This window comes from Archocentrus centrarchus, chromosome 22 (genome assembly GCF_007364275.1).
Source record: "Archocentrus centrarchus isolate MPI-CPG fArcCen1 chromosome 22, fArcCen1, whole genome shotgun sequence".
In the NCBI taxonomy this organism is placed as follows: Eukaryota; Metazoa; Chordata; class Actinopteri; order Cichliformes; family Cichlidae; genus Archocentrus; species Archocentrus centrarchus.
The window spans coordinates 12,589,951-12,878,308 of record NC_044367.1 but is presented as its reverse complement, the minus strand read 5'-3'; the positions used below and the strand labels follow the sequence as shown (position 1 = coordinate 12,878,308).

The 288,358-nt window shown below is 41.7% G+C and overlaps 12 protein-coding genes across 22 annotated transcripts; 5 read left to right on the top strand and 7 right to left on the bottom strand.

Moving 5' to 3' along the window:
* The first annotated feature begins 55,047 nt into the window (after nucleotides 1-55,047).
* On the top strand, nucleotides 55,048-57,330 carry id2a (inhibitor of DNA binding 2a). The gene is made up of 3 exons (XM_030718631.1): nucleotides 55,048-55,488; nucleotides 55,781-55,841; nucleotides 56,661-57,330. The coding sequence occupies exons 1-2, from the start codon at nucleotides 55,135-55,137 to the stop codon at nucleotides 55,835-55,837; spliced, it is 411 nt and encodes a 136-aa protein (XP_030574491.1). The 5' UTR covers nucleotides 55,048-55,134; the 3' UTR covers nucleotides 55,838-55,841; nucleotides 56,661-57,330.
* A 1,370-nt stretch (nucleotides 57,331-58,700) lies between these two features.
* kidins220a (kinase D-interacting substrate 220a) lies at nucleotides 58,701-104,970 on the bottom strand. Of its 4 annotated transcripts, XM_030718573.1 has the most exons (33): nucleotides 104,828-104,970; nucleotides 103,338-103,532; nucleotides 101,230-101,387; nucleotides 100,405-100,503; nucleotides 99,596-99,694; nucleotides 98,258-98,356; nucleotides 97,833-97,931; nucleotides 97,510-97,608; nucleotides 96,586-96,783; nucleotides 96,381-96,479; nucleotides 95,939-96,037; nucleotides 94,504-94,602; nucleotides 94,238-94,415; nucleotides 93,947-94,111; nucleotides 93,634-93,813; nucleotides 92,356-92,521; nucleotides 91,961-92,112; nucleotides 91,231-91,331; nucleotides 90,850-91,035; nucleotides 90,579-90,719; nucleotides 88,753-88,990; nucleotides 87,578-87,669; nucleotides 85,356-85,500; nucleotides 84,818-84,980; nucleotides 70,002-70,180; nucleotides 67,756-67,967; nucleotides 66,615-66,728; nucleotides 64,191-64,223; nucleotides 62,912-63,028; nucleotides 62,614-62,712; nucleotides 61,429-61,647; nucleotides 60,492-60,713; nucleotides 58,701-60,153 (listed from the first exon to the last, which is right to left on the bottom strand). In XM_030718573.1, exons 3-33 carry the CDS (start codon nucleotides 101,359-101,361, stop codon nucleotides 59,251-59,253), a joined length of 5,127 nt encoding a protein of 1,708 aa, XP_030574433.1. In that variant the 5' UTR covers nucleotides 101,362-101,387; nucleotides 103,338-103,532; nucleotides 104,828-104,970; the 3' UTR covers nucleotides 58,701-59,250. The 4 variants fall into 4 exon arrangements, with proteins under 4 accessions (XP_030574433.1, XP_030574431.1, XP_030574432.1 ...); XM_030718571.1 differs by lacking the exon at nucleotides 64,191-64,223; XM_030718572.1 differs by lacking the exon at nucleotides 66,615-66,728.
* Nucleotides 104,971-106,189: 1,219 nt separating this feature from the next.
* Nucleotides 106,190-147,457, bottom strand: mboat2a (membrane bound O-acyltransferase domain containing 2a). The gene is made up of 13 exons (XM_030718597.1): nucleotides 147,266-147,457; nucleotides 129,825-129,970; nucleotides 126,045-126,122; nucleotides 119,342-119,437; nucleotides 115,963-116,018; nucleotides 113,510-113,564; nucleotides 112,353-112,539; nucleotides 111,502-111,694; nucleotides 111,070-111,173; nucleotides 110,910-110,974; nucleotides 110,533-110,665; nucleotides 109,638-109,789; nucleotides 106,190-108,511 (listed from the first exon to the last, which is right to left on the bottom strand). Exons 1-13 carry the CDS (start codon nucleotides 147,347-147,349, stop codon nucleotides 108,343-108,345), a joined length of 1,518 nt encoding a protein of 505 aa, XP_030574457.1. The 5' UTR covers nucleotides 147,350-147,457; the 3' UTR covers nucleotides 106,190-108,342.
* Nucleotides 147,458-159,941: 12,484 nt separating this feature from the next.
* On the top strand, nucleotides 159,942-220,959 carry asap2a (ArfGAP with SH3 domain, ankyrin repeat and PH domain 2a). Of its 4 annotated transcripts, none has more exons than XM_030718585.1 (29): nucleotides 159,942-160,596; nucleotides 177,774-177,846; nucleotides 186,322-186,467; nucleotides 188,462-188,536; nucleotides 195,731-195,780; nucleotides 200,422-200,551; nucleotides 201,013-201,098; nucleotides 201,382-201,457; nucleotides 201,554-201,640; nucleotides 202,135-202,143; nucleotides 202,806-202,909; nucleotides 203,523-203,592; nucleotides 204,963-205,050; nucleotides 206,521-206,569; nucleotides 206,893-207,059; nucleotides 208,765-208,898; nucleotides 209,446-209,540; nucleotides 210,484-210,673; nucleotides 210,840-210,925; nucleotides 211,156-211,271; nucleotides 213,118-213,185; nucleotides 213,291-213,398; nucleotides 214,510-214,747; nucleotides 215,215-215,367; nucleotides 215,539-215,635; nucleotides 216,069-216,127; nucleotides 216,251-216,330; nucleotides 216,922-217,038; nucleotides 219,717-220,959. In XM_030718585.1, exons 1-29 carry the CDS (start codon nucleotides 160,471-160,473, stop codon nucleotides 219,789-219,791), a joined length of 2,952 nt encoding a protein of 983 aa, XP_030574445.1. In that variant the 5' UTR covers nucleotides 159,942-160,470; the 3' UTR covers nucleotides 219,792-220,959. The 4 variants fall into 4 exon arrangements, with proteins under 4 accessions (XP_030574445.1, XP_030574444.1, XP_030574446.1 ...); XM_030718584.1 differs by having other exon boundaries at nucleotides 216,919-217,038; XM_030718586.1 differs by lacking the exon at nucleotides 202,135-202,143 and having other exon boundaries at nucleotides 216,919-217,038.
* Nucleotides 220,960-222,400: 1,441 nt separating this feature from the next.
* Nucleotides 222,401-225,399, bottom strand: itgb1bp1 (integrin beta 1 binding protein 1). Of its 4 annotated transcripts, none has more exons than XM_030718625.1 (7): nucleotides 225,117-225,399; nucleotides 223,887-224,001; nucleotides 223,722-223,800; nucleotides 223,506-223,636; nucleotides 223,281-223,373; nucleotides 222,889-223,038; nucleotides 222,401-222,800 (listed from the first exon to the last, which is right to left on the bottom strand). In XM_030718625.1, exons 2-7 carry the CDS (start codon nucleotides 223,956-223,958, stop codon nucleotides 222,729-222,731), a joined length of 597 nt encoding a protein of 198 aa, XP_030574485.1. In that variant the 5' UTR covers nucleotides 223,959-224,001; nucleotides 225,117-225,399; the 3' UTR covers nucleotides 222,401-222,728. The 4 variants fall into 4 exon arrangements, with proteins under 4 accessions (XP_030574485.1, XP_030574484.1, XP_030574486.1 ...); XM_030718624.1 differs by having other exon boundaries at nucleotides 225,157-225,399; XM_030718626.1 differs by having other exon boundaries at nucleotides 225,106-225,165.
* Nucleotides 225,400-225,468: 69 nt separating this feature from the next.
* On the top strand, nucleotides 225,469-233,778 carry LOC115772380 (cleavage and polyadenylation specificity factor subunit 3). Of its 2 annotated transcripts, XM_030718592.1 has the most exons (19): nucleotides 225,469-225,620; nucleotides 225,704-225,767; nucleotides 226,036-226,133; nucleotides 226,240-226,368; nucleotides 226,455-226,632; nucleotides 226,742-226,831; nucleotides 226,947-227,097; nucleotides 227,285-227,460; nucleotides 227,537-227,695; nucleotides 228,086-228,232; nucleotides 228,313-228,465; nucleotides 228,613-228,721; nucleotides 228,976-229,074; nucleotides 230,009-230,103; nucleotides 230,601-230,688; nucleotides 231,416-231,482; nucleotides 231,605-231,701; nucleotides 231,781-231,888; nucleotides 232,900-233,778. In XM_030718592.1, exons 1-18 carry the CDS (start codon nucleotides 225,550-225,552, stop codon nucleotides 231,880-231,882), a joined length of 2,073 nt encoding a protein of 690 aa, XP_030574452.1. In that variant the 5' UTR covers nucleotides 225,469-225,549; the 3' UTR covers nucleotides 231,883-231,888; nucleotides 232,900-233,778. The 2 variants fall into 2 exon arrangements, with proteins under 2 accessions (XP_030574452.1, XP_030574451.1); XM_030718591.1 differs by having other exon boundaries at nucleotides 231,781-233,778.
* Nucleotides 233,779-233,869: 91 nt separating this feature from the next.
* On the bottom strand, nucleotides 233,870-235,571 carry LOC115772394 (dnaJ-like chaperone JEM1). The gene has a single exon (XM_030718616.1). The coding sequence runs from the start codon at nucleotides 235,564-235,566 to the stop codon at nucleotides 234,553-234,555; it is 1,014 nt and encodes a 337-aa protein (XP_030574476.1). The 5' UTR covers nucleotides 235,567-235,571; the 3' UTR covers nucleotides 233,870-234,552.
* Nucleotides 235,572-236,879: 1,308 nt separating this feature from the next.
* Nucleotides 236,880-243,527, top strand: LOC115772658 (transmembrane protein 151B). Its single transcript, XM_030719039.1, has 2 exons — nucleotides 236,880-237,441; nucleotides 239,998-243,527. Exons 1-2 carry the CDS (start codon nucleotides 237,328-237,330, stop codon nucleotides 241,612-241,614), a joined length of 1,731 nt encoding a protein of 576 aa, XP_030574899.1. The 5' UTR covers nucleotides 236,880-237,327; the 3' UTR covers nucleotides 241,615-243,527.
* A 1,486-nt stretch (nucleotides 243,528-245,013) lies between these two features.
* Nucleotides 245,014-249,600, top strand: lrr1 (leucine rich repeat protein 1). Its single transcript, XM_030719448.1, has 5 exons — nucleotides 245,014-245,561; nucleotides 246,475-246,573; nucleotides 247,463-247,715; nucleotides 248,188-248,662; nucleotides 248,765-249,600. The coding sequence occupies exons 1-5, from the start codon at nucleotides 245,379-245,381 to the stop codon at nucleotides 249,018-249,020; spliced, it is 1,266 nt and encodes a 421-aa protein (XP_030575308.1). The 5' UTR covers nucleotides 245,014-245,378; the 3' UTR covers nucleotides 249,021-249,600.
* Nucleotides 249,515-252,179, bottom strand: dnaaf2 (dynein axonemal assembly factor 2). Its single transcript, XM_030719447.1, has 2 exons — nucleotides 250,173-252,179; nucleotides 249,515-250,089 (listed from the first exon to the last, which is right to left on the bottom strand). Exons 1-2 carry the CDS (start codon nucleotides 251,958-251,960, stop codon nucleotides 249,721-249,723), a joined length of 2,157 nt encoding a protein of 718 aa, XP_030575307.1. The 5' UTR covers nucleotides 251,961-252,179; the 3' UTR covers nucleotides 249,515-249,720.
* Nucleotides 252,180-254,804: 2,625 nt separating this feature from the next.
* klf11b (Kruppel like factor 11b) lies at nucleotides 254,805-258,521 on the bottom strand. Its single transcript, XM_030719110.1, has 4 exons — nucleotides 258,344-258,521; nucleotides 257,203-257,493; nucleotides 255,829-256,762; nucleotides 254,805-255,581 (listed from the first exon to the last, which is right to left on the bottom strand). The coding sequence occupies exons 1-4, from the start codon at nucleotides 258,380-258,382 to the stop codon at nucleotides 255,280-255,282; spliced, it is 1,566 nt and encodes a 521-aa protein (XP_030574970.1). The 5' UTR covers nucleotides 258,383-258,521; the 3' UTR covers nucleotides 254,805-255,279.
* A 9,456-nt stretch (nucleotides 258,522-267,977) lies between these two features.
* On the bottom strand, nucleotides 267,978-282,302 carry grhl1 (grainyhead-like transcription factor 1). Its single transcript, XM_030718745.1, has 16 exons — nucleotides 282,283-282,302; nucleotides 280,014-280,203; nucleotides 279,675-279,748; nucleotides 279,071-279,204; nucleotides 278,770-278,990; nucleotides 278,055-278,137; nucleotides 277,599-277,752; nucleotides 277,391-277,502; nucleotides 276,917-277,011; nucleotides 274,150-274,393; nucleotides 273,534-273,661; nucleotides 271,777-271,805; nucleotides 271,474-271,559; nucleotides 270,178-270,263; nucleotides 269,734-269,798; nucleotides 267,978-268,623 (listed from the first exon to the last, which is right to left on the bottom strand). The coding sequence occupies exons 1-16, from the start codon at nucleotides 282,300-282,302 to the stop codon at nucleotides 268,509-268,511; spliced, it is 1,836 nt and encodes a 611-aa protein (XP_030574605.1). The 3' UTR covers nucleotides 267,978-268,508.
* Nucleotides 282,303-288,358: the final 6,056 nt, after the last annotated feature.

The following is a 288,358-nucleotide window of genomic DNA, read 5'->3' as shown; positions in this document are numbered from 1 at the left end:
CTGACCTCATGAAATTCTTCTTAAAGACCTGGAAGTTGGTCTTTAAGATGCCTTGCCAAATTTGTTGCTGCTGTTCATGTGTTCAGCTGCTAGTGAGGGGAGGGGCTGTTTGAGGTAGTCTGCAGCCAGAGGAGACGGCACTGTTAGTATCAATACTGTAACAAAGATCTAATCTAATACTAATTTTTAATATCAATTAGTATCCAAGTGTCAGTTTTTTTGACAACAGTACTCAGTGCATACAGTGTGGTACCTACAGTACCTACGGTAGTGAAAAAATATCAAGTAATGTCATATTGTCAGAATTTTGGTATCAAAAGGTACCATAAGTATGAGTTCTGGTGACATCCCTAGAGACAGCGGTATTTAATTAACATAATGGGATGAGAATACACTAAGCATTGTGTTTATAAGCTCCATGTCACCCCAGACAAGTTTTCACACCAAGCTTAGCTAAATTTGTAGAACTGTACAGCAAAGTTGCACATACAGCAGCTGCAATGACAGCATTTCCATCGCAATTGGTGGCTTGTCAGACCATAAAAAAAAAAAACAGCAGATCTGGCTGTGTGATTTAGAACTTCCTTCTGTGTTGTGCCACAAGTTATCACTGAGAACTAGCCAATAGGATTTACCATCAGAAGGAGAAGTACAGTATATCAATGTTCACATCAGCACAGAGGAAGGCTGCATAGCAGCTTGCTATAGTGCAGTGCTGCACATCAGAACTGTTCTCTTTTATCAACGGTAATGCTAAATCTGCTCTGTTTATGATAGATATAACCACAACCATAACTCACAGCTTTCTGGTTTCTATCTTAGGTGTTACAGATAGTCAAACGTCAACGTGTCAGTAATATTTCCTCGTGTCAAGTAATGTACAACTGCTTTCCTAACTAATAATTCACTCGGCTTCACTGTGTGAAAAACAGCAACAGTGCAAGTGTTGGAGCCTGATAGGAACTGTTCTCTAATGTCAGAGCAGGAGGGTTTGTGCTCAGGCATTCGTCACACTTAATGTAAACAGATAAGGTTGGTCAAGTGTGCTCTACTGGAACACATTATGCATGTCAAAATAGGGTGCACTAAAAGATTTTCTACTTTTTGTTTTTATTTTTATTTTTTTTTAATTTTCTGTTATGTGTTCTTGTTTTTTAGTTTAGAAATACATGCCGGAGTCAGAAAGCAAACGAGGCATGAACAGCATCAAGGGAACATGCTCACTGATCGATGGATAAAGGTGTGAGGTCACTGAAAGTTCAAGCTTGCCCACAAGTATCTGGGGCCTCTCTCATGGAAAATGAGAATTACATTAGCTCCTGTGGATGAAGGTTGGTGGTGTGTCTTATAGATGTATACTTGAGTCTTTTGTCTGTCATAGGGATGTGTCCAATGCCAGTAAATTAGTGATGGAGATGATGCACACAGAACCACATGGCCGGCTGTAACCAGTGAGTGGGTGGGGAAGAAGGAGAAAACAGGAAGTCATTATTACACTTCCTGCAGCTGCTTTACACCTACTGACCACATGGTCTGATTGGAATAAATTCAGTAATAAACTTAATATTAACAGGTGTTCCTCTCCACAAGCACAAACACATGCACATGCTTTTTTGCCACATGCCTCACTGATTTTTTTTTTTTTCCAGAGAACTATTTCTGAGTTTTAAAAATGAGGAAATATCCAAAATTACATCCGTTCACACAGATGAGCCATTCACTAAGAATGGGAAAGTCCATTAGACTCCAGAACAGAAGGAAACAAGTCCAAAACGAGCCTGCATATGTGGGTGGAATATGTGTGTGTGTGTGAGTGTGTGCATGCGTGGCGTTCTGCCTGTGTGCGTATATGCTTGTGATTGAGTCAGGGTGCATTTCTCTGTTTGAGGGAAACTTTGACAGCCTGGTGTCTTTGTTCTAAAGTTCAGACAAGGAAGCAGATGGCTCCTCTCAGTATGACTTAGCAAGCTAGCTAGCTGTAGAGAGGAACTTCACCGCCTCTCTTGGTGCCACTGATTCTGCTGTATAAAAGGCTGACCCTAGCTATAGCTTAAGCCATAGAAAGCTGCCCATTTACTGTGACTTAACAGGTTAACACTAGGTATAAAATCATTGCTTTTTGTTTGACTTTAGCTATGTAGCTGTGTATACAGAGATTGAGATCTGCTGTAGGTTACCATCTGGGGCATTCTTTGTGCTTAATTCTATCAGTGTAGATTATTAAAATGATGACTATGTATTAGAAAAGAATATGCAAAATATGTGTTAAAGTCATTCCTGCAAAGAAAACAGGAATATTGTCTTGTAAGTCCAAAAAATGATGATGTGAAACAGTGGTGTTAATCCATAGGAGAAGTACACTGGCATGTTAGAGCCTTAAAAATCATGTTTTTAAATCAGAAACATTTACTGGCTCCTAACAATCAAAAAACAAATTTAACTAACTGCCTAAAAAGGCATTCCTCTTGGTCCTAAAAGCTCTCTGTATAAAACTAAGTAGCTTGAGGTTGTTCTTTTTTAATGATTATGTTACTCTTGTAAGACTTTGATCAGCTATTTCACTCACCTCCCACCCCCCCGTCAAAATCCTGCCCCCACACCCCCCCACAAACCTAAAAAAAAAAAGACTCCCACACTAGAAGTCAAGACCTCACATTCCTCTTCTTATTTGAAAAACCCGTAACTTCATGTGCAGTAGTTACATTCTCCCTCTTTTTACTCTCTCACTCTTTCCCCCTTCACAAGACGTTTGGTCTTTAATGTATTTCAGAGAACATCTGCTAACTATCACTGAACCTCGTGGGATTTCCATTTAGCCCAGTTAATTACTCTATCAAGCCGGGTTCATTATCATATTCCTCCTCTTAAAAAAATTCAACCGACACTGCAACTGTGCGCGTGAGCGTGTGTGCGCATAGGTGTAAAGGTAAGTGTGTGCTCACAAGTGTGCGCACGGTGGTGTAAGGCTACGCGCGCTTGTATGTGCATGGCACTGTCTTAAACATATTCCTAATTGCAAGTGGTTCAGCCATAATACTTGTGTTAATGAACCAGAGCTGTCTATAGGAGCCAGCTCTGGAAGTCAAGTAGGGAATCTGTTAGTTTCCCTCTCTGGGGAGGACACCGAGCTGGTATTAATCTTTATGAACAACAGCGCGGTGACTTCTGCTCGTCTGCTTCAGTCCCTGCAGAGGTTAGTCCAGGTGACTGATTGCACGGCATCTGTGTCTCACAGGATTTGTATGTGAAGGTTCTCATTTAAAAATGACACACCTGCTGTGCGACAATGTGACATTTACGGTTAAAAATTGTTCCAGGCATCAATTAAACATATCGGTTAAATTCAATCACATTCTTTAAGAAAATAATTCACTTAAGTGCGTCGGGACAGCCTACGTTTGCCACTGTGCAGACAGGCACAGTGTCGCAACACAAATGCCCAAGCCTAATTAAACACAGTGTTGATTTTCAACACAAAAATTTTCCAAAAAGGAGAAAGTTCAGGAGTAGTTTAAATGTGTAGTTTAATTAATAGATAGAAATATTTCACCCAGAAAGTTAAATTTCTCCTTCAAGGATTGATAGACAATCACAAACAACAACAAAAAATAATACATCAAAGGAAGGCTGTCTTTCCTAATATAGATACCAAGTACTTTAAAATGACACCCTTTATAACGACTTTACTGTCATATCATTTTTAAAGCGCTTCCAAGTGAGTGACTATTGTTTTTCTTTCTGGAGGTCACAGGATTTAAAGTATCGCCAGCTGTTCTGCTAAACAGCCATCCAAAGAAAAACAATCACAGATGCATCTACTAAAATGTATATGAGCTGGAAGGTTGGCAAGATCAGTGAAGTCATCTAAAATTAAAAGGTTGCTGGTGCAAAAACAAGCCAGAGCTGACCTAAAATGCCATGATTTTAAAAGAAAATATAGAAAAAAATAAGAAGACAAACTAAGATGCAAGCTGGTGAGAGACTGTCAGGACCGCAGTTATTATAATTTAGTCAATAATAGCGCCTAATATGTAAAAGGAGGTTCATTTTACTATATAAAATTTTTAATATCCTTCTTGTGCAATACAGAAAAAAAATTCAAGAATAGACTTTTTTCCATTAATTTTGTAAAAGTATATAGTGTATAGTGTGAATTACTTTTTTATTTTTATTCTTCTTATTTATATGTGTGTGTATATATGGTTGCAGGTACAAAATACATTTCACTGTGCATTGTACTGTGTATAACTGTGCATGTGACGAACAAACACTATCTTAATCTTAATCTTAATCTTAAAAGTCTAGTCTTTGTATTAAATACAGTTTTGGTGTGATATTAACCAACTGTCTCTTTAATAATTGCCTTACCACTTTCACTGCACCAGCACCTAGACTCAGAGGTTTCAAGTACATACAGATTAGCTTCCTTTACTATATGCAGGTCTATATGGCAGTGGGTGTTCACTTGGTACAGAGCAGTAAAATCTACCATTTGATGAGATTAGCTGAGTGGTGTACTTGAAATAACCTTTCATGCGCTGCCATTATTGTATTAATCTATTCTAAAACAATTTGGTTGAATTAATTAGGCCCTACATATTTCAGCAACACTCACAGGCTGCCTGGAAACAGATGGCTCTGAGGGCGAGCCACTCTCCAATGGATGTGTATGGCTAAGAGAAGAAGAGAAATAGTAATGATGAGAAAAGGCGAAGAAGAGGATGAGGAAAATGGCGGTTTGAGGGAAGAAAGGAAGGAAGTTCTGACGTCGAAACCTCTGCATTGTCCGGCTGACAGACTGACGAATGAGAGTCAAAGATTGAGCGAGGAGAGACGGAGAAACAGAGAAAGTTGCTCAGGGTCTCAGGTCCTAATGCTTATCAGTTCCCCTGCAGCTGACAGGAGATTGGTAGCTTAACAACAGTTGGGCAAAGAAGGCTATTATCTCAATCCTACAGTGTTCTGGATGGGTTCAACCTTGAACAGCTTGTAGATGATGAGCCTATCCATATGGTGTTTAAATCGCTCAGCGTTTCCTCAGCCATTAACCTTCAGGACACCTTGCACTTGTCCTCCTCTATGACTGACAGCTCTGCACAGATTTCATAAAACATTCCCACTATTAAGTACAATTTCATATCACAACCACATGCAACCATGGATTTCCAACCACGGTTTAACTGTGACCCTCGTTGCTATCTGTCGGCTTGGAGCATTTGAAACTAACTTTTTTATTTCTTCAAAAACTTTAAAAATCCAGCAAACTAAAGTGGTTTTAGTAGTGAGTAAAATACAAAAATATTGTTGTTGCAGCATGTTTTTTTTTTTTATTTTCACACTGCTTTAATCACTTGGTGACTCTACAAATTTATCCGAGCACCAGCCTGAAAAGCATCTATAATATAAACAGTTTCTTCCTAGTAGCTGTGATGTTATTGCCAACAGTATATCATGTTTTGTGCAGTTGAGATGTGGGAATACCCGTGCTGCTTATACATGCAACCAAGACGTGCCAATGCCCATGCTGACTCATTGGCTGAATTTCACTTTCAAAGGGATGTGCAAGAGTGCAAAGCTGTGAGGACAGTCAAGATGTTTTACAGACTGTGGCATGTAGATTTAAGAGCGGAGGAGCTTGAGTGCTGAGAGGGTGAAGCGTTTACGAGCCGCCGCCACCACATCATGAAGGACAAGTTAATGGGCAGCTAAGAGGAGGTGGGTCATAATGCACTCGGTGGCTCGGGTCCAGCCACGTCTTGACTTTTTAACAGGAATCTCAACCTTGCTGATGACAATGCCCTCAGAGAGAAAAGACAACAAGAGAGAGAAAGCTAGAGCAAAAGGGGGAGGAAAGAAGCAGATGAAGAGGCAGAGAGGCACTAAGAAAGATGCTGCAGAGGTTCTGGGGTTAGGTAATGCTGCCACAGAGCACTTAGCTCACTCCAAGTCCACGTCAGCTCTTGTTTCAGGGCTTGGGTAATGGACATCAAACCTCTGGCACCGTCTGCGGAGCTAGGGAAATTAAAGTTTTCCAACTCCAGACTTGGCAGGAGCTGAGGCAAATGATACCTTTCACCTGAGAGGGAGGAGGGAAGGGAGGGGAGGAGAGGAGAGGAGAGGGGGGGGGGGCTTAAGCTGTGAGAGTGATGTCACTGGCAGAGCCCTCTCAAGCCATCTAATAGACAGCTTGAGCTGGAAACAAAACACAAACCAAACCAAATAAGAAGGGTGTAACACACTAGCATCAATCCACTGCATGTTATAGTTCTATGACAGAATCTGCTAAACGAGAAATGCCTATCTCACATTACTGCCGTTTCTTTCTGCAGCAGCGTGGCCGGTTATGGCCCATGCCAGTGTCTCCTCTTTGCCTGCATCATTACCATTTAAACTAACATGAACATCCTGCTGCCCAACATGAATCAGGCAGAGTGATCCCCCCGTGCCTGCTTTTATTACCTTGTTGACACCAGCTGCTGATTTTAAGCACTTTAAATGCTGAGTCTGAGTGGTGGCTCAAATCGTAGAATTAATGCCGTTATTCCTGCCCTGCTTTCTTTTTGGCAGTGCTTTTAAGCCACCGACTTAACAACAAGCCTGGGTTTTATGCATTGAGACAGCTGGTGGGAATAAGGCAGTTGCCAGTGGTATAAAACACTGAGCGTGTGTGTGTGTGTGTGTGTGTGTGTGTGTGTGTGTGTGTGTGTGTGTGTGTGTGTGTGTGTGTGTGTGTGTGTGTTTGTAAATGTAGTGAGTGCCTTCGCGTGTGGGAGGGCATCAGAATATTAAAAACTGTCTTTTAAAAGTTGCTTGTCCGCAGTCCAATTATTAAAACTGCACATTTGTCGCACTGGTCAGTCTTTGTAAACATGGATTTATCGCTCAGGCTCAGGATTTTGGCATTAATAAAGGTGATTAAAATGCGGTGGAAATGTGACATACTGGAAACCAAATGTTACAGATTCCTCCTTCCTCTTCACCAGTTTGACACTCAACTTCCACTCTCTCCACACTGGCACGCTTCATTACTACTACGCCTGTGTGAAGTCACCCGCCTCTACTTGCACACAAACACACACCAACACCACCACGCAGCCACACTCATGAAAAGTGTGTATTCCCGTGTCTCCCCCCCACCCAGCACACACACTTTCCCTCACTTCATACACACAAACTAAGAAATGCTATCTAGCAGCTGTACCTCTCCTTATGCGCAGAGAGTGTTGATCCCAGTTCTTCTCTCACACACAGAGAACATATGTCAGTCAGAAACAAGGCAGACTCTGTATTCCATCTCTTGAATAAAAAGTTTGCTTCTCTTTCATACAGCACTTCTTAAGTCTCCCCAGACTCTCGTACAAAGACCCTAAGTAATATGTGGAGGTGACCTTGTCGTGTCTTGGTGTGTACGTGTTCAAATGTGTGAACGTCCATGTGTGTGTTATTACAAAGGAAGGATCTGAGATGCCTTAGGTAAAACAAATACAGACTCTGATAGATGCCAGCAGCACCTGTCTGATTTACATTTCCTAATTGCAAATGAATTACCAAAGAATCATTTCACGAGCACCAACAGGCAGCACAACACTGACACGAGTTCTAGCTGAAGGAGAAAGTGTTTTCACAGAAATATTTATAGGAACAAGACTTAGAAAACTTAGAAAAAACTTAGAAAACAAGCTAAAAGTCACTCGAAGCCTGTTTAAATGAACTATATGGAGCAATGCAAATTATGTTCTATATGTGCAGCTTTAGACTTTCAAAGTTTAGAATATGTGCTAAATAGTGGGAGATAATCGCAGCTCATACTGATGGATGTTTGTAGTTATGTCACCTGGAACCAACATACTGGGAACATGAAAAGTATGATTGTATGTTATAACTTCACTCTTCTCTGTTGCTGGCTGATAGCTATCAGCTATCAAAAGTTATTGCTTAAAATACAACCTAAATACCAAGTTGTCACCAAAATGAAACAGGTTATGTTCCCAAAATGAAATGTGTTCTAGGATTTGGTTAAAAAAAAAAAAAAATCAAATAACACAAATAAACACAAATTTAAAAAAAAACATAGGTTTTGCACCAACTGTAATGTGTTGTTCTAAATGCTTCATCTAAGATGTTTCAAACTCAAAAGCACAGTCTTCCTACTTTGACCCGACACCTGAGGTGAGAAGAGATCCTGCGGGCTCGCAACGGGTCCAACGGGTTCAACCTGACAGTCAAACAGCCTTCAGGCCCCCCTCGCATTCACACCAGAAAAACAACAGCAAACAACACCTGTCCTGATGATGTCATGCTCTCACCAGTATCCCATACTCACCTGAAGACATGTTCTACTTTTAACCTTTTTTTTCCCTTCACCCCTCCCTCCCCACCCTCAAACTACACACGTCTTGATCTCATTGTTTAATAATACAAACAGCTATATGTATGGAATGAAAGAATAATATTAACCTGTTAACTCCTTCTAACTAAATGTGTTTCTGTGAACAGAAGGTGTATTGTGGTAGCAAGCCAGTCTTTGATTTGAGTTCATGGCACTGTCACTGGTGAGCACAATGACACCACACACACACACACACACACACACACACACACACACAAGCACACAAACACAGAGAAACACACAACCCAAGCAGCAGGAAACAAGAGAGGAGCAGCTGTGAGTTGCACTCATCAGTTCAGATTGAGGGAGACACAGGCAGGCTGGTAAACAGACACAGATGTACGGAGCTGAGCAGAACAGAGTGGGAGAAAGAGGAAGGTCACCCTTTCACAATAGGAAGGTAGTGACAAAGTCAACAACACTGGCTGTGTGACTAAACTAGTGTAAAAAAATAAAATAAAAAAACAGTTGAAGTCAAAAACTGTCTATGAGTTCACTGTCAAGTAGAAGATTTTAATCATAAGTGAATGAGAACATTTAAAGTCCTTTCTTTAATTATGGCTTATTTTCAATACTTGTACTTTGTCCTAACTTTTCACAATTTTTCCGCAACAATGACCTCAGTTTGAATCACTCGGATGGATGTCAAATTGTCACAATGACGTCTCGCAACCCCCCCCCGCCCCCCCCAGAATCTGCAGCCTTCTAATGAGCAATACCTGAGGAAATTCACCTGTCAAGACCTTCTCATGTGATACGCACACAGCTTTGTCAGCAATTGCTGCCTCCCCTGAGGGTGACACCCCACCTGGGAGCTCAATCCTGTCATTGCTCACTATCTCAGTTTCCCTTTCAGTATCATGCGCTTTCTCTAGTTACACCTGTTCCCAGAGTTTTCTCCCTCCACCCAGGGTGATTGTCAACGCCTAAATACTTAAGAAGAGCGTGGCAAAATCTAATAATCATTCCTTAAGATGAAGAGCCGGCGAGAAATGAAAGGAAAAAACATGTCTTTCTAGGTAATAAGAGACCAGGGGGAACAAAAAGACTTTTACCTCTTGTCGCCCACGTTCTGGCTGAGACAGGATGACTTATTCTCCTCATAATGCTATTTACAAAAATGTATTAGTAATATTGTGAATTTTATTTGTCCCCGAAGTGCATTTACAGTATTTTCAAACCACGTTTTTAATTTGTGCCTTTGTTGCAGGACTCTTCATGTGAGATAAAACACATCCTGTGTGTTTATTAGAAGGACAATACTGTCCATCTTTTTTATGTTTTCTCTAAATCTTTCTTTTTAATGGTGCACTGTACCAAAAAGTCTGTCCAGATAGTTCCCAGAAATGTATGCGCTTTTATTTCCCATAACACAGTGTGACAACATTTCCACCTAACTGCTGCCATTTTTGTTCGCACTTTTTCCTTTGTTTAAACAAGCAAATGAGTAACTTGACTTAACAACTTGTTCCAAACACTTCCAGAAAAGACTTAATAATCCAGGCCTCTAGGCTCACATAACACATAACCAGTCTTAGATAAACATTTACATGCAAAAGCAACCAGACATTAATAGCTGATCGGCACCTGGAGCTGAACCACTCTCCAGTCCCTGACTTAAAATGCTAATAAGTTAGGTGTGTGTGTGTGTGTGTGAGTGTGTACACACAAGCCTAGATGTTCGTAGCCCGCGGGAGGTAGAAGTGAAAGACCACCAACTGAACAACAAACCAGGTGGTGAAATCAAAGAGAAGACAAGATGGTCCAGCAACTGTTATCCTCAGACAGCCAAACTAAAACTTCAGGGGGTTGAATCTTTGCAGCTGCAGCTAAAAACATGAGAGACAAACATGTTACAACTAAACAGTGTTTACGGGGTCTTCCATAAATTTGATTTGGACACCTGTTTTGTTTTGCCAAAAATGAAATACAATGACATTTTTTATATGCAGTATCTCCACGGCTTTTTTTTAATGGATTTATTTCAGCAATGTCCACAGATCCCCATTAAGGTATTATTAAGGGAGCACGTAAAGTTCAGTTTACTCATCAGTGGTTAGTATTACTCAGAATGTAAAAACTATTTTCTAATGACTTCTGTAGCTCTTGGGGGCGGGGCAGGGCGGGGTGGGGGGTATTGACCTAAGGGTATTTGCATCAGTTTTGACCATTTTTGTTTTAGTCCCACTGTTATGGAAACTAAGTCTTTATTGTGTAATTAAGATCAGAACGGTACCATAGACAGCATACAGTGCTCAACAAATTAATTAGACCACCTGCCATTAAAAAAAAAGTCTGTTTTAGAACTCTTGTCAAAAACTTCACTGAACTGATTTCACACTTTTATACCCAAATTTGGATTTCTCTGAAAAGTCAGAAATTAATCAAGCGTAACTATGAAACAAACTTTTCTGCTCAGGAATGGAAGTGAGTAACTGTAATATGGCATCTTAATCAAAAAATAATATTGTGCTTTACTTTTTTTGTTTATTTTGTGAAAGATTAAATTTAAAAAAAATAATGGATAACAAAAATAAATGTAGTTTAGCATTAAAAATATAAGTTCAATTAAAGAGCCTGAACATATTAGTGGATTAGCCATTACAGAAACATAAAAAAATATTTAGGTAAATACCAATACTGATAATTTCAGGCAGCTGTGACATAAACCTTAAATTGGGTGGTGGTCTAATAAATATGTTGAGCACTTTATGTGTGGAGTAGGGTTGTCCAAAAAAAAAAAAAGACTCAATACTCGAATACTAATTAAGACTAAAAATTACAATTGGATTTGATACTCATTTGCAACAGGATTGATGACATTAGTGGTATCTTCACCTCCTCCAGCTGACACAACTTTACACAGCCCCTCCCCTCACTAGCAGCTGAACACACCTTAGCCACTAGCCTCATTAAGGTAGAGGCTAGTGGCTATGGCTAACAATAAAATGATAAGATTAATGCTGAAGGTAGGCATCCAGAGTTATCAGTCCTGCGAGTCTGGATGTTAATAGATGGTGTGTTAATACCATGACATAATAATTTATGTCATGGTATTAACACACCGTCTATTAATACCATGACATAATAATTTATGACTAAAAAAAATATTGCATATTTCTTCATGTCCCTGACAGAAGCTGAGAAAAGTCTGCAAGCAACTAGGCAAACAATGGCAACAACTCCATCCATCCATCCATTCGCTTCCACACATCCTGTTAAGAGTCGCGGGGGGGCTGGAGCCTATCCCAGCTGTCATAGTGCGAGAGGCAGGGTACACCCTGAACAGGTTGCCAGCCTGTTGCAGGGCCAACACGGAGTGACAGACAACCTTTCACACTCACATTCACGCACTCAGTCACACCTATGGGCAATTTAGATTAGCCAATTAACCTAACCCCAGTAAGTGCATGTCTTTGGAATGTGGGAGGAAACCGGAGTACCCGGAGGAAACCCACGCAAGCACGGGGAGAACATGCAAACGCCACACAGAGAGAGGGAGAGACCTGGGCCAAGGTGGAATCGAACCCAGGCCTTCCAGATGGTATTCTAACTGTGAGGCAGCAGTGCTAACCACTGCACCACCATGCAACAACTCCTTAACTTAAAAACTCCATTTGATCAGCTATAAAAAATATTTTAAAAATATGGTGCCAAGTCACCAGAAGCACAGGAAATGAACAGGGCTCTAGCTGAATACATTTGCACCAACCAGTATTGTCCTAATCTTTATTTGAAAAAAAATTACAACTCTTAATTTTGTCTTTTTCCCCCCTGGGTATTAAAAATTGAATCAAGTATCTAGTGTTTCCTGGGTATTGTATTGACTATGAAATTCTAGAGTTGTGACCTCTAAAGAGGTTACCTATCTTCCACCACCAGTTGTAACCTATAGTCCAGCCAAGGAAGACAAGCAAACTTAATTCACCCTTTTTCTCACATCGCATGTAAGACTGGAACGGAAGCACTAATTCCATCGCCTTTGTGGTGAGGTAAAGATTAATGTTGCATCTCCTAAACAACACATAATTACCAAACTCCACTACATACTTGATAAATGAGCTTCAGAAGCTAAGTGAGCACTGCAGAACTCTCTAGTTCTATTCAGCTTTTCTCAACTCCTTAACAGTCTATCATAACTAACACAATAACACATTCTCACATTCACAGCTACAATTAATATCGAACCACAAATTACCCTGACTCACATGTCTGCACTGTACTGCACTGATAAAACTGAAGTCCTCTGAGAATAGTCTGCACACAGTCTAACTACAATACCAAGTCCTCAAGACTGTTGATTACACCACGAGGTGGATGAGAACTCCATGTTTCTACTTGAAAAATTTACTGTTTGTGAAAAAAAACAGTGTTGCACCTCAGGTCAAGCAAAGTCCTGAGGTGTTTATGAGCACCGAAGAATTCTCCACTCTCTAGAAACACTGCTTTCTGTTGTCAAGACTGGACAAGTTGGGCAAGTCAGCTAAGACAGGCAACTTCTCCTTCAGTCCTACCATCACCTTGAAAGCAAAACAAGCTTTGAGACTCTGGTGGACCCACAACATATTCTCATTTAGCAGCTCCACTGTTGTGGGATGTCATGGCTATTAATTCTATGTGAGCTTCATTAATCCACATTTTCCCATCCAGCCCCCTGTCCTTAATCATCATTTCAGCTTTTGCCAGCGTGGCCTCTGGTGGCCAAATGCAACGAGGGTCACAATGTGTTCCCTCAGCACTCAGGGGGTATATTCATGCATACACATACATAGAAAACACAGATAGTAAAACAGGTCATCCATCTCAATCACACAGTATTGGACCCATGTCATTACATCCGTCTCATTGGGGTGAGTCACAGAACCGTACACTTGCAGACAACAGCTACAGTGCAGAAACACTGATTAAAGTCATAACATTTGCCAGGTTTTGACATTCAGTAAACAGAATTCTTCTTGTATGCTGCTTCTGAGTGCTATCTGATTTGTAAGGAAGCTGAAGGTCAATAAGTAGTGAGGGGAGGCAAAAATGGAATCATGAGAGACACTTTAGAAAAGCTAGTTGTTGGAAGAAGAAAGGCCCTATCCTGTCAATTCAGTGAATGTAAAAGAACTGACGAGCAGCAAAGCTCAGTCCAGGTGGGCGATTGGTTGGAAACTGCTTATTGTTCCAGCAGATCTGAGCTGTTTGCCGTTATCTGAATACCAAATGGTTCCAATTTAGTGTGTATGTGTGAGTGTGGGTGAATGTGAGTGTGAGTGTGTGTGCGTGTGCGTGGGGGGGGGGGGGGGGGGGGGGGGGGGGGGGGGGGGGCTGGGAAGGGGCATGAATACCAAGGAGGGAGCCAACACACACAATGGAAACTGGAGAGGGCAATCTCATGGAAATCTCTGAGTGTTCCTCTCCCTACTCGCTAAAGGTTAGCTTGCTTAACTGCCTGTCTGCTGGGTGGCTGCTTGTTATTTATTCAGAGTGAGAGTCAGACACACACACACACACACACACACACACACACACACACACACACACACGAGAATGAGTTTGTACAGTGGGAAGTGTTTTCATCACTTTCAGATGGGGAAAAAAAAGAATATTACTTTCTTTCTTTGCTGTGTCGTACCTCTGTTGATTCGTTTTGATTTTTGACTCAATCTCTGACCTCCAGATACAACAAAACCTCAAAACAACCCCGCCGTTCAGATCTTCTGCTTTCCTCTCACTCACACCAGCATGAGCAAATCACTCCAGCATAAGGCTCCCACTCATATAAAAGCCATTTCATCTCTCCAATGCAGATAGCACATAAAGAGAGAAGGCGGTGGCGGAGTGGAGTGGGGTGGGATGGGATGGGCTGGGGGGGGTCTGTCTGCATCGCAGGACTGTAAGCACATAGAATAACTGTCGCACAGCCCAGCCAAAAGCCTTTAGCATTCTGACAGAGCAGATGTTAAGAGTAATGACAGTGGAGATTACCCAATAATTGTAGCAGCATAAATCATTTGAGAGAGGGTGAAAAAGAAGAAGAGAAGGGGAAAAAGGGGAGGGATGGAACAAAGGAGGATAAACCGTGACTAAAGCGAGGAACACCTTATTGTCCTCACGAAAATGTAAAAAGAAGACAATTTATGTGCGGCGCTCCTTCATTTTTCTAAATGTTTTTAAGCAGATAGCTAATCTGTAGTTGCATGAAAGAGGGTGGGCGCTTCCAGAAATGACTGCCTGCCATGTTTTGCAGTGATGGTTGGTGGTGTTGTTGGGGTGGGGTGGGGGGGGTTCTAATGGCAATTATGACAATGTGGCTGCTGGTGTTACTGTCTATGTTTGGGAGCTAATCGCTGTGACGCAAGCTGCTGCCTGAGGCCAAGAGAGAGGATAGAGGGGCCCCTCCATCTAAGAGTATGATGACATATTTCTCTCTAACATCTCGTGACAATATTGTCTCCCTCACAGTTCACCGAAGCTTGTACCGGGAGCCCTAACACCCACTACAACAAGCTCCCGTGTGTGCACATTTAAGTGTGTCCCTCTCACTCTGTTGATGCCTTGATTGTGTAATAAACTTTATTCAGTTAAGCGTGAATTATTGTTAATTGAACTAAAAAGTAATTTTCTTAATTGAAACAGAGGGGGGAGGGGCTGGCCAGACTAACGATGTAAAGGAGCGTTTTTGCTCGCTCGCTCTAACTCTCCTGCCGTCTTCAGACTTTCATCTCACGTAATTCTTTTTCCCATTACAGTTTTCACCTTGTTTCTTCTCAACCTGCAACTGCAGTAAAAAGCCTGTAATCTACTTAGCTTCATGCCCATCATCAAATCAAGGGATGCCTATGCTGAAATACTCAGGAATATACCACCGTTTGTCTTCTGCCTGTGTTATATAAAAAAAACTCATTTGCCAAAAGCCAAAAATTAAAACTGTTAGTAACTAACATGTGACTGCCAACTGTTGGTCTGATTTCCCATAATTGGAACTCATACATTGCCTGATACACATATTTTTCATATAATACTGTCTGACAATTAAGTCCATTCTAGGTAAGCTAAATGTAACAGGTTGTGCACCCTGATCATTTAACAGCGTTTATTTTATTCCTACATTTAGGTCCCAGGCTTTGTGAGTTATTATCTAATTTAAAAGTAAAATAACCCAAAATTAATAAGCAAATGCATTAAGCAAATAGGCAGGTGAACACGTAAGAGTGCAGGTGAGAGTGGCTGTGTCATAAATACATCAACAATCCTGGAATGTAATGACAACAGCCAGTAGGAAACTTTCAACACAGTGAATAATTTTATCTGTGATAGGCTGATATTTTCCAATAATTTGGACTCACTGGTAATCATTTGTTTCCTTTCATTTTTATTATTTATTTATTTATTTATTTATTTTTTATAAAATTCAGTCACTTGTTTCCTTTCAAAATGCTAGGAAAAGCAGTAACAGATCGGCATGATCACGATCACCCACTGATGCAGTGCCCACTGTAGACAACTTGAATCCTCCTGTAGGTGCAATTTCTGAAGAAAAAATAAACAATTAATCCACATTGTTTCTTCACCAAAGCTAATTGTTACTAGTGATTAATTAACTAAGTTATTTTCAGTCACACTTTCAGTCATTTTTGTCTGTATGATCAGAAATATCGTTATCGCAAATTTTCTTGAAGTATCATGATACAGTTTTGAGGCTATATCACCCAGCCCTCTGTGGGACCTCCTTTATCAGTATTATTTAAGTTTTCCTGATTTAAAATTTTCTAACAAGTAAAGAAAATTAAATCATCCCCTCTAATTGCCCATTCATAATACTCAATAATATCTACCTGGGAGAGGGAAATAGACCATAAAGAAGGCAGTGACGTTTTGGAATTCATCCAACATACCAAAGCTACTGCAGAGCTTCAGGAAACAGTCACAATCCAGTAAACACATGTGGATTTACCAGAGCAAGAGCTCCTGGTCACACGCCTAGCCAAATATTATCTCATACAGAACAATATCACCATCCTACACAGCAGTTATTGGCTGAGGGGGAGGAAGTGATGTATATTGACTTTTCATTTGTGTCTTGCTGTCTCTGCTGACAAAAGGACCAAACTACTTCCAGCTGCTAAAACTAGAGCAAACAGTCACTTTTGGCTGAACATGATTCAGCTGCATTTTGTTTCACAAATTAGTTTTTTTTCCATCAAGCACTTCTGTTTCCCAACAGCCACAATTGTGAGTCATCCACCGGTTAAAGCAGCTAAATGACACTTGCACTATTATCACAGTAATATTCCTCTAAAATGATTAGTGCATTACATGTAATATAACCAAATGAGGCCTACAAATGGCATAGCTGCTCGTGTTAATGAGATCCGTGTACACAATAAAATAAACATTATCCATCTATTCCTGCTGATCTCTCTGCATTAACACATGACCTTTGTAACATGAACATTCTTGTCTAACAATACCAGCAGTCCTCCGCTATTTGTCTGTCTATAGAGGATGGCTGAGCCATCTAGCACCTTGTCAGTCATAAAAGCAGTGGGAGGGTGGAGGAGGGGAAACTGGGGGAGGGGCTAAGAAAAGTGCCATTACCAATGTTCTGGACCCATGTGTTCCCAGGGTGAATAATTACATGTGACATGTCGTGAATAGGAAAGGACATTATCGCAGTGATCCTCCATACCCCCTCGGTGTGTTCCCTTGCGCACACATGCACACATACACACACACATTAGGGCCCCTCTGAATGATTTAGGGGGTCTGTTAATAATGCAGGGGCTCCTAGAGCTAATTAGGTAAGTAGCAGAGGGCGCCGGCTGTGACGCCTCAGCTCACTGATACAAGCTGTAAAGGAATGAAGCGCCAAAGACAGACATACTCGCACAGTTTCCACTATGCACACATCACCATCCTCTGACCCCTTTTACTGTGTGTGTATTTTTAAATGGGATAGGTACAATTTGATGATTAAGCTTCATTATTGATCTTGGCACAAAATGACAGGCTGATCCTGCAGGAACTCCACTATTCTGTGTATTTCACAGGCATAAATTATGCATTGTTTAGTTGAGCAGGGAAGGTAATACATAGCAGGTTGGTATGATGTGGCTCTGAGATATTTTGACAAGCAGTATAAGAGAGGTTGAAAGGTAACAGGGATCTGCGTGCTCCAGGAAAATCAATAGAAAGTGATTATCTTGAGAGGGAACAAATGGAGAGCCAAGGTGGGCCTTGTCACGTGTACAATCTCTCCCTCCCTCTCTCTGGCGCCATAGCTGTCAGCCCTGTAAGTGCAGTGTCAGGGTGATTAGAGAGCACTGCAGCCCAGACGGAGCACAGCCAGCCTTCAGACAAGCCCTCCAGAGACGCAGCGCCACAACAAGCCTCAGTCCAGGGTCAAGCCTACTTTGTCAAGCCTCCCTGCTTGCAAGACTTGCCCTTTCAGTGCATAACCAGGAATCATCTTGTTTGGCTGCAGTCAATGATATACAGCTGGTTTATGTTGCCTTTAAGCTAGAAGCAATTATATTTAAAGGGCTGGTTTACCCAAATTACAAAAACACAGATTTTTACAGTGGTATGTAGACATATAGATTATATATTTGCTAAAGTTTGAGATTTCTCCCTCCAGCCAGATACTTTAAAGGTTAAGTGTTTTCTACTGAGGAAATTATCAATGTGAAAACAGGTGAGTTCTGTCAGTTATACTGTCAGTTATTCTGTGAGTCAGAGCTGTATTTTCCAAGTGCAGTTTTTCAAAGCAGTATGCAAAGCAACTAAGCAGGTTTCAGCTCTGCTGTACTAGAGTTTTGAATCTCAAAACTGGGGAGATTAAAGTACAGACAATATGATTTTTGTAATTTGGATGAACTATATTGGACAAAAATTACTTAAGAGTTAGAAAACTGTCAATTCAGTTCAGTTTTATTGTTACACTCATGGACCACTTAATTAGGTACACCTTGCTAGTAGCAGGTTGGACTCCTTTTTGCCTTTAGAACTGCCACAATCCTTAATGGAATAGATTCACTAAGGTGCTGGAAAAATTTGTCACACAGTTTGAATTTCAGCAGGTTGACTTGACCATGTCTACATGCCTAAATGCACTGAGTTTCTGCTATGTGATTGGCTGATTATATATTTGCTCAAACATACCTAAAAAAGTGGCCAATGAGTATATAGTTCCAGCAAACACCAACAGTCATCTCTTTATTGCAAGGTAAATACCCTAAAATATTACCGTATCAGAGTTGATATACTAGTGAGTAGGCCTGCGCCCTTTGATTTAAATAAAGTTAGGTAAGTAAGAGTTCATTCTGCTTTGGAACTAATATTGGCACGCTCTTTTGCAAGTTAGAACACAACATAAACTCTCACCACAAAATTATGACTAAGTACAAGACCAACCTATACAATTGGCTGGCGGCCTTTTAATATTACATTAGCTAAACACACCTTACCTTCCAAGGCCCATAATTTTCATTGACAAAAACATGTAACAGGAAGTCAGTTTTTAGTTTCCAGGTGGAGCTTGAGAGGTGAAAAACGTTTGAACACATAAAATATAAACAAAAGCCCCGAGCATGATGGTTTAGTCTGACTGCTTCAGCCAGCTATTGGCTTGTTTAATATTATACAGTGGGAACTAAATAATGTCTTTGGGGAAAATGGTATGGCTAACCTTTTTTTTCCCCTCAGTAAGTAATAAGTTAGGTTGATACTGGGTACTTCTGTTGCATTTTTCATATCTTGTAAGACAAGTAATTTAACCTTGGATAATTGCAGGTTTTGATGCATTAAATAAACTTTAATTTCACGTATAGAATGATGCATGCACAAGTTGCTCCAAAATTAGGAATGTCCTTAATCCTTAAAGATTAAGGACATTTAAAACATGTTTTTTTTTTTGTTTAATTTGTTTTGTTTTGTTTTGTTTTGTTTTGTTTTGTTTTGTTTTGTTTTGTTTTGTTTTGTGGAAACTATACATTTTTGCTGTTGCAAAATTCGAGATTTCAGGAAATCACTGAGTGTCACCGTCTTAAGTACGGAAGCTTGTTTCCGCCACTATATATATAAAAAAAAAAAATTCAATCCATGAGTCAAAATTTCAGGTTATAATCTCAAAGTTTCAAATTAGATCACTCAAAATTTTGACTTACTAATGCAAATTTCTGAAAAAATAACCCAAGTTATTCAGTTGAAATGTTGAGATCATAACTCAAAGCTTTAACTTATGGGCAGCATTATTTTAGGATGGCCAAAAAAAAAAAAAAAAATGGCAGAATCAAGCTTCCATACCTCAAGCTGCACTACAAATTTTGAACATTTAAGCAGAAAGCGGTCACTGTCTCAGGTGTTGTTGTGTAACACACGTGGTGAGTTTTGTACTATCAATTAAAAACAGTGTAAAGGCCCCTATATAAGCACAAACTGTAAATTTGTTTCCAACTATTTGGATTAAATAAACAGAATCAGTGCAGAACAAAAATGAATTGTGTAACTGACAGCCACCAGTAATTTTCACACTGAAACAAAAAGCTTGTTGGCAGTAAAGAAGCATAACACTCAAAAAAAAAAAAAAAACTATTTTACAAGGGGATTATTTTGGAATCTTTGTGTCTTGAGGGGATGGTGTTTGAAGTGAGGGGAAGTCATGCAAAGATTTCCGTCATATACAATCTACATTTTTTTCAATTGTGTCTTTTTTTTTTTTCCTGAGTTCCCTGTAGCGCACACTTGTTGACAGACTGCTCATTAGTGTGACACAAACTTTCAGCACCGTCTGTGGTTTCTGGAGTTCAGCAGCTCTCTCCCGTCACACAGCAGAAGGGGAAAGCTATAGCCCGACTGTGCTCTACCTGTATGCGATAGTTGTGGCCTGAGGGTTAACGGTATCTAATCACAGTCTCAACAGGTGAGGAGTAGAGATGGTGCAGACAGCATGGCACCACATGGAATTCCTCCACTATCATCATGTAGATCAAACCACACACACAGTATCCAGGATTTAGAGTGACTGTATGCAGCTCTCTGCTTTGATACAAAATGCACTGAATAATGCACATATATTCCTGCATGTATGTATTTATATATGTTATTTTGCATCATACTGTGTTACATCACAGTGTGGAAGCATTTAGCGGCAGCGTCTTACTAACAGGATCAAATCCACAAGAATTTATAACTTGAGCGGGACAAAAACCACAGTGTTCAGGCACTTGTTCAAGTGTACTCACACATTATTGCATTAATCTTCATTTACAGTGTGATGTTCCTCAGCACACTGTTTGAAATTGTTTGACCTCAGCCTCACCTCAACCGCCCCAAACCTCATCAGGCATTAAAGCAGTCCGAGGGGGCTGAAGAAGCCAAATCTCCCCAGGGGAAGGAAAAGCAGAAGAGTGGGAGGAGACGGAGGAGGAGAAGGAGGAGGGTGGGTGTAAATGTCTCTACAAAGCCCTCTTATCCTCTTGATATCAAAGAACTGTACTGTATTCCCAGCATAAAATATTGTCAGGATGATGTGACTCATGACAAGAGAAGCTTAGAAAGACTCTCAGTCTTCTTTATTGAAAAATCTTAAGTATGCAAATATTACACAAATTAACAAATCAGCTAATCTACCCCAAAACCACACACACACACACACACACACACACTTGAAAGAAAGAAAGAAAGAAAGAAAGAAAGAAAGAAAGAAAGAAAGAAAGAAAGAAAGAAAGAAAGAAAGAAAGAAAGAAAGAAAGAAAGAAAGAAGAAAGAAAGTGATGTTTTGATATCATGCAAAGATGGTATTATCTTAGATGAGCTCAGTGTTGCACAAGTAAGTGTTGCTCTCTTCTTGCACAAACATCTAGATTGCAGCGCTCTTAAATGATGGGCAAACAATGTGAAAACTGCTTAAAATAGTGGCCAGGATGTTACAGATTCATTGCTGTAACTTTGCAGAGCAGTCATTTATTTCTGACATGTTTGAAAGGCGCAAGCGTTAGCTCTCATCTCTTTTTTTTATTTGCTTTCTAAAGAGGAAGTATTTAGGATCTAGGCCAGATGGGTACACAGCACTATTGTATGGTTGACAGAGAGATGACCTTGTTGCGTGTGTGTGTGTGTGTGTGTGTGTGTGTGTGTGTGTGTGTGTGTGTGTGTGTGTGTGTGTGTGTGTGTGTGTGTGTGTGTGTGTTTAATCAGACAGAGAGGGGGGGGATTAGAGACCAGGCACCTGGCAGGTGGAAACAGTCTGTACTCATCTGATGCCCTCCTGTCCTTTATGCACACTCTCACTCACAAACACATACACAATGTGGAACTTGCCCGTAACCACACTTTGCTGCCATAAATTGCATCTTTGTTTCAGAGTGAGAGCGTTTGCAGCTAAGCGAAATGACACTGCACCATCGAGAAATGAGTGCAGGAGGCGAATGCTTGAACACTCAAAAGAATTGTTTCATTATTAACTTTACTCTGTCGGCTGGGAGTTTCCTTATTTTAGAACTGCAGTGAATTATAAGTTGGGTAAAGTTTTATGTGGGTCAGTGGCTCCTAATCTCACAGTTGGGACTTCCACAACAAGTTGCAAGATGAATGTAATGCGCTCAATAGTGTTATTATAATCACATTATACCGACAAAGTAATTTAGCTAAATTCAGCAATCACACTACAGTCACTATTTCAGTTATTTCAGTACTTGAATCATGTAAGTTCTTCAATATCTGCAAGATATGGGTGGATAAGAAAAATTATAAACGTGCCTACTTACCTTAAGAAGCTTTACCCTTATGTGGAAAATGTTTAGGAAAAACTCCAGTTAAGCAGTTTTGCAAGGTAAATTAGTCTGACAAATATGAAGCTCCAAAATCAGCTTCATCCTGACTCCTGTCAGCCTTCCCTAAAGAGTACTAAGCACCCCATCTGTTAGGGCCTGCTCAAAGATAGTAGCACAAGTGGAGTAGTCAGTGTTACGTTAAAAAACAAACACAGTAATTACCCTCATTGAGATCTGGCAGATTCCTTTAGATTAATAGTAGCCTGCATGAAATACTAGAGAGTTTATATCAGAGGAGAGCAAAGAGGGTTAGAAAAAGTCCAAAGGAGGAGCAGAAAGGAGGGGAGTGATTAAAAAATGCTAAAAAGAAAATAAAAAAAGAAGAAGAAAAGAAAAAGAAAGAAATCGGCATCACGAATAAAAACCAATCACAAATAAAAACAAAGAATAGTGGCTGCTAAAGTTCAAAGAAATATTTTATAGAAGCGGTAAGGAAGATAATGAAAGAAATTCGGGAGGAAGAATAGTAAGGAAGGTGTGTGACTGCAGTGCCGTGTGAAAGTCAGTGATTGAGGAGGGCATTTTTTTTTTTTGACTGCAGCACGAGTAAATGGCTCTGCAGGCGCCTGTCACTCCAAGGGCCAGCATGGGATGATCAGCGATGATGACAGGGGCAGAGACCTATGTCAAGATGCCGAACCCAACTGTCAATCCAGCCGCTCTGCCCTGTGGGATGACAAGAATGGGCCTTAATATCCCTAAAGTGAGCCAGAGAGGAGACGAGGAGGAGGAGGCATGATGGACAGGCAGGAGAGAGGAATTAGACAGGGAAAAATAAGAGACAACATGAGAGAGACATGAAATCAGAAAGAAATACATTGAGGATGTACTTATTTATTTATTATTTCAGAAGTGGAATGATCTCATTTTAACCGTATACATTTAGGGAAACTAATCCCAACAGGTGGTTGTCTAACTTGGTGACATCTGCACTGCTCTGCATCAAGCAGCAAAAACTGCAGCTATTCGTTTTTCACTATGGAAGCATTTATCCTGGGAAATGAAAAGGGAAAGGATGTCCCTCTCCTTAGTAGGCAATATGACACTGTGTGAACTTGTCATTTGACAGCCAGAATGAGTCATCTCCCAGCTATCTTGGACTGTAACCCCACAGGCCTCCTGGGATGTCCGAGGAATGACCAGAGAACCAGTGCATTAAAACACAATGGAATAAGAGAGTATCCCACAGTCGTATTCGCTGGAACTTTGGCAAGCTGTTTTCAATTAGTGCTTGCTGATTCTCAGTGTTGGTCTACCACATCATTTAAAGTAAATGCAGTTATAACTTAAAACCACTATGTTTGGCTTGGCCACGAGGAGGTTCATGCTCCTCTTCTTTCTCCTGTCAGTGGTAGTCTTCTAACATGCTGTGAACACTTTTGTTGCGCTGCATATATCCTTCAGTGGTACTGAAAGTGTGATTCAAAACTGAAAGGAAGACAGATCACTCGACGCCAAAAGATTTGTAAATTTCGACATTTATTTTTGCCTTCAAAACTGCTTTAACTCTTCATGGCACAGATTCAACAAGGTGCTGGAAACATTCCTCAAAGATTTCGGTCCATGTTGACATGATAGCATCACACAGTTGCTGCAGATTTGTTGGCTGCACATCCATGATGTGAATCTCCTGTTTCACCGCATCCCAGAGGTGCTCTATTGGATTGAGATCTGGTGACTGTGGAGGTCATTTGAGTACAATGAACTCATTGTCAAGTTCAAGAAACCAGTTTGAGATGATCTAAGCTTTGCAATATGGTGCATTATCCTGCTGGAAGGAGCGATAAGAAGATGGGTACACTGCGGTCATAAAGGGATGAACATGGTCAGCAACAATACTCAGGTAGGCTGTAGTGGGGTTTGTATGTGGCCCAAAGTATGTAAAGGAAAATATCCAGTGTGGCCTTTTGCTGCTGTAGCCCATCTTCTTCAAGGTTTGACATGTCATGTTGTTGAGATGCTATCAAGCTGCTCCTGTTTTATCCGAGTCCATCCATGAATTCTGCTGTTTTAATTACACACAGCAGACAATTCTCAGACACTGGCAGCACATAAGGAGGAGGACTGGGTTTAAATTATTTCTAGTTTTAGATTAATTTGGATCTACTTATCCATGACATGCACTTCTCCTAGATTTGCACTTTGCAGTTGTAACCACATGTAATATGTTGTCATCATATGCTGAAGTGACCTGAAAAGAAATGGTATTCAGAACCCGGCTGCTTGCATGGAGGAGTGGGATCAGAGATGGCAAAGATGTCACATAACTATAGGATTAGCGCATTTTGATATGCAACTCATTTTCAGGGCTTCATTTTGATTTCCCTATCACAGTGCTGTAGCAGTGAGTGTTCACATTTAGCTATCCAAAAACTAGTCAGGCTGGTTCACAATCCAAAAGGGTACTTTGGCCAAAACCTTTGATCTGGAGATCAGAGTCTGAAACTTGTACTTTATGCCAGAAATATTTGTATCGCTACAAAGTGTGTAAGAGGGTTTGTATGTGAAGACACGGTAGAGACACACACACACACATACGCACGCACACACACGCACGCACACAGACACACACACACATAAAGGTAGAAAGTAAAAGACAGTCAGAGACAGCTTTCACGGGTGAAAGTGAATCAAGAGAAAAAGGCAACGATCTTTCAGGGACTGAGATGTACAGCATCCCTGAGGTGATCAGAGCCATGACCTGACACTCCGATGTCCCGGCATGCTCGGCAGATGTGGGTCAACTGACATCTGTTTCTCACTGCAGCCTGGGCTCAGCTCAGCTCGGCCTGACCCAACCCTGCTGCCATATTCATCCTAATAACCACTCCCATAATCACCAGGGATTATTCTAATATTAGTGAGCGCACACACAGACTCTCTCTCTCAGACACACACACACACACACACACACACACACACACACACACACACACACACACACACACACACACAGTGACTGCTCTGATTAAGGTATAGTGCTCCATATGGTTTTTCTGAGGGTTTTGGGGGGGAGGATTTGTATGTTTTTAGCCTTTCAATGAAAAGCCTTGAAAAAGCCAGCTTAGTGGGGACTAAAGAGAGTCCCTGCATAAATAATATTGGAAAATAGCCTGGGATATGGGGTGGGGTCAGGCTGGGGTGAGATGTGCTCCACCAGCAGAGGTGCTCTGACAATGAAAATACATCATGAGGCTACTGCAGCCTTGAAGTTAGGCTCTGAGGAGAGACAGCGGTGCGCTATTCGGTCTCCATAAAGGAGGGATTATGAACCACTGACAGGATGTGTGAATCAAGATGGCACACTCACCACACAACAGGACTAGAAAGAGACACTGCAGGGGGCTGTCAAGACAGAGCTAGAGTGAGCTGGGAGGATTACCATATAACGATGAAAGATGATGAAGACTGATGAATAGATCGTTGGCGTTTTAGCTATGGGGGAGGGAGGACAGCGTGCTCCCGTGAGGTATTTCAAGGATGGATGCCAGAGCTTAGGATTTTCACTGCAAATAAATGCACAGATTAGTTTCAGTTTTACTTCTGTGTTTCTTTAATGTGAGCAATTTTTTATTTTTTTTTTAATTTGCCTTGTACTATTACAAATGCGTTGCGTGCATTCCTGTGTTACACGTCTTTGTTGTGTGTGAAATAATCTTTCTCCCCTCTTTTCGAGCCTCTCATTTTTTTCTAAGAGGTCTATTTGTGGAAGTCATGGCCTGCTGGTGTTTATGACTCTCCCTGGGCCCGTACTGCTGGTGTTTTTTTCCCGCACAAACACACACACGCACACACACAGTGAGCCCTTACTGCTGACACTCAACTTCATTCTTTGCTGCAGTTGCATCTGTTGTCACCATGGAGACCTTGTTTACGACTTAACCCCCCCTTGCTCACAAACACACACACACTCAGTGTAACAGAGAAATAGACAGGCTGCGTCTCCCTCTGTGTTTGATTTGGTGTTATAGGACCCATCGGATCACAGCCCCCAGCAAGCCCAGGCCCATATGCATAAACACACACACACACAGCAGTTGGCCTGGATGGTTGCAGCAGGCCCATGCTAAACACAGCGCCATAAGCAGCACACTACCTAATCACCTCCAGGCTGGTCTGGATAATGACATTTGTTAAGGCTTTGACTAAACCTGTGTGAGTCAGAAGGCCAGTCTGGCTACCTCTGCTCTCACACATCACTGATATAAAATGAGAAGCTAACAAATAGCCACACAAATTATGCAAATCAAAGCAGCAGAAGCATGTTGGTGAAGAGGCTTAACTTAACTTGAATGTGCAAAGTGTCGGGTGTGTTCATAGATACATGCCTGTATGAGAGTGTAGAGGCCATCCTGCTTAGCAGGCGGCATCATGCAGGCAGGTTTTTCATGAGATGGGGGAATCTGTTATGCAACATGTGAGAGCCTGCTAATCTTGCTGAACAGCCTGCTCCTCCTGGCCACCTCTCGGCCCGTACACACACAAGCGTGCAATCGCTCACACACACACCTTCTGGCCATCTTTCTAGCCATGCATGGCTACACACCCAGGTGGCCTTAATGGGTTTAAGAGCAGTCTAAGATCCTCCTGCACTTGTGCCCAGACCTGAAACCTCCTGTCGCTGCATGTGACTGCACAGAAAGACGCGTGAGAAGTCAAGAGGCCAAAAAGCAAACAAAATATATTATTGCAGTAGCATATTTAAAGTTCAGGGGAATGCACCTTAAAAGAAATGCCAGACTTTACCCTCAGTCAGGCATAATAAATGGTGACTTGTGAGGGCAATGACAAAGGTATTTAATTGTCATAGTATTTAAAAGGTTATCACATCAGTGACATTTGGCACATGGAGGTTGGCAAATTAGTTTTTTTATGTCTGTAGCTCGACCTCTAAAGTAAAGGTCAAAAGGTAGCCCATTGGGCTAAAGTGGCTCTACTCACTAAACTAACTCAGCATTAGCAGCATTACTCAACTTGCTGGCATATGTTGACAGGTTCCCAGCCGGCTGGCTAAATCTGCACCAGACGCACACATGCACTCACCTATCAGCCATGACTACACAGCCAGAGGTCCTGTCTAAGATCACCTCCAGGGGGGTAGGCATCCTGCTGTAATTCCCTGATCTCACATGTGCTGCTGCACGGGGCTCCTCTGATGAGCAGTAAAGTAGAGCAAGGCCTGAGCTTGTTATTATTCATTTAGATTGGCAGAGAAATCATTCCAAGTTCAGCTTATTAATCAGTTGCTTATCATTGTTCTGCAATGCCAAGCTTCTTTCCAATTAGTTCACCCTTTGAACATGTGAATCAAACTAAACTCAGTTGTACTGAAAAGTCACCAGAGTGATAGAAGTGTGAGAATATTAACCAGTAGCTCAAACTTGCAAGGCACAATCAACAGTGAGAGAGCTTTTAAAAGTCACTTCTTATCAGTAGCAGTTCTGGCTTATTTCATCCGTGCCCACAGCATTTCTTGCCATTTGGCCCCTGCTCCACATTTATGACAGCTTTGATGTGCTGCAAGGCTCCAGGCCCTCTCAGCATCCACAACTGCAGCGCAGTGGTACAATAAATACTTTGATAACAGCACAATCTGTAACTTAGGCAAAAACAAATAACACAGCGGTCCTTACAAGACTTCTTTTGTCAGGGTTTGGTTCTGGATTCATGAACCGAACAAAACAATTGGTTCCAGATTGAGGCGGGCTTCTGTTCTCCCCAGGGGGATGGTTTAAATATATCAGAGCAGAGAGAAGGAGGAATAACAGTGGAAATGGTGAGAAAGCAATTGAGAGAGGAGGAATGAGAGAAATGGAAAAGAATTCAACCATGGGCAGTGTGGGAACAATTAAAGGGGATGGATGGGAAGATGCATTAATGGATGGTACATAAAATGTACGCAATGAAATCAATCAAAATAGAAAAAAAATAAGTAATAGCAGAAAGAATTTAGACAGCTCGTTTATGGACTTACATGAAGAAGATGTAACGTGGTAAAAAGTGAAAACAGATGTCAGTAATGAACAATATTAATGCAGGATGTTCACAGTTGAAATATATGGACAAAAGTATTGGGCCACCTTCCTGTTACAGCTACAGGAGATGCCCATCTATGGAGGTCCATGCCATGAAGCTCCTGCTGCACAGGTTTTGTGCTGATGTTAATGCCAGAGGAGGTTTGGAGCTGCAGTTTTGGATTCAGCAGGGTCGCTGGTGACTTTTACACACTCGACACTCGGCAGCATTCTCTGTAACTTTGGGGCTGACTTGCTGTAAATGCATCCACTTTGCAAGAATACCACTTACTGATCACGGAATATGTTTCACAAAGTGACTTGTTGCTACAGTGGCATCTTGTTACAATACCATGTACAAATTCAGTGAGCTTTGTTTGTAAAGGTAGACTGCATGGCTAGGTGCTTCATTTTATACACTTGTGGCCATGTGGCTGAAAACACCTGACTTCCTAGATTAAGCGGTGTTGCTCAGTTCTTTTGTCCATGTTGTGTATGTCATGTGTAAATGTTTTTGTTTTTTTGTTTTCATTGTTACACTTGGTAACCCTGTTACTTTGTCTCAGTAATAAAGGAACTGATGAATATCATAGTTTTGTTGTTGTTGTTGTTGTTGTTGTTTAGCTCCATAAGTACGCTCCAAGCCCAAGATTGGATTTGACCGATTTAAGTGTACATAGTTGATTGGAACACATGAATGAAAACTGATATAAACATTACCATTGCTATATGAACTGCATCACCCAGCTATTACGTCACTTCAGTATTAGGCGTATGTTCTCAGCTCCAGCATGTTCCTGACTTTGTAGAGTGTTAGCCTTGAGCTTTAGTTCAGTAGTTTAGCAGTAGTTCACCACTATCTTTGGAAATGGTCACTCTTGCACCAAAGGGAGGCACACAGGTGAATTTCATTGTGCGAGTCTATCATGTGGCAGTTGTTTAATCAAAGTGAAAATTAAAGCCAAAGTTTTTACATAAGGAATTCCTTTTCAGTCAGAGAAAAAGCCCCTGCCTGCAGACTGTACTGACCTCTTAGCAACCCTTGGCAACACAGCTTACCATGATTGCATAAAACTGTCCTTTGCACTATTTCTGAACTGCTTCATCTATATGCTAGCTGGGTGCTGGAGGGTGAGTGTTGGTGCATAATAGGGTTCTGTAGGGGGTACTTTCCCTTCCAGATGTATGCCTGTATTGGGCCTACTGCAGTTACAAAAGGATCAACAAGGATTCCCTATTATCCAGCTCCACACCCACTCTCATCATTTAACAAAGCTGTGGCATAGTAGTGTCAAATATGACAGGGGAAGAAGAGATGGCATTTTCTTGATGTTAATTATAAGACTCTCAGTGCTCTCGCTCTCTCATACGCACATACACAGAATTTCTCTAACAAGCGCATGCTTCATTCTTGAGAGGACGTAGCAAAAAGGACCTGGCAAGGGTTTGGCTAAGGTCCAGCTGCTTTCACACACATGCAAACACATATACACACACTTAGTTCCCATCTTGGGTGATTACATAGCCTTTCAAACTCATTTACACATGCACGCAGTCAAGCTGAAAACTAATTTGTCCCAACATACGCAAATACAAGCGCACACTCATGCCCTGACACACACATTCAACCCCAAAGCATAAACATAATACAAACAGAGCCAAACAAAAAGGTGGAACATTGGAAAAAAAGGAAAAAAATAAAACACGCACACACACATGCATGCACACGTACGCACCGTAACTATGCCTAATCTCAATTTCAGATGCTGAAAAGTGTGAAAAGTGACAATAATTTGACATGACAACCATGAATTGTAATATCAGACAAAAAGAATCTGATCCCATGAAAAGATTCAGATCACACTGAATGATGAAAGAGGAAGTTTCCTGCTGTTCCATCCCTCCCTCCTCCCAGACTCAATACTGCAGCCTCAGTCATCAGGTGAAGCAGTACCTGTTTGGTCAGCTAATTACTCATCATCAAAGCTTTCACAGGTGTGGTTATGGATTTGCAAGTGTGTGTGTGTGTGTGTGTGTGTGTGTGTGTTCCTACAGATGCAAACAGAAGGTAGGGATACACTCGGCAGGAAGGAGGCTGGTGTTGACTGAGCATCCATGCAGGGTGCAGAGGGAATGAAGACAAACTGCTGCTGTGACGTACAGATAAAAGTTTGTGTGCGTGTGTGTGTGTGTGTGTGTGTGTGTGTGTGTGTGTGTGTGTGTGTGTGTGTGTGTGTGTGTGTGTGTGTGTGTGTGTGTGTGTGTGTGTGTGGAGGACAGGAGAAAGACAGTTCTCCAGTTGTTGTGTCCCAGAGATGCATCCTCAGGTCATCTGACACCTCTTCCTGTTTGGACATAAGGCCCCTGAGGACACACACACACACACATACACACGCAGCTGTGGATGATACAAAACTAGCTCCCTCTCTCTGCATCCACATGGATACACACACACACACACACAAACACAAAGACACCCACACCACAGTGTCGCCTGTAAGATCCCATATATCAGCCTTGTTGGTGACACATTCGGCTTTTCATGTGTGACCAGCAGCTCGAGGTCACATGACGGATCTTACAGCAGCTGTGAGGGAGCACACAGAGGAGCATCTGTGTGTACACATGGGGTGTGTATATGTATGAATACATGTGTGCATGTTCTTGTCAGCTTAGTCAGAGCTAAACAAGTTTCCTCTGACATCACCTTGTCATTTCTGTGAAACTGCATTAACAACAGAAAGACTGTGGCATAAGGAAAGAATGCAACAAATGAGCATAAAACCGCAGCTGCATCTCTGAGCAGGGAAGGTCAGCTGTCACACAGTATAGAAAAAAAACCCTTCTTTAAAATGTCATATTTTCTCTACCATCTTCAGTTTGTTTTAGTGTCTGTCGTGACAATGTGCAAGTGAATTTGCATTAAGAAACCTATTGTATACGATATGTAGCATACATTTTACAGCCATAAGTAGATGCACTCCTGCCCACATACTTTTGGTCTTCATGGTTCATGTCAAGGTCATTAGTTTAAATAAAACATGATACCACAATATACTGTGATACTTAAGACATCTCTGTGCTTTCAAGTTTGGGGAAATCCAATTTCTGTTTCAACTTTACAACTAATTGCCCGTGATTTCCCATGTACTCTTGAAGTCTATAATGGGGAAAAGTAGCCAAAAAAAACAGAAAAGTAGTTTTGTATTTAGCATTGAGCCATGAGAGAAGTATCAATCTAATCATTAAGAAAGAAATTGCATTAAGTATTTGTTCAGTATTTTTCACAATATCATACTATCATTAAGGGCTTTGATTACACACCCTCATCAAACATCTTGGGTCTACAAAGGTCAACAAGCTCTGGATTAAACTCCTGCAGCCTGGTCGGGAACTTTGTCAGGAAACCTTAATAAAAATGGAAGCCGTTAAAGAAGTAATGTAATCTATTGGGCAACCTCTTGAAAAAATCCTTGCTGTTTCCTTGTTATTGCTTTAGATTATTCCTCTTTAAATATACTGTGGTTGAGAAATGATTAAATTTCATTGGACTCCAAGGTACTTTGCTCACCTAAATAACTTTATGTAGGAACATTTTTCAGTAACTATGCACTCTGTAGGCTTAAAAGTATATAATTCACATGTTTATTTATGGGGTGTGATTCCAGATTTGACACTTGAGTTTTATCTATTGTGACATCACACTGGCTACCCATATGGCCATTTTAAGAAAATAGCATGAAAATAACATTTTAATTGGGACATTTTCACTCTGATCTGATGGGAGCAATTTTACATTTAAAAAAATGCCTAGTGCAGCTTTACACTGTAAAAAAAAACCTGGGAGAAAAAATGGTAATATTCTTGCAGCTGGGGCACCAGAAGAATACATTAAAATAATGTAAATTCACCATCACATGAAAATACAGAAATTTTTCATAATTTAAATTTGGAAGGTTTCTGTATTTTTACAGGATGGTAAATTAAAATACAGTTATTTTTACATATTTTTTTATGTGAAAGAAAATTCATTTTCTTCATTTTATTTTACATTATACATTTTTATTGATATTTCACATATTTAAAATAACAGAAAAATGTATGTAAAATTTATGAGGAAAATTCTGTTAAATTATTTTTTTTTTTTTGTTTTTTACAACGTAGAAATACACATGACCCAATGCCTGTTAAGATTTACAAGAGTATTTCCGCCCATGTTCTTGTGTCAGCAAGCTTTGGTGGAGTTTTAGCCTTGGGCACTTTATAGCATGGCAGAGCATTTTATCCCAGCCACACAAGCTCTGATAAGGGAGAAGACATGGTGCATTAGTGTAGCATCCTAGCTACCAATGCTAGTAATTCCTGCTTCAATATGAGTGAACCTGAGGAATATGGGTGGAATATCTTAGCCAGCCATGCCTTGATATGGGACTTGACATATGTGGAAGATAGAGGAAGAGTAGAGACTTTTCTCATCTCTGGGCAGCAGGATTAGAATGTTTACCCACTAATGTGTTTAGCTACACTAGGGCAAGAAATACACACAAAATCGTGCATACTCTTCACATATTGTACAGACTCCACATGCAAACATAAATGCAGGAACAAACATGTGCTGTGTGTGCCTAATTTCACATATATACACAAAAACACTCTCACACATGTATAGATCCAGTACATTCAGCTGGTCTGGCCTTGTTTTGTGTATTTGTGGGTGCTGAGGTCTGCACCCATCTGCTCTTGTGTGTGTGTAATCTGCCTCAGACAGGCTACAGTGCTTAGAGGGGCCAGACTGCAAACACTGCACTGGGATGAGACACCTGCCACAGGGCTAAGACCAGAGCCCTGACGCACAAACACACACACAGATGGAGAGGCCACGGTTACCAGGGACAAAGCTGTCCACAGTCATTCAATTACTGCCCAAGCACTGTAACATTCAGGTGCTTTGTGTTGTTTCAAAACATCATTTTTATTGCAAACTGTGGTTTTTATCCTGCAGTCTGTGGATTTTCCGTCCCTGTGTTGCAACCATCAGCCCTAATTGGTTGGTATTAATCGGAGGCACATTTGACAGTTCCACAACTACAGTATTCATAATGCTCCTGTTGAGGAGGGAAAAATCTGTACTTATCCTCATCTTGAAGTCTAGCTTTGAGCATCTGCTGTCAGAGTGTCACGTCTGAATTTAGCAAATGCCCAGGCACGAGGTGGCTGCGTTCTAAACGCCCAATGCTCAAAGGAGTGTCTGTCGTGCCGCGGCTCGGCGTGCCAAATCAGAGCTGGCTAGGAGCTCCCTATAGGCGAACAGATGGCCATTACTATCATTTATAACTTATTAGTGCCTATAATCCTACCTGCGTCAAACACGCCCCAACGCTTAGGACTGGCTCTCTTTTTTGCCTCATTTAAAACAGTTTTATGTGCCAGAAAAGTCCTTGTCACGATTTTCTCTATCTTTTCAATCTTTCTGTATTTATAATCTACAAACTGCACGGCTGACACATGTACAGAAATATTATAATATATGGCTATCTTTTGTTTAAAATCAACAGTCAACAGATTGCCCCATGATGGTGCAGAGCTGGAAACTGACAGTACTGAATGGAAATGCAGTCACAACATGTGGTGTGCAGTAATTTTCACCAACTGTAAAGGCTTACAGTGATATTTATTTTCATAACAATGCACCGTTCTCGCCTATATGCTGCAATCATTGCACTAATATGCAGCTCTCCATTTGAAGGCATATGTTGTGAGTCGATGTTATGGATGTCTATAGACACACTCGTTTCTGTGCACTGATGAATTAGCAGGCATTCAACTTTAACACAGCGCTTATAGTGCTGAAAAATTGCATTCTAGCAGATAGCTGCATCCTAACAAAGTCCTTCCTCCTACTTTGTCAGTCTCTCAGTCTGGCTCCACCGAGGCAATCATCAGTGATGCCTCACATTCACCACCCAAGCAGGTGTGGGCATTGACGTTTCTACTGTGAACAGGCTGCATCTGTCATGTGGCAAAGAAGAAATAGCTCCAATCAATGTCCCCCTCGGACACACACGCACACACAGATACACATTTACACACACACACACACAGATACGCACACACACATGCGCTACTTGCGCACACCCCAGGCACCACTGTTCTCCAGCAAACAAGGATATGTGGAACAATCATTGTAAACCACCCCAGCCAGCAGTGAGGCCGATCGATGAGACCGTCTCGTATAGAAAGTCAACACGCCCCGTGCTTCGTCCCTGGACTTCAAAATAGTCGCAACCCGGAAAGGCCAGAGAAATGCCGAAACCTTTGACTCAGTGTCACACCTCCCATCTGTCGCCATTTTGAGTCAGACACTTTGTTGCAGCCATTTTGTGTCCCAGCCATTTAGCACTCTATTGAGCTTCAGCTGGGGATGCCAAATGGCACGTGTGAACCCCCCCCTCCACCCCCCTCCATCATTTGTGACCGTTTGGATGACAGACAAATAGATGGGCAGACACGCAGGCAGACAGAGAGACAGAAGGAAGGCAGATGACTGGCTTTGATGAGCTTTATGGGGATGTGTGCGGAAAGACAGACAGATGAATGTGTGTCGGCAAACAGACAGACAGATAGACAGACAGAAGGTATGCATACATGTGTGTTTGTGCGTGTGTGTGCACGTTGTGTGTGAGCGGATGTCAGACCAGGTTGTGTGTTCCTGCAGTGGCAGAGATGAGAGGGAGAGAACAGGAAGCTGCTCTCCTGGAGACAGATGGACTGCCATGCTGTGGACACACACGCACACACAGTCGCACAAACTCACACACACTCAGAGTGACACACAACAGTACAGCCAACAAGAGAACATATCAGAGCACGACTGCTGAAAACAGAAAAACACACCAACATGCTAGCCTAAACAGGCATCACGGACACAGATGACGCACATTTGAGATAAAACGGATGAAAGAGGCAAACTACATAAATTCACTTAACAATAAATCAGCAGAATTAGCTGCATCCATTCTCTATTTATGTGGGCAAGAACTTCTCCAAGGAACTGAGCCTGGGTTGACTGGCTCATTGCAAGTTTCTTTGCAAAAAAATCCCAACTAAACGCACCAAAATCTACAATGAATGCAGTGAGATGCTCATTGACAAACATCCATGACACACCCGAGCTCATAACAGGTGTTAATCCTGCGAGCTTCAGGTATGTGGTGACAACCTTCTCACACCCAACTTGAGAGCTCTGGCGGATCTAGGCTATGCCAGCTTGTCACACAGGATGTGTTGTGTGTACAGACACATGTATACACACACACACACACACACATTCTGCTTCTTCTCTTCACTTTTTCCTGTCTCTCTCTTGAACAGCGACACACAGGAAAAGGAAGGAACAAGAGAGTGAGGGAGTGAAGATGAGAGAGCGTCTTCACAGACATCGACTCCAGCGGCGACAACAGCAGTATCACACCGTGTGTTTGGGTGTTTCTGCAAGTGTGTGTGTGTGGGAGAGAGAGAGCATCTGTGAATGTGTGTGTGGGTATGGGTGGGTGTGTGTGTACCCAGGCGCGTGTGTTAGGTGTGTTTCACAGGATTGCCAACACATCTCCTCGCAGCGAGAGCCCTATAGGAACAGAGACATCTGTGGAGTGAAAGGACGCCAGCTTGCATGGTCGTCTCTGGAGAAAGGAAAAGATAGAGGAGAGGAGAGGAGAGGAGAGGAGAGGAGAGGAGAGGAGAGGAGAGGAGAGGAGAGGAGAGGAGAGGAGAGGAGAGGAGAGGAGAGGAGAGGAGAGGAGAGGAGAGGAGAGGAGAGGAGAGGAGAGGAGAGGAGAGGAGAGGAGAGGAGAGTCAACAGGAGCTCCAAACCTTGTCTATCAGCTAATAATTAAAGGAGAAACACTAAGATGAAATTGTCCCTTAATCATCAATCCTCAAGTAAAGTAAGTGAACAACTCAACTTTAAATCTGCACCTACTTAGCCTGATACCAAATCTTTCAAGGTAAAAGCGCAAAATCTAATTAAAACCAACTTAAAGTCATGTTTTTCAGTTTCCTTCAGCGCTGATAATGAGTGAGCTGATGTAACATCATGTGACATTTTTGGTGATTCAACTGCCCTACAAAGTAAGAGGTGCTGTATTATGCTTTCAGAATAAAATGTTTTTTTTCTAAATTGCTTACAAATACCTTCAGTGAATACCAGCAGGTCTGCAAATAAATACTGGAGAAACTGGCCTTCTTCTGTGATTCATCCATAACCCTGCAGCCAGGGATCTCCACTGCAAATGGAGTTGATGACAATACAAGCAAATGTCCTCCTTGTGTGTACAAGCAAGAGCACTCAAGCAGATGTGCACTGCAGACCTTGGGAGTATGAGCCAGGGAACAGGACACAGGTGCACCTGCTCTCTGCTCTCAATGAAAGGTCAGCCAGATTCAGAGAAGGATGCAGCCTTCCAGTGTTTGTGAGCCAGTGACAAAGAAAATACAGAGCGAGTGAGCTAGAATGACACAAGAATAATCACATCAATGGTAAAGTCAAGGTAAGGTTTAAAAAAAAAGTATTAAACTTTACTACTTGCAGAATTAGAGATACAAACTATTCCCTGTGGCTCTTTTTTCTACTTTCACCACCATCTTTTTTTTTTTCTAAACAGCCATGATTGCCACACGTGGCTCTGCGTCGATTGCCAAAGTGCATTTCCAGCGATCTGAGCAGGTATACAGGAGAAAACATGTGCAGCCGGACCGGTGCCAGAAGAGACAGAAGGTCCGCAATGATGTTTCACTACATAGATTATGCAGATACCGCGGTCAGAATGAGGAACAGACAGAGCGAGGGAAACAGAGAGAGAAGAGAACATGAGAAACAGAGAGAGAAAGAGAGAGAGAGACGGAGAGTAGGCGACAAACAAATACAGAGAAAGAGAGGACAGTGATGGCAGCGAACACAGAAAAACGGAGCAAGTGTAAGCATGAGAGGGGGAACATGAGAGACAGAGAGAGGGAAGTGAAGCAGGGAGGGGTTGTGTGTGCAGGCTACAGCTGGCAGAGGGATTCCCAGAGCCAACTGCCAGTGTAGTGGAGCTCCTTAACAACTTCACAGGCCTCTCAGAAAGGAGCTTTAAAGTGGCCACATGGCCTGGCCAGCACAGCAGAGCAGAGCAGCAGGCTTTACTTGGGCTATGTGCACACACACATTGGTGCACAAGCATTCACACACATACACACACACACACACACACACACACACACACACAAGCTCAAACAAGACTCAGCCCGCCAGCTGCTGACAGGGACAAGAGTGTCCAGAGCGATAAATCTGCGAGTGTGTGTGTGTGTGTGTGTGTGTGTGTGTGTGTGTGTGTGTGTGTGTGTGTGTGTGTGTGTGTGTGTGTGTGTGTGTGTGTGTTTGTGTGTGTGTGTGTGTGTGTGTGTGTGTGAGGGAGAGGGAGGGAGGGAGGGGGTTAAGCAAGAAATAGCAGGAGAGCAAAAAGCCTTTTCTAGCTTCGGGTACTACACAGAAGTCATCCTATAGTTTTAAGTCATATTTTAAATATAAATATGAGGTTAGCCTCATGTTCTGATATCCTAATCATAGAGGCTACATCAGTTTTTGCCTCACTCGCACCTGCAAGCCTTTTCATCTTTTACTGAGATGCCTCTTTGCACAAAACAGAAAAATATGTTCCCACGACCGCTGTCCTCATCCTCCTCCGTGCTTGTAGTACTGCAGGGGTGAAAACGTGGTACACGCTGATCAGCAAAGCAGCTTTGCCTTTCACTGTTTGATTCCTCCGATAACAGTAAGCACTAGCTCATCGCGAAATGTTCTCAACAAGTTAAGCCTCCTAATTTCAAAATCGTTCCCTGATCCTTTAAACGCTTGGTGCAAAGTAGAAATTGGTTCTTTTATCGCTCTCTTTATGTGCACGATTATCATTATCCCTCTTTTGAGCTGAACTTTGAGGAAGGGATGGATGAGGTTTGGGGGGAAAAGAGGAGGAGGAGGCCAGTGGATGAGATGCCATCACACAGCCTAACTATGTGTGTGGTGAGATGGATATCTCCCTCTCTTGCTCTCTCTCTTTCACACATCTACTAGATGTTTGCCTGTCTGGAGCATCAGAGTTTATTTTCCAGGGGTTGTTCAGTGACAAAGGTTTTTCAGTCAGGATCGTGGTCTTCCCTTTTTTTTCCCACCATCACTATGCTAGACCACCACTACACTAATGGTGGGGCATTAGCATTTCAAGGAGCCTCCATTAAGGAGGGCAAGAAAAGCTGCTCTCGGCAGGGGGAAATCCATTTTGTCCCAGGCTCCAACATCTGCTGCAGCCGTCCCAGCCAGAAGGACGCTCGGATAAAGCCCGAAGAGCCCTCTGATTTACTGTAATGACAGACAGACAGATAGACAGGCAGAACGGATGACCATATGCGGAAGAGAGGGAGAAAAAGGAAAAGATAAAAACAACTTCTGTCTTACTGTCTGTCATTTTCTGGTGCTTTCTGTGTGCATGTGTAATGGTGGTAGGGAAGAGTGGGGGGTCATGGGAAAGGAAAGTTGCCAGACTGAAGCTCTCTGGGTAAAATCCGTTTTGCCCAAAGTAGCGTGCAGAATAAAACTGACAAAGTAAACAAAATCTTAGAGATAGTATCATAGTATCATGTACATATGTATTATGATAACAGTTTAAAAGAAGCGGTAAGAGGACATCTGTAGTCTTAATTAGAGAAGCTCGCAGGCCAGTTGTCATCTGACCCCACATAATGGCTGAAAGACCTGAACCAGAAAGAGAAGACAAGTCAAGAGAGTGGCAGAGGGACAGAGAGACAGAGGGACACGGGGCCTTGATCCCTACCCCATCTGTCCTGTTTCTCGCAGCTCCCTCTGCCTTCTTCATCCCGCCCTCCCTCTGTAGTGGTCTCCTGTTTGCGTTGGTCTAAACCTACTAAGTCCTTCACCAAGCTAAAGCCCGAACAGCACGGAGGTGAGCTGAATCACGCGCCAGCCAGCTGGGAGTCAAAGCTTTTAGCAGCTACACAGAAAGCAGAAAATAGGAAAAACACCAGCGGAAGCATGAGGCCAAAGCAGGAGAAGAATGTGGGTTTTTTTTTTTTTTTTTTTTAATCTTTACAATAACTCATGTAATATAATGACAATGTGCCCTTCTAATGACAGAGCATATTGCAATTACATGACTTTTTCCCCACCCAAATAGAGCGTCTGTGATGTCATGGCGCCACAGTGCAGATATTTTCGTCCGTCTGCACTGAGCGTGCTTGATAATGGCACATTCTCTGAGATGAACACCGCAGCATTAGTGGGAGACAGTTAACAACCTCTGGGCTGTTGTGACACAACACACCACCGCTATGATGGATACTCACTGTTGCCATGCACAAAAATAAGAAACTTGCTCCAGCTGATAAATGCTGTTTTGTTTTTGTTTCTGTTGTTGTTGTTTGTTATCTTTTTTTTTTTTTTACAGCAGCACATCTGACTGTGTCTGGCAGGATAATAGCGCAAGTTCATCTGTCTCTGTTTTGTACCATCTTCTAGGAGTATAGACACAGATACAAAGTGTCTGCTGGAGTTTAAACAGATGGAGGGCCTCTACTGGGAAGTAGTTTCTCACCGTGAAAAAAGGGGGGAAATGAAGCAAAAAATGTCTTAACAAGGCATTTATTCTTATATTCAGTCTTAAAATATTTATTGTTCCATCTCTAAATGTTTAATATAGACATAAAACAGTACTATTAGGGGGAGAATATGGTTTCCAAAGCATTTTCTCTTCAGGAGTGGTGAATATCTTGATTTTTTTTTTAAATATTGGAAACAAATGAAATGGTCTGTTAATTAGCGTTTGGAAAATAGTGGTCATTCATTGTGTAGAAGACACAATTTTCACATTCTCAGTAGATTTAATGGCTTAATTTTTTTTATATTTTTCACATTGCAAACACACACACACACACACACACACACACACACACACACACACACACACACACACACACACACACACACGGACAAGCTGGGCTAAAGAGGCCTGTTGACGAGAAGTATGGTGATGATGTCATCAAGCCAAGCCTGTGTCTCACATCATCAGCTGACCCGGTGATGTCGCCTGTGGTGAGCACCTGGCTGCTTTCACCACAAGAGAGCCATTACATGTCAGAAGGTTGTTTAGAGCGTGCAGTCATTCTGCACAAACACACACGCTCACACACACACACAGATACAGTACATAGAGCCAGCAGCTGGTATGCAACTCCAACTGGACAAAACAATAAAACTTGGAACTCCACAGCTCACTGGATGGTACAGAAACCTGGTGAATTTGGAAAGAGCGCTTTCTGTTTGTCTGTCTGTCTTTGTTTCAGCCTCTCTCTCTCTGTCTTTATCTCTCTCGTTCTCTTACTTTGGTGCCACCCAGCCTTGACGCCATAGCTTTTATGCAACACCAGCCTGACTGATGCCTTCTACTCTGTGTGGTCCAGACGTAAGCCATCCAGGCCACTTGGTTGACTGTGTTTGTGCATGTGTGTGTGTGTGTGTGGGGGGGCTTACTTCTCTCTCTCTCTCTCTCTCTCTCTCTCTCTCTCTCTCTCACACACACACACACACACACACACACACACACTTCATCTCTTGCTCTGTCTCCACAGGTCTGGTTCTGAGCTCCATCACTCCTAACAATTATCTTTGGCTCACAGATCAGGCACCTCAGAGTCTGGGGCTGTTACAGACGAAGCACATGCCGGCTTAGAGATGTGTTTACAAGAACTGGGGGGTAAAGTGTGTGTGTGTGTGTGTGTGTGTGTGTGTGTGTGTGTGTGTGTGTGTGTGTGTGTGTGTGTGTGTGTGTGTGTCTGTATGACAGAAAAAAGAAAGGAAATGTACGAGATGTTAGAGCAGAAGGCTAGCGTATAGTGTGCTACAGTCAGCAAGACTCTAAAAGGAACGTTTGTAGTGCTCTTCCCACAACCGGATCATGTCCAGTGTGTGCACACACACACTTACACACATACACACACACACACAGACACACACATGCACATACACATGCGCAGAGCCAGATGGACAGCAGTGCTAAGGCTTAGTTTAATGACAAAAGGACCCTCAATCTGGACATGGATTTATCACTCACTTTAAAGTCCATCTGCGAGAAGTTTGGACTGAAAACACAACTGCTCAATCTCACTGCTTTCCCCAGCTTGTGTTCGAGCAACTTAGCAACTCTCTCTCTTTTAGCCCACACTCGCACACTTCCCCACACAATGTGTCCCATACCTCTCCTGTATCTGTAACAAATCTGAATGATAAATGTTTGAAGAGAGGGGCGGCTGAACTACTTAGATTCTCGGGCCCGTGGCCATATCATGCAGGCATGCAACCACAGGCCTTTATTTCCTGGGTTTAGTGGTGTCCAGGGGCCTGGCAGCATGTGGGGTGGTGTGAGGGGAAGCTGAGAGGCAGATAGACAAGAAGAGTGACAGCACGGAGATAGACTAGCTACCTATTTATAGCCTGGGCCATCTGCAGAGCTCCCTCTTGTCTTTGGTCATCCTGTTCACAAAGGCTTGGAGGCAGATTCCAGCAGCCCAGCGCCCAGCCGCTCCATTCACTATTCATTCCAGAGCCGGCAGCACCATATGGATCCGGCCCCACTGCTGGGCCCTGGCCGGCCTGTTTCTCCCTCTCTATCTCTCTCTCTTCAGATTGACATGGTAATGAAGCCTGGGTGGCTTGCAAAGCGCTCTCCTTTCTTTTTTCCCCTCTTTCTTCCAGTGTCTTTCCCCTCTCTTCTCTCAAAGACGCCGGGCTTGAGCATGACCGGACACCCCCTCCTCTTTCCCTCCTGTTCTCTTCCTATTACTCTCCCTCCTCCTCCTTTTGCAGCACTCGCCTTCTGTCCTTCTTTACAAGCAGCCCAGACACTCTCCTCCCTGTACCCACTCTCAGACATTTAAATGATCTCATTTGATTCCCTCACACCTGTGAGGAGCTAATGTGACCTTAAGTGGCCAAGATGTTCTCTTGCCAGTTTCGCAGTACACATGCTGATCTCCATCTCTGTCAAGACTGATACACTACATTTAAATGCTGAAACAGAAGTGAGTCAAAATGTCATTTTTAAATCGCCAGTGTCACATGTCAGCAGGAACACTGGATACTCCCAGACACCACATCCTCTTTTTTTCAGCTCACATCCCCTTTCCAGCTTGACCATCTCACTTTAATGAGGCATAAAAGGCGATAAAGTGGAAATGGAATCAGAGAAGGGGATTCCGCACAAGGAAACTGTTAATGATGCTACAAAGCGCAGTTCCTTGGGGGAAGTAAGAGGACTGTGAAACTAAACCCAAACAGAGCTTCTGTAAAGCTTTTGTTGCCCCACTTGGTGCTGCGTCATTGGGCCAGTAGGAAACTTGAAAGGTTTTAAATGTAAATATCTGAGGCTATACGTACAGCATGCATTCTGAACAACCTGCCATCACATCTCTGAAAACCTTTCTCAGAGGCTTCATCTTGCAAACATTAACTACGATCACAAGGCATTCATCTGCCTTTCCCTTAATGAAAGAACAGCGCCCAAAGGTGAAGAGTCAAAGTATGACTCGGTTATCAGTTGTAAACCATTTACAGCATCCTGACTCAACTCTGACCTTCTGTACTTCTTGTTTTTTAAAAGTAAATCCACAGCTTTTCCTTTCTCTATGGTACTATGATCCAGCACAGTTTTGTTTCCAAGTGGCCACTAATTGGTGTGTTTACAATCTAATAATCTGACTGCTACTTTTGGCTCTTATTACTGACTGATAGAAGAGCTACAGAAGAAGAGCCTAACATAAGCAAAAAAAAAAAAAAAACATTTAGCAGCTGTTTCATTAAAAGATTTTTTTAAAAAGAGGAACTGTAACTGTGGTAGATAAAACTTTTGCTTGAATCCTACTTCTTTGGCCAGAGTGTTTCCCTATAATTGCAGAGGGCGCATGAAAAATAACAGTGACCATGTGTATTTATTGCAGTAATATTTTTAGAAGATGGATAACGTTAAAAGTACATTAGCAGTCCAAGGTATCGTTCCCGCTGTAGCATGGCAGTCACCTTGGGATCTGTGGAGCCTGAGGCCTAGGCCAGCCTAGTTAACCATGCATGCTGTGCTGGGCCTAACCTAATTAGGTGCCATCCCAATGTCAACACTGCTGCGTTCAGAGCATGATAAAAGACAAGCCTTCTCTTCCTCTACTCAAACTGTGAAAGGGCTACAAAGAGCCGGGTAGGAGAGACCCCACCATCTGCAAGCTCTGTGTGTGTATTTGTGTATGCATGACTTTGTGTGATACTCGCATGCTGTCATTTTGCTTTAAAACACTTGCTGGGAAATACGGGAAATCAAACAGTTACAGGTTCTCTGACCAATTTCTTTATCTTATTGTGAAACTGGTGCAGACTGATGAATGCTTAAATCAAATTTAAAGCTTTTTCCTGTGATAAATCTTTAAATAATCAGTACATCCACCAACAAGTGGTGCTTTATACGTACATCTTCGTACATCTGCAGCTCTTTCATCTGCAATTTCATGCCATGTCATTTCTTTGTGAAGTTTGTGAATCCACTTTCACTTCAGTCTAGGTGCACTCTGATTTCAATGCCTTTGTTCGTTGCCTTTTTTTTTTTTATTATTTTCCACCACATCCTCAGCATCATTAAAGCAAAGACAGATTTTGCACTGAAATCCCAATTAGGGTCGATCAAATATGGCTCCTCGAGCACAGAGGCGCACACACACACAAACTCAATGTTGCCTTTTTAATGTGTCGTCAAACCAGCCACTAATTCCATTTATACGGATAAAACACTCTCACAAATAGATTACCTGCTACATACGATCCTCTCTTTCACTGTGAAATTGTGGCACAGAGCCACATCCTCCCACTGCTTCTTAGTCCATTAAAATACAGATGAGAGCATTTTACAGCCTGGGCCAACAGCAACGCCTCCCAGCTAATCCACCAACAAACACAAACATCAGATGAATTATCTGTAATGGAGAGGACTCTGTTCTGGCACAGCTGACGGAGAAATGAAACAAAACACGAGTTTATTTTGGTAAATATTTGGATTTCATTTTGATTCTGCTTTTCATGTACGTAATTAGCTGGCAAATATAGATCTGTATAGAAACCTTTGCTTTTCTGTGGAGGGTGTCGCTGTCTTTAGGTGTGCTTCCAGCAGTTCTTTTCAGAGCCGCTTCATGCCTCTCCATTCTGCAAACTATATACAAGAGGAAAGTTTCTTTGCTCTCAGCATTTGAAGAGTTTGTTAACTTCAGCTTCTAAAAATGCACTTTAAGAGGAGAAATCCGCTTTCTGAATCCTCCATCCATCCATCTATCCGTGGCCAGCAGCACACTTGACAGTTTCACTGGCTCAGGAGCCAAGCAAACAATGCTGCTCTGACAAGCGAATCTCTGCCGTGTCGGAATCTCATCTACTTAAAGCACTATTTATTCAGCACACATCCTTTTAATGCTGAATCTTGGCAACGGCGCATGAAATCCAGCACCTTAATTCCATTAGCTTGTTACTCCAATAAGTCCCAATAATCTAAACCTAACTGCAACACATACACAAACTCTGGAAATACACAAGCCATAGCTGCTCCCTCTGGGGCATTTTTAATAACAGTGATAGCCTTTAAAGGTTGATTCATTCTGCTGAGATAAAAAGTAAATGGCCACATTAACCTGTTGGCTGGGACTAACTGTACTGGGGCTTGTCATATAGAGGAAGTAAAAACTAGTGGCAATGTGAAACACAGCAGGTTTTTTGAGGATTTAATGTAATTACATCACGAAGACATAAAGATGCCACAGCTTTAAAAAGTTCTAATTCAAACGCTTTTTCTCTGCTGCTTTTTTTTTTTTTTTTTTTTGGGTAGTTTCCCACCATCCTGAATGAAACGCCTTATGCTCGATCATAGTCTACACACTGGGATGAAGCTATTGTTGATAAGAGACTGAAACTTCTCTTCAAATGGGGCTTAGCAAGCGTCATTCAAAGACTTTGCTCTTCATTTCAAAAGTGACTCAGCTTTTGTTAGTCAAAGAGTAAAGAGGGTCCTTTAAGACCCAGATTGCCCTTGGTGGGAAAGAACTGATAAAATGGTGAAAGTGAAAGATAGAGAAAAGAAACCGACAATAAAAAAAAAAGGCAAGGAGAACACCAGCGTCGCGAGACAGATAATCTAAGAGGAAAGAGAATGAGAAAGTGATGGGGATTTTAGGAGTACACCAAAAGAGAAAGGCATGAGAAAGTCTGCTGGTAGGTCTGATCCTATGTGAGCCGATGAGATGGGTGACGGGTGAGGAGGGGTGAGAGATAAGAGCCAAAGAGGATTAGGGCTGTGAGAACCTTTGTTGTTGTGATCAGTTAAAAGCACTGGCTCTCAATGATCCACCTGACCACTTCAGGGTGCTTACAGCAGCAAATCTGCATGTGAGGCATGACAAGACAACGTCAGCAGACCACTGAAACACAGCGACCCCACAACCACATGTTCACAGCCATGCAGACAGATGTTTAATTGAGTTGATTGCTGCTTTCTTTAAGCACCTCTGCAAATCTTAAAACAAAGTGATGGATATCAGTATGAACTGAGAAAACAAGCACGATTGTTAGATTATTATGTGAATCCAAAATGTGTCCAAGACCTTTCACTATTCACCGCTTATTTTTCCCACTATGTAGTATTTATGCCATTTTGGTGCATTGTCTATAACATGATTCACACTGTTTCATTAAAGTATGCGTATACAGCTGTGCTCAGAAGTTTACATACACACATCATGGGAATGAATGTGATGGTAATTTTGGGCTTTGAAATGTTCTTATTCCAGGGTGGAATGATTGTACAGCATACGTCTTTAATGACTAAAAAAATTATACAAACAGGCTCAAATATATACATACCCTCACTTAAATCTTTTCATAAGTGGTGCTGAAGGTTCTGCAATGTATTTTAACTTGACAAGACCAAGGCCTGTTAACTTCTCATTAGTGATCATGATCCAGTATAACTGGTAGTTTCTCTTTGCAAGCATAGAAGGGATTTGTTTGACCGCACTCAATGGATTGACCAACACTCAAAACAATGGGAAAGTCCAAGGAACTCAGTGAAGATCTAAGAAGGAGAAGTGTAGATTTACACAAATTGGGAAGGTCTCTTGGATCCATTTATAAACACCTGCAGATTCCAAGATCATCCGTTCAAACAATTGTACATAAATATAAGTTATTCAGATGTGTCACCACTTTGCTAAGGTCTGTAAGACCTAAACAGTCACCCTCAAAGAACATTGGTTAGGATGTTCTAGAACAACCCAGGAACCACCAAGGCTTAAGCCTGCCACGAACTGGAAACTGCTGGAACACCAGCGTCACCGCCCACAGTGAAGCCAGTTTTACATCATCATGGATTGAGGGGGGTGCTGACCAAGAAAGAAGCCCCTGCTCCAAAATCGACACCTTCAAGCTCGACTGAAATTTGCAGCTGCCCACATGGACAAGCCAAAAGACTTCTGGAGAAGTTTTATGGTCAGATGAGACAAAGACTGAACTATTTGGCCACAATGACAAGAGGTAAGTATGAAGTAGTAAAGGTGAGGCTTTCAAACTGAAGAACTCTGTATCAACTGTCGAGCATGGTGGTGGCAGCATCATGCTCTGGGGCTGTTTTTACTGCCAGTCGTAATGGTACATTAGACAAAATGAAAGGAGGACTACCTCCAAATTGTTCAAATTGTTCCAATCAACAATTAGACAGTTAAAACTTGGATATAATTGGGTGTTCCAATGATTCCCAAACACACATCAAAACTGGTTTTGGAATGGATAAAGGAGGTTAACATTAAGCTTCTGGAATGGTATTCTCAAAGCCCCAACCTCAAACCTATTAAAAAGAAATGTAGTTAAATATCCAGCCAGAATTATGTCAGAAGCTTGCTTATCACTATTTTTTGAGACAAAAGTTACCATTTTTAGATAGAGTATTGATGGAGTGCTGCATTACCAACCATTGCAAACAAGCTTAGTAGGAGTGTGCATCCATAGACAATATAACTATACAGACACCTGCTAATTAATGCTAAACAACACGCAGACTTTCTGGACGGATTTTTATTACAATTACCCTCACAGTAAGCCTTTTTATTATTTAATAGAGAATTTCATAAATATGTTTTAGAAGGGACCGCCACCACCAACACTGTTGAGACAGGGTCAAGTGGCCACTGGAGGTACTGCAGTTTTTAGAACTTTCTCATGACTTCAGTTTCAGCCCTGTATGAAAATACTGGGCTGAAAGAAGCTGAAAAGCTGCCGTTAGCTGTGGAGGTGAAGGATTATCTGTTGGGTGGCACTACAAGTAACTTTTTTCACACAGTGTATAACACAAATTTTGGCTGCCTGCGTTTTTCCCAAGGGGTTGCCACAGTGGATAGATCCACATATTTAATTTGGCACAGATCTTATGCCAGATGCCCCTCCTGATGCAACCCTCCCATTTACCCAGGCTTGTGACCCCCTGAGGCTCGGTTTGTGTCTGCTCCCACTCGCAAATCATCATCAATCAAATCAAATCAGTATGTTTGGCAAATGTGTTAACCACTACACTATTGAGCCACTACATTCCGTATAATTTAATATTCTGTTGTAGCTTTAAGACTTATGACTTTTAAGCCAACAAAATGCATAGAAGAATTAACATAACTTTACCACTATGGAGACCATTCCAGCTGGCATGGGGTGAGCAGTGGGATGCACGTCATACAGGTCACCAGTCCATCGCAGGGCAAACACAGAGACACAGACAACCATTCACTTTCACATTTGTACATACGGCCAAATTTAGAATCCCCAATCCACCCAGCGTGCATGTCTTTGGATTGTGGAAGGAAGCCAGAGTATTCCTAAAATCCCTATGAGTTTTCCAACACACATCTAAGTATGAAAACACTTGCTGCTCACAGTCTACTGTGAATACACCAAATGTATTTATGGTGGAATATAGGTGGTCAGTGAAGGTATGGGAGTGCGTGATGTATCTGCCAGGGCTGACCTGTTTTTACAGAAACAAGTCAGTTTCCTACATTAACTCTCTCTTCCTTCTCTGCTATATAAATAGATAAAGATTGAGTAAGAGCAAGATGACTGCGGTTAGAAGGAAGTGGGCTTTGCTGCAACTAAGAGATACAGCTGAAGGAAACAGAGTTCTGCAAAGAGAGAAGTCAGTCCAAAAATTTTTCTTCTTATATCCCTGCTCTGTTTGTGCTCTGCACAGGTCGGATGGTGTTTGCAGCAGACAAGCGTAAGGTCCTGTAACTTAAAAATATAAACCAAAAGGGATTCAGTTTTTTAGATCAAGGATAAAATACTATTTGATCTCTTCTAATATTATCTTGACCGAGCAAATTAAGGTTCTAAATATGTAATTCATGGTTAGATACTGCAGTAAAAGGATTTACATGCCCCATGCAAATCTAATATATATATATATATATAAACAATATTAGACTGCTTTTTTGTACCAACATGACCCTACATGGTTCAGTGAGTGTCTTTTAGCTTTAATCATTGTAAGATTTATTTATTTATTTTTTTTTATTATTTTTAGTTAGTTAATGGCACGCTTCCTGGCCTAAAATGTTAACAGCTGCAGCTCAGATGTAGAATCCCTTTCTCAATGGTTTGCTCCAGTGAATTTTTTTTTGTTTTGTTTTGTTTTTAGACTTGTTTCAAATAACCCTTTAAACTTTAACGGCTCTCTCTGTTACCATATGCACACAGCATGCGCATTGCTTCAACGTGTTTCCAAAGATTTGAAGACTTGCTTTTGCAATCTGTAAAGAAAGAAATGGGGAGAAAAAAGATCTTGAACTCTTGAACTCAAGTCTGCTGAGCAAAATGATATGATACAATTGAAATCTGTTAAAAATGGACTTTGTGATGAGATTGCTTTTGTTCCCAGAAAGTATTGCAAAACACCAGTGATAGTTTTACTGAAATTGGGTGTCACGGATGAAAATAAGGGACTACTTATGCAAGAGTAAAGTTTAGTGAAGCAAAACACAATGTCAGAGTGACCTGTTCGACACATATCAACCACAAGACGAGCACGCACGATCGCATTACCACAGAATCCAAGAAGTCTGAGGGCTAGGTGGTATCAGAACCTAGTTTCAGGTCTCATATACATTCTCAATTCCCCTCAGAATAGAGGAACCTGACAAACTGCACCCTGGGATTGAAACAGCCCCAACTCCATCAGCCCACTCTCTCTTAGAAAGACAAACACAACCTCGCCCCCCTCTACAGTGACATTACACTGTTCCTTCACCTGTCACATCCTAACAGTAACTGTCTCTAGCGGTCATTAATGCCAAATGTTAATGTTGATAAAAAAATTAATAAATTTGCTCCATGCATCCCTCTCTGACAGATAAGAAGTCCCAACTTCTAATTTATACGCACACACCACCTCACCGCTCTTCTCCCAGCTGCATTTAAAAAAAAAAAAAAATCAAATTTCCACAATCATCTTTTAGCAGTATGTTCTACTAGAGCCCACACTGTCATACTCCCTGTGTGAAAGTGAAGATATGCAGATATCTGATTACGGGGGTGCAGACTGCTAGCTGCAGTGACAGCTGTACCGCAGTGATAGGTGGGCGACACAGCAATGTTAGCTTGTGATTGTATGCCAACGGGCAATATTGCCCAAAAGTTAAACTGCAGCCAACTTTTTCACACTGCCAACTGGTTGGTGGTTGTTTTGCTGTCCAAAGGATCCGAGCGGTTCAGCAGAAAATAAGTGGATTTCTAACTTTACATGACTAGTTGCTTGAATGGTTTAAATTACAGATGCAGGTTATAGCATAATACATGTTATATCTCTGTGGCTCAGCTGTACACCTCCATCCTCCGCTTCCTGTCTCATCTCCTGCAGCCAGCTGTGTGTTGGGGAGAAGCAGAAGCCTCCCAAGCCTCCCTGGAGGCTTGGGAGTGGCCACTCCACAGCCAGCCTGGAAGGCACTTGGACAGCCATGATGCCTTTGTCTCCCAGACCAATCTGGCCACTTCATTTCTTCCATTCACCCATCACTCCCAAGCGCATCATGCCTGCCTGTGATGCGGCCGCAGCCTCTCACGTTACAGTAAAGTCAGGCCTCGATGGCCGTTGCTCAGAGAGAGTCCCATCTGGACCACAGGACAGGCTAAAGATGGGCAGGAGGATAGCAACTGGCTGGAGTATATAATCAGTTCCCAGTTAAATCAGTGCAACAGTTTCTTTATATATACAAAGAAAATCTCAGTTGGCTCAATATTTCAGATAATCAAGTTACAAATGTGGGCTGACTGCTTAACAAGGTTCACATAACGTTTTAGTTCATTTACTGTATCGAGCGCTAAAACAAGAAGTCCAGTAAATTCAAAAGAATATTAATCAACAGCTCTTTTGATAATGAGTAGATTTGTGTCTGTTTTTGAGCAAAAATTACCCCCCAAAAATGTCTCAAACCAAGAATGAAGATAGCACCTTTGCCTGAATAAATCATTTTGCAGGCTACTACACTTTCATGATTGATTAACAGATTAACTGAAAAGATAATGTGCAGATTACTTGATGATAAGTGTAATCCCAGCTGTAGTCTGCACTTGTAAATGCAGACATTTACCGTTACTACTAGGGGCATCTTAGGGGCTGATCATGGTTCACCCCACCACATCAGTGTGTTTGGGGGTGTGGGCCTATTTTAGCAAACCCCGCCCTGCAGAACAGACGCTGCTAAGAGTCACTGCACCACTATTTGATGTGTACACTCCACCACGCGACAGGCGCGTGGCAACCCTGAAGAAGACTGTAGAAGAAGGGGAGACTGCGCGGTACTGAGGGACGGTGCAGAGCAAAATGCTGTTTGCGGTACTCGGCTGTTGTCACGTCGGAGGACTCGGAACTGCAAAAGAAGCGGAATTCAGTGTTGAGAATAAAAAAGCACGCGGTTTGTACACTCAAAAACCCAAATTTGGGAAATTAAGAATTTGAATAACCTGGAAAAAAAAATTAAGTAATTAAAATCATCGGTGTTTTGTCCTCTGCGTTTTTATCACTCCATCACACGGTTTTGGTCGATAATATGAGGATGATATTATTACAATTTATCACAGGAGGTTTAGCTGTTGCGCTGTTTAAGTTATTATTATTATTGTTGCTATTATTATTATTGTTATTATAAAGACCGCAGACCAATCGCCATTCTGGTCAACTTTTAGGGGAGGATATTCTAATATCCTCCGCTGTGATTGCACTAAAGGTCCCACGTAAAGGTCATTTCCATGCGTTTCACGTGAATGGCACGAGGAAAAGAGTGGTGCATCATTTACAGCCCGCTTCGTCTTTACGCGGAGCGTTAAGTGCGGAGAGAAGGATCAACAAGTTCACCGGAGTACAGCCTGCGTGACGCCGGGCTGCAGAGCGCACTCCAGCCCGGCTGAATCTCCGCCTCGTTTGCTGAACTCTATCTCCTGATCCTTCCCGTGAAATTTGAAAAAAAAAAAAAAAAAAAAACTTGAGAAACGTTTTGCAGCTCTGCTTGAGCCTGAGGCAGTCTAAAAGTTTGTTTGCTCTCGAGCTTTTGTGTAATTTTCTCGCCCTGCATTTTGCAACTTATGATGAACTTTGACACTGAGGTCGGATACACAGCAACATCTGGTTTCATTGGCCGGATAGTAGAAAGGACACGGATGGCTTGAAGTTGAAGTATTACTGGTTAAGTTTTCCAATAAAAAAAAAAAAGAATCTGAACAGACTTTGACATAGCCCTGAAGTTAGTTTCTTCGAAACTCCATAACACCCAGTTTGATACCGAGGGGGAGGGGGGGCATATCCATCCATCCATTCTCTTCATCTGTCATAGTGCATAAAATAAGTGTTATCTGCTGCATCAGTGGATCATTATGAGTGATTCATCTGGTATAAGGTGAAGATTATTCGAGCTATTTTATATTCACTTAGGTTGGCTATAATCGTCTTACTAGTGACTATACATGTCAGGTAAATATAGCCTAATGGAGTAAAAGTATGCCTACAGTAGTTCCCTCTGGAAATGGTTGTAGTGGAGGAGAAGCAGCAGAGGTTGCATCAAATAAAATGGACCTATAAGCTTTTCCTCCATTAGTGAATAAATGTAGGCTGCTTAGTCACACCAGAGGCATTATAAGACAGCCACATGGCACTCGAAGAATCTTGAATTGAAATCTATGGGTGAGACTATTTTGGGGCAAGCAAACTTTTTAAGCGTTTTTTAATCAGATTTGACTGGTGACTCGTGCATTCGTGACCTGATGACTATTGAATTTAAATTTGGGCTATTTTAAATAATGCTTCAAAGTGCCAAGATGTGTTTCAACATGGCTGCTGAGTTGCCAGGCTTTGGATACATTCCCTGGTGGTAAGGTTTTATTTGTTTTGGGGGTTTTTTTAAGACTTTGTAATGAGATAATCCTCAAAGCACCTCCACCAAAGCAAACTGCTCCAGAGACCCAAACCCGTCCCTGGTGTTAACGCTTCCCTGATTCGGGCCCCGACTCGATCAGCTGAGAAACACCTCTGACTGACATCCCCGAAACCCCGTATCTATGGAAACCGCCTCAGCGGCGCCGCGAGGGCTGGCTCGAGGGCTGCTGTGAATGGGGTGACGTCACGGCGCCGGCGCCAGAGAGTCTGCTCCAAAGACAGAGAGGGAGAAAGAGAGAGAGAGGAGAAAGGAGAAACAGGGAAGAGGAAAGGCAGGGTGAGGCTGCGGCCGCCGCTGCTGCCGCTGCCGGTGATTCGCTCGGCTTTGTACCGACGTGCTCTTGCGCCAATTCATCACCTGTCTGTCAGGCATCAGTCAGAGGCGCAGAGCGAAATGTACACAGCTGTGGGAGCGAAAGGATGAAGGGGAGAAAATGGAAAAATCCTATTGCACCAGATGTGGACGCAGACTGCGGGAGTTCCAGATTATATTAGAAATGAATAAAAAAAAAACTGGATCGTCAGACAGCTGAAGGAGAAGCTGTCCGTGAACTGAACCGCGCGCAAAACAATGGCACAGATGGTGTTTTGCTGGTTTTTGTGAAATCCTGCAGAACATTTCTGATATATTTTTCGAAAAGCATTTCAGGACTCAAAATCCTTACATATTCCCGATCATTATAGGCTAGAGCGGCTTTCTTTGCCATGGGTGAACAGCCTTCATGTGGATCCACCCCTGAAATGTTGCTCCTGTGGTCCATTAAGCTATAGAAAGTGGATTATTGTGACTTTTATGATTTCTTTCATTCCTCATTTAAATTAAATTGTCTTGTAAAATTAAAAGGTCTATGTTTCAATAAACTGGAAATACAAACGTCAAAAACTGGCCGCTTCATCTTATTTTTTTTTAAAGGTACACTGAAACGCATCACCTGGAGCAAATTTGTTCCACAATGCCAAAATCGCGCACATCACATTCAGCTGTCCCTGGGGGCAATTACTTACTTAGTGCAGTATCAAACAACCCCTCATCACCTCCAGCCGAAGAATGAAGCGTGTAATTCCTGCCAACAAATGAGTCATTCAGAAAACATTAAAGTGTCAATTGTAGTTAATCGCCTCTTCACGTTTGTAGATATAAAAGCTACATTTGCACTCTGACGTTTAAAGCACAGTGCCAAAGTGCACGGGATCGTTACTAAATGCACAACTCCAACGTGAAAGTAGTGTAAACACAAGGCCTTGGGTGATGAAAGTTTGCTAGAACTGTGGAAAAAAAAGGTCTCAAAATTAAATCGATTAATAATTTACCCTCTGATTGCGCGTAATGTCTAACACTTTTGATAACTCACAAACACTTTATTGTGGCACATTTTAGAGACTCTTGGCAGCAGTGAATAAATAGTAATCAGACATTAAGTGTGTTAATGTATTAAATTGTATATTGCTGCCAGAGAAGGCTAGATCTATAATATTTCGTGCACAGAGGCACATTTTGTCACGCGTAAAACACACAAAGAAAAGAAAAACCCTTCTGACTGGTTTGAGCAATTTTCTGGTGGTAGATGTATCAGTTTTCCACCCTTAGTTTATTGTTCAGCCTCATGCAGGAACCTGCCTTCACACCGGTCCGGGCTGGTGTGAATTAAGAATCATCAGGCGCGCCTGACATGGTCCCTATCTGCACTGCTCCACACCTTCAAAACCACAGCTGAAGGCACTGATGCAAGTAGAAAAATGAGTGCGGGCTGATTAGGAATGTAATGGTGTTCTGGGAATAAGATTAGCCGATAAACTCTTGCAAAGATGTTATTTATTGTTTCATGCTGAATTTCAAATACATATTTCTAAACGCGCTGCTCCTTGCTGCCCACTGCAAAACTATAGAATTAAATTCAAAACGTGCAGGCAGAGGTTCTGGCGTGTGCTCGGGCCTTGCCGTTGTCAACTGACATCTATGCGAATCATTAATTTTCTTGATCAGAAACAGGTAAGGGCTTAATTTTCCAAATTGCCCACCGGAGCTGCTGAAGCGCCCTCTGGGTTCCGCCTCCAACATGCGTTGCCACTGGTAACCTGGTGGAAAAGGGGTGGGGTTTGAGTGAGAAGCGCCAATAGAGGGACTCAGAGAAGTTGAGTGACATGTTAGCAGCTTCCAATCAGCCTGTTTGACCCGCCTGTGCCGCATGCCCAGCCTACTCCCTATATAAACCACACTGACAGCTAGGTAATCCAGTCTGAGCGCTGATCGTCTGGCAAAACCCAGGACTTAATAGAAGCAAGATACCCGACACAAGCAAACCCTTTCGCTCAACACTTACAAAATGAAAGCAATAAGCCCCGTGCGATCCTTCCGGAAAAACAGCGTGAATTTATCAGAGCACTCCTTGGGAATCTCTCGGAGCAAGACCCCGGTGGATGACCCGCTCAGCCTGCTGTACAACATGAACGACTGCTACTCCAAGCTGAAGGAGCTGGTGCCCAGCATCCCCCAGAACAAGAACGTCAGCAAGATGGAAATCCTGCAGCATGTCATCGACTACATCCTGGACCTGCAGATTGCGCTGGACTCCAGTGTCGCACTAACCAGCCTGCATCACCCTGCGCGGCCGGGGCAGACTCCATCCAGGACCCCTTTGACCACCCTCAACACAGATATCAGCATCTTGTCATTACAGGTAATTACACTGTAGCTGAGCGCGTATTCTAATTGAAAAGCGATAGTCCAGAGTGTTGAGAGATATTTAGTGGATTTTTATGTGTGCGCATAAGCAACGCGCCTTTGTAGCCTATGCGTAACTCGCACAAAATGGCTTGTTGGAAAGGGAAAATGGCATGTTTTTTTCTCCTTTTGTTCAGAATCAGATGAGGAAGAGATTTGACCTACATAACACTGTTGCAACGCCAGACACATCATTCGGATGCTGCGTAAAGAATTAACATTTGGTCGGTTTGTTTGTTTGTTTTCAGTCCCCGGAGTTGCCATCAGAGCTGATGACAGATGACAGCCGGACTCTGCATCGTTAAAGCGGTAAGTAGGCTGTCCTCATGTCTGCTGCTGCATTCTGTCCAGGGCTTTTAGGCTCCGCTACAGACTGTCTCCCAGTCTGCTGGAGCAGAATGGGCTTGAATTACCATTTACCCATCCATTTGTTCCCCTGCGAATGTCGTCTCACGTTGCTGTAATGGTCCCACTATGTTTTTGTGTAAGAATGCGCCGACACACTGGGGCGTCTGTTATGATAAGGGTGACTTCAAGCCAATTTTGGTTACATTTATATTGATTATTAGGCTAATATGAGATAAAAGATCACGTCACTGGCTTCTTCGGGACTTTACTGTGTCACAGATTAATCTGATCTTTTCATGTCTCATCTGCTGTGTGCAAATTCAGAGCTGGCAGATATTTAGCATTGGAGTTTCAGTGGAAGGTATTCACTCCAGGCTGCTTGGTTTACTGTATATAAGTAGCAATCGTCAGGGTTGTATTATACCCTCTTGTGTCTATAATGAAGAGCATCTGCAACAGGAAAATAATGGCTGTTTGGATTACTGCTACTACGATGTCTGCACATAATTGGTACAAGAAGTGGGTAGGCGCCAGCTGAGCGGCAATTACGCTGATTCTTCCCCAGATTGTAGGCTGAAGTTGTGCGAGAAGTGTGTGTGTGTGTGCGCGCCCTCTCCTTTCCCTCTCTGTGTGTGTACATCTGGAGCGCAGGGTTTGCTTAGTATTGGGAGTGTTTGGTTAAATGTTAAAAACTGCGGCTTCCTCCCTGGCGCCAGTCTGTCCGGATCTCTGCCCTGTTTGCATTTTCTAAACACGCCTCTCTTTCTCAATCTTTTGCAGGTGTTTGGTCAAGACGCAAAAACACACACAGGACCTGGGGAGCAGGACTTCCCCCCCACCACCACCACCACCCCCTCTCCAACCTCTGTCCTCCAGGCCTGGATTTTTTTTTTTTTTTTTTTCTTTTCTGACGCTGAAATCAAGAGACTTTTGCTTATTATGGGACAATCTTTATGTGATGTGTTTTCTGTTTGGACACTTCATTATTATTTAACTTAAGACTTTTATTTGTGGGTCCTTTCTGGAAATGGAAGGCGCGTTATATTCCCGACAGCGGGAGGAAAAACGAGATTGTCACAAGGATTACCCTCCCCATCCTCCCTCACACCCCCCCGTACCCTCTTCTCCTTGTTGAAGTCTTCGCTTTTTTTGCGGAGGTGGGAACGTAAATAGAACAGACAGCTTGGTTAGTTACTGTAAAAAGTTTAGTCTTGTCATATTTGTTGGCACATGAAGGACTGGACGTTGTTTAAAAAAAAAAAAAAAAAAAAAAAAAAAGTTAAATTGAAAAGAATGAAACCTTGTAAACTCTCATCGGGGGTTTATCTTGTATAGTTGCAGGAATTTGAAACTTCTGCAAAAGTGTAATGTTGTACTTAATTATGCTGAAACTTTTTATAAAAGTAATGTAAATTGTACCTTTTTTATACAAAATAAATCAAAAACGCCATTTGAATGTTTCTTTTGGGGAAGAACCACTCTGGGAGGGGGTCAAATGTGGTGGTTATGATTCAGAAGACATTAAACCAGTGCGTAAAATGATCTACTCGGCTATAGATCTGAGGTTCTCCATTTATGGCTCTAGGCTGGCTGTACAGAAAACCTGAGATGGTTCAAAAACGCATCCCGCAAAGTGTCCTTATCAGACCTGCAGTATGTGACCTATAATAGTGTTCAAAACACAGTGTCAACACTTCTCCGAGGCGAACACGACCTGGAGAGGCGGTTGCGTAAAAGCTTATTGAGGACGCACTGACTGCACTTTTACTTTCTCACACGCCGCGTAAGGCAAATGAGATTAATTGGTTTAGGTTGTGCGCGCCACCAGACGAGTATCCACTGTTTTAAATGGCACCGTTTTGGGAAATGGGTGAAACTAGGTCTGTGACGGGTTAGATTCCGTAAGTAGAACTTACAAGTGTAACTGCGCCCCCCCCTTTCAAAAACAGAAGTAAGCACGAGTTGTATCAAAACTTGCCAAAGGCATCTGTACTCAGACCAAACTTTGCTGGTAAACAGTTTGGATTTATTAGCGCAATTCCAGTGAAATTAGAATATAAACCAAGTCAAACGACGGTGGGATGCACTCAACACGAATCCGCGGATACAGCTGGTGATAAGCCCGGGGGAGCTTAACATCAAAAGCCCATGTTACAACCTCAAAACGCCACCCGTCGTTTTTTGGCAGTCCACTATTCTGTAGAGCAGGTATCAAAAACCCACTGAGGTAAAAGGGGAAGGGGCTGATGGGTGACCTGAGGTACCCCGCAGTAAGAACCCAACTGTCCATGTCTGCATTCACCGTGCGGCACCGTTTCTCAAATACTTCCATACAACTGAACCGCCAAATAATCTGTGGGCCTCTCATTAGACGATTTTTACCCCAAGGGCCACTTAAAAATCTCCAAGTGTTTAGAAAATTCCCTCTTATACAAACCAGGAAAAATCTATAAAAAAAACAGACGTATGAAGTCAAGCTAAGAGTCCTTTACAGTTAAATGTAGAAGCACCAGAAAAATATTTAAAGGACACTTTAGGAGTTACTGAAGCTCTGAGTCCTCCAGGCAGCGTCCATACAACCAGGCAGCAACACGTTTGTATGAAGAGTGCGCCATCTATCGGTCAATACAAATCCTGCCATTGAAGAACCCCCCCCCTCACTCGGCCACTCATTATTTCCCCTTACCACAGTATAGATAAAATATGAAAATTAAAAAGAAGCCTTTTAATGTATGTATTCTGGTTCATTTGCTGGTGATTTCCAATAATCCACTGCACAAAGAGCTGATTTAACTGCAAGAAAGAAAACAAGGCACCCCATCAGATTTCAAGATGTTTATTGATTCACAAAACCCAATACGGAACTTTGGAAATGACAAACATCGGCTCTAGAGTCTAGTTCAAAAAAGTACTTCACCTACTTTTCACACTTTGTTCTATTTGAAATGTTTTAGCACCTCACAACATGCTTTGGAGACTGAATGCTTCACCTTTCTCTAAGTAACCCATTTTTTTTACTGCAACATTCCTTCACTAAACACAGTGACTCCAAATAACAGCATAGCTTTCACGTGGGAGAGGAATCGTACTAAAAACACATGAGACAAACAATCTAGATTTGACCTAACGAACATCTTTTGGTATCATTAAATTCCAAATGTAGCCACAAACTATCAGATTTATCCTTTTCAAAATATCAAGGTGATTTTTTTTTAACCTTACAACACCACTTCCTTGACTATGTCCTTAACAGCACAACACTCATCTACACTAATTCTTTAGAACACGATACAACATCATCACTGTCAATATGCTATCAAAAAACACACTCAACATGACCCTTCTAAGTGTAACAAACACATATGGTTTCTTAGAGGACACTCTCCCTCTCGTCTCCGAGGCTGATGGTGCGCAGGTTCTGGTTGTGGTGGATGGTGGCTGCCGTGGTGTTGGCAGTGCTGCTGCCAGGGATGATGATGACATCTGGAGAGACGATGTTGGAGGAGGTGGACTCTGTGCCTGTGATGGAAGCCTGCTGCTGACGGCTGTTGTTGGTGTTAGTGTTGGTGTTGCTGTTGCTGTTGGTAGGGCTGCTTGTGTTGTTATTAAGGGTGGTGTTACTGGCGCTGCGGTTGAGGTTGCTGACCCCGCTGGATGGCCACCCATCATCTGGGCTGCTGGCCATAAGGCTGGCTTCAGATGGAGCTTCAGAGCAGATGGACATGCGGGCCACCACGGAATCCTGTAGGCCGCTCAGGCTGCTGGGTAGTGGGCCTCTCTTCTTCACCAACCCCTCCAGCTCCAGTTCAATCAGACTGGGCTTCATTGCTTCTCTATATCTGCCAGAGTCTCCTTCAGTCTCTTCCAGGGAGGGGTCTGAGGAGCTTTCACTGGAGCGCATCCCTGAATCGGACGAGTCCTTCTTATCGATGAGGATTTCGGTGAGGAAGCCAGGCTTGGCCAGCAGCCCAGTTGGCTTGGAGCTGTGGGAAGACAGAGCACCAGATCTTGCCTCTTTATGGAGGAGAGGTGTGGTGTTGTCAGCGTCTTCTGGCCCCGAGTCTTCATCGTTGGCCAGCTTGTGGTAGTATGACCCAGCTCCCTTCTTCTTGGAGCCTGGAGTCCTAGAGGATGAGCTGTGATCCAGCTTCTCATCCTCTTCACTGATGGGGTCTAGAGCATCGGTCCCTGAGGCAAAGTCTGTGGCATCAGAATTCTTGGAGTTTCTCTTGGTGAAGGACTTCCGGCTGTCTTGATCTGATCCTTCCTTGGCCTGAGAAGAGGGAAGAAGGTTCAATGAGGAGAATGTAAAAATATACAGTGTCCTCTGCTGCTGGCCTCTGAGAGACCACTGACAAAAGGATTCCTTTTTCTTCCCTTAGTGCCAAGAGAAACAAAGAATATAAGCCAATAATGATGAAATGCAAGAAGCAGTGGTCTTTGAGTCCTGCCACTCCACAGTACAGCAAAATCTAACATTTGAAAATCACAAGTTAACTACACCATACTTTCCCCCAATCATGACAGTAGGAACTTATTTGAATGAAATATTTCTGCCATCAGTGATGCGGTGACAAAAACACGAGAGTGTACTTGTGATTGTCCACCCACCCCTTTGTCCTCTGAGCTGGCAGCCTGAAGGAATTGTCCAGGGTGGGGCTGAACAGGCCTCTCTCCCCCACTGCCGGACATCTCCAGCTGGGCCATCTGAGCGATGTACTCCCTGTAGGCATCACGATACTCAGCCTGCTGCTTGTCTGTCAGCTTGCAGATGTCATTAGAGGATTCCTGGGAATTCAGGCTAGACATGCTTGAAGTGCGGTGATTTGCCACCTGAAAAGATGAGAAAAAGTTGGGTTGGGGTGTGACATTTACCCGAGTTTGTCATGTGCTGAGTGCAAAGCGCCTTATGGTTGCGGGCTGTTGACTTAAAGAGTGTACAAAAAAAAGCACAACAGCATTTACTCTGTGTAAAACTGTGTAATCATCAGACTCATAGACAATGAAATAATATGAATCTGAGAACTGAAAAAGAGAGTTTGTGGAGCGGATTTTTAATTTAAAACAAACTAAGATCATATGAAACAGCAGCAGAGCCGGCTGTCTGCGTCTGAGTCTTTGCTTGTGTCTCAGACGTTTCCTAAATTGGAAATAAAAAAAAGGTGAAAATACCAAAAGAGGGGCCCCCCCGACACCTTTCAGTCACAGTGGCACTGTGCAAGTATTTTTAATTCTGCAAAATTTCGAGTGTGCCGACAGCTTCCTCTGCTGTGCTCCTTTTTTTGTTTACAACCACATTATGTGAAACCACTGAGGTCATCAACACACTGGCTTGGTACGGCAGCCATGCGGCCATTCAGCAGTTTGGGGTGTGACCATTTCCAAGTGTGCCACACTCACAGTTACACTTAAAAGTAGCAACTTCGATGCTTAGCCGTTTCACATGTCTATGTGTTAAAACAACAAACAAACACACAGAGTAAATGTCAGGCTGATCATGTCTGCAGCTGCGATATTTCTGTAACAACCTCATGGCAGGAAGACTAACCGGCCAGTTTGAGTTGTTGCTGCGTCTCACAGGTTCCTCTAAGCCCACACCGCTGAGTTCCTCAAAGCTGAGGTTGAGGCTAAAGGCGGCCGTTTCGTGCTGGGCTCCCCCAGAGCGTCTGCTGGGCTCCCCAAGGTGCACACTGCTGCCCTGCTCGCTAGCAGCTCGGGACTCATCCTGAAGTGCCGCCTGGCTTTCAGCATGCCGTTGCTCTATGACCTTAAAAAAGTATAGGACAATATATGTGATCAACAAGTCATTAAACTTTGGCTTTCGGTGCGGGTTACATTTTAAATGTAACAAGTCTATAGGGCAGCAACAACAACAAAAACATGTGCTTGTGAGAACAGATTTGTGAGCTGTTCCTTAAGTAGAGCTACTCAGCTGTCCCCTCCTCCCTGACAATACCCTCCCTTCATCCAGATATCAGTCAGCCATCTTGAACCAGATGGCTGTGCTGGCTGCATCCTGGCAACACAACACTGGTTTTTACATGGAGCTGCAAGGCCACTGCACTCTCCAGCTGCTTCTACGCAAGCCCTGCATAGGATCTCCGGTAAAACACAACCGATCTGGGGCTCTGCTTTGGCATTAAGAACACAGACTGACATTTGATGAAGTGGAGTCAGCTACATGTGTTAGTGATTTGAGCCCCGGCTCAGCCGACTGGACCTCTGGCTGACTGACTAGCGCCCTTCTCGTAATACGGATTATAAAATCTCCTTTCCAATATCTCAGCACAACACAAGATGTCTCATTATGAGATATTGTCTGTTTTCATTTTGGAATAAACCAAAACGGAAACAAATATCAAGAGGGAACCAGCAGGATTGAGTTGACTTCAGAGTCATAGAGGGGGGCGGTTGATATTTTGTGTGGGGGGGACTAATCCTTTCACTGTCAGTCTACCTCTGACCATTTCCTTTAACTACAATTTAACCATTTTTTTAACCTTTATTTATCCAAGAAGGGAATATCTTGAGATTAAGACCCTATTTTTGAAAGAGTGTCATGGGCCCAGATAGGCAGGATTAACCTAGAGTGTTTTTGAGAGTGCGAGAAACCGGATTTCCAGGAGAAAACACGCACAGGTATGGGGAGAACATGCACACATTATTTAGTGAGTTGTAGAGTTACACTATATTAGTGCAGTAAAGGCACTTAAAAGAAGGAATTTAGTCTCACCATTCCCCTGAAGAGCTGCCAGTCACCAAAGTTCATCTCCATCTCTTTCTTCAGCTCATCTAAGTTGCAATGAGTGAGAACCCGACCGTTTATGTTGGCCTGCAATGAATAAGGAAAGAAGTGACTGGTTTGCTCACAGATTCAAAACAACTGCCTAAACACCACAATAAATTCAAATGGAGCGACAGAGCAGAGAAAACCGCACGCAGGAAAACACTGCATTCATCAGATGAACACAAGATGATGAAAAGAAAAAAATTAAGTAATCAAATGAACTTTTTTAGCTTTAAATTTGTACCTTCTTGATGGTGGAGGTGTACTGAGGCAGCATGTTGGGGTCGATTCCTTCAAGCTGTCTGAGACGCTCGCACACTGCATCTGTGCTCAAAGAGCTGAGCAAGACTGCAGGACAGCCCTACAGAATAACACACATAAACGTATAATTGGAATATATTAAGAGGGCTTTCAAGGAATTATGTTTACCAGAGCAAACTCACACATACACTCTGTTAGAGCAACTCATCATTCCTAACACAATGATTAGGGCAAACTGAGCAACAACTCCTGAGAAACAGACGTGCAAGCCTGTTAACTGCATGGCGCACAGAGGTGCAAAACCACAATCCCACACAGTAATTCTTTCTATCAGTCACACAGTGTAAGTGTAAAAGTAAACAAAACTGCCAACATTTCCAAATACGCCGTTACCTGCCCTTATTCTTTTCCTCTGTGTATATATAAGCGCAGAAAGTGTGTGCTCAACACTTAAAGGATGGAGACTGTAAGTCTGTGAGCCGACCAACACCGAAGCGGCCTCCACTGATGAGCAGCTACGTAGCTTGATGTGACTAATACCAGTTGCCTGTTGATGCAACTGGCTGTCTGTGAAGGCCTCACAGACAGCCAAAATGCCACCCGCTGGCACAGAGACCAAACAAACCTCATCCACCCTCCATCCCACTCTCCCCCTCCCCGTTCTCACTCACCCCTCTCCCTCTGGCTCTGCTTGTCTTTGAGACAAGCAAAGTTCTCCTTTCTTCCTTCGTTCTCTTTCTCCCTCCCTTCCTTCCTTCCTCTCACATTCCTTCCCACTCAGCCTCCTGCACTGACCTCCTACACCCCCCCCCCCCCCCCCCCCCCCTTCACTGTCCCTCCCCATCCTTTCCTCCCACTCCACTCAGCTATTAGCACTATTAAGACAAGGCTTCAGACTAAGCCCCCCGGCTTTGTTTCTGGTTTCGAGGGAGAGGAGAGCAGAGCTTAGCCGGACTGTGAGTGGTTGTTAGACAAAAAAAACTAAGCAGCTCTTACAACACAGTACACAATAATAGGTGCCAACTTCGAGTAATGGCTGGGATGAAGACCGGCACTAAGGGGGTTTAACTACTGTTCATGTCCGCACTCTAGAATAAAACTGTTAGTGAATCTAATAACTAATAAGTTATTAAGTTGTGTTTTGCAAAGTAATGAGTTTGTGTTTCTACAGCATGCAGCATACACTAATGTGCAGGTGTTAGAGATGAGGTAGAGCGAGGTGGATGATGGCGATGCAAGTAGCCATGAAACCAAAGGTGTACCTGCTTGAATTTGTAAGGCAGCGACTTTAAATGCTTGATTAGGAGACAAAAAGAAGCAGACGGACAAGCAGTCAGACAAAAATACACACAGACATTTATAACACTGTGAAACCAGGACTGTACCTGTGAAAAAAAGAAGGCGGGGAGGCAGAAATTTAGACAGACAAGAGAGACGGACAAGCAGAGAGACTGTAGGACACATGTCGAACTCATCATCAGGACAACAGTGCAGACATTTATCTGTCAAACAGTAGGAGAGGAGACAGCTCTCGTACAGCGGCGACACAGCCAGCCAGCCAGCCAGCCAGCGTTGTCGGCCTGGAAAAGAGGAAGCTACTGGAAGCAGAATTATTAGAGAAAAGAGATTTTGTTTTTGCTGGAGTCAGCTGGCTTTTACAGCCATAATCTTTGCAGACAGAACAGACTGCGGAGGACACGGCGACAGAAAGAAAGATCCATCAAGAGAATGAGACGTCTCTCACTCTGCAAAGAAAAAGCAGAAGTTTCGAGTTCAGGGAAGGCCTTGAATAAGGTTCCTTGATTCAGACACCGAGCGTGTCTTCTAAGAACGTGAGTGAAAGCATGAATGTCTGCGGGTGTGTCTGTGTGTGTGTGTTTGTGTGAACCCTCCCAGTGTGTGTGTGATAAGACTGTAATTACAGCTGGGCTGAGCTCAGGGCCGGGCAGAAGGATGGGGAAGAGGAAACAGAGCTCTGTGAGGGAGGAAGCGTCTTGGTAAGGAGATAAGCTCTACTAGCGCTGGGCTCATTGTCAGTATATATGTGTGTGAGAGAGTGTGTGTGTGCTGCCAGCCCCAACAGTTGCTCTGATGATAATCCCGGCAGCCAGAGGAATCCATACTCGCACTTACATCAGCTAGGCAATTACACTGGGCTAGGGCTGCTTATACATCCACACACAGGAATTACACACAAATGTACACATACACATTTGCAGATTTGTAGAAATGCAGGGACACATGAGCATGACACAAGGAGATTAAGTATGAACCAAAAAGGGAAGGAAAATGTGAAAATTTATACTGAGGAGGAAAGAGCATGAGGGAGATATGAAGAACAAAAACTGGTATTAAAATATAAGAGACTGATGAAGGTATAAAAGATTTTTTTTTTCCTTTTAAATTCAACACAAAATACAGACAGATAAGAGATAGAGGGAAGGAACATTACTCAATAATCTATATTTAAATCTTTCATACAGCTCTTCTAAATGCTTGCTGGCAGCAGCCTGATAAGTGGCTTTGTGGAGCAGAAATCTCCCGAGTAGCGTTATCATCAAATTGTTCTAATACTGGATGATTTCTTTTGAAACGTGTGAATATCTGGATGCAGAGGCTCACTTCTTTTAAGCGCAGCTCCAAGCATCCTTAATGTCAGCTAACAGGACCTCTACATCCATTTACAAGAAAAAGAAAAAAGAAATCCAATTCGCTGTTGATTTTTGGTTTTAATAACGCACACTGCCCATCACTTATGATGGGCACAAACCGAGCAATGGGCAGTGTGTTTTTTGGCTTTCATTTTTTTTTGATCCTACGCACTTGTCACCAAGACTTCCCAGTGTGAGATATCCATTTTCTAAGAAAAGTAGAGATTATAGCATGCCAAAAACCAGAATTAATTTCATTCAATGTGTTATAATTACATGTGTTATAGCTTGCACACTCCTTAGTGGGGGGTAATAATCACACCGGATGCAGCTTACTATGATTATTTAAGCGTTCTGCAGCACGCAGCAGGTGTGACCGCTTATTTTAGTTCTGGCATTTGTAAACCACTGCAACAAAATAAGTAGCCTGCCACACAAATAGACGTGCATTTTATTCATGCAACACAAGAAAACACCTGAGCTTTAAGCATCAGGTCATCAGGCAGATAATAAAGTAGCATTTTTTTTTTTTTTGCATTAACATTGTGTTTGTATTTGTGCATTATATGTGCTAATACTTCTGCTAATGTTAGTCAGGTTACCATGGTGGGGTCAATGGGGCTCGTAGGGAGGGCTTCTCTGGCATCCTCCGTAATAACATCCTGATATGGAGTGCAGAATGGAGACAAGGATTGTATAGGGAGAAGTGTTAGTGAAGGTTGGGGTTATAAAATGCAATCTACAGGGAGGACCGACTGAGTGGTAAGAAGCCACACTGTCCTGAGCCTGAAACATTCTAAGTTTAATTGCTTTGATCTATTAACTGTATATTCTGTATATATAAACTCATAAAAGACTTTTCTAGCTGCCAGGAAGCCCTGCTCAGATGACAGAAGCTTATTAACAAAGTGAACCAGAAGAGTAATAAGTGTTTAAACAATGCCAATGCACAATATTAATACTTCTTCACGGTGTGTGTTCTGCTGTGAGACGAAAGCACATGTGAAACAGATTCAGCCTGACCTCTTTACTTACAAGTGCACTGGTGTCCTGGGGTTGACCGGGTGGTTTAATGGAGGGGCGCGAGGATGAGGGGACATGGTGTGAGAAATGCCGTGGCAGGTGATACACATGATGGGGAAAATAAGGCTATGGGTGGAGAAAAAAAATAAAAAAAGGAATGTGGAGAAACAGGCAGGGAGATAAAATTAAATAAAAATCATGAAATCATATAAAAGGAGCACAAGCATGAATATACATAAGAGAAAAGGATGCTGGGGGATAAATATTAATGCTGACTTTATTTTCGTTCATGGTCATGTGGCACTGTCAAAATCTGCAATGTAGGTCAATATAATGGTACATTTTGATAATGCACAAAGGACTGGGTGGCTGAATCCAATAGCTTGCTTTCTAGTTGTTTGGAGTTGTTTCTAATATCACTGTTAAAGAGAGACCACAATAGGTGCTTTCTGACCAGAGGAGCAATTCATAGTTCTTTAAAAAAAAAAACACTTGACATTAGTGGAGATTGAAGGACTTTGACATTAGCTGCGTAAATGACAGATTGCTCTAAAAATGCAACAAAACATAGAAAAAAATGGACTGACGGTGAGGTCCAGGTTTTATTAACTGCACATGCAGCAGAGGAATTACAAAGTGAATTTAGTCACCAAATCAAAACCTAAAAAAAACTTTGCCAGTATTTCCAAACAACTACGCAGGACTTCTGCACACAGTGAAAATGATGGCGCTAAAAATCAGATCACAACAAAGTAAAAGATCAAAACAGCCAAAGTGGATTTCAGGCAGTGTGATTTACTGGAGGCTATCAGTGGCCACACACCAGATTTGAAGGTTACCATCAGCAGCACTGGGAGCTGCATGCTGTTGAAAGAAGCCTCTGTCTGAAGAAAAGAGTTATTTGTAATATTACCTAAAAGCGCATCATATTGCTTTCAACTGTGTCCTCGCTGTATCTCCTTCCCGCCTACATTTTTCCTAACTGTCCAATGGTATGTTGTTTGCGTGGGACTGCCCCAGTGGGTAGTCCTTAGACCTGTTTGGTCTGAAAGCACCTATTGTGTACCATTTTGGGGTTGTTGGCATCACTTGGCCATTTAAACACCTCATATACTCTGAGCAGTAGGTAGAGGACGTGAGTCCCGTGTCTCACCCGGTTGTAGAAAGGGTGCTGAGGGCCAGTCATTCCACTGAAATAGGCACTGTGGGGCTGAGGAGGCAGAGATCCGGTGAAGGAGCCTGCTGGGGAGCAGGCGGCAGAGGCTTGGGCGTAAACTGACTGGGGACGGGCCCCTGCCTCTTGGAGGGGCAGCGTGGGATAGGTCACTCCTCCCATGTGCATCTGCTCCCTGGCCGCACGCACATCTAAGAGAGGGTAGAGCCAGGGGAAAATGTACAATGGAGTGAGAGAGAGAGGGAAGTGTTTATCTGTGACGCTGATTATCATGTCTTGGCAATGACTATAAAGACCCTTTAGATCCACCCACACATCAATAATTTAGCTTTATTTCATAATCTCTGGAGAGTTAAGACAGTTGCGAATTCAGAGAGAAAAATACATATCAAACAGCTGACGTACACGAGAGCAAAATTCTTTGACTCTCAAAATACTGCAGGGAATACAACAGGAACATTGCTCCTGAACATGTTCTCCTTATCCCAATAAGAAGAGAGTCAAACAACTACAGACTGGAAAGAAAATTAGCGCAGATGTTACGATTACAGAGACCTTCAACTGTGAATTCCATTCTCACACTGCTTCCTATTACTCTGTTTGCTCACAAACAGCAGGCGTGTTGATATTCTCGGTTTTCCAAATTATATGCCAGCCACGTGACGTTTCTGGCACATGCAGCTCTTTGCTGTCCCCGACAAACAAATTCACCCGTGTAAACAAACAAAGCAGACCATATGAACTCATAGACATCATCCTGTAAGTACTTTGCTACAACCGTTTTCACATGAACCATTCTGACTTCGAGAGAAGTCGAGGAGGAGGTAAGTAGGGAGCTTTGGTTAAAGCTCCCAAATTAAAGTTAAATAAGCCCGAAGACAGAACAGAGTAGCTCTGTGCGGCTGGCAAGAAAGTAAGAACCAGAAACAGAAGCAGGCACCAGAATGTCTCCTGGTTATACAAGTGGCTGCTGAATGACACGCTGAGTGAGACCCAATCCAGCCTGTGAACACAATGGGGGCCTTATGATGTGAGTCAGGCTCATGGGCGGGTATCACTGACAGCACTGCCCACTGGCTGGCCACAGGACACTGGGCACCAATTACCAACTGGTCAGGAGGGAGTGCAGGGAGTTCGATGACTGGGTAGGAGCGTTGGTCACCTTCCGTTCCGCTGTGTATAAGCGTGGAGGTGCAAACGCCCACAGTTTTGAGCATGTACAAACACAAACACATGTTTCATGGATACACACACTACACACACCTTTTTTACTTACAGACTGGGCGTCTGGTTGTAGTACTGTGTCAGCTGCGCCCTCCATGACTCAAAGTTGTCTCAGTGGAACAGACTTTCTGTGTGTGCGCGAGTGTGTGTTTTCTGTGGTCTCATAACACTATGATGCAGCAGCTTCACACTAGGCGTCATCCACACTCCTGTATGGGCCGAACGGACGCTGACGCACGGTAGCGAAAGTACAGCGCCGGTCTGGCTTACAGTTTAATAGTGATGCACTATTACGTCAGTGTAACTACAGAGTGTGAAATTTGGTGCTGCACTACGGCCAAATTGGTAACAGGGAGTGAAGGCATTGTCCTGATTGTACAGTGCTGGAGTGAAAACCTGGTCGACATTTGATTGTTTGGAAACGACATGCACGCTGCGGGTTATTGAGAGCCCCTGCAGTGGGCGATTTTAGAGCAAACCCTGCTACAATGCTATGAGTAATGTCACTGTCAAATGAGCTGGCACTGTATTGGACACATTGCATAGAGGACAGTTTTCAGTGTGTCCATGCTATTGTATAACATTTAGTCAATGTTCTTTTGTCCCATCATAACAGCTAAATTGCACACGTGTCAGCTGACCCTGTCCATTTGCTAAAGATCCCCGTGAGATGTAGCTGAAAGTTTCAGAGGCAACAACAGAGTTCATGCCCTTCATGCTGCCTTTCCCCAGATCGCAACAAAATAAAACAGATTTTGACATGGTAGACTGCACTCTCCAGCACCATCATCAAAATACCAAATGAGGGAATATCTTCTGAAAGAATGTTAATCCCTGCAGGAGAGCACCGGAGACTGCCAAGGAGCACTAAAGCTGTTCTGACAGGATATTGCAACTCAAACATCTACTAACACTATGCTTTTTATGGTGGTTTTTTTTTTTTTTTCTTTTTCTTTTTCTGACATCTGTAAAATATACTGTGTGTGTGTGTGTGTACGGACCTGCTATGATCTCCCGCAGCTTGGGGTCCAAGTTGACAGTGCAGGGCAGAAACATCTCCACATCTCTGGCAGTAAGAACGGGCGTCCTGGAGGAGAGGAACACTTCAAAGCTGCGGATGTCTCCGTCGATCTCCAGCAGAGGCTCCACATCCTTTGTGGTGGGGATGTTCTTAGAGATTCTTTAGAGGAATGAAGGATTTTTGAAGAAGTTACTGAAGTGAGCATTTTGCTCGTTTAGCACAAATAACATTTATTAAGAGGGAATGCCAAGGATAACAAAAACACATGGCACACATAGCACCTCAGTGACTTCATGACATATGAGGTGTAAAATATTAATAACGCCATTGTACTACTGCATCTTGTAGTGTCCCGGAGCATTAAATATGAACCCAGAAAAGGAACTCTCCCTATGGTCAAATATTTAAATAATCTAAATAACAGCAAGTAAACAACAAAACTCCTAGAAACTATCAAAAATTACATTAAGTGTGGCAATTATCAGTGCTGAGAGACACTTTTTATATATTTCAAATGCAGGCCACTTGATGTAGTAGTTGTGACCTGTGGCCTGGTGTAGTTGTAAATTTTTATACATTCCTTCTTTACATTTTGCAGAGCAATCTAGTGGTCACACTGGGCATTGCGTACCTGAGAGTTTATTAGCTTCTTGTTCAGGTGTTTGCAGTCCTAATGCTAAAGAGGAACGCTGGGTGCTGTGGACTATGCTGCTTGTGGGTAACATCTTTAAATTCAGTACAATCCCAAACAGAAAAGAAAGGTCACAATTTGATATGTTACTCGTCTTTACTAGTGGACAGCCAAAGAGAATGAGGATGAGGACAAACTATACTGCCTTATTGACAAATATGGTACGAGTATATAACTTTATGCTAAATTCTGACTTGTGAATTCATAGCAGAAAATACAAATCATTAAATTCAGACCAAAAAAAAGAAAAGAAAAGAGGAAATAACAAGCAGTTCTGTTAAGATTGAAAAGATAAGCCAACGGTCATCATCATCATGAGAGCACAGAGATAACTGGATTTAGAAAAGGCGAGATAGTGGAAGCGGGGATGTTCGAGTACAGATAGAGTGAGGGATGTTATCTTTTCTGAGCAGAGGAGGAAACCTGAGAAGATGACAATCAGGGTAATTTAGCAAGCAGCAGACGGAAGCACGTCATGATGTGCTGCTGCAGTTAACGTGATGTTTGTTATCACAGGCCCTAAGTAAACGCCACGTTTGGAGGTTGTTTCAGTTATGTGGGATATAGTTTTACTGGCCTATATAGCAGAGCGAGAAAAAAAAAAAGTACTACATGAATAACTTCAGATTTAAACAATTTATAAACGCTTTGTGGCAACGGTACATGATGTATACGCATTAGGAATACTGAAAGCTTGTGAAGTGTAAAGTTTTATTTCAGCTAAATAATGTTAAAAGAGGCATCAAGAAATCACAGAAAGGGTAAAATGAGGCCAACGATACGAGGGATGCAAACAACAACAAGCCAGAGCAATCAGCGCATCTCGCTGATCCTATCATTCAGACATGAAAATATGAAACTTGGAGTGACTTATGACACTGGCCATTCATCATGAGAGTATGTTACTCTTATCAGATGAATGAGGAGACTCCAGTGGGGAGCAGACATTTTTCTCATCTCTGCCTCCATTTGTCATCCAAACCCTTCATCATTTTCTCAGTAGATGCTTTTCTCTCCCTACATCCTCTTTAACCTTCCCTCCTTCCAGATCAACCTCAGCTCACCCTCCTCCCATACATCACCCCGTCTGTCTAGTGGTAAGCTGTGCAGAGAATACAAGTCGAAAAGTTGGGGGGGCTGGGGGGGTTCCTGAGGACTGATTTGTTTTCGAGAGTGAACAGAGACTTTTCTTTCTGTGACTTGATTGGATGATTAGTACTGCTGCTGCAGCATGCTAGCTAAGTCAGGATGAGGTCAGAATCTGGCCAGAGCTCAACACAGCAGACTGTTAGCTAATAATCCAAACTATAAACTAACTTAATCTGGTTAGCATACTGGCCTGAAATGTCCTCCAACAGCCCATTCTAGTCAAGTTTGCATACCTAAGTGATGGGTGGTCAAAAACAAGACCTCTGAAGGTGCAGAATACTCAGTTACAAGTTATATAATTTCCATTTTTGGCTTTTAGTTGACACTCCAGAGTGCTTACAGTGAGTGAACAGGTAGGGGTCCAGTCCTCTGTTCAAGGACATTTTGACAGGACAGATGGCTGGTGATAGACGGGTCTGCTGCTGCAGAGCTAAAACCTGTGACCTTGTTACAGGTTCATGTACAAGTCTGGCAAGAAATACTGACATTTGGGTGTCTCAGAGAGACATTTTGACATGTTTAGTATTGATAATAACTGAAACACGAAAATATACGCAAACCAACCCCAAATCACATGCAAATCTTGCATTATTATTTCAACTGAATCAATCTTTTGTATCTATTTTACCACTCAACTCTCACTTATTTTCCCACTCAGGATCTTCTCTCAGAACAACCCAGGTGGCTCACAGCAACCCACTGCACCCACCCAATTGCTACTTAGAAAAGACAGTGAGGAGACAGAAAAGGGTGTTAGTAGAGAGGACAGAGCAGCACAGCTGGCTCCAGTGGACAAAGCCCTCTCAGTGTCTCTTCCATTAGAACCTTTAACGAGACCCAAAAGGTCGAGGAAGCTCCATGCTGGCACACAGATGAACCCTCTGCTGTGACCTCTGCTGTAGAGGATGAGTGGGATTCTGAAGGTGAAGGCACAGATGTTACCTGAGCGTACATGCACGCAAGCACCACCAGTGATGGTGTCAGCATCAGTGCTGTTCCAAAAAACATTTATAAGAATTCACCGCCGACACCTGGGCAGTGAGGATGGGAAAATTCAAAGGCACAGATGAAGGGTGGAGTGTGTGTTTAAGTGCATGCGCAAGTGTGTGTGTGTGTGTGTGTGTGTGTGTGTGTGTGTGTGTATACACAGTATGTGTGTGGGGCTGTTTGGTTCCTTTTCTCATGAACTGTATTAACCCATACACAGACTGAGAATCTTGTGCTTTTCCCCATTTCCAGCTGGCTTAGTGCTGTTTATTTGTGGGTCTGAAGACACAGACCAACAGGAGCCAGTGAGTCACACACACACACACACACACACACACACACACACACACACACACACACACACACACGCGGCACTTCCTTTTGCTATACAAAGAACATCCTCCAAAGACTTTCTAAGGAAACATATCTTATTATAGGACCAATTAAAATAACTCTATAATGTGTAAACAAAAAATAAATAGAAAGGACACCAATTATGAAAGTAACACTAAGACATATGCTGTAGATGTAGACACAGACAGAAATTTTTGTCTACTTCAGACTGCTTACTTCATAGATTTATTACAGGTCAAAGAGTCATATATTAGATGATAAGTTGCTAAGAATTAGAACTGAAAATAGCTCAATAACTCATTTAGCTTGTCTTATTTTCACAACCATTTGCTTTTGGTAAAACCAAGTAACTGGCTACATTGTGCATATTTTGCTGAGTTGTGTGTTTGCTAATGTACAATGTGCAATCATACAGACGCACAGACAGATGTGTCTTCTGAATACAACCAGGACTTGCTAAAAGCAAGTCAAGTACATCCATCACTGAGGTATGACCAGACAGATGGAAAGAAAAAGGGAAACCGTGAGAGAATCGGAGGCCCATTCCTGATGTTCCCAATCTGCCTAGTCAGACATGTGCATGAGAGGAAAGACTGACACCGAGTGGAAATCCGACTTCAACAAAGATCAGATCAGACCAGAGAAAACCAATCAAGGATTAGTGGAAAAAGAAAATAATTAAAAAACAAGCATAAACTGTACATAAAAATAGATGTAGCCACCACGACATCACACATTGCTATTACATTTTACTTTTCTGAAGAAAGACATGACGAGAAAGCGGCGGACCTGACTAATGTCTGATTTAGAGTTCTGCAGTTCTGCAATGTAACCTCCATAAACGGCGAACTCCCTTGCCAGCATTTGTGCTTGTTTGTGGTGCATTGTGTGTTAATCACCTTGTGGTTGTGTCCCGGTGCATTATATGCAGTGTAAGCCACAACAGAAACAAATAAAATGTTGGGACTTTTTTCCCCTTTGTGGTCGCCCCACTCTTTGTTGTGGTCATTTTTTTTTTTTTTTCCTGATGCAAACATGCCCTCACGTTTTTCCCACTTCTTTATATATTCCCTGACGTCCACTCCGACAGATTTGGCAATCTCCTTCTAGGAATTTGCTGGTTTGTGTGAATCCCTAGAAAAGCAAAAAAAGTTGCCAAAAATACCTAGGAAGCATCAACTGTACTGAACAGGCCAATCACAATAGTTGCAGGCTGCATCGACACGATGTGCAGTTAGATTTCTGGGGAGGTGCACGTCAGGTTACGGCGTTACATTGTTACATTGCAGGCTTTCAGAGGGGTTTGCGGTTATGACATAACAGTGTAGATTTTACACAGAAGTATAAATCCCTTTAAGTGAGGACCCTGCATGCTTACATTGTAGCAATTTCTCACAAGGTGGAAGCCCTGTAATCATATCCTTCTTTTTCATCCTCCTTGACTCTAACGGGGACCGTAATTTACAAAATCAACATCGTGTTGTATTCAAAAACTCTTGAAACTGGTGATCAAGACCACAAATTTACTAGGAAAGTATTTAGAGATCATAAATCAAATGTAGTAAATTGTCTTTTTTCCCCACAGACTTTAATTTTGTGTTGCAGCCTTTCAAGCGAGCAGTAACAATAATCAAGCCCTCTGCTGGCCATTAGAAAAAAATGCAAGTTTACGGCATTTCCCGTTTGGTTTCAGAACCCAGAAGCTACAGCCATCTCTTATATACTGCCTCTGGCTAACACGCTAAACGCATACAGTACCCTTTAAATGGCAAAAAACAGCTTCTATAAGACCACCTGAAACGCCAATACCTAGAACTGACTGGATTTGAGATGTTGACCATCAAACAGCTGACACAAATCACTATGAACTTAGTCATACTTAGTCATTCTTATCAAATATCAGTTGCTAAATAACAAGATGGATGTTTTGTTTGTTTGGTGTGTCCAAGAAGCCGCTATACTACTTTCAAAAAGATGAGGAATAAGCAAGACTAAGGCCACCAGGCATCTCAGCAGCCATTTTTGCAGCACAATCGGCCCATTGACAGGACCCAGCTTATAGCTGCAGTAGTACACGCGCATAGGTCCAACCACTTGCTGTGTGGCGTGGCTGCTGGGAGCTTTCTGAGCTTATCCAAATGCTAATAGGTCCCAAAGCTGACTGGGGCATAGCTTTTCTTCTCCTCTCAACCTCCCACACACTGCAGCTGATGGGAATGAGCTGAATTCATCGCGCTCTCACTTCTGTGCTCTTGCTGGGCACCGAAAATATGAATGTGCTGCTTGACTTTGTTTTATAGCTACCCACTGTGCTTATGGGTGACATTCGCACACACACCACAAAGAGGTGGTTTCTCTGCCAAACATTTCAATAAAGGGGTCTAAAGATGGAGAGATGCCTCAGAACAGACAACCGCCTGTGCACATTGTGTTTGAGAAGCTCCAGAGTTTCGATGCCAGACACTGTGCGACCAGTACAACAATGTGTGGGTGAAGAAGTTAACCGGGCCCGGGCCCGGCACATTCCTCTCCTGGTCAGAGTCATGTCAGAGCTGCTGGCAGTGTCGGCCCAGCGTGTGGATGAAAACAGCGAGGCCCTCTCTGGGAAAACAGTGGACAGGCAAGTTGGCGCGTGGATTCGCAGCATCAAGGCTGAGGGAGGTTATTGTTACAGTGGAAGCTGCCAAGACCTCCACCACCCAAAGGCAGAGGGGGAGAGCAAAAATATGTTTTCACTTTAGATGACGCCATGTTCTTTGTCTCCTTAAAAATCCAGACGCATTTCCTTGATTTAAATCAAATGCTTCAAGTACTGTGGACACCCCTGGTCTCTGCTTTTCCCTCGGTCTCTAACTTTCTCTTTTCCTTGCTTCCTTGTCTTGGCAGTGCCAACTGACAACTTGCGGCAGCGTCTGCTTTCCATATACATTTGTGGCAAAGTTAAGTCCAGTAATTGAAACTCTCTTGTACTAAGCTGGACCTGTGCATCCCAAAGCAAACCACAGAGACAAGCAGGCTAATGGGAAACACACCATGCTGATAAAAACCAAGCAGCTTTGGAGCAAGCGGCCTCTCAGTGAAACGGGCTCAGGACTCAGTGGTTCCGTGAAATGTTGATTAAACTCATGTGTAGCGCCAAAATGGAGCCTCCTTGTTCCAGACCCCAAAAACCTTAACTGAACCCTCCACTCAGAGTAACGAAGGCCTCATTCTTGACAAATATTAAAACAGTAAACCTCAACTTGGTGATTTACGCACAAGAAGACAGTTTGGAGCATCCTTGGGCCATTACACAGTTTGTTCATTGTGACAGTAATTGCACCATGAAGCTCATATCAGCACATGTGGTTGTTTGATAGCTGTAATGGCCAGTTGATAGGCCATATGATGCTGGGTTAAGTGGGGTGGACTGCTCAAGTGAAGACAAATGGGCAGCTGCAGATTATGCAGCTGGAATAAGAATGAAACTAAGATCCATACAGTGAAAAATGAATTCTCAGGCTGGATGAGTAATCCTGTTTAACGTCACCGAATGCGATACATGTATCAATAACAAGAAGAGAGATTGGAATGAGAAAAAAAGAAAGAAAGAAAGAATGTGAGAGAAAGAAAAGGAAATTGCTGTGGTAAAACAAAAGCTTCTCCACTCCGATTTGTGTCCAAGTTAGAGGCCTTGCGTGATTACTTAGAACTTTTATAAAAGCCGATTGTTTGAGAGATGACACCAGAAAAATCAGATAACCAAATTCTTGAGTTGTATAGTGGCTGGCAACAAGGTCACATGACAAATCAAAAGCTGGCGTAAAGTAAAACATAAGGTAGAAAGAAACATTTGTGAAACCTCTCATTAGAGGCAAAATCCTTAATATGCTTCTCTGGGCTTCTTTGCTATTTCAGTGTGGTTTCTACACACACATATTCTAACAGGGCCTAACCTCCATTGACCTTTGAAGGGCCAGGATGTTAATGTCAGTTAAGAGCCGGATGTGTGTGTGTGTGTGTGTGTGTGTGTGTGTGTGTGTGTGTGTGTGTGTATATATCAAGATTGCCCATGGCTCCCGCAGTGGCTGAGTGGTGAATCTCACTGTCCCCTTAAAGGTCAGCACCGACCCTCTAGTAACCCTGTGCTGCTATTTATAATCAGCCCCCACCTTCCAGCAGTTCCAGCACAAAGACAGAGAGAGAGAGAGAGAGAGAGATCAGTGATAATGCTCAACACTGCAGAAATACCAAAGTATCAGGCGGCTGTCAGCTTCTCAGCTCTCTGCTCTTTCTCGTCCATCTAAGTGTCAAATTAAATGTTAATCCAACCTTGCGGTCACTGATGGATGGCTCTACGACTGGAGCAGAGGTCAGTCAGAGGTGTAGTGGTGGGTTGGTGGGTGGGTGTGGGCTTTTATAGCATTTAAAATGATTATTTATGCTTTGTACCAAAAAGAGAAGAGAGCAGTTCTCTTGTTTCTGACCAATTAGACTAATCCTTCAACCTCGGCTTACAGGCAGAAATGAAAAGAGCTTTAAGGATTTTCTACCAAAGAATGCTGCATAACGTTCTTTCCGTCCTCACGTGGTAGCCTCCCCACCCAAATACATACACTGGCAGTCAAAAACTCCTCTTGCAGACACACACACACATACATGCACCTCCTCCTGTGTCACTGTGTCCTGTGTCACACTGGTCATAGCTGCCTTTTTTTTTCTCTCTCTCTCTCTTTTACATTTCAAGTAGCTCAGTAGGGGTTGGGTGGTGTTGGAGCTGGCTGAGGCTGATTCATGCCTTAGTCACCACCAGCAAACACCTGAGGGATGGAAGAACAACTGTGCAGGCCAAATCGACCCACACGCATACACACACACACACACACACACACTCGAGTCGAATCAGCAGAGGACCAGTTTCACTAATATAAACAGCCACGTGGGACCCAGGGGACATGCGCATGAATTTCTGTGTGTCCACCACCTGGACTATCTCACTTGGAGCAGCAGCATCACCTGAGGCTCTGACTACACCCAAGACACACTAAGACACCAATGGCAAACGTCTCATGCAGTAATCCTGCTGGTATCAGGTCTAATCCTCTGTAGTATTGACAAGCCATGTTTTACCTTCTGAGACAGAACTCTTTCTTCTCACTTTCTCATAATGCCCTTTCTTATCTTCCCCCACCCTCTGTTCTTCCTTTTCCATCTTTATCTCATACCAACGTAGTTTCTTTTTTGTCTCTGTCTGTCTTTATCTTCCCTTCAGTCCGGTGGTCTGTCAGTACACTAGCGTGCAGACTCACTGGTGGTGTCCTATCAGCAATGTAGCCAGAACTCTATTGAGACACAGGTGACTTCACATTAGCCTTTACAAATTCACACACGTTTGGAGGCCTCTTGGCAAATGGCAGCTCAGTGAGCGATCGAATTACCAGTTTTGCTCTGTATTTCACTGAAATACCTCCTGGGTACGGGGACAATGGGCTCTCTCAGAGGACGGAGAGAGGGAAGAAAACCATTTTGCGCATTTGCGTCGTGCAGCTAGATTATAGAATGTGTCGCAAATGCAACAGGAATCCATATGAATGGGCTGTATGGCAAAGAATAAAGACTTATTTTTTCCATTTGAGGGCAGAAGAAGTTCAGAAGTGTTCATTATAACAAAAGAATAGGGTCTTGCCATTTTTGCGTCCAGATTTTTAAGAGCTTATTAAAAGGACTCCACATAAAGGGAATCACCAGCGTGAGCTTTGGAATGGCGCTTTTATCCCGGCACATAATTGCAACCAAATTACAATAATTGTGCCAATTAAAGTAATCCTGAATGAACAGAGTGTCATCTTAATGTTTCAGTACTTGGGATAAGAGTCTCTCTAATTAAGAGTGAATTGGTGGGCTGCATATTCATTCAGACTGTGATTAGTGAAAAAAAAAAAAGTTTTTAAGTGTCCACTGAGTGCCTGGCTGTACATCTCTGAAAGGGTGATTGTTTGGTGGCTGAACGCTGGGTCAGGCCAACAAAACTGAAGTGAAAAGAAGATGAAGGGATGGGAGAGAAACAGTTCATTATTCACAAGTTGCAACCTGGTGATTAAAAGCATCGCGTGCACTGAAAGTTGGAGTTGAAAGTTGGACTTTTTTCTTTTTCAAACTACAAAAAAAAATAATAATATTTGTGGCTCTGTGCTTCTAAACGCAATTTTACCTGACAACAACTTCTCTGCTGTGTTCTGCTTCCTGCGCTGCGTGAATGTGTGTGAGTATGCATGTTTGTTGAACACAGCCTGCATCTCAGGGTCTGATTAATTACACCAATTCTCAGAGGAGTTGGGGGTGACATATGTTCTTGCACTGGTGTGAGAACTAGCTCTCTGTGTGTGTGTGTGTGTGTGTGTGTGTGTGTGTGTGTGTGTTTGTTTTCTATCAACCACATGCGTAAGATTTGTGAGTTGATGTGTGTGCTTGTGTAAATTGCAAAAACTTGTAGTGGCAAATGAGTTTCAGTGTGTGTGTGTGTGTGTGTGTGTGTGTGTGTGTGTGTGTGTGTGTGTGTGTGTGTGTGTGTGTGTGTGTGTGTGTGTGTGTGTGTGTGTCTATAAGTCCATGACATGAAATAGTTTGTGTGTATATATGAGTGGGTGTGTAATGAACAGAAGATTCAGGTGCAACGCCAGAAACACACTCCTGAGTGCAGCAGGGGCATCCTGGCACACACAGGGTACCAGATGTCAGAGCAATGCAGGAACCTGCTCAGTGGAACGGTGACACTTTTTTTTTTCCTAGAGCTGAAAACTGGATCTGGGTGTCCAGGAATAAACTCTCTTAGGGCCCGATTGAACCCACCCTCATAGATGATTAGATCCCCTTATGGTAACCCTACATCCAAAATGACTTCACTGTGAAACAAATCATCACTAACAAAAGAATGAAAAAAAAACAGTACAAGTCATTCAATAGTCCCTGAAGATCCTGCAGTTAAGCGTAATTCACGTCCAAAACCTAAAAGTTATTCAGTGTTACAGAAACCAAAGGAAGCAGGAACTCCTTTGGTTATGGTTCTAGCTATTTGAATGGCTGGAACCAATATTTTTTTAATTTAAAAAAATGACCACTTATCACAGTTTCTGCCAACTGACTCATCCACTGACTATTTACATTCCATGTGTCTTCATTACTTGTCTTTTCTTGGGTTTTGTGGGGGGTTTTCTTTGCTAACAAACAGAACTTTACCAGGGTCAATATTATTAGCCCCCTGAAAAACTGACCTTTTTTTTTTTTTAGATACCGATGTGCTTTAACGTTGCAATGCTCAAAGCTTGTCAAGTTAAAACTGAGGGTTATCTTCCAACTTACATACAGTATAAAAACCTCAGCAAAGGTTTGAGCTGTCACTTGAGAAAGCTTCCTGCCAAAACAAAAGAAATCAGTTTAGACTCGATGCTCACAAAGGAGAAGATGGATATACAAAGTTGTCACAGTGTTTCCATGTGTCAAGAACTGGAGCGGGAAGTATCATCAAGAAATTCAAAAAGAGCCACACAATACAGAACAAGCCTGGCAGAATTATTGTTTCAGGCTCTGGAAACAAAACTAGTGAGAGATGTGTCTAAAGACCCCCAGAACAACTGCCAAGACACTCGTGAATGACTCAGCCAAGACAAGAAGACAATCACTAGACCCACTCAAAGGAATGGACTGTGAGGTTGCAGACCAAGAAAAACTCCTTTTCTGCAGATGAGACTTCAAGCCAGACTGAAGTATGCTGAGGACAACCTTTAGAAAGACCAAACACTCTGGAGGCTCATCCTTTGGTCAGATGAGACCAAACTAGAACTCTTTGGCTTTAGAGATGCTCTTTGTGTTAGAAGAAAGAAGGGAGGTGTGTACAACCCAAAGAACACCGTCCCCACAGTGAAACACGGTGGTGGGAGTATTATGCTATAGGAATGCTTCAATGCGTCTGGAATCGGGAATCTCGTCAGATGGAAGCAATCATGAAGGAGGAAGGATATGTGAAGATTTTGAAAGAAAATCTCAAGCAGCAAAACTGGGTCTGGGTCGTGACTTTGTCTTCCAACACAACAACGACCCAAAACATGTCGCTCCTGGTGAGGAACGACCTCCAAAAAGACCAAAGTGAATTTGCTGACTTGAACGTCCTGCGTGTCAAAAATTCCTTTCACAGAACTTGGGAAATACTTTAAAAAAATGATTCACTATAAAGCAAAAAATGTGGTTGGTTTGCCTTTTATTTTGTCTGCAAAATCTTTGATGTCTTTTATTTTCTTGCAGTTTATTGGCTAAGGCTGCATTAACATTTACTCTACGTGTTTTATGATACTTTTATTTTTTTCCTTTATACAATCAATAAAAAACTCTGAAACAAACAAAAAGAAATAAATAAAATAATACTTAACAGGAGAACATGCCACATTGCCTTATCTACAGTTTGTTTCTATGTATCAATGTAAGTCTTTCTCCTGTTGTTGATGCGTATACAGTTCATTTCCCCCATTTCTCTCAGAATTGTTCCTCTTGAGTCCTTATCCTGTGAATCAGCTGCTCCATAACGTATACTCTACACATTTAAATAAATTTGATTACAAATGCAATATCATGCACATTTATTGTTTTTAATGCTCAATTAAAGACAAAGATGAGGGGGAAAAAGCCTAAATTTGTAGTTACATTTAGAAAAATCTAATCTGATCATCTACTTTAAAAGTAAAATCTGCCAGTTAAGAAGTTTGCTCGTTATTCACAAAACCTTTCCCAATAACAGATGTGTATTCAACATCCTGAACCTGCTTGTTCAGTCACTTAAAATCACTGTACAGAGTTTACATTACATAGCAAAATGGAAGGAAATAAATATCCAGCAATAACTGTAAAGCGTGAGAGGGCCAGGGTAGCTATAATCATCAAGTGTCTAATGGCAGGTAAGGGGAAAAAAAATCCTGAGAAGAGACAATAATGAGGAGGAAGCAATGATAGAACTGAAAATGACAGTCATGATGCTGCAGGGTCCAAATCTAATTTACTAATGATTAAAAAACAAACTCAAAAGAAGGATTTGGATTTGTTAATTTGACAGCTACAAATTGAAGACTTGCAGATATCGGTCTGAAGCACTTCCTTTTTTTGTTTTCTCTTCAGGTTCTGTCAGAGTACTGGACAGGCCAAAGCGCTGACTCACTCCTGGAGGTGTCATTTGTAATCTCCCCTGCAGAAGTAGTGATTCAAACATTTTACCAATGCTCCGTGTTAAGCTTGACTGCTTTGGGCCAGTATCTTCTACAGACAGTGCTATCTTTGTTCTTCACACACTTCTTTCTCTCAGCTACCTTGCATTTGCCTGGGTGGCCCTCAGTCTTAGCATTAATGATAAAAATCGCTGAGGTTATTAACCGATTACACATTCTCCATCAGATTAAGAAGGCTGTACTAGCCTGTTCCTGCAACAGGAATCAGAACTGAGCTTTTCTCTGCACGCCATGTCCTAAAATGACACTTTACAGCCCTTCGTTGATGCTTGTCACTGCAAAGCAACTTACTTTAAAAAAAAAAAAAAAAAGCATTTAGCTCTTTCGAAAGCCTGCGTGTTTGTGTGAGATAGGAGGGAAGGTAGGTAAGCATTTCTATTTATTCTTTCTTGTCTCTGAGTTCAGCTCACCCACTTCACTGAAAGGCAACTTGTGGCTTTCCATGAGAATTTATAGTTTTAACAGTGAACTTTGGGCAAAGATCAAACCTGCACTTTTGCACTAATAAAGATGAAAACAAAAAATATTGAATTCCCACCACAGTCGCATAGTTTATCCATCCTATGATTAACAATAAGCTGCATTTCTGATGCTGTGGCATACTTAGCTGTAGCCACTTTTACAAAGAGGAGAGAAGAGGAAGAGCTGCTGCCTTGTGACTGAGATGCAGGGCGACAGTTGACCTATAAGGGGCTGACTCACCCCCCACGTTCACTTCACCACTAATATATTCACTTAGTAACGCTCAGGCGATGTGCAGTTCTGCTGTGTAAAAATGGCTGAGCGCCACAACTCGCACACGTGTGCAAAATAAAACACAAAGAATAGACATCTGATCCACATCAGCAAAAAAGATGATAACTATAAAAAAAAAGGAAATGGTCAACTAGTCAAAGTGAAGCTGTGAAATAAGATATGTGAGTATGTGTGTTTTTTAACACTGCTAAAAAGAAAAGCAAATAGAAGAAGCTCAAACAGACAGGCAATCCCAGAGACCCTGAGGTTCTTAGAGGTCAGTCAAGTGCCCATCCATCGTTAAAGGGAATAAGACAGAATAACTCATCCAGAACAAAAAAAAGGGACCTAAAGAGCGTCAGATCATATGAAAGAGGAAGAAAAGACCAGAGACAGAAAAAGACACACAGACAGAGGCCTGAGTCTTATCAGCGGAAGATTGGTGCAGGAGATAAGGCCTCTAGGCAAGGCGTTGTGTTTAGCCTGTTCGAGGCTTCCTGTCATCATCATTAAGCCAGCGTCTTCGACGGCCACTGCGGAACAGAGCAGCCATTTGGAAAGACACTCAGCGAGGAGGAAGATAAAGAAAGACAGGGCCGTTGGTCAAAAACAAGATGATGGCTATATTAGGTCTAATGAGTAATCTAAGTACAACCCCATGCTGCGGTAAGGGGACTCGAATCCAGGCCTTTTGTTAGATGTAGAAACATCAGTATTTTATGGCTCTCTTATCGTAATGACAGCAAAAGTAAGGGCATTTACTTTAGGGTGTCCACTGTATGTGAACAGAGTAAACATGCACAACAAGGAAATGTAGTGATATTTTTTCCCATAAAAGAAAGAGAAACAAGATATTTAAACACCTGTATTCTGTACAGAAAAAAGAAAACATAATAAATTTTGTCCTTTAAAAAAAAAAAAAAAAAATCACAGAGCAAAAATCAAGTCTAATGAGGCAGTGGTTTGTGTTGGAGATGGGGGGATGGAGAGTTGTCGGCTGAATCTAGCTGGCTGAATAGCTGACAATAACCGTCTGTGACGCTTCCCTGCCGCAGGAGTCGTAGGCGCTAGTGTATTGTGACAGAGTGCAACCTTTAAAGGCCAGCGATTGATGCACAACAGCGCCCAAACCCAGCGACTCGGCCTCTATTGGTCTGCTCCTCTTGTCTGCGGTGAGCACGCCTAAAAGCATTCATGACCTCACAGTATACACACACACAGAGACGAGATTTTACTGCTTCTCTTGTGCAGTTTTTAAGGATTAGTGTCCCTTTGTGAATCTCGAGTCCAGGCAAAAACTCAGTCATCATTTGCCTTGAACATTATGGTCAATTACAAAATCTGCCTGACAGTTGCCCATTAGTGTGGCACAGCCTTTGGCACTAAACGTGCACAGAGACTCGAGCCTGCGTGGAAAACAAAATCCTCTACTGCCACCTGCTGGTTAGGGTCACTTACAGTGCTTCAGTAATACACAGGGAACAATAAAAATAATTCTTAACTGACTCCACAGGACTTTTCTGGCTTGAAGATGTGGTATTTTACTCAGAGAAAGATACATCCTTTGACCTAATTTTCATTTAGATAAATCAACTGATAGGTTATCATAGCTTGGTGCTTCTGTATGTTTACCTCTCATAGACGGTCTTCAGAGTGACCTGATCAGACACCCCTTCAGCTTCTTCCAAATAGAGGATGATCCACGACGTCCTGTAAGGCCACTCTTCTGTCAGGTTTATCCACGATGCCAGTCGATCCCAGTTGAAGATGATGTGATTGGCGCGTAACAGACGACCTGTCGACATCGAAGCAGAGGATAAGGGGCCACAGAAGTCGCTGGTCTACTCATTATTCCAATCTACATAATAACAAAATTTTCCTTTGGCTGCATATTTGAGTTGTATAACACATAATGGGTTTGCTCATGAGCACTAATCAGCTATAGGGGCTTGTTGTCCCAACTTCCTTTAAAACAAACTGTAAGTGGTGGTGCCAACTGTTCTGTTACTGTACCCTTGTGTAATTTATTAAAAATATAGTTATAACTTAAAGCTTACAAGCAAAATGTGCTCTTCATTAAAAGCTTAACCGAAAGAACTCTTAAAGTGTTGGTGGTTATGTAAACACAAAGCGGCTTTGTTACTAAAGAAGATCACGGTTAATTCTTCACCTGTGATAGAAACAATGTTGAGCAGCCTCCTCATGGTCTGCGGGCTGATGTCACAGAACCAGTCCTCAGTCACCAGCATCTTAGTCAGGTCGAAGGACATCTGTCTGGTGAGGGTCCTCTGCATCTGGCGACGTCGGTATGTGTCCTTAACAGACAAACACATTAGCATAAGGCTGGAAATGTTTCATGCATGGATATAACATTTTTCAGATTCATTTTACTTCACAATAAGTTACATAATACACTGCCAAAAAAAACAAGAAACAAAAACATTTTGCAGTATAATAAAAAAGGGAAAAGGAAAACAGTAAGTGTTTTGTAGCCACACGTGGCAAAGCAATACAGCCGAGGAACCATAAAGAGCCACAGATTTTTTATTTTTAATGTTCGATTTCTAAAGAGAAACAACAGCAGTTTTTGTAAACCCTCACAGATGTTTGTGAGAACGCATCCTTATCGTCCCAATACATGCATCATGGGACCAGAGGAGAGGTTTCACGGTCACCATGTGATCCAAGACCATTTTAAGAACTTGTGCTTGAATGGGCCACCGAATACATGTAGATGGAATAATATCAATATTATCAGTATTATAAGTTTACAACTAAGCCCTATAAAAGAGATCTATATACATTTTAACCATCTCTTAATGGCCATAACCTATACAGCGCTAAATCCCTGTGACCGCACAGAAGAAATCAAAGAGCCACTGTCCAATGCTGAAAAGTCACGACACACAGGCGAGCTATTGACACAGATCTACCGGAGAACATCTGTGACGATATCAGACAGCTGCAATGGTCATGAGCCAAGACAAGCCTTTTGGTTGACTTTGAAGTTTTAACACCAGTCTCATGACCTCTTTCTCAGAGAGATGAAACATATGGCCACCACTCAGTCAGAACTGAAAAGGTCTATCATGGAGACGCCCCTCTGGAGCTGACTTTCTGGTCTATATTAACTTTTGCTGTAGTTTTACAGCTTCTATGTTTAATTTTGATGAGATGTCGTAGTTTAGAAATACTGAGCAGCAATTAGCTTAATTCCAATAAATACAGTGTCACTCATAAATTGAGAAGCCACAGAATTTAAATGTGGAGCTCATTGTCAATTTTCCCTCCTGTCCCCTCATTTTAATCTCCACTTCTAGTAATAGGGCCCTCCTGCCAAGTGCTAGCTAGCGACATATAAAAAGAAAATGCTGCCCCATAATAAAGGGGCCAATATCAATAACAGAGGGTGCTAGATAAACCTGAAGTACAACCAAATGTCAAACAAACAAACAAACAAACAAGAAAGGAAGGAGGGAAGGAAGGGGGGGGGTAGCAGGAATGTCTCATAGGAGGGAGGAAGGCATCAGCGACACCAGCAGAGTCACTTAGCCTCCTGCCAGCAGACCTGGTGCCAGTGTTTTGTCACAGGGACCCACTGCTGCTAGGCCTTGTCATTAGGCTGTGGCAACACAGCAGGAAGGATAAACAGCCATTACATCAATTACACCAGGAACCTTGGCCGCACACCGAGCACCTCTCTCTTTTTGTCTGTGTGTGTCTCCTTCTGTCCTCTGGCCTCTGCACCGCCTGCCAACACCACGCCTGTACTGATCCCCCCCACCCCCACCCCCCAACCCCTTCAGGGAGGAGGCTGAAGAGAGAGCAAGGGTTTCTCAGCCAGAATATCTCACTCTAACATAATGTTTTCTGGTCAAGGAGCAGTGAACTGACTGCTTTTTCATTTTGTTGGATTAATGTGAAGAAATCAAACCTTATTATTAAGTGAATTCCTGAACAGCATGAGTTTTGTGGGAATTACTGAAATAACAACATAACTGTCTGCTTTAATAAGGTGTCCAAAGCTTCACCACAATGTGTTACTGCAGCTTTTTTGATTTGGGTATCACAGGCTGGTGCAGGAAGTAAACTGCTACTAGGTTAGGAAGAGTATGCTTGACAGTACTCGACAAACAGTGATTCAGTATATCTAATTTGGACTAATGCTACTTTGGAATTTTTAATTCTGTTTTTTATTAATGATATTCTTCCAAGTATAACTCTTATATGTTTAAACTGCATCTCCTTATGTGCTACGGCTCTTCCTTGTCTTCTTAACAAACCACAAGTTAGGAATTCAACCACTGATGTGGGTTTGTATATCGCAGCAAAATATTATAAGTAATACTGGTTAATGTACTTATATATAAACTTGACTTGAATAGCTGTTACCCTGCGGTTTAAGGTATTCTTGCTCCCAAGCTTGGCCTGGTCTTGAGCCAGGCTGTTCTGAGACATCTTCTTGTCCGTGTCTTCATGCCATCCTAGAGAAAGCCAGGAAGAGTCAAAATATCAACACACAGAAGATCAAGTATCACCAAGTATCAGATGTGAAACAGCCAGCCTATTATGCCCACTTACAAGTTTATAACTTTATTTTGTGGGTTAACTAGAGGGCTGGGTTATTATTTTCCTTTTACTGTACATTACTACAGCACCACATTTCACCATTTGACTAAAACATTTCATTTTAGCTACTGTCTCTTTAAGACCCGACTCACAAAAATTCCAATGGACTCTAAACTGGTCATCTGGCCTGGAAAATTGGCTAACTAGCATAGCTGTGTCTGAGTACTGGATCCTGCAGAAGTCTCTACTTTACATAAAGGAAAAAATTGGGTGGAGAGATGAGCATGGGCAATGGAAGACCTCATTAAACCCATTTAGCAATTTACTAGACTGCTTTCTTCACAATTACAGAGTAGGACACAGTGCCCATTAGTGTCCCATTAGGGAACGCTTACAGTAATCAACACCTAGCCCTCAATTACTGGTTATGAATTAGTCATAAAGTTTACAAATTCTGATGCCTCAGCACTGCAATTTCATAATACTATAGTGCTGACCTGTGATCACAGGTAATGTTAGCAAAATCAGCTGCACAATGTACTAACAATAAAGACTTTTCTATTGTTATGGGGACACTGCCAAAAAAAAAAAAAAAAAAGTCATCCACTGGTTATTCAGTTTCTCAGATGTTGGGGGTCCACGAAGATGTTTTAGGTCTTGCAGCCAGTAACACCCGGCAAGACATTTTAGAGTTAGCACAAGTGGCTTTAACCAGTAAAATAAAAAGTGAACTGCGAAGTAGCTCCTAATTCTCTGCGAGTGTACCAAACTAGCTTGTTTGTTTCACTGTGACATAGATATGTAGCTAAAGTAAAGCTTGACCTACAAATGAGGTGCTTCAAACTGCTCAGCGCTCTTTTGTGGGAGAGGATAAACTTTGGGCTTTGTAACTTTGCAGGTCTTTTTATACACAAAAATCTAAATAACAGAGTAAAGCAAAATATAAAAGAAAAAAAGCACTTTGAAATATGAAGTTTAAAATGTGTTGTGTCTTTTACCATCAGCAGACAGTGGCTCTCCATTGGTGGGGGCTGCCACGCTCATCGTTTTAGCTGTATTGAGACCTCTGCTGTTGAGAAATACGGGCAAGTGGACGATGTTTCTCATGTAGTCATGTCCATTGATGTTAGAGTCTCTCAGCACACTGTTGAGGTTTTGGTTGATAGCTTTGATGATAATATGGGGGTCACTGGCAAAGATGGAGATAAAAGGTCCTTTAGAAAAGAGGACCCTTACCTGGAATGAAAAAGGAAGCACAAGTTAGTGTGCAAAGGGTATTTTTCAGTACCTTTTAGTTGCATTAAACATATGTTAAATGAAGTATGAGATCAGCCTGCTCTACCACTGTTTTATTAGGTTTCTAGCACAGCAGACCCCTTTGTGGGGCTTCTTCTGTTTTAATATCAATGTGAAAAATAATTCAAGTGCATTGCAAATTTTAACATTTGGTCCAAACCTTGACCAGAATATTTTTAACAGGGCATCTATTCACCACACATATGTTTAATAAAAAAAAAAAAAATGTAATAATAACTTTTTGCAACAGTAAAGTCTTCTATAACATTTTAGATGTATTTGCAAAAGTGCATTTGTTGAACTAGAAAGACCAACTGATGCAGTGCATTAAATATTTCAACAAAAGTAATTGCACCAAGTGAACACTTAATAACTGTAAAATTAAAGCTTCTTCTGCATATTCAACGTAATGCTGACTTAATGAGTTCAGTCTTTGGGGTAAAATAAACAGATTAATCAGTCCAAGCAGGGTTAAAACGGCGATTTATATTGTCAATTTTACGTTTTTGACCTGTCAGTGATATATTTTGGCGGTTGTCGCACTTGGAGAGAGTATTCTGGGCTGGCGTTGCTAGTGGTGCGTTCAAGTACAAGAGGGAGGGCGGGAATTTTTAAAACTGTCACAGCAAATATGATTTAAATGCGTTTTTGCAGCTGGGCCAGTCAAAGGGGGTTCGCGGGCCGGATGTGGCCCCCGGGCCGCTAATTGAATAGCCCTGGTCTAATCACTCCACGACGTGACAGCTCGAGGTAGCCAGTCAGCTGTAGTACTTAAACATAATGACTCCTGTGAGAGCTGACTGTCCACAGCACATGGTGCTGGGGAATTCCACTCGGCTAACTAAGAGACATTGTCCAAGTGTCACAGGACATCAATTTGTGCTACATGCAGTAATGGTTCGTTAACCCGTAGCCAACAACCCTAAAGCTCGCCTGGGGGACGATGAACTTCCTGCCCAAAAGCAGCTGTCAGCACTATCAAGTAAAAGCGCCTTCACATGATGTCTGCATCTTTAATGTACATTATGTTAGCAAAAGCACACAGACTGAGAGAAAAATAAATACAATTAGTTAATTGATAAATGTGTTGTTTGAGTCTCCCTCAAAAGGAAGATGGTTTTGGAGTGACTGGAAGGTAATTGCAGAGATGAGAAGATTACATTAGCACACAGGAGGTTGCCATCTTCTCTGGGATTACTTCACCAAATAATAACATTTGGCTAAAGGAAATTATATTAGAGCAGCTGGGAAGAAGAATCTAAACTTGGAGGCAAGCTGAGGCAGCTGGGAACACCAAGGTGGCTGCGGTGCAACAGAGATGTGTGGTCTCTGTGTGTGCAGGTGAAAGACCCACTTTGTGTTAAGACCATGTGGCAGCTGCTCTAGAACAGCCTGTCTTATAGTTATAAATTTACTTGAATGGCAGATGTAAAAAAAAAATCTAATTATTTCATTATCTTGTTTTCAGTCAAGAGGAAGCTGCTCTAATCGTTAAACTGCCTGTACTGAAGCACATGAAAGCACACACCGTGTCCAGCATCTGCAGCACTTTGTCCTGCTCACAAGCATCAAGCCCATCGATGATAACCGCCATGCGTGTCTGATTCTGGGTGAAGCCATCGATAGTTTTGGCCATTTTTGACATTAGCTCCACTTCATGTTTCAGAACCTGGAAGACATAAAAAAAAAGCAATGACTCAAAGCAAATTCATTTTCAGTGTATGAAGGCCCCACTGGCATGACAACAGGATGTCAGAGGATTTCCATTTTCTCTCGATTATGTACAATTACTAAATTACCTTCATAAACCCTTCACTCTTGAGCCTATGCAAGTTGTTGGCAGCGCTGTGCAGGCGTTTCCTCTGGGAGTTGAGGACAGAGTCAGCCACCTGCCACCAGGTCCTCCAGTTGAGCAGCAGGGCCAGGCCAACCACACTGGCCATGGCTATCAGCACTGCATTTACTGTCAGATTCTCAGGGTCCACCTGAGGAATCAAAAGATAAAAAGCAGGACTGAAACTCTGACACATACTGGGTAAGCCCTCTTCCCCTACAGTTAAGTCTCCCGGCAGAAAATAAAGAAAATGTGCTTGCGTTTTTTTTTCCCACCCATATAACTAAAAAAACCATTTAAAAAAACATGCAAATAACCTTTTTCTTTCTCCATGACCTTAACTTACCTTAAAGATAGACAACAGTGCTACACCAGTGATCAGGCACCCTAGTGTCAATGCAAACAGCACAAACGAGGGAACGCAACATGTTTTCTTCCATTTTTGACCTACGGCATTGAAGGAGATAGTAATATTAGAGAGATGCACCGAGGGCACAAAAAGAAAACCAATTTCTGGCAGAACCTTCACAAGTATATAAATAATTAATAATTAAAACACTTGATTAGCAGAAGATCTTTTAGGATTTATTTCAGCAGCATTTCTGTTGTCTGAGTATCCATGAGTGTACAGACCTGTATTCTAGATCACTAATGAAAAAACAAACCTGCTACATCAGACTTGTGTTTGTACTGGGCTCACTGGGAGCTCTGGTCCTGAATCTACTCTGCTTCTTCTTCCTGTTCATTTACTTTCAGCATTGACTTGCAAGTCTGTTTATTTTTAATATAATTTCTTGTTTATTGATGAAGCAAGTTAGCGCCAATCCACTAATGTGACCAAACTAAATGTAGCTAGCAAAGTGGGAGACAGATGTGAGGGGAGGTGATGTCTGCATCTGTCTTGAAAGGGCTGTCTCTCTCTCTCTCTAGCACCTCCTTTCTTTATATCCCAGTCATATTTTTTGTCCACATTGACCCACAAGCCCAACAAGACTCCCACCCTTACCCAAATTCCCATCGATCTAATTTTATTGATGTGGACGTAACTGACATAAATCCAGAGCCGGTGACATCACCTTGGATCTCATCGCTCTTGAAAACCCTAAACAGCCGGGTGGCCAAGAAGCCAAACTCCCTCTCACAGGCATCTGACAGCGTGGCAATCATCTCAGCCATTGAAGTCTCTCCTCCAACACTGGACAGGCGATTATAATCTGTAAACAAGAACCTGCATAACGAGTGAGAGGGGGAGAGAATGCAGATCAGAGTGAGACTGAAGTATTTAGTTCAGTAATATCATCAGTACTGCAGACATACAGACAGTTAACCTATTGTGCTAACCTGTGTATTACATTTTTACAAGTCACATCAAGGAATCTGTGAACATCTGTTAATATTTTTTGACTACAATATGGCAAAAGACAGTAGTAAGTAAAGTGAGTGCTCTTCTGTGTCTGTGCATCATTGTCACCTGACAGGAAGGGCACGGGTGGTCTGCTCAGGAAGTTCACGAGGGTTGACAAACATCAGTTTGAGCAGCAGCTCCAGGTAACCGACATGGCGAGCAAGCCGGGTGCTGATGACCCACGCCCAGTTCCAGCTTTCCCTCTCACGACGGCTTCCAAAGTACACCAACACTAGATGCAAAACATATTGTGGTCAACAAAGTTATAAAAAAAAAAATTGCATTTTCTATCTTACTCCATTTGTTTCGTTTCTCAGACCTCAAAAGGTTTGGCTCCTAAAACAAGCTGGATCTGTAAAAAAAATTATTTCTCGTGAAAATAATGCATTAACACATTCACCTAACATATAAAACAGCCCCGGTTCAAGACCAGGAGGAGAGGAGACACAAATCCCTTGAAGTGTTGCGTCAGGAATGGCAACCAGCATTAAAATCTGCTGACTCAAACATGCGCTGTGGCGACCCCTTGTGAATATGAGAGCAGTCAAAAAAAAAACAAAAAAAAACAAACTTCTTCACACTTTAGTATTAATGCAAAATTATGATTCAAACAAAAGCTAATCTGTGAGCACTGAGCTACATCTTTAAAGCATACGACTCTTTTATTCTTTTGTTTTGTTCTTAATTATTGTTTTCACTCATTGCTCCTGTTTGTTTGCCTCAGCCATTGTTTCAATCACTGTCTGCAGTGGTTGCGTGACTAGCTTTCTAATGCCATTTGTCTCTATATTAGTACAACAACAGACCCCAAAAGCCTGAGCAGGGACAAGGCCTGCTAATTAGTTTGCCTAAAAGTCCTACATGCACTGAATCAATTGCATTTAACTTACAGTAAGTGTAACAATGTTCACATGTAGCATCTACAAAAAAGAAATCCAAATGTAATAGTGGCGCAGTTAATCGTTTTTACAAAGGGTTCATTAACATCATTCTCACTGACTCATTATTAAAAGGCTGTTAGTTAATCTTTGATTTGCAGTTTTGATTGAATGCGTTTGCACAGAATAAACTGACATAATCTCAGGGAGAGTAACAGGGGTCAAGATATTTTTTTTTCTGGTCACAACTTTTTAAAGAACGCTCTCCTACATTCTCTTTGGGTGGCAGGATGGCACAGAAACAAAGCTCAAGCTGCATTCCAGCCCTGAGCATCTGTTTTCTCCAAAATAAGTCCAAAGGGAGGCTGACCTTTTATTTTCTTCTCACTGTGGAGCAATTCAGATTAAAGCAGAGTTTTCCCACAGTTATTCAGTATCCAGTGTTCAAGCCTGTCTGTCTCCTCACCAAAAAAGATGTAGAGCAGGGCGAGGAGGCTGAGTGAGACCGCGATCGCCAGCTTTGGATTAACAGTAAAGCCCAGAACAACGGCCACTGAGCCGCAGAGTAGCAGGGTGAGGAAGACTACCAGCCATGAGAACTGGAACAATGGCTCTATCTGCTGGCCCGCAAATGTCTTCATCTCATCTGTTGAACAAACAAGCAAACAAACAAAAATGCATTTAAAAAACAAAGAAAAGGGCCAAAGAGAAACCTTCCACATTCCTTTACCATTTTAGATTTGTTATGGATGATTTTCTGATGCTGTGAGATTACATACCCTCCAGTTTCTTAAGAAGGAAAGACTTGCCGCTGCCCCACTGAGCGTACAGGCCAACACAGATAGGTGGCTGCATAGTGGGCTCACTAAGGATGTCTGCTAAAGCGCTGCTATATAGGTCATAACCCAACATGTCTCCATCTGACTCAGTGGGCGACAGGTGCTCTGAGATAGAAATGTTCAGAGAAAAAGAAACAGAGGAGATGATTAAACAAAGTTTTGTTTTGTTTTCTCCAGATTCTAAACTTAAATTCCCCCTATGCTTATATTGAAGTATGAGATGTGCCGTACTGGCTCCAAATATCTGTGTCAGGATGCTTTTCTGGTGGGTGCAATCAATGTTGTAGGGGGTTTCTCCAGCTTTGTTGGGGCGGTACAACAGGCGGCCATCTTTCGGGTTCCTCAGCAGCAGCTCGGCCAGCTTTCGGCTGCGCCCTCGGATGGCAATGTGCAGAGGCGTGTCTCCTTTCTGAGTGCAGAATTGACTTAATTACTGTTCGCTGAAAAATGAGACACTCCAAAAACAGAAGCAAGACCAAGTGTGCTTTAAACAGTACCTTGTCTACTGCAGACACCTTGGCTCCTTTATCCAGCAGCAGTTCCACGATCTCTATGTTCCTCATTTTTGTAGCTTTGATAAGAGGGGTCTCTCCCTCCTAAAACCCAGACAAGCACAACATCTCAATTAACTTCAATTAACTGATTTCACTTCAGAACTTATTCAGAACCCAACAGATGCACATCAGCTTCATATTCAACAGACTGTTTATTACACTGAATGCTTTAACATTTATAATTTAGGTGATCTCAGTAGTGAACTGATAATGTATAAATGTAATGTATAAACAGAATTTAAACAATTCTGATGGGCTTGAAAGTCAATATTTGTTATGACCAATCATCTGATCTCTCTTTCTTTCACTCAGCTTTCTTGTAATTTCTTTAAGTAGTCTTCGGGAATAGTTTTTCCGGGCTCGTGAAGGACATTCCAAAGCTCTTCTTTGGATGCTGGCTGCCTTTTGTTCTGTGCTCTGTCAAACTGATCCCACACTGCTTCAATAATGTTTAGAATGGTGAGGTCCAGGCTCTGGTCCTCTGTGAGCTCCTTGCTGGATTTATTCTCTATTCTTACTTTCAGATACTGTTCATCTTCTTTTATCCTCCACTTGTTCAGTTTCATCAATTCTTTGTCTATTTTGCACACCATGCCAAGATATGCCAAGTTTTTGAGCAATAGCTCTTTGGGAATCACCTTGTTGGTACAAAATACTATTTTATGTCTGTCAAACTGTGTTACCTTTGGTATTTTTTGTAGATTCAACTAAAGAAATGGGCAACAAATTGTTTTTGCAACAGGCTGCCAATAACAAAGTGCTCAAAGATACAATTTAAAATTGGTTCTTTGCTAAATTGCCTGTTATGTCTAGACACAACCCTTGAGTTAGGTGCCATTTTTATTTTTATAAAATGAGTGAAAAAGCAGACAATATCAGCCAAAGAAACACTTTGAAAGACCTTCAGAAAGCCTGGAGAGCTCAAGACCACCTTAAAAATTACAAGAAAGTCTTTGAAAGCAAAATATATAGAAATGAGGGGTTGCTTAAGGCTTTTGCACAGCACTGTATCAATCTAAGATTACGACTATTAATGTCACCTGTCATCTGTTTATGTATTTATTTTTTATTTATCGTTGTCGTTCGTCTTTGCTTTTGGTGAAATCCAGTTGTAAAATTGTTGCTGTTTAGAAAATGCTTTGTAAAAATGATTCTTTATTTGTATAGAAATCTTTTTTACTGTAATCTCTTAATAATGACAGAAATAACAAACAATTAATCAGCATCACACAAATAAGAAAAATGGAAAACATATTTCTATTGTTAATATTTCTATTGTTAATATTTTATTGCGACACAGCGAATGGAAATGTTTCATAATTTGTTTCAGTGTATGAAATTGTACAATACTGGTCAACATACACTGCAGTTTGCATACCTTGGTGCAGCTCTCGGTGTCAGGGTTGCACTGCAGAATGTCTCTCACCATGGTAGCGTTACCTTTCTCCACTGCCCAGTAGAGGGCAGTCTTTCCATCCTGATGATAAAAAGGAACAAGGCAAATACAGGCTTGTTTTGTACTAACAAGAAATTGCATTAAAAAAAATCCAAATAAAAGATATATGGTTTAATATGCAGAGCTGGGAATGCAGCATATTATTCTGTACAGTGCATATTATTATGCAAACTGGGTTAAGGTAGGTCAACGCAACAATAACAAATCTGTAATTCTAACCCACAGGGAAAAGTTCATTTTACTGAGAAACAACAGGGATGAGTAAACAGTACTGATCAGCAGGATGTCATTTTACACCGAGCACATGAGAGGGCCTCCTGCCTGCTTTTAAATATCAGTAAGACAGCAGGAAAGGAGTTTCTACCTGGCCCCTGGCGTCAATATCAGCGTATTTGTTCAGCAGAGCTCGGACTATCTCCACATGACCTCCTCTAACTGCTCCTATCAGCATTGTTTCCCCACTCTGAAAGAGAGGAACCAGAGAAAACCAAACAGAGAGAAATAAATTGTATTGCAGTTCCCATTGTATTTCATATCAGCCACTTACTGCTGCTGTCAAACAGCCTCACCCTGTCTGGAACATTGACGTAGGTGCCGGCGTCAAGCAGGTCCTGCACAATTTCTGTGTGTCCCTCCTTGGCAGCAATGGCGAGAGCAGTGTTGTGATCCTTGTCGGTCTTGTTAACATTTGGGTTCCTCTTCAGCAGCTCTTTGACAACCTCTGTGTAGCCCCCTTTCACGGCCACGATCAGAGCCGTCATTGAGTTCTGTGAAACCAAGGAAAAAGATTCCATTATGTTCAAATGACAAATGCGCAGTTATCAGTAAAGATCCTGCTTTTGCACATGCCTGTTTATTTCAGGAACTCTGAGAGACACTACAGGCTTATGACATTTTTGCAATCTAGCTTAAAGAGCCCAAGAACTTTTTGCAGACACCAAAGAATCTCTAAATCACAGCCTTTTAAAGTGCTCTGCCACATTAGCATCCGATTACTGATGCAGCGCGTAAAACAACCACATCACTTTGTATCAGCACAGATGCAACACGACTTGAAGGAGCACAGATGAACTGCATCACAGATGGAATCAGTTATTTTAGATTGTACATTATTGTTTTTGTGCTACTCGAGAACTAAAATAAATAATTTATATAATTAAACATTCCAGGCACATAGTAACTCGGATTATTGTCTTTGCATTACTATTAATAAAAGTGCCTTTGCAGAAACTTGTTCATCCACATCTAATGCCTTGAGCATCAATCTATCTGGACTACTGAAAGCTGTGACAAAAATCCTGCACTGAATTCAATGTCAGTATTGTCTTGTTTGTAATTATGTAAACTGCAACTGAAGTGCGGCCCAATTTACAGTTTGACTCGTTTACCACTCACACAGACAACAAACACTCCCTTTGACATAGTGTGTCCATTTTTATATGAACTCATGAACGTGTGGGATCCCTGCTGAACGCTACTGAAAGTCTGCTTACCGCCCCTTCCTGGTCCACATCAGCTCCATTGGCCAAGAGGTGCATCACGCAGTCATAGTGGCCCTTCCTGGCTGCCCAGATCAAAGGAGTGGTGCCATACTACAAATAAAATATGACAAGAGTGCAAGGGATGCTTCAATCAACAACCCAGGGACTTATTAACTGTGATAAATGAATAAGTGGAGACAGGAGAGGCACTTGGGGAACAAGAATATTGGATATAGACCAAGGCACTTCTTTTGAGCCTAGCTCTAACCGCAAAGCACATCTTATGTGTGATTTAAAAGCAAGTAAATAATGAACATCTGTCAGTATGTAGTTACCTTGTCTGAGCAGTTGACCTTGGCTCCGTGCTGCAGCAGGAGACGGACAATCTCTGCATGGCCTCGACCTGCCGCCCAGATAATGGGGTAGACGCTGTACTGTTGGGGCAGAGGACAGCCGTGTAGTCATGCTGACAGTAACTAATGATCAGTGTGAAGCCCGCGGTCATACAAATGCTTCAAGCTGTAAAATCAGATGATGGGGGGAAGCAGAGCAGCATAGTGCTTACCCTTTTGTAATTCTCAAATTTACTGACTTTTACAGCTTATTTAAAACAAGACATTTCTCGGAAAATAACAACAAACAACCCAAATCATTTCTTTATTCAGATTCTCAGATCACTTTTAGTTCTAAAATATATGTGCAAAGATTTCGGAGGACACAAATAAAGCACAATTGGCAGCGGTGTGTTGAGTCTCAGTACCTGTCCCGTGATGTTAGGGTTGGCTCCTTTTTCTAAAAGCAGCTGGGCCACATCTGTACGACCTTTATAGGCTGCCCACATGAGAGCAGTCCAACCTCCCTAAGTAGAAAACATATAGAAAATAGAGTGCAGCTTGTCAGGAGTTTAATTGCTCATGACAAGAAAACAGATCTGTATACAGAATATGTAATAGTCACATTATTTTATTTTATTTTTTAAAAAAGCAAGAAAACAGTATTGAGCTTACAGTCTAGTTCACATCTAGACAGATTTTGTGGTTGGAAAATGTGCTATTTACAGATGGTGTGACACTCTTCCCAGTAAGTGAAGCATCCCACGGTGTGGTTTATTATAATCCCACTGTGATGACTGACTGTGATCTCCCCTCTGCAGTTTAGACACACCCTGAACAGCAGTGAGTCAGTCCATGTCCTGACTCACTGCTGTATAGTTGCAGAGGTCAAGGATTTATCATCTAAATGTCTTGTACATACATGTAATGCAAAAGAAAATGTATCCTTTTATTCACAGTGATACATAATGACTGTCATTGCTCACTATGACTGTATTTTTTAGCTCCCAGGAAACAACATGTATATCATATTTCCTAAGCACGGCTGATAATCTTATTAATGTACAGAAAAGCTTTCGTAGTTTGGTTACCGCCGACTGTCTGCCTCCGTCTGGAGAAAGTAACTAAATCATATCACTCCCCCATGCCAAGACAGCCAGAGCTCAGTAAATGGGATTTTCTACTAAAGAGGGGCCATCACACAGAAAGTAATTTAATTTTAGGTCAATTTCCAAGCTAATACATTGCACCCTGTTCAACCGGCACTGGGACGGTCACATCAAACAGAAAGCATTAATATATATAAAATGAAGCCATCACAGACATCATCCGATATTTCAGTAAATTCATAAGACTGACTCTCTCTTTTTTGTTATTTAGCTATCGGCTCTTTTTTATCATTAAATCATTTTGGTTCTGAGAATACAGCACTAGAGCGTGTTCTAGCTCGATGCTATAACACAAATATACTTCTGAGATACATTTAAGGCTTTATTTGGTAATACTGATTGAAACTAAGGGGTGTCAGTGAGGACATAAACAAAACAAAAGGTTTGCGGCCCACACATGACAGGTGTTTGGAGCATGTTTCATCCACAAGGCCAGCTAGATATTTGTAGCTCAATTTTCTCTTTGTGTTTGGGCATACAATAACACTGTATGGCCTTGACATAAGCATGACAGACTGTATTATTTCAAATCGATTTTGTATATTTTTGTTACATTAAACACAAAAAAAAACCTTCAGCAACTCTCTAAATTCTCACCATGTCTCTGTGCTCAAGGTTAGCATTGTTCTCCAGCAGCTCCCTCACCACCTCGATGTGTCCCTCCTTAGCTGCTGAGATCAGCGCCGTCCAGCAGTCCTGCACACAGACACTACCTGTTACTTTGAGTACTCCCATCAGTCTCCAAATCCAGTCGACAGAGCATCTGTCAGAGCAATAAATGGGACGCACAGGTCGCTGGTCAAAAAAAAAACCCCCACCTACCAGCTGGTCATACCAGGTGCTCATGGGAACGGGGTGTCGCATTGAGAGACGCATTTAGAGAAGGTGTCAGGGAGCAGAGTGCGAGAGACGCAAAGGACTACAAAATGGAAAACTTCCTCTCTCTTCCTTGACTTTGAGTGCGCCATGCGGAATAACAAGTTGCATTACGTGAGATGTTAATAGGTGGTATGAGAGCATATGCGTGCGTCTAAGTGGGCGGGCGCATGCATGCGTGAGTGTGTGCGTGAGTTTGTGCTGAAGACTCTGAAGAGTCAGGGTGTCGGCCAGTGAGTGGATCCTGTCATTTACTCAAACAAGCGAAGGTAAAAGTGTGTAATAAGCTATCATTATGGCTCATGATGGCTTATAATAGATGAGGGCTAAGCCCGAGTGTGGTGAGTTCAGCAAGATGCAACATCAAGGCCACTAGTTATGTCTTCATTGTCAAGTGGATGATGTGGTTTAAATGACCGCATTGTTTTCCACCTGCGCTTCGATTCTGCGTACATCAAGTACATGACTGGGGGGGTGTGCTCTTATTAGGCAGCCTGTGATGTTAAGTGCGTGCGCATTTGCAAACTTACAATATCATCCAAGTCAACGTTGGCTCCTCTCCTAATGAGCTCCTGGACTATCTCCAGACTGCCCTGCTCTGCTGCCACCATGAGGGGAGTCTGTCCATTCTGAAACATGGAGACAGGGAGTGAAGCGCAGTACCAACAAGGCAGTCAATTATACAATTTTGACTAAGAGGTCCCTGGAATAAAATAACAGGTACTCCCACAATTTAATGACTTTAATCCTATACAGTAATAACTGACCCCTAAAAATCTACACTGGTATTTTCTTTAAGGGTACACTGCAATGTCTTATGAGTACTAAGCATATATAAAAGCTATTTCCTGTTTTACAACAGAAGCTGACCTTTTAGTCACAGAGACAACAGACATCTAAAATGTTATCTAAAATAATTAAGAAAGCAACTCAATTCCAAGGGCAGTAAATATGTTTTATGAGTAATATACAGTAGCTTCCTCCAGCCATTATTTTCTTAGCCACTAGCTGGAGCCTATCCAGGCCAATTTTGGGGAAGAGGCAGAAAACAGCCTGGACAAGCCACCAGTCCATCATCCATAAGGCTAACACAGACAATCATTCACACTCATATTCACACCTAAAGCCAATTTAGAATCACCAGTTAACCGAACAAGCACGTTTTTGAGTGAGGGAGGAAGGTGGCGTACCTGGAGAGAACTCAGGCAGCCACAGGGAGAGCATTTAGCTTTTTAAATCTAAAATCCCTTTTCCAACATAACACCAACTAAAGTTATCTTAAAGAGCCTATAATTACTGCATATTCCTCCCTGAACTTCTAGAGGCAACATTAAGGTTACAATGATGTGGCTTACATCACCCCTGCTGTCCACATCTGTGAACTTGTCCAAATGCGCTTTGACAGCAGCCAGGTTCTCCTCGTCCACATAGCTGAACAGACTCTGGACAGCCATAGAGGTTGTCTTCAGGGACATGGTGGTATCCATGGCTGACGGCTAACGGCTGTACACCCCTGCAGAATGATACGAAAAGAAAATGAGCATTCACAGTGAGCTAAAGAGGCCAACAATAGCTAGCTGGCCTGTGCAGTTATATATACAGCACTTCTAAGAGACAAACAAGAAGTTAAAATCGTGACTAGGAAGAGGTGTGGTGTGTCTTTGAAGTGATGCAGTGGAATAAATGACCACTTTCCAAACCCCAACTCGCATGTACAGGCTCTCCCATGCAAACAATAACAATACAGTAGAGACTAGATGCTGTAAACATCAAATAGAGTATAATATTTAAGAAACACACATACGAAAGAGTAAAAAAAAAAAAAAAAAATAGGCTTTTCTGTGTATGCGTCTTGTTTAGGTATTTTGACGTCCAACCCACTAACACAACTCAATCACAAATCCTCAAAACAAACATATGTGTGTGAATTTCAGAGGTTAAAGTATCATTGCAGCCATACTTATAATCCATTAAACACGCTCATTACAAAAGTGTTAACAGCGGCTGTTAGTCCTTTTCAGTTGCTCAGTCTGTCCACTCAGGCTGAAAACACTGACTGAAATTTGTCCACTCAGTATAATGAAGGCCGAGGAATCACAATGCTCCGCTCAAGATGGCTAACCAAGCCATCACATACCAATGAAGGCAAACAATAGCCTTTAAACTTTGATTCTTTGATGTAATAAGGGCTCGGACAATTGGTGCATTCGACTGCGTGCTCCAATTATATCAAAGCCAGCCTCTTCTACCCTCCTCCGTTGCCTGAAATTGGACGTTGTGGAACTTTAGTGCATGAGAAAAGAGCAAAGTTCTCCCTAAAAGTACAAGAGGTACTTTGCATCAATCGGAAAAAAGCAGTAAGACGCCGTTAGGCATCTGTGAGCATATGACAAATCAATGCACATGACCCTCTCTTTGGGCAGATTATCTATAATTAGAGTGAACCATTCTAAAAAATGATCCTAAACCCAGATGGAGACGAGCATGTTTCTATATTTACTGAATCACTTTAAGCCTTTTTTTTATCTTAACTGGAGGGCTGAGGGTGATTTTTCTTCCTGATACTTTAACTGCTGGACTGCAGTGACTTACTCTATATTTAGGCAACATATGCCTAAATATAGTTTAAGTTAGAACCAGTTTAAGATAGAATGCACAAACCTCCCAGAACTGTATTGTGTAATATGATCAGACAAGAGAAAGCCCCCCTCAAACATGGTTTCTTTTGATACACGGATTAGGGATTCAGCCAGTCGATAAACACGCTCATTAATCATTCATCAAGTTGGGCTCTTTCCTAATGGTCAGGCTTACTTCCTGTCACAGTAACAAAGAATTAATCAGCTCCACTCATTGCTTGCAAGTTGCCTTGGCAATGGGCTTTATATGCTGCTCAATATTTCACCATAATCCTTTAAACAAGCAGCTCAAGCTCAGGTCAATAAACACTCAAATGTCACATGCTTCTTGGGCTGTCAGTACAAAGGCTCAGCAGTTCACTCAAATGCAGAGAAACCAATCAATGCATATATAAAATCTTTTTTCCCCCTTTTTTTCTGAAGTGTAACCTTATTTTTCAGTCAAGGATCACCTGCTAGCTGTTTGCCCATATTAGACAGTGTCAGGAAGAGGTGAGAAAAAAAAATCCTTTGTTTACAATGAAAGCAATAGGAGCCTGTTGACACACCCTCCCCAGCTTCTTGTCTCTCAGCATAATAGGTGGACGAACACTGCCCAGAACCAATCAGTAAACATTCAGCGCTCTCTCTCAGTTCAGCAGTGATCAGATTGGAGCTCACAAGCACCGTTTTCACAAAACACATGCCCAATAAAGCCTAAAGACAAAACACCAGTAAAACCAGAAAAAAAAAATGCATCAAAACAAACTGTTAGAGAGAGAAAAGAAAAATAAGATCTGCAATCCTCAGAAAACACTAATTAGGATAACAGAAGAAACTCTTACCTTGGTATAGGGTGAACCTGGCAGTGGTTTTCTGCTCGAGGTTTCAACAAGCACTGCCGGGCTCACGCTCAGCATCCCCTCTTTTACAAACAGCTGAATATTAGATGAGGGGGCTGGCCTACGCCCATCCTCACCCAACACAATAGAGGCGCACGACCAGAGAGTCATTCATCACACGCGGTGGCTTGGCACCAACTGATGCAGATAAAAGGACCATGAAGCCAATTAGGATGTTTGGACTGATTTGTATGACTTAATTTTATGGGTTATGCAATAAAGTAGCACGGGAGCCATCAGTTTATTATCACTATAATCACAGTGTTTAAATGACTCAGCTGCTGATCAATTAAAGTTAAACATTAAACTAAACCTTTAATTATCTTATATTCTATGAGGCAAAAAACGCAGCCTTTTTACTGATATTAATGAAGATAGATTTTTGTTCTGTATACAGGACTGAGCATGCAAAAAGACAGAAAAAAACAATAACCCGATGTACCATTTTAAAATGTGAGAATTTACTGAACAAATTGGGTTTTGTTGCTCTGACAAAACACAAAATGGCCTTCAGAAATCTGTTTTCTGAATTCTATTCAGTAATGAAAACATGTGCTACTTGCAGCCCAATCCTCTTTGTTTCCAACTGGAAAACTGGTATAAATTTATTTCTATTTATAGTGAATTATACTCTACTTTGGAATCATATGGGGGTTTATGTAAAAACACTGACCGTATCTCTATCATCATAAACAATCAAAATAAACTCCAGGTCAGCTGTTTGGTCATCTGAACTCACGAATAGTGAACTTAGCAACACCGGATAGGGTCTCTAAATTTAACCGGTCAGCTTTTTTTATGGCCAGTCATGTGGGTATGAAACTGCTGAGGGTTCAGTTCCTTGATGCATACCAGGGTCTGCTTTTGTTACTTGAATAAGCAAAAACTGGCTCAATGGTTTTCACACACACACACAAACAGTGCCTGTGTCTTAAAACGCCTCTTGTCTTAGAGGGCTCTCTGGGTTTTGCTCTAAAAATTGCGTAAGCGCGCTACTTGCACACAACAAACTGTACGATAACCAGAACACAGTGTCAACATAATGACATTTAAAGCAACCCTGAGGTGCGTTTAATGCTCGGACCCCCGTGACTGTAAAAAACAAAACAAAAACAAAACAAAAACGTGAACATCTGTGTGACGTGCATACATCACATGGCTTTAAATGTGACGAGGCGAAGAAAAGTTAAGAAACAGTACGGCTCGGTTTTTTTCCGGGGTCTTGACAAAGTCTTTTGACAGCGATATTGCAAACGCAGCAGGACTTCCCGGTTCACTGTCACTAGGAAGTAACTTGAAAACACAAGCTAGCCAAACCTAGAAACAGGCTAGCGAGCGTTAGCTTTCTAACAGGTCCGTACATTTTCTTTTTTTTTTTAATCTCCTCTAAAAAGCGAGAGAAAAGTATGACTCACAGTTTCAAGTCGTCTTACCTACGCTTGGTTGCTCTGTATTTTGATTCCGGTCCAGAGAATCCGGTCAGAAAGGGCTTTTATTATTACTATTTTTAAGTCATAATGTATTTGCTTCTGTTTGACAGAGCAGCCTTAACCTGCTACAGTAAGACTCCACCTTCTCTCCACATACCCACGACTACAGCGGGGTAACATGTGGCAAGAACACGAACAGGAGGGAGGGGGAATCAGCCAATCTGGCAGGATTACTGCGGGCAGGCTGGATTTGGGGTAGAAATTGTGGTTGGACATACTGCGTAACTGTATGAAATTAATTTTACAGCTTTAATCAACAGAAACTTTACAGGTTATGATTTTAAAAACTTTTTTTTTCAGCGCTCAACAAGTAATAGTGCATTTCAGGAAAATATTAATAGAAAACATTATTTTTTCCATCCATTCTCTTCCGCTTATCTTTTCAGGGTCGAAAGGCCTGAGGGCCTGAAGCCTATCCCAGCTGTCACGGGGCGAGAAGCAGGGTACACTCCGTACAGGTCGCCAGCCCGAGAGACAGACAACCAATCACGCCTATGGGCAATTTAGTGTGACCAAATAACCTAACCCCAGTAACTGCATGTCTTTGGACTGTGGGAGGATAAAACCCACGCAGACACGGGGAGAACATGCAAACTCCACACAGAAAGGTGGATTCGAACCCAGACCCTCTAGATGTCCTGCTAGCTGTGAGGCAGCAGTAGTGCTAACCACCACACCACCGTGCTGCCACGAAACATTTTCAAGATTAATTTATCTGTTATATATTTAGCTTTTTTTTTGGTCGCCCATTTGAGGTTATAAAATGAACTTATACATTTGCATGAGTAAGAAAAAAATCTTGATACTTCTTCACCTCTACACCCTACTCCATTTCATATTATGTGTATTAAGCAGTAGATGGATAATCTAATGGTGATGGCAATTTTATTATTATACAAAGTGCAAAACAAGGGGGAAAATCCTTTGGGTGGACCAACCAAGCCTTAAATATGTAGAGTCAAGTATATATATATATATATATATATATATATATATATATAAAAAACATCCCATGAGTGGAAACATGCAAGCACCCTTAATGATGTTATTGTGCACCTGCCATACTCCTACTAGTTCAATCGCACTCATGTTTGACTGCATTCATTTTAAAGCAATTTGCACCAGCATAACCACCACTAACACTTTACTGTAACTATTATAATTGCTGTTGTATTATCATAATACAAGGACATGATGTAGTGTAGAGGTGAGGATCCTTTTTTTTTTTTTTTTACTGGACAAAAACAAAACATTTATGATGTTACGATGACAATCGCATTTTAGTGTTTAAAAATAATTTCTCTTTATTCTCCCACATAATTCAGAATTGTAATGTACTGTTATACAAATCTTTCAATAAATTTCCTTCTGACACAAAAATAACCAATATGTTCCACAGGCACGCACGCACGCACACAAACACACACGCAGGCCCACATATGCACCAAAGAAAAAAAAACAAAAACAAACAAAATGCGCCATTTATGATTTGGCACTTTGGACATACGGAGCAGTTTGCATTGATCTGCTGGTTTGGGTGTCCATGCAGTGCAATAATCGCTATGCTTTTGAACAATGACATCCCTTTCCCCTTGGGTGGGCCCCAGTCACCTACACAGGGCCCAGGCTACAAATAGAGTTAACTGGAGTTCACATCAACATCAATGGGTCACATGAATACTGGTATACACACACACACACACACACGCACGCACACGCACACACACACGCGCACACACACACACACACACACACACACAGAGTTATGGCAGGAAAATGAGTGTGTCATCTTAGTCTTAAAAAAAAAAACAAAAATAAAAAGGTCATCTCTGCTGCTTTGTTACTACTTTACAGAACACAAATGCACCAATTTAACTTAAAGTAATGAGAATGTTTTGGTTTTTTCTTTGAGAGAAAAAAAACTTCAGTGTTGTAGGCTTGAAATCCAAAGGCTGTTCTAACAGGTCCATTTATGTGTCACTATTATTCAAAGAACAGCGAGGCGTCTTGTAAACTGTCCTCTCTGCACCACATTTTCATTCATTCATCCATTCCATCTAACGATATCAGAAAAATATCACAGCAGTCAGTGTTAGTAAGGGCCAACAGAAGGAATCTAAAAGGTTTAAGGCGAGCCATGAACCAAAACAACATGAGGAACCAGGAACACCATACAGTAAATGCACCCTGAAGCATCCCCTAGGCTAGCATTAAGTGCACACAATATGAAATAAGACCATTTACCACAACAGCTGGCTTATGTCTTTGAAATTTGTAAAATACTATTATTATGTCACATACATATATAACTGGACTTGATTTCTTTATGTGCTTTTATGCACTGTGCATTGACCATTTGACACATCATTTCTGGTGATCTGATTAGATTTCTGTTGCATTTGTAGGATTTAAGACAAATTACTGCACAAATAAATCCAGAAGGATGTAAATTCTGTAAGAATTCTGTTAATTAAAGTCATTTTGGATACTACTTTTACATTTGAACACAGAGGAAATCTACTGACAAATATAAGCAGAATTTAAAAAGAGAAAAAAAATATATCTGAACCCCAAGCCTTACAAAGAATTACAAATCACCAGAGGGTAAATAAACTCCCTTTGAAGCACACATTTATCTGATGAGTCGTTTGTCCAAAAAAAAAAAAAAGTGCAGCAGATATGAAAAATATAAAAAGATATCCAGTTAATAACTCTTTTAGACTGGAGAGGGATGAGATCTGAATTCCACTTTGAGACTCTCCCTGTCAGGCATAGACAATTCATCCCAGAAAACAAAAGGGCATTCAGAATGGATTTCAAATAGTGTTGTCACAAACATCTAAATACAAAACGCACACAATGTGAATTCTTCTGGAATAGAGATTTAAAAAAAAAAAGACATCGAAATCAAACAATATTTCGAGGATCCTAAGGCCTGTTTGAAATTGGCAGCTGATGATAAAGGTTATGTTTCTTTTACATGTACACGTTTTCTGTTGCCACCTAATAGAGGCTTGTACCCAGACAATGACAAAAACCCTCCACATACTGCACTTTAAATCGGTTTACCTTACATGAAACCACACTGGTATAAACTGCATTTAGGTTCCTGCAGCGTGCCATTCAAACTGTTATTTCACCTTCCAAGTACATAGAGGGTTTAAGGCAGCTTGGAGGTCTTCGTTTTCACTAATGTATTGTAAAGTAAGCACTACCACTCGTTAGTTTACACCTTGGCCATTTCTTCCATCTTGGTCTCGTATCCATTTCAGAAGTGTGATTGCTGTCAGCCTTGCTACTGGAAGGTTTGCCAGGACGTAGACTTGTGTTTTCTGTCTGATAGGAGATATTTGGTTCTTTTTCAGGTAAACAGACTCAACACACTCCAGGTCTCAGTAGTTTATAGTTCGTCTCAGTGTTTCTGCTGCTGATGGGACTGGGCATCACGGTCTCGTCCCTCATGTGGCCTTTTCTTTCTGGTTGCAGTTGTTGTCTGTGCTGTTGTGATCTGTCTGGTTGTCCTTCTGGAGGCCATCCTGTTGCTCCTTGGCCTGCCGGCGTTTCGATTTGACAGGCAGGGCCAGGACCACCAGCAGACATAGAAGGTGTAATCCAAAGTACCAAGAGCTGCAAAGACATCAGTGAGTGAGAATCATCTCAGCTTCCTGTTTATTGCAAACAGTAACTGGGGCATAAAATTAGAAAATAAGTGCAGAACATTAAAGAATCTACTAGATCCAAGTACACCACTTTGGGCCTGTTAGATGAATTGCCTGAAATATCTAGTCTTATTATTATATTATAATATTTAGTCTTAAATGCAGAATACAGCACTATCATGGGAAGAAGGCTATCATGGGTCGTTTAAAATGAACTGAGGCAAAGTGGAAAACTGTTCTGTGGTCAGATGAATTGAAATTTGAAATTCTTTTTGGATAACATGAACACCGCATCTTCCAGACTAAAGAGCAGAGACAACCATCCAGCTTGTTTTCAGCACTCAGTACAAAAACCTCCATCTCTGAGGGTCCGGAGGTGCATTAGTACCTATAGAATCGGCAGCGTGCACATCTGGAAAGGGACCATCAATGCTGAAAGCTATATACAGGTTTTACAGCAACATGTGCTCCCATCCAGATGTCTTATTTTAGCAAGACGATGCTAAACTGGATACCGCAGCTTTTGCAACAGCATGGCTTCATAGTAAAAGAGTCCGGGTGCTAAGCTGACCTGCCTGCAGTCCAGACCTTTCATCAACTGAAAACATTTGCCACATCTTAGACAAAATATACAGCAATGAAGATCCAGGACTGTTGTGCAGCTAGAATCCCAAAACTGACAAAAATGGGATGACGTTCCTCTCACTAAAAGTCCAGTAACTGGTCTCCCCAGTTTCCAGATGTTTATGGACTGTTACAGGACATGACCCAACTGCCTGTCTAGCAGCCATTGCTGATGTCTGGATCGTGATTTCATGGCAGCAGCTGGTCAGTGTTAGGGCCACCAGTTTTATTTCCTCCTCATCAATCCTCCTCATCCTTCACTCATTAAGTTGTTAACCATTACCATCTGACAGGCTAATAAAAAACATGTAAATTCCTACACTACAGGCAATGACTGCATTTATATTTTTAATACTACAATAATGTGACACTACAGCATTACACATAAAATATTTTGCAGAATAAGAACGGCTCGTCTCTTTTTCCTCCACCGTACATAAGCAGCTCATAATAACACCTGACAGGCATACCTGTAGAATTTGAGTGAGGGTCCTACTGCAAGTAGAACAAATGGCACCACTGTGTAGCTAATGGCCACCTGAGTCCATGCCCAGGTGATGACATCATAGATGCCCTTGTATGAGTCAGAGCCCAGGAAGTACGGTCTGATGTTGTGCCTTACCTGTAAGAGAAAGTATTTTTCTTAGTGGTCTGACAAGTTTAGCATTACACTCCACCCATTCTTACATACACTGAACCAAACTTAAATTGAGCTAAGTGACCTAAAGTAGTTCCAGAAATCTCCACATGACAGCAGGGATTACTGTCTGGTTCTACTCATTATCTGCCCATCTTTCTTTTTTTTGCTGTCTCTTTTTGTCCCTCATAGATCTTAGGAGGAATCTGTCTCTGAAACAGATTTGCGTGGCAAAGGCCAGAAGTTGGCGTAACTAGGTCAGTACTCTGTGTGTCTTCCTTCAGATAAAGAAGGATATAGTCCTCGCAGGAACTCGCATCTCACTGCCCGGCACAGCAAATTGACTTGTTTTTGCATTTCCTGTCGTATTCTGAGATATAATGCATTTCTACTGTACTATCACTCCACTGTCTCTGCATAAATATCCTCCTGTCTCCTCCTTTGACATAACTGGAATGAAGATGTCCAGCTTTGCAGAGATTAGTGGTAATGGCCACACACTTAAAAAGAGGTTTAAGTGGTACACTACTTCATTATTATCCACTTACAGTCCATAAAGTGATTCTGTTGTGTGTTTGTTGGTCTGTTGAGTAGCTGTGGTAAATCTATAGAGCTCTTATTCTCTAATATGGCAATGGAAAACAAATCAATTTTTGTGACAGAATTTCTATGCAAGTTTTATGAAAGTAATGTGTTCTGTTTACACAGTGTGCACTGGGTGTACTCACTGCACGTGCAGCCATGGTCATGCCGATGCCAGTGAGGAAGGTCAGGTAGTAGCCAGGGTACACCCCGTGCCACATGGCCGAGAGCAGGAAAGTGGCAGCGGTGGGGTTAACGGGACAGCGCTCGTAGCACACCCTGAGAAGAAAACACACGGCACACGTCCAGCGTTCAGTCCAAACAAGTGGAGACAAATGAGCCAAAATCTAAAGAATGTGCAAAATGATCTCCTGCATCAAATGTAACTGCTTCAGGGTCTGTCAAATGTCTGCACATACATGGTGCAGATATGAATCACACATGCGTCACAAACACTTTACAGGCAGGACTTGTTCTCACACAGGCTAAGAAAGCTACAGGATTATGGCCTGAATGCTATTACCTTTTAAGCCACAGAGCTGTCTGAATGTTCCAGTTGTCTAGGAACATCTTGAAACTGGTGGCAAACTGAAATTGGATACATATTGGATACATGATTTCAGGCTTTACTCAAAAAGGGACTTTATCTGGATATATAATAGGTATGAGAAAAAGATCCAGACCTCAATGTCCAGAATTCTGAGATTTGATATCAAATCCCATCGTGGGGAGCCATCTGTGTTGTATCCATTGAAGCCAAATCCAGCAGCATTGTTGATAGCATCAGCTGCAGGAGAGAGGCACATGGGTTTCTGAGTACAGTAAAAAAAAACAGTAAAGAATGACAAGAGCTCCCCACCCTGCAGTCTGTAGAGCAGCAACTGAAACAAATGGAGCATTAGATGCATTTACGGTTTGTCAATGAATTAAGCGCTACAGCGTGACACTCACCACTAGATGGCACTGTTACCTCAAGAAATAAGAGGCTTCTTTTCACTGTACCAAACTACTTAAAAACAGTGAAATTCTGAGCCAACACCAATTCAAATCTCTGAACAACACATTTATGGGAGGAAATGTGTGATCCACTGATAACAAAGCCAAGCCAAACTCACCAAGTGTCCAGACAAAGTAGTACTTTGGCCTCAGTGCCAGCATTGCCAGGTAAAGGTAGATGACCTGGAGATGGAAGGGCGTGGAGTTGACAAAGTCATCATTTACTGAGCGCTCGACTGGGAGCAGCTTGTAGAGGGACAGATAGATGGCCAGCGAGACAGCACAGGTACACAGTTTGGAGATGACATCATTCTGGGCAAAGGTGGGAAAGAATACAAAGAAGCAATCCAATTAAAACTCAGTGCACTCTATTATATTCAAAAATGAATGCTGGCAACATTATGAGAGGTGATATTATCCTGCAGAAACCCGGTTACGTTGATCTGAAGGTAAGTTGAGTCCTTGAGAATTCTTTCATGTTTTATATTTAGCAACATCTGTTTCACTTTGTTCTTTTCTTCTAGAAAATAAACACAAACTCAAATGTTGGGAGTGTCTTTAAATTATTAATGCAATATGCATCAAGAATATATAAATAACCTTGAAGTTTTGACATCTGCATCATAAATTCCCATTTTCTGTGACGTGAGCTGAACGCGTGTTTATATATTACAGTATATTATTCTTAGAACTGCTTCACTCTGGGCTTTTTACCCAAATGTGCACTTTTACATCACAATTACACCTAATTTGTCTCATTTTATATCATAACCACTTATTTTGCATTCCATATTGAAACTGCTGTCAAGTAAAAACTGCAATTTTGTCTTAACTGTAAAGCTCGTCTGCTTACTATACTTCCTTTTTTCCACTTTCATGACTATTAATATCTACTAAAAGAAACCAACATGAGTGGGACTTAACTGTGTTTCTTACAGCTACACAGAATCTCCACAAATGTGTGTTGTACCTTGGGGGAGGGTTCAGTCTGCTTGTACTTTCCGTTCTCCTTCCCGTTGGCGCTCTCCTGGTGCCGCGGCTGGTAGCACGTTCCTTCGATGAAGGCCTTGTAGTCGTTGTAGGAGCAGGTCGGCCCTGCCAGGATGCCCATGAAGTTACAGTTGTAACTCAGGTATTCCAACAAGCTGGGCATACGACTTATGGAGAAAAGGATTGGAGATTAGAAATTATCTTTATATTTTGCTCCACTCTTTACAGAGTCCAGACCAAACATGCTGTATCTGAGTGATTAAACCCAAGTCATCATGCCTTAGAGCAGTACTGTCCCTGTCCACTGAGAAGCAGTACGGTTTATTCTACTCAACGGTCTGAGAAAAGATGGACAGTCTTGACTGACCCTGGAGACTCTGTTGTCTCCTGGTATTTAAATTTCATCTGCGAGGTGAGGCACAGCCTAACTGCTTGAACATACAGGACGTCCTTCCCAGCAGCCATTTCAGAGTAAGCGGCTGACTCAGAGTAGCCCAGCGAAGGACTGTGATATTTGGGGCCTTCAAGCTAAAATGAGTAGCTCTTCTAGTGATCACTATGTTTGCTTTGTTTTATAACCATCTAGGTTGGTTTCTGTGTAAAATTCATTTGTTTTATACTTTCTTGTTCATTTTTATATTTCATTTTGCACTTATGAAATACTTCCTAAGTACAGATTTTGTCATATGAATGAACTTAATACAAGTCTTTTTATTGATTAGTCTCACCTAATCTTTTGCCACATATAATCTCCCTGTTATTAGCAACTACTTTTATATTTTTGCTCAAACTCAATTGCATTACCACCTCCAATAGGACAAAGGAAAGAAAATTGCAGTCATACAGCAGGATAAATGGAGGGGATAGGCATTCCCACAGTACAAGTCACCAGAGAGTAGTCAGTGTGTTGTTTCCTAGATACAGAGTGCCTAACAACTGCTTGACAGCACCAGAGTGAGACTGAAAGGGGGGCAGTGTGGTGATTTCCTATGCAGAAAGCAATAACGCCTTTATTAAAGAAAAGAGCGTCATTCCACTCAGACTGAATGCCAACTGAAAATCATGGCAGCTTTTTAATTCCACTTGATTCAGAGATCCCACCATCTGAAGCATCAAAAACATACCTGAGTCACATACCTGATAGCAAGGTATTTCTGACTGGGGGTCAGCTGCCCTTCTCGCTTGGTCAAACCTACAAATGTAGAGAGACACTTCAGTGGTAACAGGTGAAAACACACACACACACACACACACTTGTAAAAAGCTATGGTAAGGGCCGCAAATGTCTTTTTATTACTCTGTGATATTTTGAAAAGCTCTGAAAACAGTATAAAATTTGTCAAGAAAAATGAATGGGTTAAGATCCTGCCTAATTCAAAGAGCCGGTCACATTATATCCACAGCAGTTTAATACAGGTTGTACCGGACCCCATTTGGACTCTGTAGGGTTAATATTAAAAGTAGGTGCTAGACGTGGCCACAGTCCATAACCTCATGTCCTACGAGGCTGCCCTAAACTACCAATCGGACATCACTTCATAGCTGAGCTTTATCCAGAGAACTGCAGGGAAGAAAGTCACCTTTGCATTTGTTTATTTTCATCAGGGGCCCTTGTCCTTCCTTAACGGCATAATTCCCTCTCCATATACACAATTAGGAATACCTTTTCGACTGGTTCTTAATAGAAATACCTAATCTAAGAGACAATATCCAGTGAGCTGCAGCTCTCTGGGTGAAAATGCCTTGTTGATGCCAGAGGTCAGAGGAGAATGGCTGGACTGCTTTGAGTTGATAGGAAGGCAACAGCAACTCAAATAACCACCCAATGCAACCAAGGTATGTAGAAAAGCATCTCTAAACACAGAACATGTTAAACCTTGAAGCAGATGGGCTACAGCAGCAGAAGACCACACCCGGTGCAATCCCTGTCAAATAAGCACAGGAAACTGAGACTACACTTCACACGGGCTCACCAAAATTGGATATTAGAATATTGGAAGATTGGAAAAAAACCTTGCCTGGTCTTTATACTCATTCATACTTTCTAAAATTTTTCCATTCAGTGCTTTAGTGCTTGTTTTTAAGACAGCCATTGCCCTTTGTCCCTGTTCCACATTTGTTATACCATTATGATGTTTTAAAAATTCAATAAAATATCAATCACAGATGAACTGGCAGGGCACAGTGAGCGAGAGAGAGGAGGAGCAAAGGGTGTAAAGAAAAGATGATGCAACAAAGCAAACAGGGTGCTGTGTGCATAACCTCATGCAAACTCATCAGCTAACACTGGTTGTGCCACTTTGCAGTTTGCCCTTTGTTTACGAAGACCAGTGGCTACTTAATTCATTATGCTGTGAGAGTATATGCCTGTTGTGCAAGGTAATGTTTAGTTAAACGTTCCTGCTCCTCTGGCTACAATAAAAAAAACAAATTAAATAGTGACCTCTGAGAATGTTAACTGTGCCTCTAGGCATGTATTCTAAAAAGGGGAGAGAATAAATATTGGGCAGGTATCAGGATGTGAAACTTCATTCATGCTCAATATTATCTTACTTATTAGACCAGGGGCATCAGAAATCATTGAGCACATACAGCTTGTTTTAAGTGCTATTTCAACAATATGCCTCAGTTTTTTTTTCCACATTCATTCAGCCTGTTGTCTTTATAGAGAAACATTACTGTCATAAATTTTAAAAACTAAACATGTTGGTACAGCTCCTTGGCTTCAGTGCTGTGTGGCATGCCGCAGGTAACATCAGTCAGTACGAAGGCTGTAAAAATGACGATGATTCAGACCTCTGTTTGCCTGAACTGGTAATTTTGTCCATGCCACACTCATGACACGATTCATCCTTAATGACGGTGTTTCCTACACAACTCTTGTCTGCAATTTTGAGACTTTTCAAAATCTTCCAGTGACACCAACGCATTTGGCATAGGTGTGAGTTCATCTCTGATACTTGATCAAACTTTCCTATTTTAAACACGATTTCATTTCTGGATCTTTATTTACTCATTACTCATCCTCATTATTTACTCCTCATTAATACATGTGGTGTTTCAGTTATAGCAACAAAGTCTGTATTTGTTCCAAAAACAGAGAGAGAGTCAAATCTTTTGCACATCCACTAAAGTTTTGCTGCCTTAAAAATCACAGGCTGTGCATATATGGCACAATATGGCACAGGATTGCTGTATTACATGTCTTGGGTTAATTTTTGGACAGCAGAAAGTCTCGTGTAATTAGGTTTGTGTTTAAAGTAAGTCTTAACTGTTATGCAGGGAGGGGAAGAATGTAAACTTGGTCATTGCTCCATTATATAACTATGATTGTGCTCTCTTTCTGGTTCACTAGCTCATTGTCAGAATGGTAGCTCAGAAACGTGGCCATCTGATCCGTTTTCAAACTCCAAGGAGAATTGAACTGACATTTTCACTTCTGTCACATCTGCCACTTCTTTTTCAAAGCATGCGCACACACACACACACACACACACACACACACACACACACACACACACACACACACACACACACACACACACACACACACACACAGGCTTTAAAGAGCCTTTGGCACTTTTTCTTACCATCATGGATTTCAAATGCCATGCTGGTGATCTTCTGTGTGATAACCATCATGGGCCTAAAGAAAGAGTAAACATTTGTTTAAAGCAAAAACAAAAACAAAATCAAACAAACAAAAAAAACAGCACAATTAGGTCACTCGTTCCCGTTTTTGGACTTTAGGATACATATGCTTCCTCACACAGTAAACCTTTGCCCCGAGCTATCCTCCCAGACTGTTTTCCGATATTCATTTAGCAACTATTGTTTGATAGTTTATGTTGGAATCTTTCAATAACCGTGCAAACGTGGAGTAGTAGTATCTTCACAATGGAGTAGTTTCCTCCAAGATAACAGCCTTTTATCAAACTTCCTGTAGCTATTTTCCTCCATTTATTCTCATTTTTTTTTCCCAGTTCTGTGCTGGTCACTCCTCCTTGTCCTGATTTAATGAAATTCTCTATCAGTGCAGGATATATAAGCCTGAACTTAGAAAAACACAACTCTTCTCCTGATGCTTGCATCAGCACTTTGTGGATTAATTTTCTACATGAAAGCTGCTGGTGGCAGCGTGAAGTTAAGCTACAAAGAGAAGAAGAAGCCACAGGCTAGAGATTATTCACTCTTTAAGGGGGACTCTAAAACTGAACTGGGTAAAAGTTGCAGCTATGAGATATTTCTATAAAAATTAAGACAATTATTTTTTATCTTACATGTTTTTAAGGATAAATATGCAAATGAGGCATTATATACCTATCTATTTATAGGACTGTGCAAAAGACTTGAGCCATCACTCATTTCTTTATATTTTGCTGGTAGGAGAAGTAGGTGGGAAACAGGTGCTGAGATGTACTGAAAAGTACAAACACAAGTACAAACACAGTATATAAAGTAAAAACAGTTTGTACAGTACTAACAAGTTTGATCACCTTTACTCTTCAACACAGTCTGAACTTTAAGCAGCCTTCAGGAACAGTTCTCCAGGCTTCTTGAAGGGCATTCAAAGCTCTTCTTTGGATCTTGGCTGCCTTTTGTTCCACTGTCTGCCAATATTATCCAACACTGTTTTAATAATATTGAGGTCTGGGCTCTGTGGAGGCCAATCCATCACTGATAAGTGTTCCATTGTGTGTTTTTTTTTCTGTTCAGGTATGCTTTTACTGCATTGGCAGTTTGTTTGGGATCTTTGTCATGCTGAAAAATGAAGCTGTTGCCAATCAGATGCTTTCCAGATGGAACTGCACGGTGGATCAGAATCTAACGGTACTTTTCTGTGTTTATAAATCCATCAATTTTGACAAGATCCCAAACACCACTGGCTGAAATGCAGCCCCAAACCAGGAGCTCCCTGTTGCAATTCTCTCCTGACCTCCTAGACTGATGACAATTTGAACCAAAAATTTCAAATTTAGATTAATCACTCCATCAGACCTTTTGCCACTGATTTTCAGTCTAGTTCATGTGTAGTTTGGCATATCTCAGCCTTTTCTCCCCATTTCCCTTCCTTAAGAATGACTTCTTGACCGCCACCCTCACACTGAGACCATTTCTGATGAGGCTTCAGTGAACAGCAGATGGATGAACTGCCTGATGCATTTCTCAGGTCATGTGTCCTTTGCTGGGTTTCTTCAGGATTTCACTGATACTGTTCATCTGCTGTAGATAGTTCTTCTTCTTTTGTCCCCCACTTATCCAAATGCCTCAAATATCTTTTTTTTAAGGGCACACAGGATACCAATCCGAGATATGTCTTGTGACATCTTGTTGGTGCGAAAAAAATACTATTTTATGCCTGTCAAACTGTGTTGCCATTGGCATTTCTTGTATGTAATATGTGTCTCTAAAAGAGGCTGCTAGTAACAAAGTGCTTAAATTTAAAACACTGGCTAAGCACTTGAGTTAGGTGCCTCTTTTTAATGTTGAATGATTCACAGGTCAGTGATAAGTGGCTTAAAGAAAAAAAATAATTCCCCTGAAAATGGTCAGGTACAAGGACTGGACTGAAAATAAGTGAAAAAGCAGCCAATGTCCAAAGAAAAACTTTCAAAGAAAGACCTTCAGCATGCCTGTTGAAGTACTGCTCAACACCACTTTAAAAATTACTCTGGCTCATTGGAAGCAAAATATAAAAAAATGAGGGGTGGCTCAAGACTTCTGTACATACTGTATATTATCCATTTTTGGACATACTGTCAGCATCAACAAAACAAAACATTTACAAAACATGAATGAATAGTATATGAACAAACTGTCACTGTAAATAAAAAAAATTTAAAAAAAGCTTCAGCATATAAACAGTAATAAAAATGTTTTTTATAGAGTGCTGACGTAGAAATATTTGGCTTAAGGTATTTGGGGAAAAAAAAAATGTATTTTAAAACTTTTAAATCTATTTTTCAACTGCCCCAAATTGATTACTTACATTTAGATTATTTATTAATTTTTTTATGAAATGTTAGGAATTAACTTGTTAAATATGCACTGCTACTTTAATAAAATAAACACCTATGCTGGGCATTTAGCCTGAAAAAAAAAAAATGCATTATGAAAACAAAATAATCCAAAACCTAAAAAAAACTGTCCCTAAATAAAATAAAATAAAATGCTCAACTAAAGCACATGTGGTGGTGTCACGCTGACATTTAGAAAAACGTGATTTTGACATTTTGAGGAAAAACAGAGGGACAGCAGACGCAGCTGAAGGAGCAAAATCCCACAGAGGAAGTATGGCTCTGCATTGGGTTGCTTAGTAACTAGCCACCCCCAACCTGCTGGGAGTGCAGGCTGTGTGCTCAAACTGTCAGACAGTCTGGAGAAGTGAGAACCAGCCACCAGGTACTAAAGTCCCCATCGAGGTCCTCCTGCAGACACGCCTGAGCAGTGGGACACGCTCTTGTATCGATTTAGCTCCTCGAGTGACACGCGATATTTGGCTGATTCTTACTGATGACGTCTGCTTTTAGCATCATCTGTGGTCCACTTGGGATCTTTAATACTGAATTTAATTTAAAAGAAAATAATAATTTAAGCATACCTATTACACCTTATTTTCTGCCATTTGGCAAAGTTTCAAATGTTGAGGTCAACACACAAGTAATCCATGTGAGCCAAATGTTCAGCCTTCAGGCTACTCGAAACACAGTTTCCCACAGTTTTTAGAGGGCACAGAGAGGGGATTATTCTTATAATTTGGTCATCTCAGGCACACAGCTCTGGCCGTGAACACAGATGCCTCACACACACCTGATGTTCCTCTGATGCGAAAGGGAAGGTCGGCCTTAAAACGAAAACATTTAAAATGGCTCGTTTCAGACGGTGGATAAATTGAGGGGCTGCACCAAGATAGAAACTCTTAATCTGAAAGTGTGAAGAAAAAAAAAAAGAGCTCTGGTGTTAGCTTACCCTGTGAAATCTGCAGAGTACATGCCGTAGTCAAAAACGTAGACTCTTGTGATTTGACACAATATCAAATAGCCCAGTGTTACAATGAAGCAGTACCTGCACAGAGAAGAAGCAGAGCAAAAAATTATTAGATTGTATCTGTACATTTATTTTAAATAAATAAATTTTAAAAAGTAGTTTTAAGAGTTACACATGGAAAACAGCTATGAAATTTTGGTACATCCTGTTTTCAGCTATTCAACACAGAAATGAGGAGCTTTTCAAGCACCTTCATGCATGCAATGTAAACAGTTAATTTTAGAGTTCTGGAGAGAGAAAATAAACTTTCATCCCTTTGTTTTCATCTCTGTGGCTGAACAAAGATTTTTTTTCAATACAGCACAGTAGGCAGTGGCCTCGGGAACAGGACAGAACTATGCAGTGGGGGAGGGAGTCGAAAACTGGACAAAAGGGCAGAGAAGGCTCCAGCAATGTGTCTCTGTCAGTGAAGGAAGACGGAGGACAACATGACCTTTCAAGACGAGGCTCAAAACAGAGCAGCGCTAAAGGCTCTAGTACAAAGCTGCTGCAGAGTCAATGCTAGCCAGATAGCATCCCTCCACTGCCAACAATAAGAGGACTGTGCCTCTCTGAGAAGCAATGCAGCATACCAGCTACAACAAGGCTGTGTTGGAGATAAGCCACAACAGGACCTCTTGATTCTCGGAGCCTACTGTATCCAAGATGTCACCTGATATCTGCTGCAAAGTGTGTCTGAAAAAATAAAATAAAATAAAGGACTCATAGTTCTCCAGTATGAAATATTTTCCATAGCTTTCAAAAGCAATTTCTCTAAAAGAATCGAAGACTACGATTGCACACTACTATTAATCACCAAACCCTTAGAGAAGACAGATAAAGCACAGTAAGCAGGTGATAATCATTGAACAGTCCTTTTATATTCTCAGAGATTTCTATACAGCCCACACTTGGCACCTCATCCAAAGGCATAAACAGTTCACACAATATTCTTCAGAATCCTGCACATATAAGGAGGCTAAATGGCTCAATGCTGCTAAGATTCCCACGCCAGCAGTTTCTTACAGTACTTTATTACCTACTGCCTATAGCTTTCTCAAAGCTGCTTTCATTATTCTGTTACATAAATTGACAATATTCTGTCCTTCTGACACTTTCACATTTTTCAAGGCTTCATTCATACATACCCAAGACCAGAGTCCAAAATTAACACCCACTAAGCAGTAGATTAGTAGGAAGACTGTGTTTGGTCAGTAAATATTGGAGGGCTATCTGTTGCAATGAAAAAACTGTACTTAGAAGGGTTTAGGTTAGAAAGGTAGAAGTATGTTTGACATCATGTACTGGGACACTGCTTCTTTCCTCTGCTGTCTTTATCACATGTGATCCTACTATGTCTCTAATTGGCTGACATGACGCTTAACTTCATGGACCATACAAAATAAAAACATAAATGTTATGTTAAATATCCTCAAATGTCTGCCATCTCAATAGTTGTAGTGGAAACTGTTAACTGGGGACTAGAAAAAAGCCCCCAAATTGCCACTTTAAATGTGGTTAATTGGATTCTTAATGGAACATAAAAAGCAAGACTTTACTGCGAACACCCAATGATACTCCATCCAACATCCATCCATCCGTTTCCTCCGCTTATCTGGAGCTGGGTCGCGGGGGGAGCAGCCTAAGCAGAGAAGCCCAGCCCTCAATTGGCTCCTTTTGAGCCCCTCCCAAATGGCTGCACTCCTCACCCTATCTCTAAGAGAGGCCAGCCACCCTTCAGAGGAAGCTCGTTTCTGCCGCTTGTATTCGCAATCTCATTCTTTCAGTCACTACCCAAAGCTCATGACCACAGGTGAGGGTAGGGACATAGATTGACCAGTAAATCGAGAGCTTCGCTTTCATGTTCAGCTCCCTCTTTAGCACAATAGATCGGTGCAGCCCCAATCAGTCTATCAATCTCCCATTCCCTTCTCCCATCACTCATGAACAAGACCGCGACTCATCCCTGAGCCGGAGTGGGCAGTCCACCCTTTTCCAGCTGAGGACCATGGCCTCAGATTTAGAGGTGCTGATTCTCATGCCAGCCACGTCACACTCGGCTGCAAGCCATTCCACTGCGAGCTGGAGGCCACCACCTGATGAAGCCAACAGGACCGCATCATCCGCAAAAAGTAGAGATGAGATTCTGAGGTCACCAAGATGGAAGCCTTCCGCCACTTGACTATGCCTAGAAATTCTGTCCATAAAACTTATGAAAAGAATCATTGACAAAGGGCACTCCTGGCAAAGTCCAACACCCACAGGAAATCAGTCCAACTTATTGCCGGCAATACGGACCAAGTTCTCGTTGCAGTTGTACAGAGGCTGAACAGCCCACAACAACGGGCCAGACACCCCATACTCCTGCAGCACTTCCCACAGGATACCCCAAGGGACACGGTCAAATGCCTTCTCCAAGTCCACAAAGCACATATAGACTGTATGGGCAAACTCCCACGCACACTCGAATATCCTCAAGAGGATGAAGAGCTGGTCCAGTGTTCTGCGACCAGGACAAAAAACGCATTGTTCCTCTTGAATCCAAGGTTCAACTAAAGGACGGACCCTCCTTTCCAGCAACCTGGCATAGACCTTACCGGGGAGGCTGAGGAGTGTGATCCCCCAATAGTTGGAGCGCACCCTCTTGTCTCCCGTCTTAAAGATGGGGACCACCACCCTGGTCTGCCAATCCAGTGGCACCTCCCCAGATCTCCACGCGATGTTGCAGAGGCATGTCAACCAAGACAGCCCTACAACATCCAGAGCCTTCAGGAACTCAAGGGCAAACCTAGCTGAAACTTTAAACAAAAAAATGCACCAACTTGGGTGACACCATCATCACCAGAACAGCCATCCAGCACTGAATTGAAAAGACTGAAGTCTGCATTTGTGACAATACTGTAGTCTATCCTAGTTGACAGCGGGGAAGACGAGGGGTACTCCGTGAAGAGGTCGCCAGTCCATCACACAGCTAACACAAAGAATGACTATTAAGGCTCACAATGACACTGACAGTCGAGATAAAATCACCAATTATATGTGAGAGGCAGCAGGAGCACCTTGAGAAAGCCCACTTACCAATATATTACTGATGTGTTGGAGTGAGGTACATTGTTCTGTTTCACTGGCAGAAATTACACTTGCTTTTAACAAAAAAAAAACTAAACTGTATGTCAGAAAGTAACCATTTAGTGCAACTCAAGAGATTTTTTTTTTCTTTTGACCCATCAAAAAAAATTTCAGTCTTTATCAACGGTTGTTTATAAAGACTGAAATTTTTTGCCAGGATCGGTTCGCTCCAGTGGAAGCATACAGCTGCAATTTATCAGTAAGGATATGAACTATATATGCAGGACCAGCTATATTTGTACTGAGCCCAACGGGGATTCTGTCTTATCATCACCCAACTTGTGTTTGTGTAATTTACAGCTCAGAAGGGGGTGTTTCATTTCCGCTCAAGTCATCAGATGGAGCCTGGAGACTAAAGCAGGCTGGCCTCCCGCTGTGGGACAGCGGTAGACAGGTCAGGCCACACAGGAGGTGCAGGTATGGATACAGTACACGCTATACATACAGAAATGAAAACTAAAATCAGGCCAAGCAAATGTGAGGAAGTAATTCAAACATATATCACCCTTAGATTCCCAGTCAATTTAAAGGAAATCAAATTTTCTTAACTCTACTTGGCTAGAACTAAAGCTGCAGATGTTTAAAGGGTAGCAAAAGGGTTTCATGAGCAGACAGATGGAACAGAGTGGGATTTACATAGCATGTGTTAATGACCACTCAACACATGCTACACTACAAGCCACATTCACCTTTTCACACATATTCACCCAGCACTTTATTCTATGCACTTAAGTGCTTTACCTACCTTGCAACCACTTATGCCCAATTTAGAGTCACCAATTATCACGCATAGTCTTTGGACTATGGGAGGAAGCCAGAGTACCCAACAGAAACCTGCAGGCACAGGGAGAACATGCAAGCTCCCGAGATCTCCTTACCTCTATAATGTTTTCACCTGTAAGAACAAATTCTGGAGTTTATGCATCAACAAAAACCCCATAAAATGAGGAAAAACAACCTCATTGATTAAACAGCTTACAAAAAGTAAATACGTGCTACAAGAGTGCTGACAAACAAGGTGTAATGGGAAATTACCTCATTTTAAGGCTCACTAGCTAAAAACACTGGACTAGAAACTTGGCAGAAAAAGACATAATATAAAGATCAGGTACCAAGACATTTGCATGAAGCCTGAGAGCAATTTTTCTCTCATTTCTGTAGCAGTCTGACTTAGTATTTTGCTACAGTTCTTTTTTTAGTGCCAATATCACTGTAAGGGGGCTCTTTCATTACTCTGAAAGCCTCTTTCATTAGTTACACCATATCTAACAATGTCACAGTTCTCCCTTTCCCTCCTTGCTGTCGACCAGCAGGCAGTGCTGTGTTCACGCTTGAGGCAAGTTGGAAAGCATCTAGAACATTCCCCGTCTGCTCACCACATCCAACAGGTGAGCTGTCAAAGACAGCGGGGAGCTGAGCGTGGAAGAGATCTGGAGCTGACATGGTGAATAGTATGAGATATGACGCCAACCACTAAACAAAGCACTCCTAGTCAGACTAAAGCCAGACTTGGGTTGAATCCACTCTTACAGCCATTCCCTCAGTCCAGAAAAAGGCTCCATAAATCTGTTATACTGCACTCACTGTATACTCCACCCTCCTCAGTATATGTTGTGTATGGATTCACTTGATTTCCCTGTCTGTCACGGATGGCGGGGGAATTCCTGGATGATATAGGTGACATGCATGTTCTAGAGTAGCTATGGATTGGTACATTTTCATACAATGGAGAAGATGTGGATTTGCCTTTGCGGTTATCACTGCAGCAAAAAAGTTTTATAGTGGAAAAAAGTGTGTATTTAGCTTTATAATGATTCACTGCAAGTCTCCATTTAAAAAAAGGATTAAAAAGAAAGACTATAAAGATTGATTATTGCAGATTAGAAGGCACATGAGAAGAAAAAAAAAGAGCTAAGGTGGAAGTTTTACTAGTGGAACATTTTTATGTATTGAAATATTTTTAAGTCTATCTAAGCTGCTATATTAAAGGTAGTTCAAAGAACAAAGGCCATGGGCTAAAGATCAGACTGATGTGTGCAGGTAGCTGGCACAAAGCCCCAGCTCAATCTCAGCCTGTTGCACTGATAACAATTTTACATAACAACTAGGGCTGGGACTTTAACGCGTTAATTTCGATTAATTAATTATGGGGAAATTAACGCGTTAAAAATTTTAACGCATTTTAATCGCACTTTGCACCGTGGAACGTTTCTCAGTGCACGAGTTCCCGGCATACAAATTATATCGACGCACAATGTACAAATTAGGGTCCGCATCCTTCGAAGGACCCGGCCCACGTCTTTCGTAGCCCACGAACACCACAAAGGCCGGAAGTGAGCGGCTAGCCTTCATATCAGCTGTCGTCACCTCTGCGTAGCTCATGTCGCCTAGCAACCGTGAGTGCGAAGCACAGCTGTGTAAAAGCAGCTGTTAAACGGAGAACGAACTTTTTCTCCTTTTCTCCTCTCCTTTAAGCTGTTAAAACAAGCATAACACATTTCAACATCAAGGAATACAGCTGAGTGAATGATTAATTTCCAACCATAACAAGTGAGACATTAATGTTGAATAAAACTATCCAGTTATGATGCTTAACTTTAATTTCAGGAGTTTGCTTATCACAGGAGCACTTCCACCCTTCATTGGTCTGTGTAGTAGACTGGTGGGAAAATAAACAAAGTTTTGAAGTTTAAGCTTATGTATATTGATTCATTCATCAACTAAACTTAAATTAATATTTCTCATGTCAAATATTGAAATGCGATTAAAATGCGATTAATTTCGATTAATTAATTACAAAGCTTGTAATTAATTCGATTAATTTTTTTAATCGAGTCCCACCCCTAATAACAACTAATTTGATGTTATGTAAAAACATAATGCAGAGAGTTCAATGACAGCAGGACACTCAAACCTGTCGGTGGTTCACCTCCTTTCTGCCCGTGAGGTTTTGGGTAACCTTTGTCTCAAACCCCTCTGAAAAATGATGCGTGTCAAAATGTGTTACTCATCTAGTTAACCAGAACTGTCATTTCCATTCTGTCATTTGGTTTGGAGTCCTTTCTTTCTGAGAGCAGCTGTTATGATGAATACTTTTTAGATCTATTTAGAGCACGCTTCCCAGGAGGAAACATCTAATGTTCACACCTGCACTCATAACCTTGAATTCTAGCAAAAATAACATCTAAAGCAATGTGAGTATGGCTGTGTGTGTGTGTGTGTGTGTGTGTGTGTGTGTGTGTGTGTGTGTGTGTGTGTGTGTGTGTGTGTGTGTGTGTGTGTGTCTTCATGAGCCATGGACACAGATGGAAGCCCGGGAGCAGAATCAGTATCAGTGTGACCGAGGCTTATCTGCCACAAAAAAGCCAAACAAATAAAGCTACACATTGGAGCCGAATCAACATAGATGAGGCCTTTACACAATCCAGTATCTAATGTAACATTAATAATTAGTTTTCCTTTTAGGGTTCATTAAATCAGACACCGATATTTGTAGTTTTGTGAGTTTTGCTCTTACTTGTGCATGTGCTCCAACCCAGCAAAGACCATCACACTGTAGGACAGGCCACTCTGTAACAGGAAATGGAGCGAATACCTGTGGAAAGACAGACACCATGAATGATAAACTCTGATAATCTCATAATCTTTTGACATTATCATACATATTGTGTTTATCCACCCACATAGTTATGAGGAAGAGAAAAATTACATTACAAAGCACAGTCACGCCATCAGCCATGTGAGGACAGACCTTTGTAACGAGTAACGTGCCATCTTTAGTCACAGGGCAAGAAATGTGACGATAACATCACACTATGGTCTTAATTGAGTCCCATGACTTTCAGCTGCATGTTAGCAATATCACATCATAACAATAAATTAAGCCAGCTCTGCCATGCATTCACCTCGCTCCCTTCTTGCGAGGCACAAACAGTTCAACAGTGGCAGCAGCTACCGGATGGATCTTTGAAGGGCACAGTGTGTGATCCTACAGACGTCAAGCCCTCCAGGAAAGGAGAGATGTCACACTGTGTTAGCTGTGACTCAACAAAGACAACAAGTCCATCAGGGCTGGCGAGGAACAAGAGATCATAGGGGTGCATGAATGGTATTAACTGAAAATACAGGAGCTGAGAGAGCAAGAGAGGGAAAAGGCTATAAAATTCTTACACAAGAGACTTTTTTTAAACTTCTAACCTGCTTGCCTGAAATGTCACTTCCAAATGTTTTGTCCAGCAAATATTCAGGGAAAAGCTTGTGTGTCTGACAGAGAGGGAATACAGCCTAAAAGAAACCAGTCAGCCTGGAGTATCTGTAAGGAAGCTCCTTTAAGACCAGCCGCCAAAGGCCCTCTAATACAGAGCAGCTGTGAACTATAAAAGCCACCATGAAAGCTATCATATGTAACTCTGAATAAAAACATGCAGAAAAAATAAAATAAAAATCTGTTCATGCATTCCATGCCCCTTCCTTTCTCTGCTTTACGTTTATCAATAATTTCACTTGTCGAGTTCAACCTCTGCATTATCACAGCACAGGATAACTGATCTTTTTATCCCTTTGATTAGTGTCTAATTCAGTCTTTGCAACATAAAACACTTAACTCGGAGCACTCAGCCAAGTACAATAAATGCCATATATTACCTTTGTAAAATGTATCTTCTTAATGACATTTCTATGGCTGTATGGTCTTTTTATTACCTACTAATTACTGTAGACAATAAAACCATTTGGCAGGCTTTCACAGAGGTAAATTTCACATAGTGATTATTTGACAATTTGAGCTAACACAGACCGATGGTTTTGGCCAAAGAGACTTACCGGTAAGTTCAATCACAGCTCAGACAACACAAGAAAAGACTTGTGTTATCTAACTAAGTCTGTGCTTCACTTTCTTTTTCATTTTTCATGTCATAGAAGTGTTCATGAAAATGGGATAAAAGAGAAACATTTACACAAACACCTTTATGCCCTATACACTTGAGGTTCTTATTACCAGGGGACTTCGTGTGATTTAGAAATTGCTCCCCATCCAACTTCTGTGTTTCGTGCAGCGCATTCACATGGGATAAGCAGAGTCTGTGATTTGCTTGAATTTAAAAAACATCTGTGGTCAGCAGCTACAAACCTTACATTAAACTGAATAGGAAGCTGGAAATTAACTGTTTAAAGACAGCCTGCTGACTAGGATTCCTTCAGAATTTGCACATAAAATGCTTTCGAAACCTTTATTTGTAATTGCCAACGAAGCAGCCGCAGTTTTCAGGCAGGAAAGAGAAGGTCACAAAGGGGATATTGTGCAAGAACCGCTACATGTGTTTTACAAAAAAAAACAACAAAAAAAAAAAACTAAATTTGCACAGGAATTTCTACGTCATAAATTACAGACATAGCAGATTGGCACATGTTTAAAACCATGGTGACTTTTACAAATTACTAGAGGTTTCCAGGTAATAAGATGTGGGTCTTAAGGCTTGTTACACAGCAAATTATGGACCATCATCCAGCTGCAGCTTGGTGTCAGCTCAACCATGCAACATAAACAGTCTGCTGGTAAAGTGACATAAGACCCCATCAATGTGATGATCAGATAACACTTTATCTGCCCATCACATTCTCACTTGCTGTGCAGCTTGAGGTCTGACTAAGAGGAAACTACTGTTTGCTATATACTCACACAGTGGCACTGTGCCAGAGGTACAGCGGATTGTCTAATACAGGGCAACAGCCTCCTAATTGGATAGCAGTTACTACCCAATCGATTCATTTGCTTTGGCATGAAGGGCTTGGGGGGGGGGGGGGGGGGGTGGCAGACAAACAGCAGGCAAGCGAACGGGTGTAGAATAAGAAAACAAAAAAGAGAAAAACAAATGAATGAATGAAGCAAGCCTCATTTCCAAACAACCACCAACAATAATGCAACAAGTAAATGATAATGAAACCGCTCATTTCATTTGAAGTCCTTCAGGGGACAATCAGTCAACTGAGAGAATATTAACTGTCCACAATTTTTACTGAACTGGTGTTCGATGGGCATTAAAGTAGTTTCAGAAATAATCTCTGTGCATATTAGCACACCTCATTTGACACTTATTCATGTGCAGCATATCTTTGCTGGTGGTGTAAGCAGGTAGCAGTAGAAGTTGGTTGCCTTTAGAAAATTACTTTGGAATACTATGGAGTACAACCAGCAATGACATTTTGTTGCTTAGACCAACCATGAGGCCAAACTGTTACCAGAAGTACAAGGCAGTCACAGCAGCGTAAAACAGACTATGAGTCTTCACAAGCAACACGTTAAGAGGGGAGTGTTATGCCGTGGTCCTGGTCGACAAGTTAGTCATTGCCTTGTGAACTGTGGCGTGACCCATTTATAGACGTGCTTAGGAGTGGTCCACTTGCTGCCATCTGCTCCTAAGTTAAAAGTGTATCATTTCCAGTGCTGGAACAGAAGTTGAAACAACCAGAAACAGGAAATAAACCATCTCACAGGTTTCTGTACCTGTTCAAACCAATCTGGTAAACTCTACACTCAAGTACTGACAGATCCTTAAATGCACGTAGAGGCCGTCCTGCTCGTACACTCCTGCCTCCACCCTGCGTACACCAGGTTAAAAAATTCCGGGGGTGCACGACAAGCCGAAACCACGCCAAAGCACACCAGTAGTTGTGGCATAATTTTTGGCACACTCCCTTATTTACAAGGATGACAAAGGCGCCATAAACTGCCAGTGGAAGCCATTACACTAGAAAATGAGTACTTGTGCAACAGGGATGAAATCCAGAATGGTTTGTGAGCCGAGCTTCATTTCTGTGATTGATGAAACCTAATCAGGAAGCAAATGTGGGTGTCCGTGTCATTGTGTATAAAAAAGCTGGAGGTTCTGCCCGTCTAAATTACATATTTGAACACCTACATGTAAAAATATTGGAGAACGCTTGATTATCAAAACCAGCAGTGACAGAAATGTTCAGGTGCATCCTGATTTATGAAGAAATATTCTGAGTAGAAATGGCATGGCAAAGACGGACACTTCATTACATAACATTTTCTTTTATTATATAACATTACATAACATTTTATATACCAACAACTGAACCATGAGAAGAAAAAAAAAATCAAACAATCCAGATGCACATAGCAATGTATTCACAGTAGCATGAAATTGTGACAAGTCCTCAGTCTGCAGGAAAACAATGTCAGTAATGTGATACTGTAGGAATGAAGGTTGGAGCAGAGTTTTAAAAGCACAGTGATGACAAGAACAGAGCTGTGGGATAAACAGGCGTGACTCACCAGCCAAAGCAGAAAAGAGCCAAGTAGAAGCCCAACAGAGTGGCCACCACATGTCTGATGAAGGGACTGGTCTTACTGGGGTGGAGGTAGATCCGAAACCAAACAGCCATCAGCAGGGCAAACAGCTGGCATGCCACAAAGTTAACCTGCACAAAGAGACACAGTAATGCATTGGTTTTTTTTTTAATTTTATTTAAACAAATTCATAGTAAAAGAGCTTAAGCACAAAACAAAGTCGCACTCATTGCTATTGAATTGTCTCTCAGTGAAAGAATACGGCAAAAATTATCCATCTATGTATGAAAAAGAAATATAATATTAGTCTGACAGGTCATAGTCAAGCTGAGTTGGAGGGGTTAGAGTGGGTGTTTGAGACCTTGTTTCATCTCCTAATGTCTCCAAATGGCACAGCAAAGAGGCTTTACACCAGTCAATAGTGAGATTGACTGAATCAAGTGGGAGAGGGCAAAGAAAACCTTTCAGTTTGATTACCAACACCAAACACACGTGGAAGATAGAAAAGAAACGCATATGCTGTATCGATCTGTCTGGATTGTGCTATCTCAAGGCTTTTTGACACAATCATGACTACAGCTCAACCTAACCTTGTAACAAAAATGGTTTGATTCACACTATCTGTCATCATTATAGTTCAAGCAGTGTTGTCTGTGTGTTTATGCCTCCACAGTCCTTTCAACATACACAGTGAGAAGTCCAGATGATTTTTGCTGCCTTGCTGTTAGGCATCTATGACCATTTTTGCACGTGCAGTGCAACACTGAACTTTTCTGGGCATTAGTCCATAGTTTTTACCCTGCCGGCAAGTTAGGACAAAGTCTGTGTAATGTCTGACTGGGGCCATGTGAGAGTAAAACAGATAATTGAATAAATTCATGTCAAACAAGTGGCCTTCATGTGTCAAACACCAATAATGAAAACCAGATTATCTCTTATTGTGTGCTATATATGAAAAAGAAAATCTTTGGACAATGCCCAGACCTAATTTTGTCGTTACTGCCCATAATTCATGTCCTGCATGACAGGACACATACATCACCACACCATACATTACCAGAGTACACAATCGCTACATGAGCATGCCTAAAACGTGATGAAAGAAAAATAATTTGGTTGATACACACCTGATGGAGCTCTCGATTTATCTGATGACGCTCACAGGGTTTCCCCTACTATTACAACCCTTAGATGCAGCGCATCTGAGCCAAATGGACAATAACGAGCTAACAAGCTAACTATTATATTTTATTGTCTCAAGCTGCAAACTAGTCTCTTTGTCTGACACACACAGCAGGAAGCAAAGAGGCAAGCGCAGGTGAAGTGAAGAATTTACAGCGCATTTTACTTTAAGTGCAATCAACCTCCACAGGTGAGTCCTTCAGAGTCCTTTATTAAAGCACCTTTTAAACAAGCTTAAACAGAAGAGAATGTGAATTGGTCTATACAAGATGTAACAAAAGCTCTCTGCATGTAGCGTAACTGGTAACTTAATATGGCCTTTATCTTCATTTAGCAGATTCTTATAAAACTAGTTGCAGGCTAAGACAGCAGTTGACAAAAAGTAACTAGCGTCTGCGTTCGTCACAGACTGTAAAAAAGATGGCTGTAGCTTCCTGAGGGCCATGTATGTTGCAAAAAGTCTTCCAATCTTATAGAATTTATGGGAAGAGAGTTCTTGGACTTGACCTACGAACACTTTCCTGATTAATGTGTGGGCTCACTCACACACTTCAGGTCATATTGAATAAAACTTTAAGTCCATTTTGTAAATTTTGGTAATTCTCAGTTTGATAAGGGAGGAGTCGTCATTGTCAGATCCACTCCTCATTTGGCACGTCCCGTTTCAAAACACCAAGATGGTGACAGCGGAAACACTGTCACTGCACATTTTCCTGTTATGCAGCCCTATTTCACACACACACCCCCCTTCATAAATGCAAAGCAGAAGGCTGCATGTTAATTTCTTTATTACCTCTCCAAGTCCATTTCTGCACTGTCTCCCTTTACAGATGCAAATGCAGCACAGATACAAAACAAATTATTAAACTGTAACGTTTGATATGGACTGTTAACCACTAAGCACACATTTGCTTGCCTGATGTCACGTTAAGCGATGCATGACTGAATACACGACAGCCCTCCAATGTATATGGGTCATGTTAACAGATCCGTCTGGCCAGTGAGCAGTAAAAGACAAGTAACACCATGAGTGCCATCCATTATCTATGGATCCTGCAAGATTGATGAGAGACAAAGGGAGAGAGACAGATATAGCCCAAAGTACTAAAGCCCTCACGTCTGTAGCCGCAAATGATCTGCAGCGTTAGCCTGAACGTTTCATATCAGATGCTCTTTAGCTGAGAATGTCAGGGCTTTTGATTCTCCATGTACACATAAATCCACAGACACACACAAAACGTATATAAGAGCCTCAACAATAGAAGCTAGCTTTTGTTCTTCTATTGTTATGGCTGATATTGTTTAAGGTGGGGAAACCAGTTGGGACTGTGATAAGTATAATTAACAAGCAATCAAGCAGCTAATCCAGATGGCTGTGTGCAGGTCCTGATTCTACTCCCTGAGCTCAGCCCAAAAGCAAGCAAAATCCGAGCAATCCGCTGGGAAGAAGTGTGTCATTTTAGCTGTGAAGAGTGCGCCATGGCTGCCAAAAGAAAACTACGAGTCATTTATCTGTCTCGTATGGGATGAAAGACAAACAACTGCACCCAGCTGTGTGCCAATAAAAGATAAGATTTTATTGGCACTGGCTGCTATTTTCATCTTTCAGTAATGATTGATACAGTAAACAGGCCGCGTTTCAATCTAAATCATTCCCTGACTTATAGGAATAACTGAGTGGTTTCCGTTTCTGTGTTTGTTGTTGCTGTTCTGGGCAAATTCTAGTGCAACAAATTTGGCAAAATTAAGCTGCAGTTCGTTTGCAAATCGCTTCTAATTCTCTAAAGCTCAAGTTCTAAAAATAAAATAAGATGCCCTAACGTAATGACAAGAAATCACATTAAACCGACCTCCTCTGGCTGCCTCTCCACCCACCCCTTCTTATAAAAGCCTCTATACAGTCTTGAGCCAGTCCACAGCTTCGGATGTCACTTCACACTTTGATTACCTTCAAGCTGCTCACTTGCTGGAGATAACTTGTGATCCTGCACACCAGCCCACAGGGTAACTGGCTGATTTGCAAAGCAACAAAGAGCCCACACTTACTATAGTCACTGATTTATCCAAGTGTTCTAGTAAGGCAAAAATAGCCCCTCCCGTGGATATCAACACATTGCTTTGAGAGGAAGAAATTTGTGGGAGAGTGAAACAGCATGACAGAAACAGCATTGTTCAAGGCAACGCCAAAGGTGTGGGAGACTACTTGGGGCAAAAGCTCAAACTGGCCAACTGACAGCTGTCAATCCTAAAATGCAACTGTCCAAGCATTTGATTAGGATGCATAAAGAACAGAGGACTTGATAAAATTAGTTCATGAAAAATATGCAGGATTGAGACCAAATTTATATGCACCAATTGACTTCAAGAACTAAAGTCCTACAGGCAAAATTCCCCTTCAGCACCACCACCACCCCCCCACCCCCCCACCCCCCGCAAAAAAGAGTTGTAATAGAAAAGCTTTTAATGGCTGGTTTATCCGAGACTGGAGTTGCACTAAAGTTACAGTCACTCACAAACTATCAGACAAAAAACTCAAGTAATTAAGAAGGTAAGTCTTCCAAAGAAAGCAGTCTTATATAGTTCCCAAATGCAGACTGATTGATTTCACTGCAAAAATGCTAATATGTACTGTACCTTGTATGCAATATGTACAGTGAACAGCTAAAGGTAAGCACACATACATGACCACCCGAAAGAGCAGCACTCTGCTAACTGGTGATTCATTTCAAGCATTTGCATTCACATTCCCACAGCATTTGTGCACCATATGTTAACCAGAATCCTTTCATAGACAAAAGCTACACCTTGCAGTACCTCTTACCAATGAGTGCTATGTGTTCAGCTCAGCAGGAAGATATATTATTATTGCTTATAGGTCAATTACATGAGCTCATTGCTGAAACTGTGAAATCTTACGAGACTGACATTCGATATTAATGCCAGCAGTCGAGAAATAAACTGTCAAAGAAAACATAACCATTATGGAACAGTTCTTTCACCCGAGCAACACTTACATAATGAGACCAGATGCCGAGCAACTTGCTACATTTCACTCACAGATGTGATTTTACACTGTGAATGGACACCATAGCATCTGTGATTTTTTTTTTCCTCCTTGCTTTAAAAAAGTGCCTTCAACCAGAGCCCTCTGCCTTCAACATAAATCCTAGGTATTCTGGGATATGTAGGAACTAGTGTTTCCTCTGGGCTGCATGCAGTACTTTGCAACAAAGTTATATCAGTGGAAAAGGCGCCACATGACAAAAATGAGATGATCAAGGTTAGAGAAACAATATCAGTCTTGATAGTCACAGGAATCGTTAAAAGATGAGGCTAAGTGTGTTTTCTCTCAGCCTGGGATGGTTGTTTATTGAATAAACACTTGGCAATAGACAAGCTCCTGTGCCCGGGTACGTTGTACCTTCATTCATAATACATGGATCTCCTCTTCCATTATTGATTCACTCTGAAGTCAACCTTACCCTGGGGTACGGCACTCTTATTGTTTCAGAAACTAAGGCAGAATATCTGTGCTGCAGAATGGTTTGAGATTCAAAGGGATGAAGGAAGAGAAAATGCTATTTTGGATAAATGCACTGCAGCAAACCACTAAAATATGTTCTTGAAAAAAAAAGAAAAAAAAATGGGACACAGACTAACTTGGGAAAAGGAAAAGGTGGGAAGACCCAGCAAACAAAAGTTGCACATTTGGGTTGCTGGTAAGCCACCGTGTCCATGCGTGCCAAACAACATCACCATTACCTGCTAACAAGTCTCACTGAAACGATATTTACTTCTGAAGCTCAGGAACAGCTCCAACTAGGCTTTGGGCTTTAACACAATACCAAACACTGATGTCTCAGCAGATCAATCACATATCATTACAGTGTACACAGATCAGAGAGACAGGCAACATGCGGATGTTTTGATAGGTAGGATGCGCCAGTGAGAGGCCAGCGCTTAGGGGCCATAAGCTGTCAGGCAGTTCCTCCTGGCAGCTGTGGCACAGGGCTCAGCTCAGCTCAGCTTAAAGATGCTACATTACAGACTGACACAGACTGGCAGAGGGAAAGAAGCTGAAGGGAAGGGAGGAAATCACTGTGAATGTTGAAGACAGATAAGCCAGCTTCCTGAAGCTCATTACTGAGTGAAACGCATTGTCCATGTATGGGTGCCTGCGTGCATGTGAGGAAACATAAGGGCTCTTTGAGCTGTTCTTTTTCTATTTCTCTCTATCAGCAAAATGTCTTCACCCACAATGATTTTAAAGCGTGTCCATAAAGGCACTATTTCTCACTCTGCTCATGCTTTAATCTATCTCATCAGTCAGGGATTTCACGTTGGAGAGGAGCTGCAGCTGGGCAGTGAGGGGGAAAAAAGGAGGGACAGGAAGAGATGGGCGGCAAGTCATTTATACTCTGGGCAAAGCTTTTCTTTTCTTCCATTTTCCACAAAGACTTGAGTGAGAGACTGCAGCCATGCTGTCACAGTGAAAAGTCTAAAGCACAGCTGAGCTTTGAGTTAAATGCTAACATTAAAATGATTATTTCATGCTGACATGCTGATGTTAAGCAGCTCTAGTGTTTACCATCTTCACCATCTCAGTTTAGGCCAGACCCAGTCCCCAACCGGTTGCCAAGTGGTTGCTGGAGACCATTCACCTTCAAAGTAAAAGTTGCACCTTACCACTCAGCCAACATGTTTCCAAAGGTGCAACTTTTACTTTGAAGGTGAGCGTTCTCCATTTCCGGTTTGTGTTGCACTTTTTCCAGGTTTCACTACCGCTCAGTGAGCAGTTGGTGTCGGCAACCTCCACACAAACCACGGGCAACTGCAGCAATCTAGTGTTTAGTGACTAAAGTGAGCACAACGAGGCTTTTGGTTTTGAAACACAGATGTCTACGCAAATTTCTATTACATGTATGTGGAGTAATGTCACTGAAAAAGCTGATCGCTGGTGGTGTCGCTAGATGAAAAATTAAATCCAGGGTAACTGACTGACTTTGTCATCCATATCACTTGTGTGACTAAGTGCCAATAAACTCTGGTTGATTGATAGTGTTTGTGTGGAAATCTATGCGTGGCCTATGGAGAAAAAAAAAGATGGTTGATATGAAAGGCTTACACGCACTCACTCTCACACACACACACACACACACACACACACACACACACACACACACACACACACACACACACACACACACACACACCCCTCAGGTAAAAAGCATGAATTCTAAGAAGTGAGAATTTGCATCCAGTCTACTAACGTGTTCATTTACCTACCTGTGTCAAATTGTGTGTTATGAAAACGTGGAGAAAATGAATGCATGGGGTATGGAGAGAGATAAACATCTTAATACAACTGCTTTGTTGAGTCTGACCTCCTCTCTGTTGGTGCAGGACACCTTTCTCACAGAAGAGATCTTTGCTTAAGTAATGACACAATTTCACTTTGGTAAGCCTAAGTAGCACACTTGCACACACGTGCACACATACACGGGTAATATCACTTTTCATGAAGAGTATTCCTTTCCTCTCTGTGTGTGTAGTCCGTCTTTAACACCCAGGGACTAAAATAGTTCCTTTCTGCACAGAGCCTCCCTATCCAAACCTTACTCGCTGCGACGGGTGAGTTCCCATCTGAGCGTGTGTGTGTGCGCGCGCGCACGCATCTTTTTGTGTGTGTGTGTACACACTCTGGGAGATAAATTTAGACAGTCATTAGCATAAAACCCTTTTTTCCATGTCATTAAGTAAACCAACCCTCCCCCCCCAAACACTCCTCCACCCATACAGCCTAAGCGACGCTACAGTCCCGCTCCACACAGTCTCATCTGATTTCCATCAGCTGCAGTCCACAGTGACTCATGCAGATTTGAGTGAAGGGAGGGAATCAAAGCCTTGAAGTTAAACTCAACTAGTTCCACAGTCTGTACTCAATGCAAAAACTGTGTGTGGAGCATATATGGTGCACTACACATATACTGTCCTAATCCTCTTCAGTAAGCGGTGCAGTACAAGCAGCAGTTTGCAGCGGTTTTCAGGTTAGGTGACAGCTAGAAAGAGCACTCATGTTTAATTCCCTGGAAGATTAAAAAACAGCTGACGATAAGAGTGTGTGTAAATGTTATAAATGGTGTGGATGAAGCAAGCAAGAGGAAGAAAAAAGGCCCGAGGAATTTTCTTTCAGAAATGGAGGTAGGAAAATGAAGAGAAAATGCTAAATACAAGAACAAATGTTTACTTGCATATATGAGGCAGTAAATTTCAATAAGGCATAATATAATGCTGCACCACCCTCTGCCCTGTCTATTCATGCAAGTGTGCGGCACTGTGCATCAACCTCACAAACTCTCTACAGGCAAAGACGCAGGAAATGTCATGACAACTTTAGTCTTCACCAATAAATGTGCCGTAATTGGTCATGGCTCCTAGAGACAAACTAACGTGTGTGTGTGTTTGCTTGTGTGTGTTTGCTCAGTGCAACGAGTTTGTGCTGACAGTTTGGGAACAAAAGTAGTCTTGTTCTTTCAGCCAACAAAACAAAGCTTTGACATGTTTTGTGACACTGGTGATGCCCCTTCGCCAACTCAAAAAACACACATTCGAAAAACCAAAGAAATAAAAGTTTGACACTTTCACAAAGTCTCACTTAAGTCGGTTCAAAAGACTGTCACACGGATAAGATAGCAACTGAAAACCGTGGAATAGAGGCCTCACTCAGAGCCAAGCACACTTTTCAGGACAATGCTGTAAATTGACAGCATTGACCAAGGCTACATTATGTTGGAAATAATGAGAAAAGTGTCATGTGGCTAAGGCTAGCCTGAAAGAAGTGTGCACTGATGCACAAACACACACATAAACACAGAGGCGTGTTAAAGCCTGCAGTGTGGAGCTTTCCCCCTCTGAGCTGATCCACAGATACCACAGTCAGGCTCTACGGTCAGGCTGGCTATTATTAGCCAAACAATCAGACATTCCCCACAAGGCAACCAGCAGCACTGGGCCAGAACCATGCTCACAGTATATGTATGTGTGTGTGCGCTTTCAGTCAGAAATATCATCTGTGGCCCAAAAAGTCATCTTGGATCCCAGAGAAGGTGTTGTGATAGAGTCATGTGTCCACACCGGGGTGTACTGACCTTGAGTTTGACCTTCCTTTGACCTGATTGCTTGTATTTCTCTATCCCTTTACACTGTTCAATGAGCGCTCATCTCTTTTTACACACGCAACTACTAGCAAACAGTACCCAGCGCAATTATTTAAGTTTTTAAAAGCACCACTACAGAGAGAGTTACAGAGAGCGAGCATGTAAGAAACAAAAAGCAACATTTTAAGAACTTTGTAGCAGGTAAATTAATGAAATCACTGTTGACGAATTATGTAATTTGCAGATTTAAGTCTAAACTAGAGTTATTTGATTCAGAATTTGACAGACTTTTGAAAAGTAAATTAATTCAGTCTGATCAGTGGTCGCTACAGCTTTCTTTGGTTTTCAGCATCAATAAAAATGAATGACAGTCAACTACAAGTCTCTCCAAGTATACATGAAGGACACCTCATATTTAGAGTCAGAATTCAAGCTCATTCAGGTATGTGTGTATCCTACGTGGTGCCCAGGTAGCTCTGTCTGCTGTATGTTAACTGTCACCAGATTCACTATGTAAAAAAATAAATCAGCCAAAGCAGGATGAGGACAACACTCATTTTAACAAACTCCAAATATACCTGGACATGATGCATCCAGCTGGTGGTTGTAAATGTAGGCAAAGATCTATAATGATTAGATTTTGCTAATAACAGTTGTCTTCACCAAGAACTTAAAGAAAGACTTAACAAAGCTACTGCTTCGTATCCGAGGGACTGACTCCAGCGTAGAGCTGCTGTTCCATGAATGCACAGTGCATAAATCAAGATCAGCTGGTAATATCTCGAGCGTCTAAGCAAACTTTAATCACCCCCCTCGTGTTGTTTGAACATGAGGCCACAGCTGTGTACGTGGAATGTGCAAAGACAGCGTTTCAAAGGGAGGGCATGCTGCCATGTGTGATCAGTCTTGCTTTAATAATGCCCTTTAAGACTCTAAAAATGAAGCACTGAAGCTGGATCTAATCTTAAATATGTCATATCGCTCCAACTCTGAAACAGAGTCATGCTTTTCTTCAGTTTTTAGCTAGTGATCTGCATGTTTCTGAAATGGCTTATGGAAAAGTCACTATAGAAATGCCTTATTTAAACTTTTAGCTCCATGGTCTGAGGCAAGAACTCCCAACAAAGAAATAAACCATCAAAAATGAATACCCCCCCCCCCCCCCCCCCCCCCAAGAGCTATAATAAAGTCAATTACATCTAAAAGAGCTTGACAGCAAAACGGCTCTGCACAAATTGCCTGTGTACAACTTTTAGTGAAAACACACAGGGCTTTTCTTCAGCCCACGAGGACCAATGTAAAAAGTAAAAGAGCACCGATGAGTGGGTGCCAGTGTGGTTGTTCTTCTGTGGCAATGCATTGCTGAAACCACGTCCCCCTTCACGAATGTCCCATACGGCAAAGTAGAAGCCAAATTTGTTATATTAAAATGTTATAGTAAAACTGAAAAACAGAAGCAACTGTGGCCATGGTAGATATTAAAAATAGTAACAGATGTGACACTGCACGTGCACAATGGTGATGGGATGTCCCTGAATAGATTAACATGATCAGCAAATGTATAAAGAACTTGTGCTACAATTCTGTCATTTGGCGTGAAAGTACCAGGATATCAATAGAAGTTGGCAATATGACACCAAACACTTGTTGCTGTGTGGCAGGCGTACATAATGTGGCGACGCTTCAGGCACAATATTCTTTCACGTTTGCAAGTGGAGGGATGATCTGGACCGTTCTGTAACTTTGTCACCCGAAGAGTGCACGTAGCATTGTTCACCTTTAAGGGCAAATCAGAAAGAAGTCTATAGCACAGCTATTCAGGTTCAAGGGAATCAAAGGCAGAAGGTGCTGAAGAGTGAACGCTATGAATCAATTCTGCATTCAGTAGCTGAAGTTTTCAAATGACAATACTTGTCAACCATGTATTGGAATATAGTCATTTATAAATAAAGTGACAGAGGTCCGGTGAACGTGACTGTTCCTGTGGAGGTAAATTAGCTGTGTGCCCACACTGATTACAGTACTGTGCAAAAGTCTTGAGCCACGCCTCATTTCTTTATTTTTGCAAGGAAGATGGGAAATAGGTGCAGAGAGTTACTGAAACGTGTGCAAACATAGATGGAAATACAGCAAATAAGACAAAAGAGTTTGTTCAATTCAAACAAGCTCTAAAGTTAATATTTGGTATGAACACCTTTATTCTTAAACACAGCCTGAACTCTCTTTGGCAGCTTTCGTATAATTTCTTTAAGTAGTCTTCAGGAATAGTTCTCCGGGCTTCTTGAAGGACATTCAAAGCTCTTCTTTGGATATTGGCTGCCTTTTGTTCCATTCTGCCAAGATGATCCCACACTGCTTCAGTACATTTGGGCTCTAGGGAGACAAATCCATGACTGACAATGTTTAATTTTGTGTTTTTCTGTCCACGTATGCTTTTGCTGCATGTTTGGTGTGTGGGATCATTGCCATGTTGAAAAAATAACAATGATGTCAATCATATACTTTCCCGATGGCATTTCATGGTGGATCAAAATCTGATTGTACTTTTCTGCGTTCATTAACAACACTGATCATTTTGACCCCAAAAAACGCTGGCTGTAATACAGTCCAATCCATGGCAGAGCCTCCACTGTGCTTTACAGGTAACTGCAGACACTGCTGTACCTCTTCTGACATCCTCTGTACATATTGATGATACTTTGAACCAAAAATTTCAGATTTGGATTCATCGCTCCATAAGACCACAAACAGTGACCTCTTTGTCCGTTGTACTTGATAAGCTTGCAGCAAAAATGTTTGGGCACTACTGCTACATGCATTTTAAATTTGTTTATTTTGAGGGGGAAAAAAGCGCTGAAAAGTTTCTTTCTACTGCATATTCCTGGATGCACTGACAACTATCAGTACTTTAGGACATGGGAAAAAAAAAAACTTAGAAGCATTTCAGACTGTAAATTACAAGCCTCACATTCACACCAAACAAAGTCATAACTGCAGACTTTGCACCGTCATAACCCGAAACAGATCTTCTCAGCTGAAGCATGGTCATATAAATTCACAGTCTGCAACTTCAAATTTATATCCATGTGCCTGGCCTGTAATTTAAAGCAGCTAAAGCGAGTCGCTAAAAATATGGTCTGTGCTGACTATGTGCTGTTCCACTCAAGTACTAAACTGGTACTCCAATTCCAAAATGTGTAGGCTTTTTAGAAACCCAACTCACCCTCATAACGCCACACCATTACCAGCGGAACTAATGAGTTAATAAAGCTGAGTCATGTGCACATCCCCTTTTGTGGCGAGCACTTCAGACTGAAGAGGAGCGACAGCTGCACAGATTTCCCTGCCTTCCTCCATCTACACTATACCAGCCTACCTGTTTTGTTCTACCATGGAAACAGCAAAACTGATGATAACACGCACCAGTGGAAAAACTCCATTACTTCATTTTGTGCCGTCTGCGAACATAACACGCGCCTTGGATCGCATTTGACTGATGCTCTTAGTCTAATGGCTTTGCAGTTCCATGAATGCATTTGTTGTTAGCAAGAAACGCATCCATAACCATCAAAGTTATCACCATATTTCAACCCCAATACAGGACGAGGATATGATAAGCACAGAGAGTGGAAGAGAAAGGGGGCGCTCCAAGTTCTGCTCCAAGATGAACAAAACCTCACTGAAAATAGTTTTATTATAACTAAATATTCAGGCTCCAGACAATTTAAAAAGCTTGGAAAATGACTTGAGACAGTAGCTAGTCAATCACATACAAAAATGACAAAAAATGACAAACGTACGTGCACCACAGTACGCAGAGTAGGATACGATACTGACTGATGGAACAAAGGTTTGCTTGAATATGGACGTGCACTTCGGCTCTCTATAATGCCGTGCACTCAGTGGGGGTGGGGGGGGGGGGGTGTATGAAAAGCTCTACTAAAATATTAATCACCGCTGTAAAAATTAAGAAAAACTGGTCCAAAACACACAAGAGGTCCAAACATGAACAAATTTGTCTAATCAATTTTAATGGAACTTAATCAGATCGTTACAGGGGAGCAGTACTACAGAATGTAATTTCAATAATTGCATAGATCAAGATGTGTAAACTTAATATTTTTAACGTGAGTGCGTGCCTCTGACATCATCATCATGCAAATGCATGTGACGAAGGACACAAAAGCATCTATGTGAGCCCTACCAGGCTGATAAGCATGATGCACACAAGTTTGTCAGCTTTAGGCTGCACTTGCTCGTTAATGCTGTAGCATCCCAAGTGGGCATTTCTGGAAAGCTATGGATTCCTCTGGATTAGGCTGTATTTCACACTTATAATAGAGGAGTGCCATAAACACATAATCATAATGTTTAATTGCATTTAGAGGGAGCTTGTCTGCTTGTTATTATTGCTGTGTTGCCTGTTATCAGCCACTAACAACACAGCTAAGCATTCCCATATTCCTAAGGAGGAATTACACATGCGTCTATAGCTGATTGCACGCCATAATAAAGCACCAGCCGGTGGCACTGTACTACAGAGTGCTAAGGGACAGAAATCAATTGAAGGGATAAAACTCCCCAGAGGTCAGCCAATTAAAGACAAAGGGGAGGTAGAGAAACTCTGACGAGACCCGAGGGCTTAAAATGAAGACCAGCAGCCCCAAGGCGGGGGCGCTGGGATTTCAGTCAGTGGCAGGAGACTTTGGAGGGAAGCAAACATGAGATTCTTCAGGCAAGGCTTCTCCAAACCCTAACATCACTTCACTAAATGTACTGAAAGAAATAAATAAAGACTCATGTGAGGAACACAGAGGTTGTTTTAGAAGAAACTGGAGATATCTGGAATGACTTAGAGACCTTTCAGGATCCTGACTTTAATTCTATAGATGTGACTACTTTTATCTGCTTTCAAACCTCAGTTAAACCCACTTTAACCTATCCATTAAAGTGAATTGTGTCACTGATAGCAGGGAATTGACAGTGGATAAAAGAAAAAGTAGGAGTCAAACCCTCAGGCACTGTGTGGGCTCAAAGGCCTACGGTACAATAGCTGGGTAGACAATCCAGCAGCAGCGACAAAAGAAGGCTTGTTATTGTGATAACAGACGTGTCTGTTGACTGTGGCAAACTGCAATCCAATATGTCGCACAAACAGAAGATCGATTGTACAGCCGGGCCTTTTGGGACCACAGGACACAGAGCAGAGCCGCCTGTACACCGTGAGCCAGGACCCCAAAAGACTGCATCTTTGTATCAGACACCGTACAATGAAGTTACCGCTGAGCTCCAAAGCCTGCACGTTCCCTGAATATCTCTCAGCACAAGTATGAATGTTCAGCTTTTTCAAGATGAAACGACAAAGGTGAGAAATTTATACTTTTGTTGGCTGAGCCATTAAATCACTGGAGACCAGAGAGCGTACAGTGTAATCCATCAGATATTATTTCTGTGCATCAAGAAGCAGGGGAGAGAGCCACTATAGTCTACTAACATACTCTTGTCAGCAATAATGAGCTGAGATCTTGAAGCCATCTCTAAACCTGAATATTTGCAAGCTCTTGCCTCCCTGCTCTAAAGGTCACTTCTTACACTAAAAACCATCTCATCCCAAATCTGTATACTATACTAAATATCTGCAATTTATAAAGATCTCAAATAAATTTGCAAAATGCCGTTCATTTACCCAATGAGGTCAGCGTACCATGTGAGCACACCGTCTGTCAAACACAACACAGTACAACTGGAAATTTCCACACTGCCACGCTCCTCTGAGACATCCCACACACCTACACAGGTTTAAGCGGTGGTGTCGTCAACCTTTTGAATGCAAGGAGCCTTTATCAAGTCACATCATGTTCACCCAGAATGCTGACTCCAAATACAAAGAATACCAGGCACAAACTATGTATGTTCTTTAGCCAGTAGTACTGTAAGGAAACAAAACAATAACGCACTGTTATGGCTACACCGGTACATCAGCCATCGTTGTATCACAAAGATGGCATTTACTGACGTCAGTGGCTGATATCTATCTGTACCCTCACATCAATTTACATACAAAGAAAGTATATCAACCAAATATTGTGACTGCCCAGAATATTTGATCTCTGTTGGACTATCAACAAGTAAGCTTGGTACTGCTATTACCAGTTATTATAATTATATTCCTGTTATTTCAAACATCACTATCAGCCCAGAATTTCAGGTCTCAAACAAAGACTTATTGCATATCCTCTACAGAGAGTTTCTCACCAGGCTTCCAGCTGCTGCATATTGAAACAGCTGCAGAGGGAACTTCACAGCTGATGCTGCAAGTTACCAAAGTCCCTTCTCAGAGGAAATCTTAAGTTTCAGTGTCATCAAAAAGAAGAGGTAAATTGAATTTGGACATTACTGAAGCAATTTCTGGTATGGAGTCATACATTTATAGATGGACTGCATAATTCAGTCAACTGGGTTATTTTTGATTTTCTGTCACTGAGCCGAATGACGATGTGGACCCACCGAGCCTTGATAACAGCGAAGCGGCCGTGAGGATATGTGAAACTGGATCCGCGAAGCCTCGGCCTGTTAGAAACAAACAAACTGGACTTGCAAACATTACATCCATAAGATTAGATTATGTGCTTAATTATGTGAATGCATAATATAGAACCCTAAAGTCATAAAGGGAGTAAGAGAGAGCAATGAGTGCCCAATGTCTGCATTTCTTTTTTAGATGCTTCCCTACAGGAATAGTAGTTTGGAATCACTCCCTTAGGTTCTGGAGGCCAGTGGCCATAAGACTGAACCAACAGCTGAACAAGTTTTTTTTTTTTTTTTTTATTTAGCTACATGTAAAGGGAGGCCAGATGGGTTGGGGACTTTCTTGATGAACACTGTGTCTTTAAGACTAAAGGCATCGATTTATACTACACATGGCACAGCTTGGGATTTTGGAACATAATTTTGAGCAATCTTTTCTCCTATAAAAACCCCTGAATCGGAGTGGGTGAATAGTGTTTGTGTGGGCACACAAAATGCAGTGGGAGGTCTTATTCAAAGTAGTATCGGCATGTTACTGACAGAAGGCTGCGTGTGATGGAGAGAAAAGAAGAGAGGAGGAAAAGCATAGTGTCATTTCAGATTTTACAGCTTCTATTATAGCTCTGAGACAAGCCAGTGCAGAGGCCTGTCTCATTCATCGCAGCACACAAGAGTCCTCACAACATACAGCGAGGTGCTAGACTAAAGCTTCTGCAAAATGGGCGTCACTGTCCACCGGCCATACAGATCACCCTGTACCTGAATGTCCGCACTGATTCACGGAGAGCTGACAAAGGCCCTGGCACAACAGGTCGCCCATTTGGCAGGGGGCTAACAGACCGCACTATCACAACAGTGACACCTGTCCAACAGAAGAGTGTGAGCCAGCAGAGCCCATGATTATCTGTCCTATTTATATAATTTCATTCAAATGAGAGGTAAACAACTAAGTACGGCCAAATGCGCCCAGCTATAAGAATCACTGCCAACTTCTCAGTAAACAAGCACACAACACAGATTAGTTCACATTTAACTTTTATCTGACTAACACTGCTATGCCACAAAGTTAAAGGGGACCTATTATGCTTTTCTTGATTTCTGTCATTTAAATACTTTCACAGTGCTGCAGTAAATATGGTCAAAGATTTTTTTTTTTAAATTAGGTCAGATTGCTGTGAGCACAGAAGCCCCACCCACCTGCTGTTCAAATCTTCTATTTACGAGGGGCAGCCAATCAGAAGAAAGTCGGTATAAAGGGAGGGGGAGGGAGCAAAAACAGCTTGGTTCAGACAGAGAATAAGCTGAGGTACTCCACCAAGGTCCGGAGTTAATGGCTAAGTAGCTGTGTGCAGGGTCTGCTGATGGAGACGCAAAGCATGTGGCTTATTTACAAATTACACAATGCGTGATTCTGAACTCACAACTGGAAGTTGCACTACTTGGCTGGGGAAACAAACATTCTCAACCAAATAGCTTTGCCTTTCAAGGCTTACATGTAAAGAAAAATGCATGGCATTAGGCGTATGCCACACTAAGAGGAGAATGTTTTTTGGAAACCTTTTTTTTCCTTTATATCACAAAGTGTTATTCAGACTAATTATTATAGATCATTATGGGATGAGCCATGACAGTTGGTGGGTGTGGTGCCTTTGAGTACTGTTGAAGTGCCAATGTTTGCAGCACCCATATTGCAATGCACTTCAGAAATCTAGCAGTGACTAATATAATTCAAAATAATCCACAAAAGCCACAGCTATAAAAGTTACCCAGCCCTTCCCCATGCTGCTTAAAAATAATTTTTTTAAAAAAGACCTGTCAAAGAAGGTGTGTTGTTCATTCTCTCTACAGGTGAACAAGGATGACAGCACTGTCACGTGTTTTCGTGGTTTGGGACCGAAAAAAGCTCCATGAGCTATGATTCCTACAGCTATTAACTTAAAATAAAGGCTTACCTCATAATCACATGCCTGTTTTTTTTTTGTTTTGTTTTGTTTTGTTTTGTTTGTTTTTTTAATAGCTCAGCTGTAGTTATACAATAACAGATTTTGTATGTTTCTTAGCCATAAGAGTGAAAACAATGCAGCAGGTTAATGACTGCTGCCTAAATACAAACTCTTTAAGAGATAAAAATCGAGTTAAACGTATCCAGTAAATCCCAATTAGAGAGGAGGACCCGATGGAATATCTAAGCGATCCCAATTTGGAAACCACTGGATTAGGCTCTCGGCATGGAAAGGAAGAGACAAAAGGGCATTAGCTTTAGTGTAGCTCAGCTGTGAACTGGCTGATGGTGACAGTGAACCACAAACACTGATTTGAGTGTGTGTGTGTGTGTGTGTGTGTGTGTGTGTGTGTGTGTGTGTGTGTGTGTGTGTGTGTATTCCTTTTTAGTGAATCCGCAATGTATAAATGCTAAGCTAACGATTGGGAGTGCGCGTCATGAGCCTCTACAAACCTCATATCCACGGACGCTTCCTAACTGTGATAAATATGTATCATAAAATGTATTTCCAACTGGGTCGCTTCATGAATCAATATTTTCTCCATCCAAACGCATACCTGGTCAAGAGGGAGATTGATAATTTCACTGAGCGGCTGCAACAGAGTGGATCCAGTGCATGATGCTGTCGTCTGGGTAGCCATGCTTGGACGGTGTCCGTAAATCCTTTCTTCTTCCTTTCCCCCCGGTTTACTTTGCTCCCCTAGGCTGCTGCAATGATAAATACACTGCTGCCGCCGCCGCTGCTCCTGGTGCTGCCGCTGCGACGAGCTGTACTGGTGTCATCCACGGCACACATTCACCAAAGAGTACAAAGCCGAGATGAGAGAGTTACCCGCCTGAAAGCGCCCTCTTTCGTCTAACACCGGTTAGGAAACGCGCAACTTCTTTGGCTAGGAATTGCAAGAAGGCGACACGTTTGACGTTTTTATTGCATTTTTAGTTTTATTTGACGATTAAAATAACTTTAAATGTTAGCAGCCCACTCTCGGCTGCTATAACATGCTAAATTGCTTCTTTGAAGAGAAATGGGAGCTCCTGTTACGAGCACACGTGTCTAAAAAATAAGTTTGAATTGCGGTTGCTATATTTGTAGGCTAGCGAGTGAACCATCTCGATGGCACAGTACCTTTGATGACAATAAAATCGGTGTCAGTGTAGGTGGAGAGATGGCGACCCAGCCCTCCCTAATAACATATTTTTTGACATTATGTGCGGAGAACATTAACCAGTCCCACAGTTGTAAATCGACCCCGGATTTTGATTCGCAGTCCTCCGGGCAAATTAAAGTTAAACGTGAGCGATGCTGCGCTCGTATAAATGCCTTCTCTCATTTACAGCAATTCACACGCGAAGGGGGAGGGGGGGGGGCATGACGTAAGGGGTGTTTTTGGTAGTATTCATTTGAGAAAAAGACAAAAATGAACCAACTGATACTTGCGTAAAAGCGAACAGTAAGGCCTGTATCTAACCTATCTGCACTGGTCCTTTATAGCTCCATATAAAGAGGTTAAACATTATTTTGTAAATAGTCACCATCTGTAAACTAAGGATATTTATATCCTCACATAGACATAAATTATATTACTCTTAAATAAATACATATTGTCAGTAGAAATCTATTTATCTATCTATCTATCTCCAGTGTGCCCTTACTCCTTCAGTCGTGACACTGAAAGGAAAACAGTGAAGTTGAACAACCTGAAAGGTGTGCAGGTGCACTGTGCGCGTTATGAAAATGAAGTGTTTTTGCAAACACAGGACATGCCTTTTGTATATGAAAATTAACTGTTGAGAACAGTCACACAGCTACTTTTATTCTTCATCTGCCATCAGCGCCATCTAGTGGTTTACAGCAAATTTTCCTTTTAGCCTGCTTTGGTACAAAGTATTGGATATATATTAGAAATGGGATCATAAATAAAGAATGTACATTTTCTCTGACGTTGTCATAGTTTGTGGCCATTTTTTTTTTCCTGAAATAATCCAGTTATTGCTGTTTTGGTTAAAGCTGTAAAGTTGGTGTCTGCACCTGGCCACAGTAGCCAATAGAGGGCAGCACGTACTTATAAACAGCTGCGGTTGCTTTTTCACTAGTCCTGCCTCATAGTGAAGCTTTAGGGGTAACACATACATAAAAATGTATTGTATTATATTTAGATTTATAAATCAAAGCAGGAAAAAAAAATACACCACGTGCTTTACGGTCTTCAGTGAAACGTAACTATAAATAAATACAATCATGTCATAGTGACACTAGCTTGATCAGAACAGACTGATTCAGGATGGCACAGCTCAGTGGAGTCCCAAAGTGCCATTGAATCAAATGCAGGGTGGTGGGTGAACACAGCTCGCTGATCTTTTGTTCCATCCCACCACAAAATGCATCACCTTGTTACACACAACATGCAACAGTTGCTGCAGCTATAGGGCCTAGAGGCCAAATGGAGGGTGAAAAGATTAAGAGCGCACACAGAGGAGCACTAAACACTAAAGACTTTCAGTTTCCCTGGAGGACAGATTAAGTGTCACAACTTCCTGTTTCTTAGCCGGGAGCTGGAGGAAGAGGAAAAATGAAGCAGAAAGTCAAAGTCAAAGGGAACATTTGGATCATCAAAGGACACCCTTTAACTGAGGCTACTAAAAGCTGATTCTCAGGAAACTGCTCTTTTTGCTTTCAAATGACATTAAATCACACGTCTCATATTGCAGTTATCATTATTTGATGATGCCCAGTGTGTGCAAATACACACAAGCAGGTACTGACAGCATCCCTAAAAGCGCCTTCAAAATGTTTTGTAAGAGTATAGATTGGATTGGATTTTAAAGCATCACATTTTTTCAGAGGTCTTTGCTGCTGTCAGGGGTGGAAGCTCCGAGGTCAGAGTTACTGGATTTATTTATTTATTATCTGTTTGTGAAGTCTTTTATGACTCTAATATAAATACTGGCTCTCTGCCATGCATAATTCTAAACCAGTCAACACAGGAGTGTAAATAAGCTCAAGTGCATAAGCATAGTCATTAATATTTGCGTGTGTGTGTGTTATGTCCTTGTTTAAGAGGCTTGTGTTTCTTTTCTTTTGCATCTGTTTCTTACACTTGCATGTTTTTCACTCTAACACTTCACCTACATTATTACTCTCACCTCGTCTTTTGCTTTTAAAACTGCATTTTACAGTTTTCTTTGAAATCACTTTAACTGTGTGTGGCAGAATGACTCGGCATATTTTTTTGTTTTTGTGGTTGTGCGCGTATGCGTGTCTGCCTGTGAGGAATGGGCATGCTCAATTATTTAACAATCGCTGGTGTATCATAAGGTTTTCTGAAGCTGCAAAAGGATTCCATGAAATTTTAAAGAAAAGCTGCGCGTGCAAGAAAGAAAGCGGCTTACATAAGATTACGCGGGAGAGCAGAACTGTGTAATGAATTGTCAGTTGATTCATTCACTTAGGAGCGTGTGAGACTGGATGGCATCAGTGCCTTTGTTATTTTAAGCTATTTATTTATATCAAGGACTTCTGGAGATTGCAACTTCACTGCCCTATACGCTCCTGGAACACTCACACACACTTCTTGTGCTGCGGCACTTATATAATTACCATTAATCATTCACAATTACACAAAGACAACTGTGCTTTTGTTCTTTACCACTGATATCTAATTAAATCGCAAAAAGAGACGCAGTTTGTTAACTTGGCATTGCCATGGCTACACCATCCTATTTGTCACAGACTCTCTTACAAACTGATGCTGCCTAAAGAGCATGGAGAAAAGAGAGCAGAAGAGGTGGTGAGAAAGAGCAGGGAGACACTTTCAATGAACCATTTAAACGGTTGTAGCACATTGTGAATGGTGGCAGAGTTAAGTCCAGGCAGGGTACTGCACATTCACACGTGTGATAATCCCTGCATTCAGTCTTCTATTTCTTCTACTTCTTTTTTTTTTTTTTTTTTTTTTTTTTAGCTCCACTTCCAAAAAAGTTCCCTTTCACTGTATTACTAATGTTTGTTTACAAGTAAAGCTGCGGCAGATCTGCTGAGTGGTGGCAAAGCTCCTTATTTAGTCAGTAGCTCATGTTTTGCACTTATTTTTGCTCCTCAGGAGACTTGCAGCCTTTCTCTTTACATATCAGAGAGGAAGTGCCTTTGTGTTTGGGGGTCAGGCCTGACTCCCAGTGCTGGACGAGGCTTCTTGAAATAGAACAAGTCCTCAGAGATGGACATGTACTATTTAACACCACAATCCGATATGTCTGAAGAGCACGTTCTCTTCCCCCTCCTCTCGCTTCCCTTTCCATTTTGGTTTAGCAGCAATGCCTGCAGACACAGACAGCTTACTTGGCACAGCAGAGTGTCGATGGTTTTAATGGTTCTGCAGTTCCCAGTGGGAATTTTCTGGGAGCGCATTATCATCATCACTCAAAATAGTCGAGTAGTACAACCTGCAGGAATAACTGAGCTGTTGTTTAAGTCTGGGGCCATGTTTTTTTAAATCAGTAAACACTGTTTTAAGCTATTGCTGACAGACAATTCCCAGCTTTGGGATACTGGAAAATTTCATATATATATATATATATATATATATATATATATATATATATATATATATATATATATATATATATATATATATATATATATATATATATATATATATATATAAAAATTACATGATCCTTTGTGGCCATCTTCCTGATGTATTCTTGGATCTTTGTTGTTTCATCTAGGATCATGGTTCTGACACTCACTAGTCCTCGGCCTCCTTCCTTCCGCTTAGCGTACAGTCTCAGGGTGCTGGATTTGGGGTGAAACCCTCCATACATGGTAAGGTGCTTTCTTGTCTTGACATCAGTGGCTTCCATCTCCTCCTTTGGCCAGCTTATTATCCCAGCAGGGTATCTGACAACTGGAAGGGCGTAGGTGTTGATAGCCCGGATCTTGTTCTTCCCATTCAGCTGCCTCTTTAGGACTTGCCTTACTCTCTGAAGGTACTTGGAGGTTGCAGCTTTCCTAGCAGCCTCTTCATGGTTCCCATTTGCCTGTGGGATTCCAAGGTACTTGTAGCTGTCTTCAATGTTGGCAATGTTGCCTTCTGGTAGTGCAATCCCCTCTGTTCCCTCTCTTTGTTACCATTCAACTACACTTCTCCAGTCTGAATGACATTCCAATGTCATTGCTGTAGATCCGTGTGGTGTGGATCAATGAATTGATATCTTATTTACTCATGACATACAGCTTGATATCATCCATGTACAGGAGGTGGCTGATGGTTGCTCCAGTTCGTAGTCGGTATCCATAGCCAGTCTTGTTGATGATCTGGCTGAGGGGATTCAGGCCTATGGAGAACAGCAGTGGGGCCAAAGCATCTCCTTGGTAAATCCTGCACTTGATGGTGACTTCTGCAATGGGCTTGATGTTGGCCTCTAGTGTTGTTTTCCACATTCCCATTGAATTCTTGGTGAATGCTCTTAGGGTTCTGTTGATCTTGTATAGTTCCAGGCATTCCAGGATCCACATGTGCGGCATTGAGTCATAGGCTTTCTTGTAGTCAATCCAGGCGGTGTACAGGTTGGCCAGTCTGATCTTACAGTCTTGAGTAACTGGTTTTTTGCTCCCCTGGCATCTCTGCCAATTCCTTTCTGGGCCCTGTTCATATATTGAGCAATGTGCCTGTTCATCTTAGCTGCTATGATGCCTGACAGGAGTTTCCGTGTTGTGTTGAGGCAGGTTATTGGCCGGTAGCTGGATGGGACCAGTCCCTTCTGGGGATTGCTGTGGATCAGAAGTGTCTGGGCTTCAGTCAGCCATTCCAGGTGTGTCTCATCCACTAGCAGCTGGTTCATTTGTGCTCCCAGGCACTCATGGAGTGCAGTTAGCTTCTTTAGCCAGTAGGTGTGAATCATGTCAGGGTCTGGTGCTGTCCAGCTTTTCATATTTGAGACTCTGTCTTGGATGTCTGCCACTGTCATGGTTACTGGAGCCCGTTCAGGGAGGTTGCTGTGGTCTGCTCTTAGATCCACAAGCCACTGAGCATTGTTATGAGTTGCAGCCATCTCCCATATGCTCTTCCAGTACTGCTCCTTCTTCAGCCTTGGTGGGGGGTGCTGTTCTGACATTGTTCCCCATTACTGAGAGGACACCATGAGTACACCGACCTATTGTTGCAAAGACAGTAATGGATAACTAACTACATTATCCAGCTGTTTTATGTATATATATATATATATATATATATATATATATATATATATATATATATATATATATATATATATATATATATATATATATATATATATATATATATATATATATATATATATATATATATATTGCAGAAAATAAAAGAACTGCAGAGGAGAAGAGAGGAGAGGAGATTTACTAACACTCCAAATAATTAGCATGATGTGCCCCAGCTAGACTGCTGAGTGCAAACAAACATGAATTTCCTACAACAATACGTGTGGAAACAGCTTTTTTCAGTGGGAGAAACAGGAGCTCTCCCAGCTCATTGTTTCATTTTCTGCCCACACTCAGCTGAAGGGTGGGGCAATCGTTCATTTACCCTCACTTACAGTCTGACTTTATTTAGTCTCCTGATGTCTCTATTTTTCCCCACTCACCCATGCTTGCTGCCATCTTACTTAACGGGGATAACAAACAGGTGGCTGATCTTGTGCCGATAGTGTAAGACGAATAGTTTAAGTGTCCAATGTATATGCCCAAACTGATTTTCAAACAGGTTTTACAGCTGCTTTTGTTTGTATTTTCCGTGGTTCTGACAATGAATGCACAAAATATTTAATGGATCCTTGAAATCCACCATACAACATTTTAGCTTGTGATCTTCTTGTTTTTTCCAGGCCTAGATTCACTTCATGGCCAGCACACCAAAGTACAGAAGCACTGCTCAAACCAATGCAGCATGCAAAGTGGAAACACAATAGTGGCTTCAGGGGAGGGTAAGAGTGGGAGTGTAACTGGGAGTGAGCGCAGCAGAATTTAAGGAGGCCTGTCAGTTTTCACACATGTCCCTGTAATATTCTCATTTCAATGTCAAAAGTGTATTTAAAAAAAAAAAAAAAGGATACAACATTTCAGTGTTGCTCTTGTGTGTGAGGTAAACAATCCTCCATAAAGTGCTTTTCAAAATCAAAATCTTCCTTTAAATTGTAAACAGCTTCTTTCCAATAAGATGGATAAATTCAGATCAATGATAGCAGCATTCATAACAGCACTGTTGACTGTTAGCTAGAAAATCAATAAGCAGAGAGGAGCATCAGTTAATGTTAATCAGAAAATGTCTTCTTTAGACTAACCTCACACTGAGTCATCATGGATACTTTTAATAACCAAATTGTGGTGGATATAAAAATGTCCCAGTTGACCTGAGTATTGATCTGACCCAGAAAAGATGTCAAGCTTGGATTCCTTCCTCACATCGCTGCAGTGCTTTCAGTCTTTTCACCTGCTTCTGCATTATGCAGGATAGCTTTTTCTATGATTAGGTTTTCCATGTGTTTAAAAAATTCCATCTAGTCAGGAAGATGGATGAACATGATGGCTGTTAAAGCTCCAGTCTGTGAACTATTTCTGATCAGGACAGACACAATCATTGTGTTGCATGGACTGAACTCACTGGCCTTTCATTAGCGTTCCCTGGGGTATACTGACAGAGTCACTTCAGCTTCTTCTTTCTCTGGTACACCATACTATAGCATCCACCCCTAATGCACTTTGAACCCACCAGGCATTTTTGAATCCATCACTAGGATCTAAAGTGCAGCTTGTTTAAATGCCTGAGATGCTCTCATCGCATCTGTTATGGTATCATAACAAATGCAATGCAGCCTGGGAATATGCACCATGACAGCAGTCACTTGGGGGCTTGCAGGATTTTCTAGGAGGCTCATTTGGATTCAAGGTGCAGCTGAGCAGCAAATTCAGACAGAAACTACTGCCTAGTTAACTCTGTTTTAAATTCAGTTAAATTATTAGTGTGGATGAGATAGAGAAATGCAGCTCAAGGCCCTGTTAACTCAACCTACCTTAGTAGAGGATGAAGACTTATTTTAATGGATGAGATTTTACACGTCCACGTGTGTGACAAAAACAACATACTGAGTGTTTTTGCTACTTGATTTGGTGGCAAAGAATGTTGCTGTCATGATTCTAGCCTAGTAAGGGTTATCACCTTCAGCTCGTCTATCAGCACACACTGTTCTTTGTTTAGTGTAACTTCAGAAGATAGATTAATTTTTAGTTGCGGATATTAAAAAAAATAAAAGATCCAAATATCTACATTGATCAGGAGAAGAGTCCACACAGCATGTTGTGTCCTTGACAGGCATGAGGTCTTCTCAGTACACAGCAGTATACGTGCGTCCGTTCATATGTTTTCAACCCAGAGATACAAGGAATGAACTGCTGAGATCATTCAGAGATCATTATCACTTTTGTGTGTGTGTGTTTTTTTGTCCTGTCGTTTAACAGCTAATATCCTGTGGTATGTGTTTGGGATTAGAGGAGAAGAGTAATATACGCAGCCACTGAGCTTTTATTAATTCAGAAGTCTCACGTCGCCCCAGGGGATACTGAACAAAATAGGATGTTACTGTGTCAATGAATGAAGCAAGTCAAAATGTACTTTCACTCAGAGTGGAGCTCCTTCTAAGCAGTGGTTTACAAAGTGATTCTCATTCACCTATTTGCTTTCCATCAGGATGCTTGTGGAGGGTCTGGGGACTGAACTTTCAAACCGCTCTACCACCTGAGCCATGGCCACCACTCTATGGTGTCTAGGAAACCGAGAGATGGGGGACAGGTTGACAGGATATAATGAAATACAGTGACATTTGATATGCTCAGGCTCACAGAGCCAAATCCTAAGAGGACTCATAATTACTGTAAAAGCTACTCACTCCTAATGATGACAGTGAAGCAGCTGCAAAGACTCGGCTCTTTCGATCATCACTCAGATGGATGCCTGTGGTGGGGGCTGACTAAAAATGTCACGCAATTATTTGAAAGAACATGATTTCTTGGGTGTCCTTCAGGGTGGCAAGGTTAAAATGAAAATCATGAACCAGGCCATTCCTCTGTGTGGAGTGTGTGAGTCTACTCAGATTTGGATATTAACAGAAGACCCGGTGCTCTAGATTGGGTGAAAGAAATGTGTAGCCATAGCAGATGGTTTTAGGCATAACTGTTTAGTTTTAGCTGAATTATTTATTGGTTCAGTGACCTTCTTTGTGTGCTATACAGTAACATTTAAGTATGCAGTTCATATATTACAGTCAGCCATAGTGGACCAATCTCCACCAGTATATGGATTTCTATTATTGACTGAACTACATGTAATTGTTGCTAATACTGATCTTTGACCCTGATGAGCTTTTCAAATGACCTGAAGATATAAGATGAAAATGAAGATGGATGAGTTGGATTAAAAAAAAAAAACACCACTGAGATGTACTACACAGTCTACTATCAATTTTGAGATTTCTGTGCAGTGTAAAATTTGGCTGGCATTATTTTAAAAACATGCACATAAGTTGCTGAAAAAAAATATGACCTCAACCTAGCGGGGGTGACTTATACTCACTTGTTTACTTTTAGAGTACAATAAAAGTAACCAGCCAAAAGTAGCCGCCTCTAATGTTATGTTGAATCTGCACACGATGCTGAGCATAATTCTGTGTCAGTGCAGCGTCACCGCTGTGCAGACTATCCATTCATAAAGGAACTCTTGCTCCAAAATTTGTGAATTTGTAAGAAAATCTCTGAGGATCTGTAAGAAAAGATCAAGTCTGATACAGTTGACTGCCCCCCCCCCCCCCCCACCCCCAGTGCTGCTCTGCCACCTCTTGTTCTTTTGCCCTTGCCCCTCCCTTCATCTGTTCATCTCCTCCCATTAGGGAGTCCAAGTATGCGAGGCTCCCGCTCAGGTTCAGCAGACACTGTGTCCAGATCTTGCCTATCTGCAGCTGCTTCATTTGAATACTGCAACAAGCTTGTCTTTAATGAAGTCGGCAGTCAGTAATGTGGTGCACGAGATGAATTCCCCTTAGCTTGGAATATTCTCTTTTACTCACTCGTGTGTTGAAACGTTTCAGGTGCAGAATGGTTTCAATTAGCTGCAGATTATTTTAAACAAAGAAGTCATTCATTCCAAGCTGGATTGCGAGGCTATCCCACCTGCTACATGATCATGATGTCATGGCAGTCCAATTAGGAAAAAGTGACTCTCTCTCTGTCGAGCCTCAGTCCCCTTCATTACTGCAGCACGACATGCTTGTCTGTTCCTGCTAACGCTGAAATACCAAATCAGTCAAACTTTGTTGGATTTTTCTGGCTCATTTTGACCAAAAACTGATTCACTGACACACCCTGTGCCTTTCTGTGCAGGATACAAATTACAAACATCGTTTCCAAGAAAGTCTCTGTGTATATTATGACATCTGCTTTGGCTGTTGTTCTGTCTGCAGCTGTCTGGTTGCATTTGGTTTCATTTTTTTTTTTACAACTAAATGAGCTTTGGTTCTGAAGAAAAGTGAAAGTAATGCGTTTCACAACAATGCAGTGATTAATGTGGACGTTTTCAGTTTGGTTTCTCAGTAAATCATCTAAAGAGCCAACAACTACAATTCTGGCTTGTTACTCAGGGCTGTAAGTTTCTTGCATGCACACAAGCGCTATCCTGAGCTGGTGAATGACGCTTCTGTCCAGATTAATAACACAGCTGACAGCTTTTTGCTGTGGCACCCTTTTCCTTGTGGGCTGCAACAAATAAAGCTTGGTTTTAAAAAGGAAACACGGGTGACGATAGAATACAGCAAAAGTACAGTGTTGATTATTTAAGTAAAACCTACATTCATTAACAGCACACTATTGTTTAACAGTATTTCATACAACGGCATTTTATATTCCCTCACTGATATGCCTGCTTGCGCTCTTCCAGGTCCCATAAAATATAAAAATGTGCTGCTTTTTATTGTGTTTCCAACCGATTTCTTCTGGATGACCCTATACACCTGCTTTCCATTGCAGCACTTCAGAAACAGAAAGGGGAAACTCAAACTCGCACAGCAATCACTGTTTAAGTCTTCTCATGCGTTTAGAAAGGCAGATGGAACTGAAAATATCAAGTCCGCGGTGAAGAGGAGGGCTGATGTTGTTTGGTTCTGCTGCCCTAACTGACAGAGCAGCTCTGTCTCTGGATAGCAGATGTTCCCTGGAAGTGCATGTATTCATTTCATAAGGGAGTTGAGGCCAGCTAGTCAGTCAGGGTCAGCCTGGGTCTTGGGCTCTTCATTTAGCAGTTTGCCAGGAGACGCTGCAGCACTGAAAGAATGTGTGAACAGTGCCTATTTTGTGATTTAAAGACTGCCCAGGGTTTTGCCTCCGCCGCCTCTACACTATTTATACCAGTAGCTGTCCTGCCAGGGCCGAATGAGCTGGGAAACATCATCCCAAAGCCCAGGAAAAAAATTCAAGCACTCTGGGAGCAAAGGTTGATGCTGCTTTTTTGTTTTTTTCTACCTCCCGTTGACAAAAATTCAAGCATGGGAGAAACTCTTCACAGTTTCACGCTGTGCCTAATGATAGAATATTTTTTATTTTCCAAACTGGATTTTGGTAGATACAACTTTTAACATTTTTAAAAAAAAAATTAATTCCTGTGGCAAGAAAAATGGGTATTTTCCAGTTACCCTTCCCATGCATGGACACCTTATAGTCAGCAGCACATCTGAAGATAACAGATGTTCAAAGGTTTAACTGATAATCACAGCAGAAGAAGGGTGACTTTGAAAGTTCACTTAATAATGTTTGCCATTAAGCATCACTGTTAAACACTCACATTTAGTCCAGTTATTTTAGGTCTTCACCCTCTGTTTCACTGAGCCGTGATGGGAGCAGCCCTTGAATGAATCCTTGAACGCTTCAGCTACAGTTACAGTATGTATTTATATTCACAGACAGCATCTGAACAACAACCCATAATAAAATGTTAATGTGCTCCTACTGTTTAGGTATTTGGTCACAACTAAACTGGATTTAGAGATTATCTTCACAGACGATCATTCACGTGAAAGCAACTGTGTGTGTACAGAATAAGTAGTGGTTATGCCTTATTTCAATCTTAGCACAATAGAAAAAAAACCACACAGCTTAAAACCACATTTTGCACATCATGATAGTGCCGCCAGTTTGATACCCTTGACTGCTTCTCCTTTCTCCACCTTAAGAAAAATCCAACTAATAACTGTACAGTAAGAGTGATGCTTTAAATTGCTGTGGGAGATATTTGGATTAGTGCAAAAAGTGACTCATGGATAATGGAGGGTGCCCTAGCTTGAATGAATTTAACGCATGGCATATATATTTTATTCTATTGTGCATTTGTTGTATAATGATTAATTTCATTGTATGTATAATGATAATAAAGGTCTATTCTATTCTATTCTATTCTATTCTATTTAACACATACTTCCTCAGTTAACAATTTATGTCACTACTATTTGTGGGCTAAAAACACTGCATGTACTATTACTGCTAAGGTGTTTTTCCACTTTTCAACCTTTTGGTAATCCCTCCAGGGACTTATTTAGGCAGTTAATTTCAAGGATGTTCTAAATTAACTTATAATTAATATTATTTTTCACAGGATGTAAAAATGGCATGTATAAAATTACCATTGATACAAAAATGTTTGAAAGTCTGTTGAGTATGCCTCAAAAAATAGGTTTTCCCTGGAACAAATCAGCTGCTGACACCTTTGATGATGACCATAAATGCACCAGAGTTTTTTGTAGCCTAACAGATAAGTAATATTGTTTGCATGCCCTTTAATAGCTTGGTAAATATAAAATATTAGTTTACACTGAGTTGGTCAGTACTGCAAATGGATTATAACCTCTTCAAGACACACTACCATAAGAGTGAATGTTGACTAAAGTGAAGTCATAGTTGCTTTTTATTATGTTGCTTTTATCAAATGTAAAAGTTTACATCAAAGTGGTGCTCTCATGTTACTAGCACTATCGCGTTAATTCTTCATTTCAGCTCATGTTTTATTAATTCACATATATTTAAACAACCTAGTCATGGTCGTTAAAACCTCTACAGTACACTACAGCGTCCATTCATGTCACAGAAGTCAGATCACTACCAGGAAGTGATAGTTTACGAGGAGCATTTGAACGCAGCGTGCGTCCACGCCTCCCACTCGCCCGCTGGTTCTCTCCATTGGCTGGTGCGGGTTCATTGAATCCCCTCCTCTACCTTTGTCAATTCCTTGCGCTCCCGTTGAAACGCCTGCTTGTGCTTGTTGTTTCCCGGGGCTCGGAAGAAGGAGAAGTTACCTCTGCTCAGCCGCAGGTTTTTGGGGACACCGAGAGAGAGGACACCAGGATCTGCAGAGGAGCCCCCCCCACCTCCTGTGACTATCAGACGAGCTGTTAAACTGAATGGAGTAGCGGGATAAAAACGCAGGAGGGATATAACCTATCCATCACCTTGTACGCGCGGCGCGGTGAGAGCGGCAACGCCGAAACTCGTAGAGCCAGCGTGCAGCACTGCTGCTCTGGATTGTGCAGGGAGCAAACAAGGGAATAACACAAACAGAGATGGTTTACTGCCCGCTGGGACCCTCACACACACGACTGCTGCTACTGCTGCTCTGAACTTTTCTCTCCTAGAAGTGCGCAGACGAGAAGGGGGTTAAGAAAAGGAGCTTCTTCTTATCCGCAAAAGGGATTAATTATGCCGGACCAAATCACAGTAGCAGAGTTTGTGGCAGAGACCAATGAAGACTATAAATCGCCGACTGCTTCTAACTTCACCACCAGGATGTCCCAGTGTAGGAATACAGTGGCTGCTCTGGAGGAGGTGAGTGACTCTGGATGGACTGTGATTGTAGCCCCCTCTCTTGCAAACATGTCCCTAAATTACCTAAAGACAGTTATTCTTTTCTTAAATATTTGCTAATATTGGGAGGTACTGACATAAACATGCTCCCAAGGTCAGATCACCTCTATTCAGTTTGTAGAGAAATTCACCTACACATCCCTTAACCTTTTATATTCACGTTTTAGCAAGCTCAGCCGTCATTCATTACTGTTTTGGGTCTATAATGTGTCACAGTGCTTGGAACAATAATAATAAAGTTGAATTAGTTTTGCCCAACCAGAAATTAGGCCTCAAAGTATAATTAGGCCTACAGTATGTACAACATACAAACCCATTTATTATCCATAAATTGCCAATTCCCAAAAATGGATGGAATCTGAGGATGTATAGCAGAGGAGGGATCCTTTTTCCAAGAGGACTATACATGCAATAGATGCCTTATATACAGAGTAGATGAATGAGGTCAATTGGGGCAGTGAGAGGATTTTTAAGAGCGCCCCAAATATACACTAGTTTTCAGTGTTCCTGCAGTGATATGGGGAAATCATGTACTCACGTCCCAGTGCACAGAGAGCACTTTGTGTTCCTCCTTTAACTTGCAGGGCATCAGGAGGAAGGACACTTCCGCTTTGTTCCCTGACAGCCCTCTGCTGCCTCCCTCCTTCTCTTGTTGTAGTTTCCCTACTTTGTGTACTGTTATGGCAGAGCCTCGCCCTGCCTGCTGGTAAAAATAGAATTTCCCACATGAGTAGCTCCGTTTGTAATGTGTGTTAGTGTGTCTCTGCTCTGAGAATCGACGCCTTTAGGTGACACGTGGAGGAAATGGATGATTTAATTCTGGTTTCATTGAGGAATAAGTTGCGACAGACATTTTTTTATTTAAAAAAAAAAAAAAAAATAGATGACAAGATGAGGGAATCTGGTGGTAGAGATAATCCGCATATGGGCTCAGTGTCAGCTTAAGCTCCCTGATCCTCCACACCTTGGTGAGGGTTGTGGCTTTATTTTTAACGTGTGTGTGTGTGTGTGTGTGGGGGGCTGTGCAGGACTGTGCCAGGCAGACGATCACACACCTGTTCTGGCTGACAGGTGCCTTCACTTTGGCATCAGCTACCCTTCTACAGGGTTTGCTTCAAACTTTGTTATTTTCCTTTTTCCTGCTGCTTGTTTTTAAAATAGCCACTAATCTGCAGTTGGGAAGGATTTTCAGCACTGCTTGAGTGGAATGTTTTTCTGTAGAAGTAAGCATATAAGTGTTTTACTCTTTTTTTTTTTTTTTTTTTTCTTTCTTTTAAATAGCAGGTCAGCTGTAATTGGTGGCTTGTGAGGTTGAATTGCTGGGTTGAGAGACTAATTCGGCAGCTTTGTTTTAGAGTCCTGCTGCTGCTGAAGCCGCTGAAGAGACACAGAATGGCGTGTTGTTGTTTCACATTGACCTGCCCGAGCCGAGGCTCAGGGAACACAGGGCCTTATTGTTGGGGCTAGTACAGCTCGCTCGCTTTGGTCTGTTTGACCAATTAAACACTGCAGTGGAAGAGGAACACTTCCTCTTATTGTCTGCAGGCCTGCCTAGAATTTTAAACACATGCACGCAAACATAAACACATTTACATACATACGTGCATGCACAAGCACGTGCTAGTAGTGCACATCTTCTTGGTAGCTTGTCTTCAAAAAAATGACAGTCAATAGAACTGCATCCTTGGCACATTTAACCTTGAGCTTAATAATACACATGCATACTGTATAGTCATGAATCCCAAATGAAAATATTATACTGCTGTTTTCAGCCTTATATTGAGTGTCAAACCTTGTGCTGATTCTGGCCTTCTGTTTGCTGTACAGGTGCTCATTTCTTTGTTTTTACCCTTCAACTGACAGATGAGGACAGAGCGCCACTGTGTTCTCTATTGCTACAGTGGGTTCGTTTATAATTACAGAAGACAGTTGGTGCATGATGATCAGCTATGTTTGATCTGTAGATCTTCTCCATAAAATGATCATATTGAGCTATTATTTGCACGAAAAGATGGGTTTTTATGGTGCAGTAGTGTATTATTGCTTTAATTGGTGTCTTTTTTTCTGACTGTAACTTGGCGATGAGGGTTAATTTGTTAGCAGGAAGGTGTGATTACTAGTGCTGAAATCGGCTGTTCCAAATTGTGTAAAGTTTCTCTGCTTTATCCTCAAATATTTTTGGAGATATAAACTGTTTATAAACCTGTGCATTGTATGTCTTTGGATGGGAATAATATAGGTTGCACCTAATAATCAGTTTTCCCAACGAAGCTTGTTGTAAAGTAACTGATGGGCTTACAGTCTCCACTTCTTAAAAGACTCTGATCTTAGAAAAAGCTTTAAACACATTAACCGGAGAGAAGACGGCACCACTCTGAGATTTTATGTAAACTGGTGCACATTGTTGTGTAATTATTTCTTTCTAAACTTAATTGCATCTGACAGAATCTTAATTAGTCTAGTAGTTTTAAACTGCTGGCTATTAGGAGGCCATTCAGAGAGCTTGTGTGCATGTGTGCGCATGTGGGTGCTCGTTTGTAAAACCACAGCAATAAAAACCTGTTTATCCAGTAAGAGGATATTGGGCTTTGTGTCATGAGCCCCCCCCCCCCCCCCCCCCCCCCCACCCCCACCCCCCCGTGCTCATGCGAAACACTTGTGCTGACTTTGCTCTGAGCACACTTTTCAGCACTGGGAGATGTAGGATCTGTTTTTCTGTCAAATTTGTGTTCATAATAATCTGAATGGCAAATAGTGACTATAACAGTAGACTGACAGTGAATGAGTTGCATTTTTTCCCCCTCCGTTCCTCATGTAAAAGATGACGTTGTGGCAGTCGTTTTGTCAGTTGTCAGTGTTTTTATGAAGCAAACCAATATAACACAGACATTGCATGCCAAGGAAAAACTCATGAGCTCAACTGGAAGGAGGAACAAGCCCTGAGGGCTGATCTGACCTCTGCCCATCGATCATGCTGAAAAGTCATGTACTGAAGTCTCATTTGAGGAGAAGCTCACGAGTATGTATGTCTGAAGGTAGAAATAGGCACACATCGTAGTGGTTTCAGGCCTATTTTTGCACCTGTGACCGCCTCCCCCTTAAGTTACTAAATACTGCCAGGCAGACAGAGACACCTAAAACAATTGCAATTAATAGAGTTGTCTCCTTGAACAAATCTCAAGTGCTTTCACTTCTATCTTGGGCCACAACGTCTGGTAGATTCATGCACTGTCTCTGTGTTGCGCTTGCAGCTCACAGAGGTGTTTAAAGCATTATTGGCACGTTCATTCTGTGGTAGAGTGGCTCACTTATTGGGATCACGATGTGTGACATCAACAGTCCAAGCAAAGCGATGGCTAACAGGATACATGAGTTATGAAAGGGATGTTACTCATACTTTTAGACTGCAGAGCGGTAGTGTCTGGGGCTGTAAAACAGCCATCACTACTTGATATTCAAGACGAGCCTTTGTGTTCTCAGTCCTTTGATCATCCTTTTGCAGGCAGACACACAATATCCGTTATGACATTACAGCTGCTTTCTCATTTAAAGTTTCTTGACAGGTAGAGTGCTTGCTTCTTAAAAGTATCCCTATCTTGTTCCTGGACCTCAGTAGGTCTGTCTTTCTTTTGCTGTATAGTTATATGATCTTTGTTTTTTTTTGTTTTTTTTTTACAGGAACATGTAAACATTGTCCACAAACACAGCAAAGGAAGACAATTAATATAAGCCAACACAAAATCTTTACAAGCATGTCTTTAAAAACAGTTTTTTAAAAAGGCATTTTACAAAAGGACATCTTAAAGCTGCTTTTAATACATGAAATTCAGAAGAATTGGTCAATTTTTAAATACTGAAAAACTCTGTGAGGTAAGGCCCCAGTCACACAGGCCTAGAGACCAGTCAGCAGCCATCTGGGGAGAAATGTGGATTCCCTGACCCAGTGGTTGCTGGAGGCTGCTAGCAGTCACTGTGAAACTGATTGCTAAAGCCTCATTTATGCAGGTATAGTGACCTCACCAGCAACCACCAATTGCTAGGGAAAAGTGTATTTTCCGTGAACAAATGTGGTTGAAGTTGCTGGCAGTCACTATCATGAAATTGGTCGCAAAGCGGCACATGGTGCTGCACCAGAAACCTTATTGTCATTGATTTGGTCACTAGGAGGTTGTGGTGGTTGGCTGTAGTTATCATGGAAGATGCCAGCTTCTCTGCAAACACCTCTCATTTATTCTCCGAGCAACAGTGAAACTTGAAAAAGTGCAACTCAAACAGGAAATAAAACATTTGATTTCAAAGTAAAAGTTGCACCTTACTGCTGCAACCAGCATTTTATAAAAGGTGCATCTTTTACTTTGAAAGTGAGCATTCTCTGTTTCTGGTTTGCCAGGGGGGTTGCCAACTGGTCGAAAGGCCATTGTGACTGAGACTTAAAGGGAGCTGCCAGGTGCCGCATGCAGGATCCAGCGTTAATGGTAGCCGTTTACTAACTGTTAATCCACAGGCTTATTAGTGGCTCTATTTGTACATGGGCGCATACAGATTTTATACCAGGCAGCTAGCAGGTTAAAGACCAACTGATGTCCAATCAGACGGTTGGAAATTCGCATTTTTACATGCGCTTCCATTGGTTCGAGAGCCTCAGGGCTGCAGAGCTGAAAACGGCTCAAGTTACTGAGCCAGAAGGTTTAATGAACCATGACACGGAGCAACTAGAGGCCCAGTCTGAAGCTGTTTAAATGACTTCAAGTTTCTTGAACTGTTAAAACGTTAAGTTTCTTGATGTAATGGTAATGGTAAATGGCTGCTGCATGGTTTATACCCTCTAATACACCCACTCACTAGGCGTCTCCTTCTGGCCTCTTTCTCATTGTCAAGTTTATTCATTTTTCTCAGATGAATAACGGGTATTTATAGCCAAGCCAGTTTTTAATGGATTGTTCCTGGTGTTGAGGGCAGTTGGGGGTAACTCAGTCTTGAAGTCTAGCGTCATTATTCATCCATCTGGCTATTAATTCTTCCAGAGGTCCATCATTCTGGCATGCCAGCTATGCATTGTAAGGCCTGATGAATTATTTGCACTTGATTTTGTAGTGAGATTATTGGCAAGTGTCTCTAGGAATGGAAATGGCATTCACAGCATGCACTGGTGCTGGCTCTGCAGCCCATACCAGTCTGTAGTCTGGTTCTCACAGACTGTTACTAACTTTTTTAATGTTGGTGTGCAAGATGGGGATGTGGCTTGTTTAAAAAAAAAACAAACAACCCCCCCCCAAAAAAACGGCAGCTGATGACTGCCTGCTGTGAGTCTTTAGCCTCTCATCTCTTTATAGCACCTCTAAGCCTAATCTGAAGCCACCAATTGTTAATGGGTATGTGCTCTAACTTGACGCTACCTTTTTTTTTTTTTTTAACATAAAGATGATATCTCATCTAATTTCCAGTTTTGCTTTGCATAACCGGTTGTAGCAGAACAAAACATTTATTGTTCTTTGCTGCCATTTGCGTTGACATCTTTTATTTAAACAGTTTGTGGTGGATGTGTCAACATCTGAAGACAAATGTGGTCTTGTTTTTTTACATGTGTCACTCTGTTGACTTGTGTTGATCTTCCAGTGGCTCCCGGGCCTAAAGACAACATTCTCCTTTCCTGATTCCTGCCCCATACAAGGCGCTGTTGCTGTTAACGGCCGTGACCTGGTCAGGGACAACAGCTGTCCCCCCCCCCCCCCCCCCCCCCCCCCTTGGAACAGGTGGCCTGGAGGAAAGTTTTAACAAGCCTTCAGACAGAAGGATTATCGATGCAGGGACAATCCACATCTAATAGCTTTAGAGGCACACAGTTGGATCTATGAGCTCTTACACATATGGCCTAAATGTGCTGTCTGGTCCAAGTGAGCAGCCCAAACCCCCAGCCACCTTGGCCAGTCTTCAGTATACCACCTAAGAAGCTTAATGATGCTTTCAGTAATTGAAATGGGATTTCTGGCAAGATCACAGCACTCTTGTCTCCTTCTTTCATCCTACTCTATCCGTTGTCCCTTGACTTTGCCTTAGCTGTACTTAAGGCACCAGAATACGCCAAGCATGCTGAAGCAAAACCAAATCTTGGTAAGAGCTCTTGGATTTTTAGTCAACTAGTTTTTATTTTTAGCTCATTTTTAGGAAACTATAATAATCTTGCTTGAATAGCCACTCATGGAATAATTAAAGTTGATGTGTGGGGAAAGACATGTTGCATGTGTCTGATTAAACACTCGCTTGTGACTATAAGTGTGGTAAGAATCCCTTTTCATTATCTGTGTAGGACTGCTAACTCAATGATTCCCAAGGGTTTCAAATGGGAGGTGCCTGTCCAGCCTCCGGGGCCTGGTAATGCAGTGTTTTGTGTTATCATCCTCAGACAGACTCTGGTCAGGACTCTTTATGATGTACCTCATTATGATCTATTAGCAGCAAGCCTCCCAGTCCTGTCCCAGTCTATTGAAAGCAATGATCCTTCTTATCCCCCGTGACTTTGACTGTTAGGATGTGATATGATTTTATTCAGTTTTGTATGCAGCTTAGACTTGTGCATGCACGCATCAGGACTTTGTAGTGAATACATTATCTTTTATTGCAGCCTGTTAGTAACCGTTAGACCTAATAAGTCTATTTCGTTTGGAGACAGGGTGAAAACAGGCCCACAGTCCAACATGGTGAAAAGGACTGAGGTTAAAGGACAAACTGGCTTCTCTCTGTCCTAAACAGAGGTTAGAGGGTTAGACACCAGGGGCACTGGGGGACGCCTGGAAATTAAAGCCCATCTCATCCATCAGAGTGTCCTGTCCCAGATTGCCCGAGACGGCTGCTTTTGATGGCTTTTGTCCCCTCACAGGCTCTACCTCTCCATTAATGAACTCCACTATTGATTTGTAGTCCTGGCCACTCTGTGCTGCTCAGGCCCAGGGTGCTGTGGGAGGGGTGAATCCTCACAGTTATGCTGTCCTGTTGTCACTTTCACTCACAGATCTGACCCAGACCTCTCTGTTTGTTCTAGCATTACCTCCTCAGAGACTCTCAAGGCAATTTTAGTTTGATTGCTCCTGACTCACTTGGGGCCGAAGATCAGTTGCACGATGCTGTACGCAAAGCTCGCAGTGCACTGGTAGTTAGGAACTTGGTGTGAAGCTTCCACTGGATTCTGCACCACCGTCCTTCCAATGTTGTATTACAAAAACCAAGACAAATACATTTGATTTCTGATTGGTATTTCTTGCTTTGTTAGAGACCAGTCCCCATGGTAATGACTGTGCAGCCTTAATAATATCTGTAATGAAAGGAGCCTTATCAGCACAAGTCAGATAACAATACTCTAATACAGATACTACTTTATATTGAATAGTAGGAAGGATTTTTTTAAATTTTTGTTGGAGTTTTTCTCTTTAAAGTCTGCTGCAGTACTGAAAACAGTGATATCTACTCAGATTTTACCAGGGAAGCAGGTTTTTATCAGTAGAGACTGCCGGAGTCTGAGACTCTTCAGATCGTCTGTGTCATGGAGCTGAATGGGTTCATGTCAATCGAAGCTCTTTTTTAAGTTCCCGGCGGAGTTCAAAGGGAGCTGTGCGAAATGCAGGTCTTCCTTTTCTGTATGTCTGAAGTGCGCTCTCAAGCCAACAATAGCACACAAACACAATTGCAGTCTCTGTTCTGTTTTAAGGCAGAATTTTCCAGGAGAAAGCAGGTCATCCCCCCCCCCCCCGTGTCTCTCTCAGGCATCGTGTGGTAACTGTTTGTCTCTGGCACAGCAGTTCTGACCTCGTGAAGCTGACACAAGCATCTGTGTGAAAGGAAGCCAAGGAGAAACTCTAAGGTGAAGTCAGAGGGGTTTTTTTTTTTTCCCCTCCTCAAAGTGCAGCACATTTGGTCCTTATTTCCTCCAGCCTCTCCTCCAAACTTTTATCAGCCTCCTGCTACTTTATAAACTTCTCGAAATACTCCCCCTCAAAGTCAGGCAGACCATTTTAGCGGGTTTTAAATACATGGCGCCATCAGGGTCTTATGTCTGCTACTCATTTAACCCTTATTTTTTATTATGTTTGAAGACATGCACATAGTGTGGTGGGGACAAATGTTAAAACAGTGAAGCAGACTTGAATCTGTTCGTGTCAGACCGGGGCTCTGAAAAGTCCGCTTCTTCATACACATCACTTTGAGGCAGCTCAACTGTTTGGGGAAGGCGAAGGAAAACAAAAGTTCTGCTGAGATCTCTCACCTTGTAAAATGTAAAAACACCCTGAAAAATGCCTCAGGACTTAATGTGAAAGTTTGTTTTCTCTGCCACTTAAAGTGCAGTTGATGCTGTCATCCAAGTGTGATTTCTGGCAGCTGGTAGTTAAGGCTGTGGTCTAACAGCGGTCTTTGTAGTATTCACCGAGGAGCTATAAAGCAGCAAGTGTGCCGGTGCTAAAGTACCACAGGACTTGTGGGTGGATAAGATCTTTCAGAAACTTGCAGTCAGGCAGAAAACTTGAACAAAACCTTGACCAAAACTTCCCAAGTGAGCTCACACTGGAAGTTATTAGGTTCCCTTGAAAAGAAAAAAAAAATACACATTTTTGGAAGATATTGTGCTGGAGTCTTCATCAGCTCTGTCTCCGCAGATCCCCAAATGCATGTTTTTTTTTTTGTGTTAATGAGCTCATGTCAGCGTGGAGTTTTCCATGCTGCCCTCGGGCAGACTGACTTCTCACATCTCAGCAGCCGAGGGCACAGAGAAGGCCTGCAACCATGGCCTGTTAGCAGTCAGCTCAACGGAGCCCACTTCTGTCCAAATATTGACTTTTCTCACTCAGCACAGAGAAAAGTTGTGAATGAAACTCTTGAAAGTGTTTTTAGACCTACTTTTTTTAAAGAGTGGATTCATAGCTGTAGTTCAACTGAATGGATTTCAAATCAAGATTGTAGATAAAGTCTGTCTCACGGTTTTACTATCAGAAACAGAAAAATAAGGAAACAGCTTGACTCGAGCAGTTTTCTCAGAGACATGCCTCTTGGGAATGGGGGAACAAATTTCACAGTTCAAAATAACCCTTATATTTACTTACACTGGGCCTTAGTGCAGCAGAGTTCATCCACTGTTGAGGATGAGCGTTTTTAGCTCCTCTCCCTCTAAGACCGCCCTGCCCCTCGCAAACAGAAGGTTTGAACTGCAGGTAGGTGGGCTTCTGCGTTTAGAGCCGCACCTTTGTTACTGAGATGACCATATAAAGCCACATTAAGGATATTGCTTCTCATTATACAACATCATACAGAGCCAAGAGTTTAAAAAACTGTCCAAAGGAATTACGTGACCTCAGTATTTGAACCTTTGGCCATTATTAACATGAGCATCCACCACCGTAAAGGTAAACATATGATAGAATATAAAGAAAAGCATAATAGGTCTACTTTAATGTTTTGGGAGCTGAACTGTTTATTTAACATACAGCACATTTCTCACGAGGCACAGGTCTTCCTTCAATGCTGAGATTCGGAGAGTGAGTTTCCCTTCCTGTGTTTACCCCAACTGTGCCTCACATGGAACTACAGACAGCAGCTCTGTCTGCCTGAAGGCTGGTCAGTACTACGCACCGTGCGCTGGACCAGGCAGCCGCTTTAACAGCACACCTGCAGAAAAGCTGACTTGTCCCTTTTTTTTTTGTAATGTTTCAGGCAAGACTGCCCGCTAATGATGTAATGTTTTATTTATGTTTCTCCTGGCCTGATATATACTGATTACCTTCAGGTGATTCTAAAAAAAAAAAGAGCAATGTTGTACAGGGGAGTGCTTCAGTTGCAGTCACACTCAACCACTGTAGATAGGAGCTGACCTCCTACAGCTAATGATATACATTTATAAGACAGTTATATACTGCTAGTGGTCAGCCTGCTAACTACTTTAAATTCAGTGGCTATTTGGCCCATCAAATATTCTGTGGTATTGTGGAGCGACATGTGAAGGACATTTATATCATGTTCTGATATAATCTGTCTCATTAACTGATCCAGGGCTTTTTGTGTCCATTTAACTCACTCTTTTAGTTTTAGTAGTTTTCTCTGAGGAGTGACGTTCGCTTGGTTTAATCATGTAACAGCTGGTCAGCAAATGCAGCAAATAAATATGATAATTACATTCCAGGCTGCTGCTTTCTTACTCCCTGATTTCCACAACACGAGGCAGACTTGTTTCCCTGGATGACTGTCGCAGGCGGGGGAGCTTAAAGAGCTACGCAGGGTTATGAGACAAGTTATAAAGACGCACAGCCAGAGCGCAGATGTGTGTGTGCGTGAGCTTTAAAGGAGTGTACGAAGATTTCTTGGATTGTTTTCCATTAAAATTGAACATGTGTTTGTAGTGTGGTGATTGGGGCCTCTTAGGAAGGCGGGACGGCGTCTTGCAAAGCAGACGTGCTGTCATCAGCAAATAGTTAGCTGGGAGGAACAATGGGGCTAGGTCTCTGTCTTGCCTGTCAGTCACTCCTGCATGCAATCATTCGGGAATGTCTTTCTTCTTCAGACGGAGGAGAAAGAGGTGGAAACAGCTACGATGAAACAGGCCTGTTAGCTGGACTCACTTTCGTTGGCGTTTGCTTTCCCTCCTCGCTGTCTCGCAGGGCACCTAAAGTCTTTGTATTCTCACTGCTTTACAGTGAAGTGACTGAAATGTTTTCTTGTCACTTACGAGCTGGTTCAATTTAAGTGAAAAACACACCTCACTGTTACACCTATTTCTGTCTTTATGATTTTTTTTGTTTTGTTCAGTCATAACTGTAAGGTATTTTATAAAGAAAGTGCTGTTTTCAACCCTGCCCCCTGTTTTTCCCCTCTTGAAAAGAGTATGCCTGATTTTTATTTTATTTTTTTTAAACAAATGTGCTAAATGAAAAACATGCCAGCAATGACAAAAGGAATTGAAGGGCTTTGGAGATGATGATTCTAATGGATTGGCCAATTTGGTGCCAGTGCTCAATTCCCTTGCCTAATTCTAACACACAATAAATTCCCTCTTTTGTGAAATGAAATATCGTACTGTTAACACCTATTATTTGGACATAAGAACTTTACCCTAACTTGTTTGGCATCCATCCATCCATCCATCCATCCATCCATCCATCCATCCATTTCCACTTTTTTCCTTTATTCCATTTCTATTTAAACATCTGATCTGAACATAAATTCATGCCGTAATGGAGCCGAGCATCCTCAGCATTAATGAAGTTTACAGTGTCTTCTTTCCTCCTGTCTCTGATATTATCTATCAGCACTGGGCTCACAGTCATCAGTAACATGAAACATAATATTCAGCAATTCAGGAAATGCACCAACTTAAGTGAATGGATCACTGTGACAGCAACCCCCCCCCCAACCCTGAGCTAGTCTGCGTAGATTGGCTGCAGCAGATGCTGTTCAGTTGTAATCACCGTGGTGATGATGTCATGCTTTAAGATGATTATCGATTCAGTTCAGTTTGGGTCTGTCCTCCTGCTCGGGCCAAAGGACAGGATGGAAGAAAAGAGCCTTTCTAGGTAGTTTACTGTGAGCTGCTAACAGGGAAGGAAAACTGCTGACATCACAGTAATGTCACATAAAGTTGGCTCGTGAAGTGGCTCCAGGCTGGGAGACGAGGCTTATTGTGTGTGGATTCAGCTCTGATCCTGGGCTGATGAAATATTACAACACAGTGGAATTCCCCCTCTCGCTGTGAACACATTTTTGGGTTAAAACAATTTTTCGAGCGGCTGCTTCAAACAAAGTGTTCTTACGAACTTTAGCACGGTGCTCAGCCATGGGGGAGCGCATCAGAGTGCAAATGTGCGAAAGTGATTGATGGGTCATGTGAGAATGAGTTGGAGCAGTGTGTTTGTTGTCTTCAGCTGGTTTATTACCCTGCTGGCCTGTCAGACCACTCTGTGCTGATTGAAAGGGTCTGCTGGACCATGATGCTGATTGATGGTGTGCTTTGTGTACAAACGAGGGACACCTTGTGTTGATGGGAGCTGAGATGCCTGTTCCAGTGTGCATGCGAGGCTTGGGCTTTTCACACTAATGTACAAGCTGATTAGTGTTATGAGAGAGGTCAACCAGAGGTTTAGAGGTAACAGTCTGTGAGAGCAAAGTATTGACAGCTGAATGGCCAGAACATAAAAATTGGCTGTGTAATATTGTGCCACAGAAAACAGCGCTGACCCATTGAATCCCTGTCTGGCACCGGGTCACATGGCGACAGGTTCTTTGGTTCCAGCGGGTTGTGGGATGGAGCCTGTGTTGATAGGACATCCTGCGCTCTTTGCTGTGTTCTTTGAGCTGTTCCAGGGCTAATTTTACAGTTTGATAGGGCACATTTTCCTGCAGTGAGTGGTACTTGTCCACTGTAATGAGATCGTCTCATGCTATGGCTGATTGATGTATACTCACAAGAACTTATGCAGTATGTGGGGTAGTGAAAATGTATTTGCTAATTAAACTTAATAAAGAAAAGCAACATATTAAACATATTTACAGCGGTTAGTGGCATGTCTATTTCTTTGCATTGCTTTCTGGAGCACCCAGTGTGCATGCTACCTTTTCAGCATACACGCTAAAAACCTACTTAAAACCACAATCTGTTTTGATTGATCCACATAACAGCGTAATTTGCTCTGTTGCAACGCAAACCTGCTTTATATGATCAGAGTTCAGCTCACTGAGGTCACATTGACAGCATTGTCGCCTGAATATAAATGTTTCCGTGTGTACTTTCCAGAGAACCTCTAACACTGAAGCTGTTACTTGATACTAATGCAGAACACATAGCTGCCATCTGACTGCGCTGATGCAGCATATGTACCAAAACCTTTAGTCACAAAATGAACAGATTGCTGTAAATCTCGTCCATTTGGCTCATCCTCCGTCGTGAATGAAAACATTTATTTTTACTGCCAGAGAGCCCAGCTGAGTTGGTCAGAGTGCTCTGTGACTATTGACCTCATCATGTGTGATTTCTTTTTTTTTTTTTTAATGTATCATTTTCTCTTTACTGATAGAACTCACTGTTTCTCTTAACTGGAGCAGCCTGGGCTTGAATGTAACCATTATCTCAGTACACGCAGCACACATTTCGCAGTTCACTTTAGAAAATTATGAATTAAACATACGCAGACAATTGATTTTTTTTTTTTTTTTTTTTGGCACCACTCGGCTGTAAAATGCTGTTACATGGATTGGCTTCAGCACCTCACCTTTGCTTGACCTCTCATCCTCCACACCAAAACCGATTCAACCTCAAATGATCAATAAGCAGATGAAAGGTACAGGCACGTCGCTTTGAGATTGCTCACTAGATTAAATGAATTCAGCTATCGGTTTGGCAGTTTTCATGAAATTCAGAGATTTACAGGGTTTGTCAGACTGTGAAATTGCCCATCATATTGCCTCAAGCACTAATCCCTCACTATGTTTGATATATTTCATGCCTGAAAATCATTAACTCCACCTTATGTTGAACAGGGGATCAATGAGATCCTCCTGGAAACCTTCTGTGCTCTCGCAGATGCTCAGATACCAGCAGAAATGCTTTGAGTGCTCTTCTGGCTTTCATTGTTAGCACTTGGAGTAGACTTAATGTACAAAGGCAAGCCCCAGGTGAGATTAGCTCGACTAAGAAAGCACCGTCTGTGTTAAAAGTCTTTGTGTAGTCGGATTGGTTTGGCGGCATGTACAGAGATGATGCTCAGTGTAGAAAAACTGTATTTTTCTCAGTCTTTTTCCATTTGAAGTGCAGTCAGGACTACAGCTGGAGAGTCAGTCTAAGCTAGACAGAGCTAATGGGATAATGGCATATGTAACAGATGAGTCATTTAACGGTAGCTGAAGGAACTAAAACCACAGGACTGTAAGTCCCACTTATATGCAGAAGCTTCTTTTAATTTGCACAGTTCCTCTGGTTAAAGACATCACATTTTATTTTTAGCACATGTTACTGTTACCAGACCTTTCTGTCTGGAAGCTTAGTTGTATAAACACATATGTTCTGGGGAGAAAAAAAGGAGTTATATTTAGTCATTTGAATTATTAGCACTTTGCACATGCCTGTGTTTTCGCAGCATGAAAAATACCTAAACTATGTGTGGGAGAAATGTGACAGTGCTGCTGTTTCACAGTTCAGGGCTAGGTGAGTGTGACCCGAAGGCATTTTTCAGCTAAAATGAGCTGACTTTTACTTGTGACTAAATATTTGTCAAAGGCAGTAGTATGTTGTGTATCTTATGAGTCTGGCACTCCTGTTAGCAGTTTTGCACATATTAAAACAGGCTGAAAAAACTAATAAGATGTTAATAAAGAGAGTAATGAATCAGGCAAATGCCCACCTGTGTCCATTAATAAGGCTAAATCATTCATCGCTAAAACGTGAATGAAGCTGATCAAGAGCTCTCCTGCTGATGTAATGTTCCTTTTGCTTTATGATGGATGTGGGAAATAAACTTCTCGCTGTGTCTCCAGCCTCAGTCTGCTGATCTACAGGCTGCGGCATGAATCACTAATTTGCTCATCTGCAAATTCTCAATTGCTACTTTGAAGTTGTATAAACTTTAATGTGGTGTGTGTAACCTGTTGTCTGTATTGAAGTAAAAAAGGAGAATATAGCTAGTTTTGCTTTAAGACAGACCTACCTTGTAAATGGGAGGTTATATCCCTCAGTTTTTCAGTCAAATCCACTCTTTGTTTGTTAGGTCCGGCCTAGGCGTGGGAGTCACCGGTTCCTACATACAAAGGTCTATTCCCCAACCAGTTGGCGAGTGGTTGCTAATAGGTGCTGTTAAACTGTTTACTAAAGCACTAGTCGCGCATTTTGAAAGTAAAAGTTGCGCCTTTTGAAATATAAGCACTGCCTGCTTGGCAAGTAGTTGAGGAGTGTTTGCAGACAAGTTGACAATCTGCAGGGCTCTCCAGGCAACCACAAGGAGGTTTTTGGTGCAGCACCTTCTTTGTGACTGATTTAACGTAGCGACAGGTGTGCCTGAGGCCCAAGATGGCAACAGCCAAAATTGTCACCTGGAGGCTCCAAGATAGAACTTCAGAAACCAGTTGGTGACTTCATGATGTCTATGTTCTTTTTTTATATACAGTTTATAGAAGTAACAGGGATGGTACGTTAAAAGAAATATTGTAAATATTGTATCTCATTAAACCAACCAATTAAAATGCAGTTAAAATATAAATGGATAATGTAATCTTAGTTTTTAATCATTATTTCCATTTTAAAATCACCCACAGCCCATTAATTTTTTTCCCCTCTTCCATCAGTGTAACTATATCCCCTAACAGACTGACAGGGTCCCCGCTCTTCACCCTTTATAGGTGGCCTCTGTGAGCCCATATAGACAGGCGTGAAAGAGGACATTGTCAATGTTCTTGTCTTTTCTCTCAGCTGTGTTATATTCTGCCTGTCCCCGAACCAGTGACACTTAATTTATCTGTCACTTTCCCTTCAAAGTCTCTCCCTCTGTTCCTTTTGTGTTTGTGTGGGTGAGTTATGCCCTGAGGGAAAACTAAGTGCTGAGCAGTTATTCAGCCTCTCAGAGCCTGGATATTAAAGCAGCACCGATTTATGGATCTAATAAGTTTTGTCATTACATCTTGTGCCACAGCAGAGAGGAAAGTGTGTGTGTGTGTGTGTGTGTGTGTGTGTGTGTGTGTGTGTGTGTGTGTGTGTGTGTGTGTGTGTGTGTGTGTGCGCGTATGTTTATAATACCTTGTGGGGACAATTTTCCTGACATAAACTACGTTGTGGGGACCAATTGCTCCTTGTGGGGACTGGAGCCTTGTCCCCACAAGGGGAAACCCTGTTTTTGGGTCAGGGGTCAGAGTTAGGGCTAAGGTATGAATTGAGTTTAGGTTAGGGTTAGGGTTAGGTATGTGATGGTTAGGGTTAGGAAAAGGGTAAAGGTAAGGTTTAGGCTGTAGAAATGAATGGAAGTCAATGGAAATTCCCCACAAAGATAGCAAAACACACTTGTGTGTGTGTGTGTGTGTGTGTGTGTGTGTGTGTGTGTGTGTGTGTGTGTGTGTGTGTGTGTGTGTGTACAGTATATGTGAGCGCTGAATGGGAGTCATTGTGTATTTTTGTTTTCAGAGAGTCGAGGCGATCTGATGTGTCAGTAAGATGGGGAGCAGGGCAGAGGAAAGTGGCGCCGGCTTTGACCTGGTCGAGCAGACATACTTAATAAAGTCCCTAAAAATTAATTTCCTGAAATTCTTTTCATCCCGAAAGATTCCTTCACTCATTACCAGCACAGTGGAGCATTGTGTCAGCTTGACTTTGAGCATTTCTTCTGGTTACTGTGAAACTGTCCTTAATGTGTTGGAGGGAAGGTGTGTGTGACTTTGGATAGTCATAAGCTAATGTGTGTATATTCATCATGGGGAAGATGCCCTTCATTTAACGGACCTCAGTTACACCCGTGCCCTACAAGCTGTTACAGTGATAAACACGCACACACACCAAACACAGTAGCTAATGAGGAAGCTCAGGTCTATTCTTGGCTTTACCTTGAAAAATGCATTGCTTGGAGCCACAGTGATGTCGGGATAGAGACACACAAACTGTAGCCACCGCACACAGGCATGGATTGAGGATGTGGACCAAACTGAAGGAGCAGTTGAGAGCAGAAACACAATCCACTCCCTTAAAATGACCAGAGAGATTAGGAGACTCACTAAGAGTACGCATTTAACAAAGGTAGTATGTTATGTTACTGCAGAGAGCATGCCTGCTCAAAAATCCTCAAAATCTCCACACAAATGTATTGAGACATTCAATTACTTTTGCTTGGTTTCTACTATTAGACCAGTCAATAGGATTAAAAATCCTATTGAATCACCTAACCAGAAAATAACACTTCAGAAAGCACTATATAGGCTGGTGTGTCTGTATTCTCTACACACTGTTGCATTATATCACACTTTGTTTGCAAGATGCTTAACTTTGCGAGCAGTGGCATCAAAGTCAGACAGAATAAAAACCTCATGCAGGCTGAACATACACCACCCGTTTCATGTCATAAATCTGCACTAACTTGAGTGCTGACTTCTTAATGTGTTCTTCTGTGTGTCTGTGTGTGTGTCTGTGTGTCCAGGCTCTGGATGTGGATCGCAGCGTTCTGTACAAGATGAAGAAGTCTGTGAAGGCCATTTACACGTCTGGTCTGGGTGAGTCTAACACCAGGATTTTTATTTCATCACCGATTTTTAGAGAGAAGCTAGAATTGTTGGTGGTTAATCTCTGAATCACCATCTTCTTCTTTCGGTTAGTCTCTTTAGGGGTCGCCTCAGCAGATCACCTGCCTTTTCTCAAACAAATTTGCCAAATTGCATAAATGAAAGAACAATGTTGCATGACTCAAACATTGTGAATCATTTTAACATGCCAGCAGTAAAGCAAAAAGTTAATTTGCAGTAAGAGTGCATACTCATTTCTGACCTTTTCTGTCTCCTATTAAAGGATACTCATCTTTCTTGGAGTCCACTGAACAGAATGCTTCTAATTCTTTATTTTATAAGAAGGAGTGTAACTATTAAGGGTTGGTTAATTGCTGGACTACTAAGCAAGCATTTTTTTCCCATCAACAATCCATTACCCTTGAGCTTCTGTTTCATTAAAAGAAATAAATAAATGCATCCTCTGTTCCTCTGTCTTTGAGATAAAGATAGTAATGGCAGGGTTATTTTTTTTTAGCCCTGTGTGTATCATTACCATGCTCATTGTGGCTGGCTGTGCCAGTGTTGGGTGTTTTCAGTGCCTTTTGTTTGGCCTGCGTGACAGAACCCTGCTGAGAGAGAGAGGGAGGGAGAGAGACCTCTGAACAATGTGCTGAGCGTGTCTTTTTCAGAACAGTATGAGCTCTGTCCAGGCCAGAGGGACAGCTGTCTGATCCAGACCCCCAGAGGAACAGCTGGGGAGGGGCACAAGCTGTGTTTGTGTGTGTGGCTACTGAGGCATGGACGCGCATGTTCTCGCTTCACTGTTAAACATGCGTTTACATATATGCGTACTGCGTGTTTGTGTCCATACATTCAGCACCTGACAGCCTCATCGTGTCTGCATGCAGGCGATCGAGCAAATTTTTATTTATTTTTTTTTCACACTGCTGAGATTATTTGTTTGAATTGTTTTACTTAGATGCTGTATGTGTTTCTGACAGTTTAAATATGTTTAGAGTAGAAACATTGGTTTGTCTGTGGAAATACATCTGGGAATGCTCTTATTTATACTTATTTCAAGGGAAGCTTGCATTAATAGAGGTCACCTTTTTGTTATCAGCAATTATCAAGGAGAAGCAGCCCAGACACCCGTGTGTTTTGAATACAACCAAGATGATTTGGGTTTCATGCCTGTGTCATCATGTGCCTAGCACATCACACTTTTAATAAATGGACACACAAAAATGAAAATGATACAGTGTATTTTCCAAATTTTATAGGGTTATTGATGCATGTTTTTATAGTAACAGTACATCAGCTGATTGCTAAATGTGACGGGGTTGTTCAGATTATTACCTGGCAGTTCACTTCAGGTGGCCATAGCTTTTTTTTTTCTTTTTTTTTTTTTTGGGCTTGCATCTTCTGAACTCACACTTCATGTTGTTGTGAGGCAGCTGCAGACCAGTTTTGTTGTGTGCTCTCTGCTGCTCCCAGCAGTAAAGTGTATACAGACACAGTTGGCTGCTAACTGGGGAATATATTTCTGACATTCTGCAGTATGATTAAAGCCGGTGGTAACGATAGCCACATCACGGCACTGCCACATGCTGCCACTGAGGAATTCCATACTGTTGTATATGCATTGCCATGAAAAATACACCGTATTGCCAAAAGTATTCACTCATCCCAATAATCAAATTCAGGTATTCAAATCACTTCCATGGCCACAGGTGTATAAACCAAGCACCTAGGCATGCAGACTGCTTCTACAAACATGGGTCGCTCTCAGGAGCTCAGTGAATTCCAGCATTTTACCGTGATGGGATGTCACCAGTGCAACAAGTCCAGTCATGAAATTTACTAAATATTCCACAGTCTACTCTTAGTGGTATTATAACAAAGTGGAAGCAACTGGGATTGACAGCAACTCAGCCACGAAGTGGTAGGCCACGTCAAATGGCAGAGTGGGGTCAGCAGATGCTGGAGCACTTAGTAAACAGAGCTCAACAACTTTCTGCAGAGTAATTTGCTGCAGACCTCCAAACTTCATGTGGCCTTCAGATTATCTCAAGAACCTCGCGTTATGGAATGGGTTTCCATGGCTGAGCGGCTGCATCCGGGCCTTACACCTCCAAATGCAATGCAGAGCGTCGGTTATAGTGATGTAAAACACGCGGCCACTGGACTCTAGAGCAGTGGAGACATGTTCTTTAGAGTTACAAATCATGCTTCTCCATCTGCAATCTGATGGACTAGTCTGGGTTTGGCAGTTACCAGGAGAACGGTACTTGTCTGACTGCATTGTGCCAAGTGTAAAGTTTGGTGGAGGAAGGATTATTGGTGTGGGGTTGTTTTTCAGGAGTTGGGCTCAGCTCCTTAGTTCCAGTGAAAGGAATTAATGCTTCAGCATACCAAGGCATTTTGGACTATTTCATGCTCCCAACTTTGTGGAACAGTTTGGGGATGGCCTCTTCCTGTTCCAACATGACTGCACACCAGTGCACAAAGCAAAGTCCATAAAGACATGGATGACTTTGACTGGTCTGCACAGAGCCCTGACCTCAACCTGATAGAACACCTTTGGGATGAATAGTGATAGTGACTTACTGTGAGCCAGGCCTTCTCATCCAACAACAGTATCTGACCTCACAAATGCTCTTCTGGAAGAATGGTCGAAAATTCCCACAAACACTCCTAAACCTTGTGGAAAGCCTTCCCAGGAGAGTTGAAGCTGTTTAAAGCTGCAAAGGGTGGGCCAACATCATATTAAACCCTATGGATTAAGAATGGGATGTCATTCAAGTTCACATGCGCGTGAAGGCAGACGAGCAAATACTTCTGTCATTACAGTATAGAAGTAATCTGCTCCCTTAGCTCTCGCACCCCACAACAGAACGCTTGGCATGTTTTCTAGCGGCTGCATATTTTAGAGTCAAACAAATGGCTCGAGTGACTGCAAAGCAGCAGCTCCTTGTTTGTTTGACAGTGTACCAAACTAACCCCTAGACCAGCATAACGCAAATGCATTACATGGCATCATAAATAAAGAAACAATCCCGAGACGGTAGTTTAGGAGCAGTGTTTATGTGGGTGAGAATCATTTCTTTTAGTGTCAACTTTAGGCTTTCTAGTGTTTGCAAAACTTTTCCCTGCACAAATAAGCTATATACACTCAAAAAAGCATCTTACAGGCTCTGTAAAACCATACAGGTGAGATAAATTAGATTCCAGATGGTTAATGACAACATGCAGCTAGTATCTAAAGTCAATCGCTACCATGACGTTGATGAGTTTTTTTTTTAATGTTCTCCAGAGAGGGTGTTCTGGAAAAAGTGAGAGTAATGAGACATATGCCTCAGCACTTAAAAGTATACACCTGCTATGGCTGACTGTCTGTTCCAAAGCTCTGCAAAGATATTTTAGGCTAAGACATGAAGTTTTTTAACAATGAGGAGGAAGAGATGGCGAGGCAGAGGGAATTTTGAAAGCTTGGTGACAGTAATGAAGTAAAATCAACAATTTTCAGGAATTACCATCTCAGGGAAAACCCGAGAGGCTGAGTATGCAAGGTGAGTTTGTAATAGGGATAAATAAAAAGATGGGCTTGAGCGTGAAAGAAGTGAGAAAGAAGGGGTGCTTATAAATGAGCAGGAGAACCTCGTGTTGCTGCAGAGACCTGTCAAGGTGTCAGCTTGTGGGTTTTGATGAATAAACCAGCAGCAACATCTCAAACCTCAGAAGGAGCTGGAGCCGATCGAGCACAGCTGCTTGGACAGGCTTGTCAGAGCTGCTGAACAGATAATAACTGGAGGGGGATGTTGTACCTGTAGCTGGGCAGGGCATTTACTTGCTGAATATAATGCAGAACTCAGATCGTGCTGCAACAGAGAAACACTGAATTTAATCATGTTTCTGGTGGTCCACAGGGTCCACAAACATGGATTTCTCTCCAGGCTGCCAGCTAACAAAGAAAACGAGACTCTCCACAAACTTGTTACAAGATTACCCTGAATTAATGTCTGAGAATAAAGGCCCAAACAGAACCTAAAATGGAAGCTGGGGGAAAAAAGTGTAATGAAAAAAAAGGGTCCGGCTGATTGTGTTAGGGAGCCAACCAAGCACTGCTTGGTTGGCTCCCTAACTTAAGCGTAAGCGTTTGGAGGTGATGTATTTTTAAACTTGAGTCAAAGTCCAGTTTCCACTTTTCGTGTTAAGCTAATTGGCTTCTTACTCTTGCATCATCTTCTCACTTACTATATGATTTCCAGGCATTTGGAAAGAAAAACCCTTTCATTAAGAAAAATGCTCTTTCTCCTTTGATTGTCTCATGCCCTACGATTCCTTGTCTCTGTCTTCTGGGACTAATAGTCACGCTTCCTTCTCTCCGTGCTGTTGGTCATTTTGCTCGGTGTTGTTTTCACTAAGTCCTCAGAGAGATATGGAATTGATCTGAGGTCACCCGCGCATTGTGTTGTTGAGCGTCAGCCGACCCGGACTTACGAAGCTGTGTGTGGCGGAACGAGTGTGGGAGCGACGGAGAGAGGAAGCAGAGACCAGCCTGCTATCTGGTGATTAAACCCTGTGTGTGTGAGAGAGAAATGGAAGAAGCTGCAAAACAAGCCTTTGGGATGTAAGATAATCCTCAGCAGACGCCTGGAAAGCTGTACACGTGTGTGTTTGTAAGTTTAAGAGGAAAGATACAGTGAGGAATGCCTCAGGCGTGAGCAGGCTTCTGTCTTGCAGTAAATGCAACGTTATCATTTCCTGAAGTTGAGCAACAGGAATCCTTTTCTCTCCCTCTGACACACAATATGCTGACATTTAATTTCAAGCTGACTTTAAGGTTTTTTCTGAATTTAAAACTGTTTTTTGTTTCTCATGATGATTTTTAATAGACAGTAAAATCCACTCAAGGTTTTCTTCAAAAAAAAAGACAAAAGCATTCAGTTATGCAGAGGAAAGGCAAAATATTAGATACAAAGACTTGGCCTGGGGAATATCTAAAGTCAAAAATTACTATATAATACATTTAAAGTGGGCCATTTATCCCTTTTTTTTCCTGTCAAATTATCAGGTTTAACTGCTCATTAACACAGTTATCTAATCAGCCAAACCCATGGCAGCAACTCAGTGTGTTTAGGGATGAAGACATGGTCAAGACAACCCGAGGAAGTTCATATTCAGTATCAGAATGGAGAAGAAAGGTGATTTAAGTGACTTTTAATGGTGGATGGTGCCAGATGAGTATTTCAGAAACTGCTGATCTACTGGGAATTTCCCCACACAGCCATCTTGAATCTATACCGTGAAGACTCAAGGGAGTTATGAAGGCAAAAGTGGGTCCGACCTATTACTAGCACCTAATAAAGTGCACAGTGACTATAGTGCCACTATTACAATGATGGATGCACATAATAAAAAAATGACCAAAGCAAGTTCAGACTTCAGACTGCGAGAGAGTCAGGCAGTTTTTTTCTGCTGTTGCAGTAGTTAAATCTTTCTTTGTATGAGGGGCAGCAATCAGAAGAGGAGAGGAGCTTGTTTCAGAAATACCCGGATAAGGTAAATAAGGATTATTGTGAGTCACGCAGAGCTACTGTAGTATAGACCAAGACTAAAAATATGCATCTGAAAATGAGCATGGGGGCCCTCATTGAGGTACCTTTTTTTTTTTGAAAGGTAAGGGTTTAATTAAAACAGCTTGCATACCTGTACAACAGCCTTAATAAAATCTTGCATTAGGTCCAACAGTCCTTCACTAATTGCAGTTCTTTTAATATTTTTTCTACTTTATTATATTGTGAGCTACTCTCCTCAGAGACGTTTGCCTCCCAAGAGAACTCCTTGGTGACTAAATCCTTTTATATGAAGCTCCCGACTGCGACTCTTTACCTGTTACATTCCATTTAAATATATGGGATGTAACAGGCAAGTAAGCAGTGTAGCACCCCTGTAAACTACTAATTAAGACCACCATCCCCTCTCCTCAGAGCCAGAGTTGGCATCTTTTAGAGCTGCAACAATTCAAGGAAAAATCAGCTTATGTAATGCCAAAATCAATTAATCTTTTCAGCTCTAATCATATAAAAGCACAATACCCCATTTCCTGTGGTTGCATTTCTTTGAGAGGCCATGAACACCAGTGTGATTTATTTATTTATTTATTTGTTTACTCAGTATCTACAGGTAAACATGGAATTAGCAGCTCATGTTTGGAGTGTAAACTACAGAAAAATGTCGCCTCTGTCATTTTCTTCTTTTTTTTTTTTTTACTGCCACGTACGTCGCTCAGCATGTCACACGCCCTCTACAACGGGCTGCGTGCGCGTTGTGTTTAGGTCATGTTGCAACAAATACACATGTAATCACTAAGCAGCCCTGGAGGGGTTTGTGCTATTTGTCAGCTTTGAATAGGCGAGCCCGGGGCTCTCATGTGCCACTTCAAACACAACAACAGGCCACCGCCCTGTTGGCTCGAAGCCTGGCTGAGCTAAACAGCTGGAGCTGGTGGTGGTGGTGGTGGTGGGTGTTCGTGCAGTGGTTGGTTTCTGACACATGACAGTGATTGAAGTTTATTACATCTTCGTCTGGCACGTCTCACAGCAGGTCTTTTTGTTTTGTTTTTGTTAATGTACAAAGGGGCTAGCTCTTTAAAAAAACAAAACTATAATTTAATTCTTCAGTATCTTAATATTGAAGAATTGAGCACTTTATCAAAATGTGAGATCTGGCATTTTTAAGATTATTTTTTATTTCTGCAGTTGCCACAAAAAAAAAAAAAAAAAAAAATCTCATCACACCATCACACCATCACACCATGCTCCCCAACCTTCTCATTTTGCCGCTTCCCTTGTGAGTCTCACAGCAGCCTCCTTATCATCGACCTCTCTTATTGCATCAGGTGATATTTTGTGGCTTAAATTAGATTTGTCTCGTGAGCATGCCTGCAGGTAGTGACTCAGAATTTCAGCTCTTCCCTTTTAATAACCTGATGGATATGTCAGCGGCCAAAGCGTGAGCTTATCTATATACCTGGAACATCTGTGTGGTTGTTCTTTTGTCTGTCTTTGTGTGTGTGTGTGTGATTTACCTCTTAAAAGCTGAGTCATGATGTGGTTTCAGGTGTGTTTTAGCATTCATCCTCACATTTCCAAAACCCCCCTCCTTTCTTTTAAGTCTTTTTTTTTTTCTTTCAGTCATTCCTGCTTACACCCCTTCCATCACTGCCACCCCTCCTTTCCATCTCTGTTGCGTTTCTCTGCAAGTTGTTGTCATAGCAACAGTCCCCTGGCACTCCATCCCTCGCTCCGCCGCTGTCCCAGTGGCATTAGTTGTTATCAGCAGCCTAGTGTGGCGTGAAGTGTATTAAGTGGAGTCACCTAGGCCTGACCTTGTGGTACATTAAACCGATTTTAGACACACTCTCAGATTCTGGGGCAGCAAGCAGCATTGGATAGAGGAGGCATTTTTTTTTTTTGTATGCGTGTGTTTGTGTCCTCTAGTGACTAGATTGGCAACTGGATGAGAAGCTTGACACAATGATCTGCCACAGAAGTGCCAGAGTCCTTCCCGGTGGCCTGCTTGCGCCTTAGTAGCCTGACTAACTACTAATTAATTTGTATCATCTTTTAGATTTGTATCAGCTATGAAATATTTATATTCCCAGGGAGATTTTGCAGGTGCACTCATAGCTATAGCATAGCCATTGCAAGTCTGGCTGATTTATTATCAAACCGAAACTATGGGCCGATATTAGCCCTCTGTTGGTATCTGCATTTATAATGATAAATAAATTAAAATAAAATAAAATAAAATAAAGAAGAGACAGGAGAAACATTCTTCAACCATCTTATGAGTGTTGATGTTGCGCTAGAAGGCACTTTGCAACTTATCTGTTGGCAACACGTGCTTGGAGCACCACAAACTCAACAACCAGCTGATCTGAACAGAGCCATGCAGAGTGTAAATGAATAAATAAATAGCTATGGATAAAAAATGTTAGGAAATCTGTTTATGCTTCATGTGTCTGAAAGAAAACCAAATATCGTCCAATATATCGGAATATCGGGTTTATCAAACTATCTGTATCGGTGTTAAAATTCCGATATTGGTCGGGCTCTGTAATTCTTTATAGGCAGTCCCAGATTTTTTTATATCTCGTATTTTTTCATAAACTACTACAATTATAACTTGACTGATACCTGTTATCAATATGTAGGATTAACCTTCAGAATTTGGTGGTTTGTGTGAACATCGTGACCTGGGGTAAATTATTGTTTTGGTCCGCCCTCGCTGACCACCTTCCCTAATGACATGTGAGGGAAACCATGTAATGGAAGGATAATGGATTGTTTTACACTGAAAGACTATCACCATGCATTATTAATGCTTATTGATTGATTTTTAACTTATAAGGATCATAGATATTCTCAGTGCCTGTTAAAGCCAGTCTGTTTTGTGTGTGTGTGTGTGTGTGTTTTCCAGCCCACGTAGAAAATGAGGAGCAGTACACTCAGGCCCTGGAGAAGTTTGGAGAAAACTGTGTGTACAGAGACGATCCTGATCTGGGCTCAGCCTTTCTCAAGTTCTCAGTCTTCACCAAGGAGCTCACGGCACTCTTCAAAAACCTTGTGAGTTTACACTGTGCGCGTGTGTATGCGTGGGTTGGATGGGTAAAATCCTGTGGGAGAAAGAAAGATTTTCATGCTGTCCTTAATTGTGCCTATCCCCCTGAGTCACTGTGTGTGTTCTCTAACACACACTGAGCACATACCAAGTCTAGCTGGAACTTAAAGCCCTGAGGACGTAGCTCTAGTTTTTCCATCAAGACAGCCAGAGAGCCAGTGCAACACCAAATATCTGCTGGATCTAATTCAGCCTGATCTGTTAAGCCCAGGTCTTGTATGGAAGCCAAAGCTTTATTAAAAAATTTGACTCCATCTTGTGAGGTCTGTCGCTCCCCTTGGACACTGTAACAACTCACACTGAGAACGGGAGCTTTAGATTTTGTATTGGTGTTATTGCAACATCTTATATTAAAGAAATACGAGCTTCTGCCTGACCTGGATGTGAAGATGTAATCTCTAAAAGCTTAAGAAAGCCCTGGCTTCCTAGATTGCATGCGGAGCATTACAGGCAGAGGCTGACCTTTTATAGCAGCTTGGGAACAGGGGAGTTAAAGGCAGAATTTGTGTCTCTTTAACAAGTTTGAAATTTGATTAATAAATGAAAATGGAACTTTTAGATCTAAGAGACTTAGCTGCATGTAATTACCTCACTACAAAAATAACTATACAGTGGAGGAAATAATTATTTGATCCCCTGCTGATTTTGTAAGATTGCTCACTTACAAAGAAATGAAGTATTTTATTTTTATGGTAGTTTCATTTTAATGGAGACAGAATATCAACCAAAAATCCAGAAAAACACATTACATAAAAGTTATAAATTGATTTGCTTGTCATTGTGTGAAATATGTATTTGATCCCCTACAACAGCCAGAATTCTGGCTCCCACAGATTGACTCTGTGCCCACGAGGCACACAGATTACAATCAATCAAACAAGCAATCAGTTACAGATACTCCTGATCTCAAATCGTACCATTGGGTACGTGGGCCATCTGTTGACTCATCACTGAAGATGAGTCATGGATGGGTCTTCCAGCATGACAATGACCCAGAATATACCGCCAAGGCAGCAAAGGAGTGGCTAAAGAAGAAGCACATTGAGGTCATGGAGAGGCCTAGCCAGTCTCCAGACTTCAGTCCTACAGAAAATCTGTGGAGGGAGTTGAATCTTTGAGTTGCCAAGGAGCAGCCAAGAAACCTAAAGGATTTAGAAAGTTTCTATAAATTGGAGTGGGCCAAAATCCTCCTGAGATGTGTGCAAGCCTGGTGACCAACTATAAGAAACATCTTGCCGCTTTGCTTGCCAACAAGGGTTTCTCCACCAATGCTAAGTCATGTTTTGCTTGGGGATCAAATATTTATTTCTCTCAATGTCATGACAGTCAATTTATAACTTTTATGAAATGTGTTTTTTCTGGATTTCTGGTTGATATTCTGTCTCTCTCCATTAAAATGAATTAGAGACTCAGAAATTAGAGACTGTTCATTTCTTTAGAAGTGAGCAAACTTACAAATTCAGCAGGCGATCAAATAATTATTTCCCCCACTGTACCACAGAGTTTCAAGGTGGAGAATTATTTAAAAAATAATTACCTGATCCAGCTTTCTTAGCTTATTATAAACTGATTTCCAACAAGGCTTTCATTGTAAAACACGCCCAGTTGTGAATACATACTGTGACAGTAGATGTTTCCATTTATTCATTTTTAGTGTTGTCCACTTTCAAAGAGTCCAGTCACTCATTGAGTCTTGCAGCAGACTGACACAGTTGCTAGGCTTGTGTTCCTCTCTGGCTGTCTGACACTAACACTCAAAAGCTGTTTCCAGTGACTGAATTCGCTTTATGTCCACTGCAAGGACACAGCACACAGGACATTGCTGAAAGGATTACATCTCAGTTGCAGTTGACGCCCCTGACTTTCAGTCTCCTGCAGCTTTAAATCCTCTGATGTAACCTTTCAACTCTTATTTGTGTCTTTCTTCACCTTCCTCCAGTTCCAAAACATGAACAACATCATCACCTTTCCTCTGGACAGCCTGCTGAAAGGAGACCTGAAGGGTGTCAAAGGGGTAAGGCAACTAACCAGCAAGTTCTTGTGTTACTCTACGTACCCTATGTTTTATACAGGAGGAAACTTCAAATCAAACAAAGAAAAGAAAACTGGCAAGTCATTAAAATTAATAATCAACCCTTGTTCTTGGATGATGCCCTGAAGTACCTCTTACTCTGTTAAGGAATGAGGAAAAAATATACACGACGGTGTATTGACCCTAAGGGTAGTTTTTGCTGGTTAATCCTAAAGACAAATTTCAATGTAAATGTCAACCGATTAACATACCCGTCTTGCGGTTGTTTAATCCTTCTAAGAAACCAGATGTAAGAGTAAAAACGCCTCACTAGAAGTGCAGAGAGACCTCGCTGCTTGTCCAAAGTGGTTTGAAGCTTTTGGACAATTATTACCCTCCTGCATGTGCTGCAGTCTAGCTATCAATGTTAATAACATGCTGCTTTGATCTCAGACCACATACCTGCTCCCAAAAAAGTAAAAGTGGAGCTGGAACGAGAGAGGTGGTGGATGAAACAGTTGCTGAAATCTACCTGTCTGCTGCAGAGTTGCAGAATAAAAATCAAGAGCGTTTGCCTCTGACTGAATGATGCTTATGATGATAATGCTTGTGTTTAGTTATGCAAAACTATTAGGATGGCGTCTTAGCAGAGACTCTGATTATTTAAAGGGTTATATGTCCTTATTCACTGTTGCAGTGGTGGATGCTCATATTAAAAATGGCCTCACCATGAGGTGAGGCATGTGTGCAAATAATCCGTATGAGCTAAATGCTCAGGCTTGGTTTCAGACAGCTTTTTCCTGCTCTCGACTTCATTTAACATCAGTGAGAGCAAATATCCTTAATAAGGTCCTCTCAGGAACGTAGTAGCTCTGGTTGTGAGCACAGCTGTCTTACGTGCATCCTGTTCATACTCTGTTTGCAAGGAGAAGCCAATCAGAAGATATTTGGTTTCAAAGGAGAGGAGCGTTAGCTAATTTCTAGGGCTGCAGTGATTCATCGAGTAACTAGAATAATTCCAAGCAAATTTTTTTTTGCTTCAATGCTTCGTTTAAAATAGAAAATAAACTAGACCTGTAATAGAAATGTATTTGGGAGAATGCATGTGTAGGCCCCAGTTTTTCAGCAAAAGGTCTGATAACACAACAGCAGCAGTGAAGATGCTGACGTCAGCTTAACGAGGAGCCAAAGTCTGACCACACACACACACACACACACACACACACACACACACACACACACACACACACACACACACACACACACACGGCGAAGAGCAAAGAGTTACCGAGATGGTGAGCTGAAGTGGAGAGAGAGAAAATGGTTTTCTAGTGTCCAAAACAGCAGCACTTTTTGGGATGGATACTGAATTATTAACATTAATTATTATTATTAACATTAATTACCCTGGGTGCCTCCTGGGTGAGGTGTTCTGGGCATGTCCTACCGAGAGGAGGTCCCAGGGCAGACCCAGGACAGGCTGGAGAGATTAGATCTATTGGCTGGTCTGGGAATGCCTCAGTGTTCCCCCGGATAAGCTGGGAAGAGGGAGGTCTGGGTTTCTCTGTTAGGCTGCTGCCCTTTCAACCCAGCCCCAAAAAAGTGGGGATGGATGAATTAATTATTAACATTATTTTTTTTAACATGTAAACATCAGAATGTGTACATTTCTGCAGCAGGAAATGTTGCATCAAAGCAGAGGGCATCTGCCAACATTGATATGTTCACTTTTTTTAACGCTCTTTTAAAGGCTTACAGACACATGTGTATGTGTCCCATTTAAATGTATTAATGTATGAGAATGTGTTACTAGAGGCCTGCATTTACTCTGCATATGTTTGCAGGGAACATAAAGGATTATCGGGGTCTCATGGATGATTTTGCCATCTTGAATCTCCATTTGCTTGGCTAGGTCATTCTATCACAATTTTTTCTTGTTTAGTTTGGAGAAGCAAAACCATTTTTGGCCCTTTTGATTTGTTTTGCAGTGCTTTCAGGTGGATGTGACTAGGATGAGTAATGAGGAAAAAAATACCAACATTTTAACATATGTAGCATACATATAGTTCTAAGTTCTAAGTGCCAACATGGTACCATGTCAGTAGATTTTTTTGCCACTTTCCTTTTAGAACAATAAATATGTTCTTCTGCAAAGTCATATTCTTTAAACAAATGTGAAAAACAAAACAAAAAAGCAGGCACGCCGCAGTAATTAAACAAAGGTAGTTGGTTTTTGTTTGGTTTTTGTTTCGATTCCCACAAGTTTTTTGTCCTACAGACACAGTTTGGTCTTCAATAAAAGTGTATTGAGGTTTAATAGACAGCCCTATGCCTCGTATATTAATACAGTCTGCTAGACAGTCATGTGTCTACCAACCAGACTAAACCCAGACAGACACTCATCAACAGTCTCTGCCAATCTGTAATGCAATCAGACTGTTCACAGTGCTCTGCGACCTTTCACTCTCTAGGCACGTGATTAGATTTGGTTTCCACTAAGGTATGATGCAGTTAAGTCCGCTAATGAGGGTGGTTGCCATGGAGAGGCCAGTTGTGCCCCATGACCTCTGGCCACTTGGTGCCGTCTCGACCTCTGAACTGCTGTGTCCTTTTTGTTGTGCTTCTGTGCCTTCCTCAAGTGCACCGCTGACTTTCTGTTCTGTGATTTCCTTCCTTTGTCTTCTCGTCTCTGTTTTAATTCTGCTGCTATCATCCCCCCCCCCCCCCAAAAAAAAAAACAAACTCTGACAACCAGTCTATCTGTAATGCTTACCCACTTATTGCTCATTAGCCCTCAGATGATTCCCATTACCCCTGTGGCACAGGAATAATGAGCTGCTGGTTATTTTATACCTCAGGACACACTCACATTTACACACACTTATATAAACTCACTAAACCTAAACGTTAAGCTTCTACGAAAGCAGGGAAAGAGTCACAGAGAAACATAGTAATGGGTTAGTTTTTCCTCTTGGTTCTTCGCTCCAGCTCCATCACACTTGTTGCTCACCTTCACACCTCAGAGGCTTTCCCTCATCTCTCCCCCGTTGCCTGTCATTATTCTGTTCCACCACTACCAGGGGAAGTACCCGTTAGGAGAGGGGGAAGCAGGAAGAAGTCCAGACATGCATGACAGGCTGTTTAGACTCCAGGGAGAGGAAGGAGTGAAGTATAATATATTATTGGGCTGGTATGATTGTCATAAAAAAAGTAACGTATTTAAAGGATCAAAGGAGCTTATGAAGAGAAATTAATTAAAGCAACATTCCCACTTTGGAACTCTTTACTTGGCATTTGAAAGTAACGTGCATCTCTTGATCAGATAATTTCTCAAAAATGTATACCCAAAACAAGGGCAACTAACAATAAGTTCTCCACAAATGAAAAGCATGTGTGAGTTCACCCTGAAATGTACTCCCCTGTTGTCATTCAGTGCAGATAAAAAGTGTAATTTGGTATCTTAAAATTCTCCATATTTAATGCGTCAGTGTGGCAGCTACAGTAGTCACCATTCTTTACATTTGATTTACTTCATGACCTAATGGCTTTCTGATGACCGGTGTTCACTCAGACCTTGTTAATATTCTGCCAGCGCTGTCTTCAGCGGTGAGTGCGAGGGACTCGCCCTGCAAGAGGCAGCAGCTAATGGCTCTGTGATTAGAGGACTACCACCTAGCAACCTGTCACTGCTGTTACTTGATAATAACGCCCCTGCCATCTCATTACAAAGTGGAATCAGGACTCCATGTGTAAAAGTAAGTCCATTTTAAGGTGGTGCGATGTGAAAAATAGTATAAATTTAGTGCTGTGCAAAAGTCTTGAGTCACCCTTCATTTTTTTTTTTTCTTCTATGTTTTACTAGAGAAATGTGAAATAGGTGCTGCGGTTTAGTGAAACCTGCAACTATAAATGAAATACAGTATATAAGGTAAAAGCAGAGTTTGTACAATTCTAACGAGCTTGAAAGTCAATATTTGGTATGACTGCCACTGATTTTTCTGTGCAGTTTGTGTGAACTTTGGCATACCCCAGCCTTTTCTCCCTGATTCCCTTCCTTAAGAACGACTAATGGACAGCCCTTCCACTGAAACCATTTCTGCAAAACTATTGCTCAAGAACACTTTAAAAAATGAAGATAAAATATGGCTCCTTGGAGGCAAAATATAAAGAAATGAGAGTTTTGCACAGTACTGTATATCCGCTACTAAAATAGTCTCTGCTTGTAGTACCAGCAAGAATGCCACAGTAAGGGTCACTGGAAAGCCCAGTAGTGTTTTTGGTGAAGATAAACACGCTCCCACTCAGGGGACATTAGAAAGTGCTGATTTCACCAGACCGTTCTGCTAACACTGGACTTTGAGAGTGGGCGCCGGCATGACATCACTGCAGTCGACCCGCTCACCCCCTGCTTATTGAGGAGTTACTAACGCACTATGAGTCATATCAACTCATCACTATTCAGCCACAGTGTCTGAACAGTGAGTGCAGACTCTAGTATGTGTGTGCATTTTGGGGTGGGGGTGGGGGGTGGGGGTAGTAGACTAATACATTTAGATTGAGGGATGTGAGCCCAGCTGTGCCCCTTCTCATTGTGATTCAGTGGGTCGTGAACACCCGAAACCACTCACGCGTGTTAGCTGTTTGAGATTTTAGATAAGAGCTGATCCGTGTTTACTGATCTCATTCGTTTGCATACTAAATACTCTGCTGTGAACTGAAAGATCAGCAGAATTAGTGCTTTAAAAAATTACTGTGCCAGTCATTTAAAAACAGCAGAAGTAGTATGTTAGACCTCGGCTTTAGTAAGCCTTTGGTAGCACCGCATCTAACAAAGGCTTACTCTAGTGGCTTGGCATCGATTCCGCTCCAAGCCCTTGTTTTTGCAAGTCATCACTTTCCTGCCTCTCTTAAACTTTCACTATAAATAATAAAAACAGCCAAAAAATTGAAAGGAAAAACAAGTAGGTAGGCGGGTATGTAGGCTGTTATTTGTCCGGATTTTGAAGAATTTGTTATTTGTTACCAGCTTCCACGTCATTACTACAGTTTCACCTTATTGCAGCCTGTTTTCAGTTTCACTGCTCTTCCCTGTATATATGTAAGAACCCTCTGGGTAATATCCAGGGATACACAGCTCACTGTCTCTCTCTACTTCTTTCTGCTTTCCTCTCAATTTCTTCAGCCAGTCTGTTAAATGATGACAGTAACATTTAATTTATATCAGTTCCTGATAGCAACACCAGGCCTCCAAAGCCAAGCTTAAAGCCAGATTCATGGTTTAGCTTTTGTGGCCATCTTTGACTGTGAAGAGAGAAGCATTATTTGATGTGAACCACTGCAGAGTTCTTTGTCTTTAATGCCCTCTGTCTTCTTTGCAGCTGGTGATAAACTAACACACCAACAAGATGACGGACATCATCCACATTACCGGTTCTTTCATGTTTTTGACATTGTTCCCAAGAGTCAGTAGTTGATTCTGCAAAGGTGTACGTAGCACTTGCGCTACGTAACTTTCCCCGGGCTGCACATTTAATATTTCTGCAGGAAAAAGTGTGAGGAGTGTGTACCTGAAACTGCTAAACCTTGACATGCATGCTCCTTGTATGGTCCTAGGTGGTAAGAGGTGATAAGTTTTGGGGAAAAGAGGTACATCTTTAGATTTAGCCTGACAGGATACAGAGTGCTAAGAGCCTGCTGATCTCTGAGGGAGTGTTTTGCCCTGTGCCTCGTCCTATTCTGCTCTGCCCTTCCCTGCCCAGCGATGCCTCTGTCTGGTATTTTTAGCCATTGTTACCATTTTTCTGCTCTCTCCGGCTCTGACATTTCCTTCCTCTCACCCTCGCTTTTCTCTTTTGCTCTCTTGACCTGCAGTTCTTTCTTTTAGCGGCTTCCTCCTTTGCGTTGACAATTTTCCCCACAGTCCTGCTTTTTTTACTTTGGGTTTCAGCTTTTCTTTTCTTTCTTTTTTTTTATAGCCTTTTATACTCTGGTGGTTTCTACCCTTGAGCTGGTTGACTGAATGGTTGACTGGCCCTTGACTTGGCCCGGTGAACCACGCTGTGATCCTGTGAGCTGACAGGTTGAGCCTGCCACTCCTCTGCTGTTGAAGTGGAGGTCAACAGTGGGATCAGTCCACTCTGGAGGTCTGACGGTGGCCTGCCTAATAGAAGAATGTGTGCTTTTTACATATATAGACAGAAATTCAATGTAAGGTGGAGAAAAGTGCTACGTGAATGGTTTGGCTTTCTCTGGAGCGATTCAGCAGGTGCCCAGTGTAATTAGTTTTTTTTTTTTGAAATTACAAGAATTATAAGCAGTTGCTTTAAATGCAGCATAATTCTCTATTTTTTAAAAATTATTATTGCCTTCTGTAGAGCAGATTTTCCTGGCATCCTGCCCCTCCTCACAGGCATCAGTTAATTTTGGTGAATTGGTTGTTTTAGGGAATAAAATGGACAGTTGTATCCAGTAATGTCTGCTTCGTGTGTCCTAATCACTGTTTAATCAGCACTGCAGCAGCAAGGAGGTGGTTTAATCAAGAGTTTTGCTCAAGCAGCACATGTTACACCTCGTGAAGCGTTGCATAAATACTAGAGATGGGTAAAAGCTGCTAGTCAGCCTCTTTGTGACAGTGAAAAAAATCCTACCTGGTAGCACTTCTGACTAAGCTGACTAAGTCTCTGAGGCTGGCCAAGAAGTAGACGACTTCCCATAAAAGTGCAGGAACTTGGGCTTATTAAATATAAACAGCTGTCATGAGTTTATTAATTAGCTTCTGAGGCCTTTAATTATTTTTGGACAAACACAAACGGTTTCCTCTTGTTTTCAGTCTTTCTCGTAACTTATTGGCTGCTTCTTCGTATTTACTGTGAAAATGGCACGCGAGTATATTTCCCGGTGATTCACAGCTTTCTGGACTAAATTTATGTCAGGATCCCAAAAGTGACACCTCGTTACGATGATGAAATCATAGCAAAGCAGCAAAATTTGACTTTATTTTATTATTTTTTTTTGATGAGTTTTTGTGATAAATGACCCAAACAATTAACCAACTATAAATGCTGTATTTAGATCAAACCACACCACTGATGGAGCAGCTGCAGGTTGTGCAGGGAGTTTTTTTTTTTTTTTTTTTTTGCATTAGATTCCTGAACACTGTCTCCAGTTTATACTTTTTTGTGTTTCTGTTTTCCACAGGATCTGAAAAAGCCTTTTGACAAAGCCTGGAAGGACTACGAAACAAAAGTGTAAGAAACTAAACAGATTTGTGTTTTTCTTAAGTGTAACAAGATATTTGATATTTGCATATCATATATTGTTAATCCAGGACTTGTGGTTGTGCAGTTATCAGTAGTTTAACACTTTAGATTAGTTTTGTTTACTGGTTTTGGACAGTATGTTAAATTGAAATGTTTAGCAAGTGTCTTGTCTCTCTCTGACTTGTCTTTGTGTTTCCCTTCTAACCCCCCCCCTATGATTAACATGTCAATGCATTCCTTATAATGTGAATAACCCACTGCTGTCACCTTTCCACACTGCTTTGCGATTGTGCATGCAAAGAACTCAGGAGTTTTTATAGCGCTTTCATATATTTTACAAGCAGCAAAGGACATTCTTTACTGAAAGGGTAATACATCTTCTCGCCCCACCGTTTTGATCAAGCAGTGCAGACAATGAGGGTTCATCTAGATGCCATGTGACTGCTTGACCGTATCAACTTGTTCTTATTGTTTGACTCTATTGATGGCTAATGGAGGCCATCAATAGATTTTTCTGCCTGATAGGAAAATCACCAGATATATCTTTTATCAGTGATCCTCTGATCTGTCTGCTGTGTCTTTTTCATAGTCACAGACAAAGAGAGATTACAGCATTTGGTCAACATGGCATTGATTTCTGGTTCCCTGATTTGCTTTGCAAACTCTTTGCACCCAACGCCTGAGTTTGAATTCCTCATTGAGGATCATCTCACATTGAATGCTGTTTATTCAGGAAGCGTTTTATCTTTGTTTTCATGAGTGAAGTGTTTAAAGTTTAAATGCAGAATCTATGTAGAAAACATCAAAGTCTTTTGTCTTGTGGGTGCCTTACTTCCTGAACCAACAGTACTGAAAGTGAATGGACTCTCGGCTCCATCGTCATTTGAACAAGTGTCAGTTTGGCTTTCGGCCAAACAGCCTGGCTAACATGTGTCTGTATTAGTTGCAGCCCTGAAGATGCTGTTACGCTGTCAGGGCTGGAGATTCATGTGCTGACAAAGGCCAGCAGTGTAATCAAGTTTGGCACCTTCAGTGAGCCCAAACAGCAAGTTTAGGACTAAAACAAAAAGCTTTTGGAAATAATGTCTGTGATTTTTAGGCTGTTTGTGTCTGTCTGTCTAAGGTTGCTCACATTTTTAATTTTTGACTTTCTGCCTGCCTATATAAATATACACTCACCAGCCACTTTTTTAGGTACAGCTGATCAACTGCTCTTTAATTAACACAATTATATAATCAGGCAATCACACGACAGCAACTCGGTACATTTAGGCACGTAGACATGGTCAAGACGACCTGCTGAAGTTCAAACCGAGCATCAGAATGGAAAAGAAAGGTGATTTAAGTGACTTTGAACATGAAATGGTGGTTGATGGCAGATGGGGCTGCTCTGAGTATTTCAGCAACTGCTGATCTACTCGGATGTTCCCACACAACCATTTCTAGGGTTTACAGAGAGAGAGAAAATATCTCATGAGCAGCAGCTCTCTGGGTGAAAATGCCTGGTTGATGCCAGAGGTCAGAGGAGCTGGTAGGAAGGCAACAGTAACTCAAATAACAACTCGTTACAACCAGGGTCTGCAGCAGAGCTTCGCTGAATACGCAACGCATTGAACTTCGAAGCAGCAGCGTTACAGCAGCAGAAGACCACACTGGGTGCCACACCTGTCCACTAAAAGCAGGAAACTGAGGCTGCAGTTCGTGGTTATTAGGCACACCTTAGCAGTGATAAAGTATCCAGCGAGTGTAAAAAATACTGCTGCATTTTGTGTACCTGCAGTGAAACCCAGACAAGTGTGAATATCCAACTAAGTACAAACAGCTCATAATGTGACTGTTAAGACAGAATATTAGTGTAGTAGTTTTTTGCTAGTTTTGGAAAATATGTGAGAATATTTATACCACTGTTATGTCTGTGTGTTAAATATGAAACCACAGCCAGGAGAAGGTGAGTCTGACATAGAAAATACAGACAAATGGGAGCAAGCATCAATTTTGTCTCTATCAAAAGTGATAAAGTTTTCTCATCATACTCCGCAAGTATGTGAATAAAAGTGCATTTTCCAAAATGTGGACTCTCCATTAGCATTAGCTATTAAGCTTTACCTTCCTTTTACAGTCCCCAAATGACCAAGTATTTACCTGTTAAATATATGCTAAGTTATAGTACACTTTTATGATAACAAATAGATAAATACAGGCAAATCTTACTTTTAAACAAGTCCACAGTTGCACCTTTTACACAGGGGTGCAGCCATGAGCGATACCTATAAAAGAGAAAGTTTCTGTTCACCGTATGATTAGATTTTGGCTTCCCAGCATTCTACACTGTAACTTGTATTAATGTGTTATTGTGGAAGTGTCTCTATGCATTTATATCTGAGTTATTACCAACATAAACCAGCAACAAATACACAATATTTAGAAGAATTTATTTTTTTTAGAACCTCTGTTATATTTTCTAATTTGTTTGGTAATTACCCAACAATAAATAGTAACCATATACTGTCCAAGTAAATACTTAATTGGGTAATTAGGGGACTTAGGGGAAAGGAAAGCTTTCCAACATTTTAAAGTTACCTTTTTCTTTGGCTCAGATTCCTAATATTATGTTTTTAAATGTTTTTTTGTATTTTATTAAGGTAAATAACACAGTTAAACCTCAAGTACATGAGCCAGGCTGAACTCTTGAACAGCTTTGTGTCAGTCGCACTCCTTCCATCTCTGAGAGGAAACAAGCTGCACACCTTTTGTAGAGAATATGCTGTAAGAAAATACAGCATATCCAAAAGAATGACCTCTTGCATGAACGGTTGCCCACTTCCTTTGTTGTTTTGTGTTTTGTCCCGATTGCTTGTGGGAGATGAAGAATTTATGTGAAAAATTGGCTTTGAGTGCTGACTGTCAGGCAGCATGTATAAATAATCTAAATCTTTAATCACTCACCTGATTGGCTTATGGTCTCTTAGGTCCTACCCCTGACCTTTTAATGTACTAAACCCATGGCTAACCTTAATCATCTCTAACATAATAATGCTTAGACATGAACAAAAATGTGCACTAAATAATCCTGCTTAGAAATGGATTTCTCTTGTGAGGTTTTGAGCTTAAAAAAAGGAAAATGTCTGAGTGGATGCGGATCGCTGAGTTTTGAACCACCCTCCCTGGTTGACATCTGCTTTCTAATTCCTTCTGCTTTATGTACTGATCTCAATTGCTGTCATCAGCGAGAAACTACAAGTGTTTGATTTTTCCCAAAGAGCTCTATGCTAATTATGGAAACCTTCCAAAAAGCACTGATGAGCTTAGTGTAGTTTGACTCTTGGCACTTCTGTCCAAGCAGCTTGGATAATTATTTTTCTCCCATCTCGGTGAAATCAGTGCAGTGATCCATACCTTTCTGCTGTGCTGACAGAGTACCCATCTAGTGTGTTTTCATCAGCTCATCTAGTGATAGAAAAGGTGAACGCTGCTTGGCTTCATCAGACGCCAGCTCGACATCACTTTATTCAGGAATGAGTGAAGTTATCTTTGCAAGAATTAGTTTCTAATTCACTGCGATCCCCTCACACAGGTGGTGGATGAGTTCTTTTCTAAAGGGGTCTCCACACAGGAAGCAATTCAGAGACCAGAGGCCATAGAAAGGCAAAGGGATTCAATGAGGATGGGTGAAATAACGGCTGGCGATGCAAAGGGGGCAGTTTTTCCTCAATTTCAAGGCAAACGATTAAAGCCATTACCAATAAGAGCAATTAACATATGATAAGGTAGTAACTACATTAGTGTTACCTAAGCATCTGGAACACGAGCAACCAAACATATAGAAAGCATTTTGTTGCTGACGATTGGTCACCAGTGGACATTCCAGGCTCCAGTTGCCTAGGTGACACTATTAATGGTAGTCAATTCAATCACCCACCTTGAAGTTGAGAAAAGTTAAAATCGGGACTGATTCACTTCACATCACCGGCAGGTTTTGCAGCCATGGTTGCTTGACGTCACCATTTGTCATTGACCTGTCGTGGTCTCTGGTGGCTGTATTGCTGCGACCAGCTTCAGGTGTGGGTTCCTCTTGAGCTTCAAAGCGATGCCCAACGAGTAAATCACTTAACAGTGTTGATAATTGTATCCATACAAAGTTCAATAAAGAGAAAGTCTGGATCAAATTAATATATTCTGGATGACCGCCGCTTGCCTTTAAAGCGAGGTTCTCAGGCTCCAAATTCTTTTGGGTGTTTGGCAGGCGGGTCCTGAAGAGAAATTTGGGCTGTCGGGGTTACATGATAACATTACTCAATCAGCTGCACAACTTTTGTACTTTTTGTCACTCAAGATGGTTCTCTATGACTCTGGCTGCTTGTAGTTGGATGCTGCACAATAAACCAATAAGGTAAACAAACCCGATGGATAAGAATCTAAACACAAAGTGCCTTGATATGACACTTAAACTCCTTATACCCAACAAAAAATCATGGCCATTTCTTACACTATAGTAGTTCAACCATGATCTGCCTGACAGCTGTAGGGCTGATTTTTCACAATGCGACGCCTTGTGTATGCTTGCGGTGCTGTTATGGAACTGTGGATTACTCTTTGACATCCCCTCCCGTGCTGTCACTCTCTTGCCAGCACCAAGATAGAAAAGGAAAAGAAGGAGCACGCGAGACAGCATGGGATGATTAGGACGGAAATCAGCGGGGCAGAAATTGCTGAAGAGATGGAGAAGGAGAGAAGATTCTTCCAGCTGCAGATGTGTGAGGTTAGTTGGACTAATTATCATTTGATTACCAGTGTTTAAAAAAAAAAAACTAAATAAAAGATGGGGAAAAAAAAAAATGCTACACGAAACATTAAAAATGCATGAAGGGTTGCTCTCAGGAAATTTTTGATGCACTAAATATCAGGTAGCGGTGGTTTGAAAAACATTTACATGCAAGGTAAAGGTTGAATGCTGCACAGCCTGTTAAAATCAAATAAAAAGTCACATTAAGTATAAGTGTGTTTGTGTGCTTGAAGCCTTTCTGATGTCTCACTGTAATGACGCCTCACTTGAAAAATGAAGATTTCTTTCCTTTGAAGTGCCTGGATATGAGATAAAAGGGATGTATATGTTTGAGATGGTACGTGAGTATTTGAAGTCGCAGGCTTCAGAGTGGCCTTTCCGTCTGTGTGAACCTGGACTGACCCCTCTTCCTGGATCTGGATTCAATCTGTTTACAGTATCTCCTCAAAGTCAATGAGATCAAGATCAAGAAGGGGGTGGACCTGCTGCAGAACCTCATCAAGTACTTCCACGCGCAGTGCAAGTAAGACACACATATATAAGTTTAAACTGAGTAAATTTGAAAAGCATATTTTTACTCTCCAATAGGAAAAATTTAGTCAGGTGTATGCATACACAATGCTACTTTTGATGTATTGTACAGTATTTTGGAGAGTTAATGCTTTATTATCTTATATGGGACTTATCTTACTGTCATGCAGTTTACACACATATGCTCTAAATGCAAATCTGTTTTGTGGCAGATCTGTGAATCTAATTTCTTGATGGTGTGTTCAGGGGACAAATTTGTGTGCTTCCTCTTTCAGTTTCTTTCAGGATGGGCTAAAAGCTGTGGACAACCTCAAACCTTCTATAGAGAAACTGGCCACAGATCTGCACACGGTCAGAACAACAGCAACCTTTTTTTTTCTTCTTCTTCTTCTTTTTTTCACTGTCAGACTTTCCTTTATGACTTAGACATGATTTGTATTTGTACAGATAAAGCAGGTTCAGGATGAGGAGAGGAAGCAGCTGGCTCAGTTACGAGATGTCCTCAAGTCGGCTTTACAGGTGGAGCAGAAGGAGGTAATACCCACACAGAAACAGACTAGCGCGCATACACATGTCGATCAAATATCATATTTTTAGTCTTTTTTTTTTTTTTCTTTTTTTTTCCATTTAGATTAGATACTGTATCATATACTAGGCCTAAGCTCAAACCTGCTTATTATACTTCAGCTTCTTTCAGTGATGACATTGACTTGGGACTCATGCACACACTAATGCATATATGAATCCATTACTAATGGATCCCTCAGGGTTGGGAATTATGGTTTCATAATTCAACTATTTAAAGAAGCAGATCTTTTTTTTTCTTAAATCTGTCTTGTTTCTTGCATGTGCTTCTATTTTCCATTTACTTCTCTACCCAAATGGACTGAGGTAGTTTTTGTAATAGAGCACTCACCAGCTCTGTGCTCACTGAACTGTTAAATATGCTGCAAAGTGCAGCAGCTTCAGCTCTAATCTGAAGATTGTTTTCTTCTCTCCTGTGCTGCCTCCATCTTTTGTGAAACAAGTCCAGAAGAGTAAGTGGATTTGTGAGGAAAAAAAAAATTGTTTTCTGTGGCTGTTTCCATGTCGTGTTCACTGTGGTGTTGTTTCCAGTGCTCAGTGTTTTTGATGTAGTTGTGCCGTTGAGTCCACATTGTCGTTCAGTGAGAAAAGTTCGAGGTGGGGCTGCTGATAAGGACACACACATCAAGCCCCCTCCAGCCCTCAGAAGTCGTCCTCTCTGTTTCCTGCAGTGTTTCCAGAAAAGAAGCGATCGCTCATTCAAAAAAAATCTGAGTCCTTTTTCACGGGAGCCGATCTATTTAAATTAAGTCTATTCAGGCTGCATGTGTTAAAACAGCAAGAATTGCTAATGAGATTAAAATGCTAATGACACAATTTGCCCAGCTGCTGTTGCAGACTCGGGCTTCAAAGGTGCACAAGCTCTTATTTTCTCCCTTTATTTGCACAGAATCACTCAGGCTAAGGGGAGCAATCTTAATATAATTGATATTTGCTTTAAAAGCCTCAGAGGAGCAGGAGACCCAGAAGCACAGTGCAAACCGGAGAGATTTTGTGCTTCTGCAGCTCCCCCTTGACTGCATGCTGTTTTGCAAATTCAGTGTGCAGCTCCAGCCTTTTATGCTTCATTTGCTAAAATAACAGCTCTGGTTTGTCGTCTTTGTGTTTTTCCCAGGATTCACAGGTGCGTCAGAGCACCACCTACAGTCTGCACCAGCCACAGGGCAACAAGGAGCATGGAACAGAGCGCAGCGGGTACCTTTACAAGAAAAGTGATGGGTACGTTTATAAAAGGGCATTCGAAGATCAGATGAAGCACTGTTGCTGTGCATGGCTTGTGTAGATAACGAACCATTTCTTCAGAGAAGAAAGCAAAGAAGGTCGTGGCTTTAGAGGTTTCATTATTCCTCCGCCTCTGGCTTTCATCTTGGTGGGTTACTAATGAGTGTTTGTTAGCAAGATTATGCTAAAATTACCAGCTGAGTTTCATGCAACTTAGTGGAGAGATGGCACATGAGCAGTGGAAGATCCTGTAAAATGTTAGCGTGGATCCGCAAAAAAAAAAAAAATCACAAATTCTTGGACCTCAAGGTGACATAACTGTCAAAGATTTTCATAATAAAATTATGTGAAACAGGAAAAAGTAGTCAACCTTTATTTTGAAGATTTTGAAACATGAATTGTTGAAATTAATGCAGCTCATTTTACCCCGACTGTTTCAGTTTTTATTGTTTTATTTTAGACGTGCATGTTCGGCTCAGCCTTTGTGTCATAACTAATGCATGTGAATCCTAGTGGTAACGTGATAATATTAAATATTTCATTAACTTCACTGATTCACTGCACTCGCTGTATGCGTGACATACTAATCGCTGTCCTCTGTCTGTCACAGGCTGAGGAAAGTGTGGCAAAAGAGAAAGTGCACAGCGAAGAACGGATACCTCACCATCTCACACGGCACAGTAAGCAAACAGTGACGGTGGGGGAAAAAAATAATAAGACAACATCTGTGTTTTCTTATGAAAACGCGCGCACACTTGAATGCACAAACCTGTGGGCAGCCTTATGCTGAGTTTAATTTCACTAGCCACACCCAGGCCTGATTACTGCCAGACCTGTCGAATCAAGAAATCACTTAAATCGAACCTGTGTGACAAAGTGAAGAAGGCCAAAAGATCTCAAAAAGCAGCACATCGTGTCACAAAGCCATTTCTAAGGCATTGGGACTCCAGTGAACCACAGTGAGAGCCATTATCCACAAATGGAGGAAACTTGGAACATTGGAGAACCTTCCCAAATATTCTGTGGACTGATGAGACAAAAGTGGACTATTTTTGGAAGGTTTGTGCCCCGTGACACCTGGTGTAAAACTAACACAGCATTTCATAAAAAGAACTCATACCAACAGTCAGACATGGTGGTGGTAGTGTGATGGTTTGGGGCTGCCTTGCTGCTTCAGGACCTGGACAATTTGCCATGATTGATGGAACCATGAATTCTGCCCTCTACCAGAAAATCCTGAAGGAGAATGTCCGGCCATCAGTTTATGCTGTGACGCTAAAGCTCACCTGGGTTATGCAGCAGGACAGTGATCCTAAACATACCAGCAAGTCCACCTCTGAATGGCTGAAAAGAAACAAAATGAAGATTTGGAGTGGCCCAGTCAAAGTCCAGACTCCAATCTGATGGAGATGCTTTGGCATGACCTTAAATAGGCCGTTCATGCTCAAAAACCCTCCAGTGTGGCTGAATTGAAGCAATTCCACAGAGTAGAGTGGGCCAAAATCCCCCCACAACGATGTGAAAGACTCATTATTAGTTATTGCAAATGCTTGATTACGGTTTATGCTGCCAAGTGTGGCACAACCGGTTTAGGAGGCAATTACTTTTTCACACAGGGCCAGGTAGGTTTGGATGGGTTTCCCTTAATAAATGAAACCATCATTTAAAAACTGCATTTTGTATTTACTCAGGTTATCTTTGTCTAATAGTAACATTTGCTTGACAATCTGAAACGTGTAAGTGTGGCAAATATACAAAACAGTAAGAAATCAGGAGGGGGGTGCTTTTTCACAGCACTGTATTAAGTTATAGAGATCACAGGCCAAGCCTACAAGTTAACATTCCTCAGCTGAGTCTCAGCTCATTCCCATATAAAGATTCGGTCAACTCCTCTCACTGACACGGTTCATCTCACACAGAGCAGCTTATCAGATGTTCCATTTGGCTCCCGCAGCAGTCAGCTTCCCTTAAACACAACACTCCTGCTCACTTGTTTTGTTGTTTCCCCCCCCCCCTTTACTTTCTTTCTGTCCCTCTGTCTGCTTGATAGGCTAACCGGCCACCAGCTAAGCTCAATCTGCTCACCTGCCAGGTGAAACACAATCCCGAAGAGAAGCGGAGCTTTGACCTCATATCACGTACGTCCAGCCTCCTCTCTTTGCCTTCTGGTGCCCTTATTCTGATTTTATGTTTGCTTTTCTTATCCTTTTGCCAATACCCAACTCTATTCCATTTTTTTTTTCCTTTTCCCTAGTGTGTGGTTGTTGTATCCAAATGCCTCTGTTTAATTGGCTCCAAGCAGCAGCTGGCCAAGATTTGTTATGTAGCTGATGATTTCCCAAGCAGCAGGAAACCAACGATGATTAAAAAGAGTATTAACACATCTGAATCCAGTTTGTCGGCTCAAAACGAAACACAAATATCAGAGAGCAGAATGACACCTGATCGCATTATAATTGCTTTCATGTCTGAGGGAAACTTTATTAACCACTTCTGTCTTTGTAAAATGCAGTCAGTACATATTTTCCTGATGAAAGGCAAAAACTTTGTTTTCTTTTGTTTGTTTCTGCCAAACAAATACTCAACAAGAAGCAGTCTGAGAGTGCAAGCCTCTGCCAAGGCAGTTCACTCTCTGGGAAGAATTTACTTTTAAGGGAATAGTATTGTATTTTGTACATATTCATCATGTGTTCGGAATGAGAGGAAGCCTCAGTGTTTGATGGAAGTGAAACTGAATTCAAAGACAACCCGAAATTCAAAGAGGAAAAATTATGCAGGAAGTGAGATCAGAGGTCAAATGGGACATGATATTTGGATGCAAACTATAATATGACATTTAGAATACCCAAATATCATCACCTCTGTCAAGTGGGTTGTGTTTTTGGTAGCGTTTGTGTGCATGCGTACATGTCATCATTCTCTGTGTAAAAATGATAGCTCCAAAAGTTTTGAATGAATTCTGACAAAACTTTGTAGGGGTGTAACAATCCATTAAAATTTGCTCACATCCCCCAAGATCCTCAAGGTCAACTTAATGATTTATTGGTCAAAAATTGACAAAAAGCCCTTTAACTTAGAAACTGTTACAACTGTGGTGTGTATTGTCAACATATAGAAAGTACTGTATAAAGATTTAAAATGTGTGTCACATTTGACCTCTGACCTCTCCTTCAAGGATAATAATGCTATACAGAGCTATTTAAGACTGTCAATACTGCCACTGTTTGTATTGACGGCATATAGGGAATGATATTTGGTCAAATAAGGTCAGACTTTCACAAAATGTCTTTTACCTTTAAAAAAAATTCTACATAACCTCCTTGGCGAAGGAGTTCTGGTCGCTTGACGCTTCTGGTCATACAGTATTTTTTTTTTCTTTTTTTTTTTTTGAAATAGACTCAGGTGTCCAACCTAAAATGTGACATTTAGCTAACAATGCACTTCAGGCAACAGAGAGATGGCAGGAAAGGAGGAGGAAAGAAATGCTGATCTGCAGCATGTGTGGCAAACCTGGCAGTTTATGGTTATTTGAGGTCTAAGGATGGATGAATTTTCTCTCCCGCTCGTCTTTTATATTCTGTCGTTTGTTTCTTTGTTTTTTGTTTTAGATGACAGAACGTATCACTTTCAGGCCGAGGACGACCAAGACTGTCAGATGTAAGTGCCTGTTCCTTCCTTCTCCGTGTGTGTGTGTGTGCGCGCGCACGCATGTGCATGCGCGTGCCTGTTTACCACCTGACTACTTTCCACACATTTCCTCCCTCACACCCACTCAGTCACTTGTCTTTACCTCCCACCTCCTGCCCATTAGCTGCCCTTTTCCTCCACTCTGAATCCCCTTGTCTGCTTCAGCTGCTCCCGTTCTTACCCACTTTCCCCTTCTCCTCCCTCTGCTTCTCCTTTCGTTATTTTCCCTCTTTTCATCTGTCTGAATCATGCCTCCTGTGCGACTTTACTCTGTCCTCTCCTCCCTCCTGCAGCTGGATCTCGGTGTTACAGAACAGTAAGGAGGAGGCGTTAAATCAGGCTTTCAAAGGGGACCATCATGTCGGCGAGAACAATATTGTGCAGGAGCTGACCAAGGCGATACTGGGGGAAGTCAAGCGGATGACAGGAAATGATGTTTGCTGTGACTGCGGAGCCCCGAGTGAGTGGCAGGGATGGATGGAGAAAAAAGTTTTAATAAACTTCAATTTAAGCTTAAACACATGAAAACTAACATTTCTGCAAGTTTTTGTTTCTTTTTTTTTTACCCCTAGGCAGTATTTGGCTGTCCCAATTACATGATTAATATGTGGTAATACAGTTATGAGCAGACACTGTGTAGAAGACTGAATGGAAGCCATAAATCCCACAATTCGAGTTATTAAAGCCTTATATATGCAGCTTTTTAATATGAAAACAACCAAATGGGCTTTTTTTTCCTATTTATCAGTTCAGTGGACCAGGGTCTGCCTGCTAGTTATCTAATTTTTTGTTTTTAATTGAAAGCATAGTAATGCATTTTAGAAACCAGCTCATGCACTGAATACACAGCATAAAGTGTACCGTCATAAACAGTCCAGCTTGGGTTGAATGCCAGGACTTGAGATCTCAGGATTTCCTGGGATCTTTCTCCAATATCTGCTCCCTTTTCCCTGAAGAACTTGTGTATGTGTACTTGTACTAAAAGATGATAAATGGGAAAGATATGACTGCATAACTGCTGGTGTATAGACCTCAAATTGTAGTAATTCTGAAACCACAACTATCTCAAATTCTCAGTATCTCAAATTGTCAATCAGATTTTTTTTTTTCCATGAATTCCTAAAATGTCCTTTGGAATACAGATTTGATTAACTGGCAGATTAGTGTCTCAGTCTTTACATTTAGCTTCATGTAATTACTCTTAGCTAATTTCAGGTTTTACAGTATTGACATTCTTTGTTGCTTCCACCTGTTTCTAATCATTTGTCCTGTGAGTTTATTAAATGCTTGTACAGCAGAGCCTAAACGTACATTTCTAAATAGAGAGCAGCGGTGAGTGCATTTTACACAGCGTGGCAGCAGATAACTTCATTCATTATTTAACTCTCCTGGCACAAGCACTGGATCAAATTGGAAATATCCACAGCTGTGCGGTCATAATCAGATTTCACATATGGCGATAAATTCCACAAATCATCAGGAAAGAATGATATATTCTCAAGCAGCATTGACCTTTTTAATCACAGGTAATCTTTCAGCTCGTGTCCTCGATTCCTAAAGGCAGCGATGTGTCCGCTGGCTAATTTGAGGCCTGCTTGGAAACAGATCAGACACGTGCACAATGCTTTAGGAAAGTGTTTGCAGTCATTTAATGTAGTATACAGTGCATGCGGGTAGCGGGTAGTGTAATTCAAGCACACCACAGGTATAAATTCCTCCTACTGAAAATTCTTAGAGTGGATCCCCTGAGGAAATATTCTACCACAACCTTGAAATTAGTTTTGTGGAATCCCCCAAAGTTGCATGACATCCCCTCCAGCGTAGATCGATACTTTATTATAGTATGTATGGCAGGCACATATACCTGCACATGCACAGATTATCTGGGCCAGAATTAGTTACCGTCCAGCTTGGTCACTTTCCTGTGACATTGTGCAGTGTGTGAAAGTAAAAAAAAAAAGCTCTTCAGGCAACTATTACATTTCCAGAGGATTTCCACAAGGACACATCAAAGTTGGCTCAGCAGCTGCAGAACTGACTTTTCTTTAGTGCTTTTCACCCAGTTTATTTGCCACCAGGATACACTTCTCTCTCATTTCACTCACGTGTTGTTTATGTTCCTTCACAGTGTTCTTTCTTTCTTTTTTTTCTTCTTCCTTCAACAGACCCAACGTGGCTATCCACCAATCTGGGCATCCTCACCTGTATCGAGTGCTCGGGGATCCACAGGGAGCTGGGAGTCCACTACTCACGGATCCAGTCCCTCACGCTGGATGTACTCAGCACCTCAGAGCTCTTGGTAAGTCACATCTGGTGCCCATCTTATTGCTCCTGTTACTGTCAAAGCTTGATTTTCCTATCCAGAGCTCTCTGGAATGCTTTAGGTAGGATAGACTTGGAAAACAAAAGATTTTTAAAAAAAGGAGATTTTTAAGGACAGTATGAAAAAAAGAAAAAGAAAAAAAAAAAAAAGAGGTCTTCTGTAGAAGACCTCTGGAAGTCACCACACTCAGAATAGCTGAGATTTTGTTTGGCTTTTCTAATCACTGTTTGGTGTAGTGATTTACGGCCGATGGGACAGTCAGGATTAAATGTTTCCAGTCATGATTGCTCTCCCTCGTGTTAAGACGCCAGCCGCATTGACCACAATCAGACGGGGCGTTGTGCAGTCTGTAAGGCTCCACACTTACAACTCAGTATGTCTTCTGCCTCCCAGTGGGTGTGTGATTGAAGCTGATGACGTTTGAATTAATCGATTTGGCTCAGAAAATGACACATAACTATTTTTAATTTGTGTGCGTGTGCGTGTGTGTGTGTGTGTGTGCGTGCGCGCGCGTGCTCCACAGCTGGCCAAGAATGTGGGGAATGCAGGCTTTAATGAAATCATGGAGGCTTGCTTGAGTGCTGAAAATGTGGTGAAACCCAACCCAGCCAGTGACATGTAAGTCACCTCCTCACACTTCATTCTTCTTTCATACTTCAGTCTCCTTCCCCTCATCTCACCTCCGTAGCTCTTCTGCCGCTCCTCTCCCGTCTCCTCACCAGTCCCAGGTTACACTCTGCTACAGTCCATCGATCTGTGATGTTTTTGTGTGACCATTCGCTACATTTTTAGCAACAATTTTGACGTGTTTTCTATTGATTATGTCTTTTTTTTTAAACCGTGTAATGCAAAACAAAAGATCAGAAGTCTGATCGACATTTTATTATAAGCACAAAACATTTTTTGATCCTCAGAGGGAAATGGATCGGTTACAACTGCTAAGCACCAAGTTATGAAGGGGAGACTGAAATTGAGTAGGAAAATTGACAAAATATATTAAAGAATAAACAAATATAATAAAAATACACTGCCTGGTTTCCACACTTTAGTCTTTCTTAAGACTGAAGTGTGGAAAAATAGAAATTTGCTAATGCATTCTGCACTTATTTTGCAGTAAGTGAAATGTTGTGGAAAGGTAAACTGAGAATGTAATGTAAATCAATGGTAACAGTAGTTTAATAGTCAAGTAGTGATGAAGATGTGTCATTTTACCATAGGTTAAAGGTGAGTAATAGCAGTAAACTGTGGAAGCTGTAAGGCGTAAAGTTGTTCTTGTTTTTTTTTTAAAATTAATTGAAACTCTCCTGCCTACAGAGTTTAGCTCGCAGTGGTGCATTTCATTCGTTTTTAGTAGCAGGTAATTAATTACTTTAACTAGAAACATAATGTCATACTTATTATGGCTCATAAGTGACTGCTTTTATTCTCAGGTGAAACCTTTTTTTAAAAAAAAACTCAACCAAGCACTGAGATGTTCAGACATATCAGTGATAAATATGGTGCATCCTGTAAAAAGTCATAAATTGACGGCGCATCTGTGTCCTCTCATGTTCTCTGCCAGGCAGGCGAGGAAAGACTTCATCACAGCCAAATACACGGAGAAACGTTTCGCCAGGAAGAAGTGTCCGGATGTGACGTCACGGCTTCACACGCTGTGTGATGCAGTGAAGGCCCGAGACATCTTCTCCCTCATCCAGGTCTACGCTGAGGGGGTCGACCTCATGGAGCCCATTCCTCTGGCCAACGGGCATGTCAGTGCACAACAACTTTAACCTGTGAAATTTTCCTACGTGCTGTTTGTCTTGCTCCTTATAATAATCTGTTGCATTATTATTGCTCTTTGCCTCCTTCCATGAATCTGAAATGCACCGCACATCCCTCTTGGTTTTATGCGAATGCTTTATCCTTTTATTTCAGGAACAAGGAGAGACGGCTCTTCATCTCGCAGTCAGGCTGGTGGATAGAACGTCTCTTCACATTGTTGACTTCCTCACTCAGAACAGGTAAACACAGCAAGAAAACCACAGAAGACAGCCGGAATTCAGTGTGTTGAGATGGTCTGTCGGACTGTGTGGCAAACATTAGATCATCGTAAAAAGATCAATAATGCTTCTTTTCAGACCTTTTGGTTGGTTGATATCCACTTTTTTCTCTTACAAGAAGAAGAAAGCAGGATTTCATGTCCTCTGTTGGGATTTAAAGTATTTCCCTCTTTATCTGTGTTCCCTGGAAGTTTAAATTTGGATAAGCAGACAGCCAAAGGCAGCACAGCGCTGCACTACTGCTGCCTGACTGACAACAGTGAATGTCTGAAGCTGCTGCTGCGGGGGAAAGCCTCCATAGAGATTGGTAAGGAAAACAGCCACAGTGCATCGACAGTCCGTTGTTCTTTTTCTGCAACAGCTAACCAAGTACATACACTGAAATACTGAGATTACAGTTGTTTTCATTTCCATCTGCTTCTCCTCTGCTACATTTTAGTGAGGGGGAAAAAAAAGCCCCATCCTTCTATCTGTGTAATTCCTGTGGCTTTTCTTTCTGTTTCTCACTCACTTCTAGAACAGGTCGGCAATGGAAGCTCAGTTTTCAGGACTGTAATAGACAGAAATAACCTTTTAGTAATTTTGCTGATTAAACTCGTACACATTACACTCTGCAGTACCCAATACAGCACTGTGCAAAAGTCTTGAGCCACCCCTCCTTTGCTTCCAATTGGCCAGGCTTTCTTGTAATTTTTAAAGTGCATTTGAGGAATAGGCTTCCAAATATCATGTCCAGGCTTTCTGAAGGTCAAAGTTTTTCTTTGGACAATGACTGCTTTTTCACTCATTTTCAGTCCAGGAATGTTTTTTTTTTTGTTGTAGTTGTTTATTAAGCTGCTTAACACTAACCTATGAATCATTCAAGCTGAAAAAGGCACCTAAACTAAAGGGCTGAGCACATAAAAGACAACTTAGCAAAGAGCCAATTTTAAATTGTATCTTTAGGAACTTTGTTACTAGCAGCCTGTTGCAAAAACACATCATTTGTTCCCATTTCTTTAGTTGAATCTACAAAAGCTGCCAAAGACAGCACAGTTTGACAGGCATAAAATAGTATTTTTACACCAACAAGGTGATTCCCAAAGAGCTCTTGTATTCTTAAAATCTCCAGATGAACATTTTCTGAAAGTCATATCATTTAGAAATGAGAAAAAAAAAAAGTCTCATTAGAAATGGTCTCGGTGGAAGGGTGGCTGTCAAGAGGCCGTTCTTAAGGAAGAGAAACAGGAAATGTTTTATCCAAATCATCATCGGTATGTACGGAGGAGGTCATAGGAGAGGTACAGGACTGTCTACAGTCATATATAGACTCTCATCTGGAGGCTCTGTCATGGTTTGCGGCTGCATTTCAGCCAGAGGTGTTGGAGATCTTGTCAAAACTGAATGCAGAAAAGTGCTTTCAGATTTTGATCCACCATGCAGTACCATCTGGAAAGCATCTGACTGGCAATGGTTTCATTTTTTTCAGCATGGCAATGATCCCAAACACACTGCTAATGCAGCGAAAGCATACCTGAATAGAAAAACACAAAGTGGAACACTATCAGTCATGGATTGGGCTCCCTTGAAGACTACTTAAAGAAATTACAAGAAGGTTTCCTAAGAGACTGTGTTGAAGAATGAAAGTGATTATATCAAATATGATTTTCAAGCTCATTAAAATTGGACAAGCTCTGTTTTTACCATATTTACTGCACCTATTTCCCATTTTCCTACCAAAATATGAAGACATAACAGTGTGCCTAATACATCAGAGCTACTATTTATAAAGTTGTATTTGAGTACGATTTTGAGTCTAGAAATTTATTTTTCTTTTTTCCCCCTGGCAGCCTATCCTCATCTCACTCTCATACATCTAAATATCCCTCGGTCCAAGTCTGTCAGGTTTAGTTCCCAGTAAACAAGCCATGGCAACATTTTCTCACAGCAGTTATCTTCCTGCTCCGCTGCGAAATCAAACAAAACAGCCAGATAACAAATGAATAAAGACAGAACACAGAGAGACACTAAAGAGTTGCTCGGTGTGGGAAACAGTTTAATTATACATTTCTCTTGTCACGGTGACAGCAAAAAAGAAAATGGGCTGTGTGTTTGTGCTCGTGTGGCTTGTGAATACAACAGTGATTATATGTGTCTGTTGTTTTCCCTTCCAGCTAATGAGGCCGGGGAGACGCCACTGGATATCGCTCGAAGGCTCAAACACCTGCAGTGTGAGGAGCTGGTGAGGTTGCCGTGTTTAGATTTGTCTTATTCCTGCAAGCACATCACTTCCTGAAATACAAGAGCTGTCAATCATTTGTGTTTCTATATGTCTGTGTGTTTACAGCTGAACCAAGCATTAGCGGGAAAATTCAACGCCCACGTCCACGTCGAGTATGAATGGCGCCTGCAGCACGAAGACCTGGATGAGAGCGACGAGGATCTGGATGAGAAGGTGAGGGATGTTTTTGTGACTAATAATAGCTTCTTTGTGATGATTTCATGACAAAAGCTGAGTTTTTTTTTGTTTGTTTTTTTAAAAAAAAAGCCCTATACAGACAAATAAACAAGAATGAAAAGAGGAGACAAAAAGGAATAACACTTGAGAGAGGAAGAAAATCTGTTTTGCAGAGAGGCTGCTGTGACCTAAAAACCAACCTGGAGAGCTTTGAATGTCTGCAAAGGCTGATTTTATTTTATTTTGGTACCAATAAAAACAATCTCCTGTCCTTTTAAGTGAAACACTGAATTCATTATTCCTTTTGTGCTTTATAATCAATGCATTTTGAATCAGATTGGTGTGAAAAGTGTGAAAAAGGCTATTATTGGTTTAGAAGGCAGTGAATGCTTAACTGATTTCATTTGAACTTTGTTGGAGTGGATTTTCTTTGGCAAGCAGCTACATTTGTAGGATAATTGCAAGAATTTAACAGATATCTATTGGCAGTCACTTTATTAGGTACACCTTTTCAAACACAAAAAACCAGAACAAAACTGTCAAGAATTAACAGCTCTTAGAGCCCAGTGAGTGCTAAGAAATCAGTATAATCCTTTAACCGTGATGTCAGCCATTAGTTTCTGGACTCCGCGTGTTGAAGCCTCAGTCTTACTGTTTTGCTGCAAGTGCTAAGTTGTCAGCTAGTGAGCTTAGTTAGCGAGTTACACTCATAAACCTGTCCAGCTGCAAATCACAGTTACACATACCTGCTAATAAGTGCGAGGTAACAGACTAGGAAAAGACCCAAATTTCACTTATCAGAAGTGAAGCACAGGTCTACCTCACAGCAGGCCATATTATTTGTTAGATAATTTTATTAAAAGTGAACCACAACCTGGAATTAATGACCTGTAATGGCTCACCTATTAATCACAGCAAGCTGTCACACCCCTGATGAATGTCATTTAAAAAAAATGTTGTGGATAAGGAAACTATCCAGAGACCAAAACTGTTTTGTGTAGCAGACTTTAAGCATATTTTCATGGCTGAATGTGGGCGTTTCCTTCCTTGCTCCATGTAGTAAAAATGCTCACATCCTCACGTGCAAACTCTGACGCTTCCCCTCCAGCCGAGCCCTCATCGGAGAGACGAGCGACCGGTCAGCTGTTACGCCCCGAGCAGCAACTCCCACCATGTGCAGGCCGGGCCGGGCTCCGCGGGCCGTGAAGCTGCCAGCCTCGCTAAGGACAAGCAGCGCCCCTACATTCCCAACCTGGTCAACAACGAGACTTATGGCACCATAGTCCACACAAACCCCCCTCAGCCCACCACCAACTCTGCTCCGCCCCTGCCCCCGAGGAACCTGGGTAAGCTCAGACAGAAGAAATAAATGCAACTATAGGTAGAAATCAAACCATTAATAAATATGTTAAAGTTTAGATGATAAAGACATTATCATAATCCAGATAACCCTGATTACCTCACTGACCTGAAGCTGGCCTCTTTGCCGGCCTTGGGGGACTGATATGAATGGGAAAAAAGAAAATTCCAGTGACTTGCCACAGTCAGCCTTTAATACCATTAGTGTGTGTTTGGAGTGCTGCCAACAGAGAAGAGGAGGAACAACCAGCTGTGTTGCCCCACTCACGTCACCACAGCCCCCACCCTTGGCATTCATTGCCCTCATTAACTGTCACTCTCAGTTACACTGAAATGGAAACGACTTCACTTTATTAGTGGACGTTGATTCTGGCAAACAGCTCTGCTTTCTCTTTGTCTCCCTTCGTTTTCATTTTAATAACCCGCGTCTCCTTTTTCCGTCTCTCTCTCTCAGTCCAGTTATCCGGTCTGGGAGGACTCGGTCAGTCCTCGGCGTCCAGCAGCTGGAAACCTGGTCCTTTAGACTTGGCTGGCCGACAGAGGTCGTCCTCAGACCCCCCCAACATGCATCCTCCCCTCCCACCCATGAGGCTCACTTCCACTGGAGGTATGGCCCCCAGTTTTGCATGCTTACATGCTGCCTTTTCAATTAATTACCTTTGAGAGCTAAAATATGTGTAGAAACTACTTCTCAGTCTTGACCAGAGCTACAGTGAATTTAATAGGAGATAGTGGAGTGCAAACAAATGAACTGAAGCAAAGGACTGCTGTGTTCCAGCTCTGGGTCTTCCTCCTGTGGTGAAGATGGAATCCATGAGCAAGTCAGGTCAGGGGCCACTGGGGTCCAGGGTGGTGCCACCTAAATCTCCCCCAGGGTAAGGATTTAAAGGCACATACACAGCTAGTGGAATGTTTTGCATGTCCTTAGATGTAAAAGACTCACCTGAAAACATGCACTAAAGCAGAGGCAGCATCCACTGGTGGTGTCCTTTCAGCTTTTTTTAGGTACACAAGAAAATTAATGTAATTCATTACACATATACCCTGAACATGGTGCAGCGTGGATGTGATGTTTCTTTCCCAAGTGGAATGAGAATACATGGCTGCTATTTAGCCGTCTCTTTAGCTTCTGGGCTAAGTTCTGCATCGAGCCAGACGACCGATAACTTTCCTCCACAGTCGTCCTTTTGTCCTTTTTTTCCCCCACAGGCCTCATAGTGCTGTAATAAATCTCTTAACAGTGTTGTTGAGCTTCCTCAAAAGCTCTTTTCTCCGTCTCGCTACAACTATCACTCTATTCTTTTCCAGCAATGATAAAGGCTTCGGCAGAGGACCTCTAAATCGAACAGGATCTAATGAAAGAGCAGGTGAGTGAAGTCCACTGAAAGCTGCATGCGAGTTGTTTGAGTATTCTCTCAGATCCTGTTTCTCCTCTGGAAACGTGGAAAGTTTTGTTGTCGCTGTGATCTAATTTCCTTTTCCCGTTCCAGCTAAGGAAGTGCCAGGATGCCCTCAGAACTCCATAGGTCAGTCTCTGCCTCCAGCCCCCACGCCGAGGAAGGCCTACTTAGTGAGTCCCTGATTTTTATTTGTGTTTTTTTTCCTCTCTAATTATCATCCAGATTTTACTTTGCATACTCATTCGCTCTGCAGAACACACTCATCTGCAGCTTATTTTGTAAGTCATGGCTTACTGCCTTTGTGGGGTTGTGTAATTCCCTTCCCTATTGTTTCAGTGATTCCAGTGTTTGCTTGTGAATTCCCTTCACTGTAGTCTATGATATAGCCTATAATTTGGCCTTATTCTTCATGTGAGGTGATTACTGATGACATTTTGTGTTTCATGTCAGCACATTTTAAGCTTTTTAATATCACAAAGAGATCTTAAATTAGACTGACTAAAGCCATTGTTGGTGGTGGTGGGTGGTTTAGGTGGTAGAGTGTGTATCTTTCATTTGCAAGATCTGTATAGTAATTCCCCTTGTTGGCCTCTAGTTGTTGGTATTTGCCAATTCAATCCCATGCAGTGTAGTAATGATTCACAAATGTCATTTTCTGTTTAACTTCACCTTAGTTTCCTAATTAAAAAGTAAAGTCTCACAGATTAACACAAATACACTTGAAATACTGTGTGTCTGTGCTCGTTCCTGCGTCCCAGAAGCAGAGGCCAAAGCGAGTGAAGGCCATGTACAACTGTGTGGCCGACAACCCCGATGAGCTGACCTTCTCTGAGGGCGAGGTGATCGTGGTGGATGGAGAGGAGGACCAGGAGTGGTGGGTCAGTATCTCTCAGGCTGAAGACTCAGTGTGAAAGGGGTTTTTTTGTGCACCTTGGATGTTTGCATGCATTTTCAGATTAAAGCACAAAGCTCTCCCAGTCCAAGTAACGTACTGTAGTGGATGTTGGTGTTCTTGGTAACCATGGTGGCTTAAAAACCCATGACCTCATCCTGGCCAGTGTCCCTCCTCCTCTTTTTCCGCCTGCTGCTGCTTCCTCTGTGGAGCCCCTTGTGTGAACAGTGACCAGCTGCAACTTGTTTTTCTCTGAGCCACCCCTGCAGATATGACCGTATTTAGTCAGTCTCACTTTGTGTCCCCCCACGGACCCAGAGTCCCCCGAGGACCCCGTCATGCTTCCTCTATGTCCTGCATCCAACTCCATTATCACTCTTTTTGTGTCTGAGATATCAAATAACAGCACAGAAATGAGGCTGCATAAACAGGCCTATCATATGAATGAAAGCTTCCAGGTTTCTTTCCTATGAAAATATTTTAAAAAGCCAATGTGATGAGAAAAGAATGCTTAACAGTGTTTAAAACATGACTTTTTTTTTAAATCTCTGATGTAGTTTCTCTGGTAAACTTTGATTAACATTTGATGTTATTGCTTGTCATGCTTCATTTAACTTGATCGGAGCAGAAACATGTTCTAGCTTTTTTATTTCCAGGTATAGACAACGTTTAAAATGTCTTAAATGGAGATAATAGGTACTGTCTTCTTTATCCTCAAGGTAATTTAAAAGAGGAAAGTCTTTTAAATGTCATACTCTGATGTTTGTTGTGATGTAGCCTTTTATTACTCTTTGAAAATTAGATGGTGTTTCTATTGATTCAATTTTGTTTGGCAAAATCCCGATTGACACGCATTAGATGATTGCTCATTTTTCATGAAGATGAAGTATTTTTGGATGATTTTTTTAATGTCACTAATACTGCTCTTATGTGTGGACATACAGTCATTTGAAAAATAAAGTTTCAGAGGACTCCATGCAGTCTACTGGAAAACTAAGGAGGAGTTCACGGTCAGCTTAATGACTGCAAGGTGCAGTCATTAAGCTTGATTTGAGGCACAGCTTAATGACTGCAAGGTGCAGTCATTAAGCTGTGCCTCAAATCAAGCTCAAATCACCATTCCTCCATTGCCATGCTTGACAGTTGGTACGAAGTGTTTGTGCTAACAAATGTGGTGCTGTGCATGTGCTACCTTTTTATGGCCAAACATCTCCACTTCGGTCTCATCTATTCAAAGGACATTGTTCCAGAAGTCTTGTGGTTTGTTCACATGCAACTTTGCAAACTTAAGCTGTGCTCTTTTGTGAGGAGAAGAGTCCTTCTCCTGGTGACCCTTCCAAACAAGCCATGCTTGTTCAGTCTTTTTCTAATTGTGCTGTCATGAACTTTAGGCTGGAACATGCTAACTGAGGCCTGTAGAGTCTGAGATGTAGCTCTACTTTTTTTTTTTTTTAAGTTTAATCAGCAAGTAAACAATTATATTTTAATGCCATGAATCACTAAATGCTATTGCGTGTACAGGTGAGAATCTTTAGCCAGGTTTCATTCATTTGCACCCACATTTTGCTTAATTTGTGTGCATGTTTAAAGTCATTTGTACACATGAGATAAGTGCACATAGAGCACAACAGACCAGCCTTTATCCCAAAGCCGGGGAGCAAACATGGGGATCTCTTATGGTAATTTTGTCATGTAATTCTATTTTTCATGAATCATTCAAAAATCAGCAAGTAGCAACTTTTCACTTTTTTTTTAATCTGTATTCTTACCTTGTTTTTGATTTGTAAAAGGGACAGAAGAGTATCAACTAAATATAAGCACTTTGGAGCCTCTAACGCTGCCTGCTGTATATCATGATGATAGCATAATACATTTTATTTCCCTTCTGTGACCCCTGAGGGACTACTTATCTATGCGTTTTACATAGAAACTAACCTGCTTGCTTGTAACTCATTTTTAGCACAGCAGACATTTGAACTGCATCATTTGTATCAAGTAATAAAAAGCAAAAATGTAAATGATGTTTTCGGGATTTTAAAAATCAAAATTGAATCATGTGGGTTGAAATCATAAATAACTGAAAACTCCTCCCCCCTGTTTTTAATGACCCAGTTGTTTTCTGTGTTTTAATGGTGTTTAGCACTGTCTTAGACTGTATGTTAAAGATGGACATAGCCTCTGGGTCTAAAAAGCAAAGCCAACGCTGAAGTGCCTGAAAGCTGCATTCTTTGTAATGGCCAGCAGGGGGCAGTGTTGCTCATTGCAAAAAGAGCCTTTTACTCATTTTCTTTGATTTATAACCTCAGTGAACACTTTCCTAAAAGAGTTTATGGTTTCAGTTCTTACTGAATACAACATGAGGCTCATTTAATACTCTGTGATGTCAAGTTGGTACAATATGACTGTGCAGGGTTTCTTAGTCAGAACCACGTGTTGGTCCAAATGCTCAGCCTGAGGCTTCAAAACTTTAGTCACCCAGTTGGTGATGTCACCATGGCTATGTCCATCTTTTAGATAAAGTCTGTGCATACTGTATAATGACGTTAGTTGACTTAACTTGTTAAAAGCAGTCAAATAATTTTTCTACCCAAACCGACCTAACCTCTCAGTTCTCTTGTTGTGGCTCCCTTTCATCATCCTCTGACCTCTCTTTCCTCTTCGCAGCTGGGCCACATCGAAGGCGAGCCAATGAGAAGGGGAGCCTTCCCCGTTACATTTGTGCACTTCATCGCTGACTGAAATCTGGGACTCAGGAAGTGTCACAGGATGGCACATCCCTCTATCACTCTGTCTGCCAACAAATCCAACAAAACATCCGCCATCGCCCCAGTGTTTGCATTCGATGTCGTCATCATAATCATCACTGGCATCTCGAGCGAGCTCATTTAAGTGTCACTGCTGCTCCAGCAAGTCTGGGTGTCAGGGGGAACTCATCGGACTGTATGTGGTTTTAATGCTTGCAGATGAGAGAGAAAAAAAGAAAAAACGATGATTGTAGTGAATGTCCTCTCGCAATAAATGCACTTTTCTTGTCTTTTCCCTTGTTGACATGTATGTACAGAATTCATTTCATCCAATTTCTCCATTATACAGACAGTCCTTAAAGTGATAGTACTGAGATTACAGCATTGTATTTTAACTGTCAATGTGAACTTGGTCCAACAGGCTTACATTCCACATCTGTGCATGAGCAATTTTGAAATGTGTGCTTTTAGGTGCAGCTTTCCACAGCTCTAGTAGCCCTCCTGTGTGGAGGTTTTCCTAATGGTGCTAAGTTAACCCTAAAATATGCTGGAAGTTGCAACCAAGGGAGCCTTTCCCTGTCCTAATTTCAGTGACGGACTGGCATTGAAAATGGGATGCTGCATGTTAAAATAGCCTCCAACACATCACACCTGGGAGAGCCCAGTTTCTAATACAGCTGCAAATGAATTCAGTGTCATGAATCCTCTGCAAGGCTTTCCCTACACATACACACACTGCCTGCACCAATTTAAGTCGTGGGGCAGGCGGTCATATTCAGTAGCAACACTCCAGTTCTTCCTCCCTTCTTCTTCCTTCTGATCTGATGCCGACTGGAGCTACAGCAGGCAGTAATTACCTTTACGCTGAGTCCTGACATCTCAGGCTGTCTCCGCCTATCATCTGCCTTATTAGAGGAACAGAAGTGTGTTTATGTGTGTGAGAGTGCATGTTTTGTATGCACAAAATAAGCTGCGAACGAAAGCATATTGAAATAAGTGGAAGCAAAATAAAATGAGAGCGTGGGAATGCGATGAAAAGCGGGACTAAGCTCTGTGAATTTTGTTGCTTCCTCGAGATGCTTCCTTCACATGAGCTAAAAAAAATCCTCCATCTCCAGAAGGAACATCCTTCCTGCAGCTTAAGCCTCATATAGTACATCTAAGACAAGTTTATCTAATGCATTATTAAGTATAAAACCTAGTGTAATTAACTTCATTTTAGTTGCAGAGCAACTTCCTTTTTGTTCATATTGTTGATATTTAGGCATTTAACCTGAAATCGGAGCCTTTCGTGGATTTGTGAATGACAAGAAGAGGAGCAGGAGTCAAAGCTGATGCTCTCTCTTCATCGTGTTTAATATTAACTCACTGGAAACAGAAAGATTTAATCATCTGTATGTAAATAGATTTGATTTTGTTTGTGGATATTTAAATGTAAAATAAGAATAAAAGATGAGCAGGTTAACCTGGGCAGTAAATGTCTTTTAATGCACTGTGGCGATGAGCAGTCACACAACCTCAGCTGGGACTGTGTGTGTGCTGTAAACAAATACAGACAATAATCCACACACACTACTGGGAACATAAACTCAGATCATTGTCATTAACTGTGTGAATCACTGCATTGACTCTTAACTCTGTTGTGCAAATAAATGGGAGGAAAAAAAACTGGAATAATAAAATATGAAATACTGCAAGGCTTCGGTGTGTTTCTTTAGAGTTTATGATCCAGTGGGTTTTATGATTATTTATTTTGGGGGTGGGTCCTATTTAGTGGCCTGCATTTTAAAAATCCCATCTTGTTAAACTGAGAGCCAGATGTATCAAGAGCGCCCTCTGATGGCGAATGCACTCAAAAATAAAGGCGACCGTGAGAAACGACTCCGATCAGTGACATATTTATTGAAAAGCAATCCTCTGTTGCACCTGATCCAAGCCTTCATTTTCCTGATTCATACACATTTTCAACGGGACCAACGTGAAAAGGACAGCAGTTCACTGTTTATTATTTCACATGGTGAAGTCAAGTTAGTACCACAACTGTAAACAAATCCCTCACAATCATACATGTGTCACTACCAGCCCGTTAGAATTTGCTTTTTTTCCAGCTAACATAACATTGAATGCAGGTTTGATTACTGCATCACACCTTTGGTACCAAGTGAGTTAAAAAAAAAAAAAAAAAAGATTGAAAACAAACTCAAGTAAGTCATTAAAAGTGGATGAATCCCACAAATTAAGATTAAAGTGTCCAAAGGCAACATTTGTAACATTCCTTCTGGTCAAAAAGCGACCGCTATTGTACCAATACTGCTGTTAGAAAACAAAACACTCAAAGGATTTCTAAACCTGAACAGGGATTTGAGTCCACTCATTGTCTCCCATGCATTAACATACCAGCAAAGTTTCAGCACTGTGTACTACATAGTACCATCACTTACATAGCATTACACTTAAAAGCCCTGCACTGTGAACCAAAGCTATATTTAATGCAACCATTTCCCTCCTTTCTAAACCTTCCTATTCCATATTTATTTTATTTTGAAAAGAGGGGGGGGGGGGGGGGGGGGGGGGGGGGGGGGGGGGGGGGGGGGGGGTGGGATAAAGGAAACACATTCCAAGTAAATGATACAGAAAAATTCAGCACAGCTTTGTTTTAACTGGAGGATTATGGGAAGGGAACAAAAGCTAGCTCACACTGGGATGAATAATGATTCCTGCAAACTAACAAAAATAACCACAAACCTGCCCTTTGGATGACTTCTCTGAAGGACAACAAAGCAAAGTTGTAAAAAAAATGGGAAAATGGTTGCATATTTTATATATATATGTGTTTTTTTTTTTTATTCTATTTTTTGCCAATAACGATGCTGGTTGTCTACTGCTGGTTTTTCCAGATGTTTCACTCTCATCCCAACTCGTACTCTGAGCCTCAGGACTTGTCTGATGTCAGGACGCAGTCAAAGGAAGCCGACAGCACTTTGCAGATGGACTGAGCCTGCTCCTGTTCACACAGATGGTAGATGACATGCAGCAGGCAGAGGAAAAAGCCGCATTCAGTGACAGTATAAAACACCAACTCTAATACTTACAGAGCTGCTGCACTGGTACACCCAGATGCTACACTCTTCTTGTTTTGTGTCTGTGGTTTTCAGAGCGAGCAGGTTCTTCCCTGCTCCCAGGCCGTCATCGTAACACAGCATACGCACTATGAGGTACAGGGGGTGGCGATGCAGCACATTCTGAGGGCATACATTAAAAAAAAAAAAAGGGTTTTTTTTTTTTTTTTTAATGTTTCAACCCTGTTTCTAAAAGTGATTTGCAAATCATTTAAACGTCACGTTTAATTAGCAAATCACATCAAATGTTAAAAAGGTAAGAAATTTCACAGTATAGTCAGAGAATACATGCTCACTTTGGAGAGGTCATGACTTTCAAAATGAATGATCACTGTATAGCACCTTTCTATGGATTTACTACTCACACAGTGGTCCAGAGAGGCCACTTTGACGCCGTACTTGGACACTACAAGAACCATCTCCTCATCTCCAGGAACGAATGGCAGCTTTCCATCTTGCTATGAAAGGAAGAAACTAAATTTATAGTCTCTTCTCTGTTTTATATCACATTAATTACAGCATATTGCTTGCTGAAAACATAGGAGAAAGGTTAATGTTATATGTGCCATTATCTTTATGCAGCTTCTTACCTGAGCAGCATCAATGTAGTTGATGAGGTCCAGAGGTTCCTGGAGGGTCCTGCTCATGTCAAACTGTAGCTTCTCAATGGCGCCCACATATTTTACCCGGAACTCAGTGCATGTCTCAGATGTGTTATTACCTATAGGCAATCAAAGCAAAAGACAGCCGTTAGAAAATAAAACTGTAAGACCGCTTTGACATTTTAAACAAGAAGTCACGCTGACCTGAGCTTTTGGTGGAGTCTGTATCAAGGCTGGCAACGGTACTCGATCTGGAGAGTCCTCCCAAACTGGAGTCCACAGACTGCAGAAAGACAGAGACATTAGCCAGTGCTGCCTTAATTAAACACAGGGACACGAGCCTGTTTGCATGTTTGTGTTGTTAACCACCTTGCTCTTGCTGCTGATCTCACTGCTTTGCGAGCTGCTGCTGCTGTGGCGCTTTTTGACTTTCCGGAACATCCTTCACCATGACGACCGCATCCAGCCCTCCAGCCCCGCTGACCTGGATCATCAAAGGCCGCAGCATTAAACACACAGCATGACCATCTTCTCAAGTCTCAATAGAGATAATAAACCAGGACACAGCAGTATATATTTTACATTACAAAATAACCAGCATTCATGGACATGTAGACATCCCAGGTGTCTAAACTGGGATGCCTACAAATGTGGCCTGTGCTGACATACAATACTGTGCAAATGTCTTGTGTGGCCCCTTATTTCTTTATATTTTGATTTTGATTTCTTGAAACATGCAAACATACATGGAGAGCCAGTATATATGGCAAAAGCAGAGTTTGTCCAATTCAAATAAGCTTGAAAGTCAATATTTGGTAAGACCACCTTCTTCAGCACATCCTGAACTGTAATTTCTTTAAGTATTTCCTGGATATTTTATTTTTATTTCATTTTAATTCATTTAGTAAGTACACATTATTTCAGTTAGTTCTGTTTTTTGCCCCCCCCCCCCCCCCCCCCCCCCCCATGAAAAGCCTAGGTTTTAATTTTATTTAACTAAAATCTTTTTCTCACACTTAGTCTTAGCTTCTAGTGTTACTTTAGTCATCCACACAAAGGTGTCAGCACATTCACAAAAAAAGACATCCTAACCTAAATAAGCAAGTTAAAGATCAGATAAAGTCATGTGGACTGAATAACACACTCTAATGAAAACCTAATTTGATAATATCGGTTTTAAAAATTAATTTGTGTGATTATTTATTATTAAAATGCTGGTAATGTTTTAAAGTGCTATTTAACCATGCGTCTAACTGCTAACAAATATTTTTTTTAAAAAAAGGAGGCCCGTTTAACAGGAAACTACACCTGTTACTGTAACAGCCTCTTAGCTGCATCACGTCACGTCAGTGCACAGACACCAGCATCAACAGGCTGCGTTTGATACATCAACCATATAACCTACGAGCTGCGCTGTGTAAAACAGCGCTTGTAGTGCCGTAGCTACAAGAAAAGCTGTGTGGCTCAAACTTATCCTTCTCCTCCTTGAATATATCCCACCGGTCGCATTCACTTTATAAGTTAAAAACCGAGGCCTTCCTCGGAGGGGCTTAAAGAGAAAGGGTTCACTAATGCTAACCTAACTTACAAACAGCATACCCGCTTGTCCCGAGGCCGTCTCTGTGTACCGTTTACTTACTTTTCTTCAAACCCGCTTTCTGTTTACCCGCAGTTTGACTCTTTGGCTTCCCTTTGAGCTGTGAAGCCGACACCCAGCACCATTTAAAGGGGACGCAACGAAGACGAGAAACAAATACGTAAAAAGCCTGCTTAATTTTACACAAATAATCCTAAGTTAAACTCATATATTTAACTGCCGTGTTCCTTTTTGCGTACAGTTGTCCAGTAAACGTTAGAACAACCGGGCAAAACCACACCAAAGTCCGTCTCGGAACCTATGTCAAAGCACTCGATTCCCAGTCGGCGGTATTTTGCACACGCCCCCGGAAGTTCATTCAGCAAACACAGAGAGTGCAATATTATCGATTTAAAATTTTCTATTTTCAAAATGACCCCAAAAATTTAGAACGAAATGGCCACAAAACGCAAAATAGAGATAACTGTCCCTGCCGAGGAAAGCGACCAGCTTCTGATTCGTCCACTGTGAGTTAATATATATTTTTTATATATAAATAAATATTATATTTTATAAAACCACATAATACAATGTTTGGCTCATGTTGCAGCGGTGCAGGGCAAGAGGTTGGGCGGTCATGCATTATCCTGGAGTTCAAAGGAAGGAAAATTATGGTAAAGAAAAATAAAACTGTCCTGCTGTGACTTCATACTGAGAAAATGTGGAAGTATTATTTTTATGCACGTTATACAACAGCAGTAATAATTATATTACGGTGATCTGTTTTAAGGAGTACACAATGCAGTTTTTTTGTTTGTTTTTGTGCGTTCAGTAAAATTTAACTAATGTCATAATTTTTAGATTTCTACATTATTTTGCTGTTGTATTTCGTGCTGATACAGATCAGATTCAAATGAGCAAAGCGGTATTTGTGTTTGGCAGCTGGACTGTGGCATTCACCCTGGGCTGGAGGGGATGGACGCTCTCCCATACATAGACTTGATCGATCCGGCTGAGATAGACCTGCTGCTGATCAGCCAGTGAGTCTACCCCATTTGCTGGACTGTCTCTTAAATTTTCAAATTCTTCCTGCACAGAAATTACATTGTAGATTATTTTTGTGTGTTTTGTGTGTTCTCATCTCAGCTTCCACTTGGATCACTGTGGAGCACTGCCCTGGTTCCTCCAGAAGACCAGCTTTAAAGGGAGGACCTTCATGACTCATGCCACTAAGGCCATCTACCGCTGGCTCCTATCGGACTACGTTAAAGTCAGGTAGGAGCAGAGGCGCCTGTCTTATTAGAGACAATTCATTTTCAATTACAGTGTAGTCTACAGCCATTTTTTCATTATGGTTGAAGCAACATCTCGGCAGACGACATGCTTTACACTGAAACTGACCTGGAGGAGAGCATGGACAAGATTGAGACGATCAACTTCCACGAGGTCAAGGAGGTGGCTGGAATCAAGTTTTGGTGCTACCACGCTGGTCATGTGCTGGGAGCTGCAATGTTCATGATCGAAATAGCTGGAGTCAAAGTAAAGTTTTCTGTTTAGTTTTTGTTTTTAATGTGTAATGACATAAATTTGCCTTATTTAAAAAAAGGTCACCTACATGTATATTGTCCATCTCTTTTCCCCTCCAAAGCTTCTATACACAGGAGACTTCTCCCGACAAGAAGACAGGCATCTCATGGCAGCTGAGATCCCCAGTGTCAAACCTGACATCTTAATCATAGTATGACCAAAGCGACAATGTTTATTTAACCATAATAAGTCATATTGAACACATTTTTAAAAGGATCTGTAGGTGATTTAAACATATTAAGAAACTATTATTTTTCTTTCTGCAGGAGTCAACCTACGGCACTCACATCCATGAAAAGAGGGAGGAGCGAGAAGCTCGGTTCTGTAACACCGTCCATGACATTGTCAACAGAGAGGGTCGCTGTTTAATCCCTGTGTTTGCTTTGGGACGGGCCCAGGAACTGCTGCTTATCTTGGGTTAGAAGTCATGTTTGGCTCCCTGATACTGATAATGTGATAAAGTACATCAAATAATATTGTTAACCTTCTCATTTGATGGTTATACCCTCTGTTTGCACTGAATTTCAGTTATTTGTCTTCTCTTTATTGCATTATGTGTCAGTCATAGAAGTCTGTAAGATTTGAGTTTCGTGTTCTCTTGCAGATGAGTACTGGCAGAATCACCCAGAGCTCCACGACATCCCCATCTATTATGCTTCTTCCCTGGCCAAGAAGTGCATGGCTGTGTACCAGACTTATGTTAACGCAATGAACGACAAGATCCGCAAGGCCATAAATATCAATAACCCTTTTGTCTTCAAGCATATCAGCAATCTGAAGGTAGAGACTGTCACAGAACTCCTGTACATTTAAGTGCCTCTTATCAACATACAACGGCGCTGTCTGTTCTTTCTAGAGCATGGATCACTTTGATGATATCGGCCCCAGTGTGGTGATGGCATCTCCAGGTATGATGCAGAGTGGACTCTCTAGGGAGCTCTTTGAGAGCTGGTGCACCGACAAGAGGAACGGCGTTATCATCGCCGGTTACTGTGTGGAGGGCACCCTCGCCAAGGTTAGAGCACAGCGGGACAGCAAAAAGTGTTTCTATGCAAAGTGGGGAGAGATATTGTGATCTAATAATAGATAGAATCAAATGGACCAGAGTGCAGTTATTTACTGGAATTTTCAGACTATCAAAATTCAGAAGCTCAGAAGCCATGACAAAAAAGGGGCTTAGTGAGAGTGAGTTCACTAATGCTGAGCTAACTTACAAACAGCATACCGGCTTGTCCGAGGTTTTGGATCATTAGTCTGGCAAAACAGTCAAACTGAAGGCTCTAAAAACAGTAGATGTACCATCTTCTTTAGCTATTTTTTTCATCATTTCATAGACTAAATGTTTTATCAAGAAGATAATTGCCAAACAAATCATTAGCCGTTTCCTACTCTGCATACTGTGCAGCACATCATGTCTGAGCCAGAGGAGATCACCACCATGTCGGGACAGAAGCTGCAGCTAAAGATGTCGGTGGATTACATCTCCTTTTCTGCTCACACTGATTACCAGCAGACCAGCGAGTTCATCAGAGCCCTCAAACCACCACATGTGGTAGGAGTTTAAAATTAACAGTTCTCTGAACTCATCCTTTTTTTTTCCCTGCATAAATTGTTGTACATGTTTATTCTCAGATCCTGGTACATGGGGAGCAGAATGAGATGGCGCGCCTGAAAGCCGCACTGATCAGGGAGTACGAGGATAACGATGAGGTTCACATCGAAGTCCACAACCCTCGCAACACTGAGGCTGTCACGCTGAATTTCAGAGGAGAGAAGCTGGCCAAGGTGCCATACACTTTTCTCGTGGGCTTTTTGTGTTTAGCGGTCACTGCGTCCTCCTTCTGACTTCACAAGGCCGGCATATGCTTTTAAATTACGCTGTTAAAAAATGCAAATCCACTGAAAATGAGATGCATACATTTCTCTTCACAGGTGATGGGCTCGCTGGCTGATAAGAAATGTGTTCAGGGTCAGAGAGTTTCAGGCATATTGGTGAAGAAAAACTTCAACTACCACATCCTCAATCCCTCTGACCTTTCCAGTAAGTTACTGTGATCTTCCCCTAATCGAGCATAGGACCACCCAAGGCATTTTTAATAGTGTTAATGCTTGAAAGCTCGGGTAGATTATTCCTCTTTCATACTTTTTTGGGGGTTTGGGATTCAAACCTAAATTGAAGTAGACGGAATGATTGACTGAAGCAAGAACATTTACAAGTCAAATACCAGACCAGTATTCCTGCTCAGCTGTGCACTCCTCTGGGAGCTGTACTGACATGATGTGTCTGTTCTCCAGCGTACACAGAGCTGGCCATGAGCACAGTGAAACAGACCCAGGCCATCCCCTTCACTGGACCGTACTCACTGCTTGTCTGCCATCTGAGGAACCTCACAGGTAAGACTGTGTTTGCACTGTGTATGTGTAATTATATATGTATGTATATATATATGTATGTATATATATATGTGTATATATATATATGTGTATATATATATATATATATATATATATATATATATATATATATATATATATATATATATATATATATATATATATATATATATTTGGGGTGGGACTTTAACGCGTTAATTTCGATTAATTAATTACGGGGAAATTAACGAATTAAAAATGTTAACGCATTTTAATCGCACTTTGCACCGTGGAACGTTTCTCAGTGCACGAGTTCCAGGCATACAGATTATATCGACGCACAATGTCCAAATTCAGGGGCCGCATCCTTAGAAGGACCCGGCCCTTCGCAGCCCAGGAAGCCCGCAAAGATTGGAAGTGAGCGGCTAGCCTTCATATCAGCCTCGCCTGCCCTCACCTCTGTGTAGTTCATGTCGTCTAGCAACCGTGAATGCGAAGCACAGCTGTGTAAAAGCAGCTGGTTAAACGGACAACGAACTTTTTCTCTTATTTGTGGTTAATTTTTAATTGTTTTATTCAAAATAAGCTGTTAAAACTGTTAAAATTTCCAACTATATTAAGTGAGACATTAATGTTGAATAAAACTATCCAGTTATGAAGCTTAACTTTAATTTCAGGAGTTTACTTATCACAGGAGCACTTCCACCCTTCATGGTCTGTGTAGTAGACTGGTGGGAAAATAAACAAAATTTTGAAGTTTAAGCTTATGTATATTGAGTCATTCATCAACCAAACTTAAATTAATATTTCTTATGTTAAATATTTAAATGCGATTAATTTCGATTAATTAATTACAAAGCTTCTAATTAATTCGATTAATTTTTTTAATTGAGTCCCACCCCTAATATATATATATATATATATACCTGCATTGATGGCTGTCCGTCTGTCTCAGGTGATGTTGAAGAGCTGGAAGGAACTGAGAAGAACACTTTGAAGATCTTTAAAAACATCACTCTGATCCAAGAGCCCGGAATGGTGCTGCTGGAGGTGAGCGGCCACAACAACACAGCTATACTTTTTCACCCCATTGATTGCGATAGAGGCCTAAACTGGAGCGCCAATTTTGGAGCGCCGCTTTAAGGCCATCCAGACTGAAACATTCTAATACTTCTTTTAACAAGGTGAGAAGGTACCATTGTGCCACCTAATAACAACTACTCATTCGTGTTTTCTGCAGCTTTCCATGTACATGTCTCCAAGGAACTACAATCCTGGCTTTGGTGTGGTGCAGAATATTGACTGGATCACACTCCATATATGATTTAAGGGGAAACATCAGGATTGGTTATTCTTGTTCCTGGCCACTTTGTTTTCTGCTTACTTACTTAATGTAGCGGCTGTGTCCAGAGCTTCAAATCTACCAGTTATTGAGGCTAAGAGATAGGCACATAGCCAAAACACATGGGGTATAGAAGGGTTTACTGTTTTAATAATTAATAGCTGCAATTCACCCAACCATGCCTTTTCTTTATCTTCTCTTTCAGTGGATAGCTAATCCTCTAAATGACATGTATGCTGATGCTGTCACCACTGTAGTTCTGGAGGTTCAGTCCAACCCAAAGGCTCAAAAAGGTCAGCATGATCACTAAACATAGACAGTATATAAAAGCTGGATGTAGCTAACGTGAAATTACACACTGGTTTGTTGAAACACATTTTGAAACCTAAAATGGAAGTTTGGCTGTTACACTTAAGCTAAAGGCTGTTGGCATCCCCAGTCCAGCTGCAGCCATAGAACGAGCTTTGGTGATGGCTGACAGGCTGTTTCTTTAATCTTTTCTTTTGGTCGTGGATCAGGCACTGATTGTTTTGGTTTTCATGACTGATTACTTTGCCCTTATTAATGGGTTTTGTGTACAAAGTACCGATACACTACATTAACAATTAATTCAGAACTTTTTTTGTGCAGTTCTATATTGCATTGTTGTCACAAAATCCCACAGCACATCTGGCCTTGCTTCATGGCACACAATTTGGGAACCACTGGCTTAAAAGCATACCATTCTTTATCATATATTTTACTTTACAAGGGACTATGATTTACTGAAGACATAAATCAAATAAGAAGTAAGGTCGTTTTTTGCAATAAGAGTCATCGCCCCCTGCAGGCCATTAGAAATAATGCATTCTGCATTTGTTTCACTTTTTGGAACTTGATGTTACATCCATCTTTTATATACAGTCTGTGCCACTGAATATGTGCTCTCTTGTTTAGCTGCTGCTGTGGGTTTGAGTATTTATTGCTGCATCTGGTGCTATCTGGTTAATGTCAGTGATCTGCTTTGTGCTTCATGAGCAGTAATGGAGACCCAGGGTACCACTCTGGACATGGATGTTTTCCATACCCGACTAGAAGTCATGCTGCAGTAAGTAGTAGAATAAATCCATACAAACATCTTTATAACATTGTGTGCATGTGTTACAGTATGAATATTTTTCCTCAGATAAATATCCAATTGTATTATTTCATTGCTGTGTCTGTTTTCAGGGACATGTTTGGAGAAGAATGCGTGCACTTCAGTGATGGTAAAATCATCTCTGTGACGGTGGATGGGAAGACGGTGCACGTTTGCTTGAAAACGAGGGTGAGAGTATTTTAGCCCATCGATGAAAGCTGCTGATTTGGTGTTTGAAAATGTTCCTGACTTCTTTTCCCCTCACCAGTCCGTGTGCTACGAAGATGAATGCACAGAGGACGATTCACTGAGAGAGATGGTGGAGCTGGCTGTGCAGCGGCTTTATGACGCTCTGAACCCTGTTATCTGAAGACAGGTACAGACCTGCAGGTCTGCAGACATGTTAGACTTCACATTTTACAAAAGAGTTCAAGCTTGGTCATGAGATACACAAACCCAATTCTGAAAAATTTGGGACGCTGTGTAAAAGGTAAATAAAAACAGAATGCAATGATTTGCAAATCTCATAAACCCATATTTTATTCACAATAGCACATAGAGAACATGAGACATGGTTAAACTGAGAAAATGCACCATTAGTTCAATATTAGCTCATTTTGAATTTGATGCTGGCAGTACATCTTAAAATAAATGGGACAGGCCTATGTTTACCATTGTGTAGCAATAGAATCATGACTGCTTTTAATGCAGTGCCGCCTGATTGCCCAAAGATCATGGACATCCAATAATGATTGTCCCTTGCACACAGAAAGAGATTTCTCCAGATTCTCAGAATCTTTTGATATTATGTACTGTAGATGATGAGATTGAGAAACATTATTCTGAAATAGTTCCACAATTTGTAGACATGGTTTTCAGGAGATTGCCCATCTTTAGTTCTGAAAAACTCTGCATCTCTAAGATGCTCTTTTTTGTACCCAGTTATGTTACTGACCTGTTGCTAATCAACCCAATTAGTTGTAAAATGTTCCTCTGGCTGTTTCTTTCTCACTTATTTTTTCCAGACTGCTGTTGCTGCCATCAAATTCAAAATTAGTTCATATTTTTCATGAAATAGTAAAATGTCTTGGTTTAAACATTTGATATGTTTTCTGTCTTCTATTGTAAATATAATATGGGTTTATGGGACCTTCAAATTATTTTATTCTGAACCTGCTCTCATCTGTGAAAAGCACATGGCGTAAATAGTGAGGCTGCCAATTCTAGTATTCTATTGCAAATGCCAGTCTGGCTCCAGTGAGGGCCCACTAGAGGATATTGGGCCCTCATTAAGTGTGTTTGGTCAGAGACATTCACATCAGTGGCCTGCTGGAGGTCATTTTTGTAGGACTCTCACAGTGCTCATTCTGTTCCTCCTTCCACAAAGGAGCAGATACCGGTCCTGCTGATGGGTAAAGGACCCTATATGGCCCTGTCCAGCTCTCCTAGAGTAACTGCCTGTTTTCTGGAATCTCCTCCTTGCTCCTGAGACAGTGCTGGGAGACACAGCAAACCTTCTGGCATTGGCACGTATTGCTGTGCAATCTCTTTAAGGTCCAGGTTTCGCCTCGTGCTGCCATTAGTGACACTGACCCTAACCAAATGCAAAACTAGTGAAAAAACAGGAAAGATGAGGAGGGAAAGAATGTGGCCTCCACCTGTAACACCATTCCTGTTTTGGGGTTTGTCTCATTGTCGCCCCTCTAGTGCACCTGTTGTTAATGTCATGAACACCAAAGCAGCTGAAACTGATTAACAACCCCCTCTGCTGCTTAACCAGATCACTATCCCAGATGTTTAATTGACATGATGCTAAACTCTGATTAAAAAGTGTTCTTTTTTTTTGAGCAGTGTATTTGGATCTTACAGTGTCCAGATTTTCAGTATTGTTTGTATTTTAAATAAAAGGGGAAAATGTTTACACATTTCACAAGCATTACAGTGATGACAACAACCTACTGAGCAAGTATGACTTGTAAAAGAATAAGCTATGTAATGTAATTTTGTAGATTTCAGTTTTGTTTTCTGTATTGTAAGCACTTTTAATGATGAAATGCATTATTTAATAAGTTAACAGTATTTGAGTGTAGATTGACTGTAATTTTATTTGACCTGAATTCATTAATGTGCACTGATATGACTTGTTTACGTGTGAATGTGATGCAGTGTGAATTTCTAAATGTACTACATGTATTGTATTTGTTGTGTACATGTTTTAACAAGACTACCATTTTAAAAACATTGTTTTCTTTTCTCAACTGCAAATTAGAGAATTAAAAAAAAAAAGCCCAAACAACTCAAGCAGCGTTTGCTCTTACAATGTCCATAGGTCATTTATTCATTGTCTGAAACAGTATAACCCAGTAATTTTACAATAAATATGATCAAAGGCACATTCTTTAATATAACCATCTGATTACAACCTTACAGTTGCTGTAATGCCCATTTTGGATGGGCGTTTAAGCTATTACCGCACCCTTTACTTACACTGCTATAAATATGTTACAAATAGCAACACATTACACTTAAAATTTGGCTCACCAGTAAAATTATTAAGTTTCTCCCAGACTGATGACTTTATTAAAGCCAAAGGAGCTGAAGTGAAAGGTTGTAAACCCACCACTGAAGCCTCCACTGCTGGTGATGCCGTGCTCACAACATGTTGGCAGAGTGGACTGCTGTGCAAAAGGTAATACAGGATGAAGCACTACAATAAGTGATTTCAATTTATTTTTATATTCAACTTCTTTTATGTGATGCAATCACAAACAGATGTGCATATGTTTGCTCATATGCACAGATTGTTTATTTTGTTGATTGAAGGTCCAGAATTATTTAACTATTTAAATAAATAGTTGCTTCTGGGCCTTTGATCAGCCTTAAATCCTCACCGGCTTGAATCAGTGGATACTTGTCAAGTTTATTTCGGTCAAGTAACTGACTTAAAATTACAGAAGTGCAGTGTTTAGTAGCGTGAGAGGTGCTGGAGTTTTAAGGGGACCCGCAGTGTTCAATCTCCAACTTTCCCCAGCAGAAGCCTTCATCCTTTTTTAAAGTTCATTAGTATAGCGATTGCTACCACCAACAGCATGCCAACTCCAACCTCCATCATCGTCCCCATCTTCCTGTCGCCTATAGTGTCCTGTTCCTTCTTCAGTATCTCCTCTTTGCGGACTCGGATGTCTCTTTGTCTCTGCAGCTGCTCGCTGTAGTGAGACTTGAAGAAATTGTCGAAATCAAAGATGCCTCCTCGGCCGTCTGCGCCCATTACAGACCGTCGGCTCTCGGCTTGCGGTCTGGTTGAGCTCCCGGTGGTGTCCTTGGCGGACGGCCTGACTGTGGCAGTGAGGTCTGACAGACTCAGCAGTCCTCGGTCATATTTCTTCCTCAGACCCTTGTTTCCCAGCACGGTGTAGGCCTCGTTGATCTCCGAAAAGCGGACCGTGGCCTCTTCGCTGCCGGCGTTTCTGTCCGGGTGGTAGGTGAAGGACTGCTTGTAGTACGCCGTTTTTATCTGGGCTTGAGTGGCGGAAGGCGACACCCCCAGGATTTCATAGTAACCCGTTTTGGTTTGGTAAAGAGGCTCGGATCTGGCTCCGTTACCGCTGTAAGTCCGGACAAATGCCCACTGCCCATGTCGCCGGTACAAGTGTTGTTCTCGGTGGAAAGTCCTACAAAACTCGGCATACCTCTGGTGCCGAGGAAGATTTCTATTAATTCTTTGTACCTGGCTCTTGCTAGAAAGCGAATACTCCTCAAGTCCACGGTAATGGTAATTTTCAGCAGCATTTCTGTCCTCCGAAACAGCTCCAAGCTGCGGTTTTACCCTTGTATAACTGTCCCGAGAAGCTCCAGCAGGGACTCTGTCCGCGGCATCTTTAGCTCCATACGGTCCGGGGTTTGGACTGTTACCCAAAAGAAAACCTGCTGGCAAATACGAACTGTGCACAAAACTTTTCTCGTGTTTGTTGCGACTGGCAAGGTGATAGCAGTTACTTATTCTGTGTGAAAAGCCGTGCGCTCTCCTTCCAATATAACTTCTGACTTCTGCCATCTTTCCAGCGACAAACTGATTTCCGCGTAGCAAAGAGCAGCTCGTTCATCCGCAGCGCCCCCCAGCGACCGGGAGGCCGAAACTGAAAGCTCTATAAAAACTTTACATCCTGTCTCAAAGTAATGCTGAAAAGCTAATTCACGCATTTATTACTTGTAGGCTGGACTACTGTATTTCGTTATTATCAGGCCGTCCTAAAAGATCACTGAAAAGCCTTCAGTTAATCCAAAATGCTGCAGTCAGAGTACTGACAGGGACTAGAAAGAGAGCATATTTCTCCCATATTGGCTTCTCTTCATTGACTCGCTGTTAAATCCAGAATAGAATTTAAAATTCTTCTCCTCACATACAAGGTCTGGAATAATCAGGTTCCAGCTTATCCTAAAGATCTCATGCTACTGTAACCTTAGTTATAGCACATGTTTATTTTTGGGCACATTTAATTTATTTTTTTTTTTATAATTGTGGATTATATAAATTTGTGTTGCATATTAAGATTTAAAATGTTCATGATTTTATCGAATTGAGTTTATTATATAATTAATCATCATTTGCCTCATCGTATAATTTTATGTGTAACGTTTAAGTTATTTATTATTACACCTTGTGAGAAATAGACATAGTTGGCTTTTCTTTTTTTTTTTTTTTAACTCCTCTTTCAAACCGTCTGTGTTGCTGGTCCAAAATGTGAACATTAGTATGCTCAAAAACTGTGTCCTTTGGGTGCAGATGTACAGCTGAGTCCTGTCCTGTCGAGATGGCTATTCTATGGTGTGCCATGCTTTTGTGGAGTGGCTGTTTGGTTTCTCCACATTCAAATGACAGATATAAGCTTTTCTCCATATTTATTCAATTGTATAAGCTACCCGAGAAAAACAAAACATAAAACCACATTTTTTAAGTATAGCGTATGATTTAAAAACAAAGATGTAGCTGGAGATTTAATTATTTCTAATAATATCCGAAGACATGTCTTTATTGTAAGGATATCTTTGTTGTTCAGTCAGAATGTAACTAGTTATTAGTTATATAGTTAATCATGATAATAATAAATAATTAGATTATATAATTACTGTATTTCTAGTCCGGATTAGCTTTATTTTTTAAATTTCTACGCAGGATTATTTATGTCCTTTCATATATTTTGGATGTTCTGGGTTTCAAAAATGAAAGAGACAATAATTTCTTTTCACGTGCAATTTAAAATGTATATTTTGACAAAAAAATGCCACAAATCAAATCAAATCATTAAAAAAACAAAACAAAAAAAACCCAAACAAACAAAAAAAAAAACTTTATTGTGAAGTACGTCGTTTTACCCTAACCGGAAATCCGTGAGTGGGATCTTCTATCCTGCAGCAGAACAGGTCCCAGCGGTGTTTGGGATCCACCTAGTGTCTACGTTAACAAATCGAGTGATGTTTTTCTGTTTGTTTGTTTTAATGGTCTTTTCTCGCTAATTTCAGCCACTGGCCACTGACTACCAAGCACACTGACTGCATCATGGTAAACCTCTGCTGCCTCTGTTGCGGTGAACTCCCTGAACCCCGCCCCCCTCCGCCCGGTCAGCCGGGAGCAGCGCGGGACTCCCGCTCCGCACAGCAGCAACATCAGCAGCAGCAGCCTGCTGGCTCCGGCCCAGACGCCTCAGGGCTGAGGGGGGCACGGAAGGAGGGAGTGAACGGAGGGGCATTTGGAGCAAAGCAAGTGAATAAAAAAGAGTGAGCTTACAGTTTCTCTCGGACATGCGAAAAGTGCAGCATGCTCTCTTCCGATCAGGACTCTGCGGCGGCCAGCGGTCTCAATGATGCTGAGGGAGAAGTGGAGGAGGAGGAGGAGGAGGACTCACCAGCTGAAAGTGATGTCCCGGAGGAGGTAAGTGCAGATAGATGTAGTAATTAATTCTTTTTTTTCTTTTCTGAGTGACTTTCAGGAAAGTAAGCAATAAAGAGCCATGGATTTATTGTTCCACTGTCCGGAAAAAAAAAAGCTGCAAAAACATGCAACCTTTTTCTGTTACTTTCCTTAAACAGCTGTCATGTTGGTGGTGCCCCTCTTTTATCCGGTGCCATCCTTTCAGTGCCATCACTATCACCTGCAGCCAAACAGCATCTCCGCTTCCTGAAATGTCACAATAGTTAATTTCACACAGTGGCAGCAGATTCCAGCGATGTGGAAAGGTACTGTCACGACGAAAGGATAGATCACAGTCTTCCACAATCCAAGTTTACATGCATATGTCTGCATTAGGTCCTCCAATCCTTTGGTTTTTATTGTCATCGAGTAATTACTGCGTTTCTGTTTGCAGGGGCGATGACTGACCAAGTTTCTGTGGTTACAAACAACTTGTGCCTATTTTTTGTTATATTTCCTGAGTTCAGCTGCCTGTAAACTATTGTCACGACCAAGGATCGATCATATATGAGTCAGCTTTTCTTTTTTATAGGGGTAACCTTGTTCAGATATTGCATTATGACCTCTGAGATGTCGTTTGTCTGTATGTAGTCTCTAACTTCTGCAGTCACGAGGCTTAAAAGTCCGCCCTCTCTGGTTCACAAGAATTGAAACCCTGTTTCCTCCATAAATAACTCAAGTGGAACTGGCAGTGTGTGGCATCTCCACCCCAGTGCAGTACCGGATAGCTGGCTGTCAGCATAAACCCCTTCACTCCATAAAAGACCAGAGCTAGTCAACGTGGAGGAATGTCACCACGAGATTAAAAAAAAAGTATTAGAAAATATGAAATCAGAAATTTCAAATAACTCCCTGACAAGCAAGTGCCATCAAGTTAATTTCAGTAAATGGTCTGAGGACAGTTTCTCTTTCTGTGCCCTGGCCATTTTGACTGTTAGTGTTACTGATGAAATAGCCTTCAGCCAATGTCTTTGCTGAATAGGACTGTTTGACTGCTGGTCGGAATTGCACACTTTGTGTTTCTGTTTGGCCGCTCTCAGCCTCCCAGTGCTCAGCGGAGCGATGGCCGCGTTTGTGTAGAAATGGTAACGAGAAGAAGCTTTCACTACTTTTACTCAAGGGAAATCCAAAACATATTCAGTCACAAGTAAAAATCCTCATTGAAAACGTAACGTAAAGCATCAAAATGTAGTAAAAGCTCAGCAGTGCAGCAGGTAAAGGTTACGATACTGTTAGGCTGCGATTTTTTTAAGTGACTAACAGCTGTGAGATACGTTTTATTCTGAAATGTAAGTAGATTAAAATGGAGAATGGAAAGTGAGGCACAAGTACTTAATTGGAATTAAGTGCAGTCCATCTATCGATTTTAATTGCTTAACCAAATTTATGGATGTGAGGGATGGAGCCTATCCCAGCTGTTGTGGGGGCAAAAGGAGGGCTGCAACCTGGACAGGTTGCCACAGGGGAGACACCTGCAGCCAATTTAGAATCACCAAGTAATTTATCATGCATGTTTCTGGACTGTGGGAGGAAGTTGGAGCTCCACAGCTCCAGCTGACTGGTGGACTCAAACCCAGGATCTTCTTGTGTGAGGTGACAGTGCTGTCCACTGCACCACTGAGCCACCATTAAGTACATGTATTTAGTTACATTTTACCTCTGTTTATTTTATGTGTTAATGCAATTAAAATGTGTTTGTTTTTTGTTTTTGTTTTTTTTTGGCGGGGGGGGGCAGCTACTTCCTTTATTGATAACTGGTGGTTTTGGGGGTGAGGTAGTTAGGTAGTTCATCTAGTCTACAAAATGAAAAGAAAAAAAAAGCTAAAATTTAAATTGTCTTTTTTTTGGAATAAATCTTGTTTCTCTCTGTAGGTGAGGAAATACTTATTTCTGCAACCTTTTTTAAATGTATCTTTTCAGGTTAGATACTGTCTCTCATCACCACGTTTCTCTGTATGCTGCTGTTAAGTGGCTGCCTCTATATATCTGCAGACTTTCCTATTAGTTGTTTTTTATATAAAAATCTCTGCTTGGGCTGATTATCTCTTATCTGTTTATGCATGTGGAAAAACCACATGGATGTACACAGCACTTTACAAATGTTTGTCTCCAGAGTCAGAAGGGAATTAGGAAATAATGCTCTTTAATATGCAGCCCCCTTTATTCAGGATTAATCTACAGAAGGAGCTGAAATAGTCAGAACTGGGGGACTTAAGCTCCCCCATAGTAACCAGTTATGACAATTAGGATCAAGAAAATACTTGTTTCTTTATTTATTTTTAGATTTGTTACATTCTGCTGAATTCCACTGTTCTTCCTTTAGTGTGATTTACTTTGCGCTTAGGCAGAGAAAAGCACTTCGATTTATAATGTAGCCACTTTCATTTGCATTTCTGCTGCGAGCCTTAAAATCGCTGCCATGTTTCGGGAGTTCATTGCTTTAAGTGCCTTTCTCTCATTACTCTCATCTTCCTTTCTTTTCTGTCCCTTTCTCTCTCTCCCTCTTTCTCTCTGCAGCAGCGTCCAGTTAAGCAGTCCCTGGGTGCTTGCGTCTGCCGGGAGTCCCATTGGCGCTGCCTGGTGCTCTCCCTGCTCATGTACAGCTGTCTGGGCGCAGTTGCCTGGTGTAAGCTGACCCGGGTCACCAAGATAAGTTTCAACTCTGCCCTCACCTCCTCATTCACCTCCTCCTTTACCTCCTCCCTGCGGGGCGCCTCTGGGGTGGGCGTTGGAGGACATGCGATGATCTACCACGACAGCCCCTGCTCTGACGGCCTCATCTACATCCCCCTGTCCTTCCTGCTCATGATCTACGTGTTGTACATTGTGGAGTGCTGGCACTGCAGAGCCAGGAGTGAGCTGCAGTGCAAAGCAGACGTGGACAGCGTGTACGAGCGGGTGCTTCGGATGCAGCAGGCCCAGCCTTGCATATGGTGGAAGGCTATCAGCTACCATTTTGTTCGACGGACGCGACAGGTCACTCGATATCGCAACGGGGACGCCTACACCACCACGCAGGTGTACCATGAGCGAGTCAACACTCATGTGGCTGAGGGCGAGTTTGACTACAGCCACTGCGGCATGAAAGATGTATCACGCGACCTTAGAGGCTTGGAGGGACATCCAGCGACTCGCCTGCGCTTCACTAAGTGTTTCAGCTTCACCGAGGCAGGTCCAGAAAACGATTACCTCAACCAGAGAGCCAGGTTCTTCTCTGAAATCGAAGGTTTAGATGATTACATGGAAGCTCGGGAGGGGATGCAGCTAAAGAATGTGGACTTTAGAGAAAACCTAATAGCCTATGTAGACCCAGACAGGATGCCTTGGTACACTTCCCAGGTTGCCTTCTGGCTGGCAGCTCTGCTCATGCTTTCCTGGCCTCTGAGAGTGCTCATAGAGTACCGCACTGCTTATGTGCACTATCGCATAGAGAAACTGTTTGGGTTGGAGTACGCCCAGAGCAGCCCCTCTCCTCTAGATGAAGACAGGCCTGTGGGGAGCAATATTGGTTGCGTTATTCCCAGAGTTGACACACTGGACAGCACTGAGATGGAGTGGCATATACGCTGCAACCGCCAGGTGATTCCCAGCTACTCAGAGGCGATGCTGCTAAACATGAGGACAGAGGCCTCTAATTCATTACAAGACACGTCTTCCTCTGACTGCCTCCTACTGGACAGCAGCCAGACTGCTGAGAGCTACGGAGCTCTCCAAAGCCAGGATGATTGTGAGCAGTGCAGCGAGCCGAGTGGACAGGGAGCTGGAGGAGGCAGGAGGAGGACAATCACCAGCTCCAGCTGCTCCTCCCTCTTCTCCTGCCGCGGAGCACTGTTTCACTCGCACCTCTCCTTGGACACTTCTCGGTTCTCCCTCTGCCGCATGTACGGCTCCCATCGCACCGTGGCGCTGTGGGGGAGCCGCAGCAGCAACCTGACGGACCCCTGCTGCGCGGACGAGCAGTGCTGCCGGTCCGACTCCAGCCAGCTGGCGCTCAGCGACAGTCCACCAACTTACAGAGACGCACGCTTCTTTCCTGTTCTTATTGTGCATCGGTCCGAGGGCAGCGAGGGCGGGAGGGAAGTAAGGCGTTATTATATACGAAGAGGGTCGTCCTGCGTGGAGACGGCCTTGTGAAAGATTAGAAATGAGACGGTTTTTAATGTCAGATATGATGGAGGGTGTGGAGTCGAGTTCGTCACTATTCAAGAGACAGAATAAAGATGTGTGGATAAAATATGCACTTTCAGAAAATATCACAGTTAAAAAGAAAGTAAACCAAACTCAAGATTTTTTTTACGTATTTTTTGAACCCAGCTACAAATAATGATAGTGTTGAACTGAATTTACAGCCAGACAGCCTCTGTGAAAACATCTGCAGTGTTTTTTATCTTGCATCTCCTTGCTGCATGATCTGGGCATCCCACTAATTTGTCATCTGTATTTTCCATCTTGGAAATCAAAGGCTGGCTGATCTTGTGTGTGGTGTACCTGTATGGTTACAGAACAGTGGTCCATTCAGAGACACATGTAAGAATAATATGTGAAATTTGAAAAGTTGCATGCTGTTGCAGATCATTTAGATAATTAAGAGCAAGTTGAAACCAAAGACTGCTTTTTAAAAATATATTATTTTATTATTGAGACCTACAAAAAATAACGAGAAATATGTGGATTCGAGACAACAGCGTGAATGTTTAAGTGAAAATAAAGGTGTCAAAAAGGGATGAAAATTCCTAAAATCATGATGAATTTTATCATTGCAGTAAACTTTTTTTTAAATAAAAATGTAAAAATATATTGCATTACATGTGATTGTCGGGCTCTCAAAGTATAAGATGAGAAAGAGACAGAGACAAAACAAGGAAACAAGTTTTTTTTTTTGTTGCTCTGATCACATTGATCCAAAGCGACAATGTCACACACTCTCAGACTCACAGCTCACTGGTACGTCTCCTGCCCTTAACTGCGAGGGCAGAAACTCTAAAGATAGTGTTGGGACTTCACTTCAAATAACACCAGAGGGAGGAGTGGTACAAATGAAGCATGTATTGATACAAAAATAAATTCAACACGCCTTTTAAACTGGAGAGCTCATTTATGAATAATATGAGCTTTTGATCTTCTTATTATTATCATGGGGTAAGTAACTGAACTAATATTGTGTCCCTGGTTGTTAATCTTCGAGACTTTCAAAATATATGAGATCGCTAGATGAAGCTGTATACAAAAGGAAACTTTGGTGTTTTAAGAGATGTAGAGAATTGAAGTGAAAAATTGATCATTTTATGATTAAAAAACTATTTTCACCCTGTTTTTCTTGGCTGTTCACACAAAAGACACCTGATAATAATACTTATGAGATTACTAAATAAAGTAAATAGTTCATGAAAGTAAAAATGTGTTTAAATTTGCCAAGTTTGGTATATTATTATTATGGAATTATTTATGCACTTAACATATAGCAATGCTTAAATATTGTAACCATGCATCCTAGTTACTTTTTGTTACCGAGTGTACTGTTTTTTTCTTCCATCTTGCTACTAGATAGCAACATAGGCCACATTATTTCCCATAGATTTGTGTTTTTGAGAGGGAAATTTCAATTTTGAATACTGTCATGCATTAGTATTACTTAATCATTATTAACCAAATTAATGTTCATGAATAAATTTTCACGTTTTATTGTAAAATTATTTTAAAATTGTGCGCTGAATTGTAGTTTCACAGCGCTAAAAACATAAGGCGTGTGACAGCGAGATCTTTGGTGTTCTCTCTCGCCTCTCTAGTTTTATTTAGATAGGAAATTATTAGAGCCTGAGATGCCGATATTAGCTATTTGCCAATATATCTGTATCTGCATTTCTAACTGCCAATAAATGAAAACTTAAAAAGTAGATGAGCAACAACCTTCAACCGTTACGAGTGTTGATGTTGCATAGTTTGTCCACCAGTGGGCACTCTGCGACTACAGGTGTTTGTAACACCACAAACTCAACACCCAGCTGATCCAAGTGGAGTGGCAGACCATAAACAAGTAATCCATGACTTATTGCAACAATAAAACAATTATTTTTAAACTGCACTGTTATCTGTTATCTTACTAAGGACTCACAAATAACCACACATAGAAAAGGTTAAGGAAATCTGTTTATATTCTGTGTGTCTGAAATAAAAATTTTTTTAAATCAGCTGATGTATCAGTTTTTTAAAATAACCAAATATCGATATCGGCCTTCAAAATCGTATATCAGTCTGGCTGATATAGAAATACTGGAATTCTACATTATAGTTTGACGAGAGTAATTCAAGAAGTATGAGCATTTATAAATCAAATCTAGAAAAATAATAAGCATACACATCAAAGACTTAAATTCCTATATCTGTACTCACCGGAGATACAAGATTACTGCTCTGGAGATAATTCAAAAGTCATATAATTATTACAAAGTAACATCTATATGTATAATAGCTAACATTTATTTTTTATGAAAATATATGACTGGTCACTTTATTAGGTGCACCTGTTTAACCACTTGTTAATACAAATATCTAATTAGCCAGTCACATGGCAGCAACTCAGTGCATTTAGGCATTCACACATGGTCAAGACAACCTGCCAAAGTTCAGTCTGAGCATCAGGATGGGGGAGAAAGGTGAATTAAATGACTTTGAACATGGCATGGTTGTTGATGCCACGGGCTGGTCTGAGTATTTCAGAACTGCTGATCTACTGGGATTTTCCCACACCACCATCTCTACATCTTTACAGAGGATGGTCCAAAAAAGAGAAAATATCCAGTAAGTGGCAGTTCTGAAAAAGCCTTGTTGATGCCAGAGTCCACACTGGGTGCCACTCCTGTCAGCAAAGAACAGGAAACTGAGGCTACACTTCATGGGCTCACCAAAATTGATCAACAGAAGTTGGAAATTAATTCCCTGGTCTGATGAGTCTTAATTTTTGCTTTGACATCCAGATGGCAGGGTCAGAAACAACATGAAAGCATGGCTCCATCCTGCCTTTTATCAGTGGTTCAGGCTGCTGCAAGTGGTCTAATGGTGTGGGGGATATTTTTGACACACTTTGGGCCCCTTAGTACCAACTGAGCATTGTTTAAACATGACAATCTACCCGAGTATTGTTGCTGACCATATTCATCCCTTTATGACCACAGTGTACCCATCTTCTGATGGCTGCTTCCAGCAGGATAAGGCACCATGTCACAAAGTTCAAATCATCTCAAACTTTTTTTTAACATGACATTGAGGTCACGGTACTCAAATGACCTTCAGTCACCAGATCTCTGTTTAACAGAGCATCTCTGGGATGCTAGAGGTAGCAGCTGACAGATGTGCAGCAACTATGTCACGCTATCATGTCAGCGTGGACCTTGCTGAATCTGTGCCATGAAAAATGAAGGCAAAAGCGAGTTCACCCCGGTACTAGTAAGGTGCATCTAATGAAGTGACCGGTGAGTGTATATGTAGTCTTTGCCGCGCGCTCGGTTTCGGGGTTTAGCGCCTCCCTGACGTCACTTCCCTCCATACGCGAGGTTTATGCTAACTGCAGCTAACAAACCAACTGACAACCGAGAACGTTCCCTGAATCTGGAGCTTACTCAAAGTAATGTCAAGAAAACCACGGCTGCCCACGAAGCTTCTATCCCCGCAGTAGATGTTGGGGTGTTTCTTCGACGGCAGTTTAAATGCACCTGAGGCTCCGTGAAGAAGGCTGGTCTGTTGTTGACATCCAGAACGGGCACGGATGTGTCGCCAGCCTCGCCATAGACTAGCTAGCGTAACTTTCTCACGGAAGTTTTCGTCTCTGGTATGCTTTTCAAGCATTTGCTCGCTCTGACGCGGCATTAGGCCGGACTTCAGTCTCTACTTAAGTGATTGCGATGAAGCTCCAGTGCGATGTCGAGGTGGTGAATCGGATGCTCCCGACCTTTGGGATGAAAAGTCGAGGAAAGGGGACGAGAGCGGTGCTTTCCATCGGGAAACATTTGGACAAGACGACCCAACGCAGTAGCGTCTACTTGATGATCTGCACAGCCAAAGACAGAGCCGGATCAAAGTACAAGGTGTTTACTTTTCTTTTATTTACTTCTACCCTTGTACAGCATGTACTGTCTGTTAAATCTTGATCTATTGTTTATCTCTGGGTGTGGAGGGGGCCTCTTTGTTTCCAAAATAAGCCAACTACAAGATGTTTCAAGCTAATTATATTACTTCATGTACGTATGTTTAAAAAGAGTATTTCAAGGCCAGATATGTGTAATATTTCTGGCATTCATTTTTTGTATCATGGATGGCAAGAGAAATGAACTGGTTCTATCCCATCATGCTTTGCTTTTCAGACGATTCAGGAAAAAAAAAAAAAAAACTTCGTTTGCTTCAAGAGCAACCGGCGTGGGTTTCAAAAAGTTAATAACTTTTTAAAACGTGAAAACTGTCAGCAGTGTCAGTGATCTGGTGACCCAGTGTTGTTTAAACTTTTTACTTAAAATCTTTACCGTTTAAGCAAAAGCGTTGGCTCTAAAAACAATCGGACCTTTTCATTTTCGAGCTTCAGCAGCTAATTTCTTAATCATTTAGTTTATTAATTGACAGTCAGTTTTCATAAGGAGTTAAAGATTGAGGTGTTTTCCAAATACAACTTCACTAGTTCCTGCTTATGTGGACCAAATGATACATTAATAGGACTGGCAAGAACTGGCAAGAACTGCTTGAGTGACTCAGAGCTGTTTTGTAAAAAGTTCATTATTTTCCCCACAGTGACCTACATGGGAAACCCTCTGGTATTGTTGTTTTCATTGTGTCAGCCTCTGATGTAAACGTTAACAGTTGTTGTCACCTAACCGTTAAATGTTGTAATACAGTATTCTTGTCTTAACTCGCATGAGTGATGATGAGCACCCACCCTGAAGTTATGAAATTGATTTTTCCGCTCCTTAATGCTTGGCTGTTTTGTTTTTTGTTTTTTTCCGTCCTCAGTTGAAAGGCAACATAGAGAAGTTCTTCACTTGGTTTGTGGAGGAAGGCAAGGCCACTGTGAGATTAAAGGAACCTGCTGTCGACATTTGCTTGAGCAAGGTATGACATACAACACTCTGTAATTGCAGTCTGAGCAAGAAGGTGTATACAACTGAAGACCCTGACTTAATTAAGAAAATGATTGGCTAACTGTAATATAAAAAAAATACACGACATGGGCTGAAAGCAACATAGCTGTTCCACTCATTCTCACTCTCACACACACACACACGCACACACACGCACACACACACACCTAGACCTACACCTGTGTTTCAACCCCAGTTCATGGCAGGGCAGATGACATAGGTGACATATTGTTTTTAATTGTTGCACAGCTCTCCTGGGTGTTTAACCTGTCCCATTCTTAGAAAGCATTTACCTTCTCACAGATCTCTAAACTAACATGTTAACCATACTTGGATTAAACTTCTGGGCCACAATTATGTAAATACTAATTCCCCCACATGAAGTCTATTAAATTGGCTGTCAGTGTACTGCACAGGTGCATGAAAATGTGTCCAAATCCTGTACTTTTTATCCACTTCACATTTCTTACTCCCAGCTGCATAAAGTCCATCCTGTTCATTCAAAAGAAGTGTGTCAGGGGCGCCTGGGTGGCTTAGTGGTGAAGCCGGCGACCACATACACATGCCGCGTTGAGGTGCGGGCGGCGCGGGTTCGCGTCCCGGCCCGTCACCAATTTGCTCGCGTGTCTTCCCCTGTATCTTTCCCCCATTTCCTGTCTCTCTCCACTGTCACAAAAAGCCACTGTGGCCAAAAATGCAAAAAAAAAAAAAAAAAAAAAGTGTGTCAGAGTATTCTAGGTCAGGGAATCTAGGTTAGATATTTCAGTGAATCTGGTCATGTGCCACAGTGACCCTTGAGATTCCTGTGAATCTGCTGTTACCTATTAATCCACAACTTAACTGTATTTATCCATCTCTAGGCCGATTCCAATAGCTTGAAGAACTTCCTTTCGGCTGCTCGTCTAGCAGACAGAGGAAGTGACGCAGGCAGCCTTCCTCTGTCCACACTGACTCCCGTTCGTGCCAGAGATGTAGAGCAGCCCAAGAAGAAACTCACCATCGTCTCCAAGAAGGATTACCCTCTAACCTCCAACTTCCCCTACTCCTTGGAGCAGCTGCAGGTGTCATACTGCAAACTGTCACGCGTGGACATGCGAATACTCTCTCTCAAAGGTAAAAATGAGCAAAGTGGGTTGTTGGTAACATGTCCCCTTCTCTATGCAAGTCCAGTAATAAATAGCAGGGTGTAGCTCTAAGTTACACATGGGTAAAATACTGGCTTGCATAACATTTCAATCAGACCCCTGACTCCTTAAAAACAGAACGAAACAACCCTCCAAAACAGCGTTAACGAATCTCAAGTTGAGCAGCTGCAGCAAGTCTGTACTGCTATTTAACTGCTGCTTTAATTACCTAAATTAAATGTATGTCAGAGTAGACTTGGGTACACAAAAAAAATCACCCTTTTATAGCATGTTTGATTTAGTAAAGTAGTTTCTACCAAATTAAAGGAGTTTTAACTGAATTCAGCTGTAATGCTTCATTTCAGTTGTTCATTGTGTGGCCCTTTGCTTAATTGTTTAATTGTAACGTGTGTGACCCCTGCTCTAAGCTGAGGTGTTTTTGTTTGGTTTTGTTTTTCCAGCTCTGCGGAAGCTAGACCTCAGTAACAACCACATCAAGAAACTCCCCTCCACCATCGGTGACCTCAGCTGCCTTTCTGAACTCGTCCTCCATAATAACCACCTGGAAACCTTCAGCGAGGCGCTCTGCCTGTCCACCCTGCAGCGGACCCTCCAGCACCTGGACCTCAGCCAGAATCGCTTGCAGTCACTGCCGGCTCAGTTCTGCCAGCTCAGAGAACTAGTGAACCTCAAACTGGACGACAATGGGCTCCTGTGTTTGCCGTTCCACATCGGCCGACTCTCGAAGCTGAGGTTCCTGTCTGCAGCGCATAACCAGCTGGCTGTACTGCCCGGTGACTTCCGTAAGCTAAGTTTGGAGAACCTGGACTTGTTTGGAAATCCGTTTATCCATCCCAACCCTCTGGATCACACAATGCAGCTTACATTCCCCCTTCCGCTTCAGGAGTTGGCCTCCAGAGCTGTGGCCAATCTCAGGTTAGATTTACATGCTGCTCCACATCCAGTTTAAGGCTCGCTGTGGTTCTCTAGCAGCTGGAAAACTCATTAACCTTTTATTCTTTCTGATTCACCTCACAGGATCCCATATGGACCTCACCTCATCCCCGCCCACTTGTGTCGGGACCTCGAAATGGCCAAGACCTGTGACTGTGGCCGCGTCTGCGTCAGTTTCTACATCAAGACTGCAGTGAGCATGAACCTTCACCAAGTCTCTCACACAGTTGTGCTGGTGGATGACATGGGAGGCACAGATTCACCTGTGGAGCAGCACTTCTGCTCACTTTCCTGCTACTCCGAATTCTTAGACAACTCCCTCCAGAGAGGAGCCAGATAAGAACGAGCACTTATTTGACAGAAAATGTCATCAGCTGGAAATGGGCGCGCTGCAGCAGGTAGCTTTGTGGGACAGTCGGGAGAGTATCTGAAGAGGAAGCTGCCGTGGTTTCCTGATGCTGCCTTTAAATGATGAGACAGTATCGAGTTTGTTGTGTTTTTAAAACCTTTCTCAAGCTGCTTGTTTTTACGCTTAAATTCGTGTTTTGAGGCGCTTTCCATTTATCAAAATGGGGTCAGAGACAAGCATGAATATGTTAGATCCTGCTCCATCTGAAACAGAGTGGCACTTACTGTACCTTATGGTCGCAGATAGCACAAAATCCTGTGCTGATGGCAAGTCTCTTAACCGTGTTTCCTTTTATTTTTTTTTTTCCTTCCTTGTGTTTAGAGACAGCAGGTTCGCCTACTGACCCACTTCCATCAGACGGGGGAATTACAAGATTAGATACATTTCTGAAAACAGTGCCTCAGGGTCAATGAGAAACAGCCAAAGGGAGCTGGTTTTTATTGTGCTAATGACCCACAGTTTTTACATGTATGTGAAAGATTAAATAAAAGTATTAATTATCACATTTTAACTACTTTGTTTTGTTGTATCCAAATGATTTATTTCCCTTTTTATCAGGTTTTTGCATGAAATAACCAAAGAGGAAGGTCACGTTTTTAAATTTTGAGCAATTTTTCTGCATTCAAATGCGTCAGTCCAGCTCATACATCAGAGTGTTTTGGAAGGTGAACCCTGCTGATGTCGAATGATCAGTGATCACAATTTCATTTCCATCCTCATCAATTTCCCTCAGTATTACAGGTGGAGGCTTCCTGTTATCTTCTAAGCTGGGTGAGATTTGCTCCTTCGGGAGGTCATCTTCGTCCATTTCCTCTCTCTCCTGCTTTGCCGTGAGCTCTTCAGAGCAGGTGCTTGCCGTCTTCACGTCACCTGTTGCAGGCATCTCGCTGGACGTTACAGCCCTCTCGGGAAAGCAGCAGTCCTCCGCTGCAGCAGTCGTAGCTGCTTTCTGGGTTTTGTCGCTTGATGTCTGGTTCTGAAAGGCAACATCCAGTTCCACCTAGTTCAGAATTGATTAAAGGAGAGAAAACAATCAGCAGTTTGCAGAAACTTGAACCAACAGTCTAACGATTAAAATCTCACCTGCAGCTTTCCGGCTGCGTTTGATTTTGTCTCTTCGCTCTCCTCTTGGTTATCTGAAGGCTTTGTTTTTGGTGTCACCTCCAAACTAGAGGCCAGATTTACTACTTTTTTCTTTGTCACACCATGGCATTGTTCAGCAGAGATTAAAACCTGCTGTTTATCAGCCGCAAGGTCCTCATCAACCACTGAGTTTTCTTTTTCAGCAGAAATGCCTCTTTTCTTGACAGTATCACACTGAGAATCATCATCTGCTGCTCTGTCACATCCACCTTCACTCCATTTCTGATGGTTGCCTTTTTCGCTATCTTCATTTTGATTGGCCTGCTTTGTCAGTTGCTTCTGCTCTTTTAATTTATCCTCCTCCTGTGCTTCTGTGCCTTTGTGACCTTCCGTTCCTCTTTCCTCCTCCACACTTTCTTGGCCCTTTTCTCCCATCTTCAATTTCACCTCTCCACCAATCGCTTCTTCCTTAATTTGTTGTTCTCCTTTCTCTTGAGTTCTCGCTTCCTCTTTTTCACTTTTCTCTGCTCCTTTCTCCTGCTCCAAATCTTCTGTTTGTCTTCCCTCTTTTCCCTCAGCACACGCCTCCTGCTCCCTTTTCTTGCCTTCCCTCTTTTTCCATTTGTCCTCCTCTTTGACCCCACTTTTGTCCTCCTGGCTTTCACCATCACTCTCACTCTCTTCCTTTGCAGGCCCTGCAAATAAATCAAATTTATGAGGAAGAACAGGCAGGGTGACAATAAGCTGCCCTTTCTGTTTGATGAACTTTGCTTCTCCTTTGTCTTCGTCCACAGGGTAGGCTAATGGTAGCTCCAGTCTGTAGGCTGGTTTCTTGGACTCCAGCAGCAATTTCTTCTCTTTTACTTCAAGGCTTGTGTCTCTGGCCGACTTAAGAAGTGGCAAGTCAACAGTTACCACAATCTCTTTGGGCCTGGGGCTTTGGGCCGAGTCTCTAGAGCATCGAAAGTCCTGCAGATCAATACATGATCTATACTTTACTGTATAGTGTGGCTTGGTTGGCCCTCTGGTTTTCTCCAAGCTTTGAGCTTTAGCGTCACTGCTGTTTTTTGTTGTTTTGGGTGTCTCTGTGGGTATTGATTGAGGCAGTGTGCTAGGTCTTTTTTCATCTGGGTATGGGAAGGCAAAGGGGTCCGGTGGGTCTGAGGGCCCCTTGGCTTTGAATCCAGGTATGGGTTTTCTTATAATACAAGGCTGCGGGGTGCCCTTGTATTTCGTTTTCATCTCTCTCACGTTCTTTTTGTCCAGAGTCACTTTAAAAGCATCCTGAATTCCCTGAATAGCCGTGCTGTCCACCATTTCCAGAAAGCTCTTGTTTTTGCTTGCCATGTGGAGTGTGTCCGGGTGGAAAACGACGTCATAAATCATCATTTTGTTACCTTTAGGATCTGTGTCTTGCCTCCCAGGGTGCAGGCTGTGAGGCAGGGACCAACACTGCCCTCTGCGGCCATCCTCCGACACAACCCACTCAGATGCGGGCTTCCCAATTTTATCACTGGAGCAAATATTGATGAAACATTTGTGCTTGCCATCCACGCTGGTTTTGATCGCCCTGAACGGTTTCGGGTGAATGAACTCGACGGTGTTGCCTCTCTCCTGCTCCAGGATCTGGATCTCTTCTTCATACTTTCTCCTGTTCTCGGGGTCCGATATTTCTCGGGCGTAATCGCGAAGCATTACCCTGAATTTCTCGTCTTTGAAAGCTTCTGAAAACCTCTTGACTTCATCCGCTGTCACGTTGAGCTCTTTGAGCTTCTCCCCGAGTTCCATGCTGCCGGTAGGGACGAGAACCGCTGAGCTGGACGAAGTTAGAGGACAAAAACCGACCACAAACTTTCGTGACTTAAACGTTTGGAAGCGAATAAAAAGGTGAAATTTAAACACTTTTACCACCTTGTCTTACTAAACCAAACAATACGTAACATGTACTCGCTTTAGCTCCGGTTACATAGTGTAACAAAAAAAAAAAAAAAGTTGTGTTGATGTAACCATGGCAACACCAGAGCGGCGCAACAAGTTAATACTTCCCCTCATTGAACAGGTTTGGGGTTTAATTGATACGTGATCTCAACTTTAAAAAAAAGGGGTGAATACAATAATACAAAATAATTATACATTTTGACATCGTGTAAATACAAACATCAACAATTACAGGTTGTTCTGTTTTTGGAGTGTGTTCAGGATTGAAGTTTTGGATAATGAGAAATACTTTATTCCAGTTTGGGGAACTGGAACAGTGGAAAGTTGATGAAATAATAAAATAATAATAATAATAATATTGCTATCTGCCAGACAGACACATATATTGTATTATACAGTGTGAAAGCATGTGGTATGGAAGATTTCCTGTACTGAGTTGAATCCGTCTGTTAGAGAATGTGCTCCTCTGCCTGTCCAGTAATTGGTGCAGAGGGTGGTCAGAATTATCCATGATGGACGGCTGCTGGTTCAGTAACTTCCAGTCCCCTACAGCTTCAAAAGAGTCCAGTTTGCAGCCAATCATGCAGCCACCTTTTCTCATCAGTGTATTGATGCCTCCATCTCTGACAACAGCAAAGTGCACTGCCTTTGTCACAGTTGAGCAATGGAAAATCTTCGTCATCTTGCTGCAAACATTGAAGAATCTCAGTTTCCTTAGGAAATAGAGTCTACTCATCCCCATTTTTCTATACAACCGCTGTGCTGGTCCTCCAATTCAGCCTGATGTCAGTGTGGACTCCTAGGTCCTTGTACTACTCCACCACATCAGCATCTTGTCCCATGATAGACATGAGTCATGTCCTCTTCCTTCTGAAGTCAATGCAGGTGCCCAAGTCCTTACACTCCACCACATCAGCTTTCTGTCCCAAGTGTAGCTATCCTCTTCCTCCTGAAGTCGATCACCATCTCTCTAGTCTTATACACATATACACATTCCAACAAATATATAAAATTAATTTTAAGTTTGTGTTTATAGATGAACTGCCAGTGCACTGCCAAATCAATTGTGTATCAATGTGTGGAGGTGAATGGTTTTAAATACGTTTCACAGACACACAGTGTGCTATCGTAAAACACCTTGTAAAACTAGAAAGATCAGAGAAAAACCAGAAGGACTCTCATCCTAGAGTACTGTGGAAAATATCCTTAGATTTACAATAAAATATCCCCAACAACAACTGTTGACCTTAAATGTGTAACAAAGTAATGAATTTGCAAAACTTAGGTTTCAAAACAACATCTACGTATGTCAAGGGCTGACTTCCTATTTTCTGCTACAATGAAAAAAAAATCTGTAAACACATCATCACTACTATTTTTCATTGTATCTCAGAACTGCTTGTTTCATTGTCTTAAGGGGTTAAAAAATTCCTGATCCTAGATTAATCCTCGGTCGTTAATTTCATTTAAGAAAACGCGTATTTACCATTTTGGCCATTTAAAAATATACTCTGTCAAGAACTGTGTGGACAGAGACTTCATATAATATATACAGTTGCTTTCAATAATAACTTCCACTAATACCTCAAATCTCTTCATTAGTTTATGTCAGTCTTAACCTATGAATTAAACTAATTCCATTAATTAAACCTTCACATTTAAGCAACCAAATTTGAATATAATGCAAACTATAAATTGTTATTTGACTGTGCTTGAAATGTATACTGTATAGTTTTTAATTTCTACGTTTATTTGTTGTTGAAACGTTAATGAAGACACAATGGGTAGACCACTAATTGTGAAATATCTAGCAGCAGTCCGGGGTGTTTTTCCAGCATTGCAAATAGTGACATTACATTCTTCCACCAGCAGGTGTCCCTGTAGACCACAGTTTTGGTGGCACTCAGCCAGCGAGTATGTCGGTCAGTAAGGCAAATGGGCGGGTGTGCGAGCGAGAGAGGTGATTGGTCGCACCCCCAACAGTTCATATTCCTCACTGTGTGATTGGAAGGGGTGGGCTGTTACTAGGTATGGGACCACTGCTTATGAAACTGCATCACAGAGACTGTTTGGGTACATCTCGTTTTCTTTAATGATTCATAAAAAATAAAAGTTCTGACAATTTCTAGGAGGTATGCATGAAGGTCAGGTGTGTGGCTTTTTATTTGGAATACCAATCCGCATATGTTTGATATGCCAGGGACATTATAATGAACTTGGTAGAGTATTACGCAAGAAGTGCAGCTCCATGCCCTCCTTGTTCCAATGTGACAGATTTGAATGGGCTCAAATGTTCTAATGAACTCCAGTACAGAACGATCAACTTGTCTTGTCTGTTCTGACTCATCTGTTTCTGCCTCCGAGCTAATGAACAGGACACGATGTCCCCAGATGGCTTCGCCAAAAGAGCTTTTATAACACCAAAAAAAAGAAAAAAAATTCATTCAACCAGCAGCAAGCTACCCACAGGCCAGTCAGCACATTTGAAAGAACATGAGTGAGCTTCAGCTGACCAAAGAGGGCGGTGGTGGGAGTTAGCGTGACACACACACACACACATACACAGGATGTGGGCAGGCACCACTCTGTATATTTGCGCATGAGTTGACCGGGAAAGATTGCTGACTTCATCTCAATCCCACACCATTTCTCTCATTTTAGAAACGTGAAAGGTCATGAAACCCACAATTACAATTCATGTAACCTTATTTTATTACAAATATGTATTAAATAATATGAAAAGGTAGAGAGGGAGATACAATCAAGGTATAATTATAGCACTGATGATTAATATATTTACATTTGTTTTCATGTCAACTTTTCCCCCCAAATGACAAATTAATGCATTTTTATAGTACAACCAACAACACATTCACATAGACATACATGAATATCAACACAAACAAAGGAGAGGTGCAGAAGGTGAAATGTATAAGACAAAACTTCATATAAAGGCTTTGGCAAGAGTGCATACATAAGATCAATTATATAAACAAAGAATCTTTTAGAGAAAATATGTGTACAAATGAGCAGGAGAGCAGAAAGAGAGTCCAGTGCATGATTTTCTTTCATTCCCATGAGTCAAGAGAGCAGCAGTGTTGTGTGCTTGGCTGCTTCCTGTGTCCCTCTGGTATCTTGGGAGTGGGTCGGATGGCAAGTTGTTCATTGTCTACTTTGAGCTGGCAGGTACCAGCATGCTTAACGTTGCGATGCCAGATTTTGAGGGAGGAGTTTTGCCAGCAGCCATTTTGTTCAGACTCCTAACATCGGCCTGCCAAGAGGGAATTTTCTTCGTCGTCATGTGGCGGCGGGCGTGTTTGGTCAGGTGATCGCTGCGCATAAACCGCCGGTCGCACACGGGACACACAAACTTCTTCTCCCCGGTGTGGGTACGCCTGTGACGTGAGAGTTCGTCGGAGCGGGCAAACCTCTTATCACACCCATCCCAGCTGCAGCTGAAGGGCTTCTCACCTAAGGGAGGGAAACAGAGGGACAAATGAAGAAAACAAGTGAGTCACATTGTACTCATAAAAGCCTGACACATTACTGAGCTTCGCTTATATAAAAACAATGAGCTCACTCTCTTCCCGTCAAGAATAACAAGGTTGGAGAAGGAATGTTTTACAAACAGGATGCAACACTCATCTTCTGAAGTCACATTTATTCTACATTCTCACAGGCATCAGCCAAGCACCTCTAAATGCAGTAAAACCCCCACCTGTGTGTGTTCGAAGGTGTGCTTTGAGGTGTGAGCTCTTGAAGTACGTCTTCCTGCAGCCTGGGAAGCTGCAAACATAGTTCCTCCTGCGGGAAAAGTCCATCTTTGTGGCTGTTGTGCTGTTGCTGGGTCCTGCTGAAACGTACATGGGGGCTGGGGCCAGAGGTAGTAGCTTGGTGTTGCCCAGGGTCATGACAGTCTGAGGGCAGTGGGGGGCCTGAGAGACAGATGACTGAGGGAGGACCAACATCACTGTGCCTTGGGGGACTGCTGAGCCCACAATCAGGGACTGCTGAACAGGGGGGGTGTTAGCTGAGGTGGGCTGGGGGAGGATGGGTGTGGCGGCAGTCCGAATTCCAGAATTGGATGTCTGAACCGCACTGGGGATGAAGGCTGAGATTATACCCGATTGGCTGCTGACAGGGAACATCTGGCAGATGATTTGAGGGCTGGCAACTGGAGGAGGGGACACGGTTGTGGGAACAGGGGGAGTGGGTGGGCTATTTTGCGGTTGGGTGTTGACAAGAGTTGGGGTGGGGACACTGTCCAAACAGGGTTTTGGGGGACTTGCTGGCTGCTCTGTTGTTGAAGGTATGAGGGAAGCAGGAGGTGTGGTTATCTGCTCTGTAAATGTAATGCATTGCTGCTGCTGCTGCTGCTGGCAGACCACTGTATTAGATGTTACCATGTCCCTAGCTTTCTCTGGATTGGGGGCCACTGGACTGTGGGGCTGGCAGAGGGTTCTGTCTGCAGTGTGGCGGATCACGCTGGTCGCCATTGCTCTGCAGGGCTGCGGGAGGGGGAGGGAGGGGGTCTTTTCAGCAACGACTGCCAGGACAGGTCGCTGTGTGGATGCAGCCAGGCCAGAACTTGACTGATGCACAGTGCTTGATGATGCTTCAACAAAGCTGGGACTGTGAGGTGGGGTCATGCACTGCAAAGAGAGGGTTGGAAAATTAAAAGTGAACCCACTGTCTCTACTTGTAAAAGAACCTATATTTCCAGTGTATCCCAGGTGGCAATCAGATACACATAAGAATGACCATCATAATGAGCTATAAAACAGTGATTTTTATGACTCTGCCTCTGCAAGAAGGAACTCTGTCTGAAGGTCAAAGACCTTACTGTATCAAGGTTTTTCTCGTAGTAGCAACTCTGAGCTGCCCCAGAATCATGTCATAAACCATCATCTTTACACATTTGCATCACAAGGCTAAGCCTTTCAGTGCATGAAGGTGTTTAATTAGTAAACATAAGTTATCACTGCATTTCTACAGTGGGATTTTTGTGCCTTGTTCTAGTTCAGGCTACGAGAAAGAAATGCAGCAGTAGTTGCATCCATATAATTCACTGGTGCTATATGATATGTCTTACCAGGGAGGAGAAGGACACAAAGTCCTTCGGGGGCTCCGGCAGTTCGGGGGGCAGGAGGGAGTCGCAGGAGTCCGAAGCTGGGGTAAGGGGTCTTGGCTTGCAGGGGTTTGGCTTGTTGCTGTTTAAGAAAAGAGGCTGGCCCCAAGAACTCATGCACACCAGTGCCTCTGCCGCCTCCAGGTCAGTGTACTCCAGACCAGAGGAGCCGACACTGAACCCACTAGAGACAGACTGCTCGCTGTCATGCCTTCTTCTCTTAACCTTAGCCACAAAGTGATCCATATACTCAGTCTGTGAGGAGCGGAGGGGGGAAAACAAGACAATGAAAATACTTTCATGTGGTCACGTCACTGACAACACATACATACACACACATACAAAAAGCTATTTTCAACTCCTACTCTATAATGTGTTGATTCCGCTTTCTCTCTGATAACACTAACAAAGAGACACTTTCTATTCTATTAACCAGAATGGAGCAAAAAAAAAAAAAAATCTATTTCCAGTTATCATCTGCTCAGTCACTGTTCCTGTATCTGAAGTTCCCGGGCCAAACTGTGCGCTGCTGCCAATAAGGGAGAGGGGGTGTTGGTGACTACACCCCAGCCCAGCACGCACTGCCCCTGGCCCGAAGCCAGGACACCTCCCATTACCAAATATAGACCAAACAGTGACGTGTTCCCGAGATGAGCCATGTGAAATCCCCATAAAGCGGGTTTGCATCAGGAAGTAGGCTTGTCACGTTCCAACTTTTAATTATAATTTTTTAGAGTAAACAAAGCACGTAAGTGATTCTCCACAAAAATACACCCGGATTAAACAAAGCATCGGCAGTGACAGGCTTCCGTGCGTGTTTGTGTGACATTTTTATTTATAGTTATTGGTCTTAGGGTTGAATTAAATTCTAAAAATAGTATTTATGCTTGTAATGATTTTTGTTTGTTTGTTTGGCACCACTGCAAAGTTGATGTGACACAAAATAAAAATAATAAACTTCTATAAAAATGTTAAACTAAGCTTTGCATTTACGCTGAGTGCTTAAATGTCAAAGTAAACAAGTGGACGTTAGCGGACTGTAGTGGAAATACAACAAAAAAATTTTGCGTTAAGCTAAAGTGACAGTTCATTAAAATTGTCTTACCTCGTGTAAGTCCATCTCGGTGAATTTTCGCGAAGGCATTGAGGAATAAAATCTTAAAATATCGCGTTTTTGTTTTTGAAGCCAGTTTAGAACAAAGAGACGGCGCTTGCCAGAGCTGCTGCCTGTTCCGATAGGGTTGAGGTCGTCTTTTCTCTGACTGGCTCCCTTTTCTCTCAGCTGTGTGTGTAAAACGTGGGGGGGAGAGGAGGAGGAGGAGGGGAAAAAAAAAAAAAGAAAAACAAAACTCACAACACGCACCGGCGGGTGGCAACACTCAGCCAATCGCGATCAAGAGTGTGCGGAGCTTCACCCAATGGGAGAACAGGAAGCGCGTGAACAGTGCGTGCTCGCTGGACGGTTGGAGGAAGCAGGGTGCGTGGTCGTTGGTGGGCGTGACCACGGGAGTCAGCGGTGTCAGGGTAAACCCGATGAACTGCCATCCGCCAAACTAGGCGAAAGGTCGTTTCAGTGTATGCGGCATTCATGGGCTGTGGGAATAACCTTCCGGAAATAGTGCATAACACCCTATTTATGTCATAAAGCGCGGTAAATCGGATTTACTTAATATATATTAGAATAAAATAATACATCTGAAGAGATGTTATTCAACACTCTTATATAACAGTTTAACGGGATTTATTTCCTGCTGCGTTATTTGTTATTTTTTATCTTTTGAAATAGAATAACTATGCCCAAATGTCCAATTCCAGTCAGAATGCAAATTATAAGATAAGATAAGATAATGTTTATTCGCACAGTTATTCACAGTACAATGCACAGTGAAATGTATTTTGTACCTGCAGCCGAAAATAAGTAGTAAAAAATATATAAATAAGAAAAATAAAAATAAGTAATTCACTATACAGACTATAATAATAATAATAATAATAATAATAATAATAATAATAATAATAATAATAATAATATAATTTACAATATTAAATGTTAGATAATAATAACTTAACAAGTGTTTGCAAAAGCTCGTAAGCAAGCATTAGAAGTTGTAGTTAACTAGCTCAAAAGACATTCGTGTAGACATGTTAACAAACCCTTAAAAAACAAACAACAACAAAAAAACAACTTGATTATGTTTTGTCAAGTCCACTGGCTTGACTGCTTTTATGGAAAAAGGTCAATCAGGGAAAGAAAGCGGTCATTTTCCCCACCTTTCCCACAACACATGAATGCAACACGAGTGCCAGACGTAGCGCGGGTTTCTGTCTCCCGTGTAGTGTGTGTGTTTTGTTTTGTTTTGTTAAGATGTTTGTGTAGTTTCCTAGTTTGCTGTTAAACAATGGATTAAGCATCAAATCCACATTTTAGAACACAATGATGCTCGGCTACAAAACGACCAAAAGCTTTGTTTTCTCCACCAGCGTGTTGTCGCAGTCTTTAACTTTGTTACCAAAAATAATGTTTCAATCTCATGTTGCATTTTTTTTTCTGCTTACTGTAAACTAGGCCTTCTTAACAGCCATGTTTTCATGTTTTGGTCATAATCCTAACACTTCTTTTGTCTCATTACGGTTTTTATTTCTATTAAACATGTTCTATAATTATCATAGGTTCAAGTCTCCACAGGCAGTGCATGCCTGTTTGTCCTGTATGTAGGGCAAAGGGTATTCTGTGTTGCGCTTTGTGCTCCTGACTAAATATATTCTGAAAGCTTTATGTAAGTGTGCACTGTATGTTTTTCCCGTGTCCTATTGTCCAACGATTTTTATGAGCGCATTTACACAACCACACGTCAGAGAAACCAAACTGGTCTTGACCTACATGTGCTGTTACATCACCACCAACTTCATTTGGACAAAGGGGGTTAAAAAATGTGTCAGAACTTCCAGCAAACTTCTGGAAATCACAATATGCAAAAGGTGCAAATTCAGTGCTTTAAAAAGATTGTCTTTCAGAATAACCACATACTTTGAAGATAAAAGCAGCTCCAGTGTGATTCTAGTCTTTGGTGCTTATACAATAATAACCTGATCGCAGTTTACCTAATTGTTAAGGTGCCGTTTTCTTGCAGCAGGGAGGAGTGTAGCAGGTGTGCCGGCTCAGCCTTGGCAGTGCACGGCTCCTAAGGAGGGCCTTGTCTCTGTATGACTCACATAAGCATGACCTCAGGGAGCATTGAGGGCTTGGAGCTGTGGCAATGCAGTTTAAGTGCCAGCTGTTAGAAGAGAGGGGAAGAGGGAGGAGCTGCTAGGAAAACCAGTATGCAGGCACGACAAGCAGCCGGGTCTTAGTACAGCAGCCTGTTTGTAGGCCAGTTCACTTCATCTTACTTAGGGAATCTGGAGGAAAGGTTATGCTGGCCCTATCCGGGCCTCTGGATACACAACTCCCCTGTCCGGTCAACTCCCCCCAGCTCAGGAACTCCTGGAGTGGAGTCAGAAAAAGGGGGGAGTTGCCCCAGTAAAGTTAAATATATCACAAGGGGCCACATTTCACTAAGCTCTGACACCCATCCACAGAATGGCATGCAGAAGGGCTTCTTGTCTAAAAATGTAAAACATAACTTTTATATTGATTATAATCAACAGGCGGCTTATTTTCATGCTGTTCTGTACTTACATTTATTCCAAAATATTCATCAGATTACTAAAAGAAGAAAGATGAGTGTGTGTGTGTTCATGAGTTCACTGTAAACTGAAACAGCAGGATCTCAGTTCATTTTGATGCACCTAAACCCAAAGTGAAGCCTGCAAATACGTGACATTGCCTTTACATAGCTGAGATTGTTTAGCTCACAGTTAAAGCTGTGGTGCTTAGCTAGTTTACATCTTTTAATGCACTTTGCAGAGCCACGTTGTTGTTTGCAGGTCACTGTTGCAGCTAATGTTGCAAGACTTGGCAACACTTACATTGTTTGCTGATAGTCACAGAGGCTAATGCTAATATTAAACTACTCAGAATAGTTTGTGGGCTCACTCAGGCTTCTATAAAACACCGTCTGACAGTTGCTCCTTCTCGCCATCACTGCAAACTGGCATCTGGGTGAAAGGACACAGTGCATAATGACGTGCTATCTTTGTTTTTCATTTAAATGCTTGACATGGCTGAACATTTGTAATATGCACTGAAAAACATGAATTAAACACTGACTTAAAGACCCTGAACAATAGCAGATAAGCGGTAAAGCAAATATTTGGCTGGACTTTTCTGAGAAGTCAGAAATTAACCAAGCCTAACATTCAACCAATAAAACTAATTATTTCTGTACAGGAAAGCATGTAAATAATTGTAATTTGGCATCTTAATAAAATAATAATAACATGCTTTACTTTTTTTCTGCTTTTTTTTGTAAAACAGCAAATTTGAAAATTCCTGGATTTTAGCATAAAAAATATCATTTTGATTAAAGAGCTTGCACATACTGGTGGATTATCCATTACAGAAACACAAAAATGATTTTGGTAATTAACAATACTGATAAATAAGGGTTTTTGTTATTTATTTGTTGTATTTTATGTTGTGTTTGATGCATTTTGACATGCTGTGACTTTGTACAGCTCTATCTTGTAAAATACTGTTGATATCAGTGGGACTTCCTGGTAAAATAAAGGTAAAAAAAATGCCATATGAAGCTTGCAAACTTAGGAGATAAAGAGGCAAATACTGGATTTCGAGACTCACAATTATATCATGGCAAACATGTATTTTTTTTTTGCTATGTGGAGAAATATTGCTGGCCTGATGGATTTAAACAGTATTTTCTAGTTAATACTAAAGTGGGGCAGTGGATTCAATCAGTTACAGTGAAAGAATCATTTGAACGCGCGTGAATGTGAACAAGAAACAAAAAGAAAGCACATAAAACATGACTGAAATCTTAATATCAGAATCAGTTTTCGAATCGCTCTCAACCTTATTGGAAAAAAAGAGGAAAACCAATTTCATTTCCTCCTCTTGATGAAATTGTTTTGGTGTTTATTTCCAGCCACAGATGACCTGTAGTACTCAGCACTGAAGGATGCTTTGTGTACCTCACCACATGTGACTCCTCCCCCTCTCCTCCTACACATTAGAGTGGAGCAACAACAGGGAGTTCTCATCCGGCAGCCGACTCCTGATTGGTCGGAGTGGGATTCTAAAGACAATCTGTTGCTATGAGAGACTGACTTTCTGTGCTGCAAGCTTGCTGTCTGTTGTCCTGGCAACATGAGGAGCAGGAGGCAGGTTTGAGGGCTCCCTGGAGAAGCTTTCCTAGAGGAGTCGATCTAATGATGTGTGGTGCCTAATGATGTAGGCTCCATGTTGTTATTAAATAATCACACTTTGAATTGTTTTCTGTGTGGTTGTCTGGCCACGCGGTCCTCTGTGCTGCTCCATTCGTCATCTACACTTTCAAACACCTACATTAGTTCCTTGAACTATCTCTGTGGTCCATTGTAAGTCTGAAAATAGCTCAGGTCTAACTGGTAGGTTCTGTGAAGTATTTTCAGTATTAATGCATATATGTATACAGAATTAGGGACGACAGCAGCTGCTAGTTTCTTTGTTGTTTTCATCAGTGAATGGAACAAACACAGTGTTATCTGTGTGTTTGAGATATGGACCGTAGCCAGTTATCTTTCCAATTCTGGGCATTCGATGGAAATCAGAGGCATTTACTACGCGCTTAAAAAAGAAAATAATAATAGAAAACATCTGGCACAATTTTCAGGCTCATGTGCAACCCTGTGCCCTAATGCAGATGGTATCACAACTGCACAACAGCCAGAAAATTGTTTTGAATTGAATAACTGCTTTGTAGAGTGGTGGAACAATTATTTAGATGCTTTACTTAAGCAAAAAACATAATTCTATTTAGGTAATTAAGTAAAAATGTTTTGGTTTTTTTGCATCAAAATATACTTAAACTAAAAGTCTTCACTGTGCAGAGGAGTCCTTTTCACAATCATATACAATAGACTATATCACTGGATCATAATTATTGATTCATTAATGTATGTATCACTTTAATGCTGTGCAGGAAATGATTTGATTATATACTACTTATACACTACTGAGCAGCTTTAGTCGTAGTAATAAAGCATAAATTATTAGTAGATATTAAAAAATCTGCAAAAAAATAAAGAAAGTAATCAAAGCTTTAAAATAAATGTATGGAGGACAAAGTACAATATTTGCATCCAAAATATAGTGAAGTAGAAAGCAGTATAAAAATAACGTACATTAGAGTAGCAGTAAATTAAGAAGAATAAAGTGCAAGTATATTTTCAGTAAAGTACTCATTCCATTGGTAGTTCTTTTCATTAACATTACCCTCAGTCACTGGCATCACTGGGGGAGGGAACTATACCAGGAACTCTGAAGCTCTCTGCAGGATCAGGCAGAGCCGGCTCTTTCTGCTTCTTCCTGTGGATGCTCTGGTTCTTCACTGTATGTGGTAGCAACTCTTCGAAGCCGAGGATGTTTTGTAAGTCTGTGGTAACCAGTGCTATTTTTAAGCTGTGGTTTTCTAGGCGTTAAAAAAAAATGGATGTTGTTAAAAGATTTGATGAACTCATCAGGTCTGGGAGCTGAGACGGACAGTCTTCATGCAGCAGTGGGAGGAGGGTCTTGTCAAAACTCCTCTCCATCGGCACGTTTCAGCGGAGATGACTCAGCTTTCCTACGCTCCTAACTCTTTACAACTTTACACAGCAGTAATTTCATCTCACTGACTTCATTTTAAGATTGAAAATCTCATTAAAGAATTAGTGGTTTACACATTTGCCTAACAAGCAAGAGATCCCTGGTTTGATCCTCGGAGGAGACACAAATCCTGTTGCGGTTGCATCAGGGAGGGCATCCTGTGTAAAAATCTGCCAAACCAAACACGTGGAGCCACCTGCTGTGGTGACCCCTTGTGAATAAGGGAGCAGCCTAAAGTAGCTTTTGGTGCATTTTAACGAGATAATTTGCATACTCAATGTTTTAGAATGCAGAAAACAATTGTAATTCAACAAATAATTGTCTTAATGAGGTAATCAAGTGTGAAAAAATAACTGTTATATTTATTAGCACATTTTTAACCTATTCTGTAGAATGAGAGAGATAGTAAAAGAGAACAGATGGAGGATGACACTTGAAAGCATCGCAGTGTGGCAGCATGGCAACATGGCAACACTGGCAACACTGGCAACACTGGTATGGCTGGTTAAATTCTAACTAAATGAGAGCTTTCTCTTATTTGTACCTGCACAACTGAACCATCAACCAGCGTCCTCTTTTATGATTTTAGATGTAGAGCTATCAGATTGCTTCTGTAGCCACAAACTGGGGTACCTCACGAGTTCATCTACTTGTACTTAGTGTCAGCTATAAGCAGGGCCGGATCTAGTGTGCAGTCTCTGGGTAGGCAGCTCGAGAGATTAGGTGGGTAAAAAGACTGGAGGTTAAAGCAGGCACATAGTAATCTGCAAGATACCGGTTTGAAGCCCTGTTCAGATGCTGAAATGTCTGTTTTTGTACACGATTGCTGATAAAAAAATAAATAAATAAATACACAGACTAAACAGCTAAAGCAATATTAAGAACCCTAGTTTGCTCCAGTCCGTAGGCAGAAACTGTATGATGCTTTCTACAGGCTGAGGAACAGCAGGAAACAACATCTGCATCTTTCTGTAACAGTAACACAGAGGCAGACTCTCCCCAAAACCTCAGAACAAAAGCTGTCCAGCCTTTTTTTGTCTGACATCATACTGATTACAAATACTGCTAAAACGAATGCTATTGCAGAGAGCTGTAGGCTGTTCAGTGAGTTAGAAAGGAGACTCTTAGTTTCTGTGCTGCTTTTTTCGATTGGCTGAAGAAAAAGAAAATGATTCCGTTGGTTTGGGTGGACCAGATAATTTGCTTGGCTGGCAAGGATCAGTAGAACAACCTCCAGGGCTGAAAAATGAAACAAATGCAAAAGCACCAAATAATAACTGCTGGTGTTCTTTCTCTCTTATGCTGGGCTTTCTAAACCTAGTACAAAAAGTAAGGAAAATTGTGTCTGGTTGATTATTTCTTTGTTGTAACAATGCTTCTTGGAAATAAATCTTATACTGTTGGAAAGCCTGTTTATTTCCCCTTAAATTGAGCCACATTTGTAGGGAAAATGCATTTGTGGGTTGAGCAGCAGAGTTGAGTTTATGGGCTGCATTGATGAAAAACAGCTTATTCTACTACTGACTCTTGTTTTGAGCTCCTGGTACCCCCAGGTGCTGACAGGCTTGCCATCACCGGAGGCAATCTCAACGCAGAAAGATGAAATTCTGAAACCAGTAGCAATCCCATATCTCCACAGTCTGGGACCAAACTCTGTCCTCCAAGATGACAACGCATGCCCCCACGCAGCAGGGTTTATCAGAGCCTACTTTCAGAATGTGGGGCTGGAGAAGATTGAAAGCCCAACCTGCAGTCCTGTCCTCAACCCCACTCAATGCCTGTGGTATAAGCTGTTAGTGCCAGAGTGACCAACACAACCACACTGGCTGACTTGTGACAAATGCTGGTTAAAGAATGGGATGCTATCCCACAGCAGTGTGTGACCAAACTGGTGACCAGCATGAGGAGGAGGTGGCAGTCTGTTGTGGCTGTGTATGGTTCTTCCACATGCTACTGTGGAAGAACGCTGCCATATACTCCAATCAGTCATTGTAAGATGATGGCATAATGGCCAACACAGAGATGCTCTCATTCACACCTATGGGCAATTTAGTGTAGCCAATTAACCTAACCCCGGTACTGTAAGTGCATGTCTTTGGAATGTGGGAGGAAACCGGAGTACTCCGGAACAGAGGGAGAGGCCTGGGCCAAGGTGGAATCGAACCCGGGTGGTATTCTAACTGTGAGGCAGCAGTGCTAACCACTGCTCCACCCTGCTGCCGGTTACTGTTTGATAGGTTGATAAAGAAGACAAGGAAATGGCTTTAGTGTGTCAAAGTGAAATGAACTTTACTGGTTTGTGTAACTATGTTTTAGGAGGTGCAATTCCAGCAGTGTAAAAGCAGCAGATTAGAATCAAATATATAAACATTTGTACATTTTCGGAATTCCTGCACGTTCCTGTGACAATGGTTCTCCTAGCAGAAACCCTATATTGCACTTAAAACATGCTGAAAATGTGGCATTTCCGTTCAATTTTAAACCGAAACTCTGAACATCACCTGCTCCTGACCAGGTCATGTGTTCAGGGTAAGTTACCACAGTGATATAAATTAATTAAAAAAAAAAAAAAGAAGCCACTTTTGTAACACAGAGTTTAAACTCAACACAACTTGCCAAGTCATTAATCTCGCTTTGCAGTACACTCCTCTTGATAGTAAATTTTACTTACAGCGTGCTGGTGTTTTTAAAAATTTGGGTACATTAAATGTCAGCTGTGGCTTTAATGTCTCTACCAAATTTCAGAAGCTGGCACAATCAAAACACGCCAGCTACTGTATGTTGAAATTTGCAGCCAGGTTTCCGACAGAGCAGCTTCTCTGCACCAGGCTATCCTGTCATGCCCGCTTCCTGTCTGCAGGGTTGGAGTTGATGCCCAGACATCTGTTCCTGTGGACAGTTAGTTAATCTCTGCCACAGCCCACCAACCATCAACATACCTAATATTTAATGAAACACATCCATAATTTTGAAATATTACTGTTGGAATAAAGAGAAAGAAAAAAATGTTGTAGATGACCAAAACAGCAGCTTCGGCAGAGCTTTTTATTTTGTGGATTAAATCCTTAACAAACAAACAAACAAAAAAAAAAAAACAACAACAGCAAAAACACATTAACTTTGTGTCCCTGGACATGTAATATTTGAATAACTTCATATAAAAAGGGGAAAAAACATATAAGGAATTAGAAATCTATATATGGTTTAAAAACATTGACCCACATCCATTCTCTTAATAAATATATACACAGTAAGTACTGAGATACAAAAGTGAGATCATTTAGATCCCTTTTTTATTTTTGCTATTTACAAATAAAAAACATGAATTATATACTGTATGTTATGGCAATTGATGAGATTTTTTTCTGAATACGTCTGAATGATATTGCACTTCCAGGACAGACTTTACAGACTGTGCTAGATATTAATTGACCTATTTTATCTGCATTTGTGAAAATACTCTACAGGGGAAGGGTAGTTCTGTTTTAGAAATATTATCAACATAATTAGTTGCCGTTTAATACTTACAATGAGACCATTATTTAAGTTCATCTGAGGAAAAAAAATGGCACCCAAAAAAATGTATTCTAGGTTGAAAAAACAAAAACATTTACAGGATTCTACCAAGTTTATGATGGTTTTACACGCTAAATACTGCCACGTTTTGCTTAGTATTAATACGCAACCTCTGGAGCTTCATCAACAATTTAACCCCTTAACTGACAGCAAAAAAATCACCTGACAAAAACTACATAACGCCTTCTGGTTATTATTGGCTCTGAAAAACCCATTTCATAGCCTATTAACTGGCTGCGTCTGGTCCGCCGGCCGAATGAAGTGCATTTTATATGGCAGGCTAGACCCTCCCATTTTGATTGACACCTCATTTGGCTAATCATGTTAAGAAATGGGTTTGCTAGAGCCAGTGATACTCAGAGGGCGTCACGTAGCTTTGTCAGGTGATTTGGTGCAGCCAGTTACATGATTGGCCGAATGAGGTGTCAATAAAAACGGGAGGGTCTAGCTTGCCATATAAAAGGGACTACAAACGGCCCGTCAGCGGGCCCTGGCCAGTTAAGGGGCTACGGCTATTTTTCTGGGAATTTTTGTGTGTGAAACACCCGACTTTGCAGATAGCAATCATCAGTGCTGTGGCTTCAGGATGAATGAACTCTGCTGCTTTGTATAGCATGAGGTATAGCAGCACAACAATTGCTCTGCAAACCTGATATTTGAGCTGCAGCTCATATTCTCACTAAATACAAAAGTGTTATGTCAGTGTCAAAGACATGCACAAAAACAATTTTATAATAATAATTGAAAATTTATAAGTTACATATCTATCTGTTAAGCGCTATGGCTTTAAGAACAAACAAACGAAACATCTGTTGGACACTAATATAACACGTAGACAACATGAATGACAGGTCCATAATCACTGCATAGCCAGAAGTGTAAACGTGATGGCTCCATCTGTCCTCCACCCCTCTTTTAAGAGTAATCCAAAGCAACTCTTCTTCTTCAATCAGATTTCAGTGAGGGTGAGTTTGTACAAGCCGCCCAACTCCTCCATGGAGATCTGGAAGGTGTCTTCGTTGGAGTAGTGTTTGATGATGTTGTCGTCCATGTTGACTAGAATGCTGTCAATGCAGAATATAGTGTGTTAAATTGAAATATTATGTAATGTTACTTTCACTATTAATTGTTGTGTCAGATATGCAATGGTACATGTTTGCATTAAACATAGCCAAAGTTTTAATTAATGAAGTCAGTGTATGCACAGGGAATCTATGTGAGCCAAAAGCTCAGGCTCAGTATGATCCAAACAATTTCTGACAGATGTTCTACTTTTGGCTCTGTATGACGTCAGTGAGAGGGGAAATCCTTAAAATGGTCATCTCAGGCACAGTAGCCTAGCCCATGTACTTTGTTTCGGAGGGGCAGCCAATCAGAAGACAGCTGACTTATAAGGAGGGGTCAAAGTTGTTTGCTTCAGACAGTGGCCCTGTCACAGTCCTGACTCTTTGACCCAGTGTTATGAGTTTGCTATTCTTTGTCCTTAGTTAAGTTTTCTTATGATAACTTCCTGTGTTCTTGTAATTATGTTTTGGATTATGTGCGGGAGTTTCTACGTTCTTGGTTATAATGTAGTTCTCGAGTTTCAGTTAATGTCTATTCTCAGATAACATTCTGCTTAGAGTTATTTGGTTTTGTCTCTTGCTATTTTTCTTTGCCTTCCCTTCTGTGTCGAGCTCATATATTAGTCTTTGTCTCAGTGTTTTGTTACTTCCTGTCTTATTTTGTTAGTCTCTTGGCTCATGTGCATTATGTTTAGTTCTAATTCCCCTTGTCTCATTAGTTAGATTCTGTTCACCCGTGTCTTGTTTTCCACTTTCTCCCATTATATAAATGTAATCATTGTACAGTGTGTGAGCTCACAACTGGCTCATCTGCATCTGTTTTTAATTGCTGATTGGTCAGTTAACACACGTTAAGCATTATCTCCTGTGTGAGGAGAACCTATTGTGATTGTATTGTTAAAATAATTCTCTGTAAGAGGGAAGAGCCATTCATAATAACTAAATTCTATTTCATTTACAGGTGAAACAGTTCAGTAAGGCCCCCGAGAATGAAGGCAAAAGATTAAAGATATTTAATTCATTTTGTAGTAATTTGTGCATTGAAATCAGATTTGCTCCTGCACAGAGTTTCAGACATAGTGGGAATGTGATAGACATCTATGCACTCACCCTTTCTTGCACTTCTTATAGACCTTTCCAACCTTATCGAAAGGCAGTTCATACTTCTCTGAAATCTGGTTGGAAAAAACAAACACATATTTGTGTTGAACGGTATCAAGAAAATCAGTTTATTCATGACCTCTTTTTCGTCTTCTTTTTAAACTTTATGGCCCCTAAAGTACCTGTTCCCTCTTTTTTCCCTCCACTTTCCATGTCTTCTCTAAATCTTTTCCCCTACCCCTCCCCTCCATTAGCACCTTTCTCCCCTTTCTCACCTTTAAAGTCCCCTGTGCAATCCTGAAAACACATTTTCTTCTCCCTAGTCACTACTTTGAATTATCCCCGTCTTAGTGCCCCATCAACGCTCATCTGACCTCCAAATTGCTTAAATGATGAAAGAAATTGTTCTCCAGTACAAGCCAGAGCTGCTTCAGTGAACTGAGGACAACTTACAGCTTCCACCAGGCCTTTCAGTGTGGGATTCTTCAGCATGAGGGCATCAAACACCTCGTCTGTTTCCTTGCGCACATACAGCAGGACTGCGTGGTGAAAACAGAAAGAGGAGGCAAGCAGGTGTCAAAGAAAAGCACGTACGCTCATGGACTGAACACAAACACGAATTTGACCTCAGACAAATGTCAGTGGCAGTCATAAAAGGGTTGATCTGCGTCAGGCCACACAGCTTAACTCCTGCTTTGGTTCATTTGTGTGGGTTTGAGGATTTGTGGTTTTACCGCATTCCCAGCTGACTTTCAGAGTGGTGAAGCTCGAGCACATATGTACACCTATGCTTTGAGCCATTGATAAAGTTGCAGCTACAGGATATATAACACTATTAAAGGAAACACAAACAGAAGCACAGACTTGCATCGCATCACCACATGAGATCATGATTTTTTTATACACATAATTTTCTCAGTCTGTTGCTGTAATGTCAGTCTGTGCCCAGGAGCTTTCACTAATTTTATCTACTTCATTATATGAACTAAAACCAAATAAGAAAGGGGAAACAATGAGATAAGAGGCTTTATGATGGTGTTTGGCTTCATACTGCAATAGTATACGCAAGTCAGTTTTGCGCATTGTGGTCTGAAGCAGACAAACATAATGACAGATGTCAATTTAAGGAGCCGGTACAGGACCTGACTGACTATTCTCTACGTCACTGAGACGTCATTAAGACCTCAAAGCTTTAAAACTACGAAAAGCATGACAGCTGCTGTGGAAAGGTTATAAACCTTACCGCAACAGTAAGTCAGTACAGTAAGGCTGGAACAGTACTTTTTGAAAGCAGTTGCTTCCAGTTGTTTGCCTGTTGCCCCCTTGAAATAAACCAGCAAGATCATGCAGGTGTATATGTGCAGAAGCACGTTGAAGCCTGAATGTTTAAAACATTCCTGCTTAAGCTACAACCCATTTCAAAATATGCATTTAAATATTTATTCTGTATTAAAAATGCCAGTTGTATTTTTGTGAATGGGATATGGGGTGAAGGGCAAATGCTTGTTTGCATGTATGTGTGCATGCACGTAGTGATCTGTGGAGGCCTCGGGCACAGGTATGTTTTGAAAGACCTGGAAAAATCACATGGGCCAGAGAGGGAGAGAGTGTGTGTGTGTACGTGTGGCGCTTTAGGGGCTGAGCACAGCAAACACACATGGACATGCATGTGCACACACTGTAGCCGCAGAGAAGAGCATCACTCAAAGGCCTCTGATTAGAACGTGAGCAGCAGCAAACACGCTGTACCTTTCTTTGGTTCCTCCACTCTCGGCAGCTTGTTTGGGGGTGAACCGAACTCCTCGTCGTTGAAGGGTAATCTCTTCATGCCCGAGCTGCAGTTGAAACACACACACATACACACAAACCGCTGCTTAAATGGTCTTAAGAACCGGCTGACAGGCCATAAAACACAAGCACAGACTCGACAAAAAAGCTCACGTACATTTCCTAGAAATTTCCTGTATCCGTTTTACTGGGAAGGGGCCAAAGGTCATGTCAGTTCAAAGCTACCATGAAACAAATGTGAAATCAGGGCTTAAGTGAACTCACCTGTCTTCTCCCTCTTCTGCAGAGAAGGGCTGCAAAAGAGGAAAAAAAAAGACAGAAATTCATTCAAATGCATCATAAAAGTTACCAAAAAACTGTATACAGTATCATAAGTTACTCTGATTTGCATCATAGTTAATTGTTATCAAATATATCTAAATAAATAAATTTTATGTAAATATGTTTTTAACCAATTTACTGCATTCGACAGGCTGCAGTTGTAACTCTTCATGCAACTCTTGATGGTGGCGGCTAAATCAGTCAACTAGGTCAAAGGCAAAGTCAACAGCCAAGTCCAAATAGTTTCCTGCGTTGCCCCATTTATTCTTCCTTTATCACAGAGAACTGGATCTAGTCAACATAAACCAGCCTGTACAGCAGTGAAAGGTGCAGATCTGGAGCCGGACAGGAGTCACCGGTTTCTTGTGATTCACACAAGGTCATTTGACTTGACTTCCCGTTAGCTTGTTAGCATAGAGCGTAGTGAAATACAGAATCCCACTCATGTTCATTATTTATTCATCTGACGATTGAATACGTTTGACTACAAAATATCAGAATAAATTAGAACTTGTTAATTTACCTTCAAGTACATCAATGTAACATCTTCAAAACTCCTGCTTTTAATAAATATTAGAATTTTGATATCGTATATGACAAAGTAAAGAAACAAATGCTCTGATTTGAAAGGCTGTTACCAGCGGATCTCTGGCATTTTTGCTTAAAAAAAAGTGATCAAACAGTTTTGTTTTTTAATTTGCTGAAGGCTGTTGTTTTTTTTGCCTTTTGGCCTGTGACTGTATTGACTACAGGCATTGCTCTGAATTGATTTACTATTCTGAGAGGAAAGTCAGTAAACCCAGTGGTTATCAAAAACTGATAGCAAGGCTGTGGAGAGTTCAGCCGGGTTCAATGTCAATGGCATCACCAAAAATAACCTCCTGTCTCTCCCACAGTTTTCCTGGTATTAGAGTAAACTTTGTGCAAGAGCGAAAGGGAGAAAGCCCGTTTGTGTTACTCACACTCAGCTAGGACTGTGTATAATTTTACCAGCAGGGGGCAGTCAACACCCACAAGTACAGTAATAGAATTTCTCAAAAACAGCGTCCTTTGCTCAGAAAACTCATGTGTGCACGTCAGGTGTGCATGCTCATCTTGTAAGTGCCATGTGACGTGTTCACGCTGGCCCTGAGAAGCAGAGTTCAGAGTCCAGTTCTAAAGAGGACGCACTCCTATTAAAAACTGATAAAAAGCCAGATAACCTGCATAGATGCTTACAGACTTCACTGCTCTATCTCTCTTCATCATCCTTAAATTTATATCTGATCATATTTCTGCAACGTACTCTGACAAATCAGTAGGAAAGCTGCACTCCTCTCCCTTTTTTTTTTTGTTTAACTCTGAGCATATGAACAGATATATTCAGGTGGTTGTACACTGGTTTGTTTTGAGTCACCGGTAAATGAATCATCATGTGAGTAAGCAGTTTGAAACCTGGCCATCAGTATGTAGGACTTGTATCAAAGCTCAAAACCAGAACTCTCTGTTCTTGCCAACTAGCAGGCAGGCAGGTCACCTCGACCCAGCTGGCAGTCGAGTGGGTGGAAGCTGGAAAACAAACTGTTTATGGACCACCTAAGATGCTACGAATGTTGCAACAGACGTGTTTGTGTTTGGGAAAGACACAGAAATGCATATTTTTCAGTGGCTGCCAAAAAGGTAGGTGGTATTAGAAGTTTGTGACTTTAATCAGCACTCACATGACGCTGGAAGGTGGAGAAGTGAATGTCGGGAATGAAAAGGACAGGCTGAGTCTCGAGATCAGTCATCATCTTAAAGATGGTCACATCATTACGTTTCTGGAGGATGGGTACTTTCACATCTGCAACTGGGGAAAAAAAGGGAGGGGGGCAGCAGTAATTAATTTAATAGTCATGCAGTAGGACAAACTTAAACACAACACCGACATCTATTAAACAAGATCTGACAAATACATGCCTGCTGAAAGTTATCCAGCAAACAGAGAGAAAAACCTTCTGAGCACCTGACAAATATTTACTCTTTGCTCCATTTTGGTTCCCAGTATAAGAGCACTGAGAGTGGACCGTGAAGTTGAAGCATAGGCCCTAAAATAAAAACAGTGAGCATGAACAAGCTGAAACACGCTGCAGTGCAACTGCAGCTTTAGGGGTAATCCCACCATGAGGGGCTGTAATCATGTGTCCCCCATCTACCTACAAGCAATTCTTAAAAATAAATCAATAAAAAATATGTGCCAGGGCTACTTGAAGGGAAAACTGAGCATATTGTGGTATATTTTAATAGGTTTTAAACAATGTAGCTCTATGTTCATGTCAAAACTTAAAAGTAACTCACAAGACAACCCAGGGGCCAGGTCGCTGGTTTTCCCTTTCCTGCGGGACTGTTTCCTCTCCTCATCTCGGATCTTCCTCTCCGCACCCTTGTCACAGAAGACTTTGATCTGACAGTAGGCGCGGTGGATGGGCTTGTTGCTGCGGTTGTTGTAGCTGTACGTGTCGATCTGTAGATTCAGGGGAAGACCCTTCACCCCCTTCTGAGAGGAGAAGTCTGTGCTCAGACAGTTGACGGAGATGAAGATCTGTTTGGAGGGGGGTAGTTGAAGATGGGATGAATGAGAGACTGAAGGAGACGACTTTAAACTTTAAGAGGCTCTGTTTGCTGATTAAAGTAGACTTGCTTAATATCTGCTTCTTAATCATGAAGACCACTTTGGCTTCAGGAAGGCCTTTTTGCAGGAGGTTTCTCACAGTCTGCTTTCAGTGTCTTGTGCTGCCCTCTTTTGGCTGACTTTAGTAATTACATGCTCATTTTATTTTCCTTTGTCCTGTTGTTTGCATTGAAAACAGGCTCTAAGTGTGTTGCCAAAACACAGAGTCATAACAGAAGGTTTTAAAACACCATGAAGAGAATATTCGAGGGATAAGCATACACATAGTGCTTAACAAGTTTATTAGACCAACACCCAGCTGATCTAAATTAACAGTATTTGTAATTACCAAAATCATTTTTCATATTTCTATAATAGTTAATCCACCAGTATCTGCAAGCTTTTTAAACAAAATATTTTAAATGTTAAAATATAACCATTGTTATCTGTGAAATTTCAAATTTACTGTTTTACAAAAAAAGCAGAAAATAGTAAAGCCCATTATTTTATTTCATTTTATTTTTTGATTAAGATTGAATATTAATTTTTGGCTCCTCAGAGAACTCCCGTGGTGCCAGCTCACATTTGGGTATAAAAATGTGAATTCAGTTTCTTTTCTGCCTTATAAATAACAATAAAACATTTAGATTTAAACATATTTCAGATTTTAAAAATATTTGTGTTTTCTTGTTTTTATGACAGGACAGGTCTAATGAATTTGTTAAGCAATGTCCATAAAATACAGTCTTTGTAGTTGATTTATTTATTTATTCCATAAATTTAGTGAAAAATCTACAACTGTTTTTAAAATGTTAAGGAAAAAGCTTGTTCAAATTTGATTTCATATATCCATAATGCCTTATTTGGTACAACAATTAATATTCTTAAAAAAATAAAAATTCACACACATATACATACAAAAGAAATACCCAGCATGTATCATTGAAGCTGAAGTTACTTTGAATCCAAAGCATTTTATATAATGTCTTTGACGTGTAACCAGCTACTATTACTAATCATTGCTCACAATAGCTTTTTCCATAAAATCTCTTGTAAAAGTGAACTTTCATATGATTATGAGCTTAAATTAACAACAAAAAATATTTTCCAATGTACTTTCATGGAGAACTGAAGAGAAATGCAGCTTCATCCATGGGATGTGTGACAATGGATTAACTAACACCATTTCTCCTTTTTTGAGGTGTTCCAATCAATACAAAGACACGTATGCAGACAGAAAAAAAAACATTAGTTTTGTGTGTTATATTTTTGCTGCTGTTTTGATGTAAATGTAGTAAAACAATATATTTTGCAACCTTGCACTGCAATCACCCCACGAGCAAACTGCGCACAAAGTTGAACTATCACAACCAAATCATCATCAAACTCCTAATTATATACTGAAATCACACTGTCCTCACTTGACTCTCTTTCAAGGTCAAATGCCCAGAATGATCACCTCAAACATGCATCCAAAGACACACACGCCAAACACCTTCATCTGTAACCTGGCACCTCACTGAAGAGATGCTCAAACAATGTGGCTGGGCGGTTATGCAAATGGTGAAGTAACAAAAACACACAAGGATGAACATCCTATGAATGCATGCCACAAGTCATGAGACAGTTAGACCCACATCCTGGTGTGCAAGTGTGCGTGTGTGTGTTTGCTTAGGAAGGTCTGTTCCTGTGACTTTATTTATCGAAGCCTAAAGAAAACTACGTCGGTGATGAGCGGCAGCGCTGTTTTGTCTCTTCGTTTGCTGCCTTGTCAGCCATCTTCCATCTCAGGTTGGCAGTGGAAGAGTGACAGAGGGCAGGAGCGCCTCCTTTCTGCCACCCCTTCTCGACAACTAACTGTTCCATCTGGTCACATCCCTCCCACTGAGTTTCCTCATTCCTGCACTCTTTGTTGCTCATGTCCAAAAATACCTTAACATGCAGCGTCACAATACAGGTGACAGGCAGGTTGGACCAGTCAAGAATATAAGAACAGAGTGCAGGTAGAACACACACACACACACACACACACACACACACACACACACACACACACACACACACACACACACACACACACACACACACACACACACAGAGGGGAGGGGCTGTGACATGACGGCATCCTCACTCTTCTTTTCAAAACCACTAATTATATTTAACAACTGTTTTGGGGGATCAAAGTGAACAAAGTGGCTGATGATCACCCATAAAGGGGACTCAGCACCTGACCCTGTCATTCTGGCACAGGGCCTTAAAAAGAGGACTAGTCTATTTTTAGGTCTTTACATTTGTTGCTGTTAAAAGGTCAAGGCTCGTATTTAAGAGTTCAAGACCAGGAAGTACGCGGAAGCCTCGGATCACCGGTGATCCTGTGAACCAAACGCTGCTCTTGTTTTGACACGAACACTGAAGGTGTGTATGTATGTGGATGTGTTTAGCTCATTGTCTTACTTTGGCTTCTTCATTTGTGTCCCAGGTGAAGGAAATGGCATTATAGGATATCTCCTCAATGTTGCCGATGGTGTTGAAGCTCTCCTTGTAGTCAGCTGGAGCAACAGGTATCGGTTATTAATTAATGACATATCAGAGGCATACTGACTGTTTTATGCTGAGTCTTAAAGCAAATGAACCAATCAAAACAAATAAACGATAAAAACATACTAGAAAATGTGAGAAAGGTAAGGTAAAGTACTTTAAGACATGCTGAGATTTATGACAGTAATCCCTCCAAAGCAAAATGAGCTATCACATTCAAACAACACACCTTTTCCTGCTAATCTGCTCTTTCAAAGAGCTGCTCCACTGTGCAGACAGTGGAGGATTAATGTCCTGCCTAATGTCTCAGCTGTCAGACCAGCAGTGCGACTTCTTTTTGTTTTATTTCATAATGTGCTACATTGTAAAAATTGCTGTTTCAGATCTTACCAATGTCGAGGCACCTCTGTTTTGCCGTGTGCTGTCTGGAGTGCCAGTACTTCCAGTGCTTCAGCTGGTCGTCTCTGCACTTCTCCTCTCCAAACACCACCATCACCACACTCTGACAGTAGGGGGAAAAACATGCAGAGTGGCAGCTTAATATCACCGCCAATAATTCAAAGTTATCTCTTGTTTTATTTTAAGTGTTATTTCTTACCCTGACTTTAGTGATGGGTTGCTGCAGGCCTTTGCTGTCAATCTCCCTGAGGGTGATGGGGTAAAACTGGCCCTTGTTGAGGTACGTCATTGTCCCATCACCTGTCTTCTGACGTAGAGATTTGGATGCCTCAAGAGTGTACTCAAAATTATTTCTGAAACAAACAGAAATAAGTGCTAAATTTAGTGAATACGACACATAATAAGATGCTATGCTAACCCTCCCCCCCCCCATTTTCCTTTCTGTAAACAAATCCAAGTTTGGAGACAAATACAACAGTAACACCTAAAGGGCTTCACTTGAATATGTGCAGACTCTTGTCTTTCACACAGACAGGAGTCTGGTGTCTCCCCTGTGACTGAGATGAATGAAGCCATTCTGCTGTGCTGTGTAAAAAGCTGAATGGCGGTGTGGCGCCGGTAAGTTGGACGGTGGGCCGGCGGCAGGGCGACTTACCCCGGCATGGTGTCAAACTGAGTGTAGTCCTCGGGCGTCATGGAGGTCATCCGGAACTGGAGATCTCCTGGGAGGGAAAACACCTGAAGCCACAAAGAAAACAGGGTTAAGTAAAGTACAGGAAACAGGAAATAAAACAGCTGCTTTGCACTGATTTTTTATGATTTATTTTAATAAGCACTTTGTATGATTAAGTAGGTGAACATTCAGTGTTTTATTCTAGTGCCCTGTTAGGCCCCTTTTCTCCAACCAGTTCTAAGTTTGTTTTGGTGTTATTAATTCCCATTATTCTCCATTTTAGTTTTTGTTAAAAAAAAAAAAAAAAAGGCTCTGTGGCCAATCCCCCCACCCCCCACCCCTCCTGTACAGGGGTTTTGTTGGCTTTTCTGAGGTAATTCCCCTCCAGGTTAAAAAGAGAAAGAGGAGAGAGAAAGGGCTTTGGCTATTGTAGGAGAAAAGTACAGCACTTTATTGTGTTGGTGAGACAATGACATAATAACACACTGGCCACTATTTTGGCATGTTCAAATAAAACCAGGGAAGGCTGAGCCCACCGCTGGCTCCATGGGATCGGGTGAATATCCTATTGTCTGATGGGAGAGATCTGAGAGAGGAGAGGAGAGGAACGCGAAGGAGAAGAAGGCGGAGGAGGGGGGGGGGGGTTGCAGGGAGAGCATTAGCAGGGTTTAGAGAGAGGGGGGATCGAAACACTCACTTCCTGGGAACCATCCTTGAAACTCTCAGGAAAGGCGGAGTTGGGGGGCGTACGGGCCTGGGTGCCAGGGCTGAAATGGGTGAGCTGGCGGTCAAAGACGCCCACGTGGCCGTCTGTCTCGCTGCAGTTGTTGGGCACAGTTACTGAGAAACCGTGGGTGGGCACCTCTGTCTTGATAGTTTGGTTTGGCACGGTGGCAATCGAAACCGTGACAGTTGTGTCTGAATAAACAAAACAAACATTTAACTGACAATCAGGTTTTCTGATTTTGTCTGTTTTTTGTTACTGAATAAGAACAGACCTGGCGAAGAGAAGTGGGTTCTCTTGTCTGGGGCCAGCTGAAGAAGATTGAAGGGAGCCTTGAGGACCTGGATCCTGTTTTCCATGCCTGTTTCCTGGAGTGGAACTAAGGAGTGTCCGGGCTGGATATGGTGCCTGCAATGAACAAAAATTTTACATAATTAGCACTGGATTGAAACCATATTCTTACTTCGTGTTTGTGCAATATGTTTTTGTGCTTCATATTTTTTCTCAGTCCTGGGTTTCATGTTTCATGTTGCAGTGGCTGAGAACTGATTAAATGATCCATTGATAACACAATGGAATTTGTATACTGGACTCTTTCCTCTTTGAGATTTTAAAGCTTTATTCGATGCTTGGAACTGTTATTTTATTATGTCTCACTAAAATAGCTCGTTACTCGTCTCTTGAAACAGAAATCCAAGTCTCAGTGTAGATACCCCATCAAATTAAGTTAGTAAAACCATTTTTCCTTCTCACAATGCACTGTTACTCTGGAGAAAAAAAAAAGAACTTGAATCTCTCGCTTGTTTTCATGCTGTTCCCCTCTGCTGTGCTTTTATTTTTAAAGGGGGGGGTGGTACTAGGAGAGGACTGCCGCTTACCTTTTGTTGGGATCCACATCAGAGACCAGTGTGTCTGTCTTGGGCTGGTGTATTGTTCTCTTTTCCCTGGGCACCTGTATACGAGGGTAAACACAGCCGCTCAGCGTCTGACCACATCACATCTAACAGCCTCGGTCATCTTGCTGTCTATAGGCACAGCTAGATCAGTTACATGGCATAATGCACGCTCTGCCTCACAGATGTTACTTAATGAGCAGATGGATGAGAATCACATAGATAAAGTTTGCAAGAATCTGGATTACTATTTCCCCAGTGTGTGATTTTACACTACTCTACAGAAAGGGTGAGAAACCATTTCTGCTGAGGTTTTCCTGATACCTTATAGTAGTCGTAGAGCAGGCCTAGTGCTGCGGCACTATCCTCGTCTCCATTGATGCTCATCATTGCCTTGGTGGCAGCTGTCAGTGGGTTCTCTAGAAATGATTTCCAGGCTTCGTCCTCTGTGGTAAAAGAGCGACGCTGGCCGCCATAACCCGGCTCGTTCTGGAGAACCAGGACCGCACGCTTACTGCAAGAGGAGAGCATATGCTTTAGTTACAGTGCAAAAAACAATTACTGACATGGAGTCAGATAAGTGCAAATGCCGCAGTTAATATCTCCCCTTATGGACTTATTTCCCACACTGACTCCATATAAGATCACCAGAGTGAGACCTGAAATCTCAGCGCCGCTCAAAACAGACAAACAGGTTATTAGAGCAAGAGATCACCCATGTAGATGTTCTTCATCTGCAGGACCTGTTGGTCAGGCTTTTCGAGGATTGTGCAACAAATCTCTGCCATCGAACCACAGTGGCAGAGGTGTATCAGGAAAAAAAAGATGCTTTACAGGATCGTCCAGTGTAACGACTCCAGTTTGGGGCTCTCTCATTGGTTGAGGAGCCGACCGCAAGTGACGCAGCTGACCCTGCTGCATTCCTGCGCTGTGAGTGAACTTGTTTGTGATAAACAATCACGAGATTTGATGCGCAGTTACCGCCTATGTCCTCTTCTTTCTCGTCCTCTTCAAAATTCAAAAATAGTGCATTACCTCGAAATATGTGCGTTTTTATAACGATCTAAAAATTGCAGCCTTAACCTGCAGAACTTACTGTAAAGGCATTAAATTTAAAATAAATATGCTTCTACGTGTATGAAGCAGCTAATGTGCCCGCAGTGAAGTTTGCACTGATGTCACCTGTTTACAGTAAACTTTAATGTTTGTGCAGCTTCTGTTTGCTGAGAAGAGTTAAGCTCCAGTGACAACAAAGTAAAGTCATTAATAGCTCTTGTTATTAAAGTTTCATCCACATCAGAAGTGGTCCTTGTCAAACTTCGGAAACTAGATGTATCCCCTCTAATACGTTTTCAGCCATCCTGCCACCAAATCAAACAAAGTAATTATTATAAAGTGTGAACGGACTGGATCAGTTTCCATGTGGAGTTTCTACAACAAATACAACTTTTTTGTCTCTTAATGGTCAGAGCAAAGTGATAATTAGTAACCCTATATCTAAATGCAACCTGATATAATCCATTATGTGGTGGCTATAAAAAAGAAAAATCTAAGGTAATACAAAGCATTATTTACCAAAAAGAGTCTGATTGCTGATTAGGCAGAATTTGATTTCATAAAATAAAGTCAGTAAAGCAGCAAGAGTCCAGACTTCTCTCACTTTAATGTACAGGAGCATTAAAAAAAAAACAATTTATAGAAAAGGGCTTTCATCCATTCTTTTAATTTCTGACCATATTTGAAAAAAAAAAAAAAAAAAAAAAAGTAGTGTAGAGTAAAATCCACGCAAACCTCAGATAGCCCTGTACTCGCTTGTCTGTGTTAGTCGTGGGGCCAACGCCTAGCAGGTGTACAATTTCACTCCCCTCAAATGTCTCCTTGTCATTGCCCTCAAAAAACATACAGACCAGAGAATATATCTCACACTAAATATATTTCAGAAAAATACTGATTTCTTTTCTTTTTTTTTTGGAGGGGGGGGGGTATTTTTAGTCTTCATCGTTTATTAAAACTCTTCTATGTGCAGAGGCAGCTTTCTTTTGGCTGACAGCTCGCTGCTGGAAGTCTTGTGTTCATTCCTGAACAAACATAATTTCGACTATCCACATAACAGTTGGCGCTTAAGGCAAAATCAAACACCAAACGGCCCGTCTCTACCTCGGGACAGCGCTTATTCCAACAGTCGCCTCCAGCTCGCACGACAGGTGGAGGTACACCTGTACAGGCTCGAACATGACAGGTGAAATGAGCGGAGTTACAACACCATGGGAAACTATGAGACTCCACCACCTTCCCGCTTGGCAGCCAGTGTTAGAGTGCACTTACCTATTAAAAAGAGCTACAATAATCCTAGAATAGGCTCATGCTTGTGTGCTACACGAACACGTTTTAAAATACAGAAGGCAGCAGCTGCAGGTCAGAGGTGGACCACAGTGTGACCTCGGCTTTTAAAATCCGTCTGCGCCATGATTTATTTTTTTTTAAAGTGCAAAAATAAAGCGAAAATCCGCAAAAGCAATTAAAGTCAGTATTACAAGCTTATAGTGTCAACATGCCCGTTGTGCGGGTTAAAAGTGGAGTCAGGACGACTTACTTGTCATGCTCCTGTGACATCTCGATCGGTCGAACTGGACTTTCTAGTTGGTACTGAAAATCCGATCCGTCTTCTTTACCACCCTGGAAAACTCCGCTGCTAACACTGGATGAGGGCCACGGCAACAAACAAAGTGTCCCCTCCTGAGAGAACGGGTTTTGTCGGCTTTTCTCGCTTTTTGGGGCAATGCTTAGAAATTAAGGCCGGTTTTACCTGTGACAAGGACGCGGATTGGATTACAGGTGTACTGGAAGGCGGGGTTTTACTGTCAATTACCCTGGCTGAGCTGGTGATTGGTGCACCTGGTGGCCTACCTGCAGCTGTGGTGTGAGTTTGGGCAAAGGAGTGGTAAAACAGGGTTTGAAAGCTGTGATTTTATCACGTTGGAGTAATAAATGAGAAGTATATCCAAAAAGGCCACTTTAAATTGAGCAAGGATAGAGACTGAGATGAGGTAAAAATAAAAAGGAGAAAAAAAAGAAGAAGAAAAGTTACCTTATCTTAGTCACTGAGGACATATTCCCTTGTTCGTACACGCTTACTGATGACTCTCTTGCAGAATCCCTGCAGTCTTCATAAATGTGTGTGGGAATCACTGCAGCCATTTTGGAGCCTGAGATGATTGTGGCAGAAAGACCTGATTGACTTCATAAAGACATGAACAAAGACGCTGTTTTTATAGCCTACAGTGGAAACTCCTCCATAGCACAGTAATAAAAGGTTTAATAAACTGATTACTTAGTTAATGAATAAATTATCAGCACACTGTTTTAATAATCCTAAAGGGTTACAAATTAAAGGAAAAACCCAAATCTATGAATCTTACAGGCTCGTGCTCGTGGGTATGGTGGCTCTTTTGGGGGGCATTTTACTTGGATCTTACAGGATCTTACTGGAAAATTTTTACTACCCTACATGATACTCTGTGAATTCTCTGTCATGATGCTTTACTTATTTCTTCAGTATTTTGTATTATGCTTATCTCTTGTCTGTTTATATTAAAAATGCTCATGTGAGGATGGATAAAGTAATCATACCTGACCTAACTTGGGTCCACTTGTCCTCTTAGAGCAGGGCTGGGCAATTCATTTTCCCAAGGGGCCACATGAGAAACTGTTACTGTTTTGGATTGCTGCACCAATGAGCTGAACTCAGTTCTACTCAACATTAATTTGACCTTTTTATAAACTGCTACTGGTAAGAGTAGATGTTACAATTAGGCCCTAATTGCCTTAACCTTGTGAGACCTGAGCTCCTGTTTGCGATGCATTTTTAATTTCTCCTAGATATTTGTGATTAGATGGACCTGATATGTATATATAAACTAATCTTCCTCTTTGAACAGGAAGCTGTATTTTATTACATGGCTGTTACATAATTTTGTGAAAAAAAAATATCCTCAGATGTGGACAATGGGATTATTTTATAGCATAACACAACAAAAACAACATGACTTAACAAAGGATAAGACACTATTGAGCAGAATGAAGTATAAGGTGCAGCAAAGCCAAAATGTAATGTCCCCATATGTGGATGCAGGGTCTCAAGAGGAAGTGATTAGCTCCATGTTAAAATGTTTCTATCCCGACGGGAGTCAGTTCTTCCAGTATGATCTCCACCCAGAGGGAATGAACAGTCCCTGAATGGTTTGAAAACTACTTGAATCCTGATTTATGTCCTTTAGGAAATTTTGGACCAACATGTTAGACACTTGGCTCCAAGGAAGGTGTTTGAGGCCTCCAACAGGTCACAGTGATGCTGCTCTGGCAACATCTTAAGAAGATTTTATGGTGATTTTGTTGCTGTTGTGTCGCTTTAATTTTGCACTAACTAAATGTTCACAAACAGATTTACGAATAACTGAAAGAGAGATGACAAATATTACATTCGGTTTATCCACACTGGTGTTTCTTCCAGTCTGTCACCTGTCTGAAATAAAACCATGTATATCTATATTTGCTAAATGATACATCTTTGAGCTTCTATGATTTAAAAAATTACAATAAAATGTTACAAATACAATGGTAATTAATAATGCAATTTTTTTTCTTCTTCTTTTTTTTGGGGCAGTTTCTTGGTATCCTTAAGTCAACAAGAAGCTGAATTTAAAAAGTTCAGTTTACGAGACCCCCCCCCCCCCCCCCCCCATAGCTAGGGGCAGTTTTTCTATTCTGTTTAACTGTTTAAAGTACACCGTTCTTCTCACCTGTCTCACTACTACTAGATGATGATACAGAAGCTTGTTTTCCTTCTTCTGGAGGACAGATAAGCATCAACCTGCACAGCTGCAGGTAAGAGACAGGCAAATGAGTCCTGGAAGCCACAGAATCATCAAAAGCGCAAATAAAGTGGCGAATTAGGATGTCACGGAACCAGGAGCTTGTAACAGCAGCGCATTACTGATAGCAGCACTGCAGGTTTGAATAAATTAGTAGTCATCCGTCTATATATTATGTACTTATGACTGTTTGATTGCAAAATACTCTACAATTAGCTGTGAGCTATGAGCTGACTCTAAAACAAATGAGATGAGAAGAAACGCTGAGTGAAAACAAACAGCTTTGTTAGAGACAGAAGGGTTTAACAGATGCTATCAGCTATATTCAAAGTTTCTCCTCACACAAACACTTACACAGAAACTATCCAACGACCCCACCCCATCCCACCTCACCTCACCTAGCCAAACTACCTGCCCATCCCCCCGCATCCCTGACACCCTCCCATGCAGACACAACCTCCTGCTCCTGGATCCTGGTTTACTGTTTATTTATCCCAGTGGAAGGACACCTGCTTCTGCTGGTGCTTATTTGTGTTTGCATTGAGGACATGGGATGGTAGAGCGAAGGAAGGATGTTAGGATGTGTGTGTGTTTGGAAGGGGGCAGTTTCTGCGTGTGAGGGGGGAGGCTGGGAACATGTGGCTCCACTGTTGACGGTAGCTGCCATTTGATGCTGACTCAGTGGAGCACATATAGGGAAAACAGACCAGAGACAGCAGTGTGTGGCTCAAAGCCTGAGATGGCACCTGAGAAAAGCCCCGCCGCGTTACTCTTGGGACGCAGAAGCCACTGGACACCAATACAACACAACAATGTAAAAGAACAATCTAAATATAGGTTAAGAAAGACTGAAAGCATTTAAAGTGAACTGAAAATCTTTAAACTTCTTAAAGTCCAAAAAAAAGCATCGCTCATTTCACAGTTCTTTTCTGATGCATCTTTTTGTCCTTCAGACTGCCTGAATGCAGGGGTTAGTGTACTTCAAATAAAGACAATCAAATCCATCCATCCACACATTTAAAGTTCTGTTTGGTGACTCTCCTGCCAGTATTTAAGCAACACTGGAGCCTTAAGTTATCAATAGATCTCTGTTCACAGTGTGGTCCAGGCAGGAAGGTGTGGTGAATCCACCTGCTTAGGCTTGCTGCTGCTTTAATTCTTTTACTGTGAGATTTTAAGACCTGTGATGCAAGTAGGCGTTACATGACTAAACATTTTCATAAAGGGTGCATTTACTTACTGTATACTTACAAAAAGAGGAGTAAAAAAATCCTGACCTCACCCCTCCAAAAACAAAAAAGAAAGAGAAAATATTCTCGAAAACATCTGATGTCCACTAAGTAAGTAGTTTTTTTGTTTTTGTTTTGCTTTTAATGAAGCTTGGTCTCTAAGAGTACTGACCTCTGTGGATGCTCGTTTCCACCACTTGACAAGAATTTGATGAGATAACATACAGTACTGTGCAAAAGTCTTCAGCCCCTTCATTTCTTTGCTTTCAAGGAGCCAAACTTTGTTGTAATTTTCATAAAGTGGTCTTGAGCAACAGTTCTCCAGGCTTTGTAAAGGTCTTTCAAAGGTTTTCTTTTAACATTGGCTGCTTTTTCATTCATTTTCAGTCTAGTTCTTCTAATACCTGACCATTTTCAGAGAAATGTTATTTTGTTTGTTGTTTGAGCCATTTATACTGACCTGTGAGTCATTCAAGCATAAAAAGGCGGCTTACTCAAGGGAAGAACCAGTGTTGTATCTACACATAACAGAAAACTTAGCAAAGAAGCAATTTTTAACTGTAGGCACTTTTTTGCAGCAACAAGGTGATTCCCAAAGAGCCATTAGCTGCAAACATGGCAAACAGGTTTAACCGTGTAAAGCCTGAACTGTGAAATAATTGTCAGAAAATTCAGAGTTTTTGAAAATGGAGTGTTTATAAAAAAAAAAAAATCATTTGCATATTTGAGTTTTTATTTGTATAATATTTGCTACATCTGGCATTTTAAAAAAAAAAATGCAATTTGGAGAAAATGCCCCACATTTTAGCTCTAGTGAGCTCACATTGAGTCTTATATAAAGAAGTGTAGTTTATAAAGAAACGTGCCTGTCTGTGGCTGCATCCCTACTGAAACTGAAAGATAGTTACAAGAAAGAGCAGATTAAATATAGTTTTTATGACTTTGTGTCCCTTTGTTGCAAACAGGGTACTGAATTTTAATGAGTTGATGACTTATTGGCGTTTTCTCATACTTATGAGCTTGCCTGCTGTCTCATATTTATGAGATAGTAATACATAATTTACACTTTTTTTTTAGCGTCTAAAAATGAGGAGATATAGTGTCTTAATTGTGAGTGGCTTTCTCATTATGATGACTTATTTTTGCAGAAAAGGGCTTCCATAAACCCCACACCCAGGCCAGCCTCGCTGCAGCTGTTCAACAGCCTGAGGCAAAGAGATGATCTCATGACTGTTTAGAAGAGACACAAACATAGAAAGAGAAGGGGGAGAAAAGACAGACGGTGTAAATGCTGCTTTGGTTCATTTTGAGCAGTTTCCAACAGTTTCAAACGGCTCAAACGTTTCATTATCCTCGTGTCGCCTGTCTGTCAATGTACCCACCGTTCACCGCCCCCCTTTCCATCTTCCTCCCCTGTCGTTCCTCTCATCTTAGAAGTTGGCTGGTTTTTAACGCGTTCCTGGCGCACTCCAGGCATATAACCGGGATGGAAATCAGATGCAAATCCATCCCCGTTTGTCCAGCATGCGAGCACTTGTCTGAGCAAACAGCATTTCTAACTGTAGTGAGGTCTTACAGTAGAGGTTTATTGTTGGATAAACAGGTGGTTGACCCTTTGCGAACAATGAAACAGTGTTGTAATGTGCCTGAAGATCAGTATGATTTTATCTGGCCACATGTTAACAGAAGGAATCTGCACACAGAGCATTTTAGCGTTGACAGTGATGTGAGCTGTGTAGGTCTATTTATATATATTAAGTTGTTATCTATAAATATTATATTGCCATCTTTGTTCTTCAGTGAGTTCTTGACTCAGGAGCGTTGAGTGAAGGACAGTTGGAGATTCTGATGGAAACAGCTCCATGTTTTTTTATGCTGAGGTCGGGGTTAGATGGTATCATGATGTTTCCCACTGATGACAGTAAAAACAGTCATGAGCACTGAGGGCACAGCAGACCCGCATGCTGCTCCACGACATCTATAACACTTGTGTTAATGTGCGCACAAAAACACACACACACACACACACACACACACACACACACACACACACACACACACACACACACACACACACACACACACACACACACACACACACACAGAGGGAAAGGAGTCAGTGTATTTTCCAGGTGTTATGGAATTCTGGGATTCTTGATGGGGTGTTTGTGTTTCTGTGTTTTGCTTCACAACACTGCTGATGTTTTAGCCCTGAGCTGCGGATTTCAATGACTGTTTTGTCTGGTTAAAGAGACCCTTAATGTTAACAACATTTGCATATAATGCACATTAATGAATTAGACCTGCAATGAGAGGCTTCATTAAGTTAGACCAATTTCATGTAAATGTTTTAAATAGACTTTAAATCACTGAATAAAAGTTGAGTCTGAGAACATCATGCAAACGCTTACATGGCACGGCCAAGTAAACTGGTATTCTAGGAAACAACAAGTGTCTCACAGTTATTAGTTAAAGGATTCAAATATAGTTTATAGCTTAAATGGGCTTATGAGGACCTCAAAGGATAATTTGATCAGTGAATAAACAATAATTAGTAAGGACATTATCA

Bases quoted from the DNA above. Each gene is read 5' to 3' on its own strand.
- klf11b (XM_030719110.1), bottom strand. From the start codon at position 258,382: ATGCCTTCGCGAAAATTCACCGAGATGGACTTACACGAG. The intron at 257,494-258,343 runs GTAAGACAATTT...CGCTCCTCACAG, and splicing joins CCGAGATGGACTTACACGAG to ACTGAGTATATGGATCACTT. The intron at 256,763-257,202 runs GTAAGACATATC...CTCTCTTTGCAG, and splicing joins TTGTGTCCTTCTCCTCCCTG to TGCATGACCCCACCTCACAG.
- grhl1 (XM_030718745.1), bottom strand. From the start codon at position 282,302: ATGTCACAGGAGCATGACAA. The intron at 278,138-278,769 runs GTGAGTGTTTCG...TTGTGGCTTCAG, and splicing joins TCAAGGATGGTTCCCAGGAA to GTGTTTTCCCTCCCAGGAGA. The intron at 271,806-273,533 runs GTGAGTGCTGAT...CCTCTTTTGCAG, and splicing joins TCTCCACCTTCCAGCGTCAT to CCCTTCTCTGCAGAAGAGGG.
- asap2a (XM_030718584.1), top strand. From the start codon at position 160,471: ATGCCGGACCAAATCACAGTAGCAGAGTTTGTGGCAGAGACCAATGAA. The intron at 200,552-201,012 runs GTTAGTTGGACT...ATCTGTTTACAG, and splicing joins TCCAGCTGCAGATGTGTGAG to TATCTCCTCAAAGTCAATGA. The intron at 201,099-201,381 runs GTAAGACACACA...TTCCTCTTTCAG, and splicing joins TACTTCCACGCGCAGTGCAA to TTTCTTTCAGGATGGGCTAA.
- mboat2a (XM_030718597.1), bottom strand. From the start codon at position 147,349: ATGGCTACCCAGACGACAGCATCATGCACTGGATCCACTCTGTTGCAG. The intron at 112,540-113,509 runs GTATGTGACTCA...TTTCTCCATAAG, and splicing joins CAGAAATACCTTGCTATCAG to TCGTATGCCCAGCTTGTTGG. The intron at 109,790-110,532 runs GTGAGTACACCC...TTTCTCTTACAG, and splicing joins TGACCATGGCTGCACGTGCA to GTAAGGCACAACATCAGACC.
- lrr1 (XM_030719448.1), top strand. From the start codon at position 245,379: ATGAAGCTCCAGTGCGATGTCGAGGTGGTGAATCGGATGCTCCCGACC. The intron at 246,574-247,462 runs GTATGACATACA...ATCCATCTCTAG, and splicing joins TCGACATTTGCTTGAGCAAG to GCCGATTCCAATAGCTTGAA. The intron at 248,663-248,764 runs GTTAGATTTACA...TTCACCTCACAG, and splicing joins AGAGCTGTGGCCAATCTCAG to GATCCCATATGGACCTCACC.
- LOC115772658 (XM_030719039.1), top strand. From the start codon at position 237,328: ATGCTCTCTTCCGATCAGGACTCTGCGGCGGCCAGCGGTCTCAATGAT. The intron at 237,442-239,997 runs GTAAGTGCAGAT...TTCTCTCTGCAG, and splicing joins AAAGTGATGTCCCGGAGGAG to CAGCGTCCAGTTAAGCAGTC.
- kidins220a (XM_030718573.1), bottom strand. From the start codon at position 101,361: ATGGATACCACCATGTCCCTGAAGACAACCTCTATGGCTGTCCAGAGT. The intron at 66,729-67,755 runs GTGAGACACGGG...CTCCACCCATAG, and splicing joins AGCACCCTTTCTACAACCGG to CCTTATTTTCCCCATCATGT. The intron at 60,154-60,491 runs GTGGGTGGACAA...CCCTCTTCTCAG, and splicing joins CCAGCTCAGAGGACAAAGGG to GCCAAGGAAGGATCAGATCA.
- id2a (XM_030718631.1), top strand. From the start codon at position 55,135: ATGAAAGCAATAAGCCCCGTGCGATCCTTCCGGAAAAACAGCGTGAAT. The intron at 55,489-55,780 runs GTAATTACACTG...GTTTGTTTTCAG, and splicing joins TCAGCATCTTGTCATTACAG to TCCCCGGAGTTGCCATCAGA.
- LOC115772394 (XM_030718616.1), bottom strand. From the start codon at position 235,566: ATGGCAGAAGTCAGAAGTTATATTGGAAGGAGAGCGCACGGCTTTTCA.
- itgb1bp1 (XM_030718625.1), bottom strand. From the start codon at position 223,958: ATGTTCCGGAAAGTCAAAAAGCGCCACAGCAGCAGCAGCTCGCAAAGC. The intron at 223,374-223,505 runs GTAAGAAGCTGC...TTCCTTTCATAG, and splicing joins ACTACATTGATGCTGCTCAG to CAAGATGGAAAGCTGCCATT. The intron at 223,039-223,280 runs GTGAGTAGTAAA...GTATGCCCTCAG, and splicing joins TGGCCTCTCTGGACCACTGT to AATGTGCTGCATCGCCACCC.
- dnaaf2 (XM_030719447.1), bottom strand. From the start codon at position 251,960: ATGGAACTCGGGGAGAAGCTCAAAGAGCTCAACGTGACAGCGGATGAA. The intron at 250,090-250,172 runs GTGAGATTTTAA...ATTCTGAACTAG, and splicing joins ACGCAGCCGGAAAGCTGCAG to GTGGAACTGGATGTTGCCTT.
- LOC115772380 (XM_030718592.1), top strand. From the start codon at position 225,550: ATGGCCACAAAACGCAAAATAGAGATAACTGTCCCTGCCGAGGAAAGC. The intron at 226,369-226,454 runs GTAGGAGCAGAG...TTATGGTTGAAG, and splicing joins TCGGACTACGTTAAAGTCAG to CAACATCTCGGCAGACGACA. The intron at 227,098-227,284 runs GTTAGAAGTCAT...GTTCTCTTGCAG, and splicing joins GGAACTGCTGCTTATCTTGG to ATGAGTACTGGCAGAATCAC.